This window comes from Plectropomus leopardus, chromosome 11, assembly GCF_008729295.1.
Source record: "Plectropomus leopardus isolate mb chromosome 11, YSFRI_Pleo_2.0, whole genome shotgun sequence".
Classification (NCBI taxonomy): Eukaryota; Metazoa; Chordata; class Actinopteri; order Perciformes; family Serranidae; genus Plectropomus; species Plectropomus leopardus.
In genome coordinates, this window is record NC_056473.1 from 8620246 (window position 1) to 8908603 (window position 288358).

The window sequence follows — 288358 nt, forward strand, 5'->3', positions numbered from 1 at the left end:
TAATGTGTTCTTTCATTTACCTTACAGATCCCGTTTCATCTTCAGGAGAAGAGGTCTGTGTTTCAAAGAGTAGGATTCAATTAAAACCTTTAACGTTGTCCTCATTCAGCCACAAGAGTAAATACTCCTGCTTCAGCTTCTCCTTGGGCGGCTTTGTCAGCATACTGTATGTGCATGGGGGTTTTGATGTGCCAGAGAGAAACAGAAGAATAAAACCCTCTTCAGCTTTGTTATTAGCAGGACACAGCAGGCTTTACTGGTCGGATGTTCAGATCCGTGGATATCGAGGGCTCTTAAAAGCTCGAGATAAATTTTGCCTGGTTCAGCATGGCTCTTACCACACTTGTTCACGAGAGGATATTATTCAAAACAAAAGACAGGTAAAAACATGTGAACATGTATTCAAAAACAAAGCCAAACATCCCCACAGGTTGTGATTACAGTTGGTTTTAAAAAAAAAATATTTATAATATGATACAAGGATATTTTGTGCAAGAGGTTGTTGGGGCTGTGAGACCTGTACATTATGAACAGAGCACTTAAAATTTCAGAGCAACCTGAAAGCAGAGCACGGCTACTGGGCCATGATTGTGTCAAACGGCTAACTATCAAGGTACTAGCTGTATTATACAAATGGTTTCCACCAGTATACAATGGCTGTAAAGGATTAGATTACATATTTATATAAAGTGCAAAAGAAACAAACACTCACAGCGAAAGGCCTGAAGTGCTTTGTGACTGAGTGTAAACCCACCACCACATGCTGAAAGCCCTGTCATCATATGGCCGGGTGGTTAGGCAAATATCAAAAATCTTGGCAGGGCAGCATCACGAACAGTTGGCTGCAGAATATATACTGTATTACAAAATGTATGAAAGGGTTACCAATCTGTGCAATATACTGAATCTTACAAATATAATTGAACAGATGTGAAAAAAGTTAGCTAAAATTCCCCTTTTTTACAATTATAAATAGACACTTCTTGTTTTCTGCTCCTTCTACACTGAAGCTTAGCACCACTGTCTCTCATTTTTCAACCTTGAATATGAAATAACCTGAAATAATTGAGGAGGTCCGTTCTTATTTCAGCGGAGTAAGATGTCTTTGACATTAAAGATATAAGAAAATATATGCACTGTTAGTGACTAGATTACATGTTTTGTTTATAGTTAATAATTCTGGTTTGTCTCTAATAATGTTTCAAGGTTACAAAAAGCATGTGAATTCAGCATCACAGTCGAGTCTCAAGAATACAGGAGAGCAAAGAGGCATCAAGCGGTCCGTCAGACTCTGTCCAGCAACACTCCGTGTCAACATGCCAGCAGCTGGGAATTCTGGGGGATTATCTAGGTCTGCTGTGAACCCTGTTGAAAGATGACATGAGTCTACAGCAGGGTGGACACATGACTGAAACCAAACACTAGGTAAATATAATTTAACATGCAATGTCATTATAAAATGGATGTTATAAAGCTACTAGATGTTATAGTTAAGTAACTCTGATCCTTACTGAGTTGGTTCTTTTACGTTTCCAGCAGTCTGGATTGAGTCTTTTCTGCTCCTCAGCCAGAGCCTTGGCCTCCATGGTGTACATCCTCCTCTCCTCATTCTTCATCTTCTTCCACCTGTCACCTAGGATAACACTGATGGCTCTGGAGTTTGAGGTGAGACAGCATATTTCACATTATTGTCTTAAACGGACAAAGTGTCACAGCATAGAGATGACGTACTACTTTGTATGTCAGACCATACTATGACATCGTTAACACCATAAAATACTGACATTTTTATGACCTACTACACTTTTTTTTTTTACAACACAGTATAGTATGTCAGGAATGCCATAGTATATAGGTTTTAAAATATGGTTGTGAAATATGTCAAACAAATATATTAAAATCATGGTATTTTGTCAAAAAGTATGCCAAAAAATGTCATAGTATAGTATGTCGAAAAAGTCAATTGTAATATGTCATGAATATGTCATAATTTTTAAAAAGAAAAGGTGACATGATAACACGACATATTATAGTATGTCATAGTGTACTTTGTAAAAAGTGTCGTAGTACAACAAAAATGCCATTGTATAATATGTCAAAAAAAGTCTTAGTAAAGTATGCTTTTAAAAAAAAGGTTATTCACATTACTCATTCTCTACAGTACTTATACTTCATAAGCTTACATCTAACACAGTGACACAGAAATGAATTGCCCTAAATGAGATATTTCTGTTCTACAGAAATAGTTTGATTAAGTGCACTGGATCTTAGTGACTTTTGCATACCTGTTGTCCTTTCCAGGATACATCTGTGTGTACTCCACTCTGTACTTCTTGGCGAAGAGCATGAAGGCGTTCATTGGCCGCTTGCATTTTGTTGGCGTGGCGCCGCCAGCTGTCCCTGAGGTGTGGCTCCTGCTTGACTTGCCAGTCGAGGATTGTGGGGAGCTGGAGCGCTCAAGTTTGTCACAGTCTGGACTGACGGCGCCCCCACTAGACAAGGAGGTCCTGCGCTGACGAGCCATGCTGCTGAGAACATAGACTGCGGACGAGTCTAGTGGGGTGAAGTCGTAACTGCAGGAGAAAAGAAGAAACACAGAGACAGATGTTAATATTATGTTTTTATTATTCATTGCGCTTCATCTGCCTTTTTTTTTATGTCGGCAAGTGGCCAAAAAACTTACTGCAGGTTTAAACCTATTGCTTATTGTTGCAAAAATGACAAGAGTGGTGAGAATGAATAAAAACAAAGTTGTGGGCTGGAGAGTTAAACAATGAGCGAAAACTTGTTACAAAGCTCAATGTAGCTGATGGGGGCTGTAGAGTTATTTGTAAATTCATCACTACAAGCAACTACTTTCACACTGTCACTGTTATTTGATACACTGCTCAATGGAAATGTCAATTACAGAAACTTTAAAAGGAACGCTTCACCCACAAAATGAACGTCTGTACATCAGTTAGTCAGTCACTGTTGCCTTAAATTCATTCAGAAAACTTTGTTTTTTGTGCATTCCTCCACAGAAAATGACTAAAATAATAATTTATTTGGCCCTCATGCTGAGCATGCCTTGACCCTCATGGATTAATGATGAGCTCCAGAACTGGAGTTCACAACTATCAACAGCAAAACATCAGTTTAAAAACTCTCACACAGCCAATGCAGTAAACTCCAAGACTCATTTATCCAGGCGTATGCTCAACACATGTATTTTGCTCAAAAACCTTAGTATTGAAATTTGGCTTTGGAGAAGGCAAAGTGTGAGTTCAGTTTTAAATACCAAGGTTTTGGAGAAAACGCATGTGTTTGGAAAGTTCTGCGCATACCACTTGATTAATAAGACTTGGATTGTACTGCACAAGTTGTGTGAGTGTTTGTAAATGGATGTTTAGATATTTGCAGTTAAACACAGTCCCCAATCAATCAATAAATCAATATGTTTGCCATTTTCTGTGGAGGCATGTGAGAAAAACAAAGCTGAATTCAAGGTACCAGGGCGTGTCTCTTTATCACTCAATGCAAGACGACATCAGTTATAGGGGCTTACCTTCTGAAAGTATCAAAGACAACCGAGTCATCGCAGTTAATGGCTTCTGGGTGGTTTGGTGGCAGGCACACATTGCCCAACTGCATTTCATAGCAAGGGATCCCATGATGCACCACAGTAAGGCTCGGATAAAACGAGCACCACCCTGAAAAACACAGATGGGACATTACAGATTATTTAATTTAATTACTTATTCATTTAATAAAGCTGTTTCTTTAAACAAAAAAAGGTATTTTTAATTTGGCATTTGGCTTCATCTGGTCTTTTGAAGCTTCTACTGGCAAGGACTAGTCACATATTGCAACAAAATCTGAGTTTGGCATTATTTTGTTTGTTTCTTGCCTACAAAGATGTCATTTTCTTACGTTTTCTTTTCAGTCAAAAAACAACATGCAGTCTACATTTGTACTTAGAATAAAAGATACTAAGTTTGTTTTTAAAAAATCTTATTTTACCTTTATTTTTCACAAAAAATGGGTGATCCAATCGGCATTCAGCTGTAAGAAGGCCATCATCGGGTGAACCGGGGTCAAAGGTCAGTTTGAGAACCGCCTGGCCAAAAGAAACTGTCTCTTCGTGGTTCACCAACCTCAGCCCCTCAGCACCGTATCTCTGTAAATAAAGTAAAAGACCGATAACAGGAGTGTGTCCTCACCAGCAAGATGAGCAAGTGGACAACACCCACAAAGAGGAACTGGCATATAAATAAAATGGTGCCTGATGACATTTATTTCTATCACCATTGCAATTTGTCAAAGATGCTGTCTGTTTCATTCAAACCTTTTTAGCCTGGCTGCCACCTTGTGGCCATTACAAGCCATTGTTACATTTACTGACATCATTGAGACCGCAGCACACCCTACTTGATGTCTACCTTAGGAGAGGAGGAGGAGGATGGCATCATAGTTTCATCATCCGAGTCATCATCAGAATCCCCGAGTTCATCCGCTTCCTGCCACTCCACATTAGGACCTCGATGGAATCTCAGGCGAGTTCCTGAATATCAACACAACAATGTGGCATGATGAATACGCAGATGTGTTGATACTGAGAGGAGAATGCTTGAAAGCGGGTGCAATACCTCTGTTTGGACACATGAAGGCAGAATGTCTTTACAAGTGTTTGTAATTCATGCTCGTCCTGATTGTACAGGGACAACCCTTTCAGGAATGTGTTAAAAAAGGACTAGTGTCCCCACAACTACAGCTTCTGACCCAAATCGATTGCTTGTTTGCTTATCAGATACACACTTTGAGGGCAGAGCCGTTAAGCAGCCAATCAGTACTGTTTTGACTATATTAACTATAGATCTATTCATAAACAATTTGGAAGAGTTTTAATTACAGTTTATGAAATTTTGCAGGATTATCGTTTACTGTTTTAAATACACTTGCCATCAAAAGTGACAGAAATAGCCAACCCCAAATTCACCTTCGTTTGGTGCTTTACCTCGCTTTGTTCGCACTTTTCCGGCCTGCTGCATACGGTCTGGCACCTAAATGCTACCATTTTAATAATGCCCGACCTCACCTGAGCACTGAAAATTCTGAACACAGAAAATAAGAAAAAAGGGGAAGAAAATACAGGCAGAGGGCAGAGTCTGAGAGGGATTACCTCTGTATGAGTCTATACATTGTTTTTCATGGAAATCCAGCATACTATATCTTAAAGATAAAATGAAATTGTGTTTCTTAACTTATATTTGTTCAAAAAAAAAAAAAGATGCGCTTTAAATTACACATTACTGATGTAAAACATTAACACATTTAAGAAAACATGAATGAATTACTTTAATGTTAAAACAGACTCCCCACTTCAAAACACTGGACTGTGGATTTTGCCTTAAAGCTATGAGGCATAGTTCTGAAGACCATTTTTTTCCCCCTAGAAATTCTAAGAAAAGCTCAGGTTTCACTTACACGTGTGTGTGTGTGTGTGTGTGTGTGTGTGTGTGTGTGTGTGTGTGTGCGTGCGTGAGAGAGAGATGTGTCTGCGTGTACACTGGTTGATGCATACATACAGCATGCATATGAGTGTGTATGCACGCACCTTTAAGGAAGCAATGCCAGGCAGTGGTCGGCCAGGAGTGAGACCATGCCATGTCTTCATCATCAGAAAAAGATGAAGACATTGAGAAAACTCCTGACTCCGATTCACTGCTGGCCTGTTGTATATATAAAAAAACAAATTAAAAAAAAACAACTTCTAACAATGACATCGGTAAAATAAACATTATTAGTGTACACGTCATACAGAATTTTCAGGAAAATAATCACTTGGTTTACAAGAATAGATGATTCTTGTGTTGTCAAAGGTTGAGGTTGGAAGTGAAGGTTACCCTGACACGCCTGCGCTCCCTGAGGTGGCCTCTGGATGGGTTGGGTGCACTACTGGCTAATGGGGGACGGGCGTAGGAATGTAAACTATTACTGTTGCCAAAGATGTGGACTGGAGATGATCTGGAAAAATAAAAAATCACAAATACATATCAGTGTTACATTTAGTCATTGGCGACTCTTTGTATTTTTCAGTAAAGGATCACTGATATCTATAAATCCTGAGACAACTGCATGTAATCCTGTCTTTCAACACCAGCAGGCGCATTAAACAATATAAGACTAGCTTACCAGGTTTAATTTGAAAATGATTTGGCAATATCCTGGTTATAATGATGTGAACATGATGCATCATTTACTGCAATGATGATGAAAAAGTCAACAGAATTTCATAAGAAATTTCATAACACAATTTCTAAATCATGTGGCTAACGTGCCATTCCTGCTTTGTGGAAAACCCCCAGGGCTACTAGTGTGTACTTAAGCTCTTACAGTGGTTATAAACTATTTGGGTTTGCATCACTGTTTACACTCATTAAACTTTGTAAATTTACATTCACTTTGTCTTGGTACAAACCTCTTATGAGGGGCACTCTTCAACAGGGGGCTCTGGGGACTGGTGGCAATGTTGGCCAGCTCAGTGAGCCAGTTGGTGCTGGGGGAGCAGCTGAGCTCCTGGTGAGACACTCCTGCTCCAACCTGAAATAACTCTGGAGACCTCTGGTCCTCCTCCACCTCCTGCAGCTCTGGCAGGTCATCTGAGGGAAAGTCAAAAGTAACATCCATAATAAATATGTGGGGAAAAACTAAATTTACTTAAATGTAGCATAATGATTTCTTACTGATTCTAGGAGTTTACCATAATCCATGTGGCACCCAGGTGAAGAGGGCAGGTCCTCGTTACACTTGAGAGGATCAAAAGACTCGTCCATTCTCAAAATGCTTAGCTAATTCCTCTTGTTTTTCCTTTTTACAGGTTGCAGGTCAGTTTACTCAGCTTCCATCATAATATTCTGCCACATCAGAGGGTTTATTGCAAAACAAAAAGGATAGAACGAGAGCTTTCATTAACAAAGTGAAACTGCTGCACATTTCCGTTTCATATTATAAAACAGTTTCAGTTCAACAGTAACCACTCGTAATTATTTTAAATTGAGTTTTACTAATTACATACATACGTCTGACTAAGTTACATGCTTTCGTTAAGACATACTGAACGAGTCCATTGAGTAAAAAAACCTCAACATAAAGTAATACACAAAATCCATACCTTTCTGACCGCAGCAAATTAAAAATACACCAGTGTGTTATCATAGCAAGACATGTCATGCATTGCGTCGACATAATGAAAAAAGTAGGCAACCTTTGGATAATCCTTTGTCTCTGAATCGACTCAGTATAGGCTACCTCTGTGACTAGTCATGTGACCCGCTGCGTGGAGGCCTTGTTTATAAACTAAAAAGCATTTAGCGCATGCGTACCAGAGCTCATTCATTCATAACTGCGTAGCAAAAGTGAAAAATACCAGAGATTCGTTTGTAAAAGTAGCGTATAAAGACTCGAAAACACGAATCTGGAAACAACGTTTAAGGATATCAATGACAGAATAACATATCGTGTGTTGGGTTGAACATTCTGTGGTCTTTTACAGCATGCAAAGTATTAGAAAATCGTCAAAATGTCAAAGAGGCTGTTAACATCAAATGAGTCCATTCATAAAGAACTAACTATTCTTTGCGATCTGACAATCGAGCGTTCGCTGCATACGCTGACAAACCGTTGATTCAACATTGCAAACGCGGGTATAAAAATAAAAAAAAAAAAACGTTAACAAAACGTTTCAAATGTATCATGTCCAAAAAAAAGGCATGTTTAAGCTCGGGCCTACTGCTTTTCTACTCCCCTAAAGCAGCAGCAGTGTCCTCAGTTCAAACCCACAGGCTGTCGGGTCTAACACTGTAAACAAAAGAATGTCAACAAGTTGAGGCATGACGCAACCTATCTGCCCCGTTCAAAATGAATGACACAAAAACACAAAGCAGCCTTTCAGATACATTTTTACACGAAACAAATGACATTTTGCCAAATGAAGGACTTGTTTTGATACACAAAACTGCTGTCGGGTGGGCTTGTTAGCACCAAAACAGCAAGCGTCACAGCGAAAAAAACATTGTCGAGCACATTCTGTCGTTCGACGTCAAATAAACGAGTGACAACCCCGTAAAAACAACGTGCTTGAATTGCAAAGACACGTAGCACGCGAAGCTCCATTTAAAATTTGGTTTTAACAGTTCATTTATTCGAAAAAATAGTCGACTTCCCACTTACCAAACCTGTCGACATCAAGAAACTCTCTGGCGTTCACTCGAGGGGTGGGAATGAATGTTTCCAGAGAAAGACTCCTATTGGTTGATTAGAACGTCAATAACAATGATCTAGGCATCCTATTGGTCGATACTGTTATGAAAAACATTGGAGGCGTACTCTAGTTTGTTTATCATCGTATGATTGGATGAAAGTACATGTCTGTTATTTGGAAGTAACAGCTGATTGGCAATAACAGGAACAATACATGGTTATTTTTTTATCTATAATGTTGCAACTTCAGCAAGAAGCACATACTACCATTGCTTTCTAGATCATTTCTCCATACACCTGCAAATAATTGTTTTAACTTTTCAGTACAAAATATAGTAAATGAACAAATTAATGATTATCAGGAACGAATGAATGGTGAATGAATGACTGAATGGTGAATGCATCTTTTAATGTGTGCCATTCCAAATAGTTGTGTGACTCGCAAATATAAAAATGTTCTTTATTGACATGAAAAGTGAAACATACAATATTTCAAGCCAGTATTTTGGAGTTTGCCTTCAAAAATTACCAGCACTGCCTGCACGAAGGGGGGAATAATTTCAGAATATTGAAATGTTAAACTGGCTTTAAACCGTTTAAGCTGCAGTAAACCACAGATAAAACACATAAGACTTCAATTCTTATTTTTAAAAAGAGAGAGGACACAGAGAGAGAAGACCCATTTAAGATTTCTGCTTAGAGTGAACATCATAATGTGTTTCCAAACAGTATAAGTTGTTGGCAGAGGTAGACAGCAATAATGGATGCCATAATCATAATGTATATTTCACTGACACAAAAACATGACTTAGATTTTACACTAAAAACGCAGGAAAATCAATTGTTTCAAGACACTGCCTGCCTATACTGACTACAATCTAATGGGGCAACTTATAAAATTAAAGCTGGGTCTATATAATAACAGTAAATACTCAATTTCAAATTGTACAGCAATGTGTTGTATATTCTTACAAAACTATCAGCTATCTCTCTGAAGTTTGTTTTTTTGCAAAAGCATAGTATAAGGCTACCTGCCACAAACACACTTACCAACAATGATACGTGAACACGTGTTCGAGGGATTAAATCTTAATGATAAACAGAAATGTACTTTGTAAAAATGTTTAAGTACTGCCAAGTTTACATTCTATCGTGATCAAAATGTGAAATATGTTATCAAATCTTTAACAAATTGTTAATCCTTCTTCATGTTGGCACACTTTTTGTGCCAGTGTGCCTCATGCTGCCAGAGATTACAAGAGATTGTGACCTATTTGCTCACAATTATCCAGTAAGAAATAAGCTTTGGCATCCAGTTTTAACAAACAATGTTTAGATATTCGTAAACGATATTACACTGTAACACTGTGGCGAAAATGTGAGTGTCAACAAAAGTGTTCAATATACAAACAAATAATGCGGCTGACACTGACGAGTAAAATGTACGCTTACATTTTTAAGGTGAGTCGTGAAAAATCTAATTCAAACAAGCTTTAAGCAACGCTGCTTTGGCTCACTTCACTTTCATCATAACACTCTGTAGCAAACTAAGTGAATCTTGTCTCATGGAATTCTGACAGTCTGTTTAATTAATCTGAAACACAAATGTAGTGGATATTCACATTTGTTGTAAGAAAAGCTTTTTAAGTGATTGGGGGAAAAACATCCATACAAGCCTGTGTTTTTTTTTCCTTTCATCGATTCATGGTCCATCGGAGCTGACTCATGCACTTTGTTGCTCAATCTCAGCGCTACTTCCAAACAGGGTCACCAGCTGCTCCTCATAGTTAGCAATGTTTCTCTTCATGATGTCCATGCATGGGCCCAGCAATCTCTCAAAGGCTTTGACATCCATGGCTGAAAAAAAGAGCAGAGGAGTCGGACACAGTTTAAAGGTCTGGTGCGCAAAATTTAGGGGGATTTACTGACATCTAGTGGTGAGAATTGCAGATTGCTACAAGCTGGTGGGTCTCCGGGTTAGAATTCCTTCAGTGGTTTTTAGCAGGAGCCAAATGATCAGCAGATGTCTCTTCCTCTCCAGAACAAACTGACCAGCTGATTAAGGCTGGGAAACACACTAAATAAAGCAGGAGCACATTACAAGGTAGTGTTCCTTCTGTGTTGTTTGGCAAAGCATCTGCTAATGTTTGTTCAATTTTAATGTTTGCTCCAGACCGTCAGGAGGTTTTGACCAGGAGCTGAATTATGCACAGAGGTGTCCTACTCTCCAAGACAAACAGAGCAGGTGATTTCAACCAGTAAAAAAAACCAGTGAATTAAGTAGTAGTAGGTTAAAAAATCAGTTTTTCTGACGCTGCTCATTGCGGAGGGGCTACTAACTACAGTGCACAACGCGAAAAAAGTGAATGGCCCTATCTAAAGCCGGTGTTTGGTTTGTCCAATTTGGGTTACTGTTGAAACATGTCAGCACCAAAGGACAATCTCCATAGGAAAGAACCCGCTGCCCATATCAATATAAACAGCTCATTCTAAGGTAACAAAAACACAAAATTTCCTATATTCAAGTGATTATTATTAAAGAAAACATACTTATTACATTATATTTCATTTCTGCCAATTTATCTCCCTAAATACTGTATACTGGACCTTTAATTAGGGTTAAAGACAATAATGTAAAATAATAATTGGTATACCTTTAAGTTTACATATGAGCTGCAATATATGAGTGATCACAAAAATGCAAAAAAATATACCCAAGCATTTGACGCTTCCCACAGCATAGGCTGATGCAGCTCTGGGCTTGTTTGTGACAAGTGCCAGCTCCCCAAAATACTGGCCCCTAGAGCATGTGGCAATATCCACCTCCTCTTCCTCCTGGTCTGTTTTCGTCTGACAAGAAAAGAAATGAAAATTTAAACATACCAGGACACACAAACATCTTTTTTTCAATAATTAAAAATTAAGGTAAGAATGAGCAAACACACCCTGCTTCTTTTCATGGTGATTCTAACTTGACCCGACTCAACAATGTAGAAGCAATCTGCTAAATCACCCTGAAACACAAAGCACAAAAGAATAAGCAACTCAGTCTTTAGAAATGCTCCAACGCAGCAGAAAATAATCTGAGAACAAATCATACAAAAAGATTAATCACCTGAGCAATTATCTGCTGTGAATCACTGTACACCTTGGTGGATATTACATCCACTACCTTCATTCTCTCTGACAGCTGTGGATAAAAGAACAACTGGTTGAAAATGGTTTTACTCCAAATGTGTACTGCACTTTCTTCACAGTGGGGAACAAAACTGATCTTAACCTCTAATGACGTAAGCAGTGGTAGCGTTTCAATGAATGCCTCATACAGCCTCCTTTTCTTGGCATTGTTCTTCACTATAATCCTCCTGAATGTCAGACGATCCTGAAACACAGATTAAAGACGAGGAAAACAATCAGGTTCATGCTTCAAGACACAATGCCTGGCTCTTTGTGTTGTTATATGTACGAAAGGTTAAGTCAGGTAATGGGACAAATAACATTTTATATCTTGTGCACTTTAAATATAAAGCAGCCAGTCGCCAAGGATGTTATGGTATTTTCAATGGAGAGATGCTTCACCTAAAACAATAATTTTGATTAGTCTGAGATAACTAGGATGGGCTGAGCAAAGATTAAAAATAAAATTTTATAAATGGCCCTAGAACTTGCAAGGAAAGCCATGAGGCATGTGGATTTTTGCTTTTTTATAATAAGAGTGTTGCAGCTAAAACAATAAGGGCATAAGACCAAATTTGTTGTAGGATGTTGTATTTCATGAACAGTTTCACTTATATAAAAATATTTTCACAATACACTTTCCTTTTTATGTGAAAGGATTTTGCATGAGTACTTCATGCATTCAGGTAAAGGAACACTTTTCTGAAGTGAAACCTGTATGTTTTTAGTCTACCAGCGCCCGTAAAATCACAATATATGCTAAAGAGTGCCACCCTGTAAATTACAGGACACATGTCCACTGTAGACAATATTGTAGCAAGAAAACAGGCAGTAAAAGAACAGGCAAAGCATGGCTGAAAAGTTGATAGTAGTTCGGTCACATTATATTTTTAGTGAACTGATAAATAGATTTATACAAACAATCACAACTGCCCAACTTTGCCTTACCAGCTATCCTATTTTATCTGAACACAGCAGAGATACATGACAAGTTGTAAAAGTAATATGTATATATATATATATATATATATATATATATATATATATATATATATATATATATATATATATATATATATATATATATATATATATATATATATATATATATACTTAGACCCTCTCTTTTCTCCTGCAAAGCCTTGAAACAATTTTGATGACTCGTGATGCAGAAACAATAATTCAAGATGTGCACACTGTCTGGCACTGCCGTTATTTTTAATGTATTTTTTTTTCTCTGTAAAAGTCCGGAAAATATTTATTTACATTTTCTCTACCATTCAAGACTATTCTGGTATCCTTTCACAAAACAATAACTCACATGGAACATTTTGCAGTAGGGGTCACTGTAAACCTGCATGTAACTAAGCAGAGCATCTCCTGCAACGCACAACACCACTCAGGATCATTTAAGCTGCATAAACCATTACGCCATCCTGCTGCTCTCAGTGATTGACCTTTAAAAAATAACAGTCATGTGCTATTGCTAGACAGATAGATAGATACACACTAAGCTGTTATAATAATAATTCCTGTCAGATTCATGCATTCATAAGGGTTTTAATCTTCAGCCATCAGTGTTATTTACTGTAGATTAAATGTGTTTGAGGAATAGGCTGATTTATCTTCACTAGTTATATGTTAGAATTGTTATTTTTGGATATATTTGAAAACTGAAATTATTAAATAAGACTGTGGCGCCCTCTAGCTGGGGAAAAATAAAAATCCCTGCCAAATGAGTAGTCATGGCTCCAATGTTGTGGTGAAGTGATCAGTATGGTCAATCCTAGGTCGTAGGACTTACTGGAGCTTTACTTAAACTGCCACAAAGTATACTGTATAAATCCCAGATTGAAACCAGACCTAAGTAAAGCTCCTGCTATATATCAATGCTGTAGGTTTAGTTTCAAAATTTAGGGGAACTTGTGAAACAGGGTGTTTGAGGGTCCTCTACAAGGACATTTTGAGTGTCAAACAAATAAATTTACTTAATTCTGGTGCATTTTTATGCACCAATTTGTGCCCTTACTGCATTCATTTATGGTGTAAATGTTAATTGTGTCAGAATTAAAGTCCTCTGCCACCTTCATGTTTTTATTGGTGAGGACAAATGCACATGTTGTAAATATTGAGGGAAATTGTCCCTTGCATCTTCCCTGAAATCTACTACTTCTCTGAATTATACTACTATTTGTCCAAAGTCCCTACAGCCGCACTGTCCCTCATTCAACCAGGGGATTGCTGGTTGAACGGGGCTGGCTGGTTGTTCACACACTCAAACACACAATACAAGTAACCAGGTCAACAGGGGATACAGCTGCAACCTGCCCCGTTCACACACGGATGACATAACAGAGCTGTTACCCACAGTTTAAGGACACGACCCTCACCGAGTCACTGATATACAAGCTGCTTCACAGAGCAAGCAGCAACTGAAAATTCACAACAGCTGTTCTGGATACAGTTCCTAAAACACTTTGATGTTTTTGAACCAAAATGTTGAAATTTTATTTAAACGGCAATGCAGAGGAAAAACTGTTTTTGACTTTTCTCTTCTCCTATACAGACACATTCAGCTGATCTGAAGGCTGCCCTCACTGAATGGGCCACAAATCATTTTTTAATGAGCCTGTATTACTTTTTCTTCCGTATTCGCTTTGCACGTTCATTAGCTTTAATATGCATTAATGAACATGCAAATTCATATCCAGCGGCTTGATTAGAGCAAGCTCACTTTTTGCTTCATTCAGTGGGTTTTTTACAGTACGCTATCTCAGTCAGACGACATGATCTCACCCTATGGTGCCAACACTGCCACAGATAAGCTGGATATTTACTGTAAATCATGACAACTGACAGCACAGCGTGTTATAAAAACCTGAGCGTGGAGCCAACTGTGCTCCTGCATGAGGATTTAATGGTTTACTCACTAGGCACCAAAGGGCTCCAGGCGAGGTGGCGGTTATTGTGGCTGCCCTGGGGGTGTTGTACATCAATGCAAGTTCTCCAAAGCTGCCTCGGTTGTCATAGCAGCCTACCAGCTTCTCTGTGCCATCAACCTTCACAAAAATGTTAAACATCCCACTGAATGAAAAAAAACACAAAGGAAAAAGAGGCAATCAGAGAAAATATTAACACATGGCAGCATGGGCGGATTAAAAGACAATTGGGCCCTGGACACAGGTACGCAAAAGGCCCCACCACCTCTCCTGCATGGAAGCAAGACAAACAGACTTTGTGGTAGTTTGCATCTGTCTGTAGTGGTTATGCATCTTTTTTTGATTAAATGATTCTTAGTTTTGCATCTCCTTGTGTTTGTTTTGTCTCTTTGAGGCAATTTTTGTCTCTGTATGGTAATTTTGCATCTTTTGGGTTTGTTTGTTTGGTTTTTCGTCTTTGTGGTAATTTTACATCTTTTTTGGTTGTTTTGTGTCTCTTTGTAATCATGTTGTGTCTAATTGTGGTAATTAAGCATTGTTTTTGGTTGTGTTATGTCTCTTTGTAGTCATTTTGTGTTTCTTTTTGGTGATTTTCCTGAAACTCTGGGCCTCTGGGCCTGTTCAACAATCCATCCATGCATGGAGCCCATATTGTTGTGCCCTTAAGTCTTATGTCAGCAGGAAGCATTCATTTTACAGATTATTCCACAAATATATTCATTTTGCAGTTGCATATAACAATCAATGATCTGTGCGTTATGTTGTAATAGCCACATAAAAGAAAATCACCTTTCAATAACATAAAAGTTGTCCCCATCATCATCTTGATCGATGATGTGCTCCCCTTCAGTGCAGAATTTCTCAAACATGGCATCCAGCACCTGAGACATCTCTTCCTGCAGTGGTACAAAATGTCATTTAAATGTATAATTTTTATGTTTTTACACAATCATGCAGAATCCACTCAGCATGCTATTTCAGCTATTTGAAAATAATCTTTACAAATCACGCATGGTGCACTGAGCTGTGGTAAAACACTGCTGGCCTCAGGCCATGTTCTCCTTTGTGTAATTTAAGAGATGGCAGAGCACAAACCAGAGGAGCACAGACTGCTTATGGAATAATCCACTCACCGGATCCAAATTCTTGAACAGAAGAATGTCCCAACATGCTTCCTGTAGTCTCTGTCTCTGTTCATCGGTTTTTGGGTGGGTGACCTGCAAATTGAAATACAGGTCTTGTGACATGACCCGATAACGTACGTGCAGAAGGCTATATAATATTGACTGTTTGATTCAGATTCAGAGCTACAATTCATTCTTCAAATATCAATCTCAGCATTAAAACAGGATCTTTGTGGTATGAAACACAGTTTACCCGTGGCTCTTTCTCCTCATCATCTTCATCAGGATTAAACGCTTCAGCACACACTGCATGACAGAGATCAACAAATTAATAAATTGGGTAATCACTGCCAGACAGCAAATTCATCCAAACATTAAAATTTCTGCCTAAAGACAGATAACATTTTAAAACAATATTTTAACCCAAACACCAAAGAATACAGCTTCACATCTATGTGACCCAGCCACACAACTCTCATCCCACTCTAACAACAAAAGCCGAATCCCAAGGATGATTCAGCGGCATTTCATGCAATAAATCTTTCAATAAACAACTTTTCTCGTTTTAAGTGTGGGGCTTTGGGTGGGGGGGGGTGCGAGGATGACGGTGGCACTCATAACGCATTTCCTTCCAATATTTTAATGGCAGGATAGTGTGGTCAAAACAACATTTTACTTGAATTAACCGTGTGTATTTAAAAACACTTTATATTTGAATTCACTAATGCAAGAACATTTACTCTGATTCTGCAAAAATAAAATGCTTAAACCCCTGAAACCTTGTTGATAAAATATATATACTTGATTACATTATTTTTTATTAAACATACAAGTAATATAAAGTAATACAAAGTGAAGCATATATATGTTTTGAAAAGGAAATGAAAATGTGTAATACATATAACTTTTTCAAAGATTTCTAAAATAACATGATTGACAAATACAAACCTGAGTTATGAACACCAGTGTGTGCATATTAATCTCTGTTTTTGACTTATATGTCGATGTGATAAACATATTTTGCTTTGCATGTTGCTTACAGTTTCATTATAGAAATTTAAAAAGAACAGTACAAAACACGTTTAAAAGGGTAGGTGCAATAAACTCTGGCACATTTTTTCGGTCAGCAATACTTGCTATGGTTTGTCACTGCTTCAAAATTAATGACTTAATTTTGTCACGTTGTGTGTGTGTGTGTGTGTGTGTGTGTGTGTGTGTGTGTGTGTGTATTTGTGTTGTATAAGTTTGAAAATGACCGAAATAAACGAAATTAAACTAAACTTGAACATTCTCTCCATTCAGACTGTCAAACATGCATATATCAGTCCAAATACTACTTAGTTATTCTTGTACAGCCAAAATCTTACTGTTTTCACAAGCAACAGATTATTACTAGAAGTAGTAGTTGTCCTCCTCACCCCGCCCACGTCACGCACTGACATTATTAACCAGACTTGAGACAAAGTGGTTTCACAAACTCTAATAAATCAATACTATTATATTAAAGTAAAGACAGTGAGGAGACACAGATGGAAAAATACTTGTACTGGAGACAATCTGACGTAGCCTGAGTCCTCATGTGTCAAATAAGTTTTAAATGTTTCCAGCACTGACACTACCCAGAGTTTTCCTCTTGACAGGACAGACTTTAAGCAAGAAACAACTCACCTGATGCTCTTCTGATGAATCTGTTTATTACCGGCGCTGCAAAAGCATGAAAACATATATTAATACTAGATTTACTTTATCTCACAGTGATTGAATCTTAACTAAAATGGGTTAGATTGAAGTTTTTACATCAGTAGGACATGTGCAGTGTACACCCAGCCCTGTCCTCATTAAGGATCCATATTCATTTGGGTAAAACCTGAATAAGGACAGCTGCTTTGAAGTGCGTTTGAATCAAATTCAAATGTAAAACACGGCATAAAGTGCTGAGCTTCCACACAATTGTCTCAGCATGAAATATACATAAGATAGGAGGTGTCATCCATTAATGGGCTGCCTGCCAGTGTTGTCTGAGGAGGCTCTTTGGAATATCATTAAAACAAAGCACTGGAGGTGTGATGGGGACCAAAAATTACAACAATAGTTAGTTTAATGACTGAATATAGTGTCCTTATGTAACCAGTGCAGACAGCCTTGCAGACCCCACCACTCATTGGGATGCTGTGTCAGAGCTCTGGGTTGCTATGCTACTTGCTGCACCTTATGGCAATACTGCACTGACCATTGTGTTGTATGTGACTACAATTTCGGATGCACAAATTAGGGTGGATAAAAAAAAATCCCTTGCATTGCTTGCATCATGGCACAGGTTTAATTTTCTACCTTTGTCATATTTTAATCCATGATCGGGGGAGGCCCACAAGGCCTGCACCACATATTCAAATGACCTCGAGCTGCAGGTCTGTCTAGGAAACACAGTCCTTTTATTTGCAGCTGCTTTGCCTTGATGCGGTCTTCTTATCACAAAAGCGTGTCTGCACAGATAAAGACACGTTTCATTAAGCATCATTCAGCCCCAATGACCATATATGGCAAATGACAGAGCCGTGGTGGATGCAAGGTGGCGAGCGCTGGAGCATCACTGCGCCCAATGTGTCTCTCCCCCTGGACCGAAGGTGTGCACAGCGATACATCCTCACTATTAACAAAAATTAACAAAATCCACTGTCATATACATCTAACATGACATAAAGTGCATATGTTCGCCTACCTATGAATTCCTCGTCATCGTCGTCCTCCTCCTCCTCTCCGTTCTCCGAATCGATCTGCATGGCTTCGTCAATGAAATTGACCGCTTTTCCAGGTCTTGGGGCCGAATTTTGGTCATTGCCAAATGAGGCCTCTTTGGTCTCACTTTCCTTCAGCTGGGTGAAGTACTGTAACGCAAACTCGAGCAAATCCCTGGGCTGATTCCTCAACACTTCCACGGTAAAGCTCTGTAACAGCTCCGTCAGTCCTTCAGGAATTTCTATACTCATTCCTGTTATCAGTCTATGGATGTGGACAAAACCGGTTTGCTGCGAATCTCCCCAAAAGAATAATCAAAAGCACACAGATGGAAAAAGCCGAAATCAGCAGACGGGTGTAGTCTTGCCACCCAGTCAGTCAGCGAGCCATCCACCGCGAATCCTCTCTTTTTCTTGAATGAAAATGGCTCTGGATTTTTCGTCCCAGCATCTTCTGCTGCTTCTGGCTACAGGAAACCCACGCATGTGACCCAGGAATCCATGGCAACCACCTATCCAGGGATTGCGTATGAGCAGCAGCAGCGCAGAAACTGCAGTCAGACGCAAAATACAAATGATGGGAAAGAAAAACCCTCGGGTGGATCAGTCAGATCGATTTTCACCGAGAGAGACGACACGTCGGATGTCTGTATTATGTCTCTTGTCAAGTTTTAAATTTCTTGTTTTATGGCCATAAATCTTATTTCCACAGAGAATGTCTCAAAATATTCCTTTGAAATAATTCAGAATCTTGTGTAAAAAAAGGCTTATAAAAGAGGAAAAAAATCGTTACATACAGCAGGCAGTAATAACCTTGCTAAATCTTAAAAGGATATCACAGATAAAAAATAGCAGGGGAGGCTAGATATGGTTGTAACAAAGGGGGGATGGTTGTAAGAGCAACACTTTCACCAAGAAGGTATGACATATGAGTCATGTGATGCATTTATTGTATGACCCCTTCCTTTCTGACCTTGCATGCTGTGTGAAGACGTGCAGATTTTAAAGCCAAAACACTGATCTACAGGTAGTTGTTTTTTTTTCTGGGAACAAGTCTATATTTTAAATAATACTGATACATTTAAAGTTGATTTATGTAACTTGTACAGAATTAGAGAGTTAGTCTCTGGGGGAATACACGAGGCATTTCATCTTTGCTCATTTTAAACCACCATTTTAAACAACAGCTGACAGGAGTGGGGACAGTTATAACAGCTTTTTGTGTGTGTGTGTGTGTGTGTGTGTTTCAGCTAACCTCAATGACAACCTCACACATTCCTCTATCTCTCTTACTTCTTTTTCCAGCATATCAGGGGACTTGTTGAGAAAAACTGACAGGTGTGTTTACACACATACTAAAATCAGCATCATATAGGGTGAGGCAGGTAAAGACAGTATGGTCGGTGCCAAATTTACTCTCTTTCTGCCATGTGACATTGAGCAGATACTGCGAGAAATGACAAAACCTCCAAGAAAGAAGATCGACACAGCTGTGTGGGCTATCACAACAGTCAAAAAGTTTTCTGTGACCAGCCAGTAAACGTCTCGACTGGTTATTTTACTGAGACAGACTTGTATTTTAGACTCACTCCACGTTAGGTAGGCTACTAAGCATCCAACAGGCACAAGTTAGTGAGTTAGACCTCAGGAACCTGTTATTAGTGTATTAATTCTTTGTGTATTTTTTTTGATTGTTTAATTTTTAATTCCTCACTCTTGTTGTTACAGCTTGCCCTAAGTTATGTTACAGCTAAGCCCAGTAGCAGGGAAGGTTTTAACAGTGGAACTGCTTGTATCTGATATGAATTAATGACTTCTGTTATAAAGCTGCAGAAGTTGGAAACATTGCTTTTTGGAGTAGACAAATGATGGTACTTTATATCAAAATCTGAGCGCTCTAACACAAATATTCAGCTAGTTATAGGTAGTGAGACAAAAAGTGTTACAACAATACCCGGTCTTCCCTACACTTTTCTGGTAGGGGCATTTCTAGAATTTGAGAATATTGGGGGCTTGGTCTGGATCTGTGTCGCAGGGTGCTGGGGGATCCTCTAGTACATTTTTTATGCTTTTTATGCACTCTGGCATCTTATTTATTCTTGAAACTATTTTTTTTACCTTCCAGATTTATTATGATTTGTAATGTTAAAAATATCAGTGGTTGTTAGTAATAAGCAATACTAACAGAAACAGAATATTTTACAAACTGCTATCATTGAATATTTGTTGACTTAAGTTGCAAAAATAGTTAAATTTGCAATGTTGATCAACATATTATTTTTGAGGAATTAATGCATGATGAAGAGAGTGCCATATTATCGATCTGGGCCTTTTATAAATTATTATGCCTATTCTTAATTTCAAAATATGTATATTTAGCCTATATATATTTAGATCGGGGGCTATGCATAAAACAGGGGCTGAAGCCGCGGACGCCCAGGCCTAACAATGTAACTGCATTTTGGGATTAAGAAACAAAATTTAACTGATCTAATGAACAGGATGAACAGTGAAAACTAGTCTTGAATTCAAACCGGCACTCCAGCTTATTTCCAATGATTAATTACATTTCTAAACTAATTAATAGCCGTAAGACAAAGGCTCGTTATAGATGGAGTGTCCCTTTTATTATAAGTGATTCAGTCATTTGGTTATTAAAAATCTGGCTAGCTATTGGTGATTTAAATAGGTGAAAAAAGCTTCTGAGTACAGTGGCTGACGCAAAAAGGCAAAAATGCGAATGGCTTTATCTAGGGCCAGTGTTTGGTTTGTCCATTCTTCGTATGTAGACATAAACGTCTCATTCTACAGTAACAAAAACAGAATGATTTCTTATGGTCACATGATGATATTATATTCCATTTCTGTTGATATTTAACCCTAAAGCCCACACACTGGGCCTTTAAACCTGTAAAACTGGTAAACCCCTCTGTGTTCTCAGCTTTTACTGCTCAGGTTGCTCATTTCAGCTTCAAACATAACACAGGTATACAGAGAGAAAAAGAACAAAAGAGAGGAGAGTTCATGACTACATCCTTAGGTGATACATAAAAAATAAAAGTTTGTTCCACGTAAATTTCAAAAGCATTAGCAAATGAGTGAAGACTGTATGACAGGAGGAAGGGAAATCAAGAAATCTGTTTTGGGGGCAGCAGAAAGTCCCGTCACCAAACCATTAAGTCTCTTGAGACTGCCAAACGTGCAACAACCCTCTTTAGTGTGCCACATTATAGAGATTATTATGTTGTGTTGGAATTTGATGGTGGTGAGCAGAGGGCAAAAAGAGATGAAGGAATAATTCTTGCAGCGTGAAATCACTTGATGGGAAAAAAAAAAATGACCAAAAGAGCACAGCTATTATCTGCCATGGTAGCTCGGCTATGAGACCCTTCCCCCTGCTGTGGCCCATATCTGTCACTCTCTATTAAGAAAGCACAACATTTTCTCACTCAGGCAAACATATGGGAGCACATGCATGGAGTGACCAGTAATGCAACACTGCTGCTGCTCCAAACTCACCACTCACAGGGTACAGGCTTTCACAGTGAGCCGATCTCCACAGGGATTTAATCTGGATGTGTGCAGTGAGACCCCTTCATGGCACCTACAGTAAGAAGACATCAGAGACAGCTGTTAGTAAGGAACATACAGCACATCAGCGCTGCTCTCTGAACCGTACATCCTGCAGACTGTTAATGCATCTCAACAGACAAATGAAGCTTGCAGCTGTGGCACCTGAAAGTTCAGAGATTATCGTTAGTTTGCAATAAGAGTTTGGATTTTCATTAACAGAATGCAACACATATGCTTCACATCAAAATGTAGACAGAACACACAGGACGCATGTTCATATGCAATTTTAGTGCTTGAAAGTGTTTTATGAAGTAAAAAAATCATTCCTCAATCTCTTCAAGTGTCACATCTAGTTTCATTTATATTCACAAAACATTGCTCAATATTCAGTCTGTAATATGAATTAATTAATTATTAATATGATCAAATATTAATATAAAAGAAGATAAAAGAGATCACCAAAGTTCTAATATGCTTTTGTTTCCATATAAGGTTTGCTGACTGTACATTATTGTAATTTAAGTGGGATCCAGCCATGCCATGGTAGAATTACAGATAAAGGTAAAAATACATCAAATAGTGCAGCAAACAATGATGCAGGAAGAAAAATGCTGCATGTAATATAAACTTACATGTACACAAGGAAGTACAGCCCTGAAAAATAATGAACAGTATGTGGTTTACTGTATAGACAAGCAGGACGTGGCCATTGTTGATATTTGGAATAAGGCTCAGTATGAACACAGTACAACAGGAGGTGGTCAATACTGTGTTTGAAGATAAAATTAAGTTTGAATGACAAGAATGTAAGTCACAACTCCGCCAACATTTTACACATCTACGGGAAAGGTCCTGAATGGGTAGCTCACCCACATGATGCTGAGTGTTTCATTATTTTCTCAGCAGCTCATTTGTGCTATAACACCAAGAAAATACACTTTTGATGGTAAAGAACGTGAAGAGGATGCTTCTTTAACAGACCCCTCAAGCCTCTTTTTTTTTAAAGATCATTTTTTGGGCTTTTATTGCCTTTAGTTGACAGGACAGTGTGAGTGTGAAAGGGGTAGCGAGCCCCCAGGCCTTTTTAACAGTTTCACAGTTTGTTTATGGTATAAATGTACTTAAGACATCAAACAGAACTGCTTATGATATAATATATTTACATAGTTCCTATTGAAAGTAATGCACAATTTCTTATGCCTAAATAAGATCAGATAAAATCTTGAAAAAACACCACTCACCTGGTATTTGGACTTAGACTGAGGTGCTGGAGCTGAATCGTTATCAACAGCGAAAAAAAGCACATCCGCACACTCAAAACCATGCAAAAATCACGTTTACTGTGCAAGCTTTCGGCCAGAGAGCTTCTTCAAGGCGTTACAGGTACATCAGCGGTATGAGGAGCTGGATTAGCCTCAATGCAGGACACCTGTGTCAGTCACTGAGTCTCGAGTAGCACGACATCAAGGGGATTGAAGTCCTTGAAAAAGTGACTACAGAAAGAACACAGCGTCACTACAGAGACAGTCAAACACCAAGTGCAACATATTTACAAAATGTGCAATATTTACAATGGATCTTGCTCAGCAAACATGATTTTAGCATGGATTTGATTGTGGGGATGTGTTTTTTTCACTATGCCTAAATAAGACAAATAAGACATTTCTTCAACACTTGCTCATTTACTGTATGAGACTGATACAAAAATATGACTTTAAAGACACAGAAGTGGACTGAAATTGACTACAAATGTGGGGTAAGTTATTAGTTGTGTTGGTTATAAGCAATATGGTTCTTACTACAGTACCCCTTTGAAACAAAACAGGTGTTTACTACACTCCCACAGTAATAATGTTGCTGTTTTGGGGATAGTTTGAAGACATATGGCTGAATATTATGACTTCTATCAACTACAAATATTATGAATCCGTAAAACTCAGTTTTAGCATTATGCCTTTTAGCAACAACTACATAACAAAATTTGTCTGTCTGTAAACTTAAATATCATGAACTACAGTAAACATACTGTTGATATAAATTCAGTTTGCAGTTTATTAAGTATGCCTTGATAAAAACTAAAGCAGTCCAATACAACAGTTCTGCAATAAACCCGTCAAGAAAGTTACAATGATACGGTTTTTGTAGTAACTGTTTTACAGAGCTGTTGATTCAACTATGTGATCATCTTGGGGGCTGATTTTTGAGTTGCTGTTGAATTTTATTGCATTTTACAGAGATATATTTCTGTTATTTAGATTTTCCTCAGTAGTATAAATGGACAAAATATTAGAAACACCTGTAAGTATATTTCAAAACTTCATAAATGTAGGATATATTGCATAACTGTTGTATTAGACTGCATTTTATCGTTCTGTACCTGATATACTGACAATGAGCGTAGTTACACTATTGTCCTCTTCCTTATGAACACACCCTATGGTGCTATTCATATTTTCAAAATGTGGGTGATTATGCCACCTACTGGACATTGTCTTGTAACACAATGTTAAAGTACATTGCACAATAATATTTCCCCTGTACAGTTCTGGTGTTCTGTTAAACGGTGGAAGAACCTGCTGATCCATTTCCTGCAGTCTGATCACAGTGTGCTGAAAGGAACATGAGATGTGCTGCCATGTGAAATGATTTTACTACTTTTACTCTACATTTTCATCTCGTGCTATAATGTTTATTACAAATAAAAAATGTCATGTGAAATATGAATTTTCAGGTATCTCACTTTTTGATTGTACAGTTTCTTTAATACTATGCCATCATAGATTATGAAATTGTCTGGAATTATTGGCATAATTACGAGCATATATGAGGGTGCAAATGTGTCAGGTCGTATTTGAAGTCATTTTTGGTTTCTTATTTGTGTGCTTTGTATTGAAGATGCTTTGTAAACCATGATGAGTCTGGGTCCCACTGAGGTTCCTCACTGCCTCTTAAGTTTCCACAATAGAAAGATGCTTAGATAAGACTGTTCACTTTTATCAGATTTCAGAGTTGTAATACCACATCTCACACACACACACGCACACGCACGCACACACTCTGCTGATAGGAAATGTCAACCATGCGCTTTCCACTGAAGTCATGACAATTATCTGGTGACAATAATATACATGGACTTCATGAGTTGAGATGAAATCGATTTTGATTTTATATTTAATAAAAAAAAAAACACTTTCCGTCAATGCAGCTCTGTTTTGCGTCTGGTCTGTGATCCGTCTCTGCTCCCCCAGCAAGTTATTGGCTACAGTGCAGGTAATACTGAGACAAATTTGTGCTCTCTGAGATGAGAAGATAAAGATGAAGATAAAGAGTGCTACTCCCAGACTGTGGAAAGATCATCCTTGACTTGTATTTATACACCATTTTCGTGACTGACAAACAACCGTGATAACTGTAAATGTAAAGCACCAAACAAGTCTGTCAATAGCTGAGTGACTCAGTTTGACAACCTGCCTCTCTGTTGATTTTTGCTCATCATCTATAAATGAAGGAAATATCAGTGAAGTGCAACAAGCTCAGTAAAACAGTTCAATAAAAGACATAAAATAGATGTACTCTGCTGTATGTCAAGTCTTAGTGGTAAGATCTTTACCTTTGCAGTTGCTGCTTCCAGTCCATTTTCGACAATAACGATGTATTCTTACTTGAATCCACAATACTTTGAAACTGAAAAACAAGAATTGAACAAAATGCAGAAACGATCAATGCCCCATATCTTCTGATGTTAAAAGTTTATCTGCATGATTCCTCAAATCATTTAACATCACTTTTGACGTATACCTTCACCACACCACTGAAAATTATACACTTAGTTTGTTTTTTTCGTCCTCATCTCAGTAAGCATCAGGTGCAGACACGAAGCAGCTGTCCAGCAGGTAGGGCAGGACAGCCAGCAGTAGCAAGGTAACATGATTAACATCCTGTGAAAAATATACGGTACACATACAGTGGGAGACATCGGGTCCTCTCAGGGGATTAAGTAATGGACTGGACTACATGTTTATTGCAGTTTGAATAGGTTGTATATCTTGATAAAGTTTATTGCAAGTAAAGGACAATGATTCCATATTCACTTGCATATGGGCATTTTCTCCTATGTGCCATCAACAAGATATAGTAAGTGTGCATGAGCCTTCACAGTCTGTGTTGCAGCTCGAGAAGGCTCATGTTAGGTCATGTTAACAGGAAGGCGAACCAAAAACAAATAAAAAAGGAAGGAAGTATCAGAAGCCTTGATTATGGCGGCTAAATCATTTAAATAGCATGCACGTTTCCACCTCTGTAGGTCTACATCAGGGCTTTTTTAAAGCCTCGTTTCCTTTCCGTTTCCTTGTTCATATATTTTTGGAGTGCCTTTCTGTTTTTCCTTTCAATGAGCACCTAATCTTATGTTTTGATCTCTGTTTGAGTATGCAGAACATTCAGTCGTTTTTTTCCTACTAGTAGTCATGTTTCAACAAAAGAAGGAAAACTACAAATTTGCTGGCATTGTGTTGACTCAGTTTTCACATTAGATGATCCATGTGAACAAAATATTTAGGCAGTAATATATTTTCTATCTGGTTGGAAAGGCTGAGTTGTAGCATAAAGAATGGCTTCTTTTCTGTTTAAGCTTTTGTATTTTTCAGTATTTTGACAGCTCCCCTTGGCATAGCAATTGATTTTGCAGTAGTTTTTCAATCTGAACATGATGATTGGCCTCTTAAAGGTTTTAAGTTTGATTTATGCCACATTTACAAAGTGCTGATGGGCAGACAGGTCCTCCTATCTGCCAAAGAACCCCACCTGCATTTTGTAGAAGTGCAAATTTTTGTTGGTTAAAAGCCTTTAATTGTATTCCTGTCATTTGTTAATCACACATTACACTCAATCACCTTCATACTAAAAAATGTTGCTTTTTTCCCCTCTTAAGTTACAAAAACATCTCATTTACACCTCTAAGTCAAAAAAAGTTCCTTTCAGCTCTTTGTGTATTTTCAGCATCACCAAACAGACACTGCAAGTCCTTTTTCCAGGAAAAATTTATTCGATCAAGAGACAGGATCGCTTCTTTCCATAAACAGGTCAGTTAAATATTAACAAATTTACAGTCATGAGGAATGTGATAAAAAAAAAAAAACAAACAAACAATGCTCGCCTTAAAAAACCCCAACCCAGGATAACATCGACCACGGCAGCGCTGGAACGAGACTCAAAATCCATTTCCAGCTCTATTGTTACATGCTCTTCCATTCAGTGCTTCACAGTTCATCTTTTTCTGATGTTGTCTGTTAAGAGAAAAAAAATTAAGTTATGATGCACCAGCAATAGAAAAAAAAAATCCAGCATTGGATCATTTTATATACTGAAGAAGATGCTACATCATGTGTTCTCACCGTTTCTTCATCATCATCATCGTCATCTACAATTTCCTCTTTATCTTCAGAGTCATCCTCTGCGGGCTCCTCCTCTGGCTCCTCCTCTGGCTCTTCTTCAATCTGTAGAAAAGTTGCATAATTTATAACACAACACCCCCAAAATCTTCAACCATTACTGAGCTTAACTAAAATAATCCGACTGGGCAACCTGAATGGTCAGGATGTCTAAAATGTTTACAAACACAAAGAACACCACCAAAAAGGGAAATTGTAACTAATAATATATTGCTTTGTATCATTTACTGATAATATTTCTTTGTGCTACCACTAATGCATTCTCCCCTTTGCTACTGCATCGATGCAAACTTCCCTGCTGTGGGACTAATAAAATAGCTTATGGACTCATGCACAGTGGAAACTTTGCTATGCAAATGTTTCCACGGTGACAGCTGGCGTTGACTTGCCTGTTCATCCAGGGGTACATTCATGCTGAGCCGGAGCATGCGCTCTATCCTCTCTCCGTAAGCCTTTGTGTCAGCCAGTTGGTAGCCTGAGCGCAGCGTGGCCGTCTCAAACAGAACGACAGCCAGATCTGACGCTGTCTGGTCCTCGCTGTCCTCCTGAAGGACATGAAGGAAAACAAACAGGTCAGGTTTTATAAAAGCAGTAAGTTACTTGATGATTACATGATATGGCATCATTATAACAGTACAAATATAGTGAAGTGACAGTGATCAGACTTACATTGACTCTGTTAAGCATCTGTTTGATGAGAGGATGTTTGGGGTTGAGTTCTAATGTTTTCTTTTGGCTGGCATAATAGCTGAAGAGGAGACAAGAGGGAAATTATCATATAAGTCCAGGTAACAGTCGAGCGAGCCACAACATGTTCTGCATTTGCATTTTACAACCGCGATAATGAGCATCAACATTGCGGAAAAGCACAGGATCATTACTCACTTTGTAGAAATGTCTTTTCCTGTCTGGTAAGCCTGTGCCTTCATGATCCTCTCCATGTTTCCTGACCAGCCGTACTGACTGGCGACCAGAGCGCAGGGGGAATCGATTAGTCTCTGAGAAAGGACGGCCTTCTCGATCTGCGGGAAAGACGGCATCGTAATTATTAATGTGACTGACGGACTGACACGCAAATGACATGCAAGCAGCTGCAGACAAATGTTATCACCGCTGTGGCTGGTGTTTATTTGCAACGTCATGAATATTGCAAAATTTTTTACCTTGTCCTTCAGGGCCTTGTCCTTCATCCAAGTGGTGAGAGGTTCAAACTCCTTCTCCAGGGCCTCCCTCTTCTCCTTAGTCTTCTCACTCTCGTCGAACTTGACGCCCTCCTTTGCAACGTTCTGGAAGCGTTTTCCGTCAAACTCGGGCAGTGCCTGGATGCAGTACTCATCCACAGGCTCTGTCAGGTAGATCACCTCGTAGCCCTTCTTCAGCAGCCTCTCCACGAAAGGAGAAGACTCAGCCTGCAGAGGGGAAAACAGGATGATCAGTGCAAGGCTGTTCAATTTACATGCTTTGTGTGCATGACAGTTTGCGTAACTGAGCATTTTAACGCAACCAAATAACACAAATATATTCGCTCACCTCCTTCCTGCTGGTGCCAGCCATAAAGTAGATCTTGTCCTGCTTCTCCTTCATGCGCTCCACATACTGCTCCAGGCTGGCCACCTCCGTGTCGCTGTTGGAGGTCTGGAAGCGCAGCAGTTTGGCCAGACGGGTCCTGTTGGAGTGATCCTCGATGACGCCCAGCTTGATGTTGGTTCCAAACTCCTTCCAGAACTTCTCGTTGTACTGCTCCTCTGCGATCTTCTTGATCATGTCCAACGTCTTACGCACCAGCTTCTTGCGGATAACCTGAACAGAGAAGATAAAAACACTACATATTTTATCCCTTTACATTTAGTTTAATATTCCATAAACCTAATCTTTTTTCTTCCTGTAAAGCTCTTTCTGACTTCTGTTTTGACATGAGCTACACAAATAGTCATTTTCCTGATAGCTTATCAATATCTTTTTGCATTTATTTAAAGAGGGAAATGAAAAGGCCTTCAGAGACTAGTCAATATAGACCACAAAATAATATACACAGAATTTAGTTGTGTTAATATAAGATGTGAAGCTCACCTTGAGCAGTTTGTGCTGCTGCAGAGTCTCTCTTGACACATTCAAGGGAAGATCATCAGAGTCAACCTGGCAAAATAAATTTCCGTGAATTACAGTGCAGGTGATTTCTGGGCAAAGACCAAACAATTTACGTTAGCATAGCGCTGTGCAATTAACAAAATGTGACTTTCAATTGGGATTTTGGCTTCCAACAATTATAAAAACAAAATAATCGAGATGAAACGCCGACACTGTCATTTTGTCTTTCCTTCACAGTGCTGCTCTCAGTTTTGCCAACTCTCTTGCTAGATTAGGCATCTTTTCAAACCCTTTAAGTGATTTTCTTTGTAAAAATAACACGCTGCCACCATAACCACTGCAGGTGCAGCCTGTGGAGCTCTCAGTAGGTTTTGAGGTACAGCTCTCAGGATGGTGGCTAAAATTTTACTCATAATGGCATCACACAAATGTGTCGATTAGCAGAAAAAGACAAAAACAAATTCTAAGGCAAGCCCCATAGCAGTCTGGAAGTCTCTCACTGCAGATTCAGATTGTGCCAAAGTATTAACTAACACTATACAGTGCTAATCGCTGCAGATATCGGACCACTCACAGATACGTCACAGAGAAAGCTGAATCAAAACATGGTAAAAGTGCTTGAACTCGGCTGATATGTGCTGTCAAGTGTACATTATAATAAGTCCATTATGCCTGCCGTGTATAAATGAGCGCAAGCTGCAGTTGAGGAATTATTAATAGGTTTGAGTCTCATGATGGAGAATAACATTACATGACTGATGTGGGTTTTTTTTTCTTCGTGCCTGAATTGCTAAGGTAAGAGTGATGGCCAATGGCCAATTTACAGTTTAATTATTTTTAAAGTTGAAAGAATTCCACTAGTGCAGACAACAACTTCAATCAATGCATGACGATCCCAAAGTCAAAAAGTATCTGTGATCTCAATACTGACTAAAATAATTGTGATTATGATGTTCGAGCAGCCCTAAATTAGTGCCCAACAGTGTCTCAAGTAGAGTTAGAAATCACTCACCACTCCCTTGATGAAGTTCAGGTACTTGGGCATCATGTCGTTGAAATCGTCAGTGATGAAAACTCTCCTCACAAACAGCTGTGACGGAAAGACATTTATAAAGTTTAGGAAATGTCTGCTTATCATTCTATAAGCATAAAACAGTCCCCTAAAATGGACAGCGATACTGCTGCGTACCTTGATGTAATCATTCTTCTTGGAGCCGTACTCATCGAACAGGCCGCGGGGAGCTGACGTGGGCACAAACAGGATGGACCTGAAGGTAACCTCACCCTCAGCCGTGAAGTGGATGTGGGACAGAGGGTCGTCGCTGTCCTGTTGGAGCGTGAAACTGTTTGAATCAATAAAACTAAACACGTTGAGGTTTGTCTGACAAAGCGCTACTGTTCAGGTGCCCACCTTAGAGAACGTCTTGTAGAAAGCTTTGTACTCGTCCTCCTCAACCTCCTTAGGTGGTCTCTGCCAGATGGGCTTGATATCATTCATCAGCTCCCAGTCCCACACAGTCTTCTCAACCTGCAACAAACACATCGAGTTTCTGTAATGGTCTGAAAGTATTCCTTTTCAAAAGGACATTTACAATTACATTAATTAAATGGCTAAGCCCAAATCAGAATTTTATTTTTACTGCCTCTCCATATATTCATAAGAATATTCTCAAGAGACATCATAGTTCAAATGTTCAAATGTAGTGAGAAATTCATCAGATTTTACTAGAATCTTTCAAAGCTTGAGATGTCTTGTGTTTACAATACATCATTGTTTTGAAAAATATTGATTTTAGGGGGAAAAAACTCCTACCTTCTTTGTCTTAGGCTTGTCTTTGTCCTCCTCCTCCTCTTCCTCAACCTCTGCCTCGTCCTCAGAAGCCTCTTTCTCTGGTTCCTCTGCTGCATCTGCATCTTCCTCGATGGGCTCCTCAACTGTCTCCGTCTGCCATGTCCAAGGAAAGAGATTATGTAACAGCCAGTTTTTCATTTCCATATTTTGTGAGTTGCATAATACAACTGTGCTGGGATCAAATCTGAGGGAGGAGGTGTCTTAAGTAATCACCTTGCTGGCCCAAACATAGATGGGGAAGTTGATGAACTGAGAGTATTTCTTGACGAGGTTCTTGATGGTGTCCAGCTCCAGGTAGTCTGAGGCCTCCTCTTTCAGTACCAGTCTGAAGTAAGACAAAGATCAGATTTAATTTCAGAGTCGACACTATTCTATTATTTGAGAGTACAGTTGTAACAAGTCAACAGCATTTATGGTCCAGTTGTGTAGGTGTTGACAGTATTCTGGGGACACAATGAGAGGTGTGAAGAGCAAAATGACTAACAGCAGCTGATCATAATGCTAAAAGAGAAGCTAAAATAGTGACAGATGAATAAAAACTAGATGTAAACTCACGTGATGGTGGTTCCTCTGCCCAGTGTGTCCCCGCGAGGGTCCTCAATGACAGAGAACTGACTGGAGTCGGACTCCCAGATGTGCTGTGTGTCATTGTTGTGTTTGGATGTCACGATGACTTTGTCGGCAATGAGGAAAGCAGAGTAGAAACCAACGCCAAACTGGCCAATCAGCTCTGAGGTTGACTGATCCTCAGCTTGCATCTCTGACATCTTATTCAGGAACTCGCTGGTGCCAGATTTAGCAATGGTGCCCAAGTTCTTCACCAGGTCCTCTTTGGTCATTCCAATACCAGTATCAGTGATGTGGAGCATGTTCTTCTCCTTATCAGACTGTAGACGGGAATGATACAGTTAAAGCTTTGGTTGAGCAAGGACCAAAAAGGACTGCAACACACAGTAATTTGGTTTCTTTCTTGTGCATACTTTGATTTTGATGGTGAGCTCTTCATTGGAGGCCATTGCTTGTTCATTGGTCAGAGACAACAAGCGAATCTTATCCAGAGCATCAGAGGCATTGGAAATCAGCTCCCTAAGGAAGATCTGAAAGAAAAAAATGATTTTGACATCAATTTAGCCTTTTCAGAAGAGGTCTGTAAGACACATCATAATGATGGCACAAAAACCCTGCCCAGTCTGAGACCAACCAGCTGAGACACTCTCCTCCAGATCTCAAACTGTGAGTACCATCAGATAAAAGACTCGCAGGAGTGCCCTCATACATGATGCTACTCCTTTTAATCAATGGCAGCTGAGAGTAACTGTCTAATTTTTAATACAGAGTTGCTGGAATATGTATTCAAAACTGCATAGCACAAAATTTGGCAGGTGCAAATACTGATTTCTGCATTGGTGTCTTTTTTTAAATTACGTTTGTTTTCATATTTAACTTGTTGTTCCATACTGCCATACATCTTAAAAGTGAAATAAAATGGCAGGTGAGTCAGATTACAGGCCAGTATGAGTTTCTCCTGCATTGTTTAAAATACAGCTCTGTTTTAATTTGTATCATACATCAATGAAATCTTTACTTGGTATCAAAAACAACAGCTGAACCATAACTCCTACCTTTGCAAAGATAATGTCCACTTTTTCCTGACACTGTCAGACAGTTTCAATTTAACTAATGCAAATTATTGATTTGGTAGTTTGCAGCAGTGTTGCACTGGACTTCCTTATACTGAGGTGTTTCTAATTATATGCCCAACCCATTGACACAAATAAGGGGGGAAGAATGTTAGAAACACATTTCTATAATGGAATCCAGTGCAACATCACCCCTCACTCCTACCTCATTAATTTAACTTAATACCTCTTTGACAGAACAAAGACAATACAATGACAGAACATCATAATATACCAAAACGTAGAACTGGTGGCACACCGCTAAATACCATACAAGTAATCAAGCACAACTGATGTTTGTGAATTAAGATGCCATTTAGTCCTGCTCACCTCCTTGTTCTTGTAGAGGGAGTTGATAATCAGCTTCATCATCCGGTTGACTTCAGCTTGAAAGACATGTTTTTCTGACTTTTCTCTGATTTCCCTAATCTGAGCTGCGTTTAATCCATCCAGCTGGATAGCCTCCTCCTCTCTGGGGACAAACACAGGTGAGATCAGGGAGGTTCACATCAACAAATCACAGGTGCCAGCAAACAACATGCAAATCTGTTTTCCCCTCCAGGGATCAGGGTCCAGGTTAAATCCAAGACAAATAACATTGCCTAGTCTTAATAAGGGGCATGCAGTGAACGTTGTCACTACTACAATTCAAGGGTTGCTAAGAGCGTATGTGTGCACAAGCTTGGTCACACTGACCTTGTGTGGTTAACTTTGTTTGGTTGACATATTCTGATATGGACACCCACAGTTTACTCAGCAAGCATATTTTCTAAAAAAGATATTCAACCCACCTCTGCACCACTTCATCATCTGTTCTAGAGCCATCTCTGCTTTTACCAACATCCTCTTCTACTGTACCATCGATGTCAACCTCATCTTCTGCCTTTACAGCAGCTGCAAAGGGACAAAAAGTTGTTGAATTAAATCGCCCATTACTAATGCATGCAGGTGTATCTAGAGAAAGGTATCGCAGTTAAGATTAGCTGCTTTAACATGGAGCTCTGCACAGACGTGATCGAAATCACACAAAAAATAAGGTGTACTGTTAAGTAGGCTGGCTTTTTTCTCAGCTGGTATATGTATATAGCTACATCAATGCAAGAGCGACGAGTTTAAATGGTAATGTTCGCTTGTATCAAACACCTTTTACATAGTAGAAACTTCTCGAAAGGAGATGAGAAATTACAGATATTAGCGTTACTCTAGGGAATGTGCAGAAACCCAAATGCTGTCTATCATTACCAAATGGAAGAAAAATAAGCTTTAGGGATACAAATATGTGAAGTATCTGGTCATGAATGAACAGACAAGAAGCACAAACGCAAGTTAACGCTAGCTTACTGGCTAATGTTAGCTAAAATGTTGGGTGATAAAAAGTGAGACGAGATAGCAAAATCTTTCCGCCACTCACCAAAGGCAAAGAGAGCGAAGAGAAGCCCTATCACCCAAAGTCGTTTCATTTTGAGATAGAGCTTGAATGACGATGTGTATCTTCAGCTCCTGAGACAAAAGCCGGGAGATAAGTGCACGCAGCACCGCTTTTACAAGAGAGACTGACAAGCTACCTCTCCCACCAAAAGAGCCCACTCTATTAAACCCGTGACAACCGACCAATGGCTGCGCACCACGCACAACCTTCGACCAATCACAGCAGAGTCTTCGGTACATGTTGTCCAATCAGATTCTTCAACATAAGTCTTTACCCTAAAATCGTGGCTGGACACCATTGGCCAAGAATGAATGATCAGCACATCATTTCCTAACATTTACCTTTCTATATGGGAGACAAAAATCTCTGTCAACACCTTAGTTAAACTTTGATTTTTCTTATATCACAACCAGGTGACGCTTTTAAGGAGAAGACACTGAATGTTTTGGTCATGGCTCTGTTGTTACAGACTGTAGCATTTTATCTGTGTCTGTTTTAGTCTGTGTTAATTTAAATTAAACGATATTTTGCTGTGCATATGATATAGTATTTAGACTATGAACATTCCCTTTTCTATAAAGGCGTGGGTTCATTGTACTTAGATATCCTGCTGTGGAAGCATACACTGAATGATGAATACACATTATCTGCACCACCGATTTTTGTCCACATGGTGTCGTTGTTTAGTTAGCGAGCAAAAATCTATTTCCCCCCAAAGCATAGACCTGAATAAAACACACTCAGTCTGAACATTTTGTGAAAAACTGTGATACTTGAATCACTAATGGTTGCGTATTATTATCATACAAATGCGTACATTACTATGCTGCTTGCTCAACCTGTCTGATGGGTGTGTACCTGGGTGTGACAGCATAGAATTAGGCTACAGGTGTCAAATAGCAATTATTGGGACAGTTATGGGTGGAGTGTGATATTAAGTGCATGTGTGTGAGTGAGAGAAGGGCTTCATTAAATTACATTAAATATAGCATGGAAGTCATAGTTAAATACATTATTATTGGTCCTTGTATGACACTTCTAAAACCAGTGCTTACATCTATAGCAGTATTGACATTGATTGAACACAATGTCAGCTGATATGAAATGGTTTCAATCCATTACTTAATAATAATTATAATCATATTATTATTATTAGAAGTAGTAGTAGTAGTAGTAGTATATGTCTTTATTCGTATAGTACCTATAAAAACAGAGTTTACAGAGTGCTTTGGCAAGCAAAGCAAAAGCAGAAATGACAACAGAAAGCCAAACAGTCTTAATGGACACAAGACAGAAAGATTTAGGGTAGAGTTAGGATAAAATAAATAAAATTAGTAAAATAAATAAAAAGACGACATCGCATGCAAGAAAGCAAGTCTATAAAAATGGATTTCAAGGAGTGGTTTAAAAGAGGTTACTGATTCTGCCAGCATTATCTCCTCAGACAAGTCATTCCCGGGACAGCACTTTTGGAAAATGGAAGCCAATTTTGAGGAAAGAAGTCATAGTGTTGAATTTGTAAGTCAAACGTAAGAGATAGTCAAAGGTTTTTCATAAAGCTTGACTTATGATGACAATAGTGAGATTCCATGTCCAAAGAACTTTAAAAGTCAAACTTTTGGGACACTAAAGCAATTAGAACAAGTGTTCTAAAAAACACTAAATTATGACTTAGAAGCCCATAATTTTTGACTAACTATGAGGAATGAAAAAGTAGGCAAAATATTTTTTGTGGGCTAAAACAAATTTAGGACATACTTACTAAAAAGTTTGATTTACAAAGTCAAAATAATGAGACAAAGACATTTGACAAGACATTTTGCCTTAATGAGTCAAACACTTGATCTATTATTGCATTATTATGATTTCTTAGTATCTCTTAATTTGACTTGGTTATGATATAATAAGTCATAATGTAAACTTTCTAAGTTTGACTTATGAGATAGTCAAAGGTTTGTCTTTTATTTGTATCTTATGAAGACAAAAGCGAGATACTATGTCAGAATAATGAGACACTCAACTTCAAACATCAAACTTATATGATGTAAAGACAATTAGTTCTCTAATAACTATATTCTAAAAAGCTTAAATTATGACTTCTACTTTTGACTATGATTATTTTAATTTCTAACAGAAATAAAATATTTTTTATCTTTACCAGAAATTAAAAAGAGATTTAAACAAGGCATCTCATAACTGTGCCCTAAAAATCCTAAATTATGACCTAGCACCTCAGGTCATAATTACTAAGAGATACTAAGTCCGACTAATTAGACACTCAGTCAAACTTCTGACCTTTTACATCAAAATTATGAGGTATTAAGATGATGAACTCTTACAAGTGTTTCCTGAGTCTACATTTTGAGTTTATGGGATATTTTTTAAAATGTTTTAAGAAGTCAAACATTTGATCCATTATTAAATTATTGTGACTTCTAAGTATTTCTCATTGTTATCTACTTCTGGAATAAGTCGTAAGTCATGTAGATTTTCTGGGTCAAACTTATACAATAGACTTATCAATACAAAAGTGAGACTCTAAGTCAGAATAATGAAATACTTTGTCAAACCTTGGCCTTTTTAAATCAAAATTATGAGGTATTAAAACAATTAGAACTCATGCAAGTGTGTCCCACGTCTACATTTTTAATTTATATAACTATTTCTTTATTTTTTTTAATGAGTGAAACAATTGATCTATTATTACTTTATTATGACTTTTTAGTGTCTCTTTATTTTACCTACTCCTGGAATAAAAGTCATAATGTAGACTTTCTAAGTCAAACTTAGATAGACTCATCAATATAAAAGTGTGATTCGAAGTCAGAATAATGAAATACTCAGTCAAAGTTTTGAGTTTTTAAGTCAAACTCATCAGGTATTAAGAAAAGTAACCACTATTGCAACTATTAAGAACTCTTACAAGGGTGTCCTAAGTCTAAATTTTGAGTTTGTGATTATTTTTTATTTTTGACATTGCTGGTAGTTTATATATTTTCTTTTATGTATAATACATACATATGATAAATAGATACATTTAATAGATAAATAGTGTTAGAAGAAGAGAAAAGCGTGCAGCTCTGTACTTGACAGAGGCTCTATATAATAAAGGGTCCTCTCCTGGGCTATGCATATTTTATGTATGTATCTGGTAACATATCGTATCTGTTTGGTGGACAGTAGGAAGCTCCAGACGCATCAGCCTCTGATTCGCTGGTTGGCTGGGACCTCGCCAAACGCGGAAGTGACGTCAAAAGCGACCATCCAGAGACAGTTTCGGTATTGGTATTTACAGAAGAGTCAACAACTGCATGCATACGCCCGGAGTCCACCGCGACCTACAGACGGGCTGCCACCCAGAGAACATGGCGCCTTTGTCCCTGCTGAGGCACAGGGACTGTCTGCAGAGGGCGAACATTTTCTGTAACGTGTTACGGAGTTTACACCACCGGCCATTCACATCTCGCTTATGGAAACGGAATTTCGGTGCCGTAGCCAATGGAGTCGGTCAACTACTGTCACAGCGACCCAGAGCCAAAAACTACGCAGCATCTGTTTGTAGCAGCTCCTCAGACGGCCAGGACTTGACAGAGAGGCTGTGGTCTGTTTACAATGAGACCAAAAGACAGACTGAAGGTAAGGACACTGATGAAACCGCAGCAAACACTCACGGGGACACAGCACTGCGGTAGAAGCATTATAAAGAAGCGTTAGAAGCCGGTTATGACTCTTGTTTCTTCAGCTTTTTTCTGCAGCCTTTCAGACCGTAAACTCTTCCTGCTGTACACATGATGGGAATGATATATTGTAGCGACAGTACAGGCTGTGATACTTTGTTACACACATATAGTAGAGGAGGAGGTCAAAACAGCACAGACACCAGTAAAACATGATGTAACTCAACCCCAGTCTGCTTGGCTCTGCGAAGACTTTTATGGAAAGAGAATTTTCGCGGTGGTAGCAATTATTCCACATATTTTGCCTTCTCTCCTCCCAGGCTTGTTTGAGCAGGAAACAGGCCTGTAAACACGATTCACTACTTCACATTAAATACTTTCTTCTTCTTACTTCTCAGTACTCATCTTTTACTCAAGTAAATGTAGAAATAGTTTGTTACAAGTAAAAGTCCTGTATTCAAAATCTTACTTAAGTAAAAGTACACACTGCTGGACATCTTAAGCTATAATCTAATAGTTTATAATTTTAAGTTAGAATAAAAATAGTACGTCATGTTAATTAGTGGATTTATTAGTTTATGAGTGGATAAGAGTCATCTGCTGTTTGATATCATCCCTCGTTTGCCAATAAGATGTCTGCGATCGATTTCTATGAATTTTACTTGAAGTTGAGCATTTTCCTGACTCCACCTGACGGAGTGGCCCGGCCTTGTGCTTAAATCAAACACACCCACACTCAGTGTTAGGTCAGTTTTACCTCCAGGTGACAATATACAATTCCAGATTCAGATAGTGATATTTAGCCGTGATAAAGTGTGGGTGTCGTTTTTTAAAATAGTTTGACAAGACAACCGTTTTTGACAGTAGTTAAGATTTTGTGAAGTAGTTTGGTAAACTACAGTTTTAATGCAACACTGTTCATAAGTAGCAAAATGTCTGACAGAGTTTTTCAGTCTTTTACTGTTAAAGAAAGAGAGCCCTGAGCTTTATATTATCTCTATATAATAATGTGTCTTGTCCTGGATTATAAATATTTAACGTATGTGTCTGATAAGTGATCGCAGCTGTTAGGAAGTGACTGAACTCCAGACGAACACGGCATGATGAGGCTTCTTATATTCAAAGTGGTTATACTGAGAAAAAAGTAACATTAATTGGCAAAAACTTACATGCAGATACTTGATACTGGGTTTCAACAGACTAACAGCCTGGATGATTATCGGTGCCCATATTTGGCATTTTGCTGAATATCTTTATCTGCGTTTTATTTTAGTGATTGCCCATAAAATTAGTTAATAAAAAAGTGTTCGTATTTCACTCAACCAACACCAGGGAAGGCAGTCTGCAATACATGCAAAGAAAGTATCAGCATGTGAGGAACGTTTCATTTGTAAAACCCCAGGGAACTGTTTTATTTGTTCATTTTTTTAACTTAAATTTTCACTTAACTTTGTGAATAAAGTTGCTGGGAACTTGCTGTATGTGATGTTGAAAGTTTCACTTTTGATTAAACATTTGTCAAGTCATTTAAACAACATTTTGTGTTGGAGTTTGTTATATTCCAAATTTTTAAATTTCAACAGAAACATTTTCATTGTAATTGTAAATGCATATCGGTTCCAAATATCAGTTATTAGTCTCATTAAGTACTAATAATGGGTATCAGTGTTGGCCCTGAATATCGATCAACCCCTAATTGAGGGACTGGCCCTATTCACCGAATCGAAAAACAACTGATCCACCTCCTTCAAGAACCTGTATGTCCTAAGAGATGCCTTTCTGCTATAGTCACACATAATATTCCCAAACTGCAAAACAACCCCCTGTCTCCTCTTTCTCCCCTTTCAGATTTAATCCCAGCCATTTCCACCAACTCCATCAACCCTGACACCATATTCGCCAACAATGAGATGAGCCTGCGAGACATAGAGATCTACGGCTTCGACTATGACTACACCCTGGCGTTCTACTCAAGGCACCTCCACACCCTCATCTTCAACATAGCCCGGGACATCCTCATCAATAACCACAGGGTGTGTATGACCGTGTGTGACTCTGAGAAACCTGGCACTTCAAACATGTTTGTTCCAGATACAGACAGGAAGCATTCTTCTCGGCTGAAACTGACTTGTAGTTTAATTGAACAAAACACGGAACGGAGAGCTCATTACAGAAAAATATTCTAACTGTTCATCTTATTTCCATTTAAATGTCATAGACACGAAAAATCCCGTCCTCCTATCACAGAAGCAATTCCTAAACTCGTGGTTGTGTCTTATCCTATCTCAGGCCTTCTATATTATCTTAAGAAATCCTAAAAATAACTGGATTTGATTCTTCAGTCGGCACTGTCCTGCCATGCCTGTATCTATGTTTAGTATAGACACAGGACTGCATGTGCCTTTGACTATAATGTACTGGTAGGCTAGTCGAGATGGTTAAGCCATAATATCAAAGGCACTCACTTGTCACTGGCTAGCTGTCATGGACAAAGAAAGACAGGCATTCATATAGCTACAAGGAGTCAGAGGCAGTCATCATGTCGGTGGAGGAGTGGAAAACTCAGATTTTTAAGTTCTCTTCTCAGTTATTTGAATTAATTTCAGACTAACTCATTTAAATCAAGCCTGTAAAACCTGAGCAAATCAGCTTGATTCCCTCAAAAACATTGAAAAAAATGACACAGAAACTAGCAGAAAATGATTAAAAAGTACAAGAAAATTATAATAAACAAAACAAAAAACAATGACCTGGAAAAGGTGCTTGAAAAAATTCTAATAATTTTGTAACATAATTTTAAATATGTAATTATGATCATCTTTCCTGAGCTTTGTTCTATTTTCCCTAGACATTTCTCTCTTGCTTTAAAAAGAATAATTCTCTAAATTCGTTAATTTCTTGCAGTTTGTTGACAATTCTCACCAAGTTGCTCATTGCCATTTTCTCATGTTTTTGGAAGAAATTGCATCAACTTTCGTAGGGCTCAAAAGTTTTAATGCTTGTGAAAGGCATCTGAAAGCACAAAAAGTGATATTGCTCCAGGTTTTAAAGGTTTAATGGAATTCAAATCTGCATCATAAGTTTTTATTTTTTATGTAAAATAATTAACCAGGAGGAGCTGCATTGATATTGCAAATCTCCTTTAAAAGAGTGCCCTGGCCAAGACAGGCAGCAGCATGCAAAGTTTTGGACAAACATGTAATATCACAGCATACCAAGCAATATGGCCAGCTTGTCCAAGATAAGATAAAGGCAGATATTCAATCAAAGCATCTGCCACCTGATGCACCTCTCTCCAACTCAAGCTAGCTGAAATTATGTGAATATGTCCAGCACGTGGGGCAAGAAAACAAAGTTATCGGGGGTTTTTAAAAAATCATGAAAAAGTTAGGAAATTTTGTCCATGAAAATGTATGGGAACCCGAAATCTACTCTATCTACCAGCTCCCCAAGACCCAAATCAGTCTGCAGCAGATTCAATAAGCTGGAGGGGCAGAATACCTGAAAGCCCCTTTCCCATTCCAAGACAAACTTTTGGGGCAGATAGCAAGAGTACTGCGTGTGAACATGCCAGCAGAGCACAGACGGTAGCTTCCAACATTTTTCAGATGGATAAGGTTATATAGAGAAGAAGGAAGAAAGTTTAGAAGTCCTCATAAATGAGGACATGCCAGTGATTAAGTCTGGTGAACAATGCAGGCCAACCAACCGCAGCATACAGGGAGGTGTGAGCAGCCGTCCAATCAGTGCATTTCGGTTTTCATGTTGTTCCTTGGACAGGGTCAATTCCTATCATTCTAAAAAAAACATGTTTCTGTAATACCAAAAATCCTAAATGTCATCCCAAACTGAGATAATATTGGATTTGAGACTTTTGAGGACATTTCTGTGGTGAGGCCCGTGGACAATAAAAAATCACGTGTTTTTATGTTTTTCCTTAAAAAAAAAAAATCAGAATCCCACCAAAAAAGTGTTGCTGCCATTGAGCGAAGCATTAAATTCCCCAACATTTCCAGCAGAGATGCTGAGAGATAGAATACAATAAAAACAGTTGTTAAAAGCATATCAATTACCATAGAGAAAGAAAAAAAATTTCATCCACAAACTGCCGTCTTGTTACAAAAATATAACCATTACATACAGTTAATCTGTATTCAGCATTAAAAACACAAATATTTCAGAATAAAACGACTTCAACAGGTTGAAGTTGCAAGCTTTAGTGTGACCTCCTTTTCTACTTAACGTGTCTTGAACTCCTTGGGCAGACAACATGAGATTTACATTACTAAACTTCTGGTTTATTCACACCAGGTTGCATTCAAGACCTGTCCAAAGCTTAGTATTGATTGTCTGAGCTAAATTTGCCATATGATTGTACGAGTCCATAATTCACACTAAATATTGTCCTCAGTCTAAAGACACCAATTTGTTCTGACTTTTTTGGTGTTTGGTGCTCTCTGTGTTCTTTGTTTATATCTTAATAAAGAGACTGAGTAATATATAGATACATACCCACATTACAGCTTTGCCAAAACAACAAATCAACAACAACAAATGTTGGCCAGAGACTTTTGCACAGTACTGTATGTACCAACGTACACATACACACACCCATATCTTAAGATAGACTGCTAGTAGTGTTTAAGGCTGAATGTGTGGAAGAGCTTTGTGTGATAATAAGCAGAATAATCCCCACAGATTTAATGTTTAAACAGGGTTAAAACGCACCGTCATGCATCGTTTTTACCTACATAGGTAGATTGTGGATTAGCAGTTCACTCCATTGCTCAGTTCTTTTAAAAATTTAGTAATGCTTTGATGTGTTGTCCCTGAAAACAGTTTTTTAATTTTCATTTATACTAGTATCCAGAGGGGCTGCGAAATTATGAGTACATTCCCAATTTTGCTGTCAGAGGACTTCACTATGATGTTCAGAAGGTGAGAAGGTCTTTGCTTGTCTAACAAATCTGTTTTATATTTTTTGCATAAGTTTCACCATAGCCTCAGTGTTTATTCATCGTCATTTCTGTGAACTATTTAATGATTTGAAACAGGCACTTCTGATGAAGATAGATGCCTTTCACTACATCCAGCTGGGAACTGTATACAGGTATCTGCACTGTGTTACTTCTCACATCAGGGTGGTGGGTAATAAATAATACACAGAAAATTTTGAAATTCACACAACATTATGTGAGCATACCACAGTCAGAATCAGGAATACTATATTGATCCCCAGAAGAAACTGGGTCATGCTGCAGTTGCTCTCGTGCACATAGAGAAATTGAAAAAGATAACATATGTAAAATATGTGCAGTATGCTACAGCATAGAGCATATTTTATATGGAAAAATATAAGAAATACAAATATCTGCATCATACTTCACTATATAACCACAGTGTAAATAAAGGAGATGAAATGAGAAATGCAAAGAATAGCATGTTTTTCTTTGGTTTATCATTACTTTTAGGAGTTTGCGTGTGCTACAAAAGACATAGCGCAAATTCTAATATTGTCAAAGCATTTGATATTTTGTGTTTCTTACACAGGGGTCTCCATCCAGTTCCTGAAGAGGAAGTAATTGCCATGTATGAAGGTTGTCACGTACCTTTAGAGATCATGAGCGACTTTTATGGGAAGGTGACGATCGTTTCCGCTCTTATCTATAACCAGACAGGCACTCTAGAAAGAGAAATGACAGAATATAATGAAGTTAATCTCTGTCCTGCAGAGTTCCCATGGCCACACCATGAAACAGTTCATGGACATTTTCTCCTTGCCTGAGATGACCCTCCTGTCCTGTGTCAATGACTTCTTCATGAGGCATAACATCGACTATGAGCCAGTGCATCTCTACAAAGATGTTAAGGTAAACTAACTTATTGTTCTGTCATCTTTGACCGTTTTGCTATCTTGGCATTTAATGTGTTTCACACAGCAACATTCTCTGAAATTTCTCTTAATCTGTTCAAAGAAGAAATAAGAAAATTCATCTCCAGATGCATAAAAAAACATAACATTCCAAATCCGCTCTCCCAGGACGAATCCCACTTGATCATAAATAACCTATTAGCATAGGTAACGCCCCCGTAACACTGTATAAGGGCAGGTGTGGTGGTGTGAGCAGAGACTCTGGTACATGCACAGGAACTGGAGAGATGCCACAAAAAATGCTTTAAGAAGAAAAAGGACTTCAGCAGTAGTGAAATAGTTTTAAATAATAAAGCAAACAAGTCATTTCCCAGAAAAAAATAAATAAATACACACACACACACACACACACACACACACATATATATATATGTATATATATATATAGAGAGAGAGAGAGAGAGAATATATTTTTTTTTTACTAGAATACAGAATATTTTTGCAATATGGTATTAATACTTTTACAAATATATACTGTATTCTAGTAAAAAAAAAAATTAAAAGACTTTAATGCAAATATTTATTTACAATTAGGAAAATTTAGTATTAAAAGTAAAAGTACCCCGTGCAGAAAAAGATAGTCAATTTAATAAATCCAAATAACAGAACTAATTAAGGTAAAACCAATAGGTCTTCATAATTGAGAAGGTGGACCCATGAAATGTTTTTGCATGAAAATTTACTTCAATGATTATTAAAATAGCTGCCAATTCATTTTCTAACAATAGACAAAATCAGTTAATTGGTATATTAATATGGTTTGTGTGCAAAAATCTTAATTTGTAAAGCAATTAGTAACAAAAGTTATTCAATAATTTAAGTGAAGTAAAAAGTTAATTATTTTCCTCTGAGGTGATGTGAAGCAGAAGCAGAAAGTTTTATAAGATAACAAATAATCATGTAAAGAAAAAGTACCTCAAATTGTACTTGAGTAAATCTACTTAGTTACATTCCACCACTGATCAGCAGATGGACGCACAGTTACTGAAATTACAGTAACTAGGATCAGTGGACCAAGTACAGTAGTGTATCTTTTGCCTACAAATTTAATAATCCAACCCTTCTAATTATTTAAAAAAAAACTTTGATTGATGTTATTAATGCATTTAAGTTCATAAAATTTAAAACTTATTTCCATTTGCATTGGAAAAACAAACTTATGAACTGCGAAAGCAAGATTTTTTTCTTTTCTTGGTTACAGCACTCTTGACAAGGTAAAATCTTCTCTTACCTAAGAGAAGAGCAAATATTAGAAAACATTGGTGAATCCCAGAAATCAATGGATACTAACAAAATAAGAACACGTTGTGTATACGGGCAAAAGTAAGAGAAAATTTGTGGGTATATTGCTTCTCGCAAGGGGCCCAATATTTGCAATAATCTGACACTTTGATTAAGTTATTGTATCTCCAGGGGGAGATAGTGTGTAACGATATACAGCCAAATATTTACGTTTGCAGTGTGCTGTGATACTCCAGCCATTCAATCCCATCTTAATTTTAGCTCTGAAAACCGGTGTCTAATTTTAGTCGAGCAAGCCCGCCTCCAGCCATCTGCGTCTCTTCTCTGGTGGGTCTGGTGCTTCAGAGGGAGAGGGGCGAGAAATCAGCGCTGTGTTCTCCCTTTGAGGGCAGCTGTCACACTGGTCCTGTCTATTCTGTCTGACACTGCATCGTTTTTGACAGATCGCTGTCATTAAGAGCCCTCACACACACGCTCTCAGTTCCACGAGTGCCTCTCATATCTTTTCAAGGACACGCTGCTTAATCTTTTTTCCCCCCTGCCAAGCCTGATTTATTATTCAGCGTTAAACTCTGTGGCTTTATTGCTTACTTTGCCTTTCACTTTTGTGTACATCAAATAATCTTTGCATGTGATAAACTTTCTTAAAAACTGCCCTTAAATTTGCAACTTTGCAAGGAGGGGTCTATTTACCCACTTGCTGATTCAAAAGCAGAGGCAACACTTCAGAAAATTTGGTGGAAACTTATTCACTGTGTCACCACAGTAACTAAACTCCAGGGTCTGCTTTATTCATAATCATTTGCATTCAGAGGTGCACTTTCTTCGTGCTTCCAAGTCAACCGTTTATGCACAGAGCAAAGTGTTGCTACTGGGGCTGAATGCTAACATTGTGACACTGAAGTCATGACTTCTTGGCTGAGGACTGTTTACTCTTCCTCTTCACAGGAGGCCATTAGAGATGTTCACGTCAAGGGCATTATGTACCGAGCCGTGGAGGCAGATATTGGTAATGTTCTCTGGATTTTTATCGCTTCATTTGAGCCTATATAAAAGAAATTATGCATCTGAGTTGTTGTCAAGACAATACAATTAAATTAGGAATAATGAGGCTGTGATATACAAATAAAAAAGCAGAGTTTTATCTGTGCAAATTCTATCAGCATCACCCTCTCTGTGTTTTCTCATTTTCCAGAGAAATACATTTGCTATGGCGAGCAGAGCCACGCTGTGCTGAAGAAGCTGTCAGAGCATGGGAAAAAGATGTTTCTCATTACCAACAGCCCATTTGACTTTGTGTAAGTGTGAGCAAACAGAGCGCAAGTGGTTGTTGCTGTGATTAATTAAAAACGTCTTGCAGTGGTGTACTACTGTTTAATTGGTGCTACTGTAGAATGCCTCAGCTTTTATACATATGCAGCCACACATCAAAGGGCTTTCCAGCCGCAAGTATTTGTAATTCATCCCAAGTCATTGACTATGAGCTTCTTTTGAAGTCAAACTTGATTGCACAAAATGACTAGCTCTGCATATCCAACCTTAAAAAGCTTCCCAGAGTCCCAAAACATTAAACCTGTGTCCTTCATTTAATAGCTTAGCACATTCATTCACCACTGCACTAAACATGGAACAAAGGAAAAGGCTGTCCGCAGACTGTAGGCAGCCCCAAGTTTTTAACAATGCAATATTTCAATCTCTAAGTCCTCCCAGATCCATATTCAATATACATGTTGACAATCCACCTATGTTTTCATCATCCCCATCCTCTCCTTTTCCTTTGGAGCTGTTTTAATGCCTCCGTGCCAGCAATAGCTATTCAAATTAATGCAATATTTCAAGAATCTCTTAAAAGATTTTTTTCCAAATTTGGCACAAATGTCTACTTGGACTTAACAATGAACTGATTAGATTTTGCTGGTCAAAGGTCAAGGTCACTGTGACCTCGTCCATCTCATTTCTGTAAGCCCAATTTCTCAAGAACACCTTTTAGGATTTTTACTGCTGGTGTATTGTTGAGCCATCAGCTCAAGCGCTTTTAACACTACGCTCATGATGAGCTTTAAGATGATGCTTAAAAGGTACTGTCTTAAATCTTTGTCCATCTCAGGGACCGAGGAATGAACTACATTGTAGGGAAGGATTGGCGGGACCTGTTTGATGTTGTGATCGTTCAGGCCGACAAACCTGGTTTCTTCAATGACAGGAGAAAGTAAGTTTGTTTGCGTCTCATCCTGTGTGTGTGCTTTGCCTCTTTAATCCCACTAGGGGCCTCCTTACCAGCAGTTACCACTAGACCTTGTTCTCTACAGGATTTGTACATGAAATGTACATAGGTGTGTTTGTTTTAGAGCTGCCAATATTGGGATTTGTCTTTGTGTATTTTTCCCCCAGACCTTTCAGACGAGTGACAGACAAAGGTGCATTGCTGTGGGACAGAATTCACAAGTTGGAAAAAGGAAAGATCTACAAACAGGTCTGCAGTTCATGCCAGTTTAAAATTGCTTAATTTCTCTTGGATACACCTTATGAAGTGCATTTTTTAATGTGTGCGTCTTTGATCACTGCAGGGAAACCTTTATGAGTTCCTGAGACTCACCGGCTGGAGAGGATCCAAAGTGCTCTATTTTGGTGATCACATCTACAGTGACTTGGCAGTAAGCAGCATATTCACAACAAAGGCCTCATTATAACTGCACAAAACACTCTTTTATGAAAGATTATTAAGAACAAAGATGGGAACCCTGCTTTGACCATGCTCCATTTAAGATAAGTGTGTTCCACCTGAATTAAAGGGCCAACGCTGGCCGAGTTCATCTTTATATGCAGCATATGTTGCATATAAAGATGAACTCAGCCAGCGTTGGCCCTTTCTAATGCTCTGTTAGAAGAAGCACATAATGAGATACTGAGCCAACGCTTGAAACAGAACAAAGATGCTAAAAGGACTGGGCTGAGAATGTAAGTCTTCATGCATTAAACCACAGTTACTGTAGCTCTGCAGTGGGTTTGGTTGACAGACATTTTAATGAGTGTCAGTGTCTCCTGATATATCACACCTACCACATCCACAGTAGTGAGTATCACCTTATTTACCTTTTCATACCTGTAACCTAGCAACCTCCCAACAGCTGCCCCTCATCTGTGCTCAACAAACAAACTAGCATTTTCTTCTTTTTTTTTAATTAACTGCGTCACAATGAGTTATTATAATGACTGGGATAAATGAATGTGTCTGATCAGCTGTAAATGGGGATAATGAAATACAGAGTTTATATCTTTGGCATAATGCAGTGCTGGTGGCAGGCTGCCAGCTGTCAAACATGTCATCCTGCTTATTTAGAAAGATGGAACATGGTGTTTGTGGTTTACGCCAACCACAGCTTACAGCCAGCCTCTCCGGCTGTACGATGAGATCGTTACTGTAAGCGGACACAGAGCAGAGGCATCTCTGAGCTACTAAGGAGCTGCAGGAGAGGGAGGGATGGAGCGATATTTTATTTCTGCTTTATGCCGTTTAATAAAGAATCCAATTACGCAGCAGAAGCCGAAAAATTTTTTCTCACTTCTCTGGATCAATTTAAGCTTAGTTTTCAGCCACACGCTCCCTACTTCTTACTTGCACTTCCATTTTAATTGGTGCTGTTTGCAGCAATCAGTCTGGGTCAGTCTTTACTTGAGCTTTAGGTGCATAAGTGCAACCAATTTCAATTATTTTTTTTCAACTTATTTGTACAACTGCATTGATCGTATTTTATGCTGTGAGCATGTGTCAAGTATATCTGAGTACACACACTACTGTGCCTGCTGTGAATGTGCAGACGAGGTTTATGTCATACCTGTTTCAACAAGTAATCATAAATGTGTGTATGACACTGTGGTAAAACAGCAGCAATATACTCATATTCAGGCTGTACTATACAATATGTGCCTCAAGCCAACAACTCAAGTGTATTATAAAGCACTCCCTTTCATTTATCATTGCTCTCATGAGCTCTCTGCGATTTTCAGAGCATAATCATGACATCAATTCCTAACTGGATGCAATGAGAAACAAGGGAAGGCATGAATATCAGACTGTTTCAGAGTTTCCCAACAACGATGTCCTGAACTGCTCAGTGTATGCTAAGCGATGTGTCCCTCGGTTTAAAAAAAAAAGGCTAGATTACTGTAACAATTTCACTACACACAACATTATGTGATTTTTCCAAAACTTTCAATGTTTTTTTACTAATTCCATGACTTCTCCAGACCCTGAAAATATGATTGTGATATTCCATGACTTTTCCAGGTCTTCCATGAGCATGGGAATCCTGTTTATTAATTATTATTGTTACAAATTAAACAGCCATCAAGAATAATAAAATTCGATTGTTTGTTTTTAGACCAGTAGATCTGGTTTGCTGCAATAAAAACGACAAAGTCTTCTTCTGGGGACATCATTTTCCATTAAAAAAGGCAATAAATCACAATATATGTCCACTTATGTTATGTATGTATTACTCACACAGAAGAAGTCCTTTATCCTCAATTATTCACAATCCTGTTCTTTTGTTTTGTAGGATCTGACTCTGAAACATGGCTGGAGGACAGGTGCCATCATCCCTGAGTTGAGGAAGGAGATCAAGATAATGAACACGGAGCAGTACATTCACATGATGGCCTGGTTACAGGCACTGACTGGACTCATCGAACAGATGCAGGTCAGTAGATTTTATAAAAACATTTTTATCCTACCTTTATGCTTTTATCCTGACATTTCTGTGCCTGACTTCTTTGCACTGCTCCAAAACAGGTACACAGGGATCCAGCATCACAAGCTGTCGTGAAGGAGTGGATCAGAGAGAGAGAAGCCATGAGGTGACAGAGATACAGAATTCTTACAGTCATGAAATTCCTGGAAAAGTTATGAAATTGAAAAAACTGTTTTCAAGGCCTGGACATAGTTTGGAATTAAAAGTTATGGATTGTAATAGCTTTTGTTTTAGTTTTGTTTAACTTATACTAATAAAAATCCCCAAACATGTCTAGCATTACCTAAAATATGTTGAATTTCAAATATAGCACTGCACTTTATGGCACTTGATTGGATTTTCGGTTTGCTATCCTCAAAAAAAGAGGCATGGCCTTTGGCAAAGTTCTCATTTGTGTTGTTCTGGTCTATTGGCATATGCAGCTAGTTGGCAGCAGGAATGTCTAATTTAAGAGTAAAGACAGCAAGCATTAGTAGTTTGCTTATCCGCTTTGGAAAAGTTTTAAAAAATTCATTGGTTAAAATGCATAGGGAACCCTGGACATAATTACCTTGACAGCTATTATCATTCAGTGAGATCTTGAAGAAGTGACGGAACCTCATCTTGATGTGTTTTCATGGCAGGTCGCAGACAAAGGACATCTTCAACTCTCAGTTTGGGAGTCTCTTCCGGACGTATCACAACCCCACGTACTTCTCACGCCGACTCTCACGCTTTGCTGACATCTACATGCCCTCCATCAGCTGCCTGCTCAACTACGACTTTCAGCACACCTTTTTCCCTCGCCGCACTCCCCTGCAGCACGAGTCTGCCTCCTGGCCTGAGCACTGTCCTGCTGGTATCAGCGTCTCCTCGCAGCTCAGCAGGACCGGAGCGGAGTCTGACTAGAGGAATAGAAGAAGACGAGGATTGAACAATCTCCATTGCTGATGAATTTCTTTTTTTTAGGTTTTAAGATGGCAGTTTAAAGGATGCATGCCACATTTTCAGATATAATAGATAACAACCTTGTAAACTGTTGGTGTTTATTAAGCTTTAAGATAGATATGTACTGGCTCTCAAATAATTAAGTCTTCAAGCAGACCAGCAGATTTTGTGCTTTGTAAGCAAAACAAGACAGAATGTTTTCATTCAAAACATGGACACCTTGTGTTTCACATTTTTATCACACAGAATTTGAAACATTGAATGCACTGATTGTTCTAGGTTTGCATCTGTGTGTGTGTGTGTGTGTGTGTGTGTGTGTGCGCATGCATGTGTGTATCTTGGTGTGTAAGGGAGACAGAAGTATAGTGAGAGATTATGCAAAGATGCTGTGTTTACACCGTGTAAACAATAGGGGGCAGTCACACATCATGTCTCTGTAGAATGTATTATACACACTACCTTTGCTTTTTTATCCTTTGCATCTGTAAACCTGTAAGAGACTGTCAGTGAATTTACATCACAAATTGGTGTGTTGCCTTAATCTCTTTTTCACATACTGCAATGTCTATATTTTTGTAATAGCCAACTGTAAACTATGGCAATCAAGCTTTTTTTTTTTCAAATTTGGCATCGTATTTCATTTAATTTTTGAACTGCTTCTTATACGTGTTCTGAGAGAAAGTATTTAATTGCCACACAACACAGCCTGTACAGTATGTCTCATTTCAGCACGTGGGAAATGTTAATATTTGTCAGGGGGAAAAAAATAGAGCTTCGTTGCTATATTTAGTCCGCCTGTTGCTATTTGATCTGTTAAGACAGCGTTGAGTTTCTTGGCTTTGACACTTCGGCAGAAAATGCGTGAAATGTTTTCACACATGCTGGGATGAATGCTGGAGAAGAATGATGTACATTGTGGAAAAAGGGAACTCTTAAATATCAGTGGCCACATCCAAGACCTCAGTGTTTGTGTTTCTATAGTTTAAAATATGATGATGTGGATTTTTATTTCACTATTTATTAAAATGCAAATGGAATAATGATCATTGCCATGTGCTTGTGTCATTAATCTAAAGCAACTTAGTATAGCTGGATAATTATGTCATTAGTTTTAATTAGCAGGTATGTGTTTACCGAATGTGGAGACCATTTGCAGATTATCATCTTTTCCTTTTTCTGTCTGCTGAATAAATAACCAAAGAAATATTACACCATTTAAAAATTAAAGGTCCGGTGTGTATGATTAAGGGGCATATATAGGCAGAGATAGAGTATTATATAATAAGTATGGATTCTTTAGTGTACAATTACGTTAAAATAAGAATCATCGTTTTTATTACCTTAGATTGAGCTGTTTATATCTACATAGGGAGCAGGTCCTCGCCTACAGAGATCGCCATATTTCTACAGTAGTTCAGAGCGGACAAACAAAGCACTGACTCTAGATAGAGCCATAAGCATTTTCACATTTTCACATTGGCCACTGTGATGATTAGCAGCCACTTCACAATGAGCCGAACAGCATTGGAAAATCACTTTTTTTTTAAGTATTAAACTGCTTTATTCAGTGTTCACTAGTTTTTATCACCCGGTCCATTTGTCTTGGGGAGGAAGAGACTTCTGCAGATAATTTGGCTCCTGGTAAACACCTCCTCAACGATGAACACTAAAGGAATCCTAACTGGGAATTCATGCTTTGCACACGGGAGAAGTTTCAGCTGGTTGCAATGTGCAGTCCTCACCACCATTTCCCACTAAATCCCACACACTGCTCCTTTCATTTTTATGACTAAGTCATTTCTACTTAATATCCCTAAACTTTCCAATTACCATTATAGCAATGGTTTTGTTGGGATTAATCCATTTAAATCGTGTTACGGACCAATTTCCCATATTGCATTTGGGGTTTTCTCCATCAGGCAGGTGCACAATCTGAGATCTTGGAAAAGAGACAAAGCCGAGTGGTTTAACAGGGATCAGAAATGATAAGATCTATGATGCCGTGTCCTGAGCCGAGCAGGCTCAGTGTCCGCAGGTTCAGTCTCTGGACTCACAGTTGCCTCTCCATCCTCATTTAGGTACCATGGACAGCAACAGCACGCAGTGGAGCTCCGGCTCTCAACCTCAATCCATCTTCACTGAGGTGGCCACTGTTACACCCACCATCTTCCCTCGGGTGGGCTACAGCATACTTTCTTTCCTCATGTTCATCAACACAATGTTAACAGTGTTCAACAATGGTCTCGTCATCACCGTGATGCTGAGGAATCCGTCTCTCCTCCAGCCAATGACTGTTTTCATCCTCAGCCTCGCCGTGTCCGACCTCATGATCGGCCTGTGCGGATCCCTGGTCGTCACCATCACCAACTACAAAGGCTCTTTCTTTATTGGCCACACAGCCTGCGTGTTTCAAGGATTTGCAGTCAATTATTTTGGTAAGTGGAGTTGCGAGAGAGCAGTTTGTGTTGTATAGACTTTTTGGGAGCAATTTTGTTTTCTTTGTGCCTGGAGGTCTGTCACAGTAAAACACAACAAACACAATTGTAAGGCTAAAACATCGATACTATTGTTTCGCCTTAGTGAATCTCAGAACATGTTGTGGCTTTACAAAGATAAATATATTGTATGTCTCTGTTTGATGCTTTTGAAAATGTCTCTCTACAGTTGTCAGATCTTGCAAATTTTCTTGCTTCTTTCTTAAAAAAGGGGGGGTTATTATGATTTGAAGTTCACACATAACTTTGAAAACAAATTTAAATGTAAGTTAGTTTATTTCATAGCTTTTTCCAGAGCTTTCAACACCTTTTTTGTGAATCTATTTTTCTTAAAGGTCTGGTGTCTCTCTGCACTCTGACCCTGCTTGCCTACGAGCGTTACAACGTGGTGTGTAAACCTCGAGCGGGTCTAAAGCTGAGCATGCGGAGAAGCATCATCGGGCTGATATTTGTCTATATTTACTGCTTGTTTTGGGCGGTGGCTCCGTTATTCGGCTGGAGTTCCTACGGACCTGAGGGGGTCCAGACTTCCTGCTCCCTGGCGTGGGAGGACAGATCATGGAGCAACTACAGCTACCTCATCATCTACACACTGCTGTGCTTCATTATCCCAGTTACAGTCATCATTTACTGCTACTGCAAAGTGCTCACGTCCCTGAATAAGGTGGGCTTCTGTATATTTATTACACTCTTACATCATTCGATTTAAAATTCATACCCCCCATCCTTATCTGTTTGCAATTTACCACCTCCACACTGAAACAAGCTGTTAGCTTTTACTGGGTGTCAAATTTCCCCTCTGCTTGTAGCTGAACAGGAGTGTGGAGCTCCAGGGCGGGCGTTCCAGCCAGAAGGAAAATGATCACGCCATCAATATGGTCCTGGCCATGATCATAACTTTTTTTGTTTGCTGGCTGCCCTACACGGCATTGTCATTGGTGATCGTCTTGGATCCAGAGCTCTACATCCCTCCGCTGGTTGCCACCATGCCCATGTACTTTGCTAAAACGAGCCCCGTCTATAACCCCATCATCTACTTTCTGTCCAACAAGCAGGTAAGCAGCTAAAAGTGCTGTAAATTTGAGATGCAAAGGCTGAGTGTGCACAAGGATATGCACAAGAAAAACAGATTTGAATTGCATGTGAAATAGATGCTCATATCAGGGTTTCCCACATATTTACTTACATATTTATGATTAAAACATCTGCTGCCTAAAACACATTTTCTATTTCTTGAGGTGGACTCTGGGCACTGATTAAGCAGGTGCATTGAGAGTAAAATTTATGCGTTAACTCTGCTGGGTCTTAAAGTTTCTGGTAGAACAGGCACCCCATATACGAAAGCTATATCCTTGCCACAGCGGTTACGGGTTCAAGTCCAACCTGCGGCCCTTTGCTCACGTCAAGTGTCTTTCCTCCTTTCACTCTACATGCTGTCCTTACTAATAAAGGGGAAAAAAACACAAAAAATGGGGGGGGTGGGAGGGTGGGGATCAGGAGTTCTGCCTGCTTTGTGTTCACAAACCCACAGAAACCTCCAAATTTAGAGAAGCGACACAAAGATACAAAGGGACACGCAAACATTTAAAAGAGAAGAAGCAACAACAAAAATTGTTTGCCAGATTACTCTGAGCAATTAAAATACCACAGTTCAGTGAGTAAATCTCACATCTCACTTGCCCAAAAAGGAAAAACAAAAATACAACAAATTGTTTTTTCCCAAGCAGATGCTGGAGGTAGCTGAGGAGTGAGTCATCTTGATGTCTTTTCTTCTCATCTCTGTTGAGAGTTGCACATGCACAGTACTAATTGGGCACTTTTGGAAAATGGCAGCACTTAAAGACAAAGTTTATGAGCTGAGGCGCAAGTAGGCATTTCAATTATCCTGAAAACAGGAGTTCAGCTGGATGGCGTTATAGGATAAGGGCAAAAATTCAACTATATATTGCACACTTTGTCAAAAAGGTGGATAAATATTTTTTTATTGATTTTTTTTAAGTCTTTGTTGTTTTTGATAACCGCAAAAAAAAAAAAATGCATAGGGTCGAGAAAAAACTGACTTTGGGCAAATAGAATAGATAGAAAAAATAGAAAAAAGCATTATGTGTTGAATGTGTTTTTATGTCCTACAGTTCCGTGATGCGGCTCTGGAGGTTGTTTCTTGTGGCCGCTACATCCCTCGTGTACCCACCCCTGTCACCATCAACATGCGCACCTTCAACAGCAGGAACCGGCTGACTTCCTTTAGCAGAAACATCAGCTCACACAGCAGGGTGTTGCCTCTGTGATCCTCTCCATTGAAAACAAGGAGCTGCCATGGTTGTCAGTGTTTACTGGTGCCTCGTCAAGGACGCAGACCTGCACATCTACAGGCCCCTGTCTCTCAGAGAAGTCCTCAGGCCAATACGAACAGAAACAGCTCAGAGGCTGAAGGCTGATATTAAAGTGGCGGACAAAAAAAAAAACACACTAATACGATATAATCCACCTCAAAACTTGCTTTTTCAAAATCAACGTGCTACCCAGAATCCTATTTCTTTTCCAGGCTCCCCTCTTTTTCTCCCCAAAGTCTTTTTTTAAAATTACTTAACCCCACTACGCTATCTTTTATTTGGGCTGGTACGCCTGCCAGGCTTCAAAAGGCAAGCCTTTAGAGACCTAAACATTATGGGGGCTTTGCCTTACCCAGCATGTTGCTGTAACACTGAGCTGCCTACCTCCAGAAACTCCAGGAAAAAAATGGCGTCATTTCCCTGACATCGATTGGTGTATTGTAGAAGCTAACTTGTGTACTTCATACTCTCTTCCTGCATTACTGTTTGCTCCTCTTTCAGTGCATCCTTCCTGATACACTAGAAACCATGTTGTATTTTCCTCACTACAAATCTGGAAACAGTGTAGACAACACTTCCGATAAAAACTTCCTTCAGCTTTTAATCCTATCTGCAACAATCACTCATTTTTACCCTCTACTCTTGATCCAGTTTTTAGGTTATGGAAGGAGAAGGGCCTTGTTTCTTTTACAACCTCTACTTTGATGAATTGTTTGTATGTTTTGAAAACCTTATTACTAAATTTAGTTTATCAAGTCAGGATCTATATACTTCCAATTACGTAACTCTGCAAGAACTCATTTGACATCTTTTCTTACGATGCCTGAGAAAACTCTTTTAGAGAATATAATGACTTCCCTTGAATCACAAAACAATATTTCGTCAATTTAATAGTCTTCTTTTTTTCTTCATAATCCTCTTCTCTTCTCTGGCTTAAGGATACACGGGAAAGGGAACTGGGACTCAAGTTGGACGAGAACTGGTGGAGGGATGCATTGCTCAGGATCAACTCAACATGCACATGTGCTCGGATGAGCCTTATTTGGTTTTAAGTTGCTTACAGGGTCCATTATACTACAGCCAAGCTGAAGAATGTGTTTCCCAGTACTGATGATTCTAGTATCAGGTTCTCTTCTCTGTCTCTCTGTCACACACACACATTTTTCTCTTGCTCAAAGCTTGCCCCCTTTTGGACGTCTTTTTTTGACACCCTCTCCAAAGTACTTGCGATTCCCCTAACCTCTTGTCCCCCAATAGCTTATTTCGGTGTGCCTCCTTTTGAAGGCAGGTTTACCAAACACCAAGCTGACCTTTTTGCATTCGCTTCACCTATAGCCAAACGCCATGTATCATTACAGTGGAAGAGCCCTAACCCCCCCTGGCACAACATCCAGGTTAAAGGACTTTATGTCCTCTCTCCACTTAGAAAAAAATCAAGTACACTGTCAGAAGAACTGTGAAAAGATTCCACAAAACTTGGGAACCCTCACCTCTAAAAACTCTCTCACCATGATAGATATTTAACCGGATCACTACCTTTATTTATCTCCATATTTGCTTGTTTTTATTTTGCCTTGTTTCTTTTCATTTATTTATTTATTCATTCATTTTCATCTTTCTCTCATCTGCTATTTTGTGAATTATATCTGTATATGCCTGCTAGTACATGCGGGTGGGTGGGAGTGTGACCCTGGAATGAAGGGTGAGCAATGTATTGCTTGTTGTGTGTTTACAGGTTGGGAAAAAAAATGATTTTGAAAAATGTCAGACTTTTATTTTGCAATTAATATTTGTATTGAGTACGATATGCTTTGAAGTCTTGTACTGTAAACAGCAAACATTAAAAGGAATAGTTTGCTTCATTTCAACCAGCCTTGTATTTGTGGTGAATGTCCCCCCCATCTTACCAGCAGCCGATCTCCCTGCTCACCTCTCTAGGGCTGTCACTCAAACTGCAGATTTTATTTCTGCATTTATGTATGCCTGCCACCGCCAGGTCCCCGGGAAGTGCACTAAAATTTGATGGCAATTTTTGCAGTAGCCAAAAAGTGGAATTAGAGCTCCTGAGTCTGTTATGTGATGCTTTTGGGCAAAAAGAAAATACTTTTTCTAATAGACTTAAATTGACAAACATATGTCTGAAAATAAGTGGTAAGATTTTTTTATACTCCCACAGATTGACTCATTTCACTGTCAGGATTTGATCCATTCGGCCCAATAACATTTAGAAAATCTAGAAGAGCCACAAAATTAAATCATTTTATCCCCACTCAAGTTAGTGGAGCGCTAAACTGGAGGCAGTGTGCTCGACCGGCAGAAGTCTTTAGTGCGCTTGCTCTATGGTGGAGGCATAATGATGTGAAAGCAGCGCTCATCATCCAGGTAATTTTACATGTGGCAGTTGAACGATTTTGGCTTCATGTGCCACTGAGCAACTTTCATAGAATGAACAGGGTCTCGCTGTTGTGTTGAAGACTGTTTTCTGTGTCCCTCCATTTAAACCCAATCCAAACCCTAAGTTTTTTATGGGTTGATACATATAGCACTTTTAACTTTATGGTTTTATTATGAACCTAGGTGTGTTTTAATTACTTTAACATTTATTTTTCTTGAAACACTTACATAATTCTATTTTACACTATTTATATATTTTACAAATTACTTTATATATTTTTACATTTTGTCCCCTTTTATACTTTATATTTTTATTCTTCCTCGATGTTAATTGTTTTGCACCAAATCACCAAGTCAAATTCCTAGTATATGTAAATGCAACTGGACAATAAAACCGGATTCTTCTGATCCTTCTTCTTCTGATTATTTATATTTTGTTTATCTTTTAGCCCTATCTATTTTTTCATATATTTTTGTTATTCCCTCTTCTATTTCCCCCCACTCATTCTCTATTTATGAAACATTAATTTCACACTTTTTATCAACTGAATTATAGTTACATAGTCCTTGTGCACCTATGGCCCTTGCAAACCTAACCACTGAGGCGGGACCTGTGCATTAACAGGAAACACCACTGGGTGGGGGACACACTTTGACACAACACCTCCTCCGATGCTGTTTCCAAGTCAGTCTTTCGACAAAACCATAGCAAAACATTTAGTTAAACAGAAACTGTGGTACCTGGGAAACATATGTTTACACTGCCAAAGCAAGAGTGAATTTTAAATAAAATGTAAATACAGTGAGTAAGGATATATTTCATATTTATTAATATTCTAGTCACGGCTAATCAAATATGCGCAGCAGCTCTGACAACCCACCAACCAAAAGAAAACGCACTTTAAAGCCTGTTGCACACCGTACACAATTTCAAGGCCACATGATTAAATCCTGAAACCTTGGCATAACAGTGTGTTAAACATGTCCCTGGTCTCCAAATGCATCCATGGCCACCACTAATAACAAAATAAGAGTGTCAAAACGGATCAACAAACAGCTGCGACTCTCCTTCACTCTGTCAACAGACTCCAAACTAACGACCAAACACTCACACTAGGCGGTGCTGATCACATATAAACCAATATTCAGTTCCTGCAATGCCTATTTCTCACCCAAATGTCCTCAGAGACATATTACAGCACTGTTAGGTTGTAATACAGGAATTAGTAAACAAGAAGCGGCACGACACGGTGTTAATAACAACAACAACAACAACACTTTCTTCTTAAACTACATAGCAATAAAGTAACCTTGTACCTTATGTATAAAAGCACAGGCTGAAAGAATTTAGATCAAACGGCAAAATTAAGCAGCGCGGATCAAATGTTAACCAAGAATCAGTCACTCTGTTGCCCATTGCTCACATTAAATGTTCTCGGAAACATATTTTTGAGCTTACCGTTTCACTGTGTGATAGTTTGTCACTGCCGCCATGTTGTTTCTGACGAAAAACGGAAACTTCTACTTTCCTTCTCCTTGCTTTTTTTTTAAAGGGCGGTTGGCAGCAAACGTTCGCGATGAATTACCACCACCCTGTAAACTTTTAACCATTAGTTTTTGCCCGCCCACGGTTCAAACCGTCCCTCTGCGGATCTCACCGGAACAAAACGGAAACGGGCAAACGTCGAGGCGCGTTGCATTCTGGTAGTTGTAGTTGTTTTTTTTTTTTTATAACTTCCTCAGCAATAGTGAATGCTACAACCCCTGTCCTTTGTTTTCTCTCTGGTCATATAGCACCAGTGACAAAATTATTTGCATTTACTGCATAGGAGTAGTTTTATGACAGAACTGTCTTTCCAGCAGTGAAATACCTCTTTTTTAAATGAATGTTTTGTGAGAAATGTAGTTTCCACTTGTATGCATTTTTAACAAGACTTGGTAAATCAAATTCAGCCAGACTGCAGAGAGCAACAAACTTTTGTCCACTGAATTTGTGTTTATGAGTAACATGCATTCGAACTGTATTCATGTAGTGTGAAAAGATATATATTCTGAAAGTCACTTAATAACACTGGTGGCATTGAGTTGTGTATTCAGTGTTGTATGAAATATTCATTCATATAGCAACTCTTTGTATTTCAAGGCCTTTTCTGCCTTTTTCTGAAAAAGAAAAAAATACTCAAATTTTATGCAACTTATACACATACTTCCCATAATAATATTATGTAAATAAATGAAATCAATGCCAATAACAGTCAGCTCCATCATATCATCAGCACTGACAGCTGGGCCAAGTAATGCATAAGTCTTGCCTTTTGCCAGCACTCACACTACCAAGAAGTCTTCTGCAGTAGTATTAGACTGTTGCAGTGTATACAGGCATGAGTTCACTCATAAGCACCTGTGTGGTTACAGGATTATCTCAGTGCAATTATTCATTAGTTGCAGGGAAGCTGCAAAATCACCATAATATGCTTTGTCTCAGATTATGCAGCTGACCTACTATAAATAACATCATGAGTATAAAACAGTTCTGAAATACCTATAAAATCAAATAGAAAAACACAGAAAATTTGGGTGCACTTGTTAAGTGAGCCTGTTGCACATTTCCCCCATATTTTAACAGTGGGAAGTTAGCCAGGCAGTAAAACACTTTCATTGTTCTTGGCTGGCCTACTCTGTGGTCTGTCACTTACTTATTTATGTTATGTTCATTTATTTGTTGATTTCCATCAAGTGTGAAAATTGGTAGGAGTTAGTTTAAGTATGTAGTGAGGTAGAGTGGGAGAATTGTATGAGGAAAATTACACATGCAAATTCATCATATGGAAGAGTGGGAGAATTATATGTGCAAATTCACCTTGTGAGTGTTGTGTCTTACATCACACGTGCCTGAGCTCACACCGAGTCAGCAGAAATGAACACTGATGATCAACAAGGTTGACATGCATCACTGAATAAGGATGAAGTAAAACGACATAATCAAAGAGTTTTAACAGTTGAATTATTACTTGAAAATAGGATTATTAATTTTTGGATGGGGTTTAATTCCCTCTTTAATACGTGATTTAATCTAAGAGGTATATTTATTAAATTAATTTAGTTTATTTTATTTATAGTTCATGTATTTGTTTTTAGGAGGTGTTATGACTATATTTATGAAACCATGGTGCAATTCAGTAACTTGTCACAATAAACATTTGCCATATCGTCAGTGTATCTGACAATTACAGTTTTATAAAAATGTACAAAGAAATGTTTCATACACCAGGTTTCCTGCAGAAACGATGCTTGCGATTGATTCCAAACAGCAAGCTCTGTGCAGGCTCTCATGTGCCCTTTCACTGCAGTTTTGTCTGGTCACTCTGCCATAAAGCCGATCAGAGGGTTAATGCAGTGATGGTTTCTTTCATCTCCACACAGAGGCTCAGCCAGAGTGACCATCGAGTTCTCGGTCACCTCTCTTAACAAGGACCTTCTCCCCCGATTGCTCATTTCGGCCGGGCAGCCAGCTCTAGGAAGAGTCATGGTTGGTCTACACTTCTGGGAATTAAATGTGCTCATGGGAACTCTAACCCAGCAGAACTGTTTTTTTGTAGTCTTCAGATCTGTGCCTCTACACCATCACGTCTCAGAACTCTGCCGGGCTCCAAGCCCAAGGATTCACAAGTATGTGGGGTTTTTTTAAAAAGTGGCACAAATCATTTAATTTCTTCAATTGCTTCGTATTCATGCTATTCATTTCCATCAAATCAACACTTAATTCCACATATCCACTTTGTTTGAACCAATCTGGCAGCATCCAAACAAGTTTCAAGAGAGAACCATGAAAAACTAACGTTATGTTACTGAACACAAGTTGGAAAAATGATATCAGAGATCACTTTGTTTGCACACAAAATGACAACATGGTCGACAAAAAACTAATTCCAGTATGCAAAATGTGCAAGTAGAAAAATTACAGACAAGAGATGCAACAGCTTCAAGCAGACTTGTTTTAATAAATGAGTTCAAAATTTAAAAGGCATTTATTATTTTAGTAAATCAAATATTATTTAGCTGTGTAAACACCATTAAATTTTGGTGATGACTTGTTTAGGACTTGACACTCAAAGTTTAGAACTTTGGACTTAACTTGGGACTTGTCTGTCTTGACTTGGGAATTAAATGTAAAATCCTGAGACTTTAAACGCACCTCAGGTCCCTTTGTAATTATATAAAACTTTTTTGATGGTAAAAGGTTTTGTTTTTGTTTTTTTTGTTTTTGTTGAATAATTTTGTGCTGCGCCACAGTTTATCTTCCAGTACTTCCAGTTTCTTATCGACGTGATTTGGACAGACATTCGATTGGTCTAATACACAGAATGGTCCAGAGAAAAATGTATTGTGTTCTGATCTAATCCCAGATTTGGCATAGGCAATAAGCTTGCACACTTGATGCAAAGAGCATTTCACACTTTATCTCCAAACAGGATTACACAATGTCATGCTATAATCCAGCAGCGTGGCTCTTTTTATTTCCAGAGACAATTCAAGAACTCCCAAGTCATCCATCTGGCATGCTCAGTGCAAAGCTTTTAACCTGTGTGAGCTTCTGTATTAAATGAAACGGACAGCTGTTCGCTTCACACGCACATACATGCATCACATTACCATCATCATTATTTCATTTTAGCTTTGAGCTCCTAGTTGGCTTTTTAAAGTTCAGTATTGAGACAATGGTGACATAACAGCTTTTCAATTAACAGCCATCCCTTTTTTTTCCAGTCATCTATGCTATGAATACACAGCACAGTCTTTAATGAATGTGAACAGAAAGGAATCCCAAGTGACCTCCTGCTGCAGTGGAGTGATAATGAAAAGGGCGGATACTTGTCCAAGCTACAGGTTCACCCACTAATATTATTCACTCAGTGGAGAATCACATGCCGCCAAGCGAAGCAGGCTTACTGTTATGTTAGTGGAGAGAATGAAAATATAGATCTGAACATGCTGACTGTTTGAGCCTGGAGATGAGAGGCGAGCCTGCAGCTGCATGGGACTCTGGGAACAACACCATTGGGGAGGAATACAGTGATGTCGCCTTTGCTGCGGCAAACACCTTGATTCTGTTGATCACGTCTGCTGTGGGGATTGCAGCGAATCTTTTTGTCATACTGGCAGTTTATCGCCAAAAATCACTGCAAACTGCAATAAATGCACTGGTGGTAAATCTGGCGGTCATAGACACTCTGCGATGTGTAACCGACTGCCCCATTCTCTTTATCATCATCCTAGCTCTGTATCGAAGAGGACTTGTTGAGGAGTTGATCTGTGATGCACAAGTGGCCTCTTTCTCTTTCAGCTGCTGCATCCAACTGTTGACTCTGGCCTGCATAAGTTCAGAGAGGTACCAGGCCATCGCGCAGCCTTTCAAAACTAGTCAAAGGCGAAGACGGATTATGGTGCTGATTCCTCTCACATGGGCCTTGGCTATTCTGGTGGCTGCTTTTTGTCTAAAATTTGTGAAGGACTCGCCCGTGCATGAAAGATGCAAAGGATTATTGGGAAAGACATCCTCCTCCTATGACACCTTTGGATTATACATGTTGTTCCCACTTTGGGCAGCTTGCTTTAGCGTTATCATTGGATTCTATGCTCGTATTTTTGCCCTGGTGAAATCACACAATCGCAAAATATTTGACGAGGGCACTTTTCCACTTTCGAATAAAGACAAAACAGAAGATAAGCAGAAGAAAGAGGAAACCAAAGCTGTGGAGGATGTACATGGAAAATCAGGGCAAAATCAGACCTTGAGCAAAAGTGCTGCTCAGGTGGAACTCGTGACGCAAGATGAACTAAATTCATCCAAGAAAGATTCCACGGCTGCTCTACTGGCCTCAATAAAAACTCCACAATGCGCCTCCATCCGTTCAGAGAGTAAAAAAGAATTAAAAAATACACTGGAGTTAACAGATTTGGAAACAGAACAATCTCCCCCTCCTGCAATGCAGGTTGCAGTGCCGATTGAGGAGAAACCTTTTAAAACGGAGCAGTCTAATCCCTGTGGCACGGAAGCTGAAGCAAAACCATCAAATGGAGAAGCTGCTGCTAGTGTTAAGAGCTCAACCACAAAGCCGCAGAAGGTGTCAAGCAATTTCGACACAGAAAAGCAGTCCAAAGAGAGAGTGAAAATTGACAAAGCGCCCTCTGAAATGAAAGAAACCAACCCCCATGGTCCCTCGTCTGCACAGTTAGAAAATCCTGAATCTACTTCTGTTTTACTGACTGAACTAAAACAGGTTAAGAGCAGCAACGGAGGTGAAACACTGAGTGTCGCTGCAGTAGATCAAGTGTCTTCATTACCTCCTGCATCGAGTAATGTCCCTGAAACAGAAGATGCAAAACAACAAGGGAAGGTGGAAGGTGCTGTTTGCGTGATGCCTTCAAAAGCAAGTAAAGAGAGAGCAAACAAAAAGAAGGAAAGTAAAATGGCGAGGCGTGCTGGCTACATAATTATAACCTTCATCTTATTCTGGCTGCCTTTGATCACAACTATCCTGGTGAATTTTGCTGTTCATGGAAACAAGAATACACAGGTGAGTATTTGTGAAGTAAGAATGCACGTACGCACGCATGCACGCACGCACGCATACACACACACACACACAGCAACAGGCTTATATTTTACCAACAGTGTGTTACTTCCACTTTTGTCTTATGGTAAATGGACTGCTTTTTTTGTCTTACAACCACTCAAAGCGCTTTTACACTACATGTCACATTCACCTTTTCACTCACACATGTACACACCAATGACTGAGGCTACAATACATTGATCCACCTGCTACTCAGCAACCAACCACACACAGTCACACACTGATCACACATCATCGGGAGCAATTTGCGGTTCAGTATCTTGTCTGTCTTGACAGATTTTGTGCCCAAACTAGCCATGGTAAATTGTATCGCATGGCATGGCATGGCATCATACGGCATCGTATCACCACATGATCAAACAGAAACTTGACATTGGACAACACCAACATTCATATTACCCAGCAGCAGCATCATCATTGCACACCTGTATGTGAAGAAAAAAACATGAAAATAAGAAATTATTCATTTGAGTGTTTTTTTTTATAGTTTATGTAGAATAAGCGTATCATTTTAAAAATATATTCAAAATCTGACTGACTCGCCAGGGCTCGCACTCTATGGGCCCTCCCACCCCACAGGCCCCAGTGCAGCCACACTGCCTGCACTGTCTATATTTACGCCCTCGCATACATCACACAAATTAAATTTTATAAATATCAATTGCTTGCTGTTGAACAAAGTCTTATGTTCTCTAACAATTTTTAATTTTCGCATTTTTTCTTCCAGATAACAATCTTTCAGGACGTCGAGATTCTGTCCGTCTCTGTCACCTGCATCACATCACTGAGTAACCCAATGATATATGCTGCAGTGAACCCTCAGTTTCGGACAGAGTTTAAAAAACTTACAAACAAGCTTGTGTCCATATTCTATAAGAAATAAAAATTCCACCTCTACCTACCTTTAAGGGCATGAGACCAAATTACCATATTCAATATTCACTATATAACTGAATATTAAAGTGGTTAACTGGTCACTGTTCAAATATTAGATCCCCGACATCTAAGTGTGAATTTTCATTTGGGTATAGGAGGTATTTTATTTTATATGCCGCTGCGTTATCTTAGATTTAATGTAGGCTGACTTCGCAGCAGTTATTAAACACTGCAGAGCAGAGGCACTGCATGCAGCGAGAGACAGCCTGGACTGACGCAATCAGCTCAGCGGGGGACGCTGCTGAATTCTCTGTCAAACAGTCACTGAGGCCTGCTCGTCTGTCCCCAGAGACCCTGCAGGCAGGACCCACCACTGGGCTAGTCAGGTCCTCACATGTCCTCCTGCAGCACCTAATTATTATCCCATCCTCTTATTAGTGCTGCTCTTTGAGTAATCAGCCGAAACATAATGAAATCCACATAATTGAGCTCTAAAAAAAAAAAAAAAACGAAAACAAAAGACATGGGTCATTTAATGGATGTTTCAGTAGAGCTACAGTATTTATTCTATCCACTGCACCAAATGCACAATGTGTGATCATTTGTCCCCTTTCCTTCCCCCCCCTCACATATGTACTCCATGACAAGATTTGCATTTCATTAAAAGCAAAGTGTTGCGGAATTTACATCATAACATATCAGTCTTGTTGTGTTTCCTTCCATCGGTCTCATTTTTACTGACAAACCTCCAACAAGAAGCAGAGACATACTTTTAATAAAACAGAATTCTGCAATGACAGCATGCAAATCCTTAATTCAACCAGTTAACAGACAGAAATAGTATGCCAACAACTGTCAACTAAATCTAGAAATAAGAGGAGCCAACTTCAAATGCAGTTGATAAAGTTTTGAGATATTTACAATATGAAAAATGTACAAAATGGCCCTTTAGCACAGTGAAATCTACCAAGTCTCGCTTATTGTAATGAACATTATAATTTAGGAGCAACTCAATGAAATTGATGTTCAACACTCTTTCATATGGTTTACCCAGGTCAATATGTGTCCACGTTAGGGTTAGTATTAGTTAAGGAGAACACTCACATGTATCTCTAACTTGTGACCTAACTAATATGTACCCTGTATAGTTCTCAATATCAATTGTTAATTAGTGACAGTGGCTTTCACATAGATCCATATCAGTATGTCAAATATGTAAGCTAACACAGATTTTGTCATTTTCACTTGCACATTTCACAGACATGTCAGGATGCGTAGTATATTTTACTCATCAAGCGATGACATCAACCAGTTAATGAGTCAGTTAATGAATATTCACAACAGTTATCCATTCCAGTGGATGTATGTTTTCTGAATTTACAACAGAGGGGACGCTCAGAAACCACTTAATCGAGGGGTTTCAAAACTATTAAACTGAGTGAGGTGTTTTCTCGTGTGTAAGTGGGCTGATTTAATATTCACAAAGATGGCCCTCAGTTAATGAATATGTGTGCTTTGTCATCAGAGGCCATCAGGAATGACCTTTTTGCCTTACTCCTTTGAATCAGAAGACACAAATACAACTACATTACATATTCAAAAATAAAGTTATTTCTCAGTATTTTTAGGCAACAGCGATAACCACGCGACACTTCCTTGCTCTGCTGTGCTTAATGGAGCAAAATCTGCTGGTTTGCTTTTATTCCAAAGGCAGCCGTCCACATCACTCTAATACCATGCAGAGTTTGACATCAGATGAGATCACTACTTCAAAAAACCCCGATTTCTGCTAATTTTATAATCCCTCTAGATTATGGCAGGTTGATGCTCGGTGGTCCCTCTCCTCAGCATGTGGTGCTTCTCGAGACCAGTTGGCTGATCAGATAAGCGTGACATCTACAAGGCAGATACTCGGACTATGTTGCTCTGAGAGTATGCGGTGGTGGTGGAGGAGCTGTGCCCGTCCGATGAGGTCACCACCGGTGCAGATAGGCTGACCATGGAAGGAGTGATGTAAGGTTCGTCACATTTCAAGGGCACGGTCTCGTCGAGTTTGGCATTCAGGCTGGAGCGGCTGTAAAAGAAACATGGGATGAAAGAGGGTGAGAGGCTCGACCTTGTGAACGTATAACACAAAGCCTGTATTATAGAGAGTTCTCTATTATTGTACAGCGTAAAAGCTACAATTCAGAAATATCCACATTCTTTGTACAGCACAGAGTGAATATATAAAGGAGATTTGGCTCATTAAGCTATTTATGTCTCAGCTTTCAGGGGGGAATTCTGCTTTTGCCAGTCTAAAGAGAATATACTGTATAGGACGACTGTGCACATGACATCAGACTGAGTATCTAATATACAACTCTTCTTATATGTAGCCCATATTGTATAACCACATGTAGAAACCCACAAATTAAATAAAGGGACAGATCACAGATTTTTCCTGCAGTACTGTTTATCAAACAAGATTGTACTGGTGTGAGTTGCCAAGTGTTGGAGGTATCGGCCGTAGAGATGTCTGCCTCTTTTCTTAAATATGATGGAACTACATGGCACTCAGTTTGTGGTGCTCAAAGCGCCAATTTTTTAAAAACTCAACAGAAATGTCTCTTTCCAGAAATTATGACCCATTACTCAAGATAATTCACAGACTTTGTTGTTAACAGTCTCAAGGAAGAACTATTTTCTTTCTACCGAACTACACCCACTAATTGCATCACTGAACAGTGGGAAGCGTGAATCTACTCATGGTCGAGAAGCTTGTGGTCATGACAACCTGGGATGTAAACATTAATGTCCTTCTCGGCTCAGCTGTAATCTAGCTAGCTCAGTGGTGTTAGGCAAGGGGAGATTACTTGTCACTCGAATTAAAACATACTGACCAGGACCACAAAGACGCCAAAAACTACCAAAACAGACACAAAATTACCTCAAAGAGTCACAAATACACAAAGAGATGCAAAATAACGACACAGAAAAAGGCAAAATAATTATAAAGTGTGTGGGTATCTTGCGCCAGTGTAGTATAAAGGGAGAGGTTATTTGATCCAGGTGCTGAGTGAGTTAGCAGTAGATGTGCGCTTGCCTCTGTGCAGTCATACGACTGGGGACTGTTGTTCGGTAGAAAGAAATAGTTCCTACATGAAACTGCTCACAACAAGGTCTGTGGATTGTGTGTAGTAAACAAGTCATGATTTCTGGAAAGAGACATTGCTGTTGAGTTTTTCTAATATATTTTTAGCACTTTGAGCACCAAATTCTGAGTGCCATCTAGTCCCATCAAACTGTAGAGAAGGCAGACATCTTAACAGCCGATATCCTCAACACTCTGCAACTCACACAAAAATAATCTAGACTGATAAATAGCACTAAAGGTAAGAGGAAAATGGTGTATTTTTCATTTTTTGGTGAATTGTTCCTGTGTTTTTATTGGCTGCATGTGAACACATTACATTCATTGACTGTTTCTATACATTATATACTGTGGTGTTGTTAATTAATATTACAACATGTAACAGCATGCATGAAAAATAACTCTCACTTTTGTATGAAATCTGTCACACCAAAATTAAAGGGTATCAGTTCCGCCAATTTAAGAAGTAACATGTTTTCTCACTTACCCCTTGAGGTGTCAAGAAATACAGAGTTAAGGTTTTGCAGCACTTGCCTTTGTTTTGAGATATCCATCTCTGAGAATTCTGCTGTGCACCGATATAATAGAGGTGAAAAGTGCTGCCTGCAACATCTAAAAAATACTTTCAAACAGCAGCACTAGAAACAGTGTCCTAGTTTCAGTAGATAATCCAGAGAAAATGATGTTCTACTGTTTTCAGAAAGGAGGGACTATTTCTTTGGTAGAAAGTAGATCCACTGAAGTTGTCTGGATCATTCAGAGTAACTGAGACATTGTTTTTGGAGTAATATGTTGCTATTATTTCTACTTTTCTATGAACAATGCCAACACAGTTCTATCCACTTTCACTATTTTGGGTTGGAAGCTTAAAAATCTCCGAACAGATCTCTTCAAACCAGGTGAAAAATAAAATTACCATACGATTGTATGTGACTCTGGTCAAGTTGCAGTCACAGTTCAAATAAATGTCTCTGAAAAGATGGATGCTTTACACACATCCCACATGATGACTTGTGTGAATTGGCCCATTAAGACTACCACATGCAATGTAAAAGTAACTGAACACACAGGCTTTGAACATAAATATTGTTGTCCCAACAGCCTTGTTTGGAGTTTATGCATTTTTAAATTGTCCAACCTAAGACATAAGAGAGTTGTCTGAATCCAAAAAAACAAATTCTAGAGGTAAATGATTTGCACTGTCTCAGACATGCCAAACAGCATCAGAGACACACTGATTTGTTAGGTAAAACTGCTCAGTGTTTTTACTGGTTTAAATCACAGAGTCCGTTTGTTTTGGAAAGAAAGAGACCTCTGCAGATAATTCAGCTCCCAGCTAAAATCTCCTGAATGAACACTGAAGGAATTCTAACTGGGAGAAGTTTCAGCTAGTTTTAATCTGCAAACCTCACCGCTAGATGCCACAACATCCCCCTAAATCTCACTCACTGGACCTTTAATTCCCTTTTACGGAATCAATACAGAGTCTTCGGATGAATGCATATGAGTGTATTTGGTGTGAGTGAGTCCAGAGAAACAGAGATGTAGAGACAGACAGACTGAGCGACTACCTGTTGGCCACTGGTCTCTCTCTTATCTGTATGGTGCTGAGCTCCTGGTTGTTTGTGCTGGGCAGGCTGAAGCTGCTCTTCTTCCTGTGGCGTCGGGAGCAGCACGAGCCAAGGCCATGTGGAGACGAGGACAGCGAGGACGTGCGGGACCCCGACTTGTTCATCACAGATATCTCCATGCAGTTGGCCTGAAACGTCTGCTCATCCACAAACTCATGATTCTGTCAGAGGGAGACGGTGGAAATTAGGGGTTCAATGTTGCTCATGAATCACTCTATTACATCAATGATTGGCTCTGCTAAATAATGAGTAAAGATGTTTCACAGTAAAGACTAAACAGACTGAACAGAATCCGCAGCAAAATTGTTTAATAATTGGAAAATGAATCATCAAGGGAATAGAAATATATTGGCCCAGATGTCCATATTAAGTGCCATCTGTGAAAACATTCACAACTGTTATCCCTGTGACAAATGAGCGTGACTTGAAGGTCAGCCTCCAAGTGTGTTTCGGGCTCAGCCAGCAGGTGGCAGAGTGACACCGCGTAGGATCTGATGCCATGCTCTGATTCATGCCTCTCCTCTTATACCTTCCTTCTGTCTCTCCTGCTATCTATAATGCACACCACGAGAGGCCTAATGTAAACATGTGTGCTCCCATCTGAATGGCATGAAGCATTTATGGAGCTTTTCCCAGACAACCAGGGAGGATCATCTATGAGGACGGACACTGATTTACAGCCTGTCCATGTCTCGGTACAGGGTTTAAAGCTGCAAGTGTAAAACTCATGTCACAGCTGAGCATTAAAGAGGCTCTTACATCTTTAAATTATAGATAGTGTAAAATGAAGTATGCTGGTTTGTTTGGAGGGAACATGGTATTACTGGCTGGCTGAGTCATGTTATCTTTAGCATGTTGCTGGCAAGGGGACTCGACAATTCCCAGCCCCATTTACAGCTATTTTTAACTTGCGCCTTATATAAAATACAGTAGCTTGTACAGTTTGTGCATGGATGAAAAAGCTCACTTTGTTTCAATTTGCAATACACTGTAATAGACTGTCTCTACTGATGATGCAGCCGTGGAAGGATTACCGAACGGGCCTACCGGGCACAGGCCCAGGAGCCCTAAGTGTGTGTGTGTGTGTGTGTGTGTGTGTGTGTGTGTGTGTGTCTGTGTCTGTGTGTCTGTGTCGGGGGGGGTGTGTGTGTGTGTGCTGGCCTTCACCTGCAACATGTCACTAGCATTGACATGTACTAACCAGGATCACATTCAAAATGACCATTAACAGATGCAAATGAACTGAAAAGAGACACAAAGTAACTACAAAAAGGGGAAAAGCAAACACACAAAGACACCAAAAAAGACGCCAAACGACCTCAAAGACCCATAAAATGATCTAAAAGAGACACAGAAGTATCTAAGAAACACAAAATCACCTCAAACAGCTATAAAATGATCTCTAAGAGACACGAAACAACCACAAAAAATACATAACAAAAACGACTCAAAATTACCTAAAAGAGCGAGAAAATGATCTCAAAAGGACACAAACGACTATAAAGATACAAAAAGTGACTAATAAAGACACAATAACGTAAAAGAGACAAAAAATTACAAAATTATCTCAGAGACACTAAATTACCTCAGACAGAAAACGGTCAGAAAATTGATACAAAATGACTACAAAGTGACACAAAATTACCTCAAAGAGCCAAAAAATTATCACAGATGATTTCAAAAAAGACACAAAGGAGTACGGAGAGACACAAAATAACATTATAGAGCCAAAACATTATTTCTAAGAGACACACAATGAACAGAAAACACACAAAACTTTCTCAAAGAGACACAAAATTATACTTGAGAGACACAAAACACAAAAAAGACAAAATTACCACAAAGAGCTACAAAATTATCTCAGAGATACAAAACAACGACAAAGAGACAAAAAAGGCTACAAAGAGTGACAAAACCACAAAAAGATGCATTGCAACTACAAAGTCATGCAAAGCAACGACACAAAAAGAGGCTAAACTAGAAGTGTGTGTGTTTTGGTCCTGTGTTGGAGAGGTGGGGGGCCTTTTGCATACCTTCGCCCAGGGGCCTATATCTGATAATCTTCCCATGGATACAGCACACGCAGAAGTGATTCAATTTTACATAAAAGAAACTTTTTTAACAGTGAGCTAGTTCAAACTGTCTAAAATGTATTGCCAAGAATGAAAGACACTTAAGTGTGTGATTTCCAGCAGACACAGCTTTAAGAGGAAAAAAAATTGTATTTTACCGTGGTCTTCTCCAGGCAGTGCAGCAGGTGATTATGCTGGGTCTCAAAAGGAGGGCTGGGGGCCTTCGCCACCAGGGCTTGTCCTGCCTCCTTGGAGGCCTTGGAACACACAGAGTAAAGAAGAAACGGTGTAGATGAGCAGATTCAGACTCTGCATGGAAACAGAGTCTCAGACAACAGCTAGCTCGGTGATGTAGTGGAGAGAACGCAAAGCACTGAGGGTTGAGATGCTGATCTGTAACACGGCAGCCAATCTACTGAGAACCTAGTGCTGAGAATGTTTTAGAGATGCACAGAGACAGTGGCTGATTCCAACATGTTTCACTGATAGAATTGGCTTTTGCCTTTCTTTCGCTTATTTGGTGAGGAGGACCAGAAAAGTCAAATTAGAGCTTGTTTCAGTGCAACAGCAGTGGCACACCTAGACACAGATCGAACAGATTGCACCAAACACATCACAGATTCTGCACCACAACAACACTACACACGTTGATGAAGCTCTGCACGGCTCTGGGATGGAAGGTTATGTCTGTGTTAGTTTACACTACAACCTGGATGCTCGAGAAATAACACGCAGAACACACAGCAGATCAAAAACAGAGTTTAGAGGAGATGCAGGCCGAGCGGACAGCCTCCACCTACTGTCCAGTAAGCCTTTGGTTCCCTCCTTCCCCTCCAAACCCTGTTGGACAGACATGCAGAGCTTGGTCATGAGTCAGTGTGACTGTAATGGCTGTGCTCCGCCAGAAGGCAAGCGTGCCTGCCTGGCCCTCCTGCTGTATGGATAGAGAGAGTTGAAGAAGCATGTCAATGCTGCAGCTGAGAGGTGGGATGTAAGAGAGACGGCGATCACACTGAAGCACTGGAATGACAGCAGCCCCCTGTGTTACAGCATGAGAGGCCCCCCCACCCCCCACCTCCCCTGTGTGTGGTGGCATGGCCCCCGAGCAGAGCGGCATGCAAGAGTCAACGAGGCCCCGGCCGCCGCTTGGTCCCGTTACCTCCTCCAGTGAGTCGATCAGGAGCCCATTTTGTTTGTAGCGCATATAGGCATTAGTGCCTCGAATCTTCGTAGCGCGGATTCTAGCAAGGCGAGTTTTCTGTTTGAACAAACAGACCCCTGTTTTAGCCTCTGACGGTTTGTCTGTCACACTAATTGACTCTGTCTCCCTCTGGCAGCCACAGTATTTAGTAGGGAGAGGCCATGCTTAACTCTCCGATTAGGAAATTCTGCCTTAGCAAACACTTTTAGGGAGAAATGCACATATTGCTCTTGAAAAGCTGCTGACACAATACTCTGAAGATCATTTGTTCAGTCATTGTCATTCCCTCTCTTATTTTTTCCTCCCAGTGAAATATACTCAAGGAAGTTGAGCCCAACCCAATACACACATACACAGAAACACAATAAAAGATTAATATTCTGGAAGATAGTGTTTGCCCTGTCATTCTGTTACGTGCGGATAAGACAGGGACAGAGGAAAGAGGCAGATAGAAGAAAAAATAAAGGGAGAAAGAAAGAGAGAGACGGAGGCGGAGGAAAGGGAGGGGTGAGTCAGTACCCTCTGGGCTCGTCGTTTCTCTGCCCGCTGGCTTTGGTGGTAGATACGGCTGAAGTTTGATACTATGACAGGGACAGGCAAGGCGATGACCAGCACCCCACTCAGAGAGCATATGGACCCAAACACCTTCCCCACGATTGTTTTTGGCACCATGTCACCATACCTGAAACACAGAAAACAGACGACAGTGAGCAGGCCGAGTAGAAAAACATGAAAAAATCTATTCCTTTGACAGAATCCGCCCTGGAGGCTTGTTTCATCATGTTAAGTTGTTGTGTGTTTTATGTTATTTTTAATAGTCTTGAAATAGTTACACTGACCTTGGATGATTTCACAACTTCAAATGAGAAGTCACACTTTTGAAGTGGGTGAGGAATAAATAGGACTTTTGTGAAGTCTCTTCTTCCTGGCCTACTTTCTACGTGCCGTCGTGATTTTCCTCTTTTAAAACCCTGTTTCATATATAATTACACACCTGCTGGCACCAGCTAATGCTTTCACATCATGACCAAATGCGCTACATATCCCCTGTGACCTCTGTTAGCCAAACAGCTTGTGAAAGATACAGGGAGTAGTATCACATCAAGTAAAAGCAAAAGGGGTTGGGAACAGTGTGATGCCGAACCCTGGAGAAATGGTTTCACTGTGTGGGCCTCAGTAACAGCCACTCGTGCATTTTGTTCTTCTTCCCACATCAAAATGGACCTTGAATAGTGAATGCAGATACGCTGTGCAACCAAATTAAAAACAATTCATGTTCGAGACAAAGCGAAAAGCAGCTCTTTGTAAATCGAGCACGACACTGATCTGATCCAAGCGCAAGCATGCAAATTTTCAACATTGTAAAAGAAAACGTTGAACAGGCCACATTCAGCATGAATGGATTAATGGTTGTACATATGTCAGATGGGACTGAATCATCCCCATTAAAGAGATTAATGTGCCTGTCTTCTATCAGGAAGTCGGACCTGTCTTCGCTCAAGGTAAAGCTAAAATCAAACTGTCTTCATTATCTTGCTTTCTTTACGTTTGCCTCCACTGCCGCTTAGAGCTGGTGCTTACATATCACTTTGCTCATTAGAATTGTTTTGTTAATTTAATTTCAAAGATTTTAAATGACTAGTTTGCAAACATGTTTTTCTAAAATAGGCCTAAAGACGCAAATGCCCTACTCTTCATTTGGACTTCTATGGGACATATTTAGAAAAAAAATATGAACTTCAGTTAACGGCAAGTGACAAATAATTTTTTGCTACTTTTTCAATTGTGCCATGAAAAACACATATGATGTTTGTAAATTTGAAAGGTATACTATACAAATTTCCTGTCTACTGTTTGAAAAAAGCATCGCAAACCCCAGCTCTGTCAACTTGGTGTTTCGCCGCTATATTTGTATTTTTTCAGCAGTGTGTCTGCAATTTTTGTAGCTTCCTCTTGGATGGGTGCTGCTTAAGGTCTGGTCCCTGGTCAGTACCTGTTTATTAAGTCCTGACCTCACCTGTACGCTGTGCCCAGTAACGTTCAAAACTCATAAAATAAGAAGAAAATACGAAAATCCAGGCAGAGGGCAGAGACTCTGACGATAAATACACAGCCACACACGTCTAGTGGGTCATAAGTCATAACTAAGAGGGATTACTTCATACATTGTGGTTTAGGAAAATCCTGCATATACATTATACCAAAAAATATTTTTGCATGTCAATTAAGTCGCAGTTTATTATAAAAATGTTAAAGAATAAGACTAAGAAAATAAGTAATTTGAACTACACACCCAAAAGTTGCGTAAGTGACTTCATGTACAGGTGCTAGACTTTCAGCAGCAGGCATCCAAGAGGAAGCTTCAAAAATTGCTGACACGGCAGAGAGAAAAATATATACATATAGCAAGTGAATCTGGAGTTGGCTTTCACCAGTGATACTATATACAAAAAATAACTGACAATTACTGTATAGTTTACCTTTAACAGTCCCGCATGTTAACATTAAACTTTCCTTTGCTTTGCTCTCAACATGGCCACACTTGTGATGATTTCCACCTCATTTAGTACTTTTTCCCTCATTCTGGGGAAAAAAGTGAGTGAAATGTTGATGTTCCAAGCAAACCTTCATGTTGGTGTTGTATATCAGACAAGAGGAGAGATGTAGTTCCCTTAATGGTTTCAAACAAAATGAAATGGTACTATGACAAGTCTATAGGAAACTGCAGCTTCCTTGCATTGCAAAATTGTCTTTTAAACTGACAAACATCATGCATGCATCATTCATTAATACTCAAATGCACTTTAGTGCATACAACAGTAGGTGAACAGATCATTCAGCACAGATTCTGACTGTCCTCAGTTCAGTGATGTCAGGGTAGGCTAATGGCTCAGCAGTCAACTTTGTCAGAAAAACTTACTGAATCATGATTATTTCTGTGGCTTTTAGTCTTTTAAAAAGCTTTCGATGAAGAAACAAAACTCAGTAACCAGCAACTGTCTCCTAGAAATCATGGTTGTATGTTAATAAACTGCTTCCTTAATAACATTATAGCGACATAACTGCTGTCTGGATTATGTTCACAGACAACATGTCTTAATGAAACACTACACTGGAGGAAATGGTTGGGGAGGACCCTGACACCAGAAATTCAAGTTCACTTCCAGACTCCCGTCTTAGGTTTAGCAGCAACAGCACTTTGGTTAAGGCTAGGGAAATGCTGTGATGTCGTGAACGTACAGGCTTTTTAAAAATTAGCTGTAAATGTAATATCTAGGAGACATGTGGGCTGTAACCACTGAGAGGAGCTCCACTGCAGAAAGCTACTGATTTGTTTGTGACAATGGTGATTCAGTAAAGTCATGTACACATTCTTAACACCTCTACCTCTCACAAGACTAACAAACTCACCATTTAGCCGCATTTAGACATTCTGTTGCCACACAGAGAGGCGATTATCACTCATGAAATAATTAGGGAATAAACTCTGATTTCTCCAAGGCAAAAACCTCCAAATTGCACCCACAAATCATTTGAACACAACCTGCATGTTCATGAATGGCCCTCTGCAGACACTTTAGACCACGGGCAGCCGCAGAAAAGGAAGATGGGGCAAATAAATGATTCACAGCATGTATGTTTTCCTTGTCTTCTAAACATTCTTCTATGTGCTGCGGAGGACCAGCTTTCCACAGGATTGCAGGTGGGTGAGATGAATGATCGGGACCCTAATGCGCAAATGACCTGAGAAGACCATTACCTCCTGAGAGTAAGATGAATGCAGGTAGGAAAGGACATCAGCATTGCTCAGTGGCTGTGACAGCCGTGCGTCTCTCAAGTGAGGCAGGGTAATGTGAATGTATCGCTACACGGGAGGTTGACTATTTCATAAATGAAGTTGTCTAATGCCCACGGCCGTCTGCTTGAGTCATTAGCCTCAGGTTTCCATCACGTTGGGCCCAACAGCCTGGGCTTTTACAGAGCTTGGGAGGAAAGATGTAAAAGTGGACATTTTAATATCACGCTTGATGGGACTTCATGTACAACAGTTTGCTTTCAAGTTGAGTAATCTCACACAGATGTCATTAGTTTTACAGTTCATTACAGGTCAAGTCATTTTCCTATGTAATCACCGACGAAGCCTGACAGCAGGTGTCAATTATAGATTCCGGATGTACTGTTGAAAGCCTATTAAGAGATCCGCATAAAAAATGCAGCAAAGCTTTCTCTCACACAAATGTGGCTGCTCACGTGTGTATTATTCAAATGGGAGGAGTGGCAAGATGTTGCTGGATGTGAAAATAAGTCGGCACAGTCATCTGTGGAATGTATTGCAGTCCTTTCTATTGAAGCACAGTAGCGAGCAGGTGAAAAAAAAATAATAAAAGAAAGGAGCAAGCGCACTCTGGAGAGAAACACTAACAGTGATGGATTGTTCATAAGGGAGAAGCTGAGATACACAAAGCTCTGCCTCCTGGATGACGGCAGAGGGAGGAATTAGAAGCAACGAGAGATTAAAGTAATGTTCCTGCTTTGTTCTTGTTGTCTCTGACTACCAGGTACCCACGTTTGCTACCCCGAGCTGACATGGGTGAGACACGAAGATGGATGGCCAGATTCTTATCCACCCTGCAGAGGAGGAAGAGGAGTGTCGGAATGACTGAGTATCAATTCCCCAGTTCCACCCACCTGAAACCATACTGCGCTCGCACTCGCGCCGCTTTTAAAAACAGCGCATTCTGTAGAATTGTCCTACAGTGAGATGACAGCATTGCGGATGAAGCTCAGCGCGGCGAGAGATAGAGAGAGAGAGTGAAAGTGGGGGTTCGCCTGAGACGGTGTGGGAGAAATGTCAGACTAAAAGGAATATTTGAATTCCAGAAGCGGGTGGATGAATGTCCCCGCCCGGCTCGGATAATAGACCAATCAAACATTCATGAGTCCCTGTATCAACCTGCGTGGCAGAGTTTGTGCCGTTGACCTTAAAGGTAGTGCGGTATTCCGTCAGGGGGTGCTCTGAGACAGATTTCTGTACATGACCTCACCGCCTCACAGCAAGCGCAGAACACCCCAAAACATGCAGGAACGCTCACACAAGCGGTCACGAAAACATGCACTTGTTTGTTTGTGTGTGTGTGCGTGTGTGTGTGTGTGTGTGTGAGTGTGTGTGTGTGAAAGGGCCTTTAATTTGACATCTAGTTAAACCAATCCCCCTTCCTAAAAAAGCAATCTTGTTCCTTGATTGTCTTCCAGAACCCTGTGTCTGAAATCTGACTGCCATCTGGTTAGTGGGAAGCAGGAGGAGGGAAAAAAAAAAAAAAAAAAAGATATCTGGATGACTTAACAAACACGTCATTTGTTTATCTCTCTTTGCAGAGACAAGGGCGGGACTTTTGTTTCTAAAATCAAACAAATGAAATGCAGTTTTTTCAGATAAAATGAGCTGAAATTGTGAAAATCTGACCTGCTCTGATTATCTGCAGTGCTGCTTCGCTGCACAGAAATAAACCCACCTATCAAAAAGTTTTGGGGGGTTGGCAGGAGAAAGGCAACACTTACATAAAAACCCCTCTTAAGTGATCACAGGCTTAAGTTTCTGATGTAATCATAGAGGTCTAAAGTAAGTCCTGCTGTCCCACCAACTCACACGCCAGTTGAGATCACCGCCAAAGGCTTAGCAGTGCTGACAATTAGGATCCAAGGGGGATTGTGGCAGATCTTTCAGCTGAGAGCGCTTTGTCACCAGCGTTAAAATCCAATCATCCACTGGCACCTCTGTCATGGCACTTCTAGCCTCCACTTCCTGGGTTTTACCGTGAAACTAACTCCTGCAGAAGAGACTGTGGTAAAGCCCAACAATAAAAGTAAAGGGAATGCATGGCCTTGCAGCAATTGATTCCACTGACGTGAGCAATGAAGGTCAAAGTGTTCAAATGAAGAAAAACCTTTGTGATAAAGACACTGGAGCCGCTGAAGTGTGTGCCGCAGTTCTATTAAATCCGTCATGGTAAAGACATTGAATCTCATCAAACTGCACTTTGATCTCCTCCACTTTGATATTTCAACGAGAAGGCAAAGGAATGAAACTAATTTGATTAAAACATTAGGCATTTTGATTCATCAGCTGATTAGAATCAAGATAAATTAAGCACACTGCCCTATCTCATGCATCATCTATACCCGTTGTTTCATGCCAATAATTGCTGAGGGGCCTGCAATCTGATAATCTGAATCTCAAATTAATTTCAATCTCACCTTCTTCCATGAGATTGGTTTATATTCACATCTCGCTCTGCGTTTGTTTCTTATTATCTGCAAGCAAGGGAAAACGCCCTGAGGCACATTCACTGGACTCCCTGGCATCTGTTGTGCGAGTTGAGACTCGGTGAACTCACTATGAAATGCTCTTTGAGATGCTAAAACAAGACATTAATTTGAAAAAGCACTTTATTGTGGGAAAAAAATGTCAAGGTCAACCACTTTTAGTCTGACAACGAATTTGCATTTTTTATCATTTCAAAAAGATGAGGTGGGTAAATTCCAAACATGCTCTCTGCATCGAGTGTCATCATGCCTTTGATAATTCGGTGAATGCATGATTTCCTATTTGACCTTCACCAACCATCCCATCGCACACCGAGCTCCCTATCAGTGCTTCCTGGGGTAATTCGCTCGCTCAGTTTCACAGTTCAATGGCTTCCACAGCACAGACAAGCCCTCCAAACCTGTGAGACCAAAACCTGTCAATTATCCTGAAACTCCAATACTGTCACTGACTGTACCAATCAAAAGTTGATAATGACAGAAAGAGGCATTGAAACAGTGCTGGGACAACGGGAGACTGGCAAGGTCGGGAAGTATCGGATATCCTCAGAGTGGCGACATGTCCTGCGGGCGTGATGTGAAAAGTAAAGCTACAGCCGAGGATCAGAGAGTGTCACAGTGGACACAACATTAAAATGTTATCTGAGGACTTGACATGGAAGTGATGAAGCCTTACACTGACCAACCGAGAAAGCCTCCATTTTTTACGAGTCATGACAAGGAGCAAATGGAGCAATGCTCCATGACAATACGGTTCTCTGTTCCCTCACCACAAGGCTGAAAGAGCACAATATTCATCCTTGCTGACAGTTAAATAATAGATGTACCAAAAAAATGTAATTTTCCTCCCGAACTCCATCATGCTCATACAACTATGAATTCAGAATCTCAAGAAAATGGATTGCGCTGCCTGCATGTCACAGAGGCATACTAACATGAGCGACAAGATGATATAAATTTTCTGGGGTGTATTTGTGAAGACCGCAAGATTTATGGAGTACTGCAGGAGAGGTCTTGAGGGTGGTTATGTCATATTAAGAGCTCTCATAAAAAATGTAGTGTGTAAAAACAAGAAAAGAAAGGCTATATGATCGTTCGCCTCTGTGCCAATAGGCATTGTGAATCTGACCACAGAGTGAGAGGAGAGAAATGCAGCAAACAGCAGACTGCTGCATTCACAGATAAACAAGGGTAAGTGAAGCAAGTTGAACAAAAGAAAACTCTGGTGTAACATAAATCTATATTATTGATGAGGCAAATGTAAATCTGTTTTGTGTTTTGGTCAGCGTGTTAAAATATTAAGCACATTCTGTATTTATCCATTTCCAGCGTGAACAGACTGTTAAATAAAATCCTTGCAATGCCACTGAGACTGGCAGCATCACTGGTGGCTATCACCCTGCAGGAATTTTTCAATGCAGTGGCACTGCTACAGCGCGTGCCACTGCAATGCAATCCTCCAGGAGACACACCACAAGGTTTCAGGAATCAGAAGCACAATAAATGAACATGATCTCCAACATGATCCCTAAACGCCACGTATCATTCCCGATGTTCTGCACTGCATCTCTGGCTGCAGCACGGGAGCACAACATCCAAAACGCTGCCTCTCTTGGGTTTGGACACCAAAGACTGATGGGATTAAGAGTGTGTGGGCTGATAGGACTCTGCTCTGATGCTATCCCTCAGATATACATCATTATAGAAGGGGGGAATCCCACAGGCGCTGGGATTAGCCTGCTAGATTTTCACTGCAGGTGATAAGGGAAAGACGGAGAGGCTGGCAGAACTACACAACATAATGGGGAGATGGGAAAGCAGAGATAGGAGGGAGCCGGAGGACCGCACTGCCTGGTGTAATACGTGTGGTAGGAAAAACAGAGCACTCAAGTATGAGTAACTGTGAACAATAGCTACAGGGAAGGACAACTTTGAGATAGGTGAACATTGCCGACTGTGGGCAAAAATGCACAGTAAAATGAAGTGAAGAACAGATGTGAGAGATTGTTTTCTGTGCTTTCCACAATCCAGCTGAGATCCAGTCTCTGCAGATTTGTGCAAGGCGACTGGTAGAGCTGAAGGTTAGCACGTGAAGTTCAAGGAAACAGCCATAGCGCCAATGGCTACATGCCAGTCAGTGTTAATGCATTGTAAATGAAGACTTTGCAATGCAGCAGTGTCAACGTGGGTTTGATCCTCCAGCTGGAGGTTCAGCTTGGAGTCTCAGAAACTACACAGAACCAATAAAGGCCGGAGAAATTCCTCTCTCTTTAGCCATGCAGACACAGATAAACCATATAGAATAATCCCTCACGTATAGCTCTGGCAAAGGCACCTCATCTCTCTCGCTCACATATCAAACATGTATTCCCTCAGCCCTCCAAATCCCAGCTTAACCCTCACCCTGCGAAACCAGGCGGCTAGTTATCACAGCGGTTTTGACATTAGCATGCACGCCCTCTCTCATTTGGGAGATCTTCTTAAGAGTCAGGGATGATAAAAAGCTTTCCTCTCTACCGCTCTTCCATTCCTGACTTTGACTCACCCTTCCTCTGCCTGGACCTGCCTGCCTCTAACTATGAGATGAAGATGAAACGCTTCATTCTTCCTTTTTCTCCTCCTTTTCTATTATCATGCAGTGCTAGCACAGCCCCTGCTTGACATTTTTCTTTTCTTCTGCTCTTCTCCAGTCTCTCAGTCTACACCTGCTGACACTTGAGAAACAACTGCTGTCCTATGCAAAAAAGCAGCCCCATTCCACCGCTATTATGTGCCAAGTCACCTCTACTACGGCTCCTCGTCGTCATGATTACCGCCAATTCCTCGTGGCAATTTCTTTTAATTACAAGATGAATGGCTGTTCTGTATTAATAGAAGTTTTACGAGGGTTAAGTATCCACATGGACCCATAAAAATAGCATGCTATCCTGCAAACAGCAAATGGGAGAGTGGTAATTTGTGTCAGGGGGAGGTCTGGACGATGAAAGTCCTCGATCAGTCAGGAGGACATGATGAAACCAAGGTAAACTGGCTCAAACAGTCTAATTTGTCATTCCATGTTTAGATTTCTGCTCACCCTCTTTACATTGCTTTAGAAAGCCAGGGGCTAAAAATATCTTCCCACAACCTCAGTATAATACTTTGATAATGCAATTACACTGCTTGGTGGCTGAATGGGGAGGGCAAAGGAACATGAAAGAGGGGTTGGAGGCATGAAGGGGCGCCAGAGCTATGGATTATGAGAGAACGTGATAATAAAATGAAATCATCAGACACTCGAGCGATTATGCTAATGAACTCATTCCGTATTCATCATAGGTTAATCGGCGTATGAGCGAGAGGGTGGTGGCATGTTCTTCAACACAGCAAGTTTTGATCGAGCAGGCAGAGAGTTGCCTCACCTCTGTTGTACGCGGGTCTGACAGTACATGCCCAATATACGCGACCAATTCGCCAAAACTCGTGTCCACCGTGCCACTTTGGTGTCCATCCTATAATCCCCCCATTCACAGCTCCACACAAAGGTGTTACATTTACAAAAAAGAAGAGAGGATAAAAAAAATGTTTCCTGTCATATTTTACAAATTCAACTGGAGGTGGCTGATTCACATGAATAATATTATTGTAACTACGTTATCCGTTGAAAATAGGGCTGTCAGCGTAAACGCATTCATTTTTTTAAACCGCTGGCCGATATATCCCCTGGTTTAAGAGGCTGTACCACGCTGGGTTTTAAAGCTACAGTGATTATACTGGTATCATATGAAACTAGTAGACCTGAGGAATCCAGTGACATTAACTAATAAGTTTCTCAGTGAGAGGACATAATAACGCTCCAAAGTTAGGCTAAATTTTGGCAATGGAAAAATGGTATTGCCATTTAACAGTGGTCCCTTGACCTCTGACCTCAATCTAGGGTCTAAATGAAAATGGTTTCTATGTGTACTCATGAGCCTACTCTTTACAGACATGCCCACTTTATGCTAGCCCCATGCTGTTTTTTGCAATCATGTGATTCTTAATGAAGACAATTTTGTAAGAATTGCTTTACCTTGTCAGTATGGACTTACAAACTGTTTTGCAATGCAAAATAATGGAATTGAAAACATGTGGTTAAAAAAACGTGATTGATTGCAATTAACTGTAGCAATTCTGCAATTAATCGCGATTTAAAAAATAAATCATTTGACAGCCCTAGCTGAAATGCATATTTTTTCTATAGACTATAAATAATGGACATAGCAACCATAGCTTCACCCATTGCTTTGTGGACTTCCATGTGAAGCCTCGAGTTCAGCATCTCGGCCGGCACCATCTTGAAGTCGCAATATCTGGGCAAAAGGCTGGCGATGGGTGGATCTGACTGAGACCGTGGACACTATCAAATTCCATTTGCTTGCTTTTTATAAAATGTGTTTTTGTTCTTCCAGTAAACATATCATTTTTTATTATGTAAATCTACAGTATATGCATTTACAATATACTGGGATACTGTCCCTTGCAAGAATCCAGCGCCCTTGAATAAAATGACCAATCAGAGCCAGGAGGAGTCTCTTAAGTGTGCGCAGTGTCAATTGCTGCTCTTGCACACCATACACAACCACCCTAACCTACGCATGACAAGCGCAATTCTTCATCTTTCAGGATGAGGTTTGGAAACGCTGGCTGAGAAACAACCACAAGCAATGAAAAACAGCCCATCCCTTCTTTGCCAATGACAGCGTACACAGCAGACACAAGTAAACAGAAGAAGACTGACGACCAAAAGCAAGCTAAAAAGAGAGATTTAAATCAAGCCCGAGCTGGCATAGTTTTTGAATCCTCTCAGGTCCTGTAGCTCTCTCCACCTTGGAGAAGCCGCGTCAGTGTTTACTCTTGCTTTTTCTCGCACTCGGTTTTAATCTTCCTTCTCAGCATGCCTTTCATCGTCAGTCTTCTTCTGTTTACTTGTCTTTGCTATGTACACTGTTGTTGGCAGCGCAGCATTTGCACAAGTAGTGATTGACATGTGTTAGAGACTCCTCCTGGCTCTGATTGGTTGTTTTCATTCAGGCATGCTGCTGCAAATGCTATTAGGAGCACGAATAGTAGCACTCTGTCCCATGAACTACTGTCAGGATATAGTAATAACAAGGGTTTTAAATCACAAGCTAGAACGCAATACAATGCAAGATTCATTCTTTAGACAAAGTCTGCCGTGATTTGATTTCGATTCAACACAGGGGCGTGTGATCAATATGAGACAATATCAGTGTCTTTTTCTTGAGTGCTTGCCATTGTCCGCCTGGCGCTGTAATGCTAGTACTGTTTGAAAGTTTAGGAAGGAGGATTGCTTGGACAGAAATGGCGACACAGACATGCCATGGGAATTTCAAAATAAAAGCGCATCTTAAAGATGACAACATGAATTGATGTTTTTTTACTTTGTATTGATGATATTGGATCATGGATCATTGAATTGATATTCTAATCAAGATCTATGTATTGTTAAACACCTGGTAATAGCAGTAGTAGCATTAGTTATATCCGTGTAAAAAAGTATTACTTGTATTGTTGTTTAAATGTATTCTGCAATGTGAAATTCCTCCTCACAAGGGCACAACAGACCAATTTGGCCTCTTTGTGGCACATACTGTAAATAAAGACAATGCAAATGGCCAACTAGTATTGACTAGATGAGATTTCAATGTGACCCCTGTGACTTTTGTTGTGTGGTCAGGTGATGCAGAAGAGGAAAAACGTGAAAGGTCTTGCGGATTAGTGCCTCTGTGTTGGAAAGGGGAACTGGTCCAGGAGCCTCATCACACTGACAGCAGATTAGTGCTCCGCGGCGCCAGAGCAGACGGTGCAAGATTAACTTTGATGTGCGATTCCACACAGAGCAGCCGCTGGATATCAGCTCCCTCCACCAAATGGCCCCTTAACTCTGAGTTTGCAGCGTGTGCATTCATGAGCTACAGTATCTAAAAATCTGCTTTTTTAACGGCAGAGCACAGAGTCACCAGATTTTGGGCTCAGTGAGTTTGCGCTCTTGGTAATAAAACAGCCACTGTAAAGAAACATTTACATGGTGTTTTATTTAAATGTGCCAGTTTTCACCAGCTACAGATGGTGCATATTTACTTATTATTTTCAGTATTGATTAATCTACTGAGCGATTTTTTGATTAAAGGGGCGCTCCACAATCTTTACACATGAGGATCATTTTTCTTCATCACAACAAGTACTACTCAGCTTAAAAAAAACAAACATGTAGCTTTATGAAAAGTCATGCACATACAGTGGTTTGTAAGATATCACACAAATCAGCCGCTAGCTATTAGGTTAGGTTCAGAAAAAAGAAATCATGATTGGACGTTGACCTGACACAACATGTTCTCATCCCAACTCGTCAAATACCGTTGCTTTGACCGTGGATCCACACGTCAAAAAAACGACATGCTCAGTAGTACCCTCCTGATGTACTGACAGCGGGTCAATTTACACTTGTTGTTTTAAAACCACAGTAAGTGCATAGTTTCTGCTCATTACATGCATTCAGTCTTTTTCAAAATAAACTTACAGTGTAGGTAAAATGCTTAGTTTTTATGTTTATTGCCTCAGGGTAGAACAACAAGGAAATCATGGCTTGGCTTAAAATAAATAGGGTTGTTACAGATGTAATGTAGTGTCACGCGAGATACGTCATGTAACATACATCACAAGCATTGTATGCTACACATACAAGCACACTACATTCTAATTAAATAACTTTGGTTTCAAACAGGAAACAAACAGCAGGCTTCTGAGTTGATGTCTGGTGTTTGTTTGACACATCCCTATAGAGACATTCTTGTTCTTTATAACACAGTAGTTGCTACTGTTTGGAGCGTATCATACTGCTGCGAAGGGTGCCTATGTGCATTGGTGACTGACACCAAAGTCCACTGATGAAGTGGCGGTATTTGACAAGATGGGATTCGCCACCACGGAACTGATGAGATTATTCACAAAAGTCATGCTGACTTTTGGTTTCACACAGGACACAAGCCCAGGTGTCTAGGGTCAAAGTCCTGTGTCTGTTTTTCTCTGCCGCCCTGTCTCTACCCGGACTTTGTCACTCTTTATACTATGTCACCCGACTTCCTCATTTGCTTATATGAGGGAGGACAGCCTGCAGCCCATAGGACACACAATCACTGCCTCCTGGCTCACAATTATGTGGGTTACATAAGAATTATAGTGCATTACCTTTCTTAGCTATAAGAACAAATGAGAACAGCCTGAAAAACAGATGTATAATATCATCTGTGGCTGAACGGAGTAGCTTTGTCAAGCTTAAAATAATAACCCCTGAAGCTGTCATAATGGTGTCATCAAGGTTCATCATGCCTGAGTTACAAACACAAAACGCTGAGTTTAAAAGAAGTGAGCATTTACCAATCAGAAAGGGTTAAATGAAAATGATTTCATGTTGCATTTTTGGTAATAGTAAATCCAGTATTCCCTTTCCAGTTTTTCCTATACTACTTGCTGTGACAATTCCTTGTTATTTTTCTCTCGAATTTCTTTATGAAAATACAATAATAAATTGCTGGAGTGCTCCCTTTAAGTGTTTAAACTATTAAACGTAAATGTCAAAAAATAATTGAAAATGCCCATCACCAGACCTGAAATCTGATGTCCTTACTGACAGTTCAAAACCAAAAAGTTATTTAACTGCCAATCATGGAAGACAAAAAGAAAAAAAAACAGCACTAGGAACCTCTGAATGTTTGTATATCAAAACTACTAAAGCTCACGTCAGCAGATCAATCTTTCAGACAACTGAGCAAACTTCACCTACTGATGAAGGGAAAAGATACTAATAATGGACCTTATATTATGATTGTTTAGTCAAACTACTATTTCCAAAGTCAAGAGTGAACTTTTCTGTTTGATTGTATATCATCCTGTAGTCTCTGAGGAGGTCAGTGCTACTATAAAAGCATAAGAAAGACCTAAAGTGACAGTTCTCCTCCAAAATATATACTCTTACCAGTAGTTTTATCTATCATTTTAAATTGTTTTGATGTGAAATGCTGAGTGTTGGAGATATCGGCAGTAGCGATGTCTGTCTTTTCTCCTGGAAATAGATGGCACTTAGCTTGTGCTAAGCAAAAAAACAACAGCAATGTCTTTTTCAAGAAATCATGATCCAGTTATTCAAGACCTTGTAAGCAATTTCATGTAGGAACTATTTTCTTTCTATCGAACTACATCCATCAACTGCATCAGTGCGCAGGATGAAGCTGTTATCTCCTGCTAGCTCACCTAGCACCACTGAGCTAACTAACGTCACAGCTCAGCCGAGGAGGACGCCATGGTTACATCTTGTGTCTCTCACAAGCACAAGGCTCTCTTTCATGAGTAGATGTGCGCTTCCTTCCCTGCAGTGATACGGTTGGTGGGTGTAGTTTGGCAAAAAAAAGAAAAGGTTCCTACATAAAACTGCTCACAAGGTCTGAGGATTATCTTGAGTAACCAGGTGATTAGTTCTGGAAAGAGACATTGCTGTCGAGTTTTTCAAATGTATTTTTTTGGCGCTTTGAGCACCACAAGCAGAGTGCCATCTAATTCCATTGTATTGAAGAGAAGGCAGACATATCTGCGGCTGATATCTGCAACACTCTGTAACGCACACAAAACAATCTAGACTGACAAATAGCACTTATCTTTGATTTTGGGGTAACTGTCCCTTTAAGGCAAGCAAATAAAGTAATGCCTAATAGGCCAAATACATTTCTAGAATTCGGAGAAAAAGAGAAAGTCTCAAGATAATACATTTTGGTGGGTAAGGATCTATTTTCCTCTTGCTCCACACCAGAAAACTTCTAGATTCTGTTTGAGTTGCAACTTTAAATTGTCTGTATCAGCTTTTTACACTGAACAGCTGCAGCTCCTCATCTTCAAGTCTGCTTTCTGTACATACAAAATCACATGCGGGATGTTTAATACCTCATATGACATACTGTAAGTAGATGCAGAAGCCAATACAGAAATGTCCTCACATTAGTTGTCATGCCAGTGAAAGAAGCATTTTAAATTCCTCAGAGGGTGTCTTTGAAACAAACATCAAGGTACAAATTCCAGCCGTTTAAAAAAAACAGCTGCAAGTTCAAAGGAACACTTCAAAATCTCACAGTGAAGCTGAGGGGAATAGCGGAGGTTGGGATGAGACAGAAAGAGTGGTGAAGCGTAAAAATGTACTGAGCGCTCTCTCAGAGAGTGTGGACAGCAGCCAGACTGGCGACAGCAGCGGGCCCAGATAACAGCAAGAACCGGGAACCAGCGAGAACCTGTGGGGAAGTATTGGGAAGAGCTGCATCTCTTCTAACAGCTGCTGACTGGCCCCTGGGGCAGAGTAGAGCTGCTAGCTGCAGCTATATCCACCATCTCCCCACCTGCACCATGCTATACTTCTCGCGCACGGGGACATCATTACTTTTCCCATTTCACTCCACGAGACTTCTCCTGTCAAATCAAAAAATGACACAAAAAATAATAACTTAGGGCCATGGGCAGAACAACAACAACACAACCGAAAGGTCATTTTGCAGATGAAAATTGGTCTTGCATCCACGCAATCTATCAGTCATCAACAGGTTTACAGCTGTGACTGCTTCCACAACAGGGGTGGCTGAATTAAACTGACCCTGGGCCAGCGGGAGAAAGGATGTGTACTTAATGACACAACTGCCATTATTTATAACTTCAGCATCTTCGTCACCGCAGAGGACAGGCCTCCTGATGAATAACGATGATAACACTCTGAAGACAGGCGGTGAAAAGGCGCAGCTTTGGCTCCACCAAAGACAGCACATTCGAATGTACCGTTAACAATCGTGACTGAATGAAGGTTATTCATTTTAATCACACTACAGCACGCCCTCCCTCCCACTATCCCAGGGGGTTGCTATATTTAAGCACTTTTTCATTTCTTCTCCTTTTTTCGGTCTTGGCTGATGGCAAGGCAATTGCTTTGTGGGACGTCTGCCCTTGAAGAATCAGACAACAGAAGGAGATATTTTTACATACTGTAGATGTGGAGTGAGAGCAAGCTGTATCAAATTCAACGCCTTCCTCTTTGACTGTGTGGTGTTAAGAAATCAAATCACAGGCATTTTTTTTTTCTCCTCCGCCTGCTTTCTAGCTTTTATTTATTTTTTAATGTTTCCCCTCCAAAACAGAAGTGATGTTGGTTTTGTACCTGCTCTCTAAGATTAGCTGTCTGTCCTCGGGGAGAAGGAAAGAGTTGGAACGTTTGTCTCCCATCTCTCCCATTCATTCGCCTGCTTTCTAATTGGACTTCTCCATCTGTTGAGGTCTACGAATTGTCTTCTGGGGATGCTGCAGCTAAAACATCCCATCAAACACACAAATACTTCAGGGACAGTCTTCTTGGAGCGCTGCCATGCCAGGCACAGAAAGAGTAGTCTGTGTATGTGTGTGTTAGTGTATGTGTGATCTATAATCATCGACGTCCAGCAGCATACAGCCTGGAGATAAGTAGATATACAGTACGCGCTGAACCCTGATTTGAAGCTGGCAGGCTGGGCTGCTTGGAAAATGAATCTACTGCACAGCAGATCTGTGAGTGAGTGACATACTTTAATAAGAATTATTTCACAAGATGACAATGTTGATATGTTCCTGAAATACAGTGTCAGTAGTATCGACTGTGTGTCAAATGCACATCTGATAAATGTTTCTCCTCCGCAGTCCCCAAAGACGAGATTCTTAAATTCCGAGAAAAAAAAAAACTTTTTTGGATTCTCTTCCAGTTTTTACTCAGGGTCGTTAATGATATGGGAAATTGTGTTCCTCACGCTTGTCACTCTTTACATCCCATTGACTGGGAGTTGAACACTCAGGAGTGAGCAGTGGGACGTGCGACAGTGTATTTGTGGTGATGATTACAGCCCATTAACTTTGATGGATGCTGTTTCACAGAAAAGACGATGGGAGTTGGAACGCCGGGGACGCAGCTTGTTTTCTCTTGCCAACGTGTATACACAAAAGGGTGGAGGAGAGCCTGAGGGGCAAACTGTAGCAAAGTCCATGCAAAATTGATTTTTGGATCCAAATGAGACCACTTCACCTTTGGAGGTAATTGAATGTCACATTAGAGGGGCTGATGCTGGATCTATGTCTCTGGCATGATTCCCCTGTGACCTCCAGAGGACAGCAAGGATCAAACATCACCACATATGTATGCTAACGGCATTGACATCATGAATGTGCATAGTGTGTGTTTCCAAGAAAATGAGACTAAGCTTGACCTGAAATTGATTGCATTGTCCAGCTTTATTAATGCTCACTGTCTGAGCGGCCTTCTTCTCCACTCAACTCGCTTGATTGTCTTTGCCTTTCGGCCATAATGTGTGGCTCAGTCAAAATGAGACACACTCCGTTTTGTCTGTGGCCGTTATGTAAAGATAAGGCCATGCATGCCAGAAATCTAACTCTTAAGCTCCTCCGCAGGGATTACGGACAATTGGCTAAGGGGAAAAATACAAATAATAATCAACTGTTTACGGTTTTCCACTAATACCTTGAAAAAGAAGCGAAAATCCCCACATGGAAATACAATCCTTAAGCAGTTGAGATACTCCTGTGTGGGACGCCTGCAGAGAGACACACAGGCAGGAAATCCTTTAGGTGGGAGCAGAACCCACACTTCAATAACACCTAAGCGAACATATCAATCTACAGTCACTATCGTCTATCCCATTCTAAATAAAGCCTTTAAATTGTTGCCGTTTTTAAGTCAATAAATCCAACCATTATAGCATCAGAAGGCATTGACAGGATTAGATTAGGGTTTGTCATTTCAGTGCCTCAGTATGTTTACCTGGTGTGACCTTGTTAGTTTGTAGCCTAACTTACCCCCCTGGAGTGTGCATTCACTACCCGCATTAAAGCTTTAAAAAATCTTGTCTTTTTGCACTTGGGTGAGAATAGTAACACTGCAGTTATTTGGCTATTTACACCACTCCCTACAATGCATTATAATGGATGCCAATACGTGCTGTGATTGGCTTGTACTGTTATTTGTCACGTTTGCGCGTCATGGTCAAAAGCAATTAGGGTTACGGCACAGAGGTTATGATCAGAGATACTGCTTTTAGCCAATCTCTGGTATTTTCTGAAGCCTCTCTTAGACTGCTTGTACAAGGCGAGAATATTTTGCTGTTAAGCTGCCTCGTTGTTCTGTATACAAGGTGCGATCGCAAATGGGTGGACAAAGTTGTCTTATCTTTAAGCCGACAATGCCAAATCAAGGGACAGGACCGTGTTTGGGACGTGTTAACATTGTGTAACGCGTGTGACCCACCAATGGGAGCTTTAAAAAGCAGCTAGCAGCAGTTAGCTGTTAACTGCTAAATCAAAGAAGAAGAACTACAATCAAAAATGTCGGCAAATTGGAAAAACAATGAGATTTTGGAGTTTCTTGCCCTCCAAAAAGATGACGTGATCAGCGGACATACAACAGGGACAGTAAATGATTGATATTGACGTGTTATGCCACCGTTATTGTTTATAAAGAGCTGCTGATATGTATGTTATATGTCACACTATAGGCTGATGCTGATGTGTTACATGTCACGCCTCTTTTGCATCTGGGTTGCCAGCATGCTGTCTATACCGAAATCTCTGATTAGAAAGGGCTTAAAATTAAAGTGGCAAATTTACAAGAAAAAAACTCAAGAAAGTACTGCCAGAAAGTCAGGTCAGGTAGTCGAGAGCATAAAGAGTGACACATTCGATGGAGGGAGTAAATGTGGTGGATTACTGCGTCAAGCACAGGACTTTCACACAGGAAACAGGGGTGAGAGTCAATGTTGGCTTATTATTTTCATTTTTTAAGATGAATAAAGCTGCCTAAGGCACACTGTGTGCATAAACTTTAGCAGAACAGCTGAATACACCTGTTGGAGTTAACGTCATTGTTTGACGTTGCGAGGATGCCCTGGGATATATAAACTTGACTGTTAATATTATTACTGGCTTTTGCTGCCAATTGTGCCATCCTTTTGAAATATCGTGGGGATCAAAGCATAAAGCAGCACAAAGTTTAAAAGAAAAAAACTCAAATAAGGTCTAAGCACCTCAAAATTATGCATACATCTAAGAACAATACTTTACACTGCAAGATCCTGCTCTGTGACAAAATGGTAAAACGCCTAATATGAAGCCACAACACAATGACAGCAAACTGTCCTGAACTGAGCACTGACAAGATATCTTTTAGCAGTGATGTAAAATGATCTGTGATAGCACAATCAAATGTGAAAGTCATCCAATGTGATGGTAGAGCAAGAAGTAGCAGGTCGTACCAATTTTAGACTTGTCACACAGTCACCTTGACAGACTGTAGTTACAACTGACAGCAGTTAAAACCAGCAGCTCTGTGAGGCTGTACTTAGGCACAGGGGGGCTTTAAGCTAAATGTGAACCTCAGCATGCTAATAGAGTCACAATGACAATGTTAATAGGATGAAGAACTGGTCAAACTGAATTTTTGAGATGATAACGGAAGGTTAATGGATCAAGTTATTACTGCTCATGAGTAATGTCAACATATCATCATTCTATTTCAAGAGGCATCTGTGTGAAATCTCGTCATACTTAGCGAATAAATTTTTTACCGCCAAATTATAATCAGTTCATTCTTGAGTCAAAGTCGACCTTTTTGCCAGATTTGAAGACATTCCTGCAAGGTATTTGTGAGTAATCGCATTTATGAGAATAAGACGAGTGCAAGGTCACAGTGACCTTGACCTTCGACCCCCCCCCCTAGTCTAGTCAGTTCATTGTTGAGTTCAAGTGAACATTAATGCCAAATGTTTAAAAGAAATCCATTACATATTCCCTTTAGATATATTTCATTCACAAGAATGGGACCGACAACAAATGAACGGACACCCCAAAAACATAAATAACTATAAAAATATACAGTATGTCTATGCCTCAGAATTTCATTTGTTTATGTCAAGAGAAATTGAAATAAAATTATTTCTAAAGTTTAGATTCTAAGTGAATATATAAACTTATTTTCCAAGACACTTTACTCAAAAGTATGCAGATAAAATAACCAGAGCTAATAGAAGAAAGGCCAAGTTTTCGTAAAAAAAAAAAAAAAAAAGCCCTTTAAGTATGGATGATTGTTAAAAACAATTTTTAAAAAAATACATAATACAGAAAATCATATAAGAAGTCCTACAATTAGCAGAAAAACTCGTCTGATGCAACATTAAGAGGAAATAACCTGCTCAAAACTCCTCATTTGATATAAAGTTCCTGCAGCTAGACATTTTGGGTCAGTTGTACAGTTTATTAGTTGAGCTTTACTGTTGTTATGCATTGAATATAATACAGAACATCCATAAATAATGTCACTTAATAAGCGGTTGTCACTTTCCTTAATGATAGAAAAGGGGTCCCTTAAGGAAAAACATTAAGAACCACTACACTAGTGTTTCTGCAGAAACCCTGCAAAATACTGTGTTTTATCACAGTGGGATAGTAAATTATGCTGAAATACAGACAAAAGACAGACACTGATATGTGATGCTTTCAACCTGCCATGTGACTGCTTTGAATTTACAGGTGGCAGGCACAATAAAAGCATCATCATCATTTCCTTTTGCGAAGATTTAACACTCAACCCCCATGGAGACTGTGGCAGTGAAGTACTGATTTAACACTGTGGTATTTCTTTAAGACCAGAGTTTGTGTGAATTCAATGGCACTATATAGGTGTGTGATATTGAGACTTTGACTACTTCCATAAAAAGAACCAACAAAAAACTAAATTACACTAAAACCAAAAAGCAATGCTCTTTTCACAAGCTGATGCAAGCAGATTTTCCACAGGTCCTTGAAATCTTCGAAAGTTTGTGAAATTGAGGGGGAAAATTCAATAGGCACAGATAGTCATTGAAAGTGCTTAAATTCTTCTATTTTGTCTGCCGTCACTTTAACACAGCACAAATAAAAAGAGCTCACACACTCAAGCCTCTATCTCCTTTTAATTATTGTCTGTGAGCTTCTGTGAAGCCTGCTCATAATGAAAACCTTGACTCGTTGCTCAAACTATGCCTTGTTGGGTCCTTTAATTTAAAATACTGGGCCTGAAAAGTCCATAAGAAGTCCTTGAATCTGATGTTTAAGATTGTGTGGAAACCCTGTGCAGGGCTGCTGTATTGCAATATTTTATACTGTGCAGACTTTATTGTGTCAACCACCATTATACAGTAGCCTGTCACAGTAACTAATGATAGAAACAGGAAGGTCTAATTATGATAGCAGCCCTGTCTTCTAGAAACTGCATTTATATACAACCAATTTTGAAACAACAAATATGTTTTGAGAAAAACGGAATGTCAAGCAAATTAGGGTTTCTCTTAACATAATGATGAAATGTTGCAAATTAACGTATTTGGTAAGCTGCAAAAATGTTGATACTGAACATAATGGCAAAATATTCACTGACAACGTAATTCAATTGATTAATGCCAAAATAAGAAATCTCACAATACAGTATCCACTTTTATTGAATGCATTTTAATTACCTTTTTTGTGAACATTTAAAGAGATAGTTTGGATCTGCTTACCTATATTCAGTGTGCTACATGCAGTAGATGGTGTTTGGCACATTCACAGTTTGGAGAGGCAGGTAGGAGTACTGCAACGGAAGTTAAGCAATGTATTTCTGTAGACGGAGGGCAGCAACAAAACATTTTATAGCTACACTTTTTAGCTGTACACTTTGTTGGGAGTTTTGACTGCTTTACCTTGCTGTAGACGGCCTTTTTTGATGGGAAATCTGTAAATGACTATATCCTTGTCAAAGCAACCAAACTCCATAAACAAAATTACTATTTTTAGCTTTCTTAACACAGGCGTTGTGGTCTACTGCTTCTTCAGCCAGTTCGTAAGTTTGTGTAACTGTGTGACTTTGGTGAATCTGAACTAAGCCCTTCAAACACCAAAGTCAGACAATAACACAAACAAACTAACTGCAAGAGACAGCAGTAGACCAGCAACTCCTGTGTTAAGTGACGTTAAATTACTTTTTTCTCAGTGGAGAAAGGCAATGGCTTCAGTTCTCCACTGAATATCTTTTTTTTTGACAGCAAGGTAAAGCAGCCAAAATGTTGTAACTATACTCTTAGTATACTTGTACTTATACTTGCTGCCGTGCCCGTCCAAAGCATCACATTGCTTAGCTTCTGTGCTGTTGCTCCTGCCTACTTCTCAACACTGGAGGCTTACAGCCCCTCATCTACTGTATGCAATAGATTATGGGTAAGTAACATAATCAACCCCACTTCAAAAATGAATGAATTTGGTGTTTTGCAACAAAACGTCTGTAAACATAATCCAAGCCAGTAATTAAGAAAGCAGTTTAGTAACATGTAAATGTAATTTCTATGACACAGAGTTGCAGCAAAGATAGCAGAGCAGTAGCAAATATATTTATAAAATATTCATCTGTGAAAACTCTATTGCACTTGCATTAGATCAGTAGAAATGATCAGCTGGAGGTGTCTGAAGGTCTGAACTTGACATGAAATGATGGTGCTATATGACCGCCACTTAACATGTCATCAATCCATCTGAGATCGCATGAGGACAGTTAAAGAAGAGAGAAATATTAAGATACACCTGTACATGAGGAATTAGTTTGAGGTGAAAGAGAGAAATATCGCCCCGGGGCACATGCCCTGTTTAGTTTCTGTTTGACCAAATGGCCTACATTAGGTGATATATTTGGCTATTTATAGAAGCTGGGGCAGGCAGGAAACAGCTGCCATGCGTCAGGGTGACAGGCTGACATCCCTCATCTCAGCAGGACCTCCCTGCCAGGCAGACAGGAGGAAGCTCTTTATACCTTAACTGAAATGGGACATAGCTTCTTATCATTCATACTGCATACAGAAACTAATAATCTATGGAGCCTGTGGCAAAGACTCAACAATGAAACTGGGTTAACAGTGGCAAGTATGGGCAGCTTGACTCGAAGCTGCACTTGTGGGCTGTACAGACATCTACTGTACATATTCTGCCTTTACACTGGATTTCACTCAAGCGGGATCAGTATTGATCAGGAGGAGCTTTTATTGTGGCATCCTGGCGCAGTAAACTGGCACGAGATGCCTCAGCTCTGACAAAAAATGAGACGGTTCATCAAGAGGGAAACAGAGCTTTAAGCTGACAAACAGGCTGAATCAATATTCATGACTTCGCTGTGAAGCCACTCACGTTCACGTATTATGAATGGAAACCAGATTTCAATTAATGTGCTTACATCAAAGTTTCACCGCTCTCTCTGAAACTGATGACAAGCAATGCCTTCTGTTTGTCTTTGCAACATGAAAGTCTATACTGATTTCAACGCTGTCACGGGAGACAAGACATTAACTGGTGTTAACATTACACACTATTACACAATGAAAGTGTGTCGCTGTGAAATAAATGTATGCTACACAGCATTTAAGTGTAGATGCTTTAAAAACGGAGGTAACTGTCAACGTAATGGATTTCTCTCATTTCACCTGAGTTCATGTTTTGCTGAGAGGCTTTAAAAACAGCATAACTTTCTTTTTAAAACCTTATCTACAGCAATATCCTATCACTCTTCAGATGAGGTGTCGGACCAGCACAAGTTACATCACTCTTTGAATTCTTTTTCGTTCACACAGCAGACTGATGATTGCTGTTAGCTATAATCTCCGAATCTCTGCTGATCACAGATGTTGGCTTGTTGGCTGAGGGGCGTTTTTGATAAAGAGACAAATGTCAGGGGGAGGGATACTCACAGTCTGGCATTATAAAAGCTGGCACCGTTTCAAGATATTGTGTTTGCTATGCTGTCCCATGCGCCTGAGAGGGGTGAAAAAAAATCGGTGCAAAGTGCAATTCACCCCTCCCAAACTCCTCACAGTGACGGGTGGGACTATCATCACCTTCCTCGTAACTTTTTGTTCCTACATCTGTGCTGCAGGGATGGATTTCGAGGTCAGGAACGGGGCAGAGGCTAGATGTGATCTGGGAAATGCAGCATAATAAATGCTCATTCAATGTTTACCATAGTGACAGTGGCATCTAAAAATAAAAGAACAACTGTTTCTCCCTCAACCAGCACTCATTACATGCCAATGCGGGGAGTAGTGTAATGTTCAGACAAGCATAGCGGACATTAAAAATGTTACAGCTCTCTGTGAAAACAAACTGCAGTCTGTTCTTTGTGTGCCGAATAGCTCTCAAGTGTTACACATAAGTAAAAAATGCGAGGCCACTGACTTGCATATGTTTAACTCTGCAATTTAGTACAAACATCCCCCCCTCCCCACAATGCTAATGTGACCATGTGGGAATTATTCATATCAATTCATTCCTCTGTTGTTTCCACACTGTGTTGAGTTGATAATTAGTTTTCTGACCTTACTGTGAAACCCTGACAATAAAAATGTCCGTGAGTGAGAGGTAGTGATGACAGTACGCCTGTCCCAGGAAATTTTTAGTGGCTGAACTTATAAAACAGTTTCTACAGTACAGCTTATGAAAATGTATTGGAAGCATGCTCAAATAAAAGTGGAAGGACATGAACTGACACAATAGAATAATAAATAACCTTCACAATACTATTAACATCTTTTAAGAAGAAGAGGGAGAGAACTCTGTGATCTTCAGCTTAAAGGTCCAGTGTGTAGGATTTAGGGGTATCTACTGGCAGAAATAAAAATAATATTCATCACTACATTAATGTATAATCACCTGAACATAAGAATTGGCGTGTTTTGGTTAACTTATAATGATTCAGTTATATCTACAAACAGAAAGGGTCCTTCTCTTCAGAGTCTGCCAAGTTGTTCTACAGTAGCCCAGAAGGTACACATCTACAGAGATCGTGCTACAGAGCTGCTAAAAAGTCTATCTTTATGCTGCCCTTGCATTTTTAAACAGACCCAAACAATGATGTCATCATGCTGCTCCAGTGATTGATTTTAGATAGCATGCCGGCATCGTATAAACAAAAAGGGCACGACAGCATCGGCCTCTAGTTTGACATATAACATACACGACGGCAGTGCTTCATAAACAATAACAATGACATAACATCAGCAATCGTTTACCGTCTCTGTTAATTGGCAGTTGATCTCATCCGCTACTTGGAGGGTAAGGACCACTCATACCCCACTGTTTCCCCAGTTTTCAGACATTTTCAGCCACTGTTCTTCTTGAGTTACCTAACTGCTGCTAGCTGCTTCTTAAATGTCCAGAGTTGGGTCACACATTCAACACGCTGACAAAATGTCACAGCTGTCCAGCCCATAGTCTGGTCCTGCCGGCTGTCCCTTTCACACAGACACAGATTCAAGGCTGTTACGACCTCTGATGCTGGCTTAAAGGTGAGAAAACTCTAGATTATTCATTCAGTGATTGTTCCTTTTATACACAACGGTGAGGGGGCGAGGTAGCATTACAGCGTAACATGAACAGGTAGTGTAAAAGGGGACTAAACACGGGAACTAGAAAGGGTAATTTGTGTTTTAGCACCAGCAAATGTGGTTCCCCTACACTCTTGGCACATATACTGGACTTTTTAAAGAACTGTTCAACATTTGGGGATATATATATATATATATATATATATGTGTGTGTATATATATATATATATATATATATATATATATATATATATATATATATATATATATATATATATACATCTATTCAGGAGTTGGATGAGAAAAACAAGGGTAAGGCTTTATTTGGATTGTATTTGGATCTATCTGCTTTTGGATAGTGTATCGAGTATTTGTAGCATTTCAACAACTTATTAATAGCAATTCAACAATGCAGCTGTTTTGCTCGATTCTGATCATGTTTATCAGGACTATATGTGACAATTTACTACAAATTCTGAAACTATGCTGCATAGGCTGAATTATTTAACTAATGTAGCCTGAGAATAGATATATTCATGAATTGTAACATTCTCGATAGATAATCTGTTAAACATCTACAGAATAAAACAAAACGGTTGAATCTCAACTAATAAGCTGCTAAAATGTTACAAAAACTCTTTAAACTATCTGTAGGTGTCCTATCCATATTAAGAGTATCCTCAACAAGTTCTCCAAATTAAAGATAAGATGTGTTGAATGTGCTCATGTTTTTGGTGAGCGGTGAACTAAATGTATCCATTTGCAACAAATGAACAGCCTTATTAACTGTCAGTTTATGACAATCATGCAATGTTTTCAGCACCAGCTAGTGTACGGTGAGGACTGTTTCCCAATCCATATGGATGTCCCTTTACCTAAATCTGAACCAAATGTTTTCATGGAGGTGGGCACTATGCATTTTAACAGGAAGGAAACACTTGTCAACAGGAAAAAATCTTCAGCACAATTTGAAGGAATTTTAAAACCAAATCAGTTCAGATTCCAATGTAAAAAAAAAAAAAAAAAGAAATCTCACACTTTTATGCAAATTGGGCCTGTCAGGTCTGAAAAAGCAAGTCTGAACATCAGTCACAACAACAATAGCTAATGCTAATGCTAATAGACCTCTCCCAATGTTTAAAAAAAACCAAAAAAACAAATCAATTTGCTCAGATTTCAATGGGTAACCCAAAGTTACATAATAAACGTAAAGTTAGCTTTCGGCAAGGAACGTCTCTGGGGAAAGTTCTGTGTTTTGTGACTCATCCACTACCCCAACCTTCCTCCTAATTGGATCGCTCAGGACCACTTCCTTCTTTACTCCCATCAGTGCATTAGTCATGTGATTTCAGCTTTCCAAAATACGTGGGTTATGCACAAATTACCAGCTCATCATAACATGGGATATGTACACATTTTGGTGCATTACTTTTCATAGGAAAATGTACAAACTGCATGATACCAGCCTGCTATGTTTTTCTGGCACTTGCTGCTTACAGTCTGGCACCTGGCTACTGCCTTTTCATAAAGCCTCAACCTCACCTGAGCGCTGATCTCTGTTGTTGGGTTTTTTTTTTGCTTTTTGTTTTGAAAAATCCTGCATAGTATAACTCTGAAATAAAATAAACACAGTAGGCTCATTCTTGTGTGTGTGTGTTTTAGTTAACTCTGAGAGCATCTCTTTTGTTGTGTTTCTGCAAGTCATTGCCCTGGAGGATGAATCGATACCTAAAGGACTCAGACTAGCACCACTATGTCTTGTTTTGGGTATTGATACTTGCATCAATAAGATCTATGCAAAAAGAAAATTGAACAAACACTGTTACTAGCCCATGGACTCTTTGATTTTTTGCTCTTGTTGTAAACATACATGTAGCGATCACTTCCTAAGCTCAAAAATGTCACACAACAAACAGTTTTGTTATTTACCATTAAAAAATGAAAATGTATTCAGTCCTAGCCTATTAAAGATACAATTATCCAAAGTAATATCTACCTAATAAATCATGACACATGGCCCTCCCCTTCATGATATTACACTACCAGCTTTAATAATGAAAGGTCTCAGATCGATATCGGGAATTCTGGCCCTGATCTTGCTGGGTATTGGCTTGAAACCAAATGTTGTGGTGTTGCTCACCCCTTGTGCATCTGTCAGCCACCACACAATAACCTCTGTAAAATGCTGAAACAGTAGGCACCTTTTTCAATACACAGTAATAATAAAAAAAAGGGATAAGTGTGTAGAATAGCAAGCTCTACATATAGCCTGACAATCCTAAAATCATTTTTGAATATATCTTAGTGGAATACATTTATTGTGATCCTGATATGATAATTGCATGGATCGAATGCTAAGCACAGTGTAATCCACTTAGAATACTGTTGTACATCTCAACAAAGTGATGAGGAGGCATTATGTGTGTCTGCATACCAATCTGCATGACCACACAAACCATTTTCATCTGTATGTAAATGCTGAGTATGTAAATAAGCCATGCAGTACCCGAGGAGCAGATAGCTGCTGGGCTTCGGTTTATCATTTGCACACCATTTGATCCACTGATCTCATGACGTACACTTTACATCCGATATCTTTTACAACATATCAACTTCCAAGATAGGATACAGACACATAAGAGGCAACATTTCTCCATTTCGCTCATTCTCTCAAGCTGTTTCGGGGTTTCTGGGCTGTTAGATTGGATGGAAGTGGAGCCAGGCGGAGCAAATACTTTCTAACAACAATGAAATCGAGGTGATGTGTTCTCTCACATATCTCCTTATTTCCTAATGCAGTGATGCTGCATTCATTGCGAGTAACTTTAATCTTGTTCTGGAAAATTCCATTAATCTTTGGTGTTGCTTGCAATACAAAGAAGACGAGGAAAAATGCTGAGCAGTGGAAAAAACACTGATGCCATATTTTATGTCCTCACACTACGTTACCCAGGGCCCAAGTGCAGAACATGCTAGTCTATTTCCCTGCTTAATGCAGCACATTCAAAGTGAATTAATGAAAACCCCCCACGTGGAATGAGTGTTATTGGCGCTGCCTCGAAGACGAGTTGTCAAAGAAATCGAATCAAATGGAGGGACAGCCATTTTGTCCTTGCCATATAGATTATTTATCAATCTGACCATCCGCAGTGACGCATGCCTGCTTTTAGAGTCAGTTCACACACACAGTATCCTCACATCAACCTAGCAGCTGGTCATAATCTGTTTTTCAGTTCAGGGTTGACTGACCACAAATACATTTTCTTTTTGACATTCTATTGTTCCATCGAAAAAAATATATACTATCATTAAAATGTGATTTAAGGTGCAAATGAAAGTTTCTACCTATAAATTTGATGTAATAAATCCATACTATATGAATGCCCATAAAATGTTAATCAATCATTCCACTCACACCTTCATAACACCCTTTTAAATCTCTAGCTGCCAGTGTGAAACTGTTCCAGTGTGATGAAAACAAAGAGAATAAAGAAAATGCAGGGGCATGCGTATTTTCAATTTAGCTATAAAAAAAAAAAAAAAAAAACATAGAAGAGCATCACTGTTTTATTTTTTTTTCACAGATTCTGTCTTTCACAATGATCTTAATCTCCTGTGAGAAAGGCTGCCTGTTCCCCGCCCCTCGCTCGCACTCCTCCATTTCACAGTCATTTGCATGGGCAGAAAGGAGCTCGCACAGAACGCATTTCAGTGCCAGGTTCCCCTCATTAAGTCACCTGTCACTTCAGGACCATTATACCAGCCTCATATTAGCATCACCTCTCCTCCCCAATAAAGCACCTGGAGAGGCACTGTGAGCCTACAGGCTAATGGCAGCCTACACATCTCACATCAGCCACTTCTGCTTTACACAGTAATACATCACATCGCTCATAATGGATTGCTGATTTTCATAATGTGCATAACATACACAATGCCAAGTGGTGTAATGTATTCTACTGAACACAAAAATTGTACCCATTGCGGTACATAATCAAACACACCAAATGTTCTCGCTGACTGTCAGTCGGAGGAAAAAAAAAAAAAAAGAAAGAGTGAAAATCCTCTGCATTGGCTGCGAGGGGCATGGTAACTTATCCAACCACATGAGTGCCATATCATCAAGAATGCATTTGTTATCTCGTGAGTGCAGATACAGTAAAAGGCCCTCCAGATTGTTCCTGTACATTTCAATTACATTTGACATGTCGTGGAGGGTTTGGACTTCAAAAAGCTTTGCTGTGCACCATATTGAAGCATGAAGTTAATGCTTTGCATTGTAGGCTTTGATTACGATAGCGTTGAGGTGTCACAACTGGCAAGCATGATAATGGTTACACTTCTGGTGGTTTATGGGCCAGACAGTGACCCTCGTGTCTGTTAACCTTGCCTCCTCTGTCTTATAAATCCTATCCTGAGAGGTTTATAGGGCTCACTTGTCAAGCCTTTCTAGTCGTATTTGGTGGGTGGAGCTGTAGCACAGACAAACGACATGGTGATAAATTCTGCATCTGCTGAGCGACTACAATGTACAGGCGTGTTTGCTGCACCGTAGGACAATGCACATAATAAATGTCACAACAAGTCAGTAATTGGAATGATTACTCTTCTCTGCATTATTTGGAGGCAGTGGCTGAAAGGATACTGATATGAGGATTGGGGGAAAAAGTGAGAAAAAAATGCTTGTGCTGGATACTAAGGCCCATTATGTCGATCAAAGGTAATGTCTGTTTGTGTCCGGAGGAACGCGTGTGCCTCTGTGCCACGCTAAACCCTGTCCTCCCCACTCCTCTTCCCCTGTGGGTTGCGCTTGACTTCCACCGTTTTCACAGCTGCTCTCAGCAGTGCACTCCATTACACCTTAAATCACTTAAAAGATCTGAAGCACCAAAAAGTCCCACTGCAGCTAATTCACCCTGACTGTGTGGATCATCGAGACAAAACAAGAGCAAGGAAACACTGCAACATCTGATTCCAGCCTAATAAAGTGGAATGTTATCTTTATATTGGAATCTGTTGCTTCCCTAAATGGACATACTAAATCAAATCACAAAATTATACTCTCAGCCCAGAGTGCAGTTTTCAGAGCTATTGCAAAACACAATAGCACAGATAGCAATCTCATATTTTACAGCCAGTCCCTGGATTCTTGAAGATCTTGGCAGCGGTGTTCTGACAGAGGCAGATTCCTCTTTGTTAGGTATCCGAAAGCAGCCACAGAGATTAGGCTCAATAAATAAGGAGGGATAAGTGGGTCTTGTCCTGTGTTTGGTGGCACAGAGCAGTAGACACACAGAGGCGTGACACGCAGCTGCACAGTGCTATTGATTCTCCGCTGGTCTCCAGGCACCCTTCCTTTTCATTCAGGCTGCCTGCCAAGTGCCTCTGAACAGGAGCCCCTGCTCTCCCAATGTCTGCACGTCTGCTTAAGCACAATCAATGGGCCATCAGCAGGGGAGAGCACGCATGCCACTGTCTTTACTTCCACAGGGTGTGAGTCAGGGAAATTGAAAATATATGTAGTGGAAAGGCATCATGATACCATGCAAGCAGAGAGCATCATTGACTATCAGGATGAAAATAAATGCTGGTTAGAGCCAGCAGCACCCCCGCTATGAAAAATCTACCCCATTCATATCTGACTTAAATAACTATTTGTTAGATACGGATCAATGTTTCTTCTGCATGCTGAGATCTGAAACAAACCATCAGAAAAGCTCATTTCCCCTGATCAGATAAGCACTTGAAGGTTACCGGAGGAGAGCACAGCAACAGATATTCCCCTCACCTCACTGTATAGGGTAGACAATGACAATTCAGCTCTACTGTAAGGTTGTGCGCTTTTCTTTAAAAGCACACCTCAAGACAATGATTGATCATGAGAAGGAGCCGACTTTGTCTTTCAGTGAGGGCCGTTCAGCCTCTCCACCGGTGGTCCACTATGCAGCATTTTGCACCACTGCAAGGCTCCAGTTCAGGTTGCAAATCTGTCAGCCCCGGCTGTCATGGTTCACAATGGAGTGACAGAAACGTCCCCATTACCAAGGACATTTCAGTTTTTGTTCCTTGCACAGCAGAACATCTTTTTCAAATCCATCTTAACCAACACAAAGGGGATTCCGAGCTCAATGCAGCAATATCTTTGTTGCTTCCCAAAGATAAATAATGAGCCCTCTTACACAACTCATCTTTAATCTGAATTGAAAAGCCTGGCTGCTGCTGCATTACGTCTGAGCTGGCAGCTTCAATCACCAGATCGTGCATATTACTAATTATGCACTCACTGGTCATTTCGAGGGTGAGTGGTAGTTCGACTGGTATTGAGTGAGTGCAGAAGGGAAGCTTTGTATGCCATTACGAAGACTGGAAATCCACTAACTCACTGTCACCTGCTGCATGAGGGCAGATAGAGACAGGTTGCTCAAGCGATGATAAATAATAATAAAAAATAATAATTACAGGAAGAAGATATGTTGCCTGCAGAGCTGAAGGGTAACCAGGTGCCGAGTGCCTGCATCAATGCAGATATGAGGATCAAGAAGGATCCACATCAAACACAGGAAAAGTCAAGCTTACAATTCAGCTTGTCGGTATGAAGCATGAATATTCCAGCATCCCTTAAAAGAAAATTATCCAGAAAAGTGCAGCATCTAAACTCCATATTCGCATAATTATGCCTGACACATCTCAAGCACACACTTGAACACACACACACACACACACACAAGTACACACAGCCAGTGGCAATTTGTTTTGCAATGTTTGATCTGTGATGTTATGACTTTGAAATTAAAAGACAACATTATTTCAACAGGACCTCATTTCTGTGTCATCGGGGAAGAGCAGCGCGTGAGGACTAACGCTGGCTGAGTGGCTCTTCAACCTCGTACGTGCAGCAGCAGGATATTTTTAAAGCAGAAATTAGAAACGGTCCGATTATTATTTCCCACTGTATAACTTAAAAATCGCGCTTCAGGCACTCAAACGCCACATTCACTTTAATCATTTCAACAGATAAAAAAAAACACAACCGAATGGCAGCCAGTCGCCTCGTTGACAACAACTTTTCAGCACCTTGGAAAGCACACCGCCCCTCACTACTGAGCTGGAGTGAATAATAATATAAATAATAATAATAATAATAATAATAATAATAATAATAAGACCACGCGAGCATTTTGAGCGGTTGAGTGCGCTCATCAATACAAATTAATTTGATGTAATCGTTTTAACCGCTTTTAATTATTTTATGCTACATCAGCACATAGTAGGCGCTGACGTTGTTCACGAGCATGAAATTAGCATTCATATATTTACTGTACCTCGTTAAAGGAAGAGAGAGTGAGTGACAGTGTGTGTGTGTATGTGTGTGTGTGTGTGTGTGTGTGTGTGTGTGTGTGTGTGTGTGTTGTGTTCTGTTGTGTGTGTGTGTGTATAGATTCCTCAAACTACTTTAGCTTTAATTCAATCACTGCACTTGTGCCTCAGTTTGCCCTGCGAACGCGGTATGCAGGATTTTGGCCAGTTTGGAGCCTCTCTTTCTTTCTTTAAGAGCTCTCCTGCAGCGTTTTAAAAAATATAAAAACCCACTGTCTGTCGGTAACCTTTACAAAAGTGCCTTGAAAACAGGCACGGGCGAGGCCTAACCTTCGGATGAGGGCTGCTTGTGAGGTGCATTGATAGGCAGTGAATGGCGCACACAAGCCTCTATAAAGCAGGCTCCTCGTGCGCTCATATTGACTGCGCGCGAGGCCGTTAATATGCCAGCTAAATGCACACCTGTGGCCGCGCGGCAATTAGCTCAAACAATGGCCGGGAAACGTCGCTAATTAAGCTCTGTAAGCTTATTTAACTGCTCTTAAAGACTTATAAACATACAAATAGTGGATTAATATTTGAATTAATGAGTTTATTTGTGCCGTGTTTTGGTTAAATATGGGTGTTTCACAGAAGCAATAAGCTGGCTGAGGCGGTGATTTGTGTCAAGCTCAAAGGGTTTTATGGACTTTATATATGCAGTCACTTACCCCAGTGTTGTCATGGTGACAATGGTGTACCAAAACGCTGCGGGGATACTGGTGAACTTGCTTGCTGTGGAGCCTTTCTCTGCATAAAACATGACCGTGGCGAAGATAATGATGGCCATGGTGAGGGAGAAGAGGAGGAAGCCCAGCTCGGAGGCGCAGCTCTTCAAGGTGTAGCCCAGGATGCGCAGCCCCGCGGAGTGTCGGGAGAACTTGAAAATCCGAAAGACCCGGAAGACTCTGAGCGTGACGAAAGCGCCGCTCACCTGGTCGTTGTCGGTCATGACCAGGCCGATGTAGTAAGGCATGATGGCGACCACGTCAATGACGCTCATCACACTTTTCATGAACTTGTACCGGCTGGGAGCTGCTATCAAACGGAGGAGGTACTCGACCGTGAATATCATGACGCACGCAGTGTCTAAACAAAAGAAGGCCAGCGCGTAACGGTCTCCACACGACATCTCCTTCGACCTGTTGGGCAAAGTCCCGCACGGAACCGTCTCCACCACGTTGGCCATCACTGATATGGCAATGAAGAAGCCTGTGACATAGTAGAAGACCAGAGCTAAGGTGCTGGTGTGGGGGTTTTCAAAAGCCCGCCACAGGTACTCCCGGGACGTCATGTTCACCGGCGTGACGTCATTGTTCATGTCCATCTCCTCGTCGTCTTGGAGCCTCTCTGCGTTCTCGCGCCTCCGGTCTTTGTACTCCTCATAACAGCAGTCCCCAATGATCTCGGGGATGATACCAAAGAAAGCGAGCTCCTCGTCGTACGCTGATATGCACTCTTGGCGCGGATAGTGTAGTTTCCCCGTGCGGTAGAAATTGAGGATATGTCTAAAGATGTCAGGATCGCGGTCGAAAAAGTACTCGTTTGTCTCCTCGTGGAAAAAGAAGTCTCGCTCCGTGCTCCCCAGCAAAGTGTCCGGGTACCTCTCTAAAGTGGTTCGCCACGTCTGAAACTTGGTCCCACTCACGTTGAGGATTATGAGTCCGTCCTGGCCTTTCTTCTTCTCCTGCGGAGGGATGGGCATCGGGGTGCTCGCCACGGGCATCCATCCTATGGCCGCCGCTCGGGCGAATGGGAGCCATGCCGCTACACCTGCTGCCATGCTGGTCTATAGTGTTTAATACAACCCCGCTCCGGTTATCACAGTGCTACGATTCAGAGATGAATTGCATCTGCAGGAAGAAAGGCACACAGACACACTGTTGGTTAGAATGTGATGAGAAAACACACATTTACCCTACTTATACTGATACTGCGCATAGCACTGTTGAGTATCACTCTCCAGCCTTTTCCCCTCATTGTAACTGTTCAGTTATGAAAGCCTACTTTGCGGCATAATATGAATTTTCGAAAACGTCACCCATCAATGAGCAGGCAGCGAAAGTAAAAGACAAACCACCCACCTTAGGGATAGCCTGCTCTTTAAACTGCATCCACGGCGAGTTTAATAAAATCCTCGGAAGAGAATGCCCGCGATTCCGCCACCCATCTATCTGTGACTGCAGCCAGACGATAGAGGGGAAAACAGTGGAATAAACGTCGCATCAACAAGTTAAACAATTCGAGCAGCAGTTTCTCCGCACAGAGTGGTCAGTCGTCCGAGCGCGATCTTTCTCCCTTTTCCTCTCTCTCTCTTCTCTCCGTCCGCAAGGCGCTCAGTTGCATGCGTTTTTCCTCCCGTTGCAGCTACTCCTCAATAAACTCCTGTTCCTCTCGTCGACTGCAAGACCACCCTCCCCCCTCCTCACCACCACCGAGCCCCGACTGTGGAGAGAGGAGAGAAAATCATATGCAGAGAGAGGAGTGGTCCTATCTGCACCCAGAAATGCCTCTGCTGCTTCTCTGTGGGGCGACTAATCAATGCGTAATGGTCGCCCGAGTAGGCGGCATCTCCAGAGCCTCAAGTTAACGCTTGTGTTTGCGTGTGTGCTCTCGCTGCACACCGTTAACCCTCACGATTCGACTTACCCCGAATCCATAATACTGTAGATCATACAAATCATGGAATATCTTAAATAATGTGGCTCGAATTCCGGTTTTCTTTGGCCACACTGATGCACAAAGTCCTCTTAAGTTATCTTTTTTTCCTTTGGAGATATCTCTAATACAATGAATAAAAAATAATAAGTCTCATACCACTCAGTCTGGGGGGAATTAAGAGCGATGCTGTTTGTTTTCCGTATTATAACTCTTGCAGGATGCCATGCGCATTGTGTCTTGGCGAAATGTATTGATTTCAATATTTGGGCTTATTCGTTTTTTTATTAAGAGAAATAAATATACAGATTTCAGATCTGCAACTAATCGTGATCAATATTGCCTCTTGAATTGCATCGTTGTGTGATGCCGTTCAACAGAGTTACACAGCTTAAAAGGTCAACATCATCGGGCTACACTGCTCCACTGACATTTTCCAAAATAACCATAATCAATGAAATGTCTCTTGTGTTCCATAACACAACACGGCCATCTCCGAGGGGAGTCGAGACAGCTGCGTCCACTGTGAAGCATGTGTTGCTGCGGGGAGCGTATTTTGGCTTCACGTCCGCATTTTAGGACATAAAGAGCACGTTCCCACTGAGCCTTTAACAGATTCAGGTCCCGTTTGAAGCATTTTTTTTGTTTTTCAGCACCACGGACAGCACCCGAGCTTTCAACATCTTGCCACGCGACACTTTTCTAGTGTGTGTCTGCAGGTTCCAGCTCCCTGGTATGTTTGACACTGTAGTCACTTAGCTGTATCTCCTGCAGCTTCAGCTGAGCACACAGGGCTTCAGAGTCATGGTTAAGTACACACAGCTGCTGAGCTTCTAGAAAATGGACGAGCTCTTTGGCCATTGACTCCAGCCTAAATGAGGTGTAGATTCGTCCTCTTTAAAAACACCACAGCTGTTGCTTGCATTCAAAGTACTGCAATTTGCAACATGAGAGAAGAAAGTAACCCAATGTCTTGCTCAAGGACAGTTTGACAGTATAAGTGGCCGCTGATGGACACATTAGATGTTGCACCAGTCAGACCTGTGGCCTTTTGTTCTCCAGATGCAGTGCACTACATTCACACCCAGCCTCCGGTCCCCTCTGGCACAATGCTGAGTTTTTTGTAGGATGAATGCACAGGACTGTCAGAAGTCCCATTAGTGTATGCTGAGCATGTCAGAGCACACTCAGTGTTCAGTTTGAGCAGTCAGGCCCAGGGGCTATGTATTCATCAGGGCATTTAAATATTCCAGCGGTTGCCAAATGGCACCAAACACAGGCGTCCCAGCTGAGCTTGATGCCAGACTCACTGCAAGCTTGTCAGAGCACAGATAGCCACAGTGTTTTAATTTAAAAGGTAGTCAAAGCGGTTATTTAGCATTCACATATCCTGTAATTTAAGTAAAGCGGAGCAATTTGTGGAATTGTGATGGATTTCTGGCATTTGCAACAAATCTGGGTAATATTTACCCAGTGCTGGACCTAGCTTAATCAGTACCCAGGTTAACTCCGCCTGCTGCTATGACTACTATATTTCCACAAGTTAAAAAAGGCATGCCGCTCATTAATGGAGTCGTCACTGCATTGTAAACGACACAATCATGCAAATATTTTACAATAAAAAGCCCTGTCATGACAAAAGAAAATTCAGTCAACTGAAACGTTGACAGAGAGCTTTACTTTGAAATGCAAACAGAAAAAGTTGAGTTAAAAACTATATATATATATATAATATATAAATAATTTTTTTTTGTGACAGAGTAAGACGTTGAAACTGTAATAAAAGGTGGTGTAATGTCAATATATTATTAAAAAATAACAGTCTCATTTTGCTGAACACTGTGTGCATCACACTGGAAAAAAGTAAGAAAGACTGTTGTTCCCAACTGGTCCAGTTCAGTCATAGGGTCCAGGTTTCTCCTTGGTCATTAGTTCAAGGTCCAAACATTAGATAACACATATTATTATACATAATCAATTTGATTTAAAAAAGTCTAAAAACATTGGCTATTATGGTATATATATTCAATATGACAAATTTAAAAAAAAGTCAACAACATGTTCGCTTAGAACACAACAATATAAAACAAATTGCAACAGAAATGGCACTTTAAAATAAAAACTCTGTGGCGTCAAATCATATCAAAACAAAGTGTTTTTTACTAACTTGACTCATTCAAGAGCCACTTATGATCCATTCAGAATAGACCCCTGCTCTGGTTGTTCCATAGTTGTGCAGCAGCCGCGCCGTGCTTCAAGCAGCACTGCTCACGTGGACAGTTTGGCTGTGGCCGAATGCTCTCCACACACACTCTCCACCATACCCATATCTGGGTGGTGCTCTAACGACCGTCTGTGTCAGCTATGGGAAGATCGGCCACTGTATTCACCTCAGAAAATGAGTATGGGTGTCTGACCAAGAATAATACATGACAGTTTTTTTGAAATCTCTTTAAATTCTCTCTATCTACAAGTGAAACCACACTTCTACCCTGCTCTCTTTTCACAGGATATTGACAGATACATTATAGGACTAGTGATTTTGTCTGGTGGCTGTCTGTGCGATGGTCAGTGTGACACCATCCAAGGTGCTGACATACTTTATGAATATGCTCCATTCCAAGTAGTTCCAAGGTCATTTCAGATGATTGGTGTTGACAGAGAACTGTGCAGATGATTTAATTACATCGACTGTGTGTTTATGGATTTACTCTTTGGATCAAGTAATTAGCATGTGTCCTCAGCAAGGTTGAACAACTCATCCAGCATTTTTGTGGTATTTTGCGCGGACAATCAGTCCAAAGATGGAAACCACTGATCTGGATGATAAATTCATAAGTCTGAACAAACATGCAGACATGATTCTCAGTGGCCTCCAGTAATAATAATAAAACATAATCAGGCTTTTTGTCTTGTCCAGCCAGATAGTGCCTGCTGACATTCTGAACTTGTACCATTGAAGTGACGCTGAAGCCTCTGGGATTAGGTTGTGTAACAGGATATATTTTGTAAACAGGTCCTTAAGTGTGCTCAGTATTGTAACTCAAAGGCATGAACCCAAAACAAAACACACTCAAATAAAGCTGCAGACTTTCATGTAGGCTCACACACACAGCTATCTTTTCCCTGCATTTGATCCATAGACAGCAACAGTCTGTCCACAGTAGTAGGCTACACTGGTGCAGCCCACACTGCTGCCTGTTTGCTGTATGCTATATTTAGTCAGGTCCAGCTCAGTGATTGAGATGATTAAACAGATGAGTCCCCTTCACTGGAGACGTGCCAGAGCTTGTTAAGGAAGACGTGAAGGGGCAGCCGCCATTTTATTTGGGTCATCAATAAAGATACTCAAAATATTTGAAACTATTGAAGCAATCTTGTAAATTAAAGCCAGAAATAACAAGTGAGTAGAATGAATCATCTATAGTACAAATATTTGCTTCAGTGCCTGTAAGGCCATTAAAGACACACATAGAGGCCAATGCTCTGCACCGTCTTGTTAGTGGGACTGGGGTCTACCTTTTGTGGTTTTGTTGCTTTTTGTAGTCGTTTTGAGTCTATTTGTAGTCGTTTTATGTCTATTTGTGTCAATTTTGTCTCACGCAATAGTAATTTTGTATCTCTTTGTAGCAGTTTTGTGTCTCTGTGTAGTCATTTTATGTCTCTTTGTAGTATTATTTTGTCTATTTGTAGTCTTATTTTGTCTATTTGTAGTAGTTTTGTGTATCTTTGTAGATGTTTTGTGTCTCTCTGCAGTCGTTTTTTTTGTATTTTTTAAGCCATTTTGTGTCTATTTGTAGCAGTTTTGTGTCTCTTTGTAGTTGCTTTATGTTTATTTGTAGCAATTATGTCTCACATAATAGTCATTTTGTATCTCTTTGTAGTAGTTTTGTGTCTGTAATAGTTTTGTGTCTCTATGTAGTTGTTTTTTGTCTTTGTTGTCTATTTGAGCAAATTTTATGGTTCTTTAAAGTAATATTGTGTCTTTTTGGTAATTTTGCATCTCTCTGGTTTTTGCTGCTTTTGAATTTTTTTGGTCAGATGATTTAAGTGACATTTTTTATGCCAGGGCTTGTTAATAAAGATGTAAAGAGGGAGTTGCCATTTTATCCAGGTCATCAATCAAGAAACTCTAAATAATTGAAAGTATTGAAGCAATCTTGTAAATTTAAGACAGAAATAATACATGAGCAGAATGAATTGTGGTACAAGTATTTGCCTCAATGCCTGTAACACCCTTAAAGACAATCATATAGGCCAATGCTCTGTGCTGTGTCAGGGGGGACAGGAGTCTAGTTTTTGTGACTTTTGACTAAATGTTAATTTGAGTGCTATTTTGCAGGTGAGGGCCAGGCAGCCCCCTTTACACTTTAGGCCCCTTTAGATGAGTCCCCTTCACTGGAGACTTGCCAGGAATTGATAAGATGTGTAGGGGCCATTTTATCCGGGTCGCTCAAAATATTTGCTACTATTGGAGCGATCTTATAAATTCAAGCCAGAAATAACAAGTGAGCAGAACAAATCATCTATAGGACAAATATTTGCCTCAATGCCCGCAACGCCTTTAAGGACAATCATACAGACCGATGCTCTGTACTATGTTCACTATGGTACAGAGGTCTAGTTATACCTCATAATAAACTTTATTTTTATGGAGCATTTCAACGAGATGCAAAGTTCATGACAAGCGATAAAAGGGTAATAAATTAAAAGCCAATAGGATGAGCAGTAAAAAGCCCAGAAAGGCAGAAAAAGGTTAGAGACGAATAAAACAGGCAAATTACACACAGTACCCTATTTCAGGCCTGGGAACACCCTGGCATGTTTTATGACATGCTGCTAATGAAGTCATGAATCGTCCTCATGACCTCTGGGCACAATGACATGCTGATGTCCTCAGGTGAACAGCCCTGCAGCCCATCTCCCGCCACGTCATCTCCCTCAGCTGCCCCTGCCTTTCCTTGGCTCTAATGAGTTATTGACCCCCCGCGGATGTGTAAAATAGAGTAGGGCTTCTTGGTTCTTTATTGCACATGGCAGCTGGTGTGTCTCTGTGTCCATGCGTGTGTGTGTGTGTACACAAGCACGCATCCATGTGTGAAGCTATTTATATGTGTGTTCATGTGTGCTGCAGGGAGGGGAGTTGCCGGGAGGGTTTGTGCTTGAGGACCGTATGACTAGTTTTATCCCTGTCAGGATTGCTGGGATAATCTGTAATTTAACAACTGCTGCTTGTCAGAAAGCTACAAATGGGCCATATGGGTGTGTGCGGTTCACAGCACTTGTAATGCTACCTGTGTTTTATTTTTAGCATTAAAAGCATATTAATTATTGTATCTTAGAGACAACCGCATATGTTACAGCACCATTACAGGCTGGCAAATACACAAAAGTGCTGTTTAAATATGGTCTTACTCATTAAATATTTCCATCATTTATATACAGTACATTGTAGATGGGAAACAGTGAGATGGGGACAAGTGTTCCGCCCACCAGCGCCTTTTTAATTGTTTTTCACCTAGCTCTTTCTCGCTGTGTCTATAGGGAAAGTAGCTCTCGTCATCTGGTGAAGAGGTGTAGAAGGGATTAGAAGAGAAGGGGGGTGTCTGTCACTGTGAGTGTTTGTGCCTATAGCTAAAGCACATACACTGCAGCATGTGTCTGGGGCTTTGAGGACTCCTCGAGTGCAGTGCATCACTGCACGATCACTCCCTTAACTGCCACCGCACACGGGCAAATGTAAAGTGTGGCCATGAAGCTAAACTGAACCGTACTTTTCCTCACCTTACCTTGTCAGTTCAACCTTGTAGTATTTCTCCTGGCCTTGTAGCAGTGCTGCAAAATACAGATGTGCGTTTATCTCATAGTGTGTAATTAAAAGCGAAAAGGCAGCATGGCGCCCGACCGGCAAACCCTCACTGAAACAGTAATTCTCTTCCAAGGACGTTGTACTGTTTACCTTCCTCATCTGTTGAGCCCAATCCCCACAGCAGAGGTGTTGAGCAGATGCTATGTGAACTTCTAAACACGAGGCTTTTAACAGGTTCACACTGTCAGTGCAGCCGCAGCCCCAAATTGAAAGGAAGCTCTTTTTTTCATTGCAAGTGCTGAAACCTTTATGTTCCAGCTGCTTCTGTGCACTGAAGTGACGATGACTAAAGAAAAGACAGGAATTAGATGTAAAGTTCAGTTCAGGATCAGAACAGACATTAACCAGCACAATCAGAGTTCATTGCTCATCATTGGGGTACGGATTTGTATTATAGTTATGTTGGAGCACACAGGATTGCATCCAAGAGAGAAAAAAATATGATCTAATCTGCTTCGGCACTGAAATCGTATTTGTTTGGCAGATGTGAGGTAGCATTTCACTGGATCGTGTTCAGAATTTCATTGCCATTTCAGCTGATTGATACTTAAATGTCACTGGCTTTAATACATTTGGCTCCGATTTTCAATCTATTGTTTTGGATTTGCTCTCTGTTGTCTAAGCGGGGTGACAGTCCATGAATGCCCAAAAATAAACTTCTCTCTAATCCCTGAGTCTTCAACAGGGGGTCTGCTACCCCTAGGGGGTTTTTCACAGTTACTGCAGTGGGGTCCCAAATAAGTGTTTGATAACTTAAATGTTTAATTTTTTTCATAGATTAAAATATATATAAAAGTACACATTGACATTAATTCAACATATGATTAGCAAACACAAATGTGCTTATTCGTTTTAAAAAAGCATTTAACCTTGAATGCACAACACAGAGTGGTGCAGGAATGAGTCCTAAAACCCTGAAATGGTTAGTGCTTTTGAATTCCTTGTTCTCTTGTCTCAAAGACAATTGATTTTTTAAATAAGTTTTTGGTTAGACTTTCACATTTTGTTAAAATAAAATAAATGTAAAATAAAATAAAATATATCAGTAAATAACCCACATGAGAATTTGGAAGCTTTTAAGTGTCTTGAAAAAGGAAGTTGCTAACAAGTGGCTAAATGATGGCATTTATATTTCAAAAATCCTGAAAGTGTTCGTTATCTTACTGAAGAAAACGTGTAAGTATAAACTTGTTTACCACAGAGCTTATTTTCTGCAGTAACCCTCAATCCTATGGAAAAATCTCATAGGCTTTTTGACGAAGGGAACCGGGGTGATGCTAACTTCTGCGTAAGCCTGTAAGTGTTATCCATGGATCCTTATACAGTTATGTGAGCTTACTAATTCAAAATTACTTTGTGGCATTTATTATTTACATATTTACTGAAACATATTGACCAATAAGATGTAAAATTATTCCACATGTACAGACCTTACTTTCAGACCTTTGTGAAGTGGATCCGCCCACTTTACTAAGTTCAAGTTGACTTATTCTGGTCTGGCATTGTGCTTAGAAACAGCTAACCATTGTCAAGCAGTGCGCTTGAGCCAATGTGGAGTAATAACAAAAATTATGGGAGCTATAGACAAAAAATACACTTCTATTGAAGTTGTTTTAAGTTGACATGCTTTCGCAATATTGTCCAACACCGTAGCTTGTCTTATTCTGCTCTGCTCCACTACAAAAAACCCTGCAAAATATGTATGTTGGCATTACTATTCATCAGGTTTGCTCCATTTCAGTATATTCTTCAATATGATTTTAAGTAGGCCTGTATGACATAAATCCGTGCTCTGTCTTATCAATGTCCCTTTACTTGTTTGCGTTTGTGCTGGCCATGTGGTTGTGGTGACGAAAACGCCTCTCTCACAGCTGCTATTTAGCATCAGATCCGGCGTATCTGCCAGTTCAGATTACTGTTAAATGGTGTGCAGACTCCACCTATTTGGCACACACCAGCATCCTAATGGTGCTGACCCACAGAGAACTTAAAATTGCATTAGATTCAGGTAAATAATGTGGATGATTGGTTGGGAAAAAGTCAAATCTCCCTCCTCCTGTGGAATTCAGTTAGAGTGGATGCAAAGTCAGAATGAAGATGGAAATGACATGTAGCGAGTTGACAATTCTGTCTAATATGAGGCAAGTATGGACATCCTTGTGAGCCACAAGGGACTATTTTTTAACTTTTTGAGCAGTACATTCTTAATCTGACACACAGTCCACTTCAGAAACCACTGGCAAGAGTCCAGATGGTGAGGCAAACGCAATTGCCATGCTACAACTGCTACAGACTTAGCAGCTACAGGCCAGTGCACAGGAGCGAAAAGACAGGAAAATCTGCAGAGAATCATCTCAAGTGCAAATTGAGCATAGCATTAGTTCAGGCAAACCACGGTGTCAAGCTCAGCTCACATCGCAGCTACATTTGATGGATCACATGATTCTTTTCTATGCAATCAATTGGCAAATATCATTCAGGGCGTCTATCTAAATTGCTTTAGCCTGCCCACATATGCTGCTTCCTCTGCAAGCCTCATTGCAACCTGTCTCCACCCCAGCTCCTTCTTTTCATACTGTGTCTGACTTATCAATGTCAATTCTGTTTGTCATTGATGCTTGCGCTGCTCAGTACCCGTGGATCTTTGCAGCTGCTCTCCCTGCCGTAGGCTCTCGATGCAGGTGCATAGAAAGGGCAGGGAGGTTTTCTCTCTTCACCTTCAGCTTTCCACGTGAGCACATGGAGTGCAGAGAGGTTTGCTCTCTCTGCTTTTGGCTTTCCACTTAGCATGTGAAAGTGCAGCGAGGTTTCCTCTCTCCACCTTCAGCTCTCCACGAAGGTGCAGGGAAGTGGGGAGGTGCTCTCTTCGCCTTGGGCTTTCCACGTGAACGCATGGAAAGGCAGAGAGGGCCCAGATCCACTCTGCCAAAATATGATATTGCAAATAGAAATAAAATTGTTTTTGTTTTTTTTTTCCAATGTGGTCCTGACTGAACTTAGTTTCATACAATGTACGTAGTAGGAGATCCCTGCTCTGTCTCTCTTGAGCTAAGGGGTCCTTCGCCTGTAAAACCTTAAAAGACCCATGCTCTAATCCCTACAGACATATATTATAGGCATTCAGTTCTTGTTTCCACAGGGACTGTCTAGCCACGCTAGGATAAGCTTTAATTCTAAGATCACCATCGCCATCATTACAAGCAACCGACAGTGAGGCAAAGGGTCAGGAGGGGATCGGACTTGATGGCAGGGCTGTTTGTTTGGGCAGCGACAGTGTGGGCTTCTCCTGACGTCATTTGTCGGGACTTGGCATTGGTTGGCCTGACCAGTGACATTTGCTTTCCCACCATGTGGCCCCTGTACTTTGAGGCCAGATGGCAGATGATGCCTCCAAAGCAGACGACACACAAACACTCATGCGAGCACATCCACACACACAGACACATTTACATAAGTGCACGTGCGCATACACACACACACACACACACACACACACACACACACACACACACACACACACACACACATACACGCACTCACACACAGAGTGCTCACAATCAAGTTTCCCTTCACTCAGCAGAGAGAGGGGCAAAGCAACAGATCGATTTGTCACCCAAAATAATTTATAAAGTCCTGATAGAATGCCAGAAAGTAAACTTGGGGAAAAGTGGATGTATTATGATTGGAGCCGGGTAGATCGATGCTTTCCTCTCTCTGTGAGGCTCAGCTTGTTTGTTCAGGGTGAAATATCATCATGAAGGCGCAGCACACAGCACTTCCACCTCCCCTTTATCTGGACTGCAAAATTTGTTTCTCTTCTGCTCTCTGTCTCGTGTCCCCTCCTTTTTTTAGCTTGTGTTCTTTAGTCCCAAATGAAGGAATCGTCAGTCATGTGTGAATAGTATTCAGTGGAACAACCAGTGAGCTGAGATTTGTCATTGAACCAGATATCTTGTGATGTAGTCCAGAGGCCCAGGGAGACACGGGGTGAAAAGCAAACTGAACACTTTGTAGGTGTATATGAGCGCGGCCTATTAATCCTGCCAGGAAGAGGCAAATCAATTTACTCCCTTTGAAAGTTTTATCAATCATGAGCATCTCAGCTTGGAGGAAGACTAAATGAAGGAGGGCTTTCTCTAAATATATCATATCAGTAAACTGCGATAAGCATCGTCACTTTAATCTAAAGCTTCTTTGAGCTGCTTTTGTAAAATCGTTTCTGCTTTATAAGAAAGTGCACAAGCCACAGAGTCACAGGAAAGGATATGGACAGAGAGGCGATGACAGGGGATGCACATGATGATCAATCCATAAGAAAGCCCACTGCGAGCTGCTTCTCTTTGCATATTTCATTATTTCCACGTTCACTTCCCACTGCTTTTGTTGTGTAACTCAACAGACTATGAATGAACAATTATTTTCTGCAGGGAACTGAGCCCAAGCAATCTCACATTTGACCAAATGAGTGCACACAGCATCACAAAGGGAGCTGATGTTTCCACCAGTGACAGTAAAAGAAATAGTTCGACATTTTGGGAAATGCACTTCCTGGCAGAGCGTTAGATGAGAAGATTGGTACCACTCCCATATCTAGTGCATTTAATATAAGGCTGCAGCCAGCTTAGTATAAACACTGAACATAGAAGAAAACAACTAATCCACTCTGCAAAAAGTCAGCTTTACCACACTCTATCTACACAAATGTACTTGTTTTAGTGTAGCTGTATCAGCGTATTCTCACTCCCATGTTGTCAAATACCACCACGTGACATTCGGCGTCACACACCAATGCACAGAGGTACCCCTTGCGGCGGAATGACACATACCGGACGGCGGCCGTTGCTGACGCAGCAGGCAACAGCCCAACTCATCAAATACTGCTGCTGTATCAGGGGACCTCGGTGTCAGACACAGACACACAGAGACACCATTTGCAGTGGTATGACATGCACTAGCCAGCAACCGCAGTACAAAGAGCAAGAAAGTCCATAATGGGTGATAGGACGGGTAGGTGGATGGGTCAAACAAACTCTGCACTTACCTAGTGGACCAGTTTGTGCAGCATACTGTGGTAGTGACATATGTCAAAAACTGTACTTTTTTTAATCTAAACCATGGTGTTTTTCTTTATTTTCTATTGTTTATTTTTATTTAATTTTCTGAGAAACATAAACATATGTCTCAGCAGAAGCAAAAAATATGCCACCCCGGACAATACTTGCACACACACTTCTGCATGTAGCTCTAATACTTTGCGCAAAACCATACTTTTGCTGTTAGATATTTAACTGATGAACTATAAATGAAAGATGTATTAAGAAAACAATAAAGAACAGGATGAAAGAGAAAGGAAAGAAAAAGATGATACTGTAACTGAAAACAAACCTAAACCCAGCTATCAGTTTTTTTTCTAAACCTAACCATGGGCTATAGCTTCCTAAATTTAAGGAAGTAAACCAAAAACAAAGTGCTTACCAACATTGTGTGAAAAAGATTGTATGCATGTAACAATCAGAAACTGTACATTTCCTGTGAAAACTGAGGTATATTTCGGAAACACGCATGTGCCAGGCATGCGTTGACATGCCGTCCCTCCAAAACTAACGCAGGAGCGCAAGTGCATCATACTTTGTCACGTTTTGTCAACTGACAAAGCAGTGGTATTTGATGAGTTGGGATGACAGCATGTTGGCTGTACTGGTTTTAAGATACAATACATAAACATGTAGCCTTATTTTAAGACAATGGCACTAGCATCTGCCACATTTAAGCAAATTTTCCTCCAAATGGAGAAAATAATTCCTAAATATGAATGTGCTTGTTTTTTGATCTGGCTGCACTAGTTTTAAAATATCTTTAAGACTAGATATTTTTACTTGTTTAGAGAAACTACAGAATGTTACAGAGCAGTTGAAATGACTCATGGTGTATTCCCCCGAAACGGAAAATGTCTTTGTTCTGTATTTTTTCTGTAGGAATACATGATCGCTGTGTTGTGATGTAAAATTGACAATAAAACAGTGAATTCCATTTTGTCATGATCTGCTCTCAGCATGTGAAGAGATGAAAAGAATACGATACTTAATCAAAGTAGTTTTATAATTGTCAGTGCTGATTAAACAGCTTTATAATTCTGGTATTTCTAGTTTCAAGCATCAAGTTACATTAAACAAGTGAAATATGCTCTTAGATAAACACAGCCCCACATCTTGTCAGATGAAAAACAAGCAGATGTTGCCTTGATTGAAGATATTTCATCTTACTTAGATTGTGCTTTTTGCAGTGTGGCAGCACCTCCACTAAAGCGCACTAATTAACACATTATATCTGTTTGTTAAATCTGTACAAAGACTGAAGTGCAAAGCTTCAGACCAAAGAGTCTTGACGAGACGAGCTGAAACTTTCAACTAGTTGCGCCGCTCCAGTCTGCAACGTTCTGAAAACCTGCCAGTTTACACTAATGCAACAAGACAAGACGTATCATCTCCATAGCAACAACTCTCCAGCTTTTTGGGCTTGTTGTGTAGCTGAATAAAATTTGTAGCTTCTTAAAATATGAATGAGGGTAGTGATAGTGAGATACTTGCTACAGTTGCATTTCTAGTAGTGATGAAACGGCGAGATTGATTCAAAATAAATACGTCACAATAATAAAATTACCTGTGCCAATCAATCAGTCAATAGCTGCTTTCACACAGAGATTGCGCTATAGGGACGCAACAAAGTCCCTTCTTTAAACCGCCCCTGCATTTTTACACAGAACCAAACGACAGTGGCATCACTCCACTTCAGTGTGTGATCATACACTGCATCACAGGAATCCCACAATCAAAGGAGGCATGATGGGCGTGACATGTCACATCACATCACACAACGCCTGACATAAAATATACACGTCAGCAGCACTCTCTAAACTTTAACAAAGGCATTACATGTCAATCACAATCATTTACCTTCTCTGTTACATAGCAGTGAATCTCATCCTCTGCTCGGAGGGAAAGGAGCTCCTAAATCTCGTTGCTGTTTGCTGACATTTACGCCTGCTGTTCTTTTAATTTGAGTAAGTCGCTACTTGCTAACAGCTGCTTTTTAAATCTACCGCGGTGTGGTTGCATACATAATACATCATCACAACGTCACACCTCCACATGGTCATGTCTGTCCGGCTTTAAGTTTTATACTGACATTGTTAGGACGCTGTTACTACCTCCTGTCCAAGCTCAGAGGCGAGACCACTCTGTCCCTACTTTCCACAATCGTACATTACATACAGAACAGCTAGGCGGCATAACGGCGTGATTTTCCCACCTTGAACAGGCAGTGTAAATGTGGCTAAAGAGTATGTGTGTGTGACATATGAGCACAGTGTATGCATCCACACAGCAACCCACCATCCAACACCTACGCACAATGAGAATGACATGCATGTCAACAGCCACGGGACGTAAATGAGACGGACAGAGAGCTGTTGTCAGAGAACGACACAGAAAGTGAACACACCATCTGCTGACTGTTTGAAACCGTCTTGGCTAGTGGACTTCACTACAGTCTGACTAACTGTTGACAACGGCAGCGTGCCTCATGTTCTAAAAACAGCCACCCCCGGCTCGATGAGCTGAGACGCAGGTGACACCATCAGTCGGTTTGAGTCCAGCTAAGATGGGCCAGTTCACAAACCTGAAACTTTTCTCTGCAATGTTCTGAAATAGTTTTGTCTTGTTGTGAATCTTTGGTCTGAACTGGGCTTTAAACAAAGATCATGTTGCGGACTATTTCTCTGCTAGGAGCAATAACTACCTATAATTGCTGCAGGTTGCAGCAACTGTAGAAATGATTTATTGCATAACCCCAAAAGATTTATTGCATAACCCCAAAAGATTTGTTGCATAACCTCAAATGATGCGTTGCATAACCCCAAATGATTTGTTGCATAACCCCAAATTAAATGAAGAATTGCTATTTTAAATTAAGAATTACCATTTTAATATTTCAGTTTTTGTACGGATGGTGCTGCCTTCACATGGAACTCAGCAGATGGTAGGATGGACGGCAGACTGGCGATACCTCTTGGTTGATCTTGGAAAAAAGAAGGAAAATCTGACGGAATGACAGCAAATACAATACACATGATGATATGCTGGTATGGTAATGAGTCCAAAAATGGATAAAATGTATTTTTAAAAAAATAGTTAGTATCTATTATATTTTGTTATTATTGTAGCAATTTACAGAGCCATAAAAGAAGGTTTCTCTTCATAATCTTTTGCAAACTTAAATGTTAAATTCCCTTCAAAAGTTATTTGTTCATTCATTTCTATCAAGGATAATGAATTACTATCAATTATATTTACAATTATATACAATTTCGGGTGTTGTTGCACCAAAATTACTAGCTTTTCGTTGTCCAATTCGGCCATGTTTTCTCCCTGTGCTGGAGCTACGCAATATCCAGTTGAAAATTCCATTCTGTAGGACGGCAAAAGCTAAAATGTTTGCCGTCCACTGTTGCTGTTTTGGGTATTCTCTGTCGGCCTCACCTAATTTTACTGTCCTGGTCTTGTTCACTAAAATGACATCTGGTTTGCCATCTGCCTGATTCCATGTGAGTACAGCATTAAGTATATGAGGTATAATAATGAGTCATTTGATGAATTTTATAGGTGCTGGTAGACAGATTTTGTTACAGTCAAACAGAGCCATGCTAACTGTTTTCCTCTGTTTCCAGTCTTTGTGCTAACCAGCTGCTGACTGTAGCTTCATATTAAATGCAGGGTTCCACTGCATTTTCACGGGCAAAATTTCTAAAATTTTCCATGAATTTTCAAGGACCTATTGAAAGATGAACAGAACATTATGGCATACTTTACTCCAAATGTTAATGATTGCGTGAAAACTAAACAGTAACCTTTTCTAGTCTCTAAAAGTTAGTTATGTTCGTTACATTACATGAAGGTTATCCATGATAAAAAAGTATTGACATAATTGATTTCATTACGCACCATCATTTCCTCAGGCCTGGAAAATGAGAAATTTTGAAATTCCATGACTATTCCAGGTTTTCAATGACTGTGGAAACCCTTTCAATGGACAGATGTAACAGTGGTGGGAATCTTCCCATCTAACTCTCCATTTTTTTTTCCATTCATTTTCCAAAACATCAAGCTATTCATTTAATTTTATTGAGGTTTAGCAATTTTCATAGTAATATATATTAATGGAAACCTTATAATCAGTATCTTTATCGATGTTAGAGTGTGCAGAGAAAGTGAAAAGACCAGTGTAGATAGGTTATGTGTCATAAACTCAATTGAAATTCCATTGAGTGCACGATTGTGTTACCCTTTAAAGAAAATCTTTACATGGAACAGCTTGATACAAAGATAATGATGTATTTCAGTCTTGCAGAACGAGCAATATAGCAAATGAACGGGTGAGCTGCAATGAATAACGAGATAACCTGCCTATTAAAGATAAAGGGGAGGCATTGAGGTCATCAGCTCCGGAGCAGCTGCTATTGGATGGCAGTTCAATTTAAGAGGGGGTGGACCGTCCTCTGAGAGTTTTGTAATTAATCAAAGTCCCCCTTTAAACTCAACTATTTCACGTTCAATTTTATTTGCCCGTCTCCCACGTGCAAAGCCCTTGTGTGATGTGAGACCATATCTTAATTACTCTCAGATCACTGATACCCCCCCACACACACACTCCCGGTATCTCTCGAGGAGACAGAAAATCATTTTACAGCTGAGCAGATAAGTCCCCGTGCTCCCTTTAACAGCCCCCCCTAGCCAAAGCACATCTGACAGTGTTGTAATGACAGACAGGCAGCAAAGGGCCTTGTTCCGATAATTCTTCAGCTACATACTAGTAATGAGCCCCCACACACGCGTGATGGATTTCAAATTGAGCCCCTGCAAAAATATTATAATTTCAAAGCAGACATACATCGTTAATATGTTATTAATGGCAACGGCTGCTGGAACTGGCCTGCTGCTGCTCAAGAAGTTTTTCAAGATGAATGAAGGATCATTATCGAATGTATGTTTGGGCATGGATATGTGCATTTCTGAGCCTCTGCTGAAGATGTGCTCCGCTTTATCACTGACCTATTTTGAGGCCACTAATAATCACTGAGTCTAATTTGATGACATTTTCTACTTAATGCATTAAAATGTGATCATATTCGGCGGTCTGCAAGAGAACAGTAGAGTCACACTCTGCGGTTCACTCCATTTCGGGCGCGGATCAGTCACCCGACGGCGCATTCAAGATGTCACGTGTCAGCTTTTTTCATGCTCTTTTTTCTTTGGCTCTGCAACTGTGATGCAGTCAGCTTTCATTATAATGATCAGGGGAATGCGGGTAAAACTTAAAGGTATTTAGGGGGATTTAGTTGCATCTCACGGATGGAGGATTATAGATTGCAACCAGCTTCTCCCAATCAAAATACCTTCAGTTTTATTTATTCAGGAGGTTTTTATTGGTCTTTCTTTCCAAAAGAAATGGACCAGGTGATTCAAACCAGTAAAAACAAAGAATAAAGCAGTTTCATGTTAAAGATCAGTGTTTCTCTGACACTGTTTGGCATGTTGGAGACTGGCTGATAACTAGCATCTGCTAACTGAGTGGCCAGGGATGATGTTTTTCTGTAGGCCAACCCGGAAACGCCACCCTGGTTCTCTCGGCAAAAAGTCAATGGGATTTTTCCATTGGCTTTTGGATCAATGCAGAAAAAAAGAAAACAAATTTGTGGCTAACAAATGTTTATGACACTTATACATTTTGTTCAGCAAGATAATCTTCACAAAATAAACACCACTTTTCGGATTTTTGGAGCTTAAATGTTATCGCCAGAAGTTAAAAGCTAGGTAAATGAACTACACTATGGTCACGTTGCCACAGGTACGAGGTGTAAAGCTGTGTTCGCCGCAGTTTCGTGTGATGACATTCTGTAGTCTCATTAAGCCACTTGTTAGCAAATGTCTTTAAGACACATAAAAGCTTGAAAGTTTGCGAGTGGGTCATTTACTGACCTATTTAATGTTGTAGAAAAAAATGAGAGAGTATCTTCAGCTTGTGTTAACCACAGACCTCATGTAAGGCTTGGAACCAAAAACCCATTAAAAAGAAAACCATTGACTTTGAGACAAGGTAACTGGAGGTGTTGAACTGCCAAATGATTTTTGGGTTTTAGGACTCATTCCTGGGGTTTTCTATGTGTGCTTCCCTTTTAATTATCGACAGAGGTCTCTTCCTCTCCAAAATAAACACACCCAGTTAATGATACTGGTTAAAACACATGAAGCAGTTTAATGTTTTTTTTAAAAAAAGTCTGCTAACAACAGTGGCCAACGAGCAAACCAAGCTCCCAGGAACAGCATTGGGCTTTGAAGCCAATTTTACATATAATAACATTGTGAAAGATGTCTGTAAACCAGTTGACAAGTCTTTGGAGCGTCAATAAGAAAGGGTCTAATAACATTTCAAAAGTCTGAAAGAGCCACACAATGATATCATTTCATTTTTTCCACTCAGTCACACGCCACCGTAAGTCTCGAGTGTGCTTGGGACAACACAATGCGGAAGATTTTTCATACTGCGGAAATAGAGCTGTTTTGTCTGCCGTGGAAGAGGACCCTATGTAGATATAAGCTCCTCATTTTAAGGTAACGAAAACACAATTCTTACGTTCAGGTGATTATTCACAAAAGAAAACATACTTGTTATATTATATTCCATTTCTGACAATACATTCCTCTAAATCCTACATGCTGGACCTTTAATGCAACATTTGATTGCATTCAGTGGCCTGCAAAGGAACAGCAGAGTCCCACTAGCTTCATTTCAAGTACATCAGTCTCCCAACACATTCAAGATGTCATGAGCCTGCTTTTCTCTTGCTCTTTTTTCTTTGACTCTGCAGCTGTGATGCAGTCAGCTCACTTTAAAACGATCAGAGGAACGCTGGTAAAACTTAATGTATGTTTCATGGGTAATTAAAGATTTGTGCCCCTGTAGGAGCGACTGTGGTGGCTGTGAAAGTGATTGCAAAGGTATATTTCTCAACTCATAAATACAGAAATGGAAAAAAAAAGTTTGGACAGGGAGCATTATTGAAATCTCACAAAAACACTGTCAAAATTGGACTCCTGCTCGCAGCCCACAAGTGAAGGGCCTGGAGCTGCTTGTCAGATATTATGATGGCGAGTAGCACATACGAGCTGTAAAATGACACAATCCAGCATATCTTCTGATGCTAAAATAATTATAAATCCTTCATTCTATAAATAAACCTGCCACATTAAAGTACAATATTTTGATATGCTAAGCCAGGGGTTTCTTTATCTGCAAAGGGAAAAAAATGCCAGAGGGCAATGCTGGGGCTTTGAGCGTAGCTCAGGGGCTACGCTGACAACACAAGCTTTCGGTTAAATTAAACAACAGACTGAAATAAACACAAGGTGAACCACCCAAACTGAACTGCTGATATTAAATAGATTTCGACTTTCTGATCTGCCTGAACACACTCTGCTACACAAAAGCACTTCCATTTCATCGTGCCTTGGTGCGCCTTCTGTCTAAATTAGTGTAGTAAAACCACATTTTATTACATTTTAAGATTCTCATTATGGTCGGGCTTACCACCACAAATGTAAACATCGTTAGAGCAACTATTACTGCATAAGGCAACACAAATATTCACCTGCAGCGGTTTGGTTTTTCCCACTGGCGGGTGAATCAGCACGCAGTTGTCTAATCGCCTCCTTTCACTCTTTCAGCTTGTTACTGGCTAATCATGCTCATTTAAATGGCTCACATGTGTAATTACTGCCGTCAAGCAGTCCCAGGCCTAACAGGTCAGCTTGCTTAGAGGGCCAGGCCCATTACGGAGACGTTAAGTTATGATCACAGCTGTAGGCCAGCTGTAGTAATACAACCCCGGGGAACAAATGCCAGCCCTTCTCATTGGGAAAATAAAGTGTTTGTTTAACATAGAGTGAGGTGTGTGCAGTGTGCAGCTCTGATTAGCATAAATGACCATAACTCATTTATGGCTCATCAGTGGCTGCTGTTTCCCAATCAGACCATTTCAGTGACACTCAGCAGGCCCTAATGATGAAAACAGTGATTCTGTGCTTCTGCATAGAAAGTCTAATTGTGTTGGTGAAAGCTAATGATGGTCATGATGAAGCAGAGCTCATGTGGCTGATTGTTAGTGTTTTTTCGAAGGCTGCGCAATGGAAAATAGAAAGGGAGGAGGGGAGGGGACAGTCACGTCTTGGGAAGTGTCTGTACTTACCGTACAAAAAGGTTCTGATTTAGGATGCGGAGAGTGCAGTGACACTCGGAGGATTAGCCGCAGCATTTTCCATAAAGCAAAAGCGCTCTCAGGACACCTTCAAGTCTTTCTCACTTTCTCTTTAGCTCCCTGTTTCTTCCTCTCACTCTTCTTTTGCTCCGTCGCCATGCTCCCAGGAGGTGAAAGAAATAAGCCCCCGAACTGTTGAGAGAGAGGAAGAGGAGGAAGAGGAGGAAGAGGAGGAAGTGAGAACAGGGTGAACATGAAATTCACTAGGTGTTTTTGCTGAGATGTGTGTGTGCTTGCTGCATGGGTGTGGGAATACACAGACATCTGGGGACGTCATGCTTCCTGCAGGCTATAAAGCAACGTTAAAAAAGTAGCGCAGATCCGCAGCTGGATTGAACCAGTGTTATGGCTGCTTTATGGACTGTGCCCGTCCAATCAGAGCTCTAATTAGGCAAGAGCGGTGTGGGAATGGTGAGAGCGTAACACCCTAATAGCCCTCAAGATTATTTTTGTTGTTTACTAGAGCCAAAAGACTTTGCACTGTGTGGCTGCTGCAGCGCCATGTTGACACGGCTGCTTTATTATGAGCAAATACAGGGTTTTTTTTCTCAGCGCCTTCCCTGCTTAAAAGAGTCTTGGTGAGACGGACCCAGGAGGCTGTACATTCTATTTCATTTCCATTTGAAAAACAGTGCAGTGGAAATGACAAATGTGTGAGGCCTATTGAGAAGCCTTCAGGGCAGTAATGTAAATAACAGAAATTAATCATCTTCTCCAAAGAGGGAGAAACACGCCTCACAGTCACAACAAAGGTCACAAATCCGGCCTACGCCTTCACATCTTCCAAACAAGAAATGACAGACTTCTGACACGCCACTAATGTTTGGCTGTGTGGTCTGTGTGTTTTACTGTGCATGTTTACTGACCGTGTGTGTGTGTGTGTGTGTGTGCGAGCATCTCCCGGTGAGTGCTTTCTGTATTCGCCTTTGAATTTCTTCGCTTTATTTGTGTGCGAGCGGAGAGCCAGTGCGTGTGCATCTGCATCCGTGCGCATAATGCGCACGCACGCCTCTATTGTCTGTTTGAGTGAGTGTTTGGTCGCAGATTCGCAGGATACCTTTTTCTCTGAGGCTGAACCATCTACTTTTAGCTGACAGCAAATAGTTGAGCAGAACCAATTTAATCTTGTTTTTCAGCCCAGGATGACATACGGGAGAATAAAGCACTGAGGCTTGTCCTAACTCTCCTGGTGGAGGCAGTCACTACGAGCGGCCGTACACTGAAGAATAGATGGTAATTGCAATGTGTTGATTTGAACTTTATAGGCATCATGGGAAGCTATGGCAACACTGTGGTATTACCAAACACCGAGACATACTGCAACCTTCTCATAGCTAGTCTAACAGCTTCCAGGGAAACTAATTTGCAGCTCGGGAAAATACTACCTGACAGATCGATTCACCAGTTGTACCCACAATTAATGGACGATTCACTCTCACGGAAAAAAAGGATCCTCTGGGTAGCTTTGGCACAGGAGAAAGAGAGCACAAATGTTGCTCTCCCCACATCTCATAAATGTCACAATTAAAACCAACCACAAGCTCTGTGTACATTACAATGCCTCTCGGGGGACAGCTTGACATTTGGACAATCATGTCGAGTTTCTCATCACGAGAGAAGTTGGATTTTATGTACCCTGAAGAGCTTGCGCATTGCAGCATTACTGGACTCATTTGGAGAGAAAGAGGTAATTGCATTGGAAATAAAGCACGGCAGAATGTTGCACCTATATTCATAGCAGCAAGAGCCACTGAAATAGGCTTCTTCAATGACGGCGATCTATACATAGAGCTGGTCTGAGCTGAAGTGTTGCTGGTGAAGAGCACACACACCAGCTGTCAGTGTGGGGAAAGAGAAGAAAATAGCTTTCATCACGGAGGGGAGAGGACTGTCGGGCCACGGGGAGGCAGAGACTGAATCAGTCATACATTTTCAAATAAATTCACATGGGTAAACTAGAATTTGACTGCAGGAGTGCTATGTAACCGAACTGCTCATCCTCCCCGGAGAATCTGCAGATGAGCAAAGTAAAGCTACAAACAACAAATCCTTTCAGCTCCCAGAATTCTGCAGAGTCCAAACCAGATTAGCAAGTAGCTTTGCACCAAGTAGTCGATGAAAATTTAAAGGAAAGGCCTCCCGATTGTTTTACGTAACACCAGGGCGGATGTAACTGAACTAGAGTCGACTCTATCTAGACTTCCTCCGTTTTGAGCGGCTGGAACTGGGTAGCTTAATCGTTGCCCTGTTGCTTATGTTTTTGTTGATGGACAAAATTATGGGATTTGACTAAGAGGATTAAAATGACAGCAGTTAATGAGACACAGCTGGGACTGGATCACAACAGACAAAACTGTACCCCCCACACCCCCGTCTGAGTTACAAATCCATAAACACATAAACAGGCAGCACATGCACACATGGGCATACACATCAGCACACAAACACATATGCTGTCTCTCTCTCTCTGTCTTTTTACACTCCTTAACACGCACACCTAAAGGCCGAGAGACAAGCTGCCACTCACTTATATATATAACACTTATTACACAGGGTTTATTATCCCATCCAAATAAACCAGATTAATTTGTGTCTCTTCTGCTGGATTTGAAGTATTTAGCCTAACAGGACACACTGGGAATAATAGCATCATTGTAAGCTCTCCCTAACCCCTCCTCCTTTAAGTGTTGGTTACAGGGACAGTGAGCGCACACTACAATGAGGCTTCTGATGCTCTGAATGAAATTCAAGGTTGAGCCACAGCACATTGCCACCTTGATCCATGTTATTATGTCTTATAAAGTCAGCTACCGTGACAGGATAAACAGGAGTCGCTGGCATCTGTAAGACAAAATATGACAACACCTTATCCCCTTACTCTGATATGGACTTAATACATACATAAAGCAGAATTGATTGGTGCTTTTTTGCCACTTGGGGGCAGCAGAACAGGCTGTGATCCCAATACTGACATATGATCAAATTATAAAGTTAACATGGTGAGAGGAATGTGTTGGCAAACAGTCTATTTATGAATCCAGCAGAGCAACATTAGAATACATTTGAAGTTATGTGTCTGGGCACCCAACAGCAGATGTAATTTTCATTCACATCATATTCACTCTCCTTGTAGCTCTGTTTTGGTCTCCACCAACCAAAATATCTGGCTTTTTAGCTACTTAAACCTTCACTATGTTAGTTGTTTGGTGCTGGGCCAGCAGCAAGTGGTAGCAAGAAAGTTTTTACACCCAGTGCAATTTTCTGCCAGTTCCTTTAAGATCAAGATGACACCGAAGATAACAAAAAACGGCGATGGCCAAAATGGGTCCTGCAACAAAACAGCAATGCCTTTTGCTTTTAGCAGAAACAAGTTCTAGAAATTAATTTTGCTCTATGGTATTTTGTCAGCCCAATCACCAGAGAAAAATGTTGGCATTGTACATTTATGCAAACCACTGATATGTTAAATTTGCTTGTTATCATATGTAGCAGATATATTAGAACTCACTGGAAACACAGTGATGACTTGCTAAAAAACAACCAGTTTTATTGTTAGTTGGTTTCAAACAGCGGTCTGCAGCTTGGCAGGCATCTCGTTAAGGTAACCTGCAACCCGCCATCCACGCCACCTCCTGGTGACAAAGTCAGGTCATAATACATCACTTTAGAAATTTTGATACTTATTAAACATGTAACTGTAACCTATTTGCAAATGTACGTAGAAATATTTTCTTTTTGCAACTGGGCTAGATTTTGTCTCACAATTGCGCCCCCTACAGACCAGTTTCAAGGAGTGTGGAGTCAGGAGCCAAAGACGGTATAAAACAGTCAATAAAACAGGTTTTACAGCAGTTGTGAATCACTGCAAACACAAGAGATCCTTGAGCTTAAAGTCATAAAAGTGCACAATAAATAATTAGGCTGATGGGCCCAGTAGTATGCAGATTGGCTGCTGACAGACAGATACACGGTCTCACACATGCATACACATGACCAAATGCATCATTCCCTCCAGGCTTACTCAAGGTGGTGATAAATAATGCCTGTAATTTATGGCTAAAAATGACTGCCTGGGCCTGTAACATTTTTATGGGCACAGCATCATCTCATATCTTCTATGTAAATGTCACCATGTGATACTAGATGCAGTAGCTATAGGATCCTGCATACAGAGCAGAGCTTGCTTTCATTAAATGGTCACGGATTGATTTTGTACGATGATCAGTCATGATTGTCTCTGTCTCAACGTTCGGTCTCCGATCTCACCAATAAGTCAAACTCAACATCACTCCACCTTTATCTTTCCACTCTTGTATAATGACAAGTCTACTGTTTGCATATGATGGAGGTGAAGGACGTCTGATGTACATAAAATGCTAATAACATTCCCGGACCTCATGAGTAGCCTGCAGCAAACCCACACACACACACACACTACAGACAACAGACAACATGCTTAATTTAATTCATGGGGCCCGAAATTCATGGGGCCTACATGACACTAATGTGGCCTCAACTTACACGATAATGTAATATGCATGTTAATAAAGACGCATCTAGTTTAAAGATTCTAAATAATGTAAGCAACACATTATTAATCACTAGCTGAGAGCACGTCGAGAAGACGGAGTGCCTGCAACGCATGCATTTTGAAGCAATCCTGATGAAATAACTTGAGTGTGTGTGTGCCTGTGCATGTATGTGTGCGTGTCCATCCGTGTGGGCGTTTTAATCTATGTACACCTTGCGACTTTCACACACAGCAATGATGCATTATATTACATTTGCTCATACAGCAGTCAAAAATGACATTCCCAGCGTCAATTTGCCGCGGCACATTTATTGTGATTCCTCTCATCTTTCAATCTCACAGACAGCCCAGCGTTCAGTCGGTACATTCAAAAGGGGGTGACTGTGCTACAATCAAACTTTGATAAAAACTAGCTGAGGCTCTCCCACAGATGCATGCATTAAAGTGAGCCCTGCTAGTCAGTCACATACAAAGGACAAAATGCAGGGAAGGAATGTAAATCAGAGGGACATCACAGCACCAGGCCGCGGCTGTGAATTTCACCATTACGTGGTGTGATGTGGGCTGAGGAAGAGGCGTCAGAGATCAGAGGGATAACCTGTTCGTTCGCAGCTTTCCTACGGTCAAGCCTGCATGACAGACAAGACACCCACCAAGCACTGCTGCCTGCTTGTGTTATGATTCAACAATTTAGGGGATAATTTGCCAATTTTTGACCAGCTTGTTGTCATAACAATGTGTGTAGCGTGCGTAAATGAACTATGGCAAATCTCCCTCCATCTAACCAGCACCCAGATCTCCTAGCTCATCTCAGGTCTAAAGATTTTGGCGTATTCTAGGACTGTGGCTCAAACTACACACTTAACTTTCGCATTTTTGTCATGGAAACTATAAAAGAAGGAAAGGTCAATATGTCAGTGACAACGTTTGAATTTTACATCTGTGCTAGACTATGGTGCCTTTTCTATTGAAGTCAGTGGAGAGGGCACAGCAAGTCACACTACAACCCGTCATATCTTTGTTGTTTTACCTTTGCCTGAAAAATCCTTCCACAAAATTAAAAAACACACATTGCGTGATATTGACTAATTTATTTATTTTTTTAAATATAAATATGTGTGTTTGTTTTCTGTCCGTTGTTTGCTCCAAGATGGCAAGTGTTACATCAGGATACATGACCAAACGGGGCAGATCCGACACAGGTCTGACTTGTTTTTGCTACTCATACTGTAGCAGGGATGCACAAAATATCAGCACACCGTCGGTATCAGCAAATATTGACTTTAAAATGAAATATTGGAATCGGCCACTATGCTGATTTCTGCCGATATCTCAAACCGATTTTTTTGGGATGAAGTGAACATGTACAAAACACCTATCTGAAGTTGATTTTTCTCATTTTGCACAACGAATGAATACTACATAAACTAAAAAGCACTGTATTTTATCTCTCCATCTGCTGGTGAGTCATCACAATAAGAGTATGCATAATATGATGTTAATTCCACTGCAGAAGAGACTTGATGATCCCTAAAATTAGGTGGAGAAGAAAGTGGAGATATCAACAATGCCATCAGTTATCAGCCAAAGAAGTTGTTATATATATTGGATATCTACAAAAAGTCCAGTATTGTGCATCCCCACAATGCGGTGCTGACCACTGTGTTTGCCAAAAATGTCATTTAGTGCATTGTTTTGCTGTAATACTAGAATCTGTGATAAAGAAGCAGGTGGCAAACTGTTTCCTGTATTGTCAAAATGGAGGTTGAAAAAACTAAGATTAAACAGTAAAACTCAACTACACTGACAAAATATATACCAAGACTCTGTTACTGTACTGTCTATATCTTCAGTGTCTCCAAAAAACATATTTAGAGCACTGTTTATGAGACTTAGTAAACAAGACATTGGCAGTGGTGTAATGTAACCATGAAATAATACTTGAGCTTTTATATTTCAACTTTCACTTTTACTCCATTATATTTCCAAAATAAATTGTGTATTTTTACTGAAATCTATTTCTCCCCAGGCATTTTAGTTACTACAAAACAGCTAAGAAAGGAACAGACAGACACATGAAGGAACGAGAGGGAAGAAAAAACTAGATTTAGTCCTTCAAATCCTAGAACTTGTAAAAAGGAAGATATTGTTTTCCTTAGGCTGCATTTTCAAGGTGATGCATGTATGAAGAAGTAAACGTCATACTTCTCTAAATTCTGCCATCTTGCTTTTAGTTGTGCTTTTACGTTCAATACTTTAGTGCATTTAAAATTAAAATGCTTTTGATACTTAAGCACAGTAGATATCAGACACTGTAAGCCTTTTCCTCGTGTAATATTCTAATGGGTGACTTCTACTACAGTCATTTTGGTAGGAAATCTGTACTTTTACTGAAGTGTGGCTTTCAGATACTTCCTGCACTGTCAGTGGGCATCTTTCTGTTTCCTGCTTTGTAAAAACTGAGGCGGAAAAGCTGACGTCAAACCGTAAAATAAGTCAAATATAGCACAATTATATTACGGCGTTGCGTATTTCTCGCTTAAAATGCGCTCAGAAACATATTTCAGCTTACCATTATACTGTCGCTCCAGGTCGCTTTTTCGCTGCAGCCCGCCATACTGTTTTGTTTCAAAACAACCGCGATGCATTGCGGCACTCACCGGGCATTCTGGTATTTGTAGGCTTCCTACCGCTTGAGAAAAAGCAAAAGACACATTCCGTTTCCTCTATTTTGTTTTGTTCATGCAGCACCATTTTTATTATTTTTTTAAAGCATCTTTTTAATGCATAGACAGCCCGGTTTTATGAAAAGAATCTCTTCAGCAGCAAAATAAGTCTCCAAGTCCAACGTAAAGGAAAGCTTTTGGAACCATCCACTAGATGCATTAAAAAATCCCAGTCTCAGTGAAGACATATAGAGTAAGTATATATAGGGTATACCAGGCTTGATATTTGCTGTAATGGGTCTTTTTGTCTTCTTATCTGTTTTTCTTGCAGCCTATATGTAAAATGCTAAATATTGGTCCTATCTTCCATTTATGATGGATATAAATATTTTATTTTGTTATTTTGTGTTTTCATTATTTTCAGTTTGTCTGACCTGTCATGTTATTATCCAGGTCATGTGATTGTCTCCCATTGGTTGTTGCTGCTATATGGGTGAGGCCATACCTGTACTGTCTGTTTTTTAAAATCTCTGATGAAGACATACAATGGATGAAATGCTGGCTTTTCTAAATGATTTAGTCACTACATTAAAGGCTTTTTCATATGACCTTTCTTATTTTGGTATATATTGGCGTGCCTTGATTTCCAAGAGCCCCCAACACACTTTTTATTTAGCTTGAGCTCACAGAGCAACCAGTATTCTCTTTTCCCCAAGTCCAGCACTTGTTTAGGCTGTAAACAGTCAATCTGCTCTAATATTTGGAAACACGTCGCCCTTTCAAAGCTCAAGGGCCACAGCATTATTTAGCTTGGCTTGATGCTGTGATGAATTAGTGAATTTCTGCGAGTGTGCTCTGAATTCCATTATGCTAATATTAACAGACGGCCCATCTGCAAGGAGCACCAAATAGTATGTATTTCTGCTCAGCCCAAGCTATTTCTATCTATCTGTTTAACCACCTGTACGCATATTCTAATGCAACATGATTTTCACAGAAGCACTGCGGACATGGCTGGAGAGATATTGTGTAATAAGAATTGGCATACTCAGTGAAATGTAAAAAGCAGTGCATGTGATGACCAGTGACCCACAGGCCCCTATCATCTCTGGGTTAAAAGCTGATTGAGACCAATGACATTGACTCTTACTGTAAGAGAGAACAAAAAAGTTACGCCTCCATTTCAAATCAGCCTGAGTTTCAACCCACACACAGGACATGCTTCAGTGATCTGAGAAATTACAGGATACCACCCCTTCCAATTTCGCCATCACTGGACCAGACTGTTGCAGGCTTTTGAAACAATTACCCCAAGGGGACCAGAGTAACCTTGTTTATAGCTCATTGAGCATCCACAGTTCCAATTTCGCTCAGGTAATTACAACATCGTTATCTTCTCCTAAATCTTCACCAAAGGTGTTATCACGAAAAGCTACCTCTGGCTCAGCTGTTTGCCTTTTGGACATTGATTGAAACAAACACAGCATCAGTATGCCCGTGCATTTCTTGGACGGGCTTATGTTCGTTCTGCAGGTGTCGGTGACCCGGTGCAGGCTGCTCACCCAGAACGCATCAGTCACACTAACACACATCTGTCACACCGGTCCACCCACTCCATCACAGCCGTGGCTGGTCTCTCTCCTTGGATGTCCCGCCCTGCTTGGAGAGGACAAACACATCTTCTGATTTGCCTCTAATCTGCAGTCTACCCTCAGCGTGGGCCACCGTCAACCCAGCACATCAAGGACAAGCACTCCACAGGGGGGGTATCCATTAGCACAGCATCCTGCTTCCACCATAGTGAGATAGGGACAGGGCAAAGGGATACGCTCCAATTAGAGATGGAGACATGGGGACTTTGCCCCTGACACGTCCCTGCTGCTCCACAAAAGGAGTGTGAGCACACCTTTCTCACACAAAAGGAAGGCTTTCCTTCCTGTCCAAGTCCTGTCATGTCTCCTGCCTCGAGCTGTTGCTGCTCATTCACCTCATGAAGCCAAACCATTTCGCATCATGCTGTTTCTTTTCATGTGTGTGTGCTGCTGCCCGTGCGCCTGAAGTATGAATGGCTAGTCGAGCTTATGTGTGTCTGGGAGAGAATTGTGTGTGAGCGTTGTGTGTGTGGCCTTGCTCTTTGGCACGAGGGTGAAAATGCTATCTCGGGGTGGTCTTTGGCATGCATCTCTCGTCCGAGGCTTCCATCAACAGAAATCCATCCCTCTGTATAGTGCAGCATGTTCAGCTGGCCTGTACTGGCTTGAGATAGGTTGGACCAGCTTCATGCTTCATGCATTTGCATGCTGCATGAACACAATCTGCCGACGCCCAGTGGGACCTCCCTCCGTCCATTTGCATTGTTTTTACGCTCCTGCGCGAAGTGAACCAATTTGCGGTCATAGTGGGTCTGATTTTTAATCAGGGTTTGTGTACATGAGAGGTAAGAGACACAGAAGAGAGCATAGCAACAACACTCTGCTATGAATATTTCATCTTTGTTCTATATGAATAAAACACAACATGTTCCTGATTCAACCACGGCACAGCATACCTTTCACTGGTCCCATGTGTACCTGTCCATTCTAAAGGGGAGAGATGAGCGCTCAGATATGAATGAACTTTTCCATTACAAGATGCCCCCCATTGAATCTAAACTTCACCAATGGCCTGCAAATAAATGCAAGTGCAGTCTTTTACATAAACACAGAAAAAAAAATCTAGTGTATTTGGTTGATTATGCAGAGTATCAACTATGCATGAAGCAATTACATACCAAGGCCTTGAGGCTCGGATGGAAACCGAATGGATGAATTCCTACAACGATCCCTCCCTCCACTCTCTCTACATGTCCATTCATTAATCCAGCCAGGCGGCCATTTGTTTGTGCAAACATTCTTTTAGCTGTTTGTTTGTCTGATCACTCAGCCATGGAAGTTTTTTTTTTCTTATCTGCTTCAAGGAACGTCAGTGTCTTATGACCCAGTCTATAGGGATTTCCATCTGAGTTTAAGAGACTGGCTGCATTGATAAATAAAGGTCAAAGGTAGGAGAAGCATGCCCCGGGAGCGAGGCTTGTGGTGACAGCAGAAGCGAGACGAGAAATAAACCACTGGATCTGCAGAGGCTCGGATTGATTGGAATTTAGAGAGAGGGAGGAAAAATTAAATTGGGGGAAGCGGGGGAGGGAGGGAGGGAGAGGCTGGATCAGAGTAGATGGAAAGAGAGAAGGGAGCAGGAGTCAGCATGATAGGGGGCAAGCCAGAGAATGAGATTTTTGCCCTCAGAGCACCAACTTCAAAAGCTTTTGGGGGCATGCCTTTACACAATTTTACTCTTAACATAATCCAGATTTCTGAGAGGGAGCGCGTGTGAGAGAGGATGGGGATGAGAGAGATGTAAGCGAGACAGAAGCATCTCCGTGGCAACCCCACCCCCATTGATCCTCCTTAGAACAGAATTAATAAGTCATCACCCATTGCACTAAGTCCAACATTTATGATTGCTCTGAGGGTTAAGCCACACACTGTATTAGCATGTTCTAAATGAATTGGGAGCAGCATTGACTCATATGCAGTGTGTGTTTTAGTCTCAAATGTACTTTTTTCCCCTGTTTGTTTCTGTGTTTTTTTATGTGTGTGTCTGTGTGCTTGTCTGCCTCCCATTCTTCCATCTGGATTCTTTTAATCCCATTCTCTTCCTCTAATCCATCTTCCTCCCACTCTCTCTTTGCCCTCTCCACCCTCCTCTTTCCCCCAATTCTCTCCCCTCCCCTCTCTCTCTCTCTCTCTCTCTCTCTCTCTCTGCCTGTTTGCTGTCTGCATATCGAGGAGCTGTATCTTCCACGAGGTTGTGATTCACTTGGCAGCCACTCGAGATAAACATGTTGTGGTGGACAGACGCCTGGGTCCCGGTCCGGAGGAGCAGGCTGACGTGGGTGGGCCCTGCCCAGGCCCCAGCGTCAGCACGAGCAGCAGCGGGCAGCGCCAGCCACTTGGCCAGATGGTCCGGAGTCGAGCTCTCGCCACTGTTCATCAAATGCACCCGCTCGCTCTGTCTTGCCTCACCATGGCCCCCAGCATCGTGTCACAGTGGAACCAGAGAAAATTAGCACCTAATTATAGGCCCCTCTCTGTGAAGAATGGTACTGGTGGTGTGTGTCAGCCTGTGGAGGCTGGGGTGGTTGACTCACTGTGGGACCGAGGCCTGTAGACCAGGCAGAGGACGTGGAGAACACATGCACAGGGCCATGGAGGAGACACACACATATGCAGGGGAACACACGCAGGCAAAAAGGCTCAAACTCCCGTCTTTCTGGTTGATTTGTGCCTCAGCAGGGTCTCCCCCCACCCCACGAGGATGCCACAACAGAAACCACTTGTGTTCCATCTCTGATCCAACAGGATTAATTACACACACAATAGAAGCTGATGCCTCTGGTTTCTATGCTCCGCAGGCTCCCTTGTGTTAAGGATGGAGTAGTTAATCTTCACTGGGAACAATGGAGATTTGGTGTGTTTGGTGGAGACGTAGATACAGAGGAGAGCTTGACTATGCTGCCATCTTGTGATTGCATCTGGACAAGTACAGGATGTAAATGAGAGGACTGGGAGATTATTCAAATGTTTCATCAGTGCAATGCTAATCAGAGATGTTGAACTGACGTCAAGGGTAAATGAAGGGCTATAGGAGACACACAAATAAAATATTAAAAGCCTTAAGATCTACTATCTTTTAGCTACTGGGAGCCGAGAGACTGTGATCAAGAGAAAACACCCTGACAGCTGCTCAGACGGAACCAGCAGTGGTCAGAAAATAGCTGCATGATGAAACCGTGAAAATCTAAAAAGTAAGAAATGCCTCCCGCCGAACTGGTGAAGGGTCTGCCGGCGCTGCGAGAAATCAAATAAATCCAATCGCTTCTGTCTGGAAAGTTAGCGATTCAATCTTTATTAGGTCTGCAAAGACTTACCAAAAATAGGTTAATATAACAAAACAAAAGTCAATATTTCATTCTTAAACCATACAAAACTGTATTGCACCCACGCTTGAATACTGTTGATTACTCCCGACGTCTCAGAACATTCATTTATGATGCAATTTGTTTACAACACAACAGAACAAAGAGAGGAAATTTCATGGACCGAGCAAAACATCACTCAAAGACTCACACTGTTTGCCTTTTACACTCTGAATGTGGTTGCAAATGTAATTTCTGGAGTTAATACAAAACTTTGGCACAATTCTGTCTTGAAGAAAACTGTAAGCAAATGTCCTTGCAGGTTTTAGTGCATGTTTTGTAATCCGCTGGAGAGCGAAGAACAGCGGCGGAAAAAGGAGTACTGGGCTGTCTGCTTGATGCGTGCACATGATGAGAAACAGGTGAGGGGTCAGTGGAGGAGAGGGGACAGGGCACTGGTGCAGTTTGTTTTTTTAGGGTACAACCATTTTGTAAGGGCTCCCAGGGACGTTGTCGTCGCCCCATTTGACGATGACCGTGTAGCTGCCCTTGTCCTTGACGGTATAGGTGACGTTGTAGAGCTTGTTGCCCATGTGCTTGACATACACCTCCTCGCAAGGAGCATGGGGTCCATGCACGCCCACCATCAGCATGTTGGTACCTGGACGGAGAGTAAGAGGGAGATTTAATGATTGCAGTGTAGAAAAGTTGCACAGGTTTGTGTGTTGTGTAGCTTAAAGCTGCACTCATTGTTATTTATAGTTTCAAATGGTTAAGCAGAGGGGTCGATCATAGTGACAAACTCATAAAGAATTATCATCCGATTCTGCAGTTCACTTCCACTTTACCTTAGTGTTTTAGTGTCTTTTAGCGCTTTGTTTTGGTTTTAAAGGGACAGTTCACCCTAAAATCAAAAAGACACAATCTTTTTCCTTTCCTCTCACCTGCAGTGCTATTTATCAGTTCATACTGTTGTGGTGTTATTTGCCGCGTGTTTGAGATATTGGCTGTAGGGATGTCTGCCTGCTCTCCAATGTAAGGGAACAAGGTAAAGCGACAAAAAATACATTTGAAAAACTCAACAGCAATGTCTCTTTCTAGAAATCATGACCCGGTTACTCAAGATAATCCACAAACTTCGTTGTGAGCAGCTTCACATAGGAACTATCTTCTTTCTACCAAACTACATCCACCAACCGTATTACTGTGCAGAGGAAAGCGAGCATCTACTCATGGTTGAGAGGCTTGTGACAAAGTCAGATGGAAACGTTAATGGCGTCCTCCTCGGCTGAGCTTTGACATTAGCTAGTGGATTCACACTTCTGCCTGGCGGGTGAAGTTTGGTAGAAAGAAAATAGTTTAGTGCTTTCAGGACCACAAGCAGAGTGCCATGTAGTTCCATTATATCGGAGAGAAGGCAGTCATCTCCATGACTGATACCTCCAACACACTGCAACTTACACCAAAACAATCTAGGCTGATGAACAGCACCACAGGTAATAAGAAAATCTGATTTGATTTGGGGAAACCTGTCCCTTTAAGACCCACAACTTTAATGTTATGTTTACTCTCACTCCTTAACCTTGTTTTCAGCATCAGCACCAAACACCAGACAGACAAAGTTAGCAACTAACTCTCAAACACAGTGGTACATTTAGTGCTAAAGAGCCAGATATTTCCCTCAGGAGTTGGAAACCAAATAGAGACTGAATACTGGATTTGGTCAGCCAAAATGCCATGAGCATGAAAATAATACTATTTTTGTTCCATGTCTGCTGAAAAAGAATGCTAACACATTCACCGTAACAACCTTATAAGGTGATAATGTGTCAGTGTTGTGTTGTGTTTACAGCTTGCAGCTCTGCTCAAAAGTGGCCAGAAATCAATCAGCTGTAGTCTGTGGTGTGTGCAGAAACCGTGTGTGTTTGACTCGTATTTTTCACTGTGTGAATGCAAGATCTTTTTTGTGTCTTTTGTCTTTATCTGGGTGAGCGTCTGACCTGCTTTGCTGCAGTCAACTGTAAAATTGTTTTTCTGTCCGACCACAGCTTTGGAGAGCCCCGCTCCACGACAAACCACCTTGCTGGCATCAGACGTCAGTTTTGTTGAGGTGGTGGAAGAAGAGGCAGAGCTGGAGCTAAAGGCACCGCCTACTTTGGAAGTCTTGGTGACTGTTTCGACCAAGACGGAAGATGTCTCATGGAGGCTGTGTCCCCCTGACAAACGGGCGCCTGGAGGAGAGGAAGAGACAGAGAGAGAGAGGGAGGTTATCTAATGTCATCATGGCTCAGTCCAGACATTACATAATACACTCAGTATTGACAACGATATGAGTGGAGCAATGATGCTGCTGCTCTCGGGGAGAGTTTTCCTCCACAGAAAAGTGCAAGGAAGTGGACTAATGTCTTAGCTCAAATAGGAAAATATTTCATACCACTTTAAGAAGTGAACTTTCAGGACTCACAGGAAATCTTTTCTATTGTGAAAGTATTTTTGTGTCACATTAATAAAAAAAAGGAATTTGGATGCACCAAGCAGTTGTAGGAATATATCAGCATCGTGTAAGACAGCTTTCATGTACACTGAGCAGGATGAACAAAGATGACATAACATTTTTCTGACTTCCACACTTTTTCAAAGGAACATTTGTTTCATAATCGAGACACTTGTCGTGCGAGATCCACAGATCAGATGGCAGAGTGACTGTGGAGCAGACCTGTGATTTTAGCTTTGAATGGGCTGCCCACTATGTGCTGTGGCCCGCCGTATTTAATGGTGATGAGATAGTTGCCGGGCGCCATGGGCGTGTAGGTGATCTTGTAGCCTTCAGGACACTCCCGACAGTCCATCTTGACCTTGGAGGGCCCGTCGATGTTGACCGATAGAGTGGCGGAGCCTGCATTACATGTGTTGACCACAAACTCTGAGGGTGAACCTGGAGGAAGAAGGGCAAAGCAGAAAAAGATGAAAAGACTAGCTCATCTGCTGCATATGATATTTATATAAAAGAAATATAGTCACAAGAAAACCATGCCTAAAGGGTATGTAGTATTTTCAAACCTGAAACCCATTTTCCCATGTTTTTGTGTCTAAGTTACTAATGGAGACAACAATATTTCACACTGGTCCAGTATCGAGCGAGACCTCTGCAGCCAGCAGTGATGAAACAGGCAGCAATGTAATCCCTGCAGGCAACTGAGTACAATCACTTTACCTCCATTAAAACAACGTGTTCATATTGTGATTTCTAAGTGTCCGACAACATCGTGGAAGGAACCCTACAGAGATAGACCTCTATGTGAAAGACTAAGACAAACAGCAATGGCTTTTGTGAGTTTTATTTTGCTTCTGTTGACTTTGAATGAAATGTGTTTAATGATGATAAAATGACTGAGTCTGGTGGGTTTCTCAATACGAGAACAATTTCAAAAACTGTTGTCCCCAATAGACAGAAAAATGTGGGGTCCAGGCTGATTAATCAAAAGCAAATACGGTACATATTTGTAGGGCTGGTTATGATATCTACCTGTGGTTCCTCCCTGCAGTCCAGGGCCGTGTGCTGTCACCATGCCTGGGTCTCCAGCCAGCCCTGGGTCTCCCACTCGCACGTTGAAGGGGCTTCCAGGAATGTGGCATCCATTGAACTTGACATCTATAGAGTGAACTCCGTTCTCCCGTGGAATGAAGCGGATTGCACTCTTGTCTGAAAACAACACAAGTGGATACGTTACTCCTAAATGACGCTTACAGATATTTAAAATGGTAAATTCTTTGTCGTCTGAAGTCTACTTCAAAGTGAGGTTGGTGCGTACCGCTGTCAAGTTCAGTCACATAGCATTCCTCGGAAGAGCCGGAGGGAGTGTGGACTTTGGCGTCAACCACCCCTCGAGCCCCATTGCGCTGCACCATGAAGGATGCCTCCTGGTTAACCTTGATGTCCTTCTCCTGCAAAAGACAGAGTGAATATGATCAGAATATGCGTGCGTGCATTTGTGTGTGCCCGCACCTCGAGGGACACAAAGTGTGTTGTGACTCATCACGCCTGAACAAGAATAGATTGAGCAGTTGGGTGTGAGAGGCAGAAAAGGTCAGAGTTTACAGCGAGGCGTTTAGTGTTTTGGCCCTACAGGCGGACGAGCAGTCCTACCAGACATAAGAGGTAGTGTGACATTTTAAACGTCGGTCTGATATTGCTCTTCACCTGGATTCCAGTGGTAGAAAAGCACTCTGAAGTGGCATTTCAGTCAACTAAAAATACATGTTTTTAGCATTGTAATGGAAACTGTGAAGGCACATAAAACAAGCATCTGTGAAGTGAGGGGAGCAATATTGTGAGCTGTCACAGGTATCTTTAAAGGCGTCTTTATCTTCCGCTCACTGTTTTCTCACTTTTGTCCTCTCAGACAGAAACACAATCACACAGACTCGCCGACTGCCCACACATAGCACAGCTTGTGTTGCCCCACATTAGCAAGGGACAGTTAATCCAACCCTTCATCACTGGCCAGCATCACAGTATTATAGTCGCGGATACTGCTCCAACGCTGGCATTCAATTACACTTCAAGGGCAAAGTGCTATTAGACAGAAATATCTGCAGCCGCTCAAACATTATGTTGCATGCAATCTGTTAGACAACCCTGATATTTTGTGACTGTGTATGTGTTGTGTCTCGGCACAACAAATTAATGTAGCTTTTGACAATTCCGTGTGTGTGTGTCTGTGTGTGATCTCACCTGAAGGCTCGTGACAGTGAGCCTGCGGGCCTCGTCTGACAGTGTAGCAATCGGAACGATGAATGGGCTGTCAGGGATGTGTTCGTTGTTGAACTTGATTGACACCTCGTAGTCACCTGGGGAAGCAGGCAGGTTATTTACTTTTACCGTCAAATGAACTGGAGGAAGTATGGAAGAATTACTGAAAGATTTAGCAGTTTAGAGGCAAAAAAAGACTCAGAGAGAACATTTAAATGAGTAAATTTCAAAACTTGTGGGCGACTTAAGTTTTACCTGGTTCTTTCACGATGTAGGAGACGCCGCAGGAGCCATCCTTTCTGTCCTCAAAGGAGATTTCAGCCTTGCTGGGGCCCTCGACAGCGATGGACAGACCACCAGCACCTGCCTCTCTGGTCCAGATACTAAATTCAGCTAAAAGGGTTGAAACAAAGGTTGATCTTAAGTATTTCATGAAAATTTAAAAATATCTCCAATGGTATGTGGAGAAAACAGTTCTTCCCCCTGTTTATATCCACAGAGTGAACTTACAAGGTGCTGCAGCCACGCCTCTTTCCAGACCAGGCCCTCCAGCGCGGACCTTGTGTGCTCCTCCCTCCCCCATGGGCCCCACAGTAAACTGGAAGGGGCTACCAGGGACGTGTTGGCCTCTGTACTTGACGTTGACAGTGTGGGGTCCCATTTCCTGGGGGATGAAGCGCACGCTGTAGGTGCTGCTCCCTCCGTCAACTATGTCAGCATCCACTGTTTTCCCACTGGGGCTTGTCACCTGAGCCGTCATGGTCTGCGAGCCGCTCTCAACTGGATGAGGAAGAGCAGCACAGATACAGCCAAGACACTTAGCATACAGATCCTATGATTTAAATTGCAAAAACACCAAATAAAGCAGTTTCATGCTAAAAATCTGTGTTTTTCTATGCCGTTCGGCTCACTGCAGGGGGAATGGCCCTATCTAAAGCCAGTATTTAGTTTGTCTGCTCTGGGCTACTGTTAAAACATGGTGGTGCACCATGGCAAACGTCATTGACAAGGACCTGCTCCCTTTGTAAAAAATAAACATCTCATTCTAAGGTAAAAATTACACGACGATTCTTATTTTCAGGCGACTATGCACTACAGAAAACATACTTTCTGTAATATATCTGATTTCTGCCCATATATTCCCCTAGGCCCTACACACTGGACATTTAAGCCAATGTATACAAGCTTTAACAGTTAAAAACTGGTTTAAATTTTGACTCTCACCCTCAGGTCTGGCAGTGATGCCAGCGAAGCTGCTGAGAGACTCTCTGCCAAGAAAGTCTCCAAAAACATCTCTGAAGGGGCTTCCTCCTCCGCCGACCTGGGTGCTCTCCTCCACTCGTACCTCCCTCTTGGTCTCTCCACCGCGGGTTTTGCTGATCTCTGTGCGCTCAGTGCGGGTGTAGGTGTGGCTGCTGCGGGTGAACGTCCTGGTCAGTCTCTCCTGAGCTGACACCATCTGGAACCAGTTTCCTACGGCGCGGAGAAAGCAGCGGGAATGTAAATGTGTAGAGCAGGTTAATTTATTTTAAGATAGCTGACCACAGCCCTCTAACCACCAATGGCTGGCTCCTGTACTCACCTGGAATCTTGAGGTTAAGGCCACATGTGCTGCCCACTGAGGCAATCGAAGACGCCTGTCTCTTTCTCGTAATACTCTCCTTCATCCTTCCTTCACCGGTCACCTTTACTGTGAAAGGACTTCCTGGAGGGCACAAACACAAATACAGTGAGAAAAACATATATGTTCCTTTTATTTTAACAAGTGGAATGTTGTATTCCTTTATTTTTCAGGTAAAAGATTTCAAACCTGGAATATGTTTTTCAGCAAACTTAATGTTAACAGTGTAATTTCCAGGCTCTGTTGGACAGTAGGTGACTCTGCACGTCCCGTCCTCCATATCTTCACAGTTAATATCCACTTTGCTCGGACCCTCGATTGACAATGCTAGACCTCCATAACCTAAAGCCGGAAGTAGAAAGAAGATGAAAATGTGTTGCCTTTGTTTTTGTCCAGCCAAGCTTGCCATAAAGATTTAAACATACCATCTGTAAATCTTACCTGCGTTCCTTGTATCCACAAAGAATTCAGCCATTTCAAAAGTGTGTGCCTCCACCAGGCCTTTACCGAAAGCCTTGACTCTGCTGGCCTCGCCTATCTCTGACTGGCCAACCATGATTTTAAAAGGGCTATTGGCCACATGCACACCATTCTTCCTAACGCTCACTTCATGCTCGCCGACCTCCTTAGGGGTGAAAGAGATACCTGTGAATGTGAAAAAAGACAGAGAAGGGAAAAAAAATCAAAACAAGAAAGCAGAAAATTGAAATCTAAATGCATTCGTCTTATCTGTGTTTTACTCTTCCTGGGTTTTTTTTTTCGTGTATCTTGCAAGTGAATATCTCACCGAGGTGTCTGTTGGGCAGCCTCTTGAGCAAGCAGGGCTCCTCATTGCCTGATGGTGCTCTGATACTGGCAGTCAGAGAGCTCAGATCAGTCTCTGCAATCTTCAGGGACACGTCAGCCGCTGTGCCGACATTCAGCTGGGATGTCCTGGTTATGGCGTCGTCCCCTTGAGATAAAAAAGGTGGTTTAGAAGTTTATCAACTGCTAAAAACTGATTTATAATGAACACATCCACCAAAATATATATTAGCTGTATAAAAAAAAGTGGGGGGAAATGATTTATTTCCTCACCTGTAATCTTCGCAGTAAAGGGACTGCCAGGAATGTGCTTGTTGTCAAACTTAACAATGATGTTGTAGTCTCCGGGAGCTGTGGGCAGGTAGGACACAGTGCAGGTACCGTCTTTGTTGTCCTTACAGGTGATCTCAGCCTTAGAGGGACCCTCGACTGCCAGTGAGAGACCACCTGAGAGAGAGAGAGAAAAACACACAGATTCTTACTTCTCTGCAGTGTAAGACGGTTGAACTTTATCACCAATTACTACTGGGAAAGTCAGGCACGCTACCTTCTCCTGCGTTCTTGGTGACCACAGTGAAAGTGGCAGCTTTGTTGACCATCCCATAACTCAGACCTGGACCATAAGCAGTGACCACCCCGCTGTTCACAGCATCCACAAAGAACTGCAGAGGACTTCCTGTAAGGGATTGGCAAACAGAAATTAAACTTGGACCTGTGAAGAGTATGGCACAATCCCATTTCTTATTCTTAACCCTTGTTTTCGAGTGCTCCTTTGCCTCTAAGGGAAGAGTTACAACTGGTAGTGGTCAACCTTTAAGACCATGACACATCATCAGTAGCTGTCAACTGCTTTTATGTCAACAGACATGACTTTAGCAATAACGGTATTATATCATTGACATTTTTCATTTATCTGATGGAGCATGGGCGCTCACAATTCCTTCCTTTTTGTTTCACTCTATCAATTTAATCAAACAAGTCATCAAATAACAAAAAATAACGCGTCTATACCAGGCCACTCATGGTGTTCTGCAGGCTAACGTTAGCCTGACAGTCTTCACTGATATTAGAGTAACAACTTCAGCAAATTTACTTTTGGACTTCTGGGCATCATGTCATCAAAAGTGGGGAATGTGACATAGAAATATGTCCCAATGTGGGAATATCATTCATAAATAAGCAATAACAATGTAATATTAGCTAGCTAGATAGCTACTGAGACATCAGCATGCCACTAGTGTTTTTTTTATGCTTATTATAAAGAAAAGGACCACAATACAATGAAATGACATTAAACTAAGATAATATTGTGGTTATTTAAATATTTTAATCCTTATTAAGGAAGAAAATACATTTCTGGGTTTTTTTGTTGCTTGTTCAGTCATCTTGCAGATAATTTGTCATAATGTTTGGTTTGGAGTGTGCCGCTGAAAAACCTCAGTTTGGAGGACCATGTAGTCCTAAAGGTCCTAAACCTCAGCGTGAATGTGCAAATCGGAGGGAAAAGAGCTCTGTGGTAGGAGCAAGAGGTGTACTGGGACTGAACTTATCCATTGTATTTTGTTTACAAAATTAAGAGAGCAGAAAATTTGGAAACAAACCAAACTTATTTTTAAAGTTACTTTCAAATGTGGGGTGTTTCTGACCTGGAATGTGGTTGCCGTCATATTTGATGTCCATCTCGTGCAGGCCTCTCTCTGTGGGCTGGTACTTGATTGTGATGGTGCCATCCTTATTGTCAGTGATATGCGGGCGGCCAGTCTTGCCCGAAGGCATCCGCACCTCACCTAGAAATGACAGGGGTTTGGTGAAATGTCAGTGACCTAAAATAGATGTTTTGTGGGTGTGTGTGTGTGCAGGATTTTTCTTTCTGTCTGGGCGGTGTTTGTCACACCTGTGATTTCTCCTTGCTGTGGCGTGAAGGGGACGAGGAAGTTAACGGGACGGAAGAGAGGATCCACAGTATCGCGCGGAACTACCGGCTCATTTGTGGCCTGTCAATACAGAGAGGAGAAAAATAGCTCGTTTTATACAACTAAATGCCAGAACGAGAGTGAATCTCAAATGTGGCAGCTTTAACTCACCACCACATGGAAGGGGCTCTTAGGGATGTTCTGTCCCCCAAAGCGGATGGTGATAACATATTTCCCAGGTTCAGGGGCTGTGTAGTAAATGTCAAAGGTCCCATCACGATTTTCCACCACGTCCATGTCCAGCTCCATCCCTTGTGGGGTCTGCACCTTACAGGTCACTTTGCCTTTCCCAGCAGCTTTGGCGTCCACTGTGATGACTGTGTCCTCAGAGGTCTGCAGCTTCTGAAGGCTTGCTGTGATGGGAATAAGGATAAAGCATAAGAAGTGTGGCATAAATGCATGGATTTGAAGATTTTCTAGCAGTGTCAGAAATAAAAACAATATCCTCTGTAACTCACACACGCCGTGTCCTCCAATTGAAACTGGAAAGAAAAAAAAGTGCAGCTTTTTAACTAGAAATATATATAAACGATACCAATTAATAGAACAATTATGGCTTCACAGTTGTCTTACCTGTGACGCGACATTTGCTGGCATCTCCGGTGGGCAGAGACTGGATGCGGTATGGGGAATAAGGGATCTCGTCTCCTCCATATTTAATGGTGATGGTGTAGGGGCCTGTAGAGTCAGGTACATAGGAGACGGTGTAGGTGCCGTCCCTGTTGTCCTGGATGGTTGCATTCTTTGGCTTGCCCTCTGGGTCCTGTCAATATGCAATATTATATTGTTTTAAATGGTTGCTTATGGTTTTAAAAAAATTGTGTGAAAGGATTCAGAACCCACCAGAATCTGCACAGTTAGCAGTCCCTCTCCAGCATCACGAGCATCAATGGTGAACTCAACTGGCAGGCTCGCAGACACACCTTTTGTGTCTAGACCAGGACCACTGGCGCGTACCTTACTGGCGTCATGCCCAGGCTGAGACATTACCTTGAATGGACTGTGGAGGAAGGAGAGAATATCAAGTGTAATTACTAAACCCAGTTCTACAAAAGGAAGAAATGGGAACAGAAAATTTGCTGAACGACACTTTTCTTTTTTTAAATCCACCAAGCCAGACAGAGCGGAACTTTAATTAAGACATATCTGCACATACTGCCTGGCTTGGTGAGCTTATTTTTTTTTCCAGAATCATGCTGTACCTGTGTGGGACTTCCTGCTCTGCATATTTGACAGCTACAGTGTAAGGGCCATCCTGGGCCGGGGTGTAGTGAACTGTGTGCGTGCCATCGCCGTTGTTCTTCACACCAACTGGCTCCGCAGTGCCTGGAAATAAGACATTATGGAAATAATCATATGCTGCCTACTTGCTATTATTTGTCAGCTTAAGCTAAACTTGGACTACAGGAGATTAACGATCCTATCTGATTCTGAGATCAGGTTGCATCACGCACATAAGAAGAACCTTCACAGATGTTCTCTCTAATCTTTACCATGCAAACGCTACAAGATTTAAAAACAGTGGTGCATCACACGCTATAAGATATTGAGATCAACACGCGCCACCTCACGTGATCTTGTGGGGAAGCAGATGCAAACAAGCAGAGACTGACATGGTGCGGCAACTTGCTGTAATGTTAGTAATGCTTTGCAGTCTGAAAAACAAAGGCTATATGAGTTGGCTAGATGGTCAACTCTCGTTGTCTATTCTTCGGCGAGATTTTAAGATTAAATATCTGTCAACAGTGGTACGCTATCCTACATTGGCTAATCAGCCTCGGAGGCAAATGTTTGCCTAGCAAAACCATCAGCTGCTCTGTAGTCATGTAATTCTAACTATAATCATCCAGATTTTGAATCCTAAATATCGACCCCGATGAGTCTGCGAGCAATTTGAGTGGTATTTAGATCTATGAACCTCTCACATTATCTGATAATCTGGGCTGATCATTGGTACTGACCAATATCCAAGACCAGATTCCTCCTATCATTGTTGAGAGTGCACCAAAACTCCTGTAATCTGAGTCTGGCTCTATAGTGGGAAAGGTTTATAAGTATTAATAGCGCGCACATCCTCACCTGTTGGGCCATAGAGTTTGACATCCAGTGGGGCCTGTCCAGCTTGGGTACAGTCCACTGTGAAGGTCTGAGGAACATGAGCTCTCACTCCGCTGCCCAGACCTGGACCTGTGCACTTCACCTTGCTGGGGTCCACTGGATCCTTCACTGGTACACGGAACGGGCTGCCGGGGATCGGGTGACCTCCATAGTTAATGTTGACGTCATAGTCTCCGGGAGTGAAGGGGATGTACTCCACACTGCAGCTGCCATCTTTATTGTCCTTGCAGGATATTTTTGCCTCTGAGGCTCCCTCGATGGTCAGGCCCAGGCCTCCTGTGCCAGCACCCCTGAGAGAGAAGCCAGCACTTTAAGCACACACAGTTCAATTCCAACAACACCTCCAATGACACCTTTAAATGTGATCCAATAGTACCTGGTCTCAACAGTGAAGCAGTTGGGCTTGTTGGTAATGCCTCCCTCCAGACCTGGTCCGTAGGCACGGACCCGGGTTGGATCACATCCCTCTACTACAGACACCCTGAAGGGACTCTTGGGAACAGGTGCTTCGTCGTACTGCACCTCAATCAGGTGCATTCCTGCGCACAATCAGATACATCAGTTCACTGTCTGATGGCATACCTCTCTGCCTGAATGTTCTCAAAGCACGCAGATATATTCTGTTATTGCCGCTTGCTTTTAATTATGAGCCAGACAAATTCCTTTTTAGGGAGATAAACATCTGTTTATTTATAAAAGGAAGCATCTAGAGCGCAGACGCTCTGGTGAACGAACAAGGCATTACATCTGTTCCCTATTCATTATTCTGTTACAACATTTTTCTGACAGAGCCCTCTCAGTAGGCCTATATGCCAGATTCCCAGCAGCACTGCCATGATATTAGAGCGCGTCTGGTGGTGGAGAAGTGCTCTGTGATCTCTTTGCTTTGTGTTATAGGTCTCTATTAATATCTCCTGTCATTCCCCCGCTGTATAGCTGTGTGCAGGCAGCCCTCAGCACACATACCTGCCTGGTTAAGAGCCTCTTTTCCAGAGCACACTATTTATAAAACAGAGCCCGTCTGCCTCTCCCTGCTCTTTGCCCCTCACATCATTGCTCCACTGCATCATTCTGTATTTATACCGCTCTCTTTCTCATTTCTTTTTTCCCAGTCTCCTGCTTTATTCCCAAATGGCGCCCAACACGAGCACCTGTTAGTGATTTCTCTGTCTGTTTGCATGCTCTCTTTAAGACAGGCTGCCTGATGTAAACTCCTATTTCTTTCAGCAGCAGGTTGGGCTTCTTCATGTTAAAAAACTGACATAGATCTCTCCACCTTACAATCCTTTAATTGTGTGAACTAACACTGCTGAATGGAATGAAGATGTATTTTTCTCCTACCATCCTCGAATGCTGTGTACTCCACTCTGTAGGTGCCATCTCCCTTGTCAGTGATGTAGGAGTCTGGGCTGGTGCCGGAGGGGCTGATAATGCGAACCTTCACATGATTTCCTCCAACCTTGTTGAGGGCGCGAGCATCAACAATGAAGTGGGTTGTGACTTCTCTGAGGACACCTAGAAACAGAAAGACCCTTCAGGTGATTTGTTGCTGAAGACAATGAAGACCAAGTGGGCTCAGTATTTTGAAAATTTTACATTATAAATCTTTATCAAAAATGTATGAGCTGTTTCGAAACTAGTTAATACAGTATATACTTGGACTGCAACTAAGAATTTAATTTAAAAAAAAAAAGATTTTTCTTATGCTGCGTTCAAGTGGAATTAAGCAAACCAAACAAACAGTTTAACAGAATAGCAGGACAAAACATTCATGACAATATGTTTCGATGGTGATACTGCATTGTTTAGAAAGAATGGAATAAAACACATTAACTGAAATTATTTGTTTCTTATTTTATGTAATTTTTTTTAGTAATGTCCAGTTATGCTCAAGTTTGCACGTTTCCTCCTTGTGTGAAGAAGCTGTATAGCATCTGATTGTAAATTCTGTTGCAGAGGATAGTAAAGAGTTAAAATATTTTAACTTAAACCAGTGATGGCATCTACCATTACAGCTGCCAGTATTCTCTGGCAGCCTCTACTAATTTTAAAGTCCTATTCTCATCCACTAAAAGGGGGGGGGGGGGGCTTCATCTCTCTATTATTCTGTGTTTAATAAAATGACTGTTTATCAGAAAATACTGTTATATCGCCATTAAAATCTCCCAGAGCCCAAGCAGACACCTTGAGATCTTGTATTTTCACAATTAAAAAGTAGTAATTTAGTAATTAAGTAATTCAGGAATTTTGGAAAGATATAAATCAAAGAAAAGCAACCTGTAAATGTTGGCCATTTTACTTGATAAATGGCTCTAATTGCTTCTCTCACAACTGACTTATTAATCAAGTAATTATTTAGTTCATTCAATACTAGTACATATCCTAGGGCTATTAAAAATATGAAGGGCAAGCTCAGTTTAAGCTTTATGTTCTCGGTCTCGTTACCTCTGGGCTCCACTCCTGGCCCATACACATGCACGCCGCTGGTGTCCACAGAAGGCTCGACCTGCAGGACCTTGGGAAACTTGGGGATCATTTGGCCACCATACTTGATCGTGATGGTGTGTGTGCCATGGAAGGATGGGATGTACGTAACAGAGAAGGTCCCCTCTGCAGTTTTCTGGATGTGCACTTCAGCCTTAACCCCGGTCTCTGACACAATCTCAATGGTGAGCTCAGCGTCCCCTGCCCGGGTGCAGTCCACAGTGAAGGTCGCTGGTTCGCCCGCCTTGGCTTTCTCTAGGCCTGGCCCGCTAGCCGTCACCTTGCTGGGGTCCAAGGCTGGGCGCACTGCAGCCTTGAAGGGAGAGCCGGGGATGTGCTGCTCGGCAAACAAGATGTTGATGGCATACTCGCCGGCCTCAGTGGGCAGGTAAAACACTGAGCATGTGCCATCACCGTTGTCCTGGCACTCAATCTTCGCCTCGCAGGGACCCTCCACAGTCAGGCCCAGCCCGCCTGCACCAGCTCCCTTTGTGTCAATAGTGAATGGAGCTGGTTTACCCACAATGCCTCCCTGCAGGCCCGGGCCAAAGGCTCGCACCTGTGATGGAACACTCAGGTCAGTTTTGACACGTGGTATACTATAAAACTTCAAATATTCAAATGTTATGTTTCATGAGTCTCAAGTATGAACTAAGATTTGGAAAACATGCAACTTTCATGAACTTTCACCTTTGAAGGATCGGCAGGCATCACGGCTTCAACCCCAAAGGGGCTTCCCATCACTGGGTTGCCATCATAGCTGACATCAACCTTGTACTGTCCCTCCTCTGGGGGAATATACTTCACACCGTGAGTGCCTTTGGCTTTGTCTGATTCCATCTTGCATGGGATTGGCCGCCCAGAGGGGGAGGTCATCTTCACACCCACATTGCCCTGGCCACCGGCACCCTTTGTGTTAACTGTGAACTCCTGATCCTTTCCAACCTCCACTTCTGCAAGAAACATTAACACAAAACACTTAAACTGTTTTACTTACTATTTTTACACAATAAATGCATGAGGATTTAGTGTTTGTAACTTACTGGTGTCTAATCCCTCTACTTTCACCTTTCCAATGTCCAGAGGTGGTGCCACTGTGATGTGGAAGGGGCTCTTGGGAATAGGGTCTCCTCCGTGAGTGACTGAAATTGCCATGTTACCCTGAAAGGACACAAGAGGAGGATGGAATATTGATTTGAGGCTTTATTGTGAATAATCTGTGCATCCTGTTCAAACAGAGGCCTACTGTACCTGTTGAAGAGCCGTGTACTTGACAGTGTAGGAGTAATCGTGGTTATCGATGATCTCAAAGTCACGAACTGCCTCTCCTGGGCCTGACGCTGTGAAATGTACCTCAGGCTTGGCCTTGCCAGCTCCCTTTGTGTAGATGGTGAAGTGGGTTGGAGTGCCCACCTCCACTCCTGCAACACACGTGTTTTGTCAGTGCTACCAATCCTGGTCAAATCATTTCTATGACATTGAAGTATTGTAGTTGTGTGCTTGGTACTTCTACAAACTCTGGTTCGTGTCCTCAGTGGATCTCACCTGTCTTGTTGAGTCCGGGGCCCTCTGCTCTCACCTTGCCAGCATCATGGGAAGGATCCACTTTGACTTTGAAAGGACTGATGGGAATTTCCTGACAACGCCAATCATAAAATAATCATAAAAATGTCTAAAGACTAAATAAAAGTTAAAAAATGATTCATCTTGGACTTGAAACTGTATTCTCACCTGGTCAGCAAACAGCACCATGATGGTGTATCGGCCTGCAGCTGGGGGAGTGTACTTGACAGTGAAGGTGTCATTGTCATTCTTGATGATGTCAAAGTCGATGTCTGCCTCGGCAGGGCCAACCACCCCTGGGGCACACTTGATTCCAATGCTGATGTCCCCTAATGGTGCATAGCAATGAGGAGAGTTCAAGAAGGTCATTCAAAAGTAGATGATGTGAATAAATAGAGGCAGGCACTCATCTGCCTAGAGCTTTATTTTTAAGTATTTCAAACAACTTTCCTCAGCTTTTTAGCCACACAAATATTCTGCTCATTCTGTGATAGAATTTTTTTTAAATCCACATAATTAAGCACTAATTTCATTAAGACTCAGACAAACTCAGAAGTGTTTTTGTAACCATCCAGACCCTCTCCTCATACATGCTCACCTTGACCGGCCTCACTGCAGTCGACTGTGAAGTATGTCGGCTCGTTAGCCTTAAGCCCCGTCTTCTCCACTCCGGGCCCATAGACCTTGACTTTGTCTGGATGACAACCCTCTCCAACCAGCACCTAATGAATTCACAGTGTACTTGAGGCAAAATCAGTTGCTTCAAGTACAACTTCTGCAGTCCTCTTACTTTAGTGAAGTATTATTATATTAAACTGACTCACTTTTAAGTGCATCCTAGTTATAAATGTGTGTGTGTATGTGTGTGTGTGTGTGTGTGTGTGTGTGTGTGTGTGTGTGTGTGGACTTCGTTAGTGTCTTACCCTGAAGGGGCTGTTGGGCACGTTGACGTCCCCCCAGGAGATGATGATGGTGTGTTTAATGGGCTTGATAGGGGTGTACACACACAGAAACGTGCCGTCTCCCTTGTCAGTGATCTTGATGTTGATGGTGCAGCCTTCAGCGTCCTGAGCGAATATTAAAGCATGTCAGCTCTGGTCTGTGCAGCCACATGCAATATAAATGATGTGTTCCTATGAATAAACAATGACAAACGGGTGTTTTCTGTACCTGTGCGTAAATCTTGAGGTGGCCCTTCCCAGCCATGCGGGCATCAATTGTAAATTCAGTTGGTTTGTTCACAATGACACCAGTTGGCTGTAGGCCTGGACCGTATGCTTTCACCTGCAACATGTTGTATACTGTTTAGAATATGATCAGGTCACCATTGCAAACTGCTTTATAGTTATACATATCATCTATAATTCAGTGAGTGGGAATTACCTTCTCAGGGAAGACGTCGTTGGCTGCAGGGAGGATGTGGGCCATGAAGGGACTGTCCTTGATGTCCTCGTCATCACAAATGACATGGACAGCATAGTCACCGGGCTCAGTGGGCCAATAACGCACATCACAGGAGCCATCACCCTTATCATCGCACTCAATTTTAGCCTGTGATGGGCCTTCAATGGAGAAGCCTAAGCATCCAGAGAATTCAAACATTCAGATATCACAATAAAAACTAGGTCTGGGCAATGTATCAGTTTTATACTGATATCTTGATGATGGCTAGATATCATCTTAGATTTTGGATATCTAGATTTTGGGATATTTAGCCTTGACTGCTCTGCAATGCACACCAGCTAGGTCAGATGGGATCACCGTTTGTCACACTGCAGAAACATGGAGCCACCCTCCAGTCTCCCCCCAAGTCACCCCATTGAGTAAGTGGCTTCATTTTGAGCCACAAAACCCTTTTAGTATTGTTAACTAACGTGTGTTAGCACCACTAGCCGTGCTTACACTGCTAACAGATAGTTAACAGTTAACAGTGCTAAAGGAGTTTGCAGCCAAAACTCAAGCCACTTACTCACCTGGGCGTCCTGGGAGGAGACCAAAACTTGGGCACAATGTTCTTACAGCAGTGTGTAGCGACAGCATTACTAGCAGTAATCGCCAAATGAGTGGTTCCACTAGCTAACATAGTAGCTAGCAGCAAACCATAGTCTGTGGCGCATAGTGCATGAACTGAAGAGAAACAAAAGTATAGACCAACATGCGTAACTGGTCAAAAATGTTCTCCGCAGTTCACCAAATAACGGTTATCTTTTCTTTTCTTGGTTCAAGCCGGCGTTACAGTAAAGGAATGTAATCATCTAACCTTAGCAGACTATTTTATTATTTCCCTTTACTCACTTACTCATACTCAACATAACTGATGATTATTTATCAAAAATCTCATCATGTAAATATTTTGTGAAAGCACCAATTGTCAACCCTGCAATACCGTAAATATCTGCATCAAGGTGTGATATTTTATTTTCTCCATATCACATAGCCCTATTCAGAATGCATTTTTTTAAAAAAAATTGTTTTCTTCTGTAAAAGCAGATATAACAGCACATGACCCACCTAGAGTTCCAACTTCAGTGCCGATGGCCTCCACCACAAAGTCAGCAGATTTTCCCACCATGCCAGTTTTCAGACCAGGACCCCAGGCCCTCACCTTCTGAAAACCTGCCTCCTCACCCACTTCCACTTCGAAGGGGCTGCGGCACACAACGGAACACAATATTACCAGGCGTAAAAGTGAGTGTGCATTGTTAATGAATAGCTAAAGGCAGCAACAGGACCCTACCTGCGTGGGATGGGCTGGCCTCCCCAGGTGATGCTGACTGTGTATTTGCCTGGCTTAAGGGGGTAATATTCACATTCATACACACCGTTTCCTGCATCTCGCACTTTCACTTTCTCCTCTGCACCAGCTGAGAATGAATAATATAGTCAATATGAATTCTTATCAAGTCGTGGAGACATTTTATGCATTTTGTTTATCATATGCTTATGTGTATGCTGCTTTTAGACAAAAACCCAAACAAAGTGAATAATGCTGAAAATGTAGGAGGAGGAGGAGGAGGAGGAGGAGGAGTGGGGAGTGATGCAGAGAAGAGAGAGCTGTCTGACTCACTTGGTCCTTTGACTGAGACGCTCAGCGATCCACTGCCAGCTCCCTTGGTGAAAACTTTGAAGTCTGCAACCTCCTTTACTCTCACGCCTTTAGGCTGAAGGCCCCTGCCTGTAGCTCTGCAGGCATTTGGGTTCATTGCTGAAAGGAATACCAACAAGTGTGAGAGGGAAAAATATTTAGCGACGCAAACAGCAACTGAGAGTGGCCAGCAGCTGACAGCAATGTTAGTAGCAAAGACATTCAAATATCCGATTCAAGTGGGATTCCTTAAAGCTTGACTGACACAACCTGCAAATGAGAATGATGCTTTCTGCAGCTCATGAAACAAAACAAATGCACAACACTGAATGGGATATTGACACATTTGAGAGCATCAGGGGAGCATCTGACAACATTTCAGTCAGTCGCTCCGAAATGTTGACTGCAGGCTTAAACCGAATGCTGGCTGATGCAAATTTGGATGTGATAAAAACAAACATGTCAACAGCACAAGCAAAGATATTTAACAGAGAAGAACAAAGTAGGCAGAATGCAAAGTGGGACAAACTGTAAACTATTTGTTCAACATCTTTCTCTGAACATAACGAAACCATCAAGCTGCAGGCCGCAAAAAGACAGAGCAGGCCATAAAGCACGGCACTGGGCCGCGGCGCCTTAATCTCACAGAAAGCACAGAGTTGCATCTGCAGGACGCGGCATAGGGAAAGGTTTGGGAGGATCTAGCTGAGCAATAAGCACAGGCTCCTCCCAGCAAACCATACTAACTTGGGCGGCCAGGTTTTTTGGGGGGTACCCCCTTCACTCCAGGAGGGGTACGGACTGACTGAGGGACTATCTGTAGTGGAGCTCCCGTGGGAGGAGCAACGGGTGGAGCTAGAAATGACAGATAGGAAGGGTTATGGCCTACACTGGCTGGCTGTTCTCAGGGAAAATAAAGATGACTGATAGACTGTGATGGATAGATCACCCTGACACTAACAGCATGATAAGAAATCTGATTTGTCCGACAGTAATTTACAACACAGACAGATGGCTCACCCTCTGCGATGTTGACAGTGAAAGGGCTCTTGGGGATCTCCTGGCCTGCAAACAGTACGTGGATGGTGTGAGGCCCTTCCAACATTGGACGATAGGTGCAACGGAAAACGCTGTCGCCTTTATTCTCGAGGATGAGCTCAACTGTGTCCTTTTTGCCCTGAGGATCGACGATTACTACGCTGACATCCCCATTACCGGCACCTGAGTGTGACAGGAAAATTACCAGTTATCAAAGGTCAAAGTAGACGCTGTAGCTTTCGTCTCTCTTTATTTGAAAATACTGCAGGCCTCTCATCAGATCACATTCCTGCTGTCTGCATGTGTACATGTCAGTAAGTAAAGTGGTTGAATTATTCATACTAACCAGCTGTGTAGATGTCAAAGTAGGTGGGTTTGTTCGCCACATTGCCTGTAGCATCCAGACCGGGTCCCCTGGCGTGGACTTTGCTTGGGTCGCCCATATCCTTCGCTACATTCACTGTGTAGGGGCTCTTGTCAATGTCTTGACCAGCAAACAGCACTTTCACCTAAGAAGAAGAAAAGCAAGATAACATTAAGATGCCTTTAAATACAATGGGTTCGTTCACAGTGTGCTGAGATATTGTGTGGACTAGGGGTGGGACGAAAAAGTCGATCAATAGATGCATCGCAATTCTTAAAAGATTATGTCTTGATGCACCAAAGTCAATTATCGTAAAATTAAAAACCAACGGGAAAAAACTGCAGCTTGGTCTTACCTTGTGAACACCCTCAACTTTAGGAACATAGGTGACAGTGTAAGTTCTGTTTTTGTCTTTGTTAGGTTTAACCTTAGCCTGGAGAATAAGATGACAAAGTAAGAGAGAGTTAGATTAAAGATCAAATGCCACACATTGCAAATCTTTGAAACTTAGAAGGATTGTCTTAGTTGGCTAGCAGGCTTAGTGCTTAGATCCGGGTATAACTTGCCTCCTCTTTGTGTCCTTCAGGATCCTCCACATAGACCAGGACCTCACCACTGCCAGCTTCCAGAGTTTCCACAGTGAACACAGCTGGTTGCAGGACCTTGTTGCCATGAGGCTCAATACCTGTATTGTAAAAACAGAGACACAGGGTGTGATGATGATATTCTGCAACACAGCATTACAAACTAAGCAATCTGCCGAACACCATTGATTTGGTATTCAGGACCGAAAAGGTGAACAGTATTCATTATAGATTCATCTGCTGTGAACAGTGCAGGTGTCCACACTACTGTTGGGCTACCCACCAGGTCCGTAAGCTTTGGCCTTGTTTGGGAAAAGCTGTTTGGGCCTGAGAGGAGCTCCAGGCTTCAGCTTTGCTTTGGGGAATTGGGACAGGTAGGTCATCACTGAGTGCTCATCCACATCTGGGTCCACAATCTCCTCAGGAGCAATCACCTACAGCACACAAAGACAACCAGGAAAACAGAGGTCAAGACTTTGTATGCAGCATCTGCAACTAAAATGAAAATAAAAAAAACAATTTATGCTTAAAGTGACAGTATTGTCATTTGTAAGACGGGTATGGTAACTCTTTTTACAACTTTCCCTTATTAAGCAATGGGATTTAACAAGGATTAAACTTATTTATTCCCTCTACCTCTGACTCTTCTCTCCCTTCCAGCACTTGTTTGCCTGTCTATCACACCATGGCACAAAGCCATGCACCACGCTGGTTATATTTAACCCCAGGACAGGGTTAAGGATTGTTGCCCTCAATAAGCCGGCCAGGGGGATTTATCCTGAGCCAGACCTTTCCCACATCTCCTTAACACCACCACACTGTACTGCAGCCCCCCAGGCCTGCAGAGCCATGACATACACCCCCGGCTATCTCACCAATGCTAAGCCTCATGGAGAACAGCTAACCCCGTGCCTGAGACAAACAAGCAAACAACCTGCATAGAGCACATTACAATACGGAGACTCAGAGTCTCACAAACAGGACTGGAAATATTGCACTCTGGCTCTGTTCACATTGTTATTCTGATGAGCGCAGGCATATTTACACCTCTGTTTCAGGGGCTGGCTCGGAAGGTGTTCAGAAATCTCACACCTCCACAAATTCACAAATCTTCTAAATGAAACTCCTACAAACTCACTAACTGAGAGCTACAACAAAGTAAATGGAAATATTAGAAGTGAGATGGGTAATAAATATTTCATGAAACCCTCCAGCATGATCTCCTTGGAAAAACACTGGGCTCTGTGGTATATGCAGACAGTACTACCTTTGCCTCACAGGTGTGTGTGCATGTGGTGAGGCATGTTTTCATTTGCAAATGTGTGTCTCTGTGCTTGTTTTAAGCACAGCTTGGAAAACATCGGTGCTGGTCTATCCACTGAGTATAGACTATGTTGTGAATCATAAAACTGAAAAAAAAACAAACCATAACACCATGATGCTTATCTTACTGCCCTGTGAGAACAACCCCACCCATGTGAGCTGAGCTAAAGCAAACTAAAAAGCACCTTGTGACTGACATCCATCATGCATCTTACCTGAGGCACTCCCAACCAGTCGTCAGCCTGTTGCATGGCTTCTTTGGCATTCTGCACAGGCTGGTTTGGGTCCCACTCTGCCCAATCAGGACACAAACCTAACAGAATGCAAACAGGACGGTTAGATGAATTCAGCACAGACAAATGCAATCAGTGTTACACCGCTGTTGCAATAATAAGGCCACTTGGGCTGTCACTACTATCTGTCTAACACCTCCAACTACAACATGGCATGACCTTACCCCCACACTGATCCTGTGAATCCACTTTATGTGACAATAAGGTCTCTCTCTCTCTCTCTCTCGATTGTTGAAACGCCTGAGACGCTCTGGCACTTTCACTGTGGCTAAACCTAGCCTCTTCCGCGCTGCTAATGCCTAAATTGGATTAGGGTATTTGATGGAGTGGCCACTCACTCAAAAGGCCCATACAGGCACAACATAGAATACAATCATCCAATTAATATAGACACAGGTCCACACTATTAACAGGGTTGAGTTTACATGTGTCTGCAAGGGAGGGGTGTGCTTTAACAGAAAAAAAAACAACTCTATAGAGCTGTCAGCTGGGAGGCACCAGGGTGGGACTCCCATCATGTTACGATGGGAAATCAGTGCTTTTCAAAGTGATGTCAGCTCTGGAGTAAATCCATAGCCATGTAGTTCATAATGCAACATCTCTGTAATACCAAAAGAGGCAGATGTATGCTACAATTTTATAAGAAAACACTGGATATACTACCAGGAATTGTAACTATCTGCCTGTAAGATATAAATTAACGATGGTTTCTTCCTGTTCCGGCCAGTTAACTTGTTTTGCACATTTGTGTGTGTATTAAAAGCAGAGCTCCTGTGTTTTAGAACAGAGTGAGTTTCGTCAGTTACCCCGCTGTTTGGTATTAGCTGATGAAACAACAGAACCTTGTATGGTCAGCACTGCAGCACAGTGTTTGAAAGATGTGTCTCTGCAGATCAATGGCTCGTATAAACACTCCTCTTGCTACTCCTCCACCTTTTGCTCTGTGAAACACAGCGAGGAGAGGACTCTCTAATGTTCAGTGTTGGAAGCAGAAGCTCAAACTGGCAGTGACTCAAACTGTGGCCTTGTGGTCCCTGGATCTGTGGCTTAGGCACCTCCCTGTGACAGATAACTCTGCATTTTGATGCGGGGCCAAGCATCCCCCTTGACACAAGAGGAGGAATGGTGCCCAAATTTGGGGGTGTTGTGTAGCAGTGAGGCTATAAACGCCAAAGCTCGGCTTGGGCCTCAGGGCCCGAAACAGTGAGAGTGAAAGCTTCAGTCATTGTGGGACAGCTGGCAGGGACGTCCCCCCGGCTATCAGCAGTCCCTCTATAACCCACTGACACTACCTGCCCTCCAGAGACAGATTACACTGGTTGACATCTGAATCTGTGTGTGTTGGTGAGTGTGTGTGCTGCAGAAATGTGTGACAGATATACAGCCGTCATTTCTAGATGAGGAGCAAAGGAGACAAAATCTCGGGAGAAGGTGATACTGTTTCAGACACTCTGACTGACACATGCCTGACCCCGGCCTCCATAGCAACCAAGGAAAACCACAATATACAGCGAGCCTTTTAACATGCACAGCACGTAATCTGACTCAGCACTAGCTCCGCCTGGCCTGGGGACTCGGCCGACGTCACTACACACTTCTTACCGGGTGCACAATTGTCGACCAGAGCTCCCAGAGCTTTGCCATCACGCCAGTCACGGTTGAAGTTGTTGATGGGCAGCTGGGGCACCTTGTTCTGTATCCAGCCCAACAGGCGCTGTTTGGGAGTGAGCTTCTTAGTCTCCTCATCATCCTCATCATCCCACATGGGCATGGAGATAGAGTAGTGGAGGATGAGTGTCCAGATAAGACCCAGGATCAGCTTTAGATTCCCATCCACAATGGCTTTGCTATCTGCAGTTGGACAGTAGAGACAAAAGTGTTCATGAGGATTTGTAACTTCCAAAAACTTCACATAATGCACCATGTCTGACAGCATTTGGTGGTTTACTAGTTAACTGCATCGTCCATCTGTATCTTCATTGCTAAGTGTTTATTAGCCCTTCTGGGGAGATTTGTGCAATCTACTATCAAATTGGCTTACATTCAGTATATTGTTATCACTGATTAAAGCACCCCAAAGCTGAACAACCAGAAATGAAGATCTATACATAAGTGCATCATATCGAAAGAGTATTCCTGCAGTGTTCTGCAGAGTTGACCAGAAATATAAACAATGATGATTGACTGCTGAGGAGACAAGAATCTAATGCTCCACGCTGCTTACCCCCCCCCCCCCCCCCGAGCCCCTTTCTCTCAGACAGCTGTCTGGCTGAGGACCCCTGACAATCTGTCATCTAGTCACAATGGCACTCTGAAGACAGTGACAGCTGAGGATATGTGGAAGTGGATCCCTCTCTGCATAAACACTGCTTGGATTTCAATTACGTCCAAAACTTGTAGCGCCAGAGTGCGATAAATCACATAGGTGGAGATTAGATTTCATTGACAGTGAGCATGCAGCTCATTTCCGCAAGTCCTCTGAGGAAAAGTTTGTCAAATAAGCCATTTCAAATCCACCTTAATTTAGAAATGCAGCCATTTAAGCCAAAAAAACCTCAGAGGAGCGCTTCACTTTAATGTTTCATCGACTAATCTTGTGCGATACACTCCGCTTAATTCAGCAAGGCTTTAATAACTGAGGGACGTTGATGGCAGTTGTTTATCACGAGACTGTTTTATGAGACTATTTATCTCTTCATAGATGAGTGCCTCGTATCAGAGGGTAATGTTTGACTGGCACAGGCAGGTGGCACGACATGGCACAGTGTGTTTTTGATCCCGCCGTGTCCGGATTTAAGGGCAACTGTGTGCTCAAAGAGACATCCATCAAATAGTATCTAGTTACACACTGTGACACATGTGCGACTAAGCCTGTGGGGATTTTTTTAGTGTCTCTGGGTCACTGTAATGAGGCTGAGACATTATCTTAAGAGGGCTGCGTTGACCCACTAGAGCTGAATGTGGGGAGAGGGTGCTAGGAAGTAAAATGCCAGGACTTCTATTATCACGCCCTGTTTCTGTCAAAACAGTCTGACCTGGTGTGTGTCGGCACAGCTGGGACAACTGTGTCAGACACACACTGGCATATTAAGTCCAAGACACATTTTCCTGGACAGACTTTGAGGTGATATCTCTAGTAGTGACCTTTGCCCTCACCAGGACCCCTGGGATTAAATCTTGCCATTGAGACAAACTAAAACATTCAGTGTATATCCAGAAGGACACACCGTGGCCTTCACAGTCCGCCGGCCAAAGCCTCAGCCATGCCGGGAATTTCACTCAAGTGTGTGGCTGCATCATTAGTCACCAAAACAGAAAGAAAAACTGTCAGAGTTTCAATAACTTTCCTCCTGTATGAATTGTGGGTTTGTCTGCAGGTGTATAATTAAGCCATAACTCCCCATTTGACAATACTTGTGCTTGTAATATTAGCACAGGTGTAGATTTTTTTGTTTTTGTTTTGAGGGTGGTTGGGGGGACTGCAAGAAATGAAGTGTTTGATGCTCAAGATTTTCTTGTACAGGACCCCCCGAGTCCACCATTTAAAATGTGTCCCCTAAACTGTTGAAACAAACCTACGTCCTTAAATATTAAGCTACAAGTTTTTCTTCAGTGGTTAAACATTTCACATAGGTGGCATTCTGGTGGAGTGAAGTCCTCTTCTGGTGACAACAATTTATTGTAACTTCAGCTATCTGTACCACAGTCTGATCCCTAAATCCCTCTGGACTTAATCCTCACCTCACAGGAGTTGCTGATGGCTCCGGGCAGCAATTGGCTGTCAGCGAAGAGCCCCAGTGAGTGGTTCTGACCCCTGACCTGACAGAGATGAGTGTGTGTGCCTGCCTGTGTATAGAGGGCTCTGTGTGTGTGTGTGTGTGTGTGTGTGTGTGTGACTGCTGTCCACATGTATAAATCGTGTCATTCTCATTAGCACAGTCGTAGTGAATTTCCAGCCCATAGTTCACCACATTGCTGCAGTGGGGAGTAAGTTTAAGTATACTATGAAGTCCTTGGCCCTGACACAAGTGAATGACCTCAGTGGCACCTCTACAATAACTTTCCAATAAGCTGTTGACCCCCCCAGCTCAATGCGGCTTTCCAGAGGCCTGTGAAACCCTCATCTCACTGCTGGCTGATAACATACCAAGAGCGCAGCTTCACAGTGTGTGTGTGTGTGTGTGTCTGTGAAGGTATGACAGATATAAAAATATCAAAAGCATGTGAAATGTTGTTGTCCTTGTTCAGTTTTTACATATCAAAGCACTGCATCTTATTAGGATGCAGGTGTCACCATCAACTATCAGAGTCATCCTTTTTCTTATCTTGTTCTAATAATAGCAACTTTTTGTGTTTGCATTTTTATTACTGAATTGTTTCCATGTAAGGAGGCATTAATAACTTACCTATTGAGACCAGCTTGATGTGCTCTCTATCCAAGAACTCCAGCGCCACAGACACATTTTCTAGTTTCATCTGACGGAAGTTGGGTCTGGTGTGGTGCTTTCTGTACATTTTCTTCTGGCTCAAAACTTCCAGGAGTGAAATGAGCTTCAGCCCATCAGTAAAATCCCTCTGCAGGTCGGTGATGCTCTTGTTCACGCACTTGAGGTGCTCGTTGCACCACCTGGTGAAGGTGTTCTGCTGGATCTTCTTCCATGGCGCGTCCTCGGCCAGGTCCTTCTCCGTGGCTGGCATCTCGTCGTCCTCCTCTTCCCCAAAGTCGGTGGCCTGGTAGTACTGCGGAGGCAGCTGGTCCTCGCCGTAGTTATTGCTCATCATGGTGGCTTTTTCCGTGTCCACTTTTATACCTCGGTGACACTTATGTGTTGAATTGTGCGCTCGGCAGCGCAGAAAACTTTAGCAGGTCGATGGCAAAGCGCGCTCCCGCGGAGGAAAGTTCAAACTTGGGGGAGTTTAAAAAGCAGCCCGGAGATTTTTCAGATGCACTTGCGAAGAAACTACTTGTGTCAGGACGCTGATGGATTAAATTATCCGGTTTACAATGTGCAAGGCAGCTGGTCGTCCGCTTTTTTTTAATTGGCACCCTCTTGACAAGTCGTTCCTCACTTGTATGGCCCCGAGAAAAGATGTCGCTTTTTGAAAAATGGAGTTTGGTGGCAGGTGAGCTGGAGCAGCGCTGTGAGAGTTGACTCTGTTAAACTTGACTGCTGAGAGAGGACAGAGTTTGGTATATAAAGGACCCGGGGCCACGTCACCCAGCCCTGTGATCATAGTCTATTTGCTAATCCATAAGGATAACGGGAGTCGGGGTCGGTTTACGGGGAGGTTGGGACAGTGATTGGTCAGACCCCAGGCAGTTGCGGCATGCTCCTTATTTTTAGGCGCTCCTATTTGGGCGGCAGGGGGCTGGGGCTTAACGATTGTTGAATGTGTGTCATGCTCAGGATCCAAGTCACTGAACAATTGAGCTAAGAAAAGAAAGTGAGAAGTAAAGTCAGTCCATCTGTCTCAATAACTTGTCTTAAAAAATGTTGAGATTTTGCACATTAAATCCCATCACTGAGGCCCCGGAGAGAAACATCTGAAAGGATGAGGTCACCCTGTTAAAGATGAAGCAACTGCATTACGTGTGTTTCTCAGCTATCTGCCACCCCTGGATGAAATGCATCTCTGTGGCGGAGAAACAAAGGTCAATGCAAGCTCAGGGAGTTTCAAATGCACATTTTACCGATTTTCAATCAGTTTTATGGCATAAAAATGAGGGTAGTTTGTAAAAATGAACTGAACATTACCTCAATTTTACCAGCGCCCAAATCTCCCTGCTCATCCCTCTGGTGACAGCCTCGACGGGCTGTGGCTTGAATCCTGTCCGAACTTAGTTAGTCCTGATTTTCGTTATGGAAACTTTAACAAATTTAACTGTAATTCAGGATTGTTTGTTAATATCCGACAGTGATATTATAAACTATACACTTTTTTCTTTTGTAGACCCCATTTCCGTTGTTTCTGGTCTCCATCTGTAGCATGTTTCCTTAAGGCAGTTGTAAGGTGTCTGAGGCCAGTCGCTCCTTTTTACAAAGTTTCCTTGTCAGCACACAAAGCAAGTTGACGTTTTTTCCCAAAAGAAAGTCATAATTAAATATGTTCTAGGGCGCAAATGTGTTCCTTTGAGTCCCAGTCTTGAGAGAAAACAAAAATAACATACAGCCTTTCATGTTGCCATCTTGGTCAAGCTCCGCCATATTGTTTTCTTTCTTTTTTTTCAACTTTCTTTATTGTACACAAGTTCATTTACAGAAATACACACAAATGCATTAAATAAAAATTAATGACGTTTACATTTTTATAATGTCAGGGTTTGTGTTCCATGCATCATATTATATTTTTTTTTATAACTTAGCTATATGTCTTGATAGCTTTTTTGTGCTTCACATGAGATAAGATGGTGCTATATAGTTGAAATTCAGAGTGCAGAGAAGCTAGTTTAGTGTCTGACCTTTTTTTCCCAAAAATAGTAAAAAGTTGTATAATATAGGCCTACAATTTGTTATTTTCAATCTCTAGACTAAAATAAAGCATTACATCAGACTTATTTATTTCAATGTTTTTTTTAGAGTTATTTATGTTATTATTATTATTATTATTATTATTATTATGAGAGTTTGGAGGGGGTTGTTTGTTTGGGTTTTGTTTTTTTTGGTTTTTTTTTTGAAAGTTGCCAACATTAATCCAAAATATTTTAGTGTACAGCCTATAGCCTACATAAAAAAACCCAAGAAATACTATCTTTTTTCCAGTCCACAAAAATCACATTTATAATCAAAAGGCTTATCAGTTTAAATCGTACTAATACAAGCTGTCTTAAACAAATAAGATGAAACATCTTGATGGATACTTCCTTAAGTTTGTTATTTATACAGTATTTATCATAGATTTACCATGCTACCTCCCACTACAGGCAACATCATTAAATAAACCAAAAACATTTATTTGAAGGGACGCCATATTATATACTGTACATCGCCCACCAACGGGAGTGTTTTTTTTGTGTGGCAAAGTACATTCTGGTACTTGTACTTGGTCATGTAGTACCAACACTTTCATTTTCATAGACAGCCTAATTTTAATTAGGATGTGTGTATATATATATATATATATATATATATATATATATATATATAGTGTATATATATATATATATATATATATGTATAAGCTAATTTTACAGTAGTACTTCTGTAATGGAAGGTTGCTTGATAGTAAAGAAAACACTTTATTTTGTATTAATGTTCCTGCACATCAAGCAAAACCATAGTAATTAAATATATTATAGGAAATAGGTTCAGTTACAAGAACTGAGATTTTGCCTTTCAACTCACTCAATTCAGAATTTTTAGCTTAATTTACACTTATAAATGTCTGTCAAGGCCACATAAAAATACGTTTTTCCACACTAAACAAAGAGGACAAACTGACTTCTTGAATTGACTTAAAACAAATTAGTGTCTTCTCCAACTGTGTCAGCGTGACAGCATCCATTGATCGAAGATGAGGCTGTGCACAGAAATACACTGATACACTGAGACAGTCTGACAGCAAGTGTGCATGGTAAGATTGATCATCCATACACAAAATGAGTCATTTCCAATAAATATTGTGTTTGCTGCAGGTTCGTGGGCCGTCATGGTGCTGTGACTCAGCAGTCAGTGACATGGCAGTGACACCAGATGCCAGCGCCATCCTTGATGAAGTAGTGGGAGGTAAGAATAACTGTGACACATGCAGAAGGCATTCTTAGGATACTCAGCCTGGACACAGCCAGGGGTCCTCATGGTGATCTCCCACCATGAAACAGGAGACTCCAAAGGTTTTTCTTGTTTGTTCTTCAACCATTTTAGCCATGTTATGCACACTTGAAGTATGAGCCAGAATATTCCTATATGTTAAAAAATAGGGAATTAAACTTAATTTCCAGTCTATGTAAATCGTGTTATCTCATGGTGTAACAAAAAATTCAACATGAGCATCTCATCCTGAAATTATGTTGTTACAAAACTGTCATATTGACATCCACAGGTATCATGTTAAATAACATTCACATTTAAAAAAAAAAAATGGCAATATGTCAAAGTAAAAAAAATCCACTGCAAGTAAAAAGACATTTTACTAAAGTTACAGCCAGCAAAATTTACTTAAGGAATTAAAAGTAAAGGTAAAACAAGCATAAACTATTTTATTATGTTTTGTGATTCTGTATCAATTCACAAAACGCTGAATTGATTTTTAATTGTTTACTTTTTAAAAATTTCTTTCTCTAAAGAATCCTGCAAGCACTTTAATTACAAATGTATATTTTTTTACTGATATGGGAGAATGTTAATTCCTTTGCTCAGATTACACAAAATGTAGTAAAAGTAAACTTTATGCATACATTGGTGTGTTCTTTCATATCACCTTGCTTACACTTAAGCAATATTTTGCAATGTCTTGGATCGTAACCCCTGTATTGTTGTAAGTATTGCATCACCAGATTCTTGTCAATACACAGCCTTATTGTCAAATAAGTGAAGTGGAGTAAAACGTACAATATTTGCCACTTAAATGCAGCAGAGTTCAAGTTTATAAAGTAGCATTATAAGTGAGCATGAACCTCAAAAGTAAACACCACTGTGGGCAAATTAACGCTAGAAAAGTTCAACTGTAACAAAATTGAAAAGATTAGTTATTATTAGGACACATTTGCCTCAATGTATGGCACATGTTCAACCTTACAAAGTGGGATTTTGAATATCAATATTGTGTCATAATAATATAATACAATCCTCCCCTTTAAAGGATGCATGTAATATTTTCTCTCTTTTTTCAGCTTTATTTTAACAGGCAGCCTCAGTAAGGTTTAAGCTCTCTTTTTCAAGAAAGGTTTGAGAACAAGAAACACAGGAGCACAACAACACAGTAAACAAGGGATTAAAAGAAAAGTTTCAATGTAAAAATAACCCCAAACAAACCCAAACAAACCCAAAACATTACATAATAAAGCTTTAAAATCTCCAGGGGGAATTTAAGACTCAGTTGGCAGTTCATTCCATTTAAAATGTGCATCATACCTGAGGCCAGTTCTGCCAACATTAGGGCTCACATGAGGGATATCTTAAGTAGATATATAAGCTTTATTGTCCACCTCAGTGGAAACGTTGTCTTCGGCTTCTCTCAAACACTGCAAAGGTACATACAAACACATAACACAATACACCAAGAAACGCACAAATATACAATGTAAAAGATACAATGGTGTAGATAGGCATGCAGGAGCAGTAAGTTATATAAATAATAAAAGAGAGCACATCTTATAAAATAATAGCGTTCTCTTATACAATCATTTTGTGTTTATCGCTTGTATGGCCTGAGGAATAAAGGACGTCTTATATTTGCTCTGGTTGTTTTCGGGACCTTAAATCGACAGCTAGACGAGTGTAATGGATGTGATGAATCTGTAATTATATGTTTGGCCTTCCTGCGTACAGCACTGTGAAATATATTGCAGAGTGGGTACTGGATGGTATACTCGACTTAAATGACAGAAGAGATTTTCAGTATTTTGGAAGCTTCAGCAGCAGAGAAAATGAATATGAGATTACTGGTTCTACTTGACTGTGCGGAAGTCCGTCCGAATCTATGAGTGAATTGAGCCAAAAATCAAACCACGGAGGCTCGTAGTTGACCTGAACACTGACATTATATCGCAAGAGACTGCCCATGGCTGCTCTCACTTTCAGCTGTCTGCCTTTTTTAATTAGCTTTTCCCCCGTTAGTCTGTCAGGTGACTATATTAAATATTTAAGAGGGGATTTGGGGGAGAATTTGCTGGACAGATAGGCCCGAGGCCAAGGCCCGCTTGATTAGATTTCACTGGTGATCTGGATCTGACATTCAGACCATTAAAAACACATTTCTTACCCACACAGAATGAGACAGAAACCTGATTCGGAATCTGCTGGGAATATTTGGGGAAACTTATTTAACTTCAAGTGACAGAAGGTTCCTCAGTGAGGGTTAAGCTAACCTTATGAGTCGGTCTGCACGTCCACGCCACTTTTAGATAATTAGACATACTTGAACTTAGTGAACCGTGAGTCGTGGAGTAATGTGCGTAGTTTATGGGCCTCATCAACAACGTTGACACACCAGTTCCTGCCATCTGTAAAGAATCCGTGTCTGTGAGCTCATGTCACGTCTCTGGAGTGAAGGTTATTAATATCCATATACTACCCGTGTAATGTAATCTCAGCAGGGAGACGGCTCCCACTCAGGTAGTCTGCTGGTGATTTCATGAATGAGACTGACGGTGAGGCCACCTTCCAAGAAAAGAAAGTGCTCAGACATCATGTGGGGCGGGTATATTTATTTTCTCAAGTCATTTACAGTACAAAATAGACCTCCAGGTAACAAAATAGCCACAACTATATTGAAAACAACAACGCTGTCAATATGCAAAGCAACAAGCTGAGAAACACAGTGCAATATAGAAACTTGTGGAACTATGGTGAAGTTAATAATCATGAAATAATGGAAAAGAATCATCTGAATCAGACAACATGCACCATTGCAGTCAATGGGAATTAAACTTCTACTGCAAACTGATAACTTTTTAACAGACAGTGACAACATCTGCAGTCCAGTGGCACATTGTGTCCTTTGTGTGTTTTCATATGCAGAAACAACATTGGTCAGGCATTGCTTATCAAGGATTTGTTTAATGACAAATGTTTCAGAAAAGATTATAATACATTTCTGAATTTAATGAGTCATATTGCTCTATCTAGCAACTAAGGTCAAATGCAATCTGAGTGCATGCGACAACAAAGAGGTACTGAAAATGATCAGCAATGCTAGCAGTTCCTTCTGAATAACGTCACCATAAATAAACATTTACACATATAATCTGGCTATCAAATATACGATGCTCTTTCAAAATAGATAAACTTTCTACAAAGCTAGTACAAATGGATTTAAGAAATTTCTCTCCCATAGTACTTTGTGTCGTAACTATTTACATGAAATACAAAGAAACAGGATCAACATAAATTATATATTGTGCTTCTATGTTTTCTAGCATGCGTTTTTCACACAAAAAAAATCACAAATGTAAACATTTATCAGAATCCTTCCACATATACATATACATTTTTTTGTAATTAATACTTAAACTTTTTTCTGACATCTTATTTACATATTTTGGAACAATATTGGTTTTTAAAACACCCTCACAGCTAACTAACCCTGATCTTTAGCTTGAGACGGATCAGTGGCTTAATCAAAGTGTGACCGTATGTCAACCGCTGTTTGTCAGATCTGCAGTTTGTCACATAAAACGTGTCATCAGTAAACAAGGGAACGCTGGCAGTGAACACTCTCGCACTGCGTACCTGGAAAAACCTGCAATCACTGTCAATCTAAGCTAAATAGCACACTTGGCGTTTAAATCCTGCTGGAGAGGAACAAACACCAAATTCTCCACATCGAAATGTTAGAAAATGTAAGAATAAAGCTCCATCATCCTACAATTTTCTTCCAAAGTTGCTGTGATATCTTTACTAACACCTTACAAAGCTACGGCAAACCATATTGTTACAACGTGGGTGTTTAAGATTTCAGATTTTCAAAGTGAGCTGTGGGAAGGCAGGATGAATCAGAAATACTGCGCAGACGTTCTGGCGTCTTGGTTAACTGATAATTAGAGAAGAAGGTGGGAGTTGTTTGATTTCAGAGTCAGACACAAGACGGTCGTGAGGCAGGAGGAAGTGACAGAGCCCGGAGCAAAACACATAACTGAAAAACACTGTGAAAAAGAGCTGGCTGCACCCAGGAGGGGTTAAACATCAGCCTTATACGCCGAGCTTAGACTGTTTGGGTTATGATAGCATGTCATCTGTGTTTACAGTGGAGAGGATCAATCTAATATTCCAAAACTGTGTAGGGAAAAAATCTATATTAGCAGGATTGTCGGGAATGGCAGGATGATGTTAATTTATTCGTTTTTTTTGGACATTTAATCCAGTTTTGCAGGATGGGGTGAAGTCAGGTAATGTGGGAGACTTTTTGCTAGATAACAAAGAAAAACACCTAAAGTTCTGGATACTACCTTAAGTGTTACTTTTAGGAACTTGTTATGGATCTCTGCTATATTCAGGGTTCCCACACATCTTCAGGGAGAACATTTCAAAACTTTTTAATGACTTTTCAAAAAAAATGAAAGTTTTTTTTGTCTTGCCCCCGCTTGTCGGGCAGTATTCAAACATATTAAATTCAATCTCTATTCAAACATAATTTCAGCTCGCTGGCATACATAAAGAGAGAGAGGGGACGCGGAGAGAAAATGAAAAATGTACTTGATGGTAAACAAAGGTTGATTGTCGATAGTTTTACCACAATGAATGGTTGAAACGGTTAACCATAACTGCCACCATTGAGCTCGTCAGCCTACTGATGTGCAAGAGAGATATTAATACAAAGATCGAAGTAGAATCGAAACGTTGTCTTCATTTAACTTGTGTGGTTTAAGTGTGCAGGCGTTACTTTTTCCTGCGTGATGTGTGTACAGTTACCCTCCCTCAAACAAAGGTTGTCACACATCGACGCAGATTAGAGCTACGTTATGTCGACAGCTACAGAAAATAAATTTGCCATTATGTTACATTATGGGAAAGGTTATCCACGAAAGACTGCATGGAACCACGTCATTACACAAAACAAGAGTCCATGACTTTCCCAAAACTTTCAATGATTTTTCCAGAAAATATGTTGCCAAGCAAAATATTATGGACATTCAAACACAACAAAAACCCCAACATCATTCAGATTACACAGTCAGTTAAAATGGGACAATAATGTTTGTTTTTTAATTGGTTAAATCCGTTTATCAGTTCAGTCATTAATTCCTTAAATCATCAGTGTAACCTAACTATTTATCAAAATAGATTTTCCATTTTTTTCTGCCATGATTTCTCTTTTCTTTTGCTGCCTTGGTGTCATATTGTCTACAGTGGACATGCGTGTGTGTTCTTTTAACTTTATTACCAATTTGTTCTGATGGCTATTTTTTTAATATTGTGGCTGACATGAACTCACAATGTCATCTTTAATATATTTTAAATGACAAAAATACTAAAAATGTCTTTAATATTACAAGGTGGCACACAACAGTATAAGTTACGTTGGTAGCTTAAAAAAAAAAAACATGCCAGTTTCACTTCGAAAAAGAAAAGTCTTAATTTTTGTCTATTTTTTCATGAATGCATTTTGTTCACTCAAAACACTTTCCCATAAAAATAAAGTGTATTGTGAAAACATTCCGATTATATATTTTTTTTGATTGCAACATCCTACAACCATTTTTCATTTTATACCCCAGCCAACATTTGTATGTGGGGTCCATGTGGATAGCAAATGGGCTAGAAAAAAAAAGGACCCTATATGGGATTGTCCAATGGTTCCATAATGGCCCCATGATGAAAAGCATGTAGCTCTGAACATCAGATTGGTGGTACTTTAATTAAATATTCATGGAAGCAGAGCCTAGTGTGCTCCCCCTGCCAACTGCCCACATGGGTAGGTTTACCCATGGGACCCAGATGAGGTTCACAAACCCCACATACAACGGTTGTATGAGAGAGACCCTTATTGTTTTAGCTGCAGTACTCTTATTACCAAAAAGTTAAAATCAACATGACATATAATTTAACAGGGACGTTCTGGGACCAAATTTGTTTTTAATCTCTGGTGTGCCAATCCTGTTTATCTCAGATCAACCGAAAATGTTTTATGTCAAGCAAACAGGTAGTAACAGTTACGGCTGCTAAATATTTAATCCCTTTCACCAGATGCCACAAATTACCTGATTTCACCCCAGAAAGTATTAGCAGTATTTTGGGGGAAGCAAAAGAAGTAATTAAAATCAACTTATTAACACAAAATGCAAACTCATAGTTTTCAGTGCCTTAAATGTTCAGACTCCATATTACTTATCAGAGACAACTATGAACAATATTTAAACAAACAAATAAATAAATAATATTCAAATAAACTAAATAACCATTTGGTGCACATTAATAATCTTTTTTTTTTTTTTTTTATCACATTTTAGCTAAACAAGAGAAAAATAATATTCACAGACACAGAGGAGCAGTGACACAACACTAGCATACATTTAGTGGAGATCAGTCCTCATGTGGGCTCTTTGCAGGTCAACTCATCATCTTCAATCTCAAATGAGACTGAGCGCGTCGCTCTCAGTGCACGTGGTACCTTCTCATTAGCGACAACATTTTACACTACGCAGCTGTCAGCTCTATCACATTTAGAGAATTCCAGTTCGGTCTAAAGACATGGCAGGAGGGAACGAGGGCTGGTCTGAAGCAGACGTCTGTCCCTGTGCGGTTGTTGTCCATCCAATCAACATCGGACGAGAGCTCTCAACAAGCTAGTCATCATTAGTAACACTGCCGCGGCTGCAGTGATCGTCAAAATGGAGTTCCAACCTACCTCACTCCCCTGAAGGAAGACAGGAAAAGAGTGCTGTTAAGAGTCTGTAGAGGCTCTCCGTCAGCCACATAAACCACACTGGGCTTCTAGAGGAATATACTGACATTATAGGAATTATACTTTTTTGCTCTCTTACATACAGTGAGATTAGCTGATACCACGCTCATGTCTCTACATGGAGCTGGAGCCAGTAGGTGATTAGCTTAGCTTAATGTTAGCATAAAAAACAAGTTGCCAAATTGAAAACTACATGCACACAAATAAAAGCAAACATTTGTGGTTTAAGGGTAGTTAGCCTACATGCTGTCACTATTTTTGGACAGACAACAGTTTATCTGTCTGCCCAGAATTGAAATGCTGTCTCTGCTAGTTGTGGTAACAAAGACAACAACAATTAGCCTAGCCCTAAATACAGCTCTTAACTCCTCTCAAAGACCACAAATAGGTGTTTTTCAATTTTTTTTTGTTCAAAGATTAAACCAACAACATACAATGTGATAATGACAGAGTTTCACATGGGCTGGCAGAGGTATTTTTTTTAATTTAGACAGAGCCAGGCTAGCTGTTTCCTCCGTTTCTAGATTTTAAGCTGAGCTAGGCTAACTGTCTCCAGGCTGGAGCTTCATATTTCACTCAAGTATGAGATTGGTTTCAATCTCCTCTGATAACTCCTTGCAAGAAAGCAAATAAGCACATTTCCCCAAATGTTCAGCTATTTCTGTGAATGACTTTTTCAGTGGCATTCAAAGAAATATTTCATTCTAATTTGCCAAACTGCCCACCCGTCCCATGTCCACTTACCATAATTAAGTTTTAATATCAGTTTTAATATATCATATCATTATCTACCTTCAATAACTGGAGATTTATCCAGGAGATTTTGGCATTTTTGCAGTTTAGACCCTCCCATAACAACCACCACTTTACGTGAATATTGGGCAGTCATTTATATTAAGGTGTCAGTTCACCCAAATAACACAAAACACTCACTTTTAGTATCGAATCATGCAGTTGCTCAGGTTGGAGATATTTCTGACTCCTTTCAAACAGGATAGATAATAGAAGAAATCCAGCAACACGTTTTCAAAGAAACAGTGCCTTAATTCTACTCTTTTTTTTTTTTTTTTTACATTTTTTATTTTTGAAAGACCTCACTGTTAACATTTTATTAAGGTCAAGGTTACATATATTTGAGGGCGGGGTCACATGAGTAACAGGCTGTTTATGACAGTAACAGGCTGTTTCTGCAAATCATTCAGAGTAAATAATAGCTATTTTTTCGGGATGAAACTTGAAATTTTCTGTCTGCATAGCTACATAGCTAGATACACTTTGAGATTAAGTATGTTTTCATGTTATTTGGGTGAACTGACTCTTTAATCAATGTGTAAGAACTGTACGTAGCATTACACATCAGATAGAGATAAGCTCCTCCCATACCTTGCCCTCTGGGACGCCAGCTCCGACAACCAGCACCAGATCACAGCCAATATTACAATCATTCCTATGAAGGGGATGGAGAGAACAGGGTGCTCAGACGCATGGATGAATATCTGAGGAGGGAATAAAAACAAACACAAGGACCATGGGGATGAAGGGAATGAATGAATGGATGGACTGAAGTATCCAAATAATAAAAACACACATAAAAAGGGTGTGACAACAGCACAAATGGATCACCACAAATCACGAAATTAAAAGTGTGACATGGTCTATGGCCGTGAAATAAAGGGGGGAGGGTTGTGATGGAGTGATTTACATTTCCTGTTGAACAAAGAATGCATAACTTTAAGGTGACATACACATCAACTCAATGTGAGTATGTGTGAGCGGTCCTGTGTGGCATTTGTGGGCTCCGTGTGATGTTATGGTGACAAAGAAAGAAAGAAAGACGTACAGCGTGAATGTTGTGACTAGCATATGGTGGTATTTTTGTCTCTCTATCCTCATTTTATTGTTAATTTGTTTTTATGTTTTGCTAAATTTGTCATCGAACAGGCTGAGAGGTCATGGACATTCAGAGAACAAGGACAGCATCAGAGACAGGCACGGGTAGACAGTTTGACACAACGCAGAGACATCTCATCACGGCTGTTGCAGACAAAACACAGAGTTTTAGTTTGTTTCTGACTATAAAACATAACGGATCACATTCGGTACAGTACTTTGCATTGCTCTCAATCAATTTCCAAAACACAGCATATTTTTTTTGTTTGTTCTCCAAAGATTTTTGGATTATTTTCTTTTTTGCTTACAAATAGCCACCGGCATCCATTCTTTTTAAAACTGTATGAAAATCCACTTGCAGAATACTGAGTCTGTCTTTAAGCAGTTAAAACCACAGATTGTCCTAAGGTTGGTGCATTTAAGGGTCACGCTGCGCTGCGTTCCCAAACTGTGCTGTCAAAAAGCCAAACCCAGAGGACAAACAACAGGCAGATAAAAACCTCGCAGAAAAGGGCAATGAATTTGTTATTGTGTTGTTTTGAATTCAGAAGGTTCAACTTAAGAGTTCTGGATGTTGATTTTTCATAACTATCCATGCTTTCAAACGCTTAATATTCAAAAATAAGTAGGCTAATGTGACTAAAGTAAAACTGGGAATGCTGTTAATTGTTTAAATTATCTATTTAGACACGTTTCATTTCACTGCAAGTTGACTTTCACACCGTTTTATGCACCTTTTTAAAATGAACAAGATCCCGTCTTAAAAAGACAGTTTAACCCAAAATCCAGCATTTTCCTTCTTCCTGCAGTGCAGTTTATCAGTCTAGATTGTTTTGGCGTGAGTTGCTGAATGGTGAGGATATCGGCCATAGAGATGTCTGACTTCTCTACAATATATTGGAGTGAGATGGTACTGCCTGAGGTGCTCAAAGTGGCAAAAAAGGAGATTTATAAATTCAACAACTGTGTCTCCAGAAATCATGACCCAATTACTCAAGAAAATCCACAAACCTGTTGTAAGCAGTTTCATGAAGGAACTATTTTCTTTCTACCGGTTTACACTCGCTAGTCGTTTCACCACACAGACGGAAGCGTGCATCTTGGTTCAATACTTCCAGCACACTGAGCTAGCTAACATTACAGCTCAGCTGAAGAGAAAGCCATTAATATTTATATCTCGCACTGTAAACGAGTCTCTTCCATGAGTAGATGCGCGTTTTCTTCTACATGGTGATATGGTTGGTGGGTGTAGGATGACAGAAAGAAAATAGAAGTATCCAGGTCATGATTTCGGCAAAGAGACAGTGCTGTTCAGTTTTCAAATGTGTCCTTTTTGGCATTTTGAGCACCACAAGCTGAGTGCCATCTAGTTCAGTTATATTTTAGAATACGCAGACATCTCTATGGCCGATATCTCCAACACTTGACAACTCAAACCAAAACAATCTATACTGATAAACAGCACTACAGCTAAGAGGAAAATGCATATTTTTGATTTTGGGGTGACCCTTTGAAAAAAAAAAAAAAAAAAAGAAATCTAAAGGTGCAGGGGTCCTTTAATTATGTTTTCTCAATACATTATTCTACAGCTACATAAGATTTAATGAACAAATAGACATTCTTTGCTTGAATGCCTTTTTGCAGATTTTGTGTTTTTGTCCAACAACAGTACAAAAGCATTACTGTCACAGAGGAGTCAGAAGACAGACACAGTGGGAGGGAAGGTTCCCCGGCCCAAAGCACAAAATAAATACTGATATGTGCTGACAGGCCAGGTCAGTTCATATCAAAACATACATTGCTACAGTATGAGACACAGAAAAAGTGGGCTCAACAGACACAGGGTACATTAGGTGTGATGTGAAACGTGTTAGTTGACAGTGTGGGTGCAAAGAAAAGTGTTCTTTAATCATGTGGAAATTCTCAAAACTATTTCTAAAAGTTTGCATCCATCAAGAAACAACACAACCTGCTCTACGGATGCTTTGGCAAAACTAAGCACACAATTTAAATGTTTGAAAGCATATCATTAATCACTCGCAGGTATATAGTGTTTAAATCAGTTTTGCTACTTGTTATTCCAAATGTATATTATTGTATTATTCATGTGTGTCCCTCTCACCTGAGCCCCCCCTGACAGCTTCTCCAGCTCTGCCTTGCAGCGCAGCAGCTCCTCCTCCAGCTCCGCTCTCTCCCTCTGACTGCTGTCATAAAGTACCTGCAGCTCCTGCAGCTCTGTCTTCAGACTGTCACACTGGAGGACACAGAGGTCAAATCTCAGTCTTTTCCCTACAGCATGATTGCATTGACTGAAATCCATTTGACTGAAATCAATTTGCTCGTAATGGTTGACCCTAAATCTTGCCATGTTTTATTCACATTATCATAAACTCCAAAGGCGCTTTTTAGACACTAGGGCAGCATACCTCTCTCTGAACCTGTGAGGCCTTCTCCTCCGCCTGTTTGAGCTGGTCCCTCAGGGAAAAGATCTCCCCGACGCCACCGTTCCAGCTGGTTGGTGTCATGGGCTTCCCATCGAATGAAATGTTCTTCTGGATGGAGGCATCCACCAGGCGACAGTTCCCAGACTGAGCCATGGTCATGTAGCTCTCTGTCATGACCTCATCCGGGCCGGTCTCCATCTCCTTCCCCTCTGTGCCCTCTGAGTCCTCCTCTTTCAGCGACAGGTAGACGCTGGAGCTGGACAGAAGGGTTAATGGTGAAGAATACAATACAGGGTTGCAACAGTATGAGATTTTCATGGTATGATAACCAGTTATCACGGTACTACAGAATTATTATTATCAGTTAATATGACCCTTAAAGGAATGAATGAACGGTTAATTTTGGTTGAAAAGATGTTTTTTAAAACCTGGAGCGACGTCACTTTCCTTGTGATGCTTTCAGATGCCTTTCACAAGTATTTATACCTTTGGACCTTATGCAAATTGGTGCAATTGGTTATATCAAAACCATGGGGAAAAAAAGAGAAATGATTTGGTAATAAATTCTAATTGCAAGAAATAGTAGATTTAGAAAATTATTTTTGTAAAGCTAGGGAAAAATGTCTAGGGAAAAAAGAAAAATGCAAGGGAACATCTATATATTTATCACAATTACATTCTTTAAAAAATATATATATATGTTTGAAATTACGTCACAAAATAATTATAATTTTAATCACTTTGGATTATTTCTTCTTTTGCTGCCCACTGCCTTCTTCCCATCTTTTTGAAGAAATCAAGCCATTTTGCTCAGGTCTCAAAGGGTTAACGAAAGTAGAAGGAGAAGTCTCTCGTTTCTCATCTCTCGATTCTCCATCGAGTTGCATTTTCTTTCACTATCGTAGACAAGCACATGTACAAGGTATGATAACCTTCAGCTTTCATATCACGGTATACTATACTATATTAAAGCCGGCGTATCACTGCAGCCCTAATACAGCACTCTTTTCATTTCAGCTGAAATAGCAGAAAGCTCAAAAATGGCCTCCATGGGCTGATTAATTACACAATCAAAGTCTTAACATGGTTGTTATGCTGTTTTCTGTGAATTTGTGTTAACACGATAAGTGTGCAGAGATTTCATCAAGTGCATACACAAAGTCTGACTACTACTGTTGCTGTGTTGTCGATGTGCTGGCTAGCTACTTGAATCTGGCCCGTCTGTCTTCTGGTTTTCCGAACTAAAAACAAATACAGACCACTGTCGCCTGCTGCTATGGAGGCTTATTTTCTCTCACGCAGGCGCAGAATATACGTGGCAGTTGGCAGTAGGCTTTGCTTGTGTTTTCAGGCGCAACTTTTTAGCCGAGACAGAGGCGACATCAGGTAATGCAACAGTCAGCTTCTGTTACCACTTTGATGTCGGTTTGATGTGTCTCGGCCTTTACAGACATGCGGTTATTTGAATCCAGCCAGCCTTGTAATAGGACTGAAAGTAAAGATTATTTTAATTTTTGACAAATAAAACGATTACTTTTTTATTATCAGTTAATTGTTTAGTCTGTAAAATGTCAGGAAATAATGAAAAAGGGCCATCATAATATAATTGCTTGTTCTGTCTGACCAGCAGTCCAAAACACAAACCTATTGTATTTAATTAAATTCAAAAAGATGCAAAACATAGAAAAGCACCATATTTAAGAAGTTGGAACAAGAGGCTGCTTGGTATTTTTTCTTAATTAAAAATGTGATTAATCATATTTTAAAATCCTGTCACAAGGTCCGTTTAGTACCTCTTCTGGTCAGCATGCTCATGCAGTTGTGACTTCTCTGCAACATTTAGAAAATCAAAACTTTGTTTTCTTTTTTTAAATAACTTTTACTTTCTTGATTATTTCTCCATGTTGTGTATATTGTCATTTCTGTCTCTTCTAATTCTTATTTATACATTTTCTTCTTCTTGTTAAGCGTAGTGTAACTTCTGCTTTGAGCAGTGCTATAAATAAAGTTCACTTTGCCTTCGATGCATCAAGAGATCTTTCTCAGCAGATGGAGTATGCCCAGCTTCCCATCTGCTGAGGAAGATCGTGGGATACGTAAAAAAAAAAAAAAATCATCACAGCTACTAAATAGATCTCGTCTGGAGATTATTTTCAAGGTCGAGAATGAACTTTTAGTCTCAAAATTGCTGTCGTTTAATCTACCTTTCAATTAATGAACTAATGGTTTCTGCACTTAAGTGTAATCCCTTGTATGATGTTACAGTTTCACTGCAGTGGTTTAACAGGTGGCCAGCCTTTTTCTAAATGAGACATGACGTGAGTGGCTGTGACGAGGGGTAGTATTCCTAAGGGGAACCCCTCCAGCTGATCCAGTAAGCACCGCTGATGAGTGAGCAGTCGTTGACCTCTCACCATGTCCTCTGTCTCTGCAGCAGCTGCAGCCTCTCAGAGAGACGTCTGTTGTCCTCCTTCAGGGTCTGACACTCCTCCCTCAGCATACGGCACTCCTCCTTCAGCAGGTCCACGTCACCTGGCAGAACAAGGAAGGTCACAGATGAAGATGTTAAGAGGAGGCAGGTCATTTGAGCTCATCTTTAATGTAACTGCTTGAGGCTTTAACATCATTACAACTTGTATTAAACATATTAAAATAATACTTTGATACGTTCAGGAATTCACTTATTCGCTTTCTTACAAGATTGATTTAAGAAGCTTGATATCACTTTAATATCTGTCTGTTCAAGGTCCAGTGTGTAGGACTTAAGGGAAGAAATATTTTTTGTTATCTAGGAATGAGCTGTTTATACCTACATATGTGGCAGGTCTTCTTACTCTATATCCGCCATGTTGTTCTACAGTAGTCCAGAATGGACAAACCAAACGCTGGTTCTTGAAAAGGGCCATTTGCATTTTGTGCGTTTTCGCATCAGCCAACATAGTTTCAGTTTCAACAAGTTTCAGTTCTGCAACCTCACTACTAGATGACACTAAATCCTACACACTGGACCTTTAAATATGTAGCTAGTTAGCTAGTAACCAGCAGCTGGTTAGCTTAGCTCAGCATAAAATCTGGAAACAGCAAGCCTGGATCTCTCAGACAGTTTCATAATCCACCTACAAGTGTCTCTAAAGCTCACTAACAAAAATATTTTTCATTTGCACACAAACTTATATTGTTTTTTATAGGGTTATGTGCTAAACTATTTCTTGGCGTGGACTGTTTGCCAGACAAGCAGTGAAGACTCCAGGAAGTTACAGTCCAGGCCCCCAGGAAAGCAGCTCAGCCTTGCAGACAACTTTTTGCTGGTGGTCCACAAAGCATTTACTTATAAGCCAACATTATAAAAGAAACGTCCATAAAATTGTTGACAGGACAAATTATGATGTCTTTTACATGTGTGATGTTTGTAAGGATTGATGAGCTTGCAATGCAAGACAAATTTCAGTGAAAACGGACAATATAGCGTTATCTTATCTTATCCTCCGACTTCAAACAAGGTAAATTATGAATTTCTTTATTCTGAATTTTTGAGCCATGGTGGTTTTGCTTTTCGCTTTTGGAGACAGCCATTTGAGGGACTGTACTTTTTGACAGTGTTCAGTGTTAGTGCAAATAGCTGTTTTTCCCTAAAATGTTAAACTACTTCTTTAAAATGAAAGCCAGCTGTGAGTTAGAACCTAACTTGCATATGAAATACATTTTGTGTGAGGTTTTACTGAAACAACTCAACAGTGAAATAATCTGAACTCCCCTCACTCAGTCCCACCCGAGGCTCAGCTGCAGAGCCCAGCGATGATATCATGTGTGAGAAGTGCATGTCCCTCCCCCATCATGACTTCATGTCCCTGGTATCCTCCATGCACACACAAACACACACACACACACACGCACACACACACACACCATTCCTCTTGCAACACTCAGTGATCACATTTGTAATATTTATTAAATCCCACAAATGATTTATATTCTTGACTGCGAGACGCTAACATGATGTGAGCGTGGAAGAACATCTATAACATCATGCTTTGTTTTCATAATATTAGCCACAAAGACGGATCATGGGCTATTTGTGATTGTTGTACGCTCGACAGATTCCATAGTGCACACAGAGACAGTCCTCTCACTGATGGCTGTTTACTCAAGGTGTGAAGATGAAGTGTAAAACAGCACCTTATTGTATTTTAACTTTGATGTACTGAAAGTAAAACAATGTTGTAGAGGAGAAGGTATGTGTGAAAACTATGAAACATTCTTCCTTTCTGGCCTCCGCTTATCTTATTTTTTCTCTTCTATTACTACAATCTCCTCCTAATGCTCCTCGTCCCTCACCCTCTCTCCTCTCGACCTCCCTGCGCTGGCTCTTCATGCTGATCTCGGCTCTCAGCGTGGTGATCTCCAGTTCGTACTCCTGGGTCTCCTCACTGAGGCGCTGCAGCTCGGCCCGCCGGCGACACAGTTCCTCCTGCAGCGAGGCGATGTCGTTCTCCCTTTCTGCCGCTGCCTCCTCCGCCGCCTGCTGGAGCAGGAGCACCTCCTCCTGGGCGACGCGCAGCTCCTCCTGAGCTTCGGCCAGCTCGCTCTCCTTCTCCTCCTCTAGGCTGTCCATCTCCTCCTGCACAGAACGCAGCTGGGCTGTGGGGAGAGGAGGAGGAGGAAGAGAATGTTTTCTTTATGAGGGATGCGTGGGTGAGACTGCAGCATCAGTATGGTATATGTGTGTGTGTGTGTGTATATGATTTTACCTGAGGTTTTGCAACAGTGGGCCTGCATGTGTTTGTGTGTGTGGGTGGTGTGCTTCTGCGTGTGCATATGACTGTGTGTGTGTGTGTGTGTGCGCTTGCTGTATGTGTGGGTACTGTTTGAAAGAACAGCTGATGTAACTGATGGTAACAGACCTTTTTCTCAGGGTCACATTCAGATTATTAGCTTAGTGTTTCCAGGAAAGGAGAATCTTCTCCACCTCTCACAAAACCACATTAACAGCAATAACAGGAGATAGTGGCAATAAAACCAGTAAGAAGTCAAAGAAAAAGTTAAGACGTAATTGTTGTGGAAAAGGCATTACTTCAACTGACTGAAAAGTAAGTTGCAGCTTAAAAAAAATGCTCTGCTCCTCCTTTTTTGTATCAAATGCACAATTGCGGAATAGGGGGACAGAGTTGCCTTTAGGCCTGCATCAGAGGCAGTAACAGAGCCAAAATGACTTCTGTATAAACAGGACAGCTGGCAGGACAAGATCATGGGCAGCACAGCTGTGTCATTTTGGTGACGTGTTATGTGTGTGATCCACAGTGGGAGATTTAAAAGGCAGTTAGCAGTAATTAGAAGCTAACTCAAAGAAGAAGAGTGCAGCTGAAAATGTCCGCAAATTGGGAAAACAGTGAGATTCGGGATCTCCTAACCAGCCGCCAGATAACAGAGAAGGTAATTGATTGTTATGGCCATGTTATGTCACTGTTGTTGTTTAGAAAGCACTGCCAATGTGTGTGTTATATGTCACATTAGAGGCTGACACTGTTGTGTTAAAAGTCATGTCTCTCTTGCTTCTGCAATACCAGCATGCTGTCTAAAATCACACACAGAGTGGCATGATGGAGCCATTTTTTTACTTCTTATTAAAAACACAAAGGGGGCATGAAGAAGGAACTTGGTAGTGGCCCTTTAGTGTAAAAAGGGCTAGTGAGGTAAGAAAAAAATTGACAAGCAGACAAAAGACATTTCAATTAAAGGGGCATGTGACCCCAGTCCCATTTTTCATCTTAACAACACAATAGAACACAACAGGTGTTTCCTTTTAGCCCCTGGCCCGCTGTTAAGTTTTAGTTTTGGCCCTCCAGGGAAAAAGTATGGGCACCTCTGCTCGTTTTTCTTTGTCTCCTTACAGAACTCAGAACCATTATTTTCACTATCCTCATTATCCCTGGTTGTACTTTGTTGGTTCTGAGATGTGTTTTATTGACCCGTCATGATTGAGCACAAATCTCATTTAGGCTTTTTGAAGAATAATTGTTCTCTCTGTGTGAATGATTTCTTGTTTTATGTAAGATGTTATTTAAAAAAAAACAAAACAAAAAGAAGACAATGCCCCTGAATCAATAAGCAAAATGGTTGCAAGCATTTAACATGTTGTAGTCAATCACATCCCAACATATTCAGACACACTATAAAGCCAGACAATAGAAATCCATACAGTGGCATACAAGATGTAGATCCTGTTATTAATGCAACAAATTGTTCTTCATCAGCAGCTTACAGAATAAAAGCGGCATTCACCCTAACAAATGACAAACATAAGAATGAAAAATTCAGTAACTGGATTATTGATTGGTCCTTCCTGTTTCCGTTGTTGATAGACCGAATCAAATACTCACAGTTATTGTCCAGGTTTGTTCAAAGGACAGAACTATGGTGCTGATTGTTTAATGATGTTGATACCTTGTAGATTCTGGATCTGGCGTGTGAAGGCTTCGGCCTGATGGGCACTGGCCAGACGCTCATCCTCCAGCAGACCTGGTGGAGAGGTGAAGTGTGGCAAGGAGTGGGGAGTGGGTAGACAGATAAGAGGAAAATGTCAGCAGACCAATAGAGAGATGACAACTTGATAAGCTGCTCAACCTTGAGGCATGACTGAGTGACACAATCAGTTCTGTGTGTCTGTCTGAGTGTTAAATACAATGTGAGCCGGTACATCGGTGTTAGTCTAAGATTTGTTAGTATATACATTTTATAAAGTACTTGTCTCTTCTTGAACATCATAACTAGGTATAGCAGAGCAAGATGATATTTTTTTTACAGCTTTCTTGATGCAATTTTGGACCTTCTATTTCTTTTTGGTCCCTATCAGTGTGTGATGCCAAGTCATTTCTGTGGCATACATCAGACACATTTGCTAATGGCTTTAATACAGCAACAGCTGCTCGTTAAATACACAGAAAGGTCAGTTGAATCCGCATATTCTTAAAGGGCCAATGCACTCAAATTACAAAAAAAGAGATTTACCACTACCACAGACGCCATCTGACAACTTTGGCAGGAGTTTATATTTCTGTCTGTCTGTCTGTATGTGGACAGAGTTGTCAATGTGATAATGTTGCAACTATGAAGATAGGGTCACCAACATTTACAAGTATGGACTGGAGATCATAATGAAGGTTGAGTTTGCAAGATGGTCTCTAGTCTTTTTTACCTTTACCCTTAGTACCCTTGTTGTTGCAATACTTTGGCTGTTAAAATGTAAATCTAATTTTAACCCACTAGTGGCCTGGCTCGAGGGATGGCACTGTCCCATGACCTTGATCGAGACTGAAATATCTCAACATCTACAGGATAGGTTGTCATAAAAAAATTTCATAGACAAGTCTGATCCCCAGAGGATGAATTTCCTGACTGAAAACTGGATCTTTTTCTCATGTTTTGTCTTCTTTGGTAATTGATTATTTTACCCACCACTTCCATTGTTAGGAGTTGTGAAAGATGGACTAAAGAAACGCGAAAGCAAGCATTCCCTGCTTTATCTATATGGCTATTTTAGTCTAAGCGGGACCATCATATGCAAAAAAAGAGTTGCATTGTGTTACCTCTGACTGCTACGGTGGCCAAGAAATGGTGTTTGGATTAACTGGTCATGTTTAACAGCTAAAATCATTATGACATAGCAGCTCAAGGCTCAATTACCTTGGTAAGAAGTATTTTGTTTTCGGAGCGCTTAAACTTTTGTAACAAGTTAAGAAGACGCCCCCATTCCACAACACAAGATGTACCTGTATATTATCTATTAAAAAGGACTTAAAAATAGTGACTGGGACCATAAATTCATTAGAAAAAAATGACTGAGGTAATAAATTAAGTGAGAAGTAGGGTCATTTTCTTGTAGACTTCTATACAATCTGACTTCCTTTGCAACTGGTCAAGTTGCCCCCTGCTGACAATTAGAAAGAATGAAGGTTTAAGGCACTTCAGCATTAGCTTTACCTTTTAAACCCAGAGATAACCCCCTTGTACCTGCCATCTGCATTGTGATTGTGAGCATGTAAGCATGCTGATATTACCATTTAGCCTCATTACCGCCTCACAGAGCTCCTAGCATTGCTGTAGACTCTTATTTATTATTTAAATAACATTTAACACTCACTATCAACAGTTTTTATGGCTAATCAGCAACATCCTGATTCAGATTTTTCCACTGCTCACATGAAGTCTCCCCTGCTTTCCCCTGCAGTGTAACTCATGAGTGTAGTCGGACTGGCAAATGGTATTAATAATTAACCATTAACCCTTGATCTTTACCTACACCTCACCTTATGTCATACTCTGACCCTGTTCGCACAGAGCCCCCACCACCTCCGCCCCCCCAACAGCTGTCAGCCTGAGCAGCTGACTGTTCCCAGTGGGGGTTGACCAACAGTGATTTCTCGTTGTGGTCTAGGACACCCAGTCTGGAAGCTTCGCTCAGCATGCACGCAGTTGTCTGAGGAATGTCTCTACCGCTGCCATACAAACAACTGAGCTCACCACGCCATGTCTTTTAGTATGACACGCAGTCACACACACACACACACACACACACTCATAAATACGCACACACTGAACTCACCGTAGCCCCATACCCAAGGCCTTAGTCACCGCTAGTGTCCCTGAACATTAAGCTCATCATTTCCAAGGTATGATGTGATGCTCCATTTAGTGCCTGTGAGGAACTGACCGTGTCAGGGATCGCGGATAAACATTTACGCTTCTACATGTGCGGTTAGATTGTGATGAACAGCAGACATCTCAGAGGAAAAGTTAAGCTGTTCAGGGGGAGGACACGATGGTGTCTTTTCTTAAAAAAATGTGCATTGTGTATCTGACGTTTTTGCGGGTCCGTCAATGCAGCGTAGCAAGGAGGGTTATTTTTTTTCTCATCGCAGCTTAGAGTATCAGAGTATCACTCGTGGGGTGGATAACTGATGTTTTGATACATTCACAACTGATCAGAACGATGGGTGAGAGAAGATATTTGCAGATTTTTGTAAATGTAAGAGAGTTTTAGGCCCAGCAGAATGAAAGGTTTATTTTCACTTTAATGCGCCTGATGTCTGCTGCTTGTCTCTGCCTCTCCTGTGCTATTAATAACCCAACAGTATATATGTTCTATTTTTTTTTTTTATTATGGCGGCCCTGTTGCTCAGTCTCAATATAATAAAGCTTGTCTCAATAAAGCTTGTGTTGATGCTTGGGACACACTGTGTAGATTGCATTAACCTGCCACTATAGGATTTAAAGTACAGTGTGTAGGATTTAGTGTCACGTAGCATTGAGGCTGCAGAAATGAAGCTTCTCCCATGTGTCAAGAGTGTAAGAGAACTATGGTGGCCGATGCAAAAACGCTAATGGCCCTGTTGAGAGCCAGTGTTTGGTTTGTCCATTACTGTAGACACAATATGGCAGACTCTGTGGAGGAGGACCTGCTCCGTATGTAGAAATAAACTGCACATTCTGAGGTTCCGGCTGTAGCAAATTGTGCTACATTTGCTATGTAGTTCGTTTTAAGAGCTACAGACATTTCCAGAATGTAGAAGCAGATGTGAGAAGTGAGATGTTTTCTGTTTTTTTTTCGGGGAAAGCTGTAGGTTCTTCGGCTAATTGCCCCAATGACTGATTTTTGGCAAAAACTTGCATTTCAAAAATCTCTATAGCAGAGATGGTGAATGAAAGATCATGACCAGGGTGGTAGCAGTTTTATACCAGTGTACTGGTTTTAAGGTATTTTATGATATGAAAGTTGAAGATGATCATACCACTGACATTTGCTTATTGACAATATTGACCATTACTGACTATATTAAAAATAGTCTCAAGTTTCAATTACAGTGATAAAGCATGTATTCAAATAAAAATACCCATTCTGTTTTCATTCCTTTAAGGGATATTCTGACAGAAAATAATAATAAAAATAATTCTGTAATATTGTGATACGGCAATATTTTCCGAGATGGTACCGTGAAAATCTCATACTGTTGCAACCTTAATCATTACTATTAGTCATAAAAGACAAAAACATAAGAAAAAGACACTCATTTTCCTTTAAAATGCCAGAAAATGTGTCCACGATGACAAGATTTAAGGTCTGTGGAAAACATCTGTATTTTTTTAACAAACTTTTTTTTGAAGCTCCTGATTTTAGGTCAGATGGCTGTTAGTAAATACTGAATAAAAGATTGTGATAGAGGGACATTAATGATTCACAGCATTAAATAATGAATTCACAGTGTAAAATCCAGTCTTAGTGCTGGAGCTCTCACCTTGCAGCTCATGGAAGCTCTCCTGGTGTTTGTTGGAGGTCTCTCTGGCATCGTCCAGCTCCAGCAGCAGCTGAAGCACCTGGGCCCTCAGCTCCTCCAGCTCCTGCTCCTCCGTCAGCGGCTCCTGCTCCTTCTTCCTCTTCTCCTCCCCTTCACCTTCCTCCTCCTTCACCTTCTTCTCCTCCTCCCCCTCCTCCTCCTCCTGACCTCTCTCCTGGTCCATCTCCTCCTTCTCGTTGTTCTCCTCCAAAACGCCTCTCTCCTTCGCCGTTATCTCGTTGTCCATGGTGGGGCTGCACTCGGCTTTCAGATCGCACGGGTCATCTGATGAAAAGATGAGAGCGATATTAGAAAAGGGATGCTTGACAGGGAAGGAGAGGGAGAGACAGGGAGAGATTTACAGGTGACAAACCTCTCTGTCATCAACCCAAATTCAGCCATGCTTTAAACACAGAGTGTGATTTCTTTTGAATCAACAGCACCATCTTGTGATAAAAGATAAAAGCACTGAATCCTTTGTACGCCAACCTCTATTCCACTCACGCATCTTAATCGAACACACCAATTTAAAAAAACATAATTATTGACAAACTTTTTCTGAGATTGGAGCTGAGATTTTGATAGAAAGTAAGAAAGAAATCCACTCAAGTTGAGGATAAAGGTCAGACTATATTCCTAAAATATACTGATATTATGTATTTAAATGAGACATTATTACTCTGTAAGATGTGATGATGACATCTGATTACAATTTTCAGACACAGATATTTTACATTCATCTATCTGCACATCAAATTTGGATTTTAGACCAGTAGGTGGAGCGAGTTAGCCGGCACAATATGGAGAGAGAGGGAGGGAGGAGGGCCCAAATGCTGAAGCAATCACTATGACTCACCACTCAGCAATGCACTTCCAGGTCCACAATAACACAAGCTACCACTCATAGTAAGAGAGATGTGACAAACACACGTCCCTCTCTTGTATTACAAGGTGTCACATTACACGGTTGTCTGCCGCTTTCCTTTGCTTTTTCTGATTTGTTTTCCTCATTTTTGTAGTTTTTTCCGTCGTTCTTGTTCACGTCAGCCTGTAAAACCCAATGAGACATTGCATATGATGTACTAGTAAACTTGATCTGACATCAGAGCAGCTGTTGCTTGCTAGAGCTGCTGAGACAGATGCACAGCAGGTCAGAAAACTAGAAAGGGAGGGCATCATTTACAGCACAACATCATGAAGGCAAATTCCCATTTGTCCAGGAGGAAAAGTCGTTTCCCATTAGTGAGATGAGGTTTGCCGCGAGGCAGGAAAGGCCGCAGCTAAATGGAGATTATACTCGCAATGTTGGTTTGTTCTCAGGTGTAGTTAAAAAGGTTAAAAGATCACTTGTGCGTCAGTTACTGTCTCATCCCCGGATATTCTGCTTACATCACGCACAGGCTTGCTGTCATTTCTCTCAAAAAACGTGCCCTCTGGGGTCAAGCCCCAATCTCAGAAATAAATTGACGTGCAGCATCACATTCATGTTTAAGAGGCCTCAAAATTGCTGTTTGCACTCAGAAATCAGAGTGAGGATGGGAGAGGGGAATAGACGGGAATAGAGAGATGTGACGAAAGAAAAGGTGCAGCAGGGGACACAGTGAGCATTAACTAAAGATCCACCTAATTAAGAGTGATGCTCACCGGTGTAATCTTCACTCGGGACGCTTCCATCTCTTGTGGTAATTATCTCTCTGCCTTGTTGTTCCTCTCACTAGATGTAACTATTTCCATCATAGCCAAGCAAAACATTTTTTAAATCATATCTGTATGACATTAGCAGCAGGGCTGCATCCTTCCTGTCTCATAATAATGTTCATTTAAACAATGCAGCCCCTGAGAGGCGCCTGAGAGGTTTCATGAGCACTGGGCTATTTTGTCATTAAACTTTGATGCTGGTGTAATGAGTTAGTCATAAAGAACAGAGCTAGAGCCATATGACAGGGAGAGAGCCGGAGTTGATTGCATAGCCAGCGGCTGTGAAAGGCCATCAAGATACAAAAAGGCTCCCCGCTAATATCACTCACATCCGAACCCACCAGGATGTCTTCAAGATGCTCAGGGTGCGACAACTCAGAAAGCTTTGGCTCAAGTGATTTGGGCTGTTTTAGGTTTTGTAGATGTGGCTTTCAGACTGTCAATGAGGCAAACTACTGATGATGGGGCCAAGTCATTGGTTTGTAAGTCACAAGTAATGCTGTGTTTACACTGGCGACAAAGCAACAACCTGCTGGTCATTTTCAATGGTAGTCGGTGACATGAAGCTACATACTGATGCCTGACACTTGTCACTGCTGACAGATGTGGCCTGCTACAAACAAGAGCTGAACTGGCCTCAACTTTTTTTCAACACTCCATTGACGCTATTAAGCATCAAGTAGTCGTATGTTACCGTTTCTAGCTGTGGTACTGTTTTATTTAGCTTAGTTAGCTGATGCTGTGATAGCTTTGTGTGCACTGCGATGCATGAGATGACACGATGGGGCCGTGAAATGTGATGTTAAAATAGGACTCTGCCATTAAACCAGAGCATACTTATTTTTTGGAGCAAATACAAACTTTAGATGACTTTCAGTAATGATAATTTTTGGCCACTGGCAGACACACACAAGCCTTTGATGATGTAACTATATTAACAAGCGCTTTCGCAACACTTCAGCAGCAACTCAGCAATAATGTAGCTGGTCACACTGTTGCTTTGTCATTCATAGTGTGAACACAGCTTTAGTCTAAATTCGTAGATCCCAAGTCAACACTGGAAAGTCACATGTTAAGTCCCAAGTACTAAACTTTGACTTTCAAGTCCAAAACAAAATAACAATGCTGACTTAATCAAAATTCCATTTTAAATCTACAAATATCACGAACGGTGGATTGCCCCCTCTGGGTTGGGACAGGGTTGCTGTCCCAAGTGAAGGAGTTTAAGTATCTCCGGGTCTTGTTCATAAGCAAGGGTAAAATGGATCGTGAGATGGGCAGGCAGTTTGGCGCGGCGTCAGTGGTGATGCAGGCACTGTGCTGGACAAAGGGAGCTGAGCCAAAAGGCAAATCTTTCAATTTCCTGGTTCATCTATGTTCTGACCCTCACCTGCAGTCATGAGCTTTGGGCAGCAACCGGAACAATGAGGTCATGAATACAAGCGGCTGAAATGAGTTTCCTCAGTAGGGTGGCTGGGCTCAGCTTTAGAGATAGGGAGAAGTGCTCAGACATCTGGGGGAGCTCGGAATAGAGCGACTGCTTCTCTCGAAAAGGGGCCACTTGAGGTGGTTTAAGCATCTGATCAGGATCCTCCTGGGCGCCTCCCTTTGGAGGTGATCTGGCACGTCCAACTGATAGGAGGCCCCACAGGAATTATATATCTCGTCTGGCCTGGGAACGCTGCGGGATCCCCCAGGAGGAGCTGAAAAGCGTTACTGGGGAGAGTGACGTCTGGAGTGCTCTGCTCATCCTGTTGCCCCCACGACTCAGACCCAGATACGCTGATGAAAATGGGTGGATGGATGGAAATATCATGACTGCTTTTTACAATTAGTATATATTTTTTTTAAAACAAGTGCAACTGAACTTAATCATAAAAAGTAGTGCTGACATTGCATTTTCATAGCACACAGCACCAGTACCCCAATGAGCTCACATTCCCCAAATTTGCTTGTTAACGACAGTAAAAAATAGCAGTCTCAATGTCTTCCCCTGTTCTTTGTGCAACTTCAAATGTCGAACGAAGTTGGAAGTTGTTGCATCCCCATCTGTAACTTTCAAACCGCATGTTTTGCATACTGCAATTTGATTTTTGATGACCGTTGTGTAGTTTTTGTACAAAACTGCCACTCAGTAACATAATGTAAGTTAGGGTCATAGTTCATAGTTCATAGTTCATAGTTCATAGTTCTCTCCTACAACTTGGATGGATTGGATGCTATACGACTGGTTCAAACGGTAGATGTCAGGAATTAAGTGTCGACTTGCTGGGAACGAATGGTGTTAACGTTACTTGATTCAGGAAATCGAGGGAAAATAATTGATTTGTGGCAGACTTTACTTCGGCACTCTAAGCTTTACTAATCTCACTCCTCTTGCCTAAATCTAACCAACCCAACTAACAAAGGCAACGAGTAGTACCCTTCGTAAGTTGGGCTCATTCCTTCGCTATCCTAGAAAACACAAATCCACTAGGGGGAAAGGTATCAAGTATTTTCAAGTTAAAAGGCTGAAGTCCAAGAGAAGTGACGAGTCATTAGTGTTAAAGTCCAAGTCGAACTGCAAATTTTTCATTTGGTCAAGTCAAGTCTAATGTCATCAATTCTGAGACTTTCGTGCCAAGGTCATGTGACTGTCATGACGATTAAAGTGAACGCACTTTCTTCTATACAGCTGTTGGGCGAAATTAAGATGGGCAGGAAAGTCTTTCTCGGCCTTCTTCAATTTCCTTTGATGGCATCTTTGCAAAGGAGTTAGCCCCTATCTTATTATGCTACTTCTCAACATCTAAGTCTGTGTCCATCAACTCTATAAAACCTCCTCACGGAGCCATCCCATATCTGTCCAGTGTTCCCACAATTCTGCCTTCTTAGCTATTCCCAGCAGCTTGTTAATCAGTCCTGTCCTTAAGGAAGCTTTATCACCTCACCTTGTGAGTGAATGTCAAACACATTGTGCAGCAGAATCAGCTGCAGTGACACCTGTGATCACTCCACCGCATACTTGGCACGGTGCTGGTCTTTAGTCACGCAGGGATTGCATTAGACATGGACGCTGCTTGCATACGAGAGCAGGGATGGCCAGGAGAGTCATCTCAGGAGCAGCGTTACAGCTCAGGGGGAGAGGACGGCTTTATCTAGCCACAGCACATTCCTTTGTAATCACACTGCAGCAAAACACATTGAGTATGTCAGTGCAAACAGTGTGCCACTTTGGAGAGGAGACAACAAGCAAGGCTGAGTGTTTTTTTGTCAGCATCTCACAGATTAAATTTAAACATTAATGTGGCAACACGAGGCCTTTGTTTTGCTTCTGATTCGGTGTTCAGTGATGGAGTGAGGAGTGTAATGAAATTTGCACTTTGCAAAATTGAGCAGGAGAGGGAGGATTTTAGCAAACGGAGGCATGCTGGCAGAGGCGTGGATGTGGGACAGAGCTGCTTTTTACCTGGCACCACAGGCAGGCATTTCTACACAAAGAACCCTGCAGTTAGATTTAATAGTTCTGTATATTAAATATGCAGCGAAAAATGAAATTTAGTCTTACAATGGGATAGAGTAGATAGCAATACACTGATGTCTGTCATTTTATCTTTTAACATGTCTTGACAATCTTCATCTTCATTTTTCATGCTGCTTTATGTAATCAGGTGCTGCATGATTTAAAGGAACAGTGTGTAAGATTTAGGGGGATTTAGTGGAAGATTACAGAAGAAGATTACAAGCAGCCGAAACTTCTTCCTGTTCGAATTCAATTTTCATTGTTGAGGAGGTTTTTGGCGGTAGCAGAATTATCCGCAGAGGACTCTGCCTCTCCAAAATAAACGGACCCAGTGATTTACACACAGAAGAACACTAAATAAAGAAGTTTCATGTTACAAATTACTGTTTTGTTTCTTTTACACAGCTTAGCTCATTACAGACAGGCACCTAGCCAACACCTGCTAATGTATTTTCACCTCATTTTGGATTGAGATGTTCAAGAGGTTTGATGTTCAACAGGACCTGAATTATCCACAAAACCAACAAAATGTTAACGACACCTATCATTAATATTCTACACCACACTAACATAGGCAATACACCTTTTCCTGACATTGATTTTTGGTCACCTGATGTAACAACCTTGATTCAACCAAATGTTAACGTCTGTAGACGTTGGACAGGAGCTTACTGTATGCTAATGAAAACACCATGATTCTTAATGATTATAAACTAAAAAAAAAACATAATTGCTATATTATGATCCATTTCTGACGACATATGCCTCTAAATCCAAAACACTGGACCTTTAAAATGTGGCAGAAATCAAGAGAACTTCTCTGTGAGTCTCCCTTCTCTCTCTCTGACTGCTGGTTAAAGATCTAAGGCACATCTGGAGTCAAATCAGCTGTAAAAAGACATGACGGCTCACTGAAACAGGAGCTGGCGGCTGTCTACAGGTGTAGTGTGATGGCTGCCTTGTGCTGCACCAACCTTGAAAATGGGATTGAGGAGACAGGTGGTGCTGGCGGTGTTAGCATTTCGTGTGTGTGCAGCATTTTTCTGTTTGAATTTAGTGACTCTGTGAATAAACTGTATGAAAATATGCATGAGGTTACAAGTACCTGTGTGTGTGTGTCTGTATACTGTATACACTACGGTGACATGTGCATGATCTCTTAGGCCCGCTTCTGATGAGCCTACATACACATATATAATCACTCAAGCCTGCCAGGTTTAAGCTGCATATGCTCAGTGTGTGTATGCATGCCATGGATCTCTGCAGCTGTGTAGGAGGCCATGCATAATGCACACCACCCCCTCCTACCCCAGCTTTGAAGAAAGCCCAGTACTGATGTTGTAGCTTTCCCCCTGCACTGGCACACTTCCTCAGCAACACATAATCCAGAGCAGGGAGGGGGAGTCGAAAACACGGAGAGAGCAAAACGGGAAAGGTGGAGAAGACAATAAGAGAGATGCAAGTAAGAGGAGTACCGATATGGCCCGAGGGTGCTCACTTCCACATGAAACTACCATGAGTCAGGTGACGCCGTACATCTCCATGGTGACCTCCTCACACCAACAACCAAGGGCCTCTCCATGTGGAAAGTTGCCATGGTAATAAAGCTGTTTTGTCCACACTTTTGCTCAGCATGGAAACCTGTCTGTCTGCTATTTGCTTTTCCCCACGGAGAAGCGATCTTATCAGGTGTCCCTCCACGAGGCCCACATGGTGAAGTCAGCATCATATGAGATTAGCTGGCTTCAAACTGTGTGAGACTCAACAGCTGGAGATGGGGAGCAAGCCACAGGGGCAGAGGTCCCATGAGGTTAATGTGAGTTTATCTCTCTCTGTACTTTGAGCCTGAAAACTCAGAGGAGAGTGAGGAACAACAGCGGCAGGAGACGACAAGAAAAGAAACAGGAACCACGAGCACCAAAGAGCTGGACCGACTTAATGAGCCGCTCTGTTATTTAAATGGAAAATCCATGTTTGCACTTTCAAAGGGAAATAAGAGAAAGTGGGTCAACAGGAGAGAGATGCATTGTGGAATGAGTTATAATTTGGCCTCATTAGATGAGCGTGCACAAAAACTGTGTCAGTGTGTACATTCTGTAGGTGACTGATTCAGGAAAGATGCTTCTTTTTATGTGAATATGTGTGTGTGCACATGTGCTATTCCATTAAGGGATATGAATAGCGAAAGAGAACAAAGCATGAAAACAAGTGATGCAGTAACAATCCATTTGATCACAAATCAGCGCCTCCCACCTGAAAGCAATCTCTCTGGAAGGTTTTATATCACTTCAGAGGAAAGAAGGGGTACCACAGCTCACAACGGAGCTGCCAAATCCCAAAAAAAAAGGATGAAGGCCCAGAAGGGGAGAGAGAGGGCGCGCTAATGATAGGTTGACAGTGCCGAGCATTTCTGCGAGGGAGAAGTTTTTAAAAATCCATAGAATGAGCTGCGGGAAGGAGTTCATGAACCTTCTCTATTCACCCGAAAGTTTTCCATTATGCAATCATGAGAGAATAAAAAAACATGTGGCACACTCAATTTTGTCAGTGACCTGCAGTGGGCCCTGAGAGCCTGCTTTAAAGTCTGATGGGGGAAAATGGAGATAGGGTGGTGCAGGGAGAAGGAGCCCGAGGGTGGAAAAACATGCAAGATTTGTTTTCATTTGACCGGCCATATTAAACACGGATGTGAGAATCTCTCACATTGTTGTTTCTCTCAGAGGCCCCCGCAGCGCTCTACAAAGTTTGTCTACGGCTGCTGTTTATTAGTTCCAGAGAGCTCAGAGAAATAGTGTTTGTGCACCCTTTGGGAGTATCACCGCTGATGTTAGGGTACAACACTGGAAAGGGAAAAGTGGGAGAGGATGGGAGAGGAACGCTGCGTGGGCCGCTGAGGCGCTGGCAGGTGCAAAGGTTTATGTATGTGTGTGCATGTGCGTGCATGTGGGCGTGTTGGAGGGCGTGTGGGCGCTGAAGAGAGCAGAGGAAAGAGGGGGAAGAGATATTGAGTGGGAAAGCAGAGAGATATGGCGACTCGTGCGAGTGGGAGGAACAATATGGTGGCCGACGGTTGGAAGATACACGGATGGCTTGCAAATGTCAAAGCAGCCTCTGATGGTGCTTTATCGATCAGAGGGAGCGCGTGTTTGTGTGAGAGCATGTGTATTCCCTGTTGGTGGATGTGCCAAGTGATTTCAGAAGCACTTCCCTCAGTGCAGCGTGGAATTTATTCCAGACGGGACTGAAAAAGTTTTAAAAATAACAGTCACCTTTTTCTAAGAACCCAGACTGATATCTATCTAAAATTGGCCTCAGCCAGAACAGAGCGAAAGTCCATTTAGATCCCTGAGTGTATGTAAGTCAATAAGATATGAGTTAATATTAGCCATCGCTCAATCCACTTTCCATTTGCTGTATGTCTATCCTTATTATGATCAGGATTCACGCTACATTAAACCTGACACTTGCCATCAGTAGACGCTGAATTTCCGTCTTTAAAAGCCCCGGGCTGTGATGAAAGGAAAGAGGTCTCCAGAGTTATGACAACAGGAACAAGCTTGTTAGGGGGGAAGAATTTCTCCTGAGACAGCATCTAGTGTTGTGATGGCCAAAACAGCATAATAAATGTAATAAAGGAAATTACTCACTTCTTTAAGTTTAAACAACGTTGTGGGTTAATGTGTGGTTAGGTTTAGACACAAAAACCACTTGGTTGTGGTTAGGGTTAGGAAAAGATCATGTTTTTGCTTAAAGTAACTGCTTTTGGTGACACAATTCCCTCTCTCTTTAAATATTAAGTGCTGCATGTGGCACTGTCCCTGCTGAAAATGCAGCAAGGGGTTGCTAAAAAACATACACTTTCGGGGCTAGAAAGGCACTCGAAGTGCTTTGATGACTTGTTTAATGTAGTTGATTTTGGTGGCAAAATCCCCACTGGAAATACATAGATGTTTGACTGCTTTTCATGACACTGATTCTGTGAAGAGGAGCGATTGATTACTAAAAAACATCCACTTTGGGCCTTAAAAAGGCACTGGAAATGTAAGATGACTTGCTTGAAATACATGCTTTTGGTGGTACAATCCCCACTGCAAATGCATTGATGATGATAAAAAACTACTGCTTTTTGTGGCACTATCCCTGCTGGAAAAACAGTGAAGTGTCACTGAAAAACATGCACTTTTTGGAGCTAATAAGGGCAATGAAAATGCTACAATATCTTGCCCAAAATACCTGCTTTTTGTGGCACAATCCCAACAACAAATGCAGCAATGTTTTGATAAAAAAAAAAAGATTGCTTTTCATGACACTGATTCTGTGAAAAAACAGAGATGGGTTACTACAAAACACACACTTTTGGGGCTAATAGGTTTTGGAACTGTGTGTCTGGAACAGAAGTCTGCAGCTTGGCAGTACGTCCCGCCAAGTGTCATGCCATCCACCATCCGCTCCATCTCCAGTCTAAAAAGTCAGCCCGTATATAACATTACTTTAGATACACGAATGTAATCCATATGATTACATGTCAACATAATTGTAGAAACATAAATACCAACAATTTCTTTTGGCGACTGAGCTGGTTTCTTCAAAATAAAAAGAAAAGTAGTGCAAGTATGAGAATAGCATTTTCATTACTCTTTATCAAAACCAGCACTGAACACTTAGAGCAAAGTGGTTTAATAAGTCTTTGAAGAGCAGGGGGTCTTTCAGAGATAATCCGCCAAATATGTGTCATTAAAAGTTCAATTTTAGGACAGTACTACACAGGAAAAGGAAGCCAGAATCTGGCAACGTGGCCACAGGTCAAAGGGCTGCTGACCTGTGTCTCTCGCTAAGCCCCTCCACACCAATAAACATCCTCTGAGCGGTGTCCCGCACAGAGCTGCTCTGTCTGCACGCCCATTGAAAACATGAAGAAAACACTCTTCTCCCTCATTGGGACACAAGAAAACATTCCCCACATTCTTTCATTCTGAACGCAATCACACAGCGACTGATTGTGCGATTGTGCCAACTGTCACACAACAACATTCAGTGGTATGAAGTTACTAAACAAGCTTAACAAGCAGCTGTTCAACACAACCATTACATGCAAAGAATTAAGTTTGTGAGCTGAAAACAATCTGAGAGCAAGAAGAAGTCAAATCAACACAACACGACTCCACATTGCATCAAGTCTCCATCAGCCTCAGAATAACATATGCACATCTAACACAGCCCAGACTAATGACTACATTATTGCCTCTGGTTGCCAGCCATCTATTACCTGGCAGCATGTCGCCTCCATCAAAATGTCCACAGATGCCATGGCTGACAGTAACGACCACTGTCTGTCAGCTCGACTACAGCTCCTAATAAAGACAGGCTTCCACAATCATCTCCCCACCTCCTACCACCTGACCACCTCTCTCCAGCTCCTCCGCCTCCTCAGTTCACCACCCCATCCCTCACTTTGGGAGTAAACACTCTTTCTCGGCACAGATAAACATCGACCCCGCTACCTTTTCTTGCTGATCGTATCTGATCCGTAGTGCCGTGCTAAAAATAGCCGACTGCACAGAAACGCGGACGCAAACACACTGACAAAAACAGCTGCACAGACCTGTAGAGTCCAAAGCCTCCTCGATGAGTGGAGGTAAACGCAGTCCATCCATAGCCCCCTGTAGCTGCAGCAAAGAGGGAGAGACAGAGAAAGAGAGTGGGCGAGAGAGGGTCAGAGGCTCCACACGCCCACCTCAGCTGCAGGCAGAGAGAGAGAGAGAGAGAGAGAGAAAAACACACGGAAAGTACTGAGCACAGCGTCAAGTACTTGCACACACACGCAGGCTTCGATGCACATTTACACACACACACACACACGCACACACACACACACAAACAGGCTGTACCTCGGGAGAATTTGGGAGGATCCGGGGAGCTGAAGGCTGAGCTCTGGAGCGTGGGAGAGATGCCGAGAGGGAAGAGGGGAGGAGCAGAGTGGAGGGAAAGATGCTGTTTTCCAGACGGCAAGCTCCGTCTCTCTGCGCAGACCTCACACACGCACGCATGCACACACACACACGCGTGCACACACACACACAAGCACGCAAGCACACACACTCTCTCTCTCACTCACAAACACATACACACACAAACATAATCGCTCTCTCTGTCTCTCTCCCTCGAGATTGGTTTACACTTTAGTAACTATTTTTGCACTCTTCTTTCAACTTCTTCCGTCTTTCTCAGAGCCTCTTTCCTCTTTTTTCCCCCACTTTGAACTAATGCAGAGTCAATGCTTAATCATCATTACACTTACATGACAAGGGACCCCGGAGATGGATACATACAAAAAAAACAACATATGCATAGATACACAACAAAAATGAGGTTGAGAATAAGATCTGCATAATAAAGGAGCGGCGTGTAAGATTTAGGAGGATTCAGTGGCATCTAGCAGTGAGGTTTGCAGATTGCAACCAGCTGAAAGTTCTCCCAGTTGGAATTCCTTCAGTGTCCAGGACATTTTTACTGCGAGCAGATTTTCCACAGAAGTCTCATCCTCTCAAAAACAAATGGACCTTAAAAAAACTGAAGAAAGCAGTTTCATGTTACAAATCTGTGTTACCCCAATGGCACCTGCTAATCATGGATGTATTCAGAGACTTGTATGCAGCATCTGAGGCAGGGCTCAATCCTTTAAAAATTGCTCAGTGGAACATGAAGCCAAAATAGCTCTATTTCCATGGTATAAAATTACCTGGATGATTGCTGCTGATTCAGTGTTATGGGTGCAATAAAACAAGCACTATGGAGACTTGCACTGGCCGAGCCGGCTACTTCCGCTTCAGCGCTCTGCTGACTTAAATAGGGATAAACTTATTTAATTTTGCATTTCTTCTAGACTTTCCAAATGTTATCAGACTGAAAGTTTAAATCCTGATAAGGAAACGTCTCATTTTGGAGGGGCTGTGATGCTCAAAACAACTTATCCAATAATTTATATACACCTCTTTTCCAATGTAAGTTTGTGGGGAAAACTATTTTTGGGCATCACGTGACAGACTCTGCAGTTGTAATACCATTGTTTTGCCTGCAGACACACAGAGGTCTCTTACTCTCCTAAAGAAACTGAGTCAGTGATTTAAGCTGGTAAAAACACAGAATAAAGATGTTTTACCTTTAAAAATAAATAAATTAGTGTTTTTTAAACACTTTCATCGTTGAAGAGCTGCTAATTACGGTTTCTGATGTGAAAACAAAACAGAGCCAGTGTTTAGTTTGTCTGTTCTGGGCTTCAGTAGAAACAAGGCTTGGGTATTGTTTCTGATTAAAAAAACAAACAAAAGATACTTTTACAATGATACAGGTGCCTAAACAATGCCTACACCGATACTTTAAAAAAGCACAAAACTGAAAATGATGCTAAAGAGTAGCTTTTTTTTTTATTGCAAAAGAAAGTTTTAACTTGAAATTGTTACAGTATAGTTATAGAAATATGGATAAATACAGAGCATTATTAACAAATTCACCAAAACCGAACCTAACTACCATAATTTAACCCCTAATAACCTAATAACTAATAACAGTTACAGGACTACAAACAGTAAATGAATTTTGATTTGGTATCTGTAATTGGCTCACTAACTCAGGAGAGACTCAGCAGCCAGACCTTTCTTTATTTTCTGTTTAGGAGTGGCTGAGACTGTCACTACAGTGAGAACAGCTGGTCCACCTTAACATCCCTGGGAAGCTAAATTGCTTGCTAACTTCAGTGCTAACCCTTTAACACTTTAATCAGCAGGTGACAAGCATAACATTGGGGCTTGTCCTGGGTGTTGAAGAGCTGTAGAATTTAGTCACTGACAAACAGCCTAAACTGTGCGCACGCTGCACTGCTACACCTTCAAACTCTCTGCTCCGGCCGCTGCATCCTCGCCATCGCTGTCAACAGCACACACCAGCAGACATACACGCTCGCTCAGTTTTTCTTGATTGCACATTCTTATGCAATATGATTCAGTCTGCTAAGTACTGGTCATTTAGCAACTGTTGCCATATCGGTACTGGGATTCGGTACCCAACACTAGTAGAAACATTGCAATAAAACATGGCGATCTCCTTTGATAAGGACCTGCTCCCTATGTAGATATAAACAGCTCACTCTAAGGTAACAAAAACCCAACAATTCTTAAAGAAAACATACTTACTACATTATATCACAATATATCCCCCTAAAATCCTACAGTCTGGACCTCTAGGATATTAATCTAATTTTGAAATAGTTTCTAAATGTTTCCAAAAATCAAATTTTACATGAAAATCTTTTTTCCAATCAATATCACAGTAGACTTTATCAAGTGTTAAATTCTGGAGCTCAATCTACCAGTGTGAAAGACTTGGCAAAACAGTAGATCTCCAGTGAATGGCAATGCATTTAGCTGCCAAATATCTGTATATTTTGTTATTCAGATTCCAAACAAAGACAACAAACAGCAAACAGGTTTCCAAAAGAAGCTAGAGGAAGAGGAACACAACACCAAAACATATGCACACTTGCAGCCACTCAGCTGTCTTTTTCTGGTCACACACACACACGCACAGAGAGACGCGCTTCCTCAAACACTCGTGCACATTCGGCCTCGGCCCCTAAGCTAAATGAATGTACCTATAATGAGCTCCAGACAGGCTGTTGCAGTGCAGGCTGACAGCTAACACTACCGATTACTGATCATTTCCCCTCCATTGTTCATTTCCCCACCTCGCTGACTCTCTTTCTCTCTCTCTGTTTACTGCTAATGGCTCTTGCGCTATGAACAGCATCCGAAACACATACAGTCATACCCCTCCCTCCATTTTCATCACTACCCATCACACACTGTCTTTTTCTGTCTCTGTCTGCCTCTCACCTCTTTCTCTCCCTCTCCTCAGCCGCCATCACATCTGGCAACTTCTGTGCAGTAAATAAGGAGCCAGAAATGTGAGATGTGCCGTAAAACAGTCTGAAAATATGTTAGTGTAGAGAGAGAGAGAGAGAGAGAGAGGGGAAAGGAGGGCCTGGCTTAACCGCTCGCTGGCCCAGTTGGAGGATATTCCTATCACAGCGCCGTCAGAGAGCAGGAAGTGCACACAGATGTACACACAAACAACACAGCCACACACACGCTCAAGTGGAAGCTGTCGACATCTAAAAGAGGAAATGTAAAAAAAAACCCTAAGAAGTCAGTGCAGCAGAAATATGGTCTCTACGTGTGGTTGTTTAAACCTGTGACAAACCAGAGGTGGTACAAAATCATTGTTTTACAAGTTACAAGTAAGCCTCGAGTCTTTGCTCTCAAGTCCCAAGTTAAGACAGGCAAGTCTCAAGTTAAGTGCTAAAGTTCCACGTCATGAACAAGTCATAAAGCACTCTGTACCAAACATCATGCCCTTTAAACATGTTAAATTTACTTTATTTACATTTTCTCCGTCTGTAATTTTCGACCCCTTGCATGCTGAAAGTCATAATTTCTTGACCGCTGCAGTTTTTGTATGCAAATGAAACTATCTTTGGCATCATTTTTTCCAAATGGCCCTTGGTTACGTAACTTAAATTCTTCATGGTTCTTCCCTTCAGCTTGATTGGATGCTTTCATACTGGTTTAAACTAAGTAGATCGGAGGAATTAAAGACATATTTCACTGCTGAAAAGATGTTATTTTGTAAATCTAGGCTGTGTATGCAGCAGATAGACACAAATACTTTTAAAATTGGTGCCAAATGACCAGAGGTAGAAAAATCCACAACCACCAGAATTCACTGCGCCACACCAAACAATCCCAAATCATAGTTAAACGGTGAGCTAAAACGTGTCTCTGAAAACATTCGAGGCAACTCAGTAACAAATTTTGGTTTCATATTTGATCAGTGCTGCTTAGTTTTACTGTTTAATATCAGTATTTTCACATTTTCCATTTTCTCTGTGTAGAAAACAGTATGGTACCCACTTCCTGTTGACAAACTTTTGCTATTTCAGCTAAACAGAGCACTAAAATCTGTTCCTGAAAACATCATAGGACAGAATTAGGCTGTTCACTGTTTAAAACAACTGTTAAAATGTGCTTTGGCAATACTGTTTGATTATGGTCAATATTTTTAATATAGCACCTTTCAAACAAATCGAATGCAAATCAAAGTGCTTTACAGTTTGACTGAATGGATCTTAGAAAAAATATGTAGAGAATAAGTAAAAAACATCAAATTTAATAAGTAAAACCCTTAAAAGATAATAAGTAAGAACCATGACATTTTGATTTTCCAACACTGAACTGAATTGAGAGAGAGAGAGAGAGAGAGAGAGAGAGAGAGAGAGAGTAAAGAGAGAGGGGATGTGTGGGTCAGTCTCTTAATCTGCTTTTATGCTCTTTTTGTCCGTGATGGCTGCATGGGTGGTGGGCAATACAAACATGCGGATGTACAGCCTGTAGTTTGAAGCAACAGTCCTAGAGCTAGCCAAACTCCACCAAATCACACCCTTTGCATCACCCAGCAGAGTCCACTTGGACAAGAGTGAAGACATCAGGGCAGTGGTTTGATGGAGGTGAGTTTAACACAGATCCATTACACATACTACCCACATCATTGTGATACAAAGGTGGTTGAAAATCAGCAGTGCCCCTTTAAGCAGTCCAGTCAAAAGGCTCAAGTACAAGTGAAGTGACAAGTCACTGGTGTTAAAGACCAAGTAGAGTTGCAATTTGTTTTTGTTTTTGTCAAGTCCATTGTCATGTGACTCATGCTGGACCTGAGTCCAAGTCCCCACCTCTGTTACAAACAGCAAGTGATTTCTCGGGGACAGACTACAAGTAACAAGTGCTAAAAGGTATCAGACTGAAAAGATTGATGCACGCTTATACCTTCACTTCCATGTGGCTCTGCACAGCTTTCCTCAGGCAGCTATAATCCCCAGACGAGGAGGCCGAGCATGGAGGCATCTTTCAACTGGAAGTCGTCCCACAGTCTCCTTAACACACACAATAACAGCCCCCACACACAGGAAGCCAGAGCTGCAGAGAGAGTTGGCGGACAAGGTGTTAATAATGAGCTGACATATCTGGCTTCAATCCACCCGTGTCACTCTACTGTGGCAGGAGGCTGGCGTTGCAGAGCAGGACGGGCACAGAAGGAATGCAGACATCATCAAACCATGGTTAAAATAATTCTCACTGTTTGTTTCTAACTGCTTGCTGAACCAGCTGGGTAGGATGGAGAGATACTTGCCAAAGTACACTAAGATGATTGTTGGGCTGTTGGAAGCTACACTTTGTTACAATCTGGCCAGTTTTTTTTTAACAGCAAACTCCTCCCATATTGTTGCTTTCCTTTGCAAAAGTATCTACATGTGACATTTAACCACCGTCGGATGGCTGTGCATTAGGAGAGTGTTAGAGATGAGCTGTTTGTTCTGTAACAGAGAGCTGTCCCACAGAGCGTGAGGTCATACGCAGGGAATCTCTGCAGTCATACTGCAGTCTTTGTTTTGTCCAGATTCAACAAGTCATACGCGAGGCGCCCACAGCGACAGTATAGACCTCAGGAATGTGAGCCTGTAATTGACATGTAACACAAATGAACACACACACAGGCAAAACACACGAGGCCACACAGTTTCAAGTATCTGAAATTCTGCGGTTTTACATTCACCATCCTCAATCCATGTAATCTTGAGTGGAATGATGGTTTCAGTGAGAGTGTTTAAAAAGGATTTGCACAAAAATGTGCATCATGAATATGATTATGTGTGGAATTCATGTGTGTGAGACATGGCTCTATGGCAAGGTCAGTCTGTCAGTCAGTCCGCCACTTTGGTCTGAGTCGACATATCTCAAACGCTATCAAATTGATTGCTGAAAAAGTTTGCGCAGATATCCATAGTCCCACAGAGGATGAATCATACTGAATTTGTTGAGCGGTTGCTTTTTATTTATATTTTTATTTAAACCTCTGAACCCTTAGCAAAAGGGTGCAATTTCTTTCGAAACACAGTGGAAAACTTAAGCAACTTCGTAAGAAACATTCCACAAATTGCATGAAATTAGTACATTTTTAAAATTATCTTGAAAAAGCAAGGGAAAATGTCTAGGTAATGCAGAAAAAATGGAAAAAACTATACTTCTAATTATCATCATGAAGTATTTAAATATTATTTTCCAAAATTATAATTTTTATTCACATTCCAAGATAATTTCCTGTTCCCTTTCTTCCCGTGTTTTAATAGGTATGTGGCCAATTTGCTCAGGGTTTAAAGGGTTAATAGATGAAGCATTGCGGTGCCAAGACCAACAAAATCATATTCCACAGTCTGGAATACAGACATGAGAACATGCTTGTTTGGTACAGACCCAAACTAAAATCACATTATCATCATATTACCACCCATATCTGTCAAAGTAATTGCAATATGATTCTTTTCATATTGTGCAGCCCTACCATGAAATTTGGGACAGATATCCTAATTAGGGTGACCAAAAAAAGGAAGGTTTTCGGCCTCAGCAGAGCTTCCTGTTTATTTAGTGCTAAATAGCAAATGTTAGCATGTTGACGTTAGCATTTAGCTCAAAGCATTACAGAAATGCATCACAGAGCAGCTCTCATGGCTGCAGAATCTTGCCGTAATTATGTCTTTGGGCCTGTCAAGAAGCTCTTGTGGTTGACAAAACGGTTTAATTGCCTGTTTCATGCCGTCGTTGACAGCTGACCTCTCTCTCCTTAACGGCCGGTAGAGGCCGCAAGTTTTACGGAAATCGTCTTGGCTAAAATCAACAAGTCTTACCGTCTGCCACATTTAGGCCTTCACTGAGGCTCCACACTGACGACCGAAGAAACGTTTGGCCCCATTGTGACCCGGAGAATCTGCACATTGATCCCATAACCGATATGTGATTGTCCATGAAAGCTGGGCACGTCCCGAGATGAATTAATACGTAATTTTCTCCGCCATCTTGACTGAAGGGGGTTGGAGGGTACATTTCCACCGCGCGCGTCGAAGGAATGGCCCGCCCCACTCGGCCTCTGATTGGCCAGAACTCCTGATATTCGCGTTTTTACCGAATAAGTACGTAAAAAGTTCATAAAAATCCAGCTATGCAGTGGTGGAATGTAACTAAGTAAATCTACTCTAGTACTGCACTAAAGTACCAATTTTTTTTGTACTTGTACTTTACTGGAGTATTTTTATTTTCATGTCACTTCATACTTTTACACAAAATTTCAGAGGAAAATATTGATAAAATATTGAACTTTTTTTCTTCACTACATTTATCTGACAGCTTTGGTTACCTTACAGATTAAGGTTTTCGTATAAAAAACGTTAGAAGAGTTTACAAAATATGTTTTTTCATAAATTAAATTACCAAACAGACAGAAAAACATTGCTAACTATTTTGATGAACATTTATTTTAAATAATTTTTAGTTTTGACAGTGGTTTTTGATTGACCATTGATTTGAATAAGTTTGAGTCATTTGGGTGTGGGTTTTATCAAAACTTCTAATAATTTAGAATTAGTAGTTTTTAGGATGTTTTTTTCTACTATTTAAAAATAAACAAAAAAGGTTTTTTCCTTTCTTTTTTCTTCTTTTTTTTGGATGGTTTTGTTTGTTTGGGTTATTGTCTGCATTTTGGTACTTTTACTTTTAATACTTGATGTACTTCTCCCTGAATACTTTACTTACTTTTACTTAAGTAAAGTTTTTAATGCAGTGCTTAAACTTTTTACAGAGTATTTATACAGTGTGGTGTCAGTACTTTAACTCCAATAAAGGACCTGAATATTTCTAAAAATGTGCCAAGAGAAAGTATTCCTGTATATCAAAAAAAGGATATAAAAATAACTAATTTGTAATCACTAACATTTTGATTAGTAACTGTATTTTAAGTACGCTAGTTTTTTTTCAATAACTGTAACTGATTGTAATTACTATTAATTATTAATTTTGTTATTTAATTACAGTAACTAGTTACATGTAACTGGTTACTCATAATTACATCATAGGCTATACTGTGCCTGTTAGCAGGAGAACTCGATCTGCTCTGTGCAACCCGCTGTGGAGCCATCAAAAATAGAGTAGGCCTGTATTTTTATCAGTCTCAAGGCCACAAAAATTGTCTACTGTGGCTGTGATCCAGTTTTTTGTTTTGTTTTTCTTTTAATAAAATCAAATTGCAAATTTTCATCTGCAGTCTGTGGGAAGGAGGTTGATGTTGAGAATTTAAAAAAAAATTTAAAAAAATAAAAAACAACATGCAGGCACATATAATACAATCAAAGCTGAATTACCAAACAGGTAGCACTGGCAACTGCCTCAGGGCCCCTAATGTTTTATTTAATTGTGTTTGCATCATGCATAACCCTAAATGAAATTGTGAGAAAACCAAGCACGGGTAGTACTTGTTGATTACTCTGCAGGTGAAATACAATGCTGTCTGCACTATGCTTTTAGTTGGTGACAAATTAAATGTCAGGAGAGAAGGAGAAACAGGGGGTCACAAGCGGTCCAAAATCTAAGTTTTCTACCAGGAACCCATAGTGGGTTAATCAGACCCTGAGTAGAGAACAGCTTTAAAGAAATGAGACCCAAATAGAGATACAGATCAATATTAAACATAACACATGGCATGCAGACTTTAAATAGATTTCATAGGCACTGATGGACAGGGGGAAATAAAGATATCAAATATTATGCTGGCACTGAAAAATAAATTACCATATGTTGTTTGATCTCTTTGGAATATAATGATCTTTAAGTACTTGTCCATTGGTAGTGGACAAATAGTACAAGGCCCACTGCAACCATTCGATTAACATAATTTGCTTGTGGATGCAGCAGAGGGACCAGCAGTCTGTGTAATTACTCTCCGGTGATAGTGTATCATTGTTGCCGTCAGCTGGCCATGTAATGGAAGCTCAGAGCTATAAAAGACAGTGATTCACCCAACAATCCTCTTTACACCACTGGGCTGCCAGCCTTTAACTCTGAGCATCGCTGTGGCGCTCTGCGGTTGCCTAGCAACTAAGGGAAATTGGAGGTGCCTTTGAATTAGGGCATTTTAGGAGGTGATTTATACGAGAACCTTGATGATAAATGTTGCTATAAATCTGTAATTTTCCGCCGGCCGTCTCTGTGTATTCGTCATTGAAGGTTCTAATTCTGGTCTCAGACGACACAGCGTCACAGCTGCAGATCTGGTGCCTGCTGAGGTATGAGACTGTGGCTCTGTGCGAGATGCTGGGTACATTTTTTATGTTATGGTGCAAAAGCAGAGGAAGGGAGTATGGCCCGTTTCCATGACACCATAAACAGGAAATGGGAAGGGCCCGGCACTGCCAGAGGAGTCTAAATCAGCATGGAAGTTGCAAGAGAGGTCAGAACTTTCCCATAATGTGAGTTCATGCAGTCAGAGTGAAACAGCACTCATGAGTTTCACTGACCAACACCATGATGAAACAGAGTTAGTTTAATGCATATGGTGGATTACCAGTCTACAGGAAAGGATGAGGGTTAATGGGTGAATGGATGAGGGTTAATGGGTGAAAGGATGAGTGCTGAAGGGATGAAGGTAGAGGGATGAGTGGATGAAGGTGAGGAATGAAAGGAGGAGGGTCAAGGGATGAATGGATGAGCATTGAAGGGATGAAGGAAGAGGGATGAATGGATGAAGGGTGAGAAGTGAAAGGATGAGGATTTAGGGCAGAGGGATGTAGGCTGAGGTATAAAGGGTTGTAGGGTCCAGGGTCAAAGGGATGAAGGATGAAGTTTAAATGATGACTGGATGAAAGGATGAGGGTAGAGGGACAGAGAATGAAGAAATTAGGGTCAAGAAATAATTAGATGAAGGGTGAGGGGTGAAAGGATGAGGACTGAGGGATGAATGGTTGATAGTCGAGTGATGAGTGGATGTAGGGTGAGAGATGAAGGGTGGAAAATGAAAGGATGAGGGTGAAGGGATGAGGGTCAAGGAGTGAGGGATGAGGGATGAAAGGATTTGGGTTGAAGGGATAAAAGCTGTGTCTCTGGGTCATGGACAGATGTAATAATGGACATGTCGGTCAAACATACGAGGGAACCAGCCATCATACAGTTAATTTCCCCCCACTCTTCTCTCTCTCTTTGTCCTTTGGTGAGTGAAAAAAAAAAGTCCCTCTCACTCCCCCTCAGCAGGAGTGAAGCTGCTGCAGTCCTTTTGGTGGCCTCCTCCATGCAGGTCCCATCCCCTACGGTCACCATGCCAACCTGTGTGAGGAGGAGGCTCAGCCGCGGAGCCCAAAGAGACTTGACGAGGTCCTGGGATAATTAGCAGCTCATTACGGAGCCCAGTGAATAGGGCCAACAAGCTCCAGGAGCCACAAGAGAGAGCGCAATGGAAAACACACAGGATCACATCAAAGGGAAGCGCTCACTTTTCAGATCACATAAAACAGAGGAGAGAGAGAGACTGCATGGAGAAGAAATTATTGCTCTCCATTCACACCTACAAATATAGCTCATAATCCCCATTTTTAAGCCTCTATGTGTGTGTGTGTGTGTGTGTGTGTGTGTGTGTGTGGGTGGCTGTGTGCGTGTGTGTGAGCCAGGATCTCTGCGTCACACCAATCTGAGTATTTCTTCTCCCCCAGAGGACCTTAGTTGCTCCACAAATGCACACACAGACACGACACACACGCACGCGCACACAATTCCACTCTCAAACTTAAGTACTCATAAAGTGCAGGAACACTGTGTGAGAGCCAGAGATCTCCAGTTAAGCTATCTCTCTGTCAATCCTGCTCCTGTATCTCACCGTGTGTCTGTGCCTCTGTTTGGCATGCAGGCAGGCACTAGTCACGCAGACTAAACCGTGCACGCCGCTGTGCCAGGTGACCCATATTGCATTGCGGCTGAGTTTAATCGTGCATGAGCTTCATTTTGTCTGGATGGGTGTGTTTGTGTGTGGCTCCCTGACAGTGATGTGCAGCTGTAATGTTGATGCTGTTCAGTAAGTGTTATGTGAGGTGATATTTCAAACTATTTGTCCTTTTTTTGTTGTTGTTGTTATTTTGGCTGAGTGATGTTGTTGCTCGAGCTGTTATACCACTTTGGCTGAGTGATCATTAAAGTGTAATTTAATTTAATCCATCTCTGTCTAATAGTCAGCATCCTGGGTACCAAAATCCACCCTGATGGGAACCACTTTAGACATAGTTACAGCGCACAGGAAGCATTCCTGCTCACAGCATGTAATGTATTATAGCCTAGAATTAATATCAATAAAAATTTATGAAAATATGGAGCTCTGCACAGTCAAAAATTGCAGAAATATGCAGAATAACTGGGGTTTCTATGTTGATTTGTTACATCAGCAGAGGGCGCAGCTCTAACACATTCCTTGTGATATTGCTACCACAAGAAAGCCTCTGTATTCTGTGATATTGCAGTCTTAATTTTAATAATAATTTGTGAGAAGCAGCAGCAGCATTTATTTTATATTGCAAATGAATAATTTAGATATAAAACAAAGATAAAGCCTGGTTGGTACCATGAGGGTCGTTGAAAATGCTGCAGCCTTTCAATATGTTGCTTGGGCTCTGTTGGGTCAACAGTGCAGCGCCTACACCCTCTAGTGGTGGTGAAAGAGAGAGTGTTTAGTAGTAAGAGAACAGCAAATATTTGTGGTATCCATAGTAATAGGGTGTAACTTATTAGAAACTGTATGCGTGTCAAGTTTTTCTTCTTTTTACCTCTGCAAATGCCCCAAAGCAGAAAAACAGTGCAGTTTTATTAATGAAGAGTGTACACAATATCTTCTTTGAATGTTAGTTTCAGGGAGTTTCAGTGAGTTAACTTCCATTGTTTTTTTTTACATGACTGACACATGGTGAAATGTCCACACTACTGAGACGCTACTAGAATATGTAAAAAAAAAAAAAAACCCTTCCATTACTGCCTTGCCATTATATGCCTCTGCCTACTAGTCAAGTTTAAGTTTACATCCACCTCCGTCCAGACTTTAATGTAGACAATGCCTTAAATAAGGATGTTTCTGCAAATAAGCTACATACTCTAAAATATGAATGCTACACACATATCTTCACGCACAGAAGATCTACACATCTAGCAAAGTTTGAGGGTAGACACTGAAGATAGTGTAACCAATCCAGTACCTAATCAAATGTCTCCCCTTCTGGTCCTGAGTTATGGCGTTGAACAACTGCATTATAATTGTTTTTGCAGAACATCATGATGTTACAGTGATTTTGACCTTTGGCCTTTTGGATATAATATCACATTATCATCATGATTATATCCTATTGGACATTTGTGCAAATTCTGTCATAATTGGCATATGAATTCTTGAGTTATAGCCAAAAATATGTTTTGTGAGATCACAGTGATCTTGATCTTCGACCTTCAACCACCAAATTCTCATCAGGTCATGCTTGAGTTCAAGTGGACATTTGTGCCACATTTGAATAAATTCCCCCAAGGGGTTCTTGAGATACTGTGTTCATGTAAGGTCTCAGTGACCTGTGACCACCATAACTGAATCAGTCAGGTGAACGTTCGTGCCAAATTTAAGGAAACTCCCTCAGGGCATTCCTATGGTATCACGTTCCCAAGAATGGGACGAATGGTTAGACAGACAACTCAAAAACAATAAAAAACAATCCCATACCAAACACAATGATAAATTACCAAACAATTCGAATTCCAAACATCAGTCCCAAGTCGATTAAAAAGGCTTGTTTAATTTAACAGAAAGTGTCAGACAAAGGCACGTAATGCATGAAAATACAACTGATTGATCACGTAGTGCACCAGAGATGAATAGAGAATGTAAACCACATCTGTAGTTCTGTAAAAGGTAAAACTTCCTCAAATATGTCAAAACAGGAACAAAAAAAATATGATACAGTGAGACAACAACAAACATCAACACAAACATGTTAATTATGGCAGACAAACATTAAAAAGTGGTCCGTAGCTCATGAGAGTGAGATCATGATAGGCAATGTTCATAAGACAAACATGAAATAACATATCAATCAGTCCCAAAAAATTGGCTCATAGATCACTCAGAGCCTGTAACATGCTCCTCCGTCATCATTGGAGAACTGAAGGCTGTTTGTTGCTTCTTTAAAAAAAGGGAAATGCTTTTTTCTTTAGAAAAAGGCCTTTTATCACAGTATAACCCATCGCCTCTCCATCACATTATTAGTAAAAGTCAGACATCAGACCCATAAGACATAATAAAGAGAGCCAAGTGACAAACTCATGTATGTGTTGTTTGGATGTGTGTGCCTGGCGTGTGTTGATATCACCACACTACCAGCGCGGTAATGCAGTGGGATTGATTTTTTGGCCCTTGAGAGAGGAGACAGCTGGCCTTATCAGAGCCCAGCAGTGGCTTCAGTGGTTATGGATCTCTCATGCCAACATTAATGACACTTCCTCACCCCACCCCCCCCCCCCACAGCACCCTGTCATTGTAAAACATCGATGTAAATATATCACTCCTAAAAGAAACATTTTAAATACAGTGCTTTTAGAAATCAAATATATTGCACTTTAAACATCAGGAACCGTAAACTGAAGAAACTTTAAGAGATGACTGACCACACAGGGCAGACAAGGCGAAAAATTAAATAAAAACTGATGTCAGTTTCTTCTGTGCTTTAGTTTGTAGATTCTTCATTTAATGGAATAGTTCAAATTTGGGTAAATATGCCCCCATCCCCCGCATAGATTTAGGAAAAAACAATTGCTACCACTCTCAGGGCTGTACACTGAATATGTAGCTACATTCAGTAGCTAGTAAGCTTAGCTTAGCATCAAGACTAAAAATGGGAAAATAACTAACTGTTTCCCTCTTTTCAGTGTTTATGCTAAACTAAGCTGACTGATTACTGGCAGAAGCCTCAGATTTACCATGCAGATATGAGTGATATCGATCGTCTCATTTAACTTTTGGCACAGCCTAATCACCAGAAGAAAATGTTGCCATTGTACGTTTCTGCAAACCACAGATACATTCGATTTTCACATTTCATACGCATCACATCAGCATTTCTAAAGTGATGTAGTTCCGACTACATGTATATGAGCTGACTATGTCACCGGGAGGGGAGAGGATGGTGCATAGCTTGACACTTTTGGTGAGATGGCTGCTAAGCTGCGGATCATTGCAGACCACTGTTCGAGACAACAAACAACAAAACTGGCTGCTTTTTAGCGAGACATTGCATATTTCCCGCCATGATTGTGCCAAAGAAACCGGGTGTTTTAAGTCAAAACATGATTTTTTTCTAACCATAACCAAGTGTTTTTTTATACCTGAAATTAACCACACGTTAACCACAGCATTGTTGAAACTTAAAGTTTCAACATATCTGCTACATAATAACCCAGAGATTTTACATATCCGTGGTTTGCATAAATGCACAATGCCAACACTTACTCTGGCAATTGGGTTATTTGGTAAGAGAACAAATCAGCATATTTACCAAAATGTGCAACTATCCCTCTGAGGGTGACTTTAGCATTTCATAACTGTGGCCAGCAAGATGCCAAGCTTGAGGTTTTGTTTGTGTGTGCAGATTTTCAACAGTCTGAGGGATGTTTAAATTGAGCTGAAGCAAAATGAGAGAGAATAATCATTTTCCAAATTTCACCTTATCTACTGATTATTTTCCCCAAAAACATGGGGAAAGATTAGTCTTGTGTGCACTTCTGTCCACCCTTCTTGATCCTCGTCTTGTGATGATTTCATAGCAATCCTTAAAGAGCTAACAAAATTTACTGTTATATAAATATTATTTTAAAGGTTAAACAAAAAAATGTTAGCAACACACATTCAAGTTCTAGACGAGAAAAAAATCATTTCGGTTGGACCTTAAAAAAACAGTGACCTGTGTAAATGCAAGGTGATCGTGTCTTCTGACGATTGTACAACCAATCCTCACAGACAGTCCTATCCTGACAGCGTCCATGTTTCTGCAGTGTTACTTTCAGTGTGCACTCTTTTTACTTTCAGGCAGGCACCAGCAACCTGTCTATGGCGTACTGTAAACGGTCCCAGTTCTTCCAAAAAATGGTCAAAAAACAAACTCCCAGGAAGGTAGCTACCACATGGTGCCGGCTCCTCATCAGTGGAGCGGCAAACTTGGCAGCGGTGGAGACGCACACCAGGATGACGGTAATGATGGCCAGCATGATGTTGATGCTCTTTCCCAGCAGAACTCGGGCGTCACGGCTCTCGAGCTGGACCGTCTGCTGCTGCTGCTGCTGGAGCTCAAGCTTGGACACTCGCGTCTGACACGACTCCAGAGCCTCCTGAAATAGACGGAGAGAGAGACTTTGAGGGTCTGGATGTTTTCTAAATGGCTAAAGGGCATTTTGCTGACCTTTTACTCCTCAATTATTCAAATTCCCCTTGAAGATTAATTAGGTATCAGCAGAGAGACACAAGGACAGACAGGATAAATGTCAAACAACAAAACAGACTTTGATTTTTTTTTTAGTGTAATCAGAGGAAGGGATTCATTACAAACACTCACCTCTATATGATAATGCCCTCACCCCTTGGAGCGATGACAAATTGCCTTATTAACAGATGTCAGATAAGCTCCAGACATGTTTTTTTGCCTTAAAGGAATACTTCATTCCCTAAATGACCATTTGCACATCAATTATTCACCCTGGGTTAAATTGAATTCATGAAGGAAATTTTTTTGCATGTCTTCAGTGAACAAAAAATGTAAAAACGGGGTTGGGTTCAACAACAGCAAAACTATATCAAAACATCTGTTTACAAACTATCTTACAGCTCATGCAGTATAATCCAAGTCTCATTTATCCGCTTGTGTGCTCAGCACTTTCTAAAACAAAACTCTTTCTGATGGGAATTGGAACTGGAAGTGAAACTTATTTATACTCTCTTCTAAGCCAGACTCCACTGACAAGAACAGGGATTTAACATCACTGAACAAGGGAGCTGCTTGTCTACTGCTGCCTTGATCAGGACATTTCTTCATGTTATTGTGTGACTTTGGCGTTTTAAAGGGTTAGTTCGGATTCACCAAAATCGCACAATAACACAAACTGTCTGACCTGTCTGCTGATCTCACCCTAATAACAACAGGGAAACAACATGGTCTACAGTTTTGAAGTCAAGCAGCACTACGTACAATGACAGATTCACTTTTACATACCTGTATGTCCCGGGCCCTTTCGTGAGCCTGGTAGGCCACCCTCTCTTCGATGCTGGCCAGTTCCTGCTTCAGATTAGTCATCTCATGCTGGTGAAGCTCTGTCAAGTCATTTAGTTGGTCTTCCAAACGCTCGTACCTGGTTGACAATGCAGAAACATTGACGTTATTATTATTGTTATTATTATTATTATTATTGTATTATTGTGATTACATCTGCCAATCTAGTAAATATTTACCTCCAAATTCTCTACTTACCATGACATGCCAGATGACAGAACATGACAAAATGGTGCTGTATTATGTTAGGTCAATGAAGTACTAAAAGGAGCCTTAAATGACATTCAAAGCATTACTATAGCAGCAAAGAACTTTTTGCCATGTAAAGATATAGTGGGGTAATGGCGTACCGAGCAGAGAATGAAGTCAAACTCCCTGTGTGTGCTAATCTGAGCTTCTCTGTTATTTGTTGCAGTAGCTGGTCCGGCTGCACATGTATGTTAGAGCACTGAGTCCCTGTGTGTGTATCCCAACGGCTAGCTCATCAACGTTACTGTGCACTTTGCACAGCGATTACCCTTGATAACACCATCCGGATGCATGACATTGTCCTGGAAGCATAGCGCCCACCCTTCTGTCCCCTCTTAGGTTAACACTGCCTGCACATTTGTCCTTTTAGTGGTTGTTAGTACTGCTTATTAAGGTAGCATCGTTAGCTGGTAGCTGCAGACTCAGCCGCCTCCATGTTGAGAACCATGTGCAGTAACCCTGAATCACATTTTGACTCACAGATATGCTCTGCATGTTGTATACAGCTCCTAAAAGTACATAAACATACCTGTATCTCTCCTCCTGCAGTGTTTGGCTGATGATGCCATACTCTCTCTTGAACTGAGCCTTTATCTCCTCCATATCCTCCTCCAGCTGGCTCTGGGCTTCTTTGATCTCCCTCACCTCCTCCAGGGTCAGAGCCAGTCTGCTCTGGGCGTCCCCCCCGGCCTGCTGGCCCGGCGTCTGCCCCGCTGACACTCCTCCTCCCACTGGGTGCCCATTACTGTCTGCTGATATGGAGGCACTCCCTGAGGAGCACTCGTCATCACTGGGATACTTGGGCTTGCCCACCAGAGAGGTGCTGCTACTCAGCCCCTTTCCTGCACTGTCAGTGGGCAGCGGCGAGGAAGCATCCAGAGTAGTCTTGAGGTGGGCGATGTTGTCAGCACTGCCAAACTTGTTCCTGATAAGGTTGGCGAACTCTCGGGGCTTGCTGAAGAAGAAAGGAGGGGAGAGGGACACGCCTGGGCCGATGGTCTTGATCTTGTCCATGGTAGGGTGTCGTCCACTGCCGGTCATGTCCCTCAGCAGCTCTCTGGGAGACTCCCTGGGTATGGTGCTGTGTTTGTGTGTAGTTGACGGGTGAGGCAATGGGCTGTGGTGGATTTCACTGTCTTTCATCTTTCGATGGTACTGCTCCAGCTTCTTTTGCATCTGGGCGATGTTTTGAGCCGACTTCTGGTTCTTCTTCTCAAACACCTGCTTGATGCGTCCCACTTGAAGCTTGTCCGCGCTGTTTACCAGCTTAAGGTACTCGGCTACGTTCTCGTCCCTGACCGTCTGCTCAATCTTCAGCTGTTCCGTGACTTTCAGTATCTTCTGCTGGAGGTTGTCCAAGCAAGAACGACTACGCTGGACCTCGAAGGCCAGAGCAGGACCAGGACTTCCATCACTCAGATCAAGGTCCAGATTGTTCTCTGAGGAACCCCGACGCATCGACCCAGAGATGCTCAGGAAACTGCCCTCAGTACTCCGGTCCTATGAGTAGGACAAACAAAGATCAGATACAGATTTCGTATTAAATATGGAGCATTTGCAATGTTGATCTTGTACTATGAAAATCTGTCTAATTAGCGAAACAAGTCATCTTAAAAAAATGTTAACAGAAACTACATTTCCAATTTAATTTCCAAATACAAATAAAATCCTAAAGAAAAATGTCACTGTTTTAAATTTGACTATATTTTAAAGTTCTGACTATCATCAAACCAGCTATAAAGTTAAAATGAAAGTGAATATCTTAATCTGTCCCTTACAACCTACAACTGCACTGCAAATCTGTGTGCACAACTATAGGTGGTGTACTATTAAGTAGCTCAGTATATAAAACATTTTATTTTCAGTCTCATTTTCCAATGGATGGCTTTAATGATGGGGTTAAACTGGAGGGATATTTCTATAATTATATATCATATATTTATAATTATTATGCCTCCCTGCCAGCAATAACCATGGCTGCAGGCATTATGTTTTCAAGTTGTCCGTCCGTCTCATTCTCGGTAAGCAATATCTTAAGAACTCCTTGAGAGGATTTCTTCGAATTTGGAACAAACGTCCTCTTTTACACAACAATGAACTGATTAGATTTGCTGATCATAGTTCAAGGTCAATCTGACCTCGCGTCTGCCCCATTATCATCACAGCAATTTCCCCCTGGGTGAACAATAAATTATTTCTCATTCTAACACAGTGTCTAAGGGAGGCCTTGAGGGAATTTCCTCAAATTTTGCACGACTGATTAGATTTCGATTTTCAAAAGGTCATTCTGACCTCAAAAATATGTTTTTGGACATAACTCAAGAATTAGTAAACTAATTATGACTTAATTTCACACAAAGTCTAATAGGATATAATGATGAAGTGATGACATTTTATACCCCAAAGGTCAACTTCACTGTAACATCATGATGTTCTGCAAAAACTAACTGAAACTAAACTTGAGTTTCCATCTTGAGACTGGGCTGATTGTATAGATGTTTTGAGTTGCCGGGGTTAAGATGTGTATGAGGCATCTATGTTTTAAAATTTGTAGCTTCTTTGCAGCAACATCCATATTTGAAGCATTGTCGGTTGTCATTTCTACATATAAGTCTGGACAGACATGGATGTGAGTTATAACTGCAACGTAACTGGTTTGCAGAGGCATACAAACTGGAGGCAAAAAATCTAGTTCAAACCCGATCTGCTAGTGTCACTATCCCCCACGGACTCCACTGTGGCTGGGTCTAGTTGCTGCTGCCACATGTCTCCAAACAGCAGCTGGTGCGTAAAATGTTCTAAACTATGACCGAAAAATGAAACTAAGGTCAAAGAAAGTTTTCCCTTAATATTGTTTTTGATGATTCAGGATTTTTGTTCATATACTGCAATTTTACATAGCCTTGCCTCCTCTCATTCAGCTTTCCTACTCTTGCCACAGTGTGACCATCTGGGTGTGTATGTAATGCTCTTATTTGGCACATCTGTTATGTTTTTGGAGCCAGAATTTAATCCCGTTTGTTCACAGTATAGCACACAGATGAGACGGATGACAAAATTCAGATAACAGTTATTAATGTGTGTGAAAGAAGTGGAGCGTGCACATCTAATGTAGGTCAGTGATAATGTCACACAAGGCCACAAGACTCAGGAAATCCCTTTTACAGACATTGTCCCCTATTTTTACAGTAAATTACCATTTTCCTAATAGAGGCTCAACATCACAGTCAGTTTCTGCCTGATGTGTCAATAGTTCACTGTCGAGCACAGAAGTCTGCTGTAGACTGTAGAGGAAGTGAAACAGAGTGAATATGGCCCAAGCAAGGAAGTTTAACTACGGCAGGAAACCTGAAGACGTGACATAAAGAGGAAACTGAGGACAGCTGTGAAGACACAATTTAATTAAGTTCAGGGCAGCATTTTCTGGAACAGAGGTTTCACTTCAAGTGTAATGATTCTGCAATGTAACTGTGGCCTAACAAGCCACCAAAAATAACAAGTTGATCACAGTACAACACTATGTAATGACAGGAGGTGTAAGCTGATCAAGTCTAGAACAAAGTGTTGTACAACAAGCACTATGGGCTGTGCAAAGCTGCACTAATCCTTAACAAATGTAACACGGCTAGTTTCACGCAAATAAACAGATCACAGCTAAGGCAGGCAGACTTAGGGCTGAATCCTGCTTAGCATTTCCACATCACTACGTAACAGCTACATATCGCAAGGGACTAAGTACCTTCACAATTGACCAATGCATCCAAAGTTTACCACAGACTGACAGACTCGACACATGACTGTCAGGTGGAACTCAAAACAGGGTTTAACAACGACATGGTGATTAAGTATGACAAGGCGTTCGCTGGTGCGCACACATTGAATAACAGATACTAAAACAGAGACACATTCTCACTCAGGGCTACTTTTCCTTCCTCCAAACCAGTTGGATTCAAGTTATCCAATTACACAATCCCATTTACTTGCTGTTTACACCGTGACCTCACACTCATTCAACTTGTCAAACTTGTTTATGAGGTAGATACAGTCATCGCTCATATTCATTTATTACTAGACTGTGGTTTCACTTTAATATGGACACAGAAACTAAGGGATGGACTGTTATTGTGCAACGGGTTGTAATTTCGCACAGACATTCGTGTTCTCTGAAGGATGCAACCTAATAATTGTGGTGGCCCCTGAGTTTTCCTGTAACACCATCACATCGTCAAACTTTAAAATTGTCCGCGAATTTGCTTTAATACCTGCAAATGTAATGTAATTCACACTAGCGTCAGTTGTATCAAATATCGAGCACTGTGGAAGCGAAAAAAGACAGTGTTTGTGTCTGAATACCTGCAGTTATGGTGCTAGCAGCTTTTAAGGACAACCAGAAGGAAAAACTGGGTCTGGGATAACAATCCACCAATCTTCAGACGACTGTAAAAATGGCCAAATACATACAAATCTCTCTCTAGTCATTTCTGTGAATCTGTCGTCTTGCTACAGTATGCAACTACAAGTTTAGTTTGCACGTCCCAGGTACTCAGAGGAACCATGGCAATGCAGTGAAATACCCCATCCACAAACACACATTTCCCATAGACCACCACTGTAAAAGAGAAGTGTGCAAAACAGTACACGTCAAACTGCTACGTCAATTATGACTCTATATTATGTACTTTTAAACCATCGTGGTTCATATTACATTATATAAAACTTCTTTGAGGAGCCTGAAAAGACTAAAAATCTGTTACATCATCACAACATTTTGAGTGGGAACTTGGGGGCGGGGCCAGTGAGAGAAGCATTAACGCACATGTTCAGGTTGCCACACCTCCAAAGTAATATGTATGTGTGTATGTGTATGCATCTGGCAAACAGTTCGATTAGACTGAAGAGTTGCCATTTAGTCCAGTATCCAGTTATTATACATCAGGGACTGAAGAAGACTTGAAACTGGCTTTTGAGACCATAAACTCAGTATGAAAATATTTACTGATAAGATAATGAAGTGAAAAGTAAGCTCATTTTCTCATAAACTTGTATACAATTGGGCTTCTTTTTTAAATTAGTGAAGTATCCCCTTTGGGCCAATAAACCTCCACACAGACCTGTCTCACAGCAGCCATTGTGACCTGTCATTGTCGGGAAAGCACAGGTGTTACTAACGATGACTCTGTAGTGTTCCAGTAAGACTGACAGTGCCAACATGCACTATGCCAGGAAGCTCAAATCAAAGCTATTGGGCATTTAATTCACTATTTACACCTGTGCGTTTCATACTGTGACAAGTCAAAATGTCTTCTGCAAAAGAAAAAAGAAGCCTACTGGCCACACTTTTCAGTCCCTTAGGTAACCTATTGTGATAAACAATACACCTGTTAAACATCAGCATGTTACCATGCTAGCACTTGCATATGCCTCAAAGCACCACTGTGCCTTAGTACAGCTTCAACCAGCAGCTAGCACCACTGTGAACTCTAGTCATGTTTGTACATGTATTTAAAAAAATGTAGTTTAATATGGTGTGTATAATTATACTGTACATACATACTTATTTACGTAAAGTGTGTAACCAGAGAATGCCATGCTTCTTTCTACGAGCATGCCTGGGGTATTTCAGCCTCTGTCCTCGTCCCACTCTCTCCCCCTCTCTGGCATCTGTCCTTCTTGAACACAGGACTCTTTGTCTAGGCAGAGAAAAGCACACTTTGTCATGTCCTACCTCTGCTCTGTCCAGGACTCTGATGAGCGAGCCACTGCATATGGATTCACTGGCCTGACGTATAGCCCGAGGAGCCCCGCGCCCAATCACAATCCTGCTCTTTACAGAGTACGTGCAATAGCTCCGCAAAACTATCAGGTTCGCACATAAGCTGCTCTTTTGTCTAACCGGTTTGTCATACAACAGAAAAAAAAGGAGCCTAATGAACTCCTTCTTAAAGAGGAAGTGTAGTGCAGGCTTATATGTAGGTTGCTAGTATTACCCAGCCTTTTTAGTTTTCAAACAACAAACACAAAGAGCTGCCTGTTTGACCAGACAGCTTAGGCTCACTGCATGCTATTTATGCAGCACTGGAACTAAGCTCACTCCTCAGGCACTCTCCCACCACCAGCCCTCACTTTGAAATGTTCAATATTCTCTAAGCATGTGGAAAACACAGAACACAGTGGTGTTGGTTTATTACTTCAAGCGGCTGTGATACCATAGATACAGATGAGAGTGAAATAGATCACGTTGTGACCTGGCAACCATCGATGGATTGCTGCTGAGGCCTGCAGCAAAAGCAGAGTGGGAGATGTTTGGAAAGCGCATCGATGCAACTTCCATATTCATGCTTGTGCACCTGGAGCAGTGAATGTCAAGCCAACGTTGTGCTGCACTGCTGGAATGAGGGGCCAATGCTTATAAAAACAAGATGGCCTTTGGCAGGATGAGGCCTCATTCATGAGAGCAGCTCAGATATCACGAATAACTAAACCCAGATGTTTTACACACACTCAAACCCAAAAACGAACATGACATCTGACTGTTTTTTTGATAAGGAATTTAATGAGCCCATTTCCAGCGCGGCTATTCAAGATTTCTACCCACGCTGACTAACTGCTAGAGAAATCTGAGGGTCTCTCTGGATGAGTGGCTGCGCTAAATGAATTAGCCTCACGCTGATGAAAATGTCCTCCCAAATCTGCTGAGGAGCTGCCCTACTTTTCACTCCATTTCTCCCGAACGCTTATGCAGGCGTTCTCCAGGGGTTGTTGAGGTAGGAGGGTGAAACAGGGCCAGGACTGAAGGTCTTTGGGGATGGCTGGAGACGAAGGGAGGAGTGAGAGCTCAGTAACTAGCAGGGAAAAGCTGCTACAACATGACAGATGGCAGCGGTACAGTCTGACAGTTAGGTGGACGGTCCTTAACTGAGAGGTCACAGATTCATCACGGGGTAGAGTTTGATGAGATGGAGTTTCTGTCACCAGCCAGGTGACCTGTAAGTCCTTGAGCAACAGGATGAACTCCTCCTTGCGCTCACTGACTGTGTTACTCTGGAATATAAAAGAGGGGTGTGTGAGATTTAGGGGGATTTAGCGGCATGTAGCTGTGAGGACTGCAGATAGCAAAGGGCTAAAACTCCTCCCCGGTTATAATTCCTTCATTTTTACATTGTTAAAGAGGTTTTGAGCAGGAGCTGAATTATCCACAGTGGTCTCTTCCTCAAAACAAACAGATGATTAAAACAGGTAAAAACACTACATAAATCGATTTCACGGTACAAATCAGTGTTTCTCACACGCAGAACCCGCAGAACCCGCAGAACCTGCTAACATGTGCTCACCTTTTTTCTCTAAGATCCAGATGTTCAGGAGTATTTTACCAGGAACCTAATCATCAGCAGATGTCTCAGTCTCTCTAAAACAGTTAAATTTAGATTTAATTTAAACCAGTGAAAACACTGAATTAAGTCATTTCATTTTATAAAAATCCATGTTTTTACGACGCGGCTCACGGCGGAGGGACTGGTAACTACAGCGATGCAAATGCAATAGCCCTATTTAAAGCCACTATTTGGTTTGTCCTTCCTAAGCTACTGTACAAACACAGAAGTTCTACCAAGCCCTTAGGAACAGCGCCAGGCTTTAAAGCCAATATTACAAAGTGATGCCCTGTGGACCTAAAAGACTTTTTACCGCAGACTTGCATTGACAAAAAGAGACATCTGTAAATCAGTGGATACAATTTTGTGAGCGTCAAAACCCAGTGAAACGACTCATTTCACTATCTGGATTTGATCCACTCGGTCCGATAACATTTGGAAAGTCTCAAACAGCCACAAGATTAAGTCACTTTATCCTCATTCAAGTTCGTGAAGCACCAAACCAGAAATTAACCGTTTGGGTCGAAGTTAGCCGCTTGGCAGCACTTGGGCGCTGTAAGTCTCAAGTGTGTATGCCCTATGGGCCCCATGATGTGGAAGTTCCAGATAATATTCATACCGCCCCTGAGCAACTTTCCCAGGAAAGAATGGGACCCTGCCTTGAATGCGTGGCTGATTCTGAGGAAAATAAGACACAACAATTCTTATTTTCAGGTGATTATACACAAAAGAAAACAAACATATATTACATTCCATTTCTGCCAATATATCCAACTGAAACCAAACGCTGGACCTTTAAAAGCTGAGCTGTGTGAGACCCATCTGTCTGATCATATGTTTAAAATCTGCTTTATCATTATCAATGTGAGAAAATGTTGTCTTTGAAATTAACGAGCCAGGCAAACGCCTACTGCGGTTTGAATCACACATCGATATTAAGTGTGTCAGTAGAGCAAAGGAGAAGACAGACACAAAGTGGGAGACAAAATAGAGGGAGAGATCTACAGAAACAGATAAGAGGACAGGAATAGAACAAAGGGAGGATGCTCCCAAAACAACACAACTGCGCACATCATCCCAATCATCATCATCTCAACAAACAGGATCTGCAGGAGGCTCTGTGTGCCCCCAGGGTGCCTCCCCTACACCTCAGCCCTGGATGAGCCTCCTGTTCCCCCACGCTGCCCTACATAGCACTCAGCGTCTGTCCAAAACCATGACCCATTTAATATGACCTCGCTAGACAGCATAACATAAAGATCCAACTGCATTAGCCTCAATCTTAACCCAACAACAGAGAGGCATGTGTTGTTCTGTTTGAGAAATCAAATCGTTGCTACATTTTGGGAGCAAAGTCGGGGGGGGGGGGAGTCAAGAGAAACTGCAGATGCTGCTTATCTTGCACTGCAGTGTGCTCTCTCTTGGATCAATGATCTAGTTAGAGATTCAATTTTTCATGCAAAAACAGACCTTGCGCTCATCTGCCCACTGCAGCACCAAAAGATGGAGGCAAAGCAGCGATGCAGCATTAAGAGGTCCAGTGTGTATGATGTAGGGAAATATGAATTTAATATGATAAGTATGTTTTATTTTATAACCACCTGAAAATAATAATCACTATGTTTTCATTACCGTAGAATGAGCTGTTTTACATCTGCATAGGAAGCAGGTTGTCATCCTCAAAGGTTGCCATGTTGCCAAGTTTCTGCAGTAGCCCAGAACGGACAACCCAACCACCGGCTAAGACCATTCATGTTTTCAGCAATCATGGTTAGCAGCCCCTCCACGATGAAAGCATCTTAAAAATGCTGATTTTTAATGTGACAGTGCTTTATTCAGTATTTAGATCACTGGGTCTGTTTATTTTCGAGAGGAGGAGACCTCTGCTGATAAAACAGCTCCTGGTAAAAACCTCTGAACAATAAACACTATAAGAATCCTAACCGGGAGACGTTTCAGCTGGTTGCAATCTGCAGTCCTTACCACTAGATGCCTCTATGTTTCCCTAAATCTAAGTCTGTTCTGATGCGCTGTTTGTATGTTTGCTATGAAAAATAATGCGCATAACAGTGCATAACTTTACTTTAGAAGGACAGGAAGGCTTGGGGTGCCCAGTAGCTCAGTTGGTAGAGCGGGTGCCCCATGTACAGACGCTATGTCCTTGCTGCAGTGCCCATGGGTTCAATTCCAGCCTTGGCCCTTTGCTGCATGTCATCCTCTCTCTCTCTCTCTCCTCCTTTAACTGTCCTATCACCAATAAAGGCAAAAACACTGAAAGACAGCAACAGCAACAGTCTGTTCACCCTGCTGCCATCTGGGAAAAGATACAGAAGTATCCGCTGCCGAACCACCAGACTACAGAACAGTTTTGTTACCCAGACTGTAAGAATCCGTAACTCCTTTTTTGACGCCAAAAAAAGTAGCGGGATTTAAGGGCAAACTTTAATTGAATTTTTTTTAACATTGTTTAAAAAACGACTAATAAACCTTGTACTTTAAGTACAAAACATCGTTCATGGGGGGCTAATTCATATGATTTCATATCAAATGCTGTACTAGAATATGTTGAAATCGCACACACTGTCCCTTCAAAGTCCTGAAGGGAAGCAAGGTAAAAGCACACAGATTATTGGGTGGGTTTGCAGTGGGTGTGAGCTAAATTCTGAGCAGAATCAGTGAAATAAATATTGGTTCAGATAAGCAGGACGTGCAGAAGCTGAGCCTGTTTCTTGCTAAACTCGCTGTCCCTCCCTGTTTTGGCTGGGTGGGGGGGACTTCATTAAAAAAAAAAACACTGACATTTTCTTATGCAAACAGGAAGGCATTGTCTCTGTTACGAGGAAGCAATGTTTGCAAGTGCTGCAGTCGCAGCTCTAATCTGGTGGAACCATCAGTTAAAGTAGGGTCAGGTCATGCAGGCACACATGCAACTACAAGCACAGGTGTTTGAGGTGATCTGCGGAGAGCTGGGTCAGGATGATGTGGCTGTGGTGCTTGATGCATAGAGTGGCATTTATTTAGCATTGCCTCTGTGCACCCCAAATAAATAACACACACACACACACACACGGGGCAATAGAGCTGGCACACTCATTGAGATGGAACAAAACCGTCCCTTCAGCAGAGAACAGAGCCACAGAGGGGAAGAAGCCTGCGGTGCTTATTGGTATTCCCTCCAGCTGATCCTCATGGACACAGACGCTCTCCCACTCAGAGCTCACACAGGGAAACGGGAAGAAAACCAGAGCGGGAGAGCTACAGGGAGCACATCTTTGATTGTAGCCAAATAGCTGACCCAACATCTCCTCCTCCCTCTCTCATCTGCATCACGCAGCTGCATCTGCGGCCGCACTTTGATTGCAAAATCTTTCTTTAGAGGCCAAAATAGCATGCATCATCATACTAACAGAGGAAATAAAACTTGCAGCAGAGTTTGAAGTTTCCTGGATGACTAATCCTCTGGAGGTCAGCGGAGTGAATTGCTTAAGACGTATTCGCTATTATCTCATAGACAAGTTGGACAGGGGCTAAATCAATAGCCCATTAACACTTGCTGCGTCTGCTTGCACCCGTGGACTGAGAGTATTGAATGGGATTCAATTAAGATAAATATGCAGCTATATTCAATGCACTGATTCAAAATGAGAGAGCGAACAGAGCCAGTGACGTTGCAAGGTTGGTGAAAAAGTCAAGCAGCTCAATAGGCATGAAAAACATAATAGACGTTAAAAAAGAGAGAATAAAAAAAGGGGACAAGATAATGATTCACAATGTGGAGAACATGGCACATTAGAAGGCTGCTAGTTATACTGTTGTGATGGCTGATGTGTTTGTCTGGTGACAGGTGAAGGTTCACGTGAGGACAGTCGCTGAGAAATGGCACGCACATCTCCGCAGAGCCACCATCCAGCGAGGGTTAAAGACTCATGCTGAGGTGTTGCATCATCTTTGGCCTCTAACCCACTATATCTGCTGCACAATGGCTTTTTGAGGAACAAAACTGGAATGTCATTGGCGGCCAACAAATGGAGGAAAAGCATAATTACACAGTCCAGTGATAACAAACCAGCCAAATTGTCAGATATGCTGTTCTATTATACTGTGTTGATGGTTACACCACAACCGCCCGATTGTTTACTTGAGAAGCTGGCTTGTGTTTTTTTGTGTCGAAGCTCTACTCCACAGAGAAATGTTACTGATTTCATTCATTTAGAAGGGTTAGTGTTACATTTTAATCCAAAGTTCCTGCAACTGCTCACATGGCAGTTTTAATAAGAGCTAAACAAGCTGAAGAAAAGCTGCTGGAGCGCCCCCGAGGATGCATGATCCCTTTGACGACTACAGGTGACAGGGGCAGTACGACACCTGACTGACTTTCTGGTTGCACAAGACTCTCACTTGACCGAGCATTCCTCTTTTCAGTATCACTGCGACTGAGAGCACCTGGCTTTAAATGCATACTGCGGTTAATCTGTCACAGCACATTAGGGGATTTTTCTGAGCACCATGCATCAATATTACCACATGGTTGAATGGTGTTCCCCGGTTTTCCCCTAAAGCTTGTTGGCATAATATTGAGGGTTTTTTAGAGGGTTATTTTTCCTTAAGGGCTGCTGATGGTGTGTAGGGCAAAAACTAAACAAGGAGAAGCAGTTTTTAGTCATTATGCACCCAGCAATGGAGCCGATTGCCTGATGGTCTTAGGAGCCTTTGCAGTTATTAAATCCAAACTGAAAATCTTATTATTCTCAAGCACTTTTAATTTTTTTTTTAGGTCTTATGATCATCATATTATTTTAACTTTAAAATGTTATTTTTAATTATTTTTGCTCATTCTTTTACGGTTTTTGAATTGAGTTATTCTAACATTGAGTTAAATTGTTCTGTTGTATTGTGTTGTTTTTAGTTTCTCTGAACAGCACCTTAAACCTACCACTGTGTATGAAAGGTGCTTTATAAATAAAACTGCTTTGCCTTGCCTTATCTGAATCAGTGTTTTAAGGTAAGAGGAGGTCATAATGTTGTAAAGCAGATGCAGGCAAATTTGTCATTTGAGCACCATACATAAAAATGACTGACTTGACTGCACTTATGTGTGAGAATAATAAATAAGATATACTCTGACCGTGATCAGGGCGTTTCTCTGTGTTTTCAATTTCCTCTTTGCTGCAGTCTTAGAATTACTGTATACATAACATTCACACTATTTACACATTTTACTCATTACGGATTTCTCACACAATTAATATAGTGTGTCAAGTGTATGATATTGTATGAATCTATGTAGTGGTAAATAAAAAGCATGGGATGACTATGATTAAGTTAATTATATTTTCAGAAAACAAAGAGAAGATCCTTCTACATCTGCTGTAAATGTCAGGATGTACAAAAATATGAGCCACCGCTGCACGTCAAATTAGGCGAGATCAGGTCTAATGTCTTTTTTTCTTTAAAAACTAGGCCAGGCATTGAGTCATTAAGTGGCCACAAAATAGAAACGCCTTTAAGATGGAGTGCAAAACAGTTGCAACTAATATTTTACTTAATGATTTCAGTTTCTTTTGCATTGTATTGTACTGGAGGAGAAATACTGTGACTATCAGTTTTGGTTTGAGGAGGACAAATATCAGAAACGGCTGCAATGCAATACAACATAGCCACAAACTACAGCAAAAAAAGAAAATCACCATACGCATGAATTTACATCCATCGAAATCACAAAACAAAACAATTATTCATGGATTTGGATTGGGACTGGGTTACTGTACTCAGTTACTCTGTGGCACAACAACAGTCAAACAATACCTGCAAAATTCAGCTAAAGACAAAACGTTTAGTAGATCAATCAAATAGTCAGATGACAACAAAGTAATGACATCATATTCGCATGATGGTTGAACAAAACATTTCAAGTATCAGCCTACGCTCTGAGAACTTTTAGTGTTCATTTTTCACTATTTTATGACATTCTACAGACAAAACAACGAATAATTGATTATGAGGAGAATTTTTTAAAGACTTTTTAATTCCATTCAGTATAAATTCAAGAACAATTTTAGGGAAACCCAAACTGAAGGAAAAATAACATAAACTGACATCAATCAATAAAGGTTAGCTCAAATCTTTATGGGAACATAAACCATGACTTTTTGGTGACCTAATAAGAAAGGAATTTGGTAAATTACTGTTTATTTTTTTTTAAGTTACCATTTACTTTTAGATTTTACAATATAACGTCAGAAAAAATATTCATATAAAACCCCAGCCCCAATTTCTCAGTATTTATACAACTTGAAAGATGGATTTGAGGCATTTTAACACCAATTTAGGCCTTATTTTTAGATTAATGAATTCAATGCCTTTTAAGACTTTTTAAGGATCTGCGGGAACCCTGTTTTAAAAAGTTTTCTTAAATGTTATGTTTAAATACGCAAATAGACATTGTCTAATTAAATAGGCGCTTTCTTCATGAATTTCCAGAACAGAAATATGAAGTAAAATGAACCTTTAAGTTTATTCGCGGCAGTTTCTTTCCCTTAGTCAAAAAAGAAGACATGTTTTAGAAACAAAATAGCCCCAAATCCCCAAACTGTCCAGTGCATGATTAAGCTATGTTTTCACCTGGGGTGCCTCGCCTTTAATTGTCGATATGGAAAATAACCGTTTGCCTAAGACCGACTTTCGATATACGACGACAAAAAAGTTCCGTTTGAATGTCGTCAAATATGTGGACAAAGCCATCATGTCTCAACCAGGATTTTGAAGTCACAGTTTACAGTGACAGACACTTTAAGACATCCCTGTAGCACCACCACGTCTCCACAAAGACACGCTGTTTCAGTAGCCGGGTTAAAGGCTCTTTGTTCGGCAGAAATGTGCAGCTTTAACCGGCGCAGCTGCTGGCTTCACATGACGTGGAGATGAACAGACAACAATGTATCGCTGGTACAGTGAGGGACCTGCCGTTTATGACACAACGACGCCACAAAACACACTCACATGACACTCACCATCCGGCTGCTGAGGTATTTCTCCACTTCAGATAAACTTCGCACGGACACGTTGGCGCTGGGCATAATAATCCCGTGTTGGTGGTCAGTTAGGAGCTGCTGGTGCTTCAGTTCAAGTCCCGGACGAGTTTACAACTCACGCCTAGTCTCGTTTCCATGTTGAGTCCCGTTTCTCTGCCTCTTTCTTACACACACTCCCGTAAACACACTCACACACACACATTTTGAGTGCCCTCTTCAACATACAAAAGTGTGAACCCAAACTCCGCCTATTTCTCTGTGCAGGGTGGCTGCGCGAGGAGGGGTTAACTCTTTCAACGCACGTGCCTCTCACAGAGATAAAGAAAACAGCCTGGTCATTAGTCTCTGCACTGTTTGTGATGAAGAGGAACTTCCTTCTCAATGATACGCCCACGGCATGTCCATAATGGTTTAAAGTGTGGTTTGAATTTTGGATTAAAAGTGTCACATTTTGGAGAGTTAAAATAAATTCCATCAAAGCATCAAAAGTCTAAAGCAAAACTTAACTGTTAAGTCATTTGTGTTGGTACCGCGGATCTTTTACTTAAAGGGATAGTCCACCCCCCCAAATCAAAAATACACATTTTTCCTTTCACTTGAAGTGGTGGATGAAGTACTTAACAGTCGTACTTGAATAAAAATACAGATACCTTACCACAAACTGTATCTGGTAGAGGTTAAAGTCACCTATTATTATATTACTGGAGTAAAAATCTTGAAGTATGTGATATTTACTGTACTTAAAAAGTAATTTATGATATTAATGTACTGAAGTATTAAAAGTACAAGTATACGCTGTCAATAAAAAGCATGCAATCGGAATTTTTGGAATGATATTGTTAATTTATTTGTAACTTACACCACCTTAAAAGTGTGTATATATATATATATATAATATATATATATATATATATATATATATATATATATATATATATATATATATATATATATATATATATATATATATATATATATATATACTATATATATATATATATAATATTACACTTGAAGAAAAACAGTCTTCTTTACAATTCAAGGGATTGTAAAGAAGAAAATCGAGTTATTCCTTCCATTCCTTCATTTGTACATATATCCCCTCCTCCCTTCCTTCCCTATTTTGTCATAAGTACACCTGATTAAAATGCTTGAGTGAAATGTTGTGGAGTAAAAGTAAAAGTTGACAGAAGTATAAAACCTAAAGTTAAGTACAGATACTCCTAAAAATACTCCAGAAATCATGACCTGGTTAGTCAAGATAATCCACAGACCTTGTTGTGAGCCGTTTCATGGAGGAACTATTTTTGTTTTGCCAAAACTACACTCGCTCATCTAGCACCACTCTGTCACAAGCAGTATCAAAATATGTAATTAAATATCAAATAAAAAGGTTAATTGGATTCTAATTACTAATGCATTAAGGTGAGCAGCATTTGAACCTAAATCCTGCATTGATTTAAATCTGGGTTCTGCCATGTAAAGCACATTGTAAATTTGTTTTGAAAAGCAATAAATAAAATGTATTATTATTAATATTGTTGTTGATGTTGCTGTTTTGCTGGTGCTTGTGGGTTTTTTTTTTTGTTTTTTGAGGGAAATTACTCATAATTTATTGACTTGTATGCATGATATAACTGATAACAACACCGGAAATGGCTTCGATGTCATTTGCTGGTATTTTTATTTTATTTTTTAGAATTATTATTTTCAAGATTAACTTAAAAGCAAGAGACACCTTGTTTTGCAGCACTTTTCGCAATTTCTCTCAAGCAGTCAACCATAGATCCCCAAGAGGCTATGGAAACGGTCCAACTGGCCTTTTCATTCACAGTCATTCAGCCTGGAATGAGTTAATCCACCTAGCTGTAAACACAAAAGCCCACGTTGCATCACAAATGGCTTAACCTTTTTACAGTTACACACAATAAGTTTTTGTTTTTGCCGTTGCAAATTGTTTGGGCTGTCCCCTTTTGTTTGCAAAGACCATACCACACAGTGACATGCACCAACCCCGGGTTCAAACAGGGTGAGTCGAGTGGAGCAGTGATAGGAAAGGACTGCAGAGAATCACATAAAGAAGCTGCAGGATACACTTGACAATGGATTTCTAAAAACAGCAGCAGACAAGATAATTCATCTGGTCATCAAGTTTTAATGCTCCCATCAGTGATTTTAATTAGCTGGACACATTCACTGGGTATCTGCAACAAAAGAAAGCGTACAGGTGCTCTCCTCTGTTCACCTATATCCACAGAGCACTAATGAAAAATTGATCGGCTAATAACACACGCTGAAAGTCTAGTCCCTTCCACAGCAGCCTGCGATGTCTTCCACCTCCACGTCACTTGACACGAAGTGCAACAGTCAGTCACTGGGGTAGGATACAGATTTTGCATTATTTATTCAGGAGGAACACGTAAACAATCTGCTGTTTCTAGAGACAGGGGAACGCTCCAATAAGCATCCAATGAGCAGATTTTACTTTGCAAATTTGTCCAGCGAAAATGCTTCTAGAACAAGGATAATTAACTTGTTTTTCATTGTTTTTTAATTTTTGCAAAATACTAGGAGGCCAGGGGTCTTTTAATAAATAAACCAACATTAACAATATTTATCAGTACATATAATAAATGAATTACATGTTTTCAACCTTTTGACGTTTGTGGTTCTCGCTCATCTGTACCAGGAGGACAATCCAGTTGCAGCAACTCTGCTTAGGTCAGGTGTACACGGGCCAGGAGCCTTTCTAGGATTTAAGGACATTCGGGACCTAAAGCCCAGACACCAAACTGACATCAAAGAATAAGCAGTTTCAAAGGCTAACTGTTGCATTGAATCTTATTGCCTGTTTTTCTGCCTAAAAGTTGAACTTGAACACCATAAAGACTACAGTTAGATGGCAACTAACACTTGCACAGCCTGTTAGTGCTTTAACACAACCAATATCTAAAGAACAAATTATATTTACCATGCGCCTGCAGCAATAACACTTTAACAAACTATTTTTGCTAAAAAGCTCAAAGACTAAAAAAGAAATATTTGTACGGCTTCCCTGATACTACTGAGGAACTGGAGGCAAAACACCCACCTCCATATGAAGAATGGACTACGACAAAGGCTCAGCTGGCTGCTTATGAAAAGGTGACATACTTTCTATTGAACAAACTTGATCAGCTTACATGGGGCCCTTTCACTGACTGGCTACGTGCAGCTTAAGGGTCAATGCAATAGCCTGATGTAAGAGAAAGCTGGCTGGGTTTAACCTTGGAGATGATGTTAGTGTGTGAGTGTATGTGTCAGTATTATTATTTTTGTTTCATGTATTCTTCTCGTTGTGTTTGTTCCCTTTTTTCCCCAATTTGTAAAATGCACTCGGAAATATTTAAGTATATATGACACTTAGTTATGATCGATGTTTGATTTGTTGTATAAACTTCCAATAAAAAGAAAATGTGCATCATAAAAAATTAGAATAAAATAAAATAACCGTACCTCAGGGATTCAACTTGCTGAACTGCATGAAAAGGTGACAGGGGTTGACAAGCGATGCTAGTCAGTGGTGTAGAACACACTGCAGAACTAGAGCGGTGAATGTTATAAAAATTATTTAAAAATTAATTAAATTTCAGAATCTCTGTTTGATCTGGCCCATGGGCAAATAGGCCAGTAAACACACGTGAGAAGCTGTGAAATTGTGGTTTAAAACACTGGAGGAAGCAAAAGACAATATATAGGTCTCCAGTAAATCACCCCAGAATCAAATATTTGTGCGTATAAGGTCAGTTTAACTGGTATCTGGTAACTTTACAAACTTGGGGGGGAAAGGTCAAAGGTCGATTAGCTTGATGTACTTGTCAACTGAGGAATGTTTATCCCTTTTAATGGTTTGAATACTCTGTGAATAGTCTGAATGCTTAACAAACTGATTAGCTGTCACAGAATTTATGTTGCATTCAGAGGATTTTTGCAGTTATGACATGTGTGACAAAATCACTACTACCTTTTTAATTAGAAGAAAAAACAAAACAAAACCCATCCCTCTATTTATCCCCACTGAAAGCCTATTATAATGCACTGTTGACCACCTAATTTATCCCAGCATGACTGGATAATTGTGTAAAAAAAGCACAGAGCCCAAAATGCTGCACTTGATTCTTACAAATGTCAGCAGGGCATACAGGGAAGAATCTGGTGAGACAGACATTACGAGTCAGCTCCATCTGTTCTTTGATGACACTCAATTAAAACGAATGCTTGATTTTGTAAATAACAGAGAAACATGGCTGAAATGTGTTTTTATTTTTAAATGACTTAACCATTTTCCATCCACATTAATATGTCCAAAAGATGGAATTCATGATTTACCAAGTGCTGCCCATTTTTAGCCTTCTTGGTGCAATCTATATACAAATCTATATACACAACGACTTCAAGATGTCAAATATTTGACAAGTGATGCTGCACGATCCTTTGGATTGGCAAACAAATAAGAAATAAAGGTTAGAACCTTTTGCGATAACAACATCTCACAAATCAATTCACATTATGACAAGTTTTTTTTCCTCATAATTTTTAGAAAATAAAAAAAAAAAGCAGTGAAAAACAAACCCTCCTGATTCCATCAAAGTAGAAACAGGAACTGCAGAAAAAGGAAAGGCCTGGAGGCGATGAAGCATAAAATACTATGTACAATAAAAAGCGCGATCTAAGATGCAGGTTTCAAGGGTTTGTTCCTGAATGGGCAGATATTGGCAGGCTCACTCGCCACTGGAGTTTATTTTGTGAGTCGTGCTCGACTGACTGGTTACTGAGGAGTCACACGTAGGAGCGAGGGACGAGTGAAAGCAGAATTTCCTCAGGACGCTGTGTCATAAATAAAGTATGTTGTGACCACTTAGTGATCGGTGGATCTGCGGAGCACTCTGATTGGCCGGCTGTCCAGTTTTCACAGTGCAATGTCGCGGTGGCACAGTGTGTCAGACCCCAGAGGCCGCCTGGCTATTATAATCGGTCGACTCCATTTTGAGGATGTAAGGGATGATGCTGTCGATCTGCACGTTGCCGATGAGCCCGGCGAAGAACAGCTCCTCTGTGACAGCTGCACTTATCAGCCTGAGGGCAGGGAGACGCAGCAACAGCTTGGATAACCTGAGAGCGATGAGGGGGAAATGAGACATAAAATTTAAATGTGTGTAATGCAGCAAGTACATCGTTGGTATCGTCATAAACCTGTCTTGAGCAATTTTGCATGTTTATATTATAACCTCTTTGTCAGTGAGCTAGCACTATGAGGTAAAGCTACTCACCGGTACGAGTCTTCTGGGTAGGTCCTGGTTACGTAGTCCTGCAGCTCCATATAGGCTTTCTCCTGAAACCGCTCTATCTGTGGAGTATTATCTATGCCTGGGTGATCTGATACAAAAAAAAGCACATGTACATAATCAGAACATGCACATTTGACCCTATGTTAAGTTTTAGTTCAAGATTTTCCTCTACTGCCCAGTTCAGACCAAAGATTCCCGACAAGATGAATAGAACAATGCACAGAAAAGTTGCAGGGGAATAAACTGCCTCGTTTTAGCGACACTCTGGCTGATGGTGTCACCTGTGACAATAGATTCTTTAAATAATGGACGTAACTACTGTGACGTCACCCATTGGTTTGTGGACTCCTCCCAGCCATCCTGGGTTATTTAGAGTGAAAAGTGACCATAATTGGATGACAGGGTGGAGCTGTGGAGGAGGGTTTCAGGTAGCTGGCATACATGGAAAGAGAGCTGTAACGGTAAAATGGAGAAACCTACGTGACAGTAAGCCTAACTTTACGTCGACAGCTACTGAAAATAAACTTGCAGCTCTGTTACATTATGTGGAAGTTTATCCCTGGAAAATTATTGTAATAATTTCATTAAACACAACAAAATTTTCATGACTTTTCCAAAACTTTCGATGACTTTTACTAATTCCATAACTTTTCCAGGCCTGTAAAATGTGATTGTGAAATTCCATAACTTTTCCAGGTTTTCCATGGCCTCCGAGGATGCCTCTTGCCTGTGACTCAGTTTGTCAAGTTGCCAGATGCTGCTTTTAGAAGATAATGCACGTCAACTGTTTCAGCAGCCGATTGGCTTGTAGCAAAGTCCGCTGTTAGCAGACAGCGTGTTTGCTTGATGTGGCGTTCTCTCACAACGGCCCTCTGTTCCCGCCAAACCCGTGGCGATTTGCACATATGTCAGTCTCCGTTCTCACTGTGTGTTGATGTCAGACGTTGGGTCGCTGCTGGTGCTCACTGTATGTGCGTATGTCACACTCACATACTCACTGACTGATTAATCTGTGCTGGTAATTTTATCATTGTGGCATATTTATTATGAATATGGTCCGTCTAAGGCTCAAGTCATTTTGTTCATGTTCTTGCTGTTTCATCACTACTAGAAATGCAAATGCAGCAAGTATCTCACTATCACTCTCCCCATTGATATTTTAATGAGCTACAAATTATATTCAGCGACAATATAAGCCTGAAAAGCAAGTCAGAATGGAAGTAGAGGGTTGTTGCTATAGAGATGATACACAGTCTCGTCTGTTTGCATTGGTGTAAGCTGGCAGGTTTTCAGAATAGACCAGCACACTGCAAGTAGTTGCAGGTTTCAAGTCTTCTCGTTGTGAATATTTGGTCTGAACTGCAGTTTGGTATTCTGAGCTAACAGGAGGACAAGAACTCAAGTATGTAATTTTCCTTGAGTAAACTGGCCAGTCGTCTACGCACCAGGACTAAAGAGAACGATGGCTTTGAGGTAGGCATATTCGTAAGAGTCTGGGGACAGCTTGGTCATGCTGTTACAGAACTCCTGCATCCTCCAGATGTGCTCCATTACCAGTTTTACTCGCTCTGGGGACAGCTTATCTGAAAGGGATGTAAAACAAAAAAAGAGGGATGTAAGGGGCAGATCATTAGTGTAGCTTCTTTCAAACTCAAGACAAACTGCGCTACAAAAATTAACATGACAGATCTTAAATACTACATGGCATAATTCTTCTCCCCTCTGCATCACCGTTTGAAGTTGGATTCGTGTTTTAAAGCTTGTAGGTTACAAACAGCAGAGCCCTCCTACCTTCCTGTAAGCTGGTCTGCAGATGGTTGATAATGGCACTTAGGATGGTACCAACATTCATAACGTTGGAGCACTGTGCCAGACCCAGGGCGAACAGCTCATTCCAGCAGGCTTTCATTAAGTTAATGTCATTGTCCTGACCACTGTGACACAAAATAAGATTCATGTAAGTTCATCACAGAGAACTGTGTGGCCAACAGGGCTGTACCAAATGGCTGTTTTTGACATTCAAAGCTCCTATTTAGTTTTTTTTTTTTAAATGGTGATTCAAAGGTCTGTCATCATATTTTATAACATCATAATTTTATCATGAACAAAACAAAAAACAAACAAACCATGAACAAAATCCTCATTTGAACTGATTCATGAGATTGACTGAGTTAGTCTTGTTTTTGTTTTAATTTAATCAGCTTTCTTTAATGAATGAATGTTATTTATGCTGCTTAGATTGCTACTGGACCACCTTGTAAATACAGATGTGTGCCTCCCTTTGTGTGGAGTGAGCTGGAGAGCAAACAGTTTTCTGACCGCAGAAGAAATATTTTTTAAAAGCTGAATGCCAACTGATATGGATTAAAGCTGAACTTTCCCTTTTTATAAAAACATGTTGTGAATTTTGGAAATGATTACATCTAACTTTTTTAAAATAAATTCTGACATTTGCAGTTTGCAAGTGTGCAGAACTGTGGCGCCGTGGTTAGCACTATCACCTCACAGCAAACGGGCTCCAAGTTCGAAACCGCTGGCCAGCTTGGGCCCTACTTTGTGGAGTTTGCATGTTTTCCTTGTGTCAGCGTGGGTTTTCTGCGGCTTCCTTTCACAGTCCAAAGACGTGCAGGTTAGGTTAGTTTGTGACTTTAAATTGGCCGTAGGTGTGTATGTGTACGTGAATGGTTGTCTGTCTGGATGTGTGTCAGCCCTGTGACAGTCTGACGCCCTGTCCAAGGTGTACCCCGCCCGACTTGCCAAATGTCAGCTGGGATATCCTCCAGCAACTCTATATCACGATAAGCAGTTAAGGGAAATAAATGGATGAATAGTTTACAAGTTCTGGAATTTTGCGGATCACAAGAGTCTGAAACAATCCTACGCAGCCACCACTAAAATCTAATTCCACAAATAATGTAATACTTATAACATTAACGTAGTCTAATCTTGATCTGAAAATCTGCAAAAATACTGTGTTTAAACAGAATGAAAACACATGCAAAAAATAAATAAAAGCTTAGCATTTGGATTTTGATTTATAAATTGAATGTCAGCACTATGACTGAAGCTTCAAACTATTTGGCACAGCCGCAGTGACCACATAAGGGATTTATAACTGATATATCATGACACAATCTAATGCAACTATTAAAAATCTGTTTTTATTAAACAATAAAAAAATTCTTGTGACAAAAGCTTACCCAAGGGTTTGAAAGGCAGGGATTGAGCGAGCCCAGTGCATAGAGAGAAAAAGAAGCCGGGAAGCTGACTCACAGATGTAGTTGACATTGAGGTACTCTGGCACAGGCAAAGGCATCATAAGCTGTGGGAACACGGTGAAGTAAAGAGGGAAACGTGACCGCAGTGTTCATCAGAAAAATGTGGAACTCAGTAAAACATAAGCAGGGGTTTTGGTCTCAGCTTTCAGCGCGAGAGTAGGGATCAGGGACAGTGCTTTTACCTTGAAAGGGATATGGCTGTCAGAGAGTATAGGTCCCTCTAACTCCACCACAGGACCTGACTGGTCCCCTGACATCAGCTGCATTGTGGCCTCCAAGGAATCTCCCGCTGGGCCATCATTAGGGTGCAGGACTTTGGCAAGGGTGTCAAAAGCTCTAATTGTAAGCAAAATATGGACAGAAAAAAAGAACATTAAATGATCCACGTTTTGGGTTATTTTTAATAGATACATTTAATAGATTGTAGCTTAAACAAAAAGTCAAATAGGTTTTGTCCACAGTGTCATGGAACAAATTAGGCAGAAAAAATTACAAAAGCCAATTTTAAAAATACAAAAGTCAATTTCATTTTATATATATATATATATATATATTATAATATTTATATGTTTATTTATATATATATATCAAAGGCATGTTTCCTTTCAAAATCTGCAGTAAAATGAATAGAAGCAGCCAAAAGCCAAAAGGACTTAAAAAATTATTTGACATGCCAAGTGGGCAGACATGAAGAGACAGATTGAACAGAAAATCAAGAAATGCACACTATTAACAAATCAACAGAAACATATTAAAACTTTGTCAGCTACAGAAAATAAATTAACCATTATGTTTCATTGATGTAATTAAATTTATGACACACAAAACATTTTCAATGATTTCTAGTTAGTTCCATGACTTTTTCAGGCCTGGAAGATATGATTATGAAATTCTAAGACTTTTTCAGGTTTTCCATGAAAGCAGGAACCCTGGAGAAAAAACAGGACGCAACTCAAAGTAGCACTGCAGTGCACCCGCGACTTATGGTTCATTTTTCATTGACTTCGGGTGAATCTAATTAAGTCCTTAAGAGCGGAGTCAGAAACCACATGGCCCTGCAGGAAATTCTATTAAAGCGTCGTGACAAACAGAGAAGACAACAGCCCCTGGGTTTCTTTCGAGTGCTTCTGTTGATCTCTAGTATATGTATCAGCAGAAACAACTACCAGTTAGTTTCAAAGCCTCTTGATTCTTAAAGACATCTCCCTCACCGAGTGATATCACTTGCAGTTTGCTCATCCCCTTGGATGTCTGTCATTGAGCTGTCCCCGTTGCTGAGTGTTTCAACTCCCATCAGATCATTGTCGCCGTCGATTGCCTCCCTGGCCTTGTTGAGGTGGGCGAGGGACGTCACTACATTGGCCAGTGTGCCGAGGTCACCTTGAGATGGATCATCCTGCTGAAAAGGCAGCAGTCATTATTGAGTTTCATAAACATGGAAGACTGAATTAGTTTGCAGTTGAAAAAAACTGAAAAAAAAAAGAAACACAAAAACAGAACTGGTCCGTGTTAAACAAGAAATGAGTCTTTTCTTAAATATAAGTTATCAATCTAATGTATTTAAAACCCTTATATTTTCAGGGGCTTTAAAATTTAAGAAGCAACAATATGTCAAACTTTAGTTAAATATCATTTGACTGTATCAGTGTTACCTTGTCAGGGGATGCTGGAATCAGGATGGTGTTTTCCAGCTTAGAGAAGGGTTGTTGAATGTTGAGCAACATGTTTGACTCGAGCAAACTTGTAGACCTGAAGTAAGAGATTTAACATTTCACGTATATAACTGCATTATGTAACATAGGACCATGCAATAGGATTAAGTCATTACTCAAAGTCTAACTTGTTTATTAGTTACACATGTACAGTCTAATTCAATTCTGTCCAAAGCAACAAATCCCATCTTTATTATACTGGGTAGATAAAGACAATATGTCCAAAAGATGCTCAGACAACTGTGTGGTCATTTTTGAGGCTGTAGTTCAAAGTGGTGTTGTACTGGACTCCATTACATTGAGAGGTGTTTCTAGTTCCACTTCTGAGGTCAGACAGGTCTGCTTTGTGTCCCCAGAGTTAGAACTAAACACGGAGAAGTGGCATTTGGTTTTTATGCACCATACAGTATATCTGGAACAAACTCCCAGAAAACTTCTGGTCTGCTGCAGCTCTGAAGACTTTTCTATTTGCTGCTGCCTCTTATTAAATCAAATAATTGTCCATTGCTAAAACTGCACTGTAACCATTATTCTTGTATTGTGTATGTGTCTTATTATATTTTAGCTTGTTTTATTCTCTGCTCTCTTGCTCTTTAATGACTGTTTTCATTGTATTTAAATGTCCTTTTATAATGTGTTGCTTTGGCACTTATTATTTTCTCTGTGTAATGTAGAGCCATACAAATTGCTTTGTTGCTGAAATGTGCAATAAATATAAACAAGCCATTCCTAGTTTCCATTTTCCCCAAGATTGTCAATAGGAAGGACAAAATTTGTGAAACAACTTTCAATATAATGCAGTCCAATAAAACAGAGAATTATTAGAAATTTCATATTATGTAAAGATGTTTATTGTGTTGCATTAGACTATATTGATGTATGCAACAAACTAGTAAAATAAAGTATATTTTATTGTGTACAGTGGCTGTACCTTGCAGTTTCTTTGTCTGACACAAAAGTGGGTGTGGCAGCCAGAGGGCTGCACAGGTTCTTGCGGATGTAGATCTTCTCAGTGGAAGCGGCACAGTTGACAGATTTCTCTCTGGTGGTCACTTCGACAGGCTTCCTCTCACACTGCACCGCTAAAGACAAAACAAAGACATCAGACTTTAATCTGTGTGAGCCCTTGATAACATACACACCACTGTTTATATAGAATATTACAGTCTCTTACAATCCTGTTTCATGCCCAGAGCGATGCAGCGCTGCAGTCGACAGTACTGGCAGCGGTTTCGGTGGAGCTTGTTGATGGCACACTCTCCGGAGCCCCTGCATGTGTACACCAGATTCTTCCTAATGCTGCGCTTGAAGAAGCCCTTACAGCCCTCACAGCTGACAGCTCCGTAATGACGCCCTGAGAGAGGAAAAGAGACAGCAGGGTCAGGTTGGCCACTGCTTACACATGTGTGTTACAGAAAAATAATAAAGTTAAAGTAAAATTAAACTTAATTCCTACCTGAGGCCTTGTCCCCACAGACAACGCAGTACTCCACAACCGGCTTCACAATGGACTGGTCTGACCCTTCAGTCACAAACTGACAAACAAGACCCAAGACAATGGAATAATTTAATACAGCAAACACTGCAATAAGTTTAGACTGACTAAACATGTTCGTGCTTCAGTCATAAGACCTTTCAGTAACTTGTTTATCACTACTGGCTGCAAGAAGCCTCTAATATCCTGTGGCGATACCTGAATCTGCTGCCCAGCCAGATCAGGGGAGGCAAACAACAGCTGGTTAACCCCAGAGCCGTCTGGAGTGGTGAGGATGACCTTGTTTGGTGAGCCCTCCTGCTTGGCCAGGATCACCTTCCCAGCAGGGGAATAGTCAGCGTTTGCTAAGATAAACTGCTGCTTTCCAGGGGAAGATGGCTCGAGTGCTGTGACGATCTGGATCTTCTGGCCAGTCTGCTGATCAGTTACAATCTATAAAATAATAATAATAAAAAAAAAACAAAACATAAGTGAGTGCTGACCATATATGCAGAAAAAAGTTGAGCAAGCGAAGCGAAGGAGAAGTTGAGCTAATACTATTAGGGATGCATTACATAAGATTTTATGCTGATATCTGATGTGCCGATATAAAAACAAACCTTCTGGCTGATAACAAATACAGATTGTGATATATTCAGTTCTTTCCCCACCTAAATTTAGTGATCATCAAGTCTCTTCTGTAGTGGAATTAATATCATAAAATGCATAGTCTTATCGTGATGGCCCACCAGCAGATGGAGACATGAAAGCCACTGTTTTTCAGTGTATGTAATATTCATTCATTGTGCAAAATATGAAATATACTTCAACTTGACTTCAATCTTTAATCTAATTTTGACAAAATTGTGTGCCAAATTGTGAGTTTATTTATGGATGCACAATTATATCAGCACGCCATCAATATCAACAGATAGCCCAAAATGACCATGTCTGCCAATATGATGTTTTAATTATGCAACTTTAATTGTTGAAATGGGTCAATTTGCCCTGGTTTTGGCTAATGTCAGGATTCTCTCAGGCGAAGTATCACCCGTACCTGTTAAAGAAGGATGAAATTACATTTTTTTTAAAAATGTTACATAAACAAAAATGGCATGTTTTACATAAAACCTAAGTTGTAGTAGTTTTCTGATTTTGCACAGTGAATATATACATTTTGAGAAAAAAAATGTATTTCATGCCAGAGGGCGGTCACAATAAGAGCAGGCATAATAATATACAAATCCCATTACAGGAGAGACTTGATGTTCTCTGCAATTAAATGGGAAGAAGTGCATGTGTTGGTATCTATCAGCATATCTGATATTGTCAAAAACCCCATCCTGTGCACAACTAGGTTAATCACACACATTGAAAAAAGAAGAGAATTTCTGTTTGTTGAAAGGCTGCCACATCACCTGGATTCGGTGTCCTAATGCCATGTTGCTGTCTGCTGACACAAGTTGAATCCTTTGAGTCTGTCCATCCATTCTGATACTGCATGCACCTTCTTCTACTGCTCTTCACATCAGTACCCCATGAGGCTTGAGCACCTGTAGAGTGAGCATATGTTTTACTTTATGTCCTATTAAAACAAACTTTGGGTCAAGTAAAAAAAAAAAAAAAGAAGAAAAATCCTTTGAGGAAAAGGGTGACTTTGTTCTGTTATTTTCTTTCTACCATCAAGTACCATGAAGAATGCCTTTCGATACATCCTATTTTTTAAAGGCTAAGCAATATCTTAAAACATCCAAATGCTGTAGATGTTTGCAAATGTGTGTGTTCTGGCTGGGGACTACTTTTTAGCAGATATGTAAACATTAGGTGTTCTGGCAGGTATTTACAGAAGTTGACTGTATGTGGGATTGGTGCAAAATAATTTACAGTGTCCATGTTCAGCGTAATGCAGGAACATGTCACCCAGTGCAACAGCTGGGTTAAATTAAGTGTTTTTAATGCTTCTGGACAACACTGAAGGGTTATTATGAGGAGGAATAAGCTGGGTCGGGCTCACTGTCATTAGGGTAAATTAACTGTTGAGTTACGTGCGTAATGAAGGCCCCTGAAAACATTTCACAAAATTTTTACCATGTTTCATACACTGTACCATAGCTCAGAGATGTAATTAAGACGGCCAGTTACAGCGAGTCGTTCTTAATAATTAACATTACAACCATTCCTATCACTCCCATTTATTAGTTTAACGTCTCCTCTCCCTTTCTCTATGAGATATTTATGGCCTAAACAAGGTCGTTATTTCTACATGATGCTAAGACCTAGCTACGCCAAAACGAGCTTGAAATTATCTGTAATGAACCAACTGTTAAAATGCAAACATCTGATTCATGTTATTGCGTGCCACTAACTACTGTTAGTTTGTGGCCTATGCTAACCAATGTAGCCGGCGCTAGCTCGAAACTGTACTATTGGTGGCCTTCATATAAAATACGACTTAATATCGCTGTAAAGTGACAATGAATGAGCGGTAGAGCTGCAGTAGCAACACAAACAAGCTGTTGACAGCCATCTATTCAAAATCGATACGGAAGATAAAGGTATTTCTTTTCCTGTGGGTGAAAGGTCAACATTGAAGGGTTAAAGCATGCTAGGGTTCAGGGCCCATGATGCCGTATCGCAGAGCGAGCGGCGGGACTTCGGTTATGACACCTGGGCAAAAATCGCATTAATTCTCGCAATGGACTTCCACATCAATCGACAATTTAACAAGACAAGTGATGGTTTAACACTACGACGTGCCGCTGTCACATTCCGACTTAGATTAGTGATGTGGCTTTATAGTTTGCGGAGGCTAGTTAGCACCGCTAGCACAGCAGCTAACGGTAACACAGTTAGCTGACGGGGCTAAGCTTGTTAGCTAATTAGCATGTCGGTTAACAATATTACCGCTACTGAATAGCTACACGTAAACACATAACGTTAGATACAGAAATAGGCATGCAGTCGCATACACATACCACTATCATTGCATACCTGCCAAATGTATTTTTTTAAGCGCTGAGCTCCGGACGACAGTGCTAACGAGCTAGGCTAGCTGCTGGCTAGCTGGTAATGGTTGCTTCCCTGCTGTAGACTGAACACTCCCTCCCTTCCTGTGTTACTGTCCGCTCGTGTCTCGTCCACGAACCTCTTGTGCGTCCATATCAGTAAATATCTCTTACCTGCCAGTGAGCCGTTGGGTCGATAATGTATAGCCTCCAATAAATTAATATTTTAACAGTTTGTTTCAGTTGGTGGGAGGGTCAGAGTTCGTGACCTTTTTTCATCAATAAACGGCTCACGCACATGCGCAGTGAGAGGGCCGCGGTTCACAGACTGCCCCAGCGCGCGCGCGCGCGTGTGTGTGTGTGTGTGTCAACCTGACAAACTGTGATGTTTACTTGACTTCAGTTTTTTACTTTTTGCATATGAGTTATAGCTTATCTGTAAGATCATACAGTGTATAACTAAGTCACACACTTACACAACAATATTATGACCACAAAGAGGACGGCTATTGGCACTGGTCTTTAAAGGACCCCTTTTCAATCATTGTTGACCCCTGACTAAGTGATAATTTATGGATAATTCATATTATAGTTAATGCAAAGCAGTAACAGTACAGAACAAGTGATAAACTATACAATTAACCCAAATAGTGTACACAATAATTGCAGGATTTAAAAAAAAAAAAAGCTATTGGGAATGATTTTGAGCAGGCTATATCCTGTGAATATGGCATCAGAGATAATTGTTTTTGGCATTTTAAGTACTTTAATTTTCAACAATCAAGCATACTTAATTGGCTTCTTTTCCGACAAATTCGTTGTTTTCTTCTCCCCGTCTCTTGGCTATGGTTCTAGTAGCTCTTTGATTGTTTCAACTGTGTTCCTCTCTAAAGCAAGAGGCGTTTGTTGAGCAGAGTGAATGCTCTGTGATTAGAGCTTATGTTGTGCAATAGAAGTTAAATTTTTACACTGAAGTGGATGTGATATCAAAGTCTAGTAAAAATATGATTTATTCAAAATGCAATTCAGTTACAGTACATGTTTATGTAATTTATTTCCCTATCTGCTGACTATTAAACACATTGCTTTTCCATCATTTTAATGTGCAGCCAAATTGTTTGTTGTCCCTACAGCTGACAGATGATGATGACAAAAAGCACAGTAAAACAAACGTTTATTACAGTGAGAGAATTTAAATAACAAAACTGAGATTTGTGGTAATTTGATTACAGTTCATTTACAATCCTCTATATTTACATTTAAGGTATGAGTGTAAGGATATCATCTATCTACAGTTATTTGAGTTACTTAAATAATACACATTATGGTACAGTTCTGTCCAAATAGTGAGCATTCCCCTGATACACCATTACACTCCAGATTAGACTCAGGTTTACAGAAAGGCTTAATAATAGAAAGTGAAAGTTTCTTACAAAAGCATGAAGAGAATGTGTTCTACAGCCAGCTGCATGAGTGTGAAAATTATTTTAACCAAATAAAAAGATCTACATGATTTGTTTTTACCTCTACAGGTGTGTCAAAATGTTATTACAATATTCATTACAAATCTATTTACAATGGGTTTTTATTAACAAGTCTATGCTACAGAGATCCAAGCAGATTACTAAAAACTTGAATTAATATGTAACAAAAAAAGTCTAAAAGAGCTACATATTTTGGCATATGATTCTAAAATTGCAGCCAAACTGCATACATCCTGATGGAAAAGATTCATGTTCACATACAAATATAACATGACTAATCCTTTTAAAAGAATGAAAAAAGTACAGTATGTCCGATAAAGGCAATAAAATAACATATTTGGATGTTTCAGTGCAATTAACATGAGGTCTCTAGATGCTTTTAACAGAATTCAGAGAGCACTGAGGTAAAAAAAAATGTGTGCTGAACAGCTCCACGCCGCTGTGTACCGATACTAAAGCACCGTGGCTTCTTTGAATGAGTTAATCCACCTGAAAGAAAAACAAAAAATATTATTATTAGTGTTATTATTGCTGTCACCATATGCACCAATATGTGGCACCTTTCTTTATACTGTACCTCTGTGCTGTTTGGACGTCATCAGCCTTAAAAATGTAGTACGGCGTGTTTTTGTGAAAAAGCTTAAACTGTAACTTCTGCGATGAATCAACTTTCAACATGAACCCTAACAGGGGCTGACTCTCTAAGGCTGCAACATCCTGCAGGAAGACACAATGATAGACTTATGTTATACGGACATAGGTCAAATCCCCTTTGGTGTAATTCTAACGCAACACTTGGCTTTCACTGATACAAGTAGGAGATCTTACCTCACTTGCAGCGTACGTGTACAGGACCTTGTCTTTGATAACGAACCACAGCCTCTTCCCCTGCTTTTTGTTGCCCTTTGATCTCTGCAGATAACCACTCATGGAGGAGTTGTCTGTGCTTGCCGACACCTAAAACAGACATTCGATTAGTTATCCGGTCACAATAGCCAACAGCGCATGTCGATCGTGACAGAATATCTGTCACCTCTTTGAGGGCTGCAGGTATCTTCTTCTGCTTCCTGGAGAAAGCAAATGTCGCTCTGCTTCCAGGAGATACTGCTGCTGATAGGACCTGCTCACCTGTTGAACACAGGAACATGCAGTTATTGAATGCACTGAATACCAATCTGTGGAGTCTAATCCACACTGATGTTTCAGGCAAGGAAAACAAAAAAATATGATGATGACTGTGTTTGGATCAGATGTTTAGAGGAAAGCCAGACGTACTTTTCTGCTGCTGAAGAACAGTGAAGCACTGGTCACACACTCGTGCTAACTGGTTCTTTAGGTATTCAAGACAGTATTTGTTGGAGGAACACGACTGGCACACAACCTGATGGCATAAAATATGTTATTTTGTGACAACTGTTTTATTTTACAACAGTTAATTTGCAACTCTGTTCGTACAGTTTAAGCCACCTTTTTTGCATCACACATTTGTTGCTGATTTTTTGACAAACAAAAATTTAAATGCAGCATTTTTGTTTTTGTACCCACTTTTCACAGGTTTAAGTTAAAGATCTAAGACTTTTCTATGCACACTAAATACTTATTTCTCTCACATTTTGGTGGCAAATTTGTTAAAATCAGTGTCAGTGAGCACTTCTATCCACCTGACAGATGTGGCATATCAAGATGCTGATTAAACAGCGTCATTACTACACTGGTGTGTCTTGGGATAGTCACAATTAAAGAACCACTCCTCTTGAACGGCTGTGTGAAGCTGCTGGATATTGGCAGGAATTGAAACACGCCGTCATGAACGCTAAGCATCCCAAACATGCTCACTGGGTGACGTGGGGTGAGCATGCATGTCATGTTGTGCAAACCAATCTGGAGACAGTTTATGGTAGTGAACTTAACATTCAATTCATGGGCAACAGCTTCGGTGGACATTCCTGCAGTCAGCATGCCAATGGCACGAGTGGCCTTTTACTGTGACCATCCCATGTCCCACTGTGCAGAAATGATGTATTTTTATATGCCGCACCTGTTGGGAGGATAGATTATCTTGGAAAAGGAGAAGTGCACACTAACACTTAAACCTGCTAGAAAGGGAAGCAAAAACAATAGTGTTGCATTTCAGTGTACATTTGTTTTTTGCGCTTTTTGTCACTTTACCTTTCCACATGCGCGGCAGTGGTGTCGCCTCCACGTCAGGGTGAACTCACAGGTGCAGATCATACACATAGTGGTCCGAGGGTCAGGGATCCATATGGGAGCTTTGGATCCCAAAGGAGCACCATCATCACAATTTCTCAGCTCAATCTGAATATAAATTGAAAAAAAAAAACAACAGAAACACAGGAGTTAGCAGTGATCACTCACACCAGGGTTCCTATGCATTTTACATTTCAAAATTCTACAGTTTCCAGACCCAAACTTTCACACTTCTTGGTAGGTTTGTCAGACCATTTTTTGGTATCTGATTACAAATAGCTAGCCTTTGGAAAACTTCACTACATTTACCAACTGTGGCCATTCAGTCCAAATTTCTACGCGTAAATTTGTATGACTTTCCACTGTCAATTATCTCTGCCCAAAAAGAAGTAAACGAACCAGTGCTACCTATGCTCTTATTATTTTCCCTTAACATATTGAATAAAAAATATATTACTATTCCCCCATACTTTTTAGTCTGTTATAACTAAGAATGGAAAATGACTTGAAAAGGTTATAATATGTCATTTTCATAGTGTCTGTACAGCCTCGTTTATTCACTGTGTTCATGAAAATGACAATGAGTGCAACCATAAAGTTAAGGTTTTCTTAAGCAAAAAAGACAGTCTGTTTTCTTTTCTGGTAACGACATCACAGCATAACTCATAAACGTTCAAACGAGCCTAACTTTTGGTTATTTGTGGTGCTTTGTATTTGCAGTTGATGCAATGGACAGATATTGCTGCATTTTCATTCAAAATTGGTTATCAGGCAGGAGTGTGTGGTCAACCGCACGTCATGCTTCTTGTTTTGCCTTTGACGGAATCAAGCTCGCTCTGAGTCACACTTTGGTTATGCTGAATGCTCCAAATAACATGAAAAAAATAAAAATAAATAAAAAATAGACTTGTTTGTTTTCATCACTAGAGCAGCGGCTCATACACACTGTGAACAGGAAATGTTTGAAGTTCGTTTTCTTGAGGTTGCTATCGTACCTCTTCTGGAGGCTTGCCAGATATAAAACTGATCTTCTTCCTAGTGTAGTCACTGATCGCCGTGGAAATGGCCTCGAGCCATTCATCTCGCTCTGTGGCTGAGCTGCAGAGAGAAAACAGTGTGAATACACACCTACACAGTATTCACTGACCTGTGCACTGCAAGGAAAAACACAGGACGACTGCCATGAAACAAGAGATATCTTTTGTTTGATTACCTTGCTGAGAGAATGAAGGAGCGCTCCACGCTCTCAATCTTCAGCTCATTCTGATAGGCCTCCTGGCTTGGTTTGCTCACCTGTAATTATTCTCATGGTTAGCTGTAATGGCAGCGTATAACATATCCTGGGTTTATAAGATATGCATGTGAAAAGATGACAAGTGTGAGGGAGCAAAGTACTCACCTTCATCCCAGCCAGAGACAACATGTTGTTTAACTTGTACTGGCCTGACTGGACAGGAGTCGTGTACAGCAACGTGTCGTTAAACTATAGAAGAAACAACAAAGGAGCATGAATTACTTTCTCTCCCTTCTGTCTTTTCTGAAAACATCACATAGCGGCTCAGAATGAGATTAAGAAAATACTGTTATAAACAAACTGATTTCAATATTTTTGGCTTCAGTAACCACCATAATGCATTGATATGAGGTGCTACAAAGTTTGAGGTCGTATCATCAAGGGGCTCGATCACATTTGAGCCTTTATCAGGACAATCAGTAAGTCTCTGATCTATAACCCCCTGAGGATCTTCACAGCAGCAGTAGAAAGCAGCAATTCTGTTTGATACAAGAATAAAAAAGCTTTATCTGAAAGCCAGAAAGAGCTTCTCTCTGATCACAATCAAAGCTTCACACAACACACTCTGGACTAACTTCAGGTAGGAGAGCGTGTAGTGGTTTGTCGTGGGTAGATCACACAGTCACTGCAGAATTATCCTGATTATGTTGTTTGAGAATGAAATAAGAGAAGGAAGTGTTTTACTGTACCAAGAAGAACATTCTGGGCTGCATGACCTTCCTGGACAGCTTCTTCAGGATGCCCTCTTTCAAAAAGATCTGCAGCAGGAAAATGTTGTACGATCACATCATGTCTTTTGTTTTACATGTGTTTAGTTTGATGAGCATGATGGGTATTTTCTGACTTTTACCTTTCGTGCTTGGGGAAAAAAATTGCATGAAAAATAATATTTATAAAAATAACTTTTTGTCATATGTGCTTAAATTAAAAAAATAAAATAATACTACTGTGGCTTTCATGTAGAAACAATCTACTGTAGGTAGATTTACAAATGGTTAATTTTTAAATGGTCTTACCCGCCCAGGTTGGACTATCTCGTGATGACCATTCAGACTGCACTGCACCTGAATCAGTTTCTGGAAGTTATCCTTAGAAGAAAAAAAGTGGATATCAGCAACCCATATGGAGCATTTCATCAGCGCATTAATAGAATATGTCTGATCTCTTCTTGATTCTTACCCCTTGTTTCATGATGTCATTGGCATGATTGGCGACCTCTTTGACTATTACAAGGGCAGCTGAGTGGATAGAAATGTGAAAAGTTGTACATCACATTCATGACAGACAATGTTTCCAGTCCACTGACACCATGAGGTGAGTTTACAGTGTGTAGATATTAAAATGCCCTCTTGGTTTACCTTGTGTGTCTTTGTAATCATCTGAGTCTTCAGACAGGTTTTTCAGATAATCTGAAACACAGTGAGAAATATGTAAGTGTCAGCGCCAGCAGTGAAACTACTTTGTCCACTGGGTTACAAGTGATCACTGTTGGACTGTAAATTCCCGGAACATAATCTGAAATTAAAATCCCAGATAAAAAGGTCTGCAGGTGCTTACATAATGCATTTACACAACAGTGACGTGACAAACATTCCTCACATTTTGGTCCTGAGGGATCGACCCTGATCCATTAGACTCATGAAACGCTAAGCTCACTCATGTTAAAGCTTGTGTTATGTCACCAAATCTGATTTGGGCAGCACTTCAAAAATCTTATTATATGAGGATTGAAGGAGCAAGACAGAAATGCCAAACTATTTTTGCTTTGTGTGGACACCAGAGGGCAGCATGATGCCAGTAATGAGACATCGGTCACACACGCAAAGTTTAGGAGCCCACAACGACAATAAAATGATTTTGGAGTTACATAAAACTTGACTTTGACTTATAGACAATGTCAAGAAAATGAAATTGAATATTAACGTGATATGTGATTAATGTAATGCGGTGATAATGTCTCTTTTGCAGATGTACCCGTGAGCAGCAGCTGATACTGAGGAATCCTCTGAACAGGCTTCAGGAGATAATGCTTCAGAGCCAAGTTGGCACAGCGTGGACTGGCCTTGTACAAAAAAAAAAAAAAAAAAAGACATATTACAAATAACACATCCTCTAGGAATAAAATCACCAATCAAGACACAGAAAACAGGAAAAGCAAGCCTCATTACCTCAAACTCCCGTACCACTGCGCCAAATGCCGGGTTCTTCTTACTCTGCTCTTCCAGTAGAGCCACATTCTTGTCAAACTCGCGGATGTATGTGGAGTACATCTTCAGATAGGGCCCTTTCTTTACGAAAATGTCTGCCAGCCGGGCATTCTCATCCCTGTACACAGTGACAGGATAAAGCAGAATGAAATAAACTAGACACTCTGGCACCTCGGTGATAATGTATGCATAATTAAGCTGTGCAATAACCCATGGTACATTATTCCTGTAGGAGTAATAATAAAGTATACAAATAGTATACACACATACATAAACAGTGTTTACACAGTTATGTACTTAACACATTAAGATTTATCTTAAAACCATAGAAAACAGCCTCTAACTAAAGGAGACCGTGCTTTTGTCATTAGAGCCCCTCGACTTTGGAACGACCTGCCTGAGGAGATAAGGCTGGCAGAATAAGAGACATCTATTAAATCACTTTTTTAAACTCACTTTTACATACTTGCTTTTATGTTATGTCACCTTTGTTTTTTAAGTAAACCTGGCTTTGCTCTGATTCAAGCTAATGTTAGATTAAATAATTCCATGTTGGTGCAACCCAGCCATAAGTCATTGTGTTTCTTAGTGTCTATGTTTTGTCACTATTAAACTCTACTACCATCTTTTGGATTTTATGATGTATGGCATTTATGCCCGTGTCAAATGCCCTATCTCGCAATGTAAACAAAGTATAAAATAATTTGTGTTTCCACTCCAAAATTTAACAGGCTCTCCTTTGGCCGCTGCTATGACCTTCAACCATGTATATGTATGTCTAAAAATAGGGACAGGTGTGTCCATATACCTTTGGCTACATTATAGGTAATATCATTTTTTCCCCCCGTTATAGGGTTTTGGGGGGAGTTTTTCGTAGTCGAGGTGAGGATCTAAGGACAGAGGGATGTCGTATGCTGTAAAGCCCTCTGAGGCAAATTGTGATTTGTGATAATGGGCTTAATAAATAAAACTGACTTGATTTGAATACATTGCTAGCAGTAGCACTGATCAAAACACACCAAAGTAAAAACTCTTTTTAATTATTTTTTTTTTTACCATTTGGCCACTCTCTGCTTCAGCTCTCTGAGCAGGTCCTGGTTGAGTTCATAGAGCTGTGGCAGGTAGTACAGAATCTGGTTGAGAAGACGCTCCTCAATCACCGGCTTCCCACTCTGACGAGACGCTGTGGACGCTGCATCACGGAAGTCCTGTGGGTCAGAGAGTCACACAGATAAAGAGTCACATGATCAAATACAGGAACTCAGGCACACAGGGGGGAAACCCAGAGTGTGTCAAGTGTTGAACCTGTTCTCTTTAGGCTTTTGTGAAAATGCAGTACATCAGTATATCAATAGTTAACCTTACTGAAACTCAATAAAGAACAAAACATTAAGCTTTTAAAAATGTCTGATCATGTTTACCAAAACAACACTACAATGAGTTAAGCTCCAGAAACACTACAGCAAGAGAAGTGGCATTAAACATTTGTAAATTTCCACAATATTGTGAATCAGGACTAAAAGATGAAGAGCCTGAAGGTGCTGTTTCTGCTAGTTTTTCTGATGATGTGGAGTTTTTTTGTGGTTTATGAGGACACATGGCAAATAAAACTGCTGGCAGACTGCGGCGCCCAGTAGAGAGCTCCTGTGGTTAACATGTGTGATCTGATGGTGGAGGAGGTGCGTCATGTGGAAGAGGATTTGGCAGGGAATTAGAAACAAATTGGGATGATTCACAAGATAAGAAAAGATTACAATGCAGACATGGCTGAATCAGCAGTGAGAGGTGATTTTTTTTTCTATATATAAGAGCGAAGTGGACAATAACAACAAGAAGCTGTGGCACTAGTTTGGCTGCTTTTTATGTTGAAATGAAAAGGTTACATATCATTATATGGATTGAAAGTACTTAGACTGTGTAGCAAGTAGATGAAACAACACATTTTCATCATGCTAAAAGCTATCAAAGCTTTTCTTATCTTTCTGTTTGGAAAATGGCCCTTTTGGAGACACTATGTTTTCACCTGACAGCCACAGCACACAGAGCAGCGCTGGAAATATGGGCCAACTGATAACTCAAATAAAAACACACAACAAATGGCATGTGGAGTTATTATCAATCAGTGGGTGGAAAGCTGGCTGAATGCCCAGCAAAGATGGAGAATGAACAAATACTAAGTCACCTCTATATTCTTTTGAACTTGACTGATCCTCATTACTGGACTCCATTCCTCTACAGCCTACAGAGACCTGAGCACTTCCTGTCTGAGCTCTGCAACGAGGAGTCAGTGTTTATGAGTCAGTCCCTCTACAATCTAGTTTAGAGACCTTTGTCTCTCCAAACATCTGGTCACACTCATCCTTTTTTGTGGAAATAAAAAGGCTTAAAAATACCAAAACAAGGCTTTAACTTTCAAGTAAATGAGTTATACTTTGAAGTAAAGCAACACTGCAGCCATAAAAGGTGGGACACAGCCCCCTCAACAATAAGAACGTGTGTTGGTTTCCTTCTATAAAAGCATTAAAGTAGCAATGGACCTTTATTTTGACATGGTTTGAGACATTTACACCATAAATTGATGCTGAAAAGAAACAAATTGGTGCATAAAAAGTCACCAAAATGCAGAGCATTAAGTTTCTGACACTCAAAATTTCATGCCACAGCAGCCCCAAACCCCCCATTTCATATGTACTCTCCCAAATGTTAAATTGAAACCTATGCTCTTGATCTAAGGTTACGTGACAGTCAGCAGTATGTCTGCTCTCTATGTATTAGATATGTCTAATCCCTGTTGGCTGTGATTAAATTACATAAGCTATATTATCATTTTCTCATAAACTGCCTTTTTTTGTGAGCGAACATTTTTGTGCTGTGCTTCGGTCTGTGTGTGTGAAAAACATCAGAAAGTACATTGCAGCGTAACAAAAGTATTTGTATCTATTGTCAGATTAGTATGACTTTAACCGACTTTTAAAGGGACACTTTATTCCAAAATCAAAAACATGTATTTTTCCTTTTCTTGTAGTGCTAATTATCAATCTAGATTGCTTTTGAGTGAGTTGCAGAGTTTTGGACATATCGACCATCAAGATGTCTGCTTTCTCTCCAATATAATGTAACTGGATCGCACTTGGCTTGTGGTGCTTTAAACAATAAAAAAAAATACATTTGAAAAAGTCAACAGTAAGGTCTCTTTCAGGAAATCATTACCCAGTTACTAAAGATAATCCACAAATCTTGCTGTGAGCAGTTTCATGTTGAAACTACATTTTTTTACCAAATGACATCAGCCATGTCACTGTGCAGAGGAAGTATGCATCTGCTGCTAGTTAGCCTAGCACCAATGAGCTAGCTAACGTTATAGCCATTAATGTTTACATATCACGCTGCTACCGTCTGCATGGTGATATGGTTGATGGGTGTAGTTTTGTAGGAAGAAAACAATTCCTACATGAAACTGCTCACAACAAGTTCTGTGGATTATCTTATGCAACTGGGTCATAATTTCTAGATTTCTAGATTGATAAATAGCACTACACGAGGAAAAATATGTATTTTTTTGATATTGGGGTAAACTGTCCCTTTAAAGTTGGTTAGAGTCATACTGATCTGACAATAGATACAAATACTTTGGTTACTCTACAGTGTATCTTCTGACATTGTTTCTCAAATTTATTTTGAGGGAAGTACAGCTTTTCATTTCAGTGGCTTGGATTCATTACAGATTAAATGTCTCAAAACATCACAAAGAGACAACATGAGTCCACTGAAGTCTAGAGGTGTAGTGTTACCGTCAGATCGCACCAGAAAGTCTGGGGGAAACCGTGAGGAATGTGAGCTGTGTGGTCGAAACCGATGGGAGTTAGGTTGTACACGCAGTCTTCTCCTGCATGGGGTGTGTCCCAGTGGCTAACATAATGAAACACATATGAAGAATGTGGGCTCACCCAGTACACTAGCACTAGATAAAACATACGGGGAGCTGAAGTTCAACTTTTTTAACTGTATGTCGTGTGGCTTGCTGCATATGTTTAGATAAGGATGGTATTTTTTGAAAAACAATCATATATTGTTGCCTGTTTAATATTTGTGGTTTTCAGGCCTTAAACCATCACCAGTTCACATGTGGCCAATTTCTGTACACTAAATAATACGTTTAAAGTTATCTACCTGTAAAAATATGTAATTTGATTTCTCATTACACTTTCCCCCCTTTTTAGGAGGTTTAAAATATCTGTTTTCTTTCACAGCAAACATAAAGGTGTAAAATGACATTAAGTGGTGATGTTTCAGGGTACTCACAACATGAAGCAGCTTCAGGACATCAACAAACCTAGAAAAACAAATAATAGGGAGCATTAAAGTGATTATAACATATGAGTATCGTTATAGAAAAGAAAGAGTCTCTTACCTAAAAACATACATTTTTGAGATATCTGTCTCCACTCTATACAATGGGTGTGAATTGAATCTTGTCTGTTGCTCACATCATAAAAATATAGAATTTAAACATTCAAGAGCTACGTTTAACCAAAATCAGTGTTATTCTAATGATATGCAGACCTTTTTCATGAGTTTTCATGTAACATGAGAGAAAAAGTCCCTGTGAACCTTGTTGATAGCAATGCATGTTTATTATCCAGAGCAGTGTTGTCGTCAAGACGACCTTATCGCGACCAAGTCTTGACTAAGACCAGAGTGTATTGAGATTGAGACCAGACCAGTGTGAGCCCACATACTGCATGACACACTTAAAAGAAAATGTGGAAAATGCAAAACCATGGGCACTCATCAAATTGACCTGAAAGATCCACATTCCCATAAAAAACACCCACAGAAAACCAATAAAGATTACTCTCCATTCACCTCTTTTATCACCATACTTTATATAAAAAACGTCTTGATAAAATAATAAAAGGCAAAGCAGAGGTGAATTTTATGTACAGGAAATTTTCTTCATTTTCTGTGAGAAAACAATAAAAACACCAAGGAGCTGAAATTAAAGGAACAGGCTTACACTACACTTGTCTTGAAATAAAATTTGAAGTTCTCTTTGTGTGAGACCAAGACAAGATTGAGCAAACGTGGGTCAATTCCAAGACAAGACCTTCAAAAAGTGGTCTTGAAATCAATCTTGAGTACTACAACACTGATCCAAAGTAGAGAGAACAAAATGAGATGTTAAACTCTATTTTTCTAACATTGTGAGCACCACAAACAACATTCCTTCCACTACAAATGTTCAGGGTGGAGGCAAAAACCTCAAAACCTGGGCAACTAAAGCCAAAACGATACCACACCCCCAAAATGTGAGTGTTTCTTTTTTCATGTTTTGACCGAACATCGTGAAAAACAAATGAAGACTCTTACACACTCTCAGAGCTCATAATTTCTGTGGCGATGTGGTGAATCTTGCTCTTCTTCTGTCCACTCTGTGTCTGACAAAAAAAAAGGTGCAAAGACACAGACTCAGAATTACAATGCACTATAATAAATCACAGCAAAAGCTCTCACAGCAGATACACACTGTGAATCACAATAAGAGGTCACTGAAAACAAGTCAACGCAGAGTCAAAAGGAAGAAAAGTTCTTCCCCCCGCGACCAAATTAAAAAGTTACCTATAAAACCTTGCAACAAAGGACAAAGACTGAGAGGTGGAAGTATTTCTGAGCACTTCCAGGGACTGAGGTCATAAATCTAACCGGGTCTGTTTCTCACCGTGCTCTCCTCTGGCTGCTCAGGGTCTCCTTTACTTGAGATGGAGCTGCTATCGCCCTCGTCCTCTGAGGTGTTGGCCATGATGTCATCATCGGAGTGGCCACCATCCAGGGGTGTCACCTCCTCATCGACAGAGCTTCTGTCAAAAGGGGCAGAATGCTAAGGTCAGAGGAGAACACAGGCAGATGCAAACTGTACAGCTGTTTTGGAGGAAGCTGTAGTCATTTATTACCTGGAATTAACGCCTTATATGTCGTCACGACGGTTATTAATGCTTCAAATGTTGCTCCAAGGAAGTTACATATTCTAAAATATGGATGCTTGGCACTATTTTAAACCTGGCAGCACAGAAGATCTACACAATCAGCTTAATTTCAAGGTGGACACCCAAAATTATCATCACTGACCAAATGTCTCCCCTTCTGTCCCTCAGTTGTGACATTGAATGAAGGCTGGAAAACTGCTTTTGTAGAACATTATGATTTTGCAGTGAAGTAGACCTTTCACCTTTTGGAAATCATATGTTATCACTTTAACAATTTATCCTACTGGATACTGGTGTGAAATTATGACATAATTAGCATGTATTCTGTTTGAAAAACATTCAAAACATGTTTTGTGAGGTCACAGTGACCTTTGACCTTTTAACACCAAATTCTAATCAGTTCATCTGTGACTCAAAGTAGACATTTGTGATAAATTTGAAGAAATTCCCCCAAGGTGTTCATGGGAAAATATGTTAACAAGAATGAGACAGATGAAAGATCACCAAAATCTAATCAGTTCATCCTTGAGTCAGAGTGGAATGTTTGTGCCAAAAATTCAGAACTTCCCTAGAGGTGTTCTTGAGATATCACATTCACAAGAAAGAAAGTGATGGATGGGTGAATGGAGGGATGGACAGCCCACAGACATAATGCCTGTGGCTGGTGTGGGGGCATAAAAACGAAGTCATATGTTATTTATAGAGGAGGTGGAAGAAGATGAGGTTTAAAATAAAAGCACCAGTGTCAGCACAGAATCTGAAGGAGAATGTGTTTTTGAAAGAAAAACTGTCAGTCCAGCAATGTTTGAATACTGCACTGATTCAGTGGGAGTCATAAAAAAAAGAACTCGCAGGAAAGGGAGCACTTGACACAACCGGAATAAACATTTAATGATAACCATCAACACGGTCACATGACACGGTCCAGCTGCTTGCTTCGAGTCGGGTCACAAAGCACAAACGACAAACAACTGTAAACCACTAACCATCACACACACACACAGCTTTAATATGACTACAAGTGAGCTGCTAAAATGGAACTGCACCACAGAGAAACTACATATCTAAAATGCCTCTATTCCCAGTGGGAGCAGTACATGTGAAACAACAGCTCCTCCCTGTACAAAACTGCGAAAAAGAAATGGGCCAAGGCCGAGCAGCAAATGCAATAATCCAGAGTCTGTGGGTCTGACACACTGTGGCATGTTTACAATAGCTGCTGCATTCAGCTGTGACTGTTCTCTGTTTGTGAGCCGCTCTTTTAAACATGTGATTGTTGCACAGTTTGAGCTAAAGAGGGGCGACACACTAAGCTGCACAAGGCCGAGCGTACAGTTACACAAACTCTAATCCTATTTTCCAACTGACTTCTGCTCACTGCTCATTCATAATGCAACATATGGCTTCTTTGCATTAAAGGACCATTAAAGACATTACTACCAAAAATGAATGCTGCGGCTTCTCATAGTATTCTAGAGGTTATATTGAGCAAATAAATTAAGCACTAAGCTGAAAACCCTAGCCAAATTTTATAAAATTAGTTAGCCCAAAGGCATAATTTCTCACCTTCCCAAGAGCAACTGTGTATTTGCGCATGTGGCCATCTTAGATTTTGTAAAATTTCTGGCTTGCAGCATTTAAAAGAATACTTCACTCAAAAAAAAATTATCATTTGTATTTAAATTATTTGTTTTGTTTTATGTTGAACTCCTTAAGAAATGTAAGAGAGGGCCGCGTTCAACAACAGCAAAACTATATCAAAACATCCGTTTATAAACTCTCACACAACTTGTGGACTATGATCCAATTATCCAAAACACACACATTTTCACTAAAATCTCACAGCTTAAAACACTTATGCATAACAGTCTCAGCGACAGACGAGCAGAGCACCTAGGAAAGCGTGTACATTGTAACTCTGTGCAGGTATGCTACTCGTATACAAAGCGTTTTAAATAATAATGTTTTAACATTAATGCATGTGTATGGGAAGCACTGAGCATACGACTGTATAAACGAGACTTGGATTATAATGATTATTTTGCAGGAGTTGTGTGATTCGTCAAGAATCTTCTCCGTTTTTGGATTCTTCGTTCACCGTGGAGGCATGCCATAAAGACAAAGTTTCCTCGTGAATTTAAGCGACTACTTTGTGAGTAACTGATAAAAGAATGGTCATTTATTTGTGAAGTATTGCTTTCAATATCTAATAAGGAAAGAAACAGCAGTATCTTCATTCACAAAGCTAACTGTTTTGTAGTGACCATTTCTTTGAGTTCATCTAAAACTGCGGACACTGGGTTTTGTGGCTTATGCAAAGTAGCATGGTTTCTAGAAAGACACACTGCTGTTTAAAAGTACTTTGAGCAACATAAACCTGAACAAATAAAACAACATTATCTGCATGGATAGATAACATTAGAGATAATTGAGAAAAAGTGTCTTTTTGTACTTTTAAATGAACTGACCCTTTAAGAATTGCAACATTTTAAGTGCCCTCTATCCTCAACATTAAAAAGACAAAACAATCCTGGCTTTTAGGCCAAAGGTTGTGCAGTGTTGCCTCTGATTATGACTTCTGGCATGAAAACAATTCTAGATTTATCTTAATCATGAGGTCAACCCACAATCCATCAGCACCTGAACGGCTAAGCACGTGTGCCGTCGTACCAGTATCACCACATTAAACTCACCTGACTGGAATCTGGAACAAAAGACACAGTGACAAGCTTCTCTATGTTCCTCCCTTTTTACAAATGGTACACAGTCACCCTCTGTAATTAGATCTGTTTTTGAGCTTAACATGGCGGCGCGACTGACATTTGCAGCGCCTTGTACTAGTGTCCATTATGCAGTGCAAGACAAGACAAGCACTTCTTCTCTAAATGCTGTTTAATGCATTTTGCTCCAAAGTGTCATTTTCTTCTGTACTAACATATTTTTAGTTGTATTGTTCTTATGTAAAATTTTAGAGAAAACTTGTATCCTGTCTTGTTACACTGCTTTGGGTTGGGAGGGACAGCCTTTTATTTTCATGCCTCCATTCTGGCGATAGCCATTGCTGGAGGCAATATATTAGTGGGTTGTCCCATTTTCATTAATGGGATATCTCAAGAAAACCTGGATGGAGTTTTTTTTTCAATTTGGCACAAACATCCACTTGTACTCAAGGATGAACTGATATGAATTTGGTGTTCAAAGGTCAAGGTCACTATGACCTCATAAAACATGTTTTTGCCCATAACTCAAGAATCTATATGCTAATTATGACCAAATGTTATGCAAATTTCTAATAGGTTAAAATGATAAATTGATGACATTTTATATCACAGAGGTCAAAAGTCAACGTCACTGTCACGTCATAATCTTCTGCAAAAACTCCTGCACAAAACAAGAACTAACTGTACAGAGTTGTTAAAGTGGAACGCAAGATAACCGGACCAATGAGCAGTATTACTCAGCAGATCACAGCAGATCCACTGCGCCCTTTATGGCCTGAGTATGTGCTCTTACCTTCAGGGCACAGGTAGAGCATGGCCAGAATGCAGACTAAAAGAGGCATCCCATCATTTGTCCCATGCAGAATTCAGCTGCTTAACAAGCTCTAATCACAGGGCTGGAACTGTACTTTTGTAACTCAACTTAACAAAACTAGACTTAATTTAATTTACTTAACTTAACATTGACTTAAAATTGACTAAAATTAACTTAATGTCCTTATTATGTTCTTAGTGTCATTATATATCTGGTGATGATGCTTTTTTTATGTCTAATTATGTTGTTTTGTTATGTTTTTATGTTATATTACATTCATACAGCATTTTCTTGTTCCCCTTTAGAAAATAAGGGAAATCCCCCAATATATTCATAGATGAGATCAAATATGAGGTTCTTAGGGAAACTTGACAAAGACATAGAAATAAATCTACCTCTCATAGTCTGTTGGGGTCTGACATTGTTGGCTTCCAGGGTTTTTCTCAAAGGACATGTATGGCTCCTGCTCCTCATATATGCCCTCGTCGTTATACAGTGAGCTCTGCCAGGGTGTAGGCTGTGAGATGGAGGTCCGAGGGGATGCCACATGTACATTCATGTAGTCTGGTATCTCCTCATAGTGAGGCATGTTCTCATAGTAAACAGCAGAGAACTCCTCTCCGTCCACGTTTTGCTCCACTCCGATCAGCGGACAGGAGAATTTACGTGGCGCTCTGAGATGCTCGGGGAAGTCCTGACATCCGTCCACACTTTGCTCGTTCTCATTCGCCGTGCAGTCTGAGTTCTGGCCTCCTTTCACTATCAGCTTGGGAAGCATCTTCACAGAGAGCTTCAAATCCAGCAGTTTCCGGAAAGAGTTCCTCTTCTGTCCATCAGAGCGTTGGAGGTCGGCACCGGAGAAAGATTTGGCCCTCTGTTTGCTGGACCGAGAAGGCTTGGTAATTCCAGGTGTTGAGAGTTTACTTCTCGTTTCCTCATCAGGAGGCAAAGGAAGCTCCTTCATCACTCTCTCCTTCAAAACACAGTCCCGTATCGGAGGGTCCTGCCTTTTTTCATCATCTCCTAACTCTTCTTTCTCCTCAGAGGATTCCTTCCTCTGCATAAATGCCATCGGGCTGCTGTGTCTCTGGGGCTTCTTGGGAGTGACCTTGACCACCCTGTCCTCTGCTGCCACGGTGACGGCAGGAGGCTCCGGTTGATCGAGTAAACTGCAAGAAGGAGGACTATGTGTGAAATCACTGTAGACTCCCTCCCGATTATCCGTTCCCTCTTTCTCCACCTCTTCATCCTCCTTGTCAACCGATACCTCCATCTCCTGGATGCTGCTGTCCCACCCCAGGTCTTCCTCCTCCACATCCTTTGGGAGCGTCAGAGGAGCAGAGGTTGGTGCTTTCTCAGGTGCACACAGTAAAGGCTTTTTCCTGGGCGGAGGCGCCGGCTGAGCGCAGGCTTTCCTCACAGACAGAAAACTTGACTGCTTGTTTCCAGCAGGTACACTGACAGACACTGATGAGCTGCCCTTCCCCTCCACCTTCACCTCTGTGACGTTCACATCCTGGCTCGCAATCTCCGCACTCTCCTCCTCCACCTTTTCCTGGCGGACTATCCTGGGTTTCCGTGGTACAGGGACAGGGATGGGCTTCCTCCAGGCTGCTGGGACTGGTTTGGGCACACAAGATATTTTCTTCGAGCCAAGAGCATCTTCCTCCGGAGCTGCTTCAGGTACGCTCTGAGGGAGGACGTTACCATTTGCCTCATCGCTCCACGTTCTGTATGGAAGGGACGGCCTAACAGCGCTTGCTGTGTTGATGTCTGTGTTGAGATTTCTGTCCAAAGTTTCTTGAAGAGGTTTTTGGTTTGTGAGTTGAGTAGAAGAGATCATAACTTTGCACTTTTTCTCTCCGCTGTTATCCAAAGTACCTCGGACAAGCTTTCTGTTTGTGTTCCTGATGCACATGCAGTTTTCCTGGCTACACAGACAAATAGGAATGATATAATCCCAGTCTGGCTTTTTGTTCTCTTGCTGCTTTGCATTTTGGGAGTTAAGAAGACCTTCGATTCGCGGGGTTTCTTGGCTCTTTGAAGCTGGTGGTTTGGATTCCACAGAAGTAGTGAGTTTGGAGAGGCAGGGTTTGGGGGCCAGAGCTGGTTTAACCCTCCTCTGTGTGCCAGGAGAAGGGAGCGAGAGGCAGGAGTCTCTTCTGGGGGTTGAGGGGGACATCCCTGGCCTCTGAGGCTGGGCCAGCTTTGGTTTTGGGGCCACAGGTGGCTTTTGCATGCCTGATGAGTGATAAAAAACAAAAAATGTGAACTTGTAATTTAGACTGTCTACTATGAATCAAAGCCTCGTGTAACAGGCTCAAAAATCAGATTCAAATCCAAAACACATAAAAAAAGATTATGGCTATAATCTGACACATTAAAAAAGCACATTCTGAATATCCAGATGGTATATTTGATGCAATTTCAGTAGAGGGACAGATGTTTCCCTCCTGATCATTCACTCCTCAACTCTTTTGCTTCGCACTGATCCTAACGTAGTGACAGCTTAGTGAAAAAGTGCTGTAAAGTACTGAACCACCTCTCCAGGGGGTTCAAATATCACATGGCTTATGTATGCCACTCCACACAACAGCACTGTAATCCGGCTAATGGTGCGTGTTAACAGGCAGAGAAAGCGGAGGAGGAGCAGATGGGAGGTGATGAGAGGGAGAGAAATGGAGGAGGGGGCGCAGGGACTGGTCATGCAAACTGGTGCATCTGGCTGAACTGGTGTCCTAGAATCTTTTGTGGTGGACAAAACAATAACACTCTGACCTGCTGACAGGGACGGATGTTGTTTTTTTCCCTCAGCACATATTTCCTCAGTGAGCAAGCCACAGGTTTGACAACAAACACATCTACAAGGCTATGAAAGTAAATCAAATGAATTTTGATTTTGGAGGTTTTAGGCACAATCAACTGCTCGCTGACTGATGGGGAAATATGTGGGGCATGTCCAAAATATTATAATAAAAAATTGCATTGAGAGTCATTTACCTTTACAACAAACAGGCTTTTATAGGTACTTTCACTTTACTTAAATACTTTAATCTCATGCCACTTACTAATTCCTCTCCTGTACATTTCAGAGGTAAATATTGTACCTCTACTCCATATTTGATAACTTAAGTTTCTCTTACAAAATATCGGCTGTATTCTTTCAAAAACATGGGAAGCGAAAATCACCCCAAAATCAACATGAAATGAGTAAACCAAAACAAACAAAAAACACAAAAATAACCACAAAATAGCAAAAAAAAAGGAAGGAAAAGAAGAAAAAAGGAAAAAAAAGAGGAAATTCAAAAACAAATGAGAGAATTATCTAAAAAGTATGTACTATGTATATAATTTTCTAAATCTACTAATTTGTTACCAAGCTGCTCATTGCCTTTTCCCAATGTTTTTGAAAGATCAAATCAAAACAATTTGCTCAGTGTCCAAAGGTTTAAATACTTGTAAAAGGCATCTGAACTGAGCAGTGATGTCAATCCAGGTTTTGAAGGGTTAAACATGAGGACTTGCTGCTTTTCCTTTGCATTATTTTGATTGATTGATTGATTGATTACAATTTATTCAAATGTTTCTTCATTGAGTACTTTTACTTATGAATACTTTATTTCCCTGATTTTTCTTACCTACTTTTACATTACTATGACTTTTTAGTAGTAAGAGATGTTTGTACTTTTACTAAGGGATCTGAATACTTAAATGCTGCATGCACACAGTTTATCTATGTCTCCCGATGTTTTTTTTTTTTCAATCTCGAAAATGTTATTATACTAACTTTTTTGGCTGTTTTAACTCAAACATAGAAAAACAAATGCAGTGGCAGCAGATTAGCTTCAGCTGGACGCCCTACAGTCATAAATCTGTTGCGTCTTCCTGATCTTTATCTGCACTGCCCCTAGGAAATAAATAATTAACCAAAACACACATAAATACATACTTCTCGTCATTATGCTTCCTGATTTGCCATTTATTTGGTCTGTAGAAATGTTGTATTCACTACAAAAAAACAAAAACTTTGTCAATCACCGAGTTTGCAGTCACTTACCTGAGTTCATCATCGCTTCTGTCACTTCGCTTCTGTTTTTGTTACTTCAGTGCCGCGGAAACAAACCAGATTTTGTGTCCGGATGCATCACAATCCATCTACTCCTATCCAAATAAGTTATCCATCCAAAAATATATAATTTCTCCGCTTTTGTTCGAAGCAACACATGTGATCCTGCTGCTGCTCTCAGGTCACTCTCCGCACTGACTGGCTGCCAGCTTCATCAACCAATCAGCTTCCTCTGTGTTTCCGCAAACAATCCACTAGGGGTCCTCAGGGGCCACAAGCTACCAAGACAACCAAAACAAAACCCCAGAGCATAATTAAGTGTAACATTAACGAAGTCAAAACAGCGTAAGAGAAAATATTGAACGCTCTGAAGAAAGGTTATTGATGTGATTAACATCTACCAACTGCATTTAGACTGCACCATCTTTACTCAGAACTCCCCACCCACACATTCAGTATCTTTCCACCTACATCATCATCATTGACAATATTAATATCACAAGTGTGACTAAGAGACTAAACATGAATGGCAGCCAGCTGATGCTTTGTAAGCTAAATTTGATACAGTTGAGGAAGTAAAACAAACAAAAACCCCCGCATCATTTCTGGGTGGTGCTTTCATCATGCTGTAACTGTGTCACCAGGTTGATTCATTAGTCACTGTTACAGGAAACAGCTCTGGATAACAGGAGGGAGTAAAGAAACCGTTTTTTGTAAGAAAAATATATAGAGCATCAATGTGTAAATGACGTATTTCTCAATTAAATAATAGGTTATATATTAGGGTTGGGGTTAAAAATGATACAGCATAGTATCTTGCGTTGCAACACTGATACACAAATGCCAAGTATCTATTTTTTTATGTGTGATTTGATTTACTTCAAACATGTAAAAAAGAAAATAAAGAAATGTTTGTACGAACATGCAAACAGACAAAAATGTAATATTTACAGACAATAAAAAAACATAAAGCAAAAGCAATGGTCTATGATACAAATTTATTTAATCCCATCCCTTTTCTAGTCTTTGAATTCTAAATCACCAGCTTACTTATTAATTTAAATCTAACTCTAACTAACTAAACATATATGCATACACCCACATACCAAAAACCAAATTTTTACATTTTATATGTCCAGACATACATATATAAATCTTAAATATGTCTTTATATGTAAAGTTGTATGTTCCAGTATTTAAAATGTATGTGCACATATTGCACATATATCCAATTTTTGAAATGGGGGAGGAAGGTGAATAGCAGCTTGTCAAGATCCAGAGATATCAGATAATCATAATAAACAAAAAAAAATCAGTACTGGATAGTCTGGCGTTTTTATTAAATACACTCATGAAATATTACAGTGAAAACAGATATTTTATGTGAGTAAAGGCCCAAATGAAACGTCAGTGATTGTTCCGCATGCTCCTCAGGATGTCAAAAATCATTTTGCATATCAGGTACAGATTAGACTAATCAGCAGTGCCAACCCACAAAGTCAACAAACAAGATATTTGCATTCTGGTAACACATAAACCTAAAGTACAGTGGACTGATACGGATATAATCCCGTCCTTGCATATTCAGCGTGTGATTACAGGAACACGGGGGAGTGCTGGGTTCTTCTTCGGTTTCATACTAAAGTCTCTCTGATGTTTTTGTGAAAGCTCATGGACCCGACTGTACTTCCTGTTCAGGAAGAAGACACTGAGCTGCTAATTCGACTGCATTCATTAACAACATGGACAGAATCAAATATGGTAAAGGTGCATAAGAAGACAACACAGGAATTAAAGAGAAAATATGTGTTGCAAACCATAAAGATACATTTCAGGAGTTTGCAGTTTGAATCTTTTTAAAGTATGAGTTTGGTCACAAACCTCTGATTGACCTTTTCCGTTTCCACTGAGGCAGTCAGCGTTGTGTCATCTCCTCCTTTCAGTCTTGCTACTTGTGAGTTGTGTGCATCTGTGGCTGCAGTGATGTTGTCTGTATCACTGCAATAAAATGACAGAACACTTTGTACACCAGTAGTGTAAAGTACATTTACTCATGTGCAATACTTAAATGAAAGTTTTGAGGTTCTTGTATTTTTCTTGAGCATTTCTGTTTTAAGACATTTTATATTTTTTAATGTGGACTTGTTGGAGCAGTTTATAAAATATGATTACTATTAAACTACCCAACAGTATGAAGCAGATAAAACTGGCTCCGCCTTGACCATCTACTACTACATCATTAATAATAATCCAATGATATAACACTGACAGGGGTGACTTTAATATTTGATGTTTAAGTACAATTTGTTGTTGATACTTCCATACCTTTACTGCAGTAAAACTCTGAATAAAGGACTTCTACTTGTAATGGAGCATTTTAACAGTGAGGTATTGGTACTTGTACTTCGGTAAATTGTTTGAATTCTTCTTACACCACCTTTGATCACAATCAAAGCAGTAAACTTAGTTTAAGGACTACCTCACTCACAAAAGGATCATTTGTAAGTCAGTTAGTCATGCCATTTTACTTTGAATTTCATACTGATCACTGACAGCAGTTTTAAGCTAATCCCCTTATATTCACACAGTATTGCTGTGTTACTGACTGTAATGATTGAGTTTCTCACAGTAAATCAGATTCACACTGGTGCAGCAGTACCTGAACTTGTAGTCTGAAGGGAGACTCAGACCTAATCTGTAGTCTCCCCTGGCTCTGGAGATTTGCTTTTGAAGGTCCCTGACTGAGCAGCTGTGACGGCTGAATATGTAGCCCACAAACAGCAGCTTCCCTCTGACGTACATCTATCACATGAACAAACAAAATTTACATTAGACGTGAGAAAATGGAAACTAAAGCTGCATACACGGCAGTTTTCACAATGATATTTAAAAACCATTAGTTCACTCAATTTGGATAATAGAGAAGTGGTTGCACCATTATGTCGATTCAATGTTTTCACAACATCAGTCACGTCAGTCATGTGGATATTTTTAGATTTCACAATTTATGATCCTACAGTGTGTGAGTGCAGTGTGAGAAAGACGTCTGCTTGATTTATGGACTGAAGGATGGATTCTTATCTTACAGCAAAAATCAGTGGAGCAGCTGTCATGACTTTGGGCTAATAATTAGAGCACCCTTTCATAATTAAGAGTGCCATCCCTCACTGCTTGTCAGCCTACAGTATTTTACAATAAACGTCAGGGTTTCTTGGAAAGGACAGCACCTTACTACGTCCTCCCAACCCCACCCCCTCCATACTATCACCCCCTCTGCTTCAGGGAAGTACTGCTGCTGCCACCCAGTGGGATTCATGAAAACCTGCACCGAGTAGAGCCTGCAGCCTTTTTATCAGAGCCTGCAGTGGATTTACTGACCAGGAGCATCCCGGGAGCTGCGTTGTGCCGCTGCTGCAGCAGGATGTTCTTCACTCCACAGCTGGGCTCCCCTGTTGACATCTCATACCTCACCAGGCGAAATGAATCCATCTGGCACTAGATTACAAAAAACTATTCCTGAGTTTCCAGAAATACATAGTGCACAATATCAAACTGTAGGATGTCCTTCACTGACCCCTTGTTTTTTAGTCTGTGCAAGTGCAAATTTAAGTACACAGTTAGTGTACTTGCTGATTATGTAAACTGGACGCTATTTTAAATACTAAAAAATGATGCCTACACTGTGAATTTGAGACTGCAAGGACACCTGGCTGGATGCAGTATATTACAACTAACCAAAATAGTAGAAAATTGCTGCTTATTGTGTTTTTATAATTTTGTCCACCCCTGTATATAAGACAGCATCCACACCTGAGTACACGGCCTTGTTCTGTGCTTGTTCCTGCTCTTGTAAAGCTGCTCCAGCACATCCTGGCCGGGCTGTGTGTTGACGGGAAGAGTCACGCACACCACCAGGATCTGTTGACTGTGTGGAGGCTGGCCCATAACGAAGGCATCGTACTCCAGGTCTGTCACCACTGGCATCAGCGTAGCGCTGCAGCAGCACCGCCTGCGCCCTCCCTCCCCCAGCAGGGCAGCTCTCAGCAGAGCTGGGCACGCTGTGAGAGGGGCGGAGGGGGTGAACGATAGCTGGGCTGGACGGGTGACAGCAGAGGGCTGCAAATCTGCACTGTTTGGAATTATCACTGACCTGGCATAGTAGGGGTAATAGTGAAGCTGTCATTGTAAATATACTCTTGCTCTCATAAACTTCAGTAAATGTCATTTTCTAGCATTTGATTGTGTTTCTGTGCCTGTCAGTGATAAAAGTGGCTCTTACTCAGGACTGATGTTTCCATAAATTTTAAGGGGTCCTATCTGTGTGACACGGGGCTCCTCCTCTGTTCGTTTTTTTCGTGTCCTGGCAACATACAGTAAAACAGTAAAATATATCAATATAAATAACACAAAGCAGTATACATCTGTGCAAAGTCTATCAGAGCTCAAGCACTTGAAACTAATCAATAAAAAGTGTTTGGTACACAATCAATCACTGGCTCCTGTTTAAAGGTTCTGTATGTAACTTTCAAAATCCTTGACAGTGACACCTCTCTGTGAGGCCGCTGAGTGAACTGAGTCAGCCGACAGCATGTCCATGCAGCATGGCTTTACAGATAGCTGGCTAACCTTAGCTTAGGTTACGGTTAGCTCACAAGAGCCCATGAACAGCGCCAGGCTTTTGAGCCAATTTTCGCAGTGGCGAAAAATAGGATTACACCCTCACATGACGCCATGAGGCGCAGAGAAACGGGTTTCCATAGATTTACCAGGATTGAGTCCTAAAACCTGGAAATCTGTTAGCATTTCAGCACCTCCAGTTTCCTCGTCCAAAAGCTAATGGGCATTTTTAATGTTTTTTTTTTTTTTGCTTGGAAGCCTTACATATGGTCTGTGGTTAACACAAGCTGAAGGGACTTTCACATCTTGTTTTACAACATAAATATGTCAGAAAATACCTCACTAGCAAAGTTTGAAGCTTTAAATGTCTTAAAACAGGCGGTAACTGACAAGTGGCCAAATGAAACTACATAACGTCATCATACCGAACTGCACTGAACACAGCCTTGCAGCCTTGCAGCCTTACAGCCTTACAGCCTTGCAGCCTTGCAGCAGTGGCGACATGACGTAGTGTAGTTCGTGTTAGCTTAGTAATAGCTTTTTTACTTCTGGTGTTTACATTCAGCTTAAAAAATCCTGAAAGTGGTTCATTTGTGAATATTATCTTGCTGTGAAAAATGTGTGAGCATCATGAACGTTTGTTTACCACAGAGTTTATTTTCTGCAATAATCCAAAACGAGGGAATCTGGGGGACGTTAGTTTACGGGTCGGCCCGCTCTATTACAAAGCAACTGACAGTATATCCATGACACGCAGGTTTATGATTACGGTTATGATTACGGTTAGCTCATGAGTGCCCATGAAAAGGACTTCGGAGCCAATTTTCGCAGTGGCCAAAAACTGAATTACACGTGATACTATTGTGCCATGAGAGTGTTTCACTAAGATAAGATAAGATAAGATAAGATAATCCTTTATTAGTCCCACAGTGGGGAAATTTCCAAATTTTGAACATTTTGAAAGAGACATTTGTAAATCAGTAGATAACCTTTTTTTGCCATCTTTTCTCAGAACTTCCCATCCACACACTCAGTATCTTACTACCTACATTATTTGAAAGAGACATATGACAAATGACTCATATTACAGTGAGGATTTTACTCGCCCGATAACATTTGAAAGTCTGGAAGAGCTGCAAGTTATATCATTTAATCAATTCAGAGCGCCAAACCATTAATTAGAGTGTATTCTTTATATGACCACAAAAGAGACAAAAAGTTACATATATAACTTTGCCTGGAGCGGAGCATACTGCAGCACCAGAGACAGACCTTCAGTCAACAGCTGTAAACTCGAATTCAGAAAGCGCAAAACCTCAACAGTAAGTGCATCTCTGGCCTGCTGCTGAAAATCTCACCTGTTATATAACAGGTACACAGCATGTGTGGACACCGTGTTTTGGTGGCTGCTTGTCGTTTGTTGACAATAGCAGACTCCCATTTCTTAGCTAACATTAGCTGCCGTTGCACACTGTAGAGGAGCTGAAGAGAGATGCAGCATGTTGTTGGGGAGAAGTTTGCCTTGAGGGGTTTCTGCCAGAAATGGATTTTTATTTATAAAATGTGAAAATACCTGGGGGCCAGATTCTTCTCACATCATGTGGATTATTAAAAAATCCTGCACAAATGAAGCAGACACTGTTTCATCTCTCAGTTTAAAGGAATCTGCTGTTTTTAACACTTCTTTGCTGTAGGACTCAGTATTGGCAATAATTTGGAGATACAATACGTACCACAACACAGTATACGATTTAATATATTGGAGTTGCAATGCTTTTAGCAAGTCGATATGTTGTGGTATTTTTAAAATCTAATTTTAAGGAAAACTGTCATAAACACCTCTCTGCTATTTAAAATGGATGTTTACTTTTTAATGCAGTCAGAACATTAGGGATCTGTATTTATCACGGCCTCTGTAACACACTACGATTATGCTGTTTGGTTGATATGGCAGACTTGTGACTAAAGACATATTACAGCACAGCTATTTGCAATCGGGTGTATAAACTGTATTGATTCTGACACCCCCCCTCTCACACACACACTTTATCACAATCAATTTAAGCATGATACTCAAGTTTATCAATATTGTCCTACGCTTCTGCTTTGCTGTGGCCATGTCTGCTAACTAACAGGAAATGTCTGCTGTTTGATTAGTGGTTTTTTGCTTCTTTGTTGTCTGTTCATGAAAACCCATTTGCCTGCCTGTAGTTCCTACTTGGTGCATGTCTAGAAACTGTGATACTGCCATTGTGAAGTGAACCAAAAAAAGCAAAGTGATTTGGCTTTATTAACCAATAAAGTATCAGGTCTCATATAGTATATCTTGAACAACAAGCTGCGTTCAATATTTGTCTGAGGGCCACGACTGGCCCCAGCTCCGGACTTTGGACATGCCTACTTTAGATTATACTGGAAAGTCCCGAGTCCTTTACACATAGCCATCATCTCAAAGGCTGGCAACCGAGCGAGGCAGGAGAGGTAATAATTTTTTTTTTAATGCATGTGTAAAGTTACATACAGTACCTTTAAGGATAGTTTTTATTCATGATTAGTCAATTTACTTTAAAATTATTGGAGTTGCCCACTGGACTCTTTGCTCCTGTGTATGTGTGTAAAGTGTGCACCTTGGCAGCTTGACGCAGGAGTCCAGAGGTCTTTCTGCTGGTGCTGCTGACAGATGTCTGTGCAACTCCCGTAACTCACTCCTGCCCTCTCCAGGCTGGACTGGTTTAGCATCTGTCCGCTCAGGTGGGTTCAGAGAGGGCAGAGCAGCTGACTGTACCTCTCTCCTCAGCCTGGTCCTCAGTGGGGCATCTGGCATCCGCTTCGTGTTGGGACACTTGATACCTGAAGGAGAGGAAGAGGTCACTCAGAAATGCACACAGATACCGAGTGACAGGAGTGACCGTGAACAAGATCCTGATGGAACTATTCAATAATGTTGAGTTTGCAGGATGAGGTGATACTGTAACTTTTTGCTTTACTGAATCACTCTGAAACAACCTTACTGGGTCAGATTGTCTCAATGTTACTTTTATGTGGACCACGTACTTTAATAACTCATGGTGTACAGTACATCACACCCACTGGTTGCTGTGTGATCCCAGCTGGGAAGCGCGCAAAGATAGGTACGTACCGATAGCCGTACGATAATAATCCAGCCAGCCATCCATGATGTTTCGTACTCTTTGCTGAAGCCTCTTCAGCTCCCTGCCAGCATGCCCTCCTCTTCTCCACGGTACTAACGGCTCCTCCACCTCTCTGAACATCTGGAGGACCTCCTGGGAACGCACAGACACCTGCCGTACATCATCACTTGCATGGCAGATTATATGATATAGATCAACAAAAGGCATTTAGCAAGCTGTTTTATACAACATGACTCAGTCAAGGCATCTGCAGAACTTTTAGAGGTTTAAAAAGAAACCAAATGCACTATTGTATTTTTTTATTTATTGGTAAAATAAATTAGCTTTCAATCGGAACTTTATGTCATGACTTCATGAGGGATGCCATGTAGTGATAAAAAGTCTCTTACAGGTCTTGGTGTCAGGTTCCTGTTGCTCTCTAGGACCACAGATGGATATTTTGTCTTTGCCAGCAGGAGGTCTTGAGCAGAGTCAGAGGTAAAGTTTCCTTCAGTCTGCAAACAAGGCTGTCAATGCAGACATTATTAGAATTGTTTATCAAAAATCGTCTACTTTTTTAATCATCTACATCTTCTAATTTTAATCTCACCATTTCCTTTGATTGGTTAATGTGCGACAGGGCAGAAAGAGGAAGTTGAACAGTTTCGTTGTTGCACCTGAAGATGAGCATGGCAGAGGTACCACTAAGCAGCCACACAGAGATTAAATCTGACAACTGCAGGAGACAAACAAAACCACATTAACAGCTTTCTTTAAAATAACAACAAAAAAACAGCTCAGTATCGTGACCTCTCATAAATTGTGATGAATTCAGCCACCTGCCAAACCAATCTCCAGAATAAAGCTTGGCATTTTATGTTATTTGCAAACCACGGACATGTTAAATTTGTACATTTCAAATGTATGGGATATGTTAAATGTGGTTAACGTGTGGTTAGGTTTAGGGCACTAGAACACATGGTAATGGTTAGGCAAACATGTTTTTGGCTCAAAATACCCCTTTCTGTTGCTACAAACATGTTCCAAACTCTAGCGACTGGGCTGACTCTGCACACTGTGGATCTGTTATTAAACCTCTCTACGTCCTGTCAGACAGTTAGCGTTCATCTATCAATAGGTCATGCGTCATACATCACATGCCTTGCTTTGTTTCCCCTAAATGTGACATTTCTCATGTACACATCTCATAGTTATCACACATGACAGATTCCTCTAATATCCCTTACCACTAAATATTTTTCATGTCTGAAGATGACCTGTGGCCTGCAACATGCTGACTCTGTTTATTTCACAAAATCCTTTCATTATCATCAAAATCATCATTTTTAAATAACAGTAAATATGTCACAGGTGATCTGAAAAGTGGCTGCACCTGTATGACAATCTTCCCCCTCACTGTGTGGTCTTTCTGCCAGCTCCACTCCTTAGTTACGTTCCCATGATGGTCATATATGAATCCACCGTCCTGGTCCCACACTGATGTGATGGCAGAGCTGGAAGAACATTTAAATTTCAATAATACACACACACACACACACACACACACACACACACACACACACACACACACACACAATTATAGAAAGGTTTTTAAAGGCAAGAAACATTTGGTTATGAGATATCATGGCTTTGTGTCCCCTAATATCAGTCAAGCTCCAAACATATAGAACAAACTCTAGAAAGCTCTCTCCACAGCCACAGTAGACATTATCCTGGTATATTTTCAGTGGAGCACCTCTTTCATTTAGGCAGACTTTGACACATACGTGCAATGAACTCACCTAAGAGAATGTGTAACGGCCCCATGCCCAAATGCTGTGATAGTTGCCAGAATAACGGGACGCTCTGTGTCACTGAACACGTTGGTGTAGAAGCCTCCACAGGGCAGACCTGAATGGCTCTGGCATACTGCGATACAACCAGACAGGTAGCTAAGAGTGCAGGGTCAAAGGTCAAAAGGTGACACATTAGTAATATGCCGCACACTGTACTTGCTTCTTGTACAGCTACTAGAATTAAAGTAGTCATGAATAAACATAAGAAGAGAAGGATACTATATGAAGGAAGAGCCGTCATTGATCCCGTAGTGTAGTTTCTGCTGTGTCGGATCCTTCTGCTTCACTTGTGGTAGCTGGGGCATCCCGTTGACTATAGTGGCTGCTGGGGCCTTTCTCCTAGGTCTCCTGTCTTTCAGTCTTGCCTTTGCATCACCGTAGTGACGGAGTATGAGGGGCTTGTTTAGGGCCTGTCCAGCTATTTGTGGTTTTCTATGTGAAGATAAAGTAATTATTTTTATGTTTAGTCTAATTAACTGATCTCTCATTTAGCATTTATGAAGAGTTATGTAGATTACAAAATTAAACATACAATTTTTAATAAAAAATGACCACATTTAAAATCCGGTAAGAACTTTTTATGCATACTGAAGCGAGCTTCAGTCATTAAAAACCATTCACTGTGTAGTGTGTATTAAATAGTGCACTATATAGGAAATAAGAAACAAGATTTTGGACACTACGTTGGCATGTAAAAACAACTAACTAAACTAAACTAACTAAAATAACAAACTAACAATTGTGTAAATGACACTACAGAGCGTTAACTCACCGCACATGGCTTTAGAGCCTTATTGTGATGGTGACCTTGAGTCATGTAAAAATAATGTCATTCATTTATAGACTAAGATTAGCTTTTTACTTCTTGTGATTGCATTTAAACATCAAAAAATCTAAAAGTGGCATTCATTTGTGAGGATGAAGAAAATGTGTACATAAGTATCATAAACGTTTGTTTGCCACAGAGCTTATTTTCTTCAATAATCCAAAGTCCAATGGAAAAATCCCATAGGCTTTTTGTTGAAGCAACCAGGGCGACACTAACATCCATGTTGGCCTACAGAAAAATATCATCTCTGGAGCAGTCTATTCAATTAGGAAAAATATTAATTCTCATACTAAAACTAACCTCAGTAATTCAAAATAAAACAAGACTAAAAGTCTACAGAAAGCAAGCAGCTAAGTGATACCAAATATTATCGCATTCAATCCAATGACTGTCGAGATATTTCAATCAAAACTGCAAGGTGGTGCCACAGGAAAAGTCTGAATATCACCATAGTCGCTAGGATTCATTACCTGGGTACTATACATTTCTGTATCAAATCCATCCAATCAAAGAGTTCTTCAAAGAGATCTAATCATCAGGTTACAAATTTAGGTATGCTTTGCAGTCCCTTATGTGACAAACACTTGCCTCAAGCTAAATGCAGCAGCAAAGGTTAATAGCTACGCACTTAAGATTTCTTTCCACCTGGAGTCGCTCCACCACCCACTGACACAAACTGATCTGCTGAGGCTCATCACAGGAGGGCTGCTTTGGCTGGATGATCCAACCTGGACACAAATCACACATCCAGCTGAGGCAGCAGGGCCACAGCAGTGAGACACAGTGGCCACCATCAACACAATGCTTCAGCTCCATGTCTTACCTGGATGACTGTAGCTGTTAGATGAGAGGGTGAGACTGACAGTGGTGGAGTTATGAGCTGTTGGAGAAAGACAATCAATCAATATGGCACGTGACGTCTTATATTCACATTTTTATTCAATCTGTCGGACAATGCTGGCCACACATCAGTCACCAACAGTGGCATCAGGGAACTTAATAATGTAACTAAATAGCTCTGTAACTGATTAACAGACAGCAGTACATCTGTGCCCAGCGACCAGCTACCTTGTCCTGTCTTGTAAATTAATCCTCTTACTTCCGCAAGCTTGCAACCAAAGCTGTCCTCGTGTTCACTCTTAAAAGGTCACAAGAAATAACATAATAGGTTTTCACTTTTGTCACTCTATACCTACATTAACTATGGCATAGCCTATAGTCAAAATATAGTTCTCACTGTCCTGCCTTACTCTCATTTTTACATATTCGATGGCCTGCAGTGCAACACATGCATTTTGTAATAATGCATATTTTATAAAGGGTTTGTGCTATAACTGGAGGCTTGATTAATGGTTAATAAATAATTAATTTATACTTTATAAGCCATTTGTAAAACCTACTCCTAGGTTGCAGGTTGTTAAAAAACAACCTCTTATAGTACTCTTGGAGCATAGTTATATCTTATCGATGTAGCAATTGTCTTAACATCTACAATCTGATGGGTTATTGTAGCAGAAAAAAACCTTTATTAATGACTTAGGCAACTAATGCTTATACCTGCAGACTTGATGACTTCTAAAGTGAGAATTATGTTGAATTTCCAACAAATGATTTTATAACCCTTGACTACTATTAGTTACAACTTATTCAACCTTAGATGATAAGTTTTGCATGTTAAAAAGATAAAATATCCCCAAGTTGAGTGACTTTAGAAGACAATAATAATGATAACTCTCGTTTTTCTGAATTAATTAGATTATCTTGTTTGTTTAGAAAAACGTACATTTTTTTTCCATGAAAACTTTTCTTATGTGTAATTCTGAGATAATACTCTAGGGTATTTCAGACAAACTGAGCATTTTTTCTAAAGTAAATGAAACAAGCTTCTGTAGTTATAAGGTATAAATTCATTTTTTAATTTAATAACATAATTTGTTTGGTAGTGAGTTAGTAACAGATTTTTAGTAACCTATTTCCCAATTTGGATTTATTATGTCAAAGTCTCCTTCTGACATATGAGTATTTTTCATATTTCAACTCATTAAGTTATTTTTTTTCTGGCATTGATGAGCTTCCACAGAAATGTGACCCAGCGGCTTATTTACCTCTGTTGAAATTGTGTTTGCGCTTTTTCATGCATGGATTTGAGCTGAGTTGTGTTTTTCTCACAGAGGGGCCAACATTTTCCACAGCACACGAGATTGTCTCTCCTGTCTCCCTCTTGTCGTTGGCGGACACCTGACGGGATTCATCCAACTTCACGGAACCTTTGGACTTTCGTCGTTTGTCATTTCGCTCCGGACTCCTCAAGTGCACACATCCTGCAGTCAGATCCTGCCAGGAGTAATTCAGAATATTTACAATCCCGTGAGGAACGCGCCCCTCCTCCGTCCATTTATATTGTGAAAGTAGGCGAGCCAAGTCATTTAATAACTGCGGGGCTGCTCGCTTGTATGCATCCAGCGGATCGTGCATGTTGAGTGCAGCACCGACAGCAGAGGATGGATCAGGTTTACTATCTCCACATGTTTCACCTGACAGCCTCTGAGTGAGCTCATCACTTTCTTTGTCGTCATCTCGATTACTGGGAGAAAAAGGAGCAAATGTATTAGTCGCATAAGAAAAATATAAAAAAGGAATTTGTAACCATAAGGAAATTACCTTTGTGTTGTATCCTTTAATTTCTCTTCTTCATTTGCAACCTTAAATTGTAAAATGCTGCTTCGTGCACCTCTAATTCTGGTTCGTTTTGTTGGCTGCAGAGAGATTAATAAAATGTTAATGTCTTGCTTTTTCTACAGTCATCAGGCTAAATGAGTGTTACTCCCACCTGGTCAAAGAAATACAAAGGGCCAATTCTGAAGTCCATTAGCGCGGCAGAAGAAGCCATTATTCCTTATAAAAAATCCACTTGAAATTCCTCTAAAGACTATCCACAGGCAGATAACACGCAGTACACATCCTTGCAACAAAATATCAACAAACCCGAACTATATGTGCGTTAAAATCCACCTTTCACTTCTGTAAGTGTGCCTCTATCCACTCGGTGTGCTGGGCTTGTTGCTTGGATACACAGTTCTGCGCCCGTCTCCAAATACTCGCGTTACGCACCAGTAATGATCGACTCCACGCATCAAACTGAGAGGGTATCAAACAACAAAACATTGTTCACAATAGCAGATAAGGTGTTTTCCAATGTGGGCACGCAGGATAAATGACACACAAGTCTCACTGAGGAGCTGCAGTCACAGGTGCGCACAGTAACCTAAAACTCAGCTACGGGATGTTCAGGCAAAGTGGTGATTCTAGCCTGCAGTGCAGCTTTTACAGGCCATTTATTATGGAGATAGATCAGTGACAGTAGGTTTTGGCATTGCAAAAGGAAACACTGGCACTGAAAACACTCAGCTGAAATTCATCGACATTTAAATTATTTTTATTACATTTTGATCCTTTTTGCGTTCTGATGTATTTTTCTATCATAACCTTTAGATTTTTTCTTCATGTTACTTTTGAAGATCTGTCCCAGGTAGCCAAAATGACCTGGCCCAACATAAGCCACTGCCTTTACTGGGCTGTTATCAAAAATGACCTGGCTCAATATCGGCCTGAACTTGACAAGCTGAAAGAAATAAGTCAGGCCACATCTAGTTTCCTAACTCGGCTGAGACTAGGGGTGAGAACTGGGCGCCCCAGAATTGGGCACAGCAAACTGGCCCGGTTCCAGCTGCCAACACTGCAATCACTTGGCAGTTGTCAAAAATGACCTGGCCCAACACTTGGCACGGCGGAAGACATAAGTCAGGCCACGTCTAATTGCCCAACTTGGCTGGAACTTGTGATGAACGACACCCCAGAATCAGGCAAAACAAACTGGGCCGATTCCAGCTGCTGATGCTGGCATCACTGGGCTGTTACAAAAATGACCTGGCCCAGCATCGGGCCAAACTTGGCACGCTGGAGAAAATAAGTCGAGCAATGCATGGTTGCCCAACTAAGTTAAGACTCTAGGTGAATAAGGCCCCGCAATCGGGCCAAATAAACTGGCCCAGTTCCAGCTGCCAACACTGCTACCACTGGCTGTTACAAAAATGACCTGGCCCAGCATCGGGCCAAACTTGGCATGCCGGAAGAAATGAGTCGGGCCACGTCTGGTTGCCCGACTTGGCTGGGACTTGCGATGAATGGCACCGCAGAATAGGTCAAAATAAACTGGGCCGATTCCGGCTGCATTTATGGTAGAGTTCCCAAGAGACATTCTGTCCTTAGTATGCAGGTTTATGTAGATTATGGTGTCCTTGCCCCCCCCTTCAAGAACCTCCTATCCATGCAAAAACAGGGACAGAATTAAAACAACAAAAACTGAGTAGAAAAAAACTGTAATATAAAAAAAAGAAAGAAAGAAAAGAAAGAAATAAAAAGATTATTATTGAAAAATATCAATGCAAAAAAATAAGAAAATTAAAATATAATAATTCAAAATGAATGTTTTATTTTTCAGGGGAACCTTTTTTTCAGTTCTAATGTTATTTCCAATGCCAAAACATACTATTCTAACTCCATAACTTATCAGGACATGATGGCCACATAACTAAGCATTTCAGCCTCCACAAATAGACACTGGGATTGTGTTGCCGTCTTATTATAGTTTGTCCCAAAATGTAATTTTCCCTGCAGAAAAAAGTGATGAGAAATGAAAGTTTGTGCTCCTCAGGACAGAGCAGGATCGTCTTCCTCCACTCGGGTCAAGTAGTTGCACAGAGATTGTCTAATAGCTCATTATTGGCTCAGCTTCCTCCAGCACACTTTTCTGCTTTGACCACTGGAGGCTCTCAGCAGCTTATGCGTCACTTCACCTCTCAGTCGCTGATCATGGCGGAGCTACAGCTACAGCATGAAGTGGAGCCTCAACTTCTCAATGGGGACGACTTGAACGAGGAGAGAGAAGATGCGGACGCCTCAGAATCAGTGAAGAAAAAGAGAAGAAAGAAGAAGAGGAGTAAGACCACCGCACCAGGTAAGGGGCATCACTTTGCGGTTTGAGAATCGCTTGAGAGAAAATAGCGCAAAATTGTCTCCTCGTGTGCCACTCGGTGTAGAGCACGAGTATCAAATATGCGGGACAGGAGACTTTTCAACCTGTCAGATGGCATTCCTGTGCAGCTGTCCCAACTCTGAGCGGCTGCCGCTGGAGGTAAGGGCGCTCGTATGGAAACGGGACACTCTCTGAAAATCGCAATTTACCATCAAAACTGATGGAAAGCTGTCATTTGAAGATGGAATAAAATTTAATTTTACTCCAGATTAAATATGTTCAAGCCTATAAATCCCCCTAAGCTGCATGAAATTATGTAATAGAAGTATCCACAGTTTTAGTGCAATAAGATGACAACCACTCTAATGCAAAAAGGCATGATGATAATTGCAGCCTCACTGTCTCATAATGGGGAAAAATAACATCCTGAGTTGCTGAACCTGCCATAAGTCAAGTGGTTCACACAGCTCTGCCTATGAAGGGCTAAATGTCATAATGCTGCAAGGTACATATGCCCTTGAGGGTATTGACTCCCAAGGTATAGGAAGAAATTATGCACAGACCCTGCCAAGTTGAGATCGTAGTGGATGCACTTTCTTGAAATGACTGTACCACAAATGATTTACTTCCTCTGTGTGTGCGTGTGTGTGTGTGTGTGTATGTGTGTGTGTGTGTGTGTGTGTGCATGGCATGTGCATTGGCGTACACGTGCGTGTTCACCTGCACATGCATGCACGAGGGTGTGTGACTTTGCAGCAGGGACAAATGAAGCTGAGGGGGATGGAGAAGCCGGAGGTGTTGGTGATGTGACAAAACAGTTGGAGCAGCAAACACTGGCAGACAAAGAGAGGGAGGAGGATGGAGAAGAAGGTAACTCCTCACCACCATCGTCATCATCACTACCATCCTCATCCTCATCATCTGCAGTGGTGATTGTGTTGAACTTTAAAAGCCCCCTGAAAGTGCTCAGTGAAATTCAGCTGGTCATATCTGCAATGTGATATCTGATTTTCAGTAGCACACTGGGAATCGTGCCCGAGCGCCTGTCGATATTTCTCACTTTACAAACTGTATTGAAACTAATGATGCTTTCAACAGATGGAGACGAAGGAGAGAACTCAGCTGGAAAAAAGAAGAAGAAGAAGAAAAAGAAGAAAGGATGTAAGCTGTTTTTTTCTCAGTGCAGCAAATGTGTCTTTACAGTCTGCAACAGATTACCTTTTGACTAAGGTGTAATTTTACAGTGGACAGGGGAGGCATTTTCTGAACCCTTTTCCAAGTCCTGTCTCGGCCCCCTATCCACACTCACTTTAAAAAAACGTATTTTTTTAACCACAAAAATTGTGTGTAATAGGCTGCTGTTTGGTTAGTTGCCATATTCTGACTGAATATGGCCCCCAGACAACTGGTCTTGCTTGAGTTTCTTGAAGATATTTCACCTCTCATCCAAGAGGCTTCTTCAGCTCTAAACTGACTGGTGGGGAGTAGCCACAGCCTTTAAACCCTGTATAGGTGTAGACCTTTAAACTACCATTTACATCACAGTGGCAGAATATATACAGTCAAAGAGTCACATCAGATTTTATATATGCACTCACTGTAAGAAGTCTGCATCATTAGGTAAATACAACAGGTGCACAAAAGCAGGTTGACCTTGGTAATTAGTGTCATGAGAGTTACATTATGAAGGACTGAAACAGGAGACGTGGGACAAATTGCTACAGGACCTTACATGCCGTGCAGACAGAACAAAATTAATGACATCATACTCAGTAATGTTACATTGTCAGGGGAGAGAACTGAAAGTGAGTCATCCTAAAGGTCCACTATATGATACAAGTGCTTTCATATTGCCACATATTTCTCTAGCAATGTAATTCATTGAGTTTCTTTTACTTGAAGGTGTCTTACTTAATTAGATCTGTAAGTCAGGAGCTGCACTGTGTTCTTCAGCCGGGTTAAAATGTTAATGTCATGGACACGGGGAGGATAACTTGTTTTCTTTTCTCTTTGCTTTCCACTGCTTCTCCTTCTCCTCCTCACTATCTGGGCCACAGTGAAGGGACAGACTGACCCTCCCTCAATCCCTATTTGTGAGCTCTATCCCAGCGGAGACTTTCCAAAGGGAGAGGAGTGTGAATATCCACCATCGAAAGACGGGTGTGTGACCTCCACATCGTCCCTCACACTCAGCAGTTAGTCTTCCACTGCGTGATAGTTTTTATTTAGGTCTCTCTGCTTTGCACTTGTGTGTTCAGATAGCATAATGAGGTGCAATGTTTGGTTTAATTGCCTGTTCAGGAGCAAATTAATTTTGTCATATGTGAAAAAGTATCAACACGACTTTCACCTGTGCAGAGTTACTATAAGAGTGCGTCTTTACAAGTATTTGTATAATGAGAAAATGATGAGTTCCTCCTCTCTGTGGTGTGCCTGTCCACCTCCCACTAGGCGCAGTGCAGCGTGGCGGACCACCAGCGAAGAGAAGCGGGCGCTGGACAGGGCCAACGAGGAGATGTGGAGTGATTTCAGGGAGGCGGCAGAGGCACATCGGCAGGTCCGCTCGTATGTCAGGAGCTGGATCAAACCAGGAATGACCATGATTGACATCTGGTGAGACAAGCACTGAAATATTTCCCTTGAGCCCCTTTTAATAGACTTAAATTCTGGCTGCTCGTACCTGCCTGAGCTCATTTGAGGCTGAAATTGATATCAGCACTTCTTTGTCCTCGCCTGCAAGAGAGTGTTTTAAAATTATCAAAGAGAGCAGAAGTGCTTTGTGCTGGATGCATTATCTGTGCTGACAACAGTCTCATTGTTGCTGTCATCCTTTGGCCCTTTGTGCTGCTCTCTGTCTCTGGCAGTGAGAAGCTGGAGGACTGCTCTAGGAGGCTCATCAAAGAGAACGGGCTAAAGGCAGGCCTGGCCTTCCCTACCGGCTGCTCCATCAACCACTGTGCTGCCCACTACACCCCAAACGCAGGAGACCCCACTGTGCTGCGCTATGACGACGTCTGCAAAATTGACTTTGGGACGCACATCAACGGTGAGAGCTCGCCAACAACTTTATAAGTGCTTCTGCTCTGCTATTTCACACTTGGCATTTATTATGAAAGGAATACATTACAATTCTTAGTGCCTGGAATAAACTGTTCTCCAAGATTAATTAACTTTCACTTTTTTTA

General features: G+C 40.8%; 12 protein-coding genes across 17 annotated transcripts in view; 4 read left to right on the forward strand and 8 right to left on the reverse strand.

The window, feature by feature from the left end:
* Positions 1-427: 427 nt before the first annotated feature.
* Positions 428-8254, reverse strand: hbp1 (HMG-box transcription factor 1). Of its 2 annotated transcripts, none has more exons than XM_042495887.1 (11): positions 8212-8254; positions 6743-6896; positions 6461-6641; positions 5886-6006; positions 5597-5711; positions 4422-4543; positions 4003-4159; positions 3548-3692; positions 2286-2573; positions 1512-1653; positions 428-1365 (listed from the first exon to the last, which is right to left on the reverse strand). In XM_042495887.1, exons 2-11 carry the CDS (start codon positions 6813-6815, stop codon positions 1348-1350), a joined length of 1362 nt encoding a protein of 453 aa, XP_042351821.1. In that variant the 5' UTR covers positions 6816-6896; positions 8212-8254; the 3' UTR covers positions 428-1347. The 2 variants fall into 2 exon arrangements, with proteins under 2 accessions (XP_042351821.1, XP_042351822.1); XM_042495888.1 differs by lacking the exon at positions 8212-8254 and adding an exon at positions 7154-7239.
* Positions 8255-9949: 1695 nt separating this feature from the next.
* On the reverse strand, positions 9950-34417 carry hsp90b1 (heat shock protein 90, beta (grp94), member 1). Its single transcript, XM_042496825.1, has 28 exons — positions 34270-34417; positions 33650-33752; positions 33189-33330; positions 32160-32276; positions 31735-32066; positions 31393-31504; positions 31141-31272; positions 30739-30855; positions 30517-30654; positions 30340-30417; positions 29310-29375; positions 28770-29039; positions 28403-28648; positions 28125-28261; positions 27909-27987; positions 27629-27784; positions 27183-27284; positions 18201-18507; positions 17150-17185; positions 15735-15787; positions 15491-15574; positions 15147-15253; positions 14349-14502; positions 11522-11623; positions 11357-11431; positions 11187-11255; positions 10956-11091; positions 9950-10098 (listed from the first exon to the last, which is right to left on the reverse strand). The coding sequence occupies exons 1-28, from the start codon at positions 34316-34318 to the stop codon at positions 9965-9967; spliced, it is 3633 nt and encodes a 1210-aa protein (XP_042352759.1). The 5' UTR covers positions 34319-34417; the 3' UTR covers positions 9950-9964.
* A 3141-nt stretch (positions 34418-37558) lies between these two features.
* Positions 37559-52013, forward strand: nt5dc3 (5'-nucleotidase domain containing 3). Its single transcript, XM_042496710.1, has 14 exons — positions 37559-37923; positions 39813-39997; positions 42828-42902; positions 43019-43074; positions 43515-43605; positions 43697-43834; positions 46087-46147; positions 46334-46436; positions 47246-47347; positions 47530-47611; positions 47706-47792; positions 49698-49838; positions 49931-49995; positions 50513-52013. The coding sequence occupies exons 1-14, from the start codon at positions 37599-37601 to the stop codon at positions 50775-50777; spliced, it is 1776 nt and encodes a 591-aa protein (XP_042352644.1). The 5' UTR covers positions 37559-37598; the 3' UTR covers positions 50778-52013.
* An 886-nt stretch (positions 52014-52899) lies between these two features.
* parietopsin lies at positions 52900-55599 on the forward strand. Its single transcript, XM_042496022.1, has 4 exons — positions 52900-53251; positions 53647-53975; positions 54121-54366; positions 55444-55599. Exons 1-4 carry the CDS (start codon positions 52900-52902, stop codon positions 55597-55599), a joined length of 1083 nt encoding a protein of 360 aa, XP_042351956.1.
* A 7451-nt stretch (positions 55600-63050) lies between these two features.
* Positions 63051-65559, forward strand: LOC121950107 (dopamine D2-like receptor). Its single transcript, XM_042496024.1, has 2 exons — positions 63051-64616; positions 65404-65559. The coding sequence occupies exons 1-2, from the start codon at positions 63051-63053 to the stop codon at positions 65557-65559; spliced, it is 1722 nt and encodes a 573-aa protein (XP_042351958.1).
* A 941-nt stretch (positions 65560-66500) lies between these two features.
* Positions 66501-128623, reverse strand: LOC121950337 (potassium voltage-gated channel subfamily D member 2-like). 3 transcript variants are annotated; one of them, XM_042496296.1, is made up of 7 exons: positions 128575-128623; positions 107419-108600; positions 74109-74271; positions 73548-73646; positions 72547-72645; positions 70257-70477; positions 66501-67626 (listed from the first exon to the last, which is right to left on the reverse strand). In XM_042496296.1, exons 2-7 carry the CDS (start codon positions 108528-108530, stop codon positions 67449-67451), a joined length of 1872 nt encoding a protein of 623 aa, XP_042352230.1. In that variant the 5' UTR covers positions 108531-108600; positions 128575-128623; the 3' UTR covers positions 66501-67448. The 3 variants fall into 3 exon arrangements, with proteins under 3 accessions (XP_042352230.1, XP_042352229.1, XP_042352231.1); XM_042496295.1 differs by lacking the exon at positions 128575-128623 and adding an exon at positions 108832-109264; XM_042496297.1 differs by lacking the exons at positions 73548-73646; positions 128575-128623 and adding an exon at positions 108832-109264.
* Positions 128624-140754: 12131 nt separating this feature from the next.
* Positions 140755-168023, reverse strand: LOC121949923 (filamin-C-like). Its single transcript, XM_042495789.1, has 46 exons — positions 167204-168023; positions 164400-164648; positions 162720-162817; positions 161465-161615; positions 161164-161282; positions 160953-161030; positions 160580-160742; positions 160216-160416; positions 159178-159315; positions 158848-158974; positions 158622-158758; positions 157494-157687; positions 157281-157394; positions 157034-157177; positions 156709-156832; positions 156279-156439; positions 156093-156183; positions 155799-155968; positions 155591-155708; positions 155238-155500; positions 154509-155106; positions 153405-153578; positions 152440-152602; positions 152025-152353; positions 151148-151271; positions 150789-150945; positions 150519-150708; positions 150404-150427; positions 150057-150298; positions 149867-149966; positions 149619-149759; positions 148520-148648; positions 148246-148419; positions 147956-148120; positions 147610-147813; positions 147358-147510; positions 147130-147252; positions 146772-147020; positions 146058-146327; positions 145803-145940; positions 145530-145645; positions 144607-144739; positions 144321-144497; positions 143511-143729; positions 142795-143025; positions 140755-141455 (listed from the first exon to the last, which is right to left on the reverse strand). The coding sequence occupies exons 1-46, from the start codon at positions 167577-167579 to the stop codon at positions 141268-141270; spliced, it is 8127 nt and encodes a 2708-aa protein (XP_042351723.1). The 5' UTR covers positions 167580-168023; the 3' UTR covers positions 140755-141267.
* Positions 168024-173148: 5125 nt separating this feature from the next.
* Positions 173149-208173, reverse strand: LOC121950108 (coiled-coil domain-containing protein 136). The gene is made up of 11 exons (XM_042496025.1): positions 208096-208173; positions 202824-202887; positions 192190-192306; positions 191983-192132; positions 188135-188209; positions 186029-186331; positions 184108-184225; positions 181676-181949; positions 181372-181503; positions 178743-178855; positions 173149-177311 (listed from the first exon to the last, which is right to left on the reverse strand). The coding sequence occupies exons 1-11, from the start codon at positions 208171-208173 to the stop codon at positions 177299-177301; spliced, it is 1437 nt and encodes a 478-aa protein (XP_042351959.1). The 3' UTR covers positions 173149-177298.
* Positions 208174-217591: 9418 nt separating this feature from the next.
* LOC121950449 (transmembrane and coiled-coil domain protein 3-like) lies at positions 217592-234367 on the reverse strand. The gene is made up of 4 exons (XM_042496447.1): positions 234112-234367; positions 220261-221231; positions 219426-219561; positions 217592-218547 (listed from the first exon to the last, which is right to left on the reverse strand). The coding sequence occupies exons 1-4, from the start codon at positions 234175-234177 to the stop codon at positions 218245-218247; spliced, it is 1476 nt and encodes a 491-aa protein (XP_042352381.1). The 5' UTR covers positions 234178-234367; the 3' UTR covers positions 217592-218244.
* Positions 234368-238398: 4031 nt separating this feature from the next.
* On the reverse strand, positions 238399-249234 carry nr2c1 (nuclear receptor subfamily 2, group C, member 1). 3 transcript variants are annotated; one of them, XM_042495742.1, is made up of 14 exons: positions 249103-249234; positions 247342-247476; positions 246143-246376; positions 245906-245984; positions 245624-245803; positions 245381-245531; positions 244390-244486; positions 243949-244133; positions 242920-243073; positions 242660-242781; positions 241251-241393; positions 240905-241042; positions 239442-239547; positions 238399-239283 (listed from the first exon to the last, which is right to left on the reverse strand). In XM_042495742.1, the coding sequence occupies exons 2-14, from the start codon at positions 247411-247413 to the stop codon at positions 239112-239114; spliced, it is 1833 nt and encodes a 610-aa protein (XP_042351676.1). In that variant the 5' UTR covers positions 247414-247476; positions 249103-249234; the 3' UTR covers positions 238399-239111. The 3 variants fall into 3 exon arrangements, with proteins under 3 accessions (XP_042351676.1, XP_042351674.1, XP_042351675.1); XM_042495740.1 differs by having other exon boundaries at positions 243949-244136; XM_042495741.1 differs by lacking the exon at positions 249103-249234 and adding an exon at positions 248915-249078 and having other exon boundaries at positions 243949-244136.
* An 851-nt stretch (positions 249235-250085) lies between these two features.
* Positions 250086-270069, reverse strand: LOC121949903 (FYVE, RhoGEF and PH domain-containing protein 6-like). Its single transcript, XM_042495738.1, has 21 exons — positions 269697-270069; positions 266035-267880; positions 261841-261979; positions 261492-261559; positions 260424-260454; positions 257178-257329; positions 256083-256239; positions 255889-255976; positions 255273-255323; positions 255094-255152; positions 254931-255002; positions 254604-254672; positions 254020-254103; positions 253834-253913; positions 253616-253718; positions 252582-252728; positions 251688-251793; positions 251446-251540; positions 251241-251369; positions 250990-251129; positions 250086-250901 (listed from the first exon to the last, which is right to left on the reverse strand). Exons 1-21 carry the CDS (start codon positions 269707-269709, stop codon positions 250865-250867), a joined length of 3666 nt encoding a protein of 1221 aa, XP_042351672.1. The 5' UTR covers positions 269710-270069; the 3' UTR covers positions 250086-250864.
* Positions 270070-284980: 14911 nt separating this feature from the next.
* metap2a (methionyl aminopeptidase 2a) overlaps positions 284981-288358 on the forward strand; it is a 7986-nt gene continuing 4608 nt past the window's right edge. Inside the window, exons 1-6 of the mRNA XM_042496526.1 lie at positions 284981-285155; positions 285930-286043; positions 286272-286334; positions 287231-287333; positions 287625-287786; positions 288038-288219. Of these exons, the coding sequence (XP_042352460.1) occupies positions 284981-285155; positions 285930-286043; positions 286272-286334; positions 287231-287333; positions 287625-287786; positions 288038-288219 (799 nt within the window). The remainder of the gene's footprint in view (positions 285156-285929; positions 286044-286271; positions 286335-287230; positions 287334-287624; positions 287787-288037; positions 288220-288358) is intronic.

Bases quoted from the DNA above. Each gene is read 5' to 3' on its own strand.
- LOC121950108 (XM_042496025.1), bottom strand. From the start codon at position 208,173: ATGCCTCCATGCTCGGCCTCCTCGTCTGGGGATTATAGCTGCCTGAGG. The intron at 186,332-188,134 runs GTATCAACATCA...CTCTCCCCACAG, and splicing joins CCAGATCCAGAATCTACAAG to CCCAGCTGCGTTCTGTGCAG. The intron at 184,226-186,028 runs GTGAGGGACGAG...TTGTTCTGCCAG, and splicing joins GGAGGTCGAGAGGAGAGAGG to GTGACGTGGACCTGCTGAAG.
- nr2c1 (XM_042495740.1), bottom strand. From the start codon at position 247,413: ATGGATGGACAGACTCAAAGGATTCAACTTGTGTCAGCAGACAGCAAC. The intron at 244,487-245,380 runs GTACAGCCACTG...CTCTTACTTCAG, and splicing joins TCAGACAAAGAAACTGCAAG to GTCTACAAGTTTGCTCGAGT. The intron at 243,074-243,948 runs GTGAGGGAGATG...GCTTACAATTAG, and splicing joins ACTGCAAGTGATATCACTCG to AGCTTTTGACACCCTTGCCA.
- LOC121949903 (XM_042495738.1), bottom strand. The intron at 261,560-261,840 runs GTGAGAAACAGA...TTTTTTTGTCAG, and splicing joins AGCAGCCAGAGGAGAGCACG to ACACAGAGTGGACAGAAGAA. The intron at 255,153-255,272 runs GTAAACCAAGAG...CTATCCACTCAG, and splicing joins TGATTACAAAGACACACAAG to CTGCCCTTGTAATAGTCAAA.
- LOC121950107 (XM_042496024.1), top strand. From the start codon at position 63,051: ATGAGAGGCGAGCCTGCAGCTGCATGGGACTCTGGGAACAACACCATT. The intron at 64,617-65,403 runs GTGAGTATTTGT...TTTTTCTTCCAG, and splicing joins ATGGAAACAAGAATACACAG to ATAACAATCTTTCAGGACGT.
- LOC121950449 (XM_042496447.1), bottom strand. From the start codon at position 234,177: ATGCCCAGCGCCAACGTGTCCGTGCGAAGTTTATCTGAAGTGGAGAAA. The intron at 221,232-234,111 runs GTGAGTGTCATG...TCCTACTCATAG, and splicing joins AATACCTCAGCAGCCGGATG to GACCGGAGTACTGAGGGCAG. The intron at 218,548-219,425 runs GTATGTAAAAGT...CGTCTATTTCAG, and splicing joins AAAGGGCCCGGGACATACAG to GAGGCTCTGGAGTCGTGTCA.
- nt5dc3 (XM_042496710.1), top strand. From the start codon at position 37,599: ATGCATACGCCCGGAGTCCACCGCGACCTACAGACGGGCTGCCACCCA. The intron at 39,998-42,827 runs GTGTGTATGACC...CATTTATACTAG, and splicing joins TCCTCATCAATAACCACAGG to TATCCAGAGGGGCTGCGAAA. The intron at 43,606-43,696 runs GTGACGATCGTT...TCTGTCCTGCAG, and splicing joins TGAGCGACTTTTATGGGAAG to AGTTCCCATGGCCACACCAT.
- LOC121949923 (XM_042495789.1), bottom strand. From the start codon at position 167,579: ATGATGAGCAATAACTACGGCGAGGACCAGCTGCCTCCGCAGTACTAC. The intron at 158,759-158,847 runs GTAGGGTCCTGT...TGTGTGCCGCAG, and splicing joins GGCCAGCCCATCCCACGCAG to CCCCTTCGAAGTGGAAGTGG. The intron at 155,501-155,590 runs GTAAGTTACAAA...TGTTTCTTGCAG, and splicing joins AGTAGAGGGATTAGACACCA to AAGTGGAGGTTGGAAAGGAT.
- hbp1 (XM_042495887.1), bottom strand. From the start codon at position 6,815: ATGGACGAGTCTTTTGATCCTCTCAAGTGTAACGAGGACCTGCCCTCT. The intron at 6,642-6,742 runs GTAAACTCCTAG...ACTTTCCCTCAG, and splicing joins TGGGTGCCACATGGATTATG to ATGACCTGCCAGAGCTGCAG. The intron at 1,654-2,285 runs GTATGCAAAAGT...CTCAAACTCCAG, and splicing joins TATCCTGGAAAGGACAACAG to AGCCATCAGTGTTATCCTAG.
- hsp90b1 (XM_042496825.1), bottom strand. From the start codon at position 34,318: ATGAAACGACTTTGGGTGATAGGGCTTCTCTTCGCTCTCTTTGCCTTT. The intron at 32,067-32,159 runs GTATGCACAAGA...TCCCGTCTACAG, and splicing joins AGCTCACCATCAAAATCAAA to TCTGATAAGGAGAAGAACAT. The intron at 11,432-11,521 runs GTTAAGATCAGT...TTTTATCCACAG, and splicing joins CACTGCTTACGTCATTAGAG to CTGTCAGAGAGAATGAAGGT.
- LOC121950337 (XM_042496296.1), bottom strand. From the start codon at position 108,530: ATGGCAGCAGGTGTAGCGGCATGGCTCCCATTCGCCCGAGCGGCGGCC. The intron at 74,272-107,418 runs GTAAGTGACTGC...TCTGTGTTTCAG, and splicing joins GTCACCATGACAACACTGGG to GTATGGTGACATGGTGCCAA. The intron at 67,627-70,256 runs GTAGTCGCTCAG...TTTCTTTTACAG, and splicing joins GAGAGACCAGTGGCCAACAG to CCGCTCCAGCCTGAATGCCA.
- parietopsin (XM_042496022.1), top strand. From the start codon at position 52,900: ATGGACAGCAACAGCACGCAGTGGAGCTCCGGCTCTCAACCTCAATCC. The intron at 53,976-54,120 runs GTGGGCTTCTGT...CTCTGCTTGTAG, and splicing joins TGCTCACGTCCCTGAATAAG to CTGAACAGGAGTGTGGAGCT. The intron at 54,367-55,443 runs GTAAGCAGCTAA...TATGTCCTACAG, and splicing joins ACTTTCTGTCCAACAAGCAG to TTCCGTGATGCGGCTCTGGA.